Here is a 265,857-nt window from a genome sequence, read left to right as displayed (position 1 = left end):
AAAAAAAAATGCGTCTGGAATTTTTTAATTATTTTTTACGTACTCAGCGTATGCAAAACTATAACCTCCTTTGAGCTTAGTATACCAACAGTGGGACACCCTGTATATCTCTTATCTATAATAAGTTCTGAGCTAGTCCATTTTCCATTACATGTAAGAGCCCGACTTATCTTAGTTTGGCAATATACTTTATATAGTAGTTTATATAGTAAATAAAAGTAGTTTATATAGTAAATAAAACACGGTCTAGTATCGGAGGGTGACAGCGAAAGAGGTGAAGTTACAACTTTTTACTCCCTTCGTAGGGAGAAGGGCCCTCCCCGCGCGGAGGGTCTCCGGAGATGAAAGTTTTGTGGGGTTAAGCAACTAACACACACGCATGTGACTCAAACGCGCGCAGTTACCTAACTCTAAGTTTAATTGTGTCTTTTCAATCGATACTCTTGCTGAAACCACACAACCTACGGTCACGTGGTGGACTCGTGAGCCTTTTAATAGCTGTAATAAATACGGACTCTTTTGACATTTATCATCGAAGTAACTATAAACGTAAGAAGAAATGAATATAAGAGGATAGATATGTATGTATAGGCGTTAGTATGTTTATTAATAAATAATTAGATACTGAATGAAATTTATTCACAAGAAAAATTAATGCTATGAAATTTATCTAAAAAAAATATTATCATTGATAGATAGTGAGAGAAGTGTAGAGTTTTTCATGAAAAGAACTTTTCCGTGTTATACGTTCTAGGCTCTTGCTGGTTCTCTATAGATTATACGATAAAGTGGAAAGACTTTTATACAAGGCAAAAAAATAAAATACATGTTATTAACTCTATTCCGTTTGGCAACAAATAGACTATGTTGACTGTTGTTGATGTATTGTTTTAAAAATGTTACACATAGTATGCACGGAGTATCTAGCTTAGCATTAATAGCCAGTAGGTAAAATAAATTTAAAACGAAATAGTAAAAGTAAATGTTTTTCTATTTGCCATGTTACTGTAATTTCCGCAATAGAATTGCAAATAAGTGTTATTCTGAGCGACCCTGCGCGGCCACTCCCTTGGCGTTCCCTTTCAAAAAGTGGACAATTGCATACAAGCTGGTTGCTTTGCATAAATCAATGAGAATGGCCATTGTGAGAGCTTGTGGGGTGAAACAAGCCAGATACGGGTTGCGAGTATATAATTTGCGCGATGATGTTATGTGCTATCTGTAAAAATATTTGAGTGTATTAGACTCTATGGAAGTTAGACAAATTTTGATATACGAGTCTTAAGCGAGTACTTATCTAACTTGCACAATTTTTTTTTCTATCAAAGGGAAATTAAATAGTGTCTAACGAAGAAGCATTTGCTATTTCAATGCATCATGTAAAATGTGATTTCTATAGTTTTTAGTAGTAGGTAGTTGTTGTTGATTATTATCAGATTGCTATAAACAAACAGACAACATATTATAATTATTCTTACTAATTTAAAATTGTATAGGTGCATAAGGCTGAAGAAAAAAACTGGGATAAACAAAGGATACTGTTTTAATTTAATCCCTAAAGGTTTGTAATAGGAGTTGAAAGATGTTGACCGTGGAATTGTTGCATATGATGGTAAGTCTCATAAGAAGACTACTAACTAGTGTGTATCATGTGTGCATATATTCTTGCCAGGAGATCGAAAGACCATTTAAAAAATATGTTCTATTGTTCAACTTAACAATTTACATTAACTTAAATTTGAAACTATTATACATTTATATACGGATGAGTGTCAAATTAGGGACAAACTATTTATTCGTTAATTGATTGAGCTTTGTCAACTACGGTAACAATTTATAACAATCAATTTATTTCCCTTATTACAATGCGAGTGATATAAGAACAAGTTTCTCGGAACGATGATCGGATGACGTGATATCAGTTGGGTCCTTTTCACACATTAAATAAAATTGCATATTGATCAGATATGATATTCCAAGCAGTTTTTTTTTTCTTAGAATATACGAAGATTGTATCAAACTAGTCATTTGAAGACAATAAGATATTTAGGCTGTTATTTTTTAATGTGATGATATGTTGCTGAATTATGTTCATAAATTAAAGATTATGTAAGAGCATAAAATTATGTGTGAAGAGATAAAAAAACACTTAAAACCTATCAGGTACCTAACGTAACGGCACCAGTCTTGTACAGATTAAGGAAAAAATTGAAGTTTTTTGCATATTTCTCGTAGGTTTTTTTAACTTTATTGGATATTGTTAAGTTATACCTTTAGTTCAATGTTAGTTTAACGTAACCAATGTTAGAAAAAAGATTACAATGCATAAATAATGAAGTTATTTATAAATTAAAAAACCACTTTTTTGCACCAGTGATGGACAGTAAAAATCTAATGATGGACACCCAGTTTTGGACAACATCCAGTTATGAACACCCATTTATGGACTGTACCTAATGTTGTTTCTCCAGTTATTTACACTTGGAGAAGACTTATAGTTATCAATAGAATCTTGAAAATGATGATTGGAATATAATAAATCGGGGATGTATTTATAAAAAATAGTACTTATTAATTTTTTTGCATAGTTATAATATTTAAAACAGTCTTAATTTCCATTTTCTAGGCAAAAATTGGACAAATGCATCGTTAAATAGTTACGAGTTATGTCCGTTAAGAAACACCAATATGGGTTTTTTTTCTCAATAAGTCAGGGATGAAAAACATAACTAAAAAAAGTACTGCCATTACATCCATTTTGGGACTTCTTCTTCTTCGTCATATCACTCTCGTCAGAGCGAACGTGGTCAACATGAGGTTTGGGGGGGTAGATGTTACCCGCTTCACGATATTCCGCCATATCTCTCTGTTTCCTGGCATTCCGCTACACTCGTGAAGTGAATCGCCAATCTGAATCCGCCAACAGCCTTAATCTGATCGGTCCATCGATATGGATTCAAAATTGTAGCACGAGGCAAAAAGCTTTTTTTAAACTGTTGTCAAGATGGTGTGGATGAAATTTAAGCGTGTGTGCTATATGGTGGTGGAATTTAGCAGCAGACAGCGATCCAAACAGTTCATCAGAGAACTCTCTATGATAGATGCGTTACAATACGCATAAGTATGCGACTTCTCTACGCAGTAATAGAGAATGAAGCCGAGAACGAGTCGCACAGCACATAATGACTCATTTTTCTAAAATATATTCTTCATGGGTAGATAGATATTATGTTGTTGGACCCATTAGTGTAATTTTAACAAAAAATGTCAATGTCCATTATAGGAACCAAAGCAAATCCAGTCATGGACAATTGTTGTACAATATTGGAACCCTTTGTTTGAAATGGTCGTGATAGGTATATTATTAATCAGAATGAAAAGACAATACAGAAAAGGGCATGTAATTAATACCTTTAAAAAAAGTTTATTTTCGACATATTATGTCCATAAATGGATATATCCATAGAATTAAATCCAGTTATGGACACTGAAGAATTTTATTTAAACAACATAACCTATCATGATACTAAATCGTGTAATATTTCATACAATTAACTACTATAAATAAAAGTAATATCAAATTTTGCTAATATTTATACAAAAATTCTTATAACCAAAATTGTGTCCTCACTTCCTTAAGGATTTCCTTAGTAAAAACGGATTTCTTCGAAACGAGTCGCAGCAACTAAACATAACGTTCTGCCATCTTCAAACGTTTTGGCCGAATAAGATGAAATGTCGTATTTTGATAGCTTATGAACCAAACTATTATTTAAAGTATTGCCAAATTATATAACGTTAATTTTGGTCTTAATATTTAAATTTAATATTTATTTTGTCCATTACTGGATGCTTGTCCACCACTGGTGCCGTTACCTTACCCATCGGAATATATTTCCTTTATTTATTTTCTGGTATATTACCTAGTTCACAAATTAGTTAAGTTTATAAATAAAGTTATCGACGAAGTTTTTTCTAATAAAATTATAATACCTAGTGCAAATTATTACTTTAAATGAAGAAAATTAGGATGAAAAATATACCCATGTATTAATGTAGCATCCATCACATTCTAATGTAGAGCATGTTTGATTAAATTGACTTGAGGTATTAAAATTACAGGATTTGACTGAAATAGTTACCTAAGTGATAAAAACAAAATAAAAAATTTATATTAAATTTAATAGTATTTGAATTTTGAATTTAGAATCATTCGAAATTTAAAGAATATAATTATTCTATCGATTAAAAACCATTGTGAACATGCGTCTTTGTTCATTCCAAGTTTTTACCAAAAATACGGAAATCATCGGGCGGAATGTTTAGTTTTGTCATCGATTACGCAAACTGTTTCAAGGGTGCGCTGAGCTTGCCATTATGAAAAAATATGAGAGCGTATATATACAAAAACTGGATGCAGCTGTCGTGAGGCACACATGCGAATTGTAGCAAACACGGCGCAATACGAAAGGGCTTATGTCGGAGCTACAGCGGGCCGAGATATGTCAGTTTGGAAGCATACGCGGTTCATGTGAGGCGACCCTCGCATATAGGCCCATCGGGAAGGGTTCCGCGTTGAATCCGCGCTCAGGAAGGGTTTGCCAGACGCCCGCCGACGCGCAAGCGCACGCGATCCTGCAAAAAACTAACACAATGAGCTCTACATCGCTGTTTTATTGTTAATACAGTAGATTGTTCGTAAATTTTTACTTTTTTTGCTAAAAAACGTAATATCATCAACTCGTTCACGCCCGGCCTTTCAATGGGAGCTTTTTGAAGAGGGACGGTAAAAATTGTTGCAAACGGGTAAAAAGTGGGTCAGAAAGGGGTGCTTTTGAAACTAGTAATCACTACTTTGCGTCGATTGATTCCCGTTATTATACAAAAAAGAGCTTTGAAATTGAAATTTCAAAAACGGTTCGATTTCGATGAAACTTGGTATAATTATACCTTATTATCCTGGGCGTAAAATAGGATACTTTTTATCCTGGAAAAATACGTAAAAAAAAAATTAATCTTAATTTTTCAGTTTTATCCATAGACGTTGTTCTGTAGAACCGCGAACACACGTTGCGTATTATTATAGGCCTAGCCGTATTTGGGTCCAATAGATATTTATAAGATGTCATTGTCAGAGTTAATCAAAATGGAGACCATCCACGCGAAGACCGACATCCGCGCGGACGGAGTCGCGGGCGGAAGCTAGTTAGTAAATATGAATCTGATTATCATTTTAATTTCCTAATCAAATATAATAATTAACAGTTGATAAAAGTTACCCTGTTAAAATGTTTGTTTGGAATTGTCTATATTGCTTCTTTTCAATTCTATAATTATATTAATCCATAAAGTGTACATACGATTATTCTTCCCGAACTATGCCAGTGATGAAACCGAGCAATTTCCCCCAAAATAGAAAAAATGAAATCTCAATCATTTATAAATTAGTTCCGCGGACAGTAAAGGCATTCATCCCTTTATCTATTTTACAATCGGCCGCAATAAAAGGGTATGAATTGATTGTTAGCAACATTTTTTATGGTGTTTTTTATCGAGTGACAGAAAATTTATGATTTGCTCCCAAATTTCATACGTGATACAACACACCGATTTCGAAATCTAAAGCGTTTTAAAAAATTAATAAAAATTTAGTTGATCTTAGACGTACTACATATTTGGTAAGCATATTTAGAAATATTTTTTTAATTATTTGTGTTTTCATAAACTTCTAAAACGCAACGTGCTTACTTCAAGTACAACACAAATAAAATAATTTTTGAAATAAACACAAAAACCCAAACGGGAAGATTATGCAGTCTATTAGAAGTAGGTAGAGCTTTTTCGAAGATTTTTTGAAAAGTTACTAACCTTTTAAAAATAATTTGATAAAATTTTAACTAATTTGTCATTCCTATAATAAATTAACTGCTGAATAACGGTTTCTTTAATAATAATTAATCTATTCTTACTTATATAACAGCTTCGATTCAAGCTGACAGTAACCGTTTTACCTGTATGATAGTAATTACACGATGTTTACACGGATATAATTCCTTTGAAATATTTCCCCAACCCTTCTATTGTAATTTTTTCATCGATGCACTTGTGCACCGGACGCGTCATTTATTCACCTATTAACATCAATAATGATAAAGCCTCGTATACATTGCGTTAACTTTCCGCGTTATACTATGTAGGTACCTTATACTAAAGGCAATAAGTTATATTTTGGTTTACAGAATGATTCGAGCAAAAATAACATTTACACTATGAGTCAGGTAGGTATAATTCAACCCTTTCACTTTTTGTATGTTTTTTTTTCATTGAATTTTTTGTTCAAGTAGGTATGCGTGACTTGAGGTATGGTTTAGTTATATTACTTATTATTAATATTAGTTTTTTGTCAGAAAAAATATCTGATTGCCGTGACAGTTGAAACACCAACAGCCTTCTGTGGACACGGTGTTTTTTAAGCCTTCACCTGTTGTAGATGATATGAAACAAATATGTATGATAATTTTTTCAATATGACATTGATAATATTTTTTTACTTAAATCTATTTTTATTTTGACCACTTCTTTTAAAAAATATACCAGAGACCAAATGACACTTCAATTTACAGCCAATTAATACTGAACATGTTTAATACATCTGTACAACACATAGAGTTCTTATGTTTTATATTTATACTTGTTATATTACCTATACTTGTTATATGATTTTGAAACAATCCTACTACTATTATAAAGGCGAAAGTTTGTAAGTATGGATGTATGGATGTTTGTTACTCTTTCACGTAAAAACTACTGGACCGATTACAATGAAATTAAGCACACATATAGAGGGTAACTTGGATTAACACATAGGATAGATTTTATCCCTGAAATCCTACGGGAACGGGAACTATGCGAGATTTTCTTTGAAAACGCGGGCGAAGCCGCGGGCGGAAAGCTAGTCTTAAATAAAGAAGAATTAAATCTGAACATAGAGATGAACTTTGACAGTTATTGTTACCTACTTAGTACTTACATAAGTATTATAACTAAATTTACCGCGGTTTGATACTACAATCAGCTAAACCATTGTTTTAACTTAATTTAAAAATAACATTAACATATTGGACATTGTTTTATAACATCATAAGTGGCAGATGTGAAAACACATTGCAACGAAAAGGTTATCGATTACCGTATGATCCAATTAGTAGATATCGAAACAATCGGCCGTTTTGAGCCTTAAAGGCGTTCAAATAGCTCTATCAATATCTTATGGAATTAGGGTTATACGATACCCAACAGTTTTTTCTCGAGACACGCGTCTTACCCCTTTTTTAATCGGATTTCAAAGACGCGTGTGTCGGTTTTTTATGCGTCTCAATAAAAACTTCAATCCACCTTACTGCTGGGGTTATTTTTTTAACGATTTCATTAGGCGCTGATGGTGAATGTTTTAATTTAATCAGTTCGTTCAAACCCTTAGGGCATAATTTAAGACAATCATTCTAAATTTTTGTAAGAAATTTCGTTTTATAAATATTTCTCTTGCGTAACTAATGTTGTTATAATAAAATTGATCTAGTTTCGAAACTTAGACCCGAGGAAAAAAGTAAATTAATATGAAATATAAAAAGCGTCGTTATTAGCTGTACGATCTTATTAAAATGCGAGCCTATTATAATTACGTTAAAGAAATTTGTGACAGTGGCGGAAATTTCTTTTATAAAACGGATCGTATGGAGGAAAAAGCTGTGGAATGTCATTAATATTCAAAACGTTTCTAGGAGGGATTATAAAATAATAGGAGTAATTTGGGACGGCACGCCTGCCCGCTGTCTGGAATTCCTTGATCAGATATGCATGGAAATATGCCTTATTACATTCTTTCAAGTTAGCTCATTTAGGCATAATACCTACACGACCTTAATTGAATTTCATATTATTAATTACAATTTAATAAATGATTATACTTTATTAGGTTTTACTTTCAGTCATATATAAAAATAGTAAATGAACAAAAATATATAGAGTAGGTAGAGTAGTAGGTACAAAAATGAATTTATTTATTTTTACGATGATTTTGATTACGATTTTGATATAGGTACTTACCTTTATTATTGTACTAAAGTAACAAAATAATTATCTATCATGGTTTTACTAGGTACCTACTACTAATATGTTGTCTAAAGTTGTAATTGTAATTTCATAATTAATGATATTTCTTAGTCACATAAATAAATAAATAATACTGCAGTATTTACCTATGTATAAAAAGCGAATGGCTTGCTAGAAAACACTTCCAGTATTTATAGTTTATACCTATTGTATTACCTATTCCTATTTCATACCATTCAGATTGAGTACGTCTAAAGCAAACTAGGTATCTCTTTATTATATTTTTTATGTCAAAAGCCTCAAGGTAACAGTGGCACGTAACATTTTTTGTTTCCATGTTAAACTCTATCATTAAATTCTATTAAAGAAATAGTTTTTGTAGACGAAAGGATGTCAATTGGAGCAATTAGGCCACTCATAATTACAGCTTGTTACTTTTCTATTCCTTTTGGAGCATTATAATGTATTTAACTAGTGATATACATACTTAAATTTGTTATTTTATCCATTCTTTGGTGCTTATAGTTCTAATTACAGCAATTATTTTTAATGGCGTTTGAAGGTGGTATTAAAATTTTAGTGGAAATCTATTTTAATTAGTGCAATTAAATGGTGATTGCTACTTAAAATACGGAAAAAACAAAATTTTTATGCGGGTTTACAGTTTATAAGATTTAAAAAACCTACACGCGGTATTAAATTAATACTTGATGTAGGTACTAACGCAATGAATTTGTTTAGTTATTGTGCCTAAAGTCTTGAATAGGTACCGCATCGTTTGTGAATTATATTTTAGAAATGTAGAGATATTAGTAGCAAGACATGTTATTGTTTTTACTTTTTACAAAAATAATGTTTATTATTTGCGGTCTCATGGAATACCTATCTACAAAAGAATTAATATAATAAGTATGTCGAGTTTCTTGGGGTACGAGATGAAATAATTATTATATCAGCGTGTATAGTTTGAGAGAGCTCGTGTGTCGGACATATGTGAGATTCGGATGCGGTAGCTCTCATGTGGGTGCCCCCGCCTACGGGTTGCCTAGCAACCGTTTGTTTTGCCGACACGGGGCGGGTTAGAAAGGGTAGGCTCCATGATTGATCAGCCTATCTCGACACCAAATGCCTACAGCTACATTATATTTCAAAAATAGTTATATTAAAAAGACAATAACATCAAGGAAAATAATCCGTTTTCATTATATACTGTGTATATTGAGAATTGAGCTTTCAATTAAAGTATAACATTAATCATAAACAGGGTGCATAAAATAAAATTTCGAATTGTGCATATTTTGTAACGAGCTGTTTGCTCCAGGTATATAAAAAAAAATATCGGAGTCCATTATTTTAAAAATAAAATTAAATCAAAACAGTCAAGACTATCTACAATCGTAGCTTTAATTTAAATTTTAAATCACTCCTCACGTAGTGCGTAAAGTACTAACTAGGTACTTACAGTTAACTAAGTTCATTGGAAAATTCACAACGTCACAACTACCTACAAATATTTCAAAATGCTACTTTATAATTAACAATTATTTTTAACAAATGATCCCCAAAAAAATTGGGTCCATGTTTTATAGTTCGGTCATTTATTTTTTTAGAATTCCCAAAAGCGTGTCCGGGAACAAAATTCGCAATAACATTTAAATATTTATGCTGTTTTCAATTCTCATTGTGTCCTTTATCATTTTTTTAATGTCTCACAAAAGAGTTTATGCCAATATTCAAATTCGCAGAAAAATAATGTGCAAATTACGTAACCGTAACAACACTTCAAGCAAGATTCACAAAGGCGTTCAAGGAAGAAACGAACACATTTTATCCAAGGATACTTTTTATAAAATGATTTATATCAGACATCTTATTATGAAAAGTATGTATCGGTACATACATACTATGATACGAAATAAATGAGTAACATAATGAGAGCTTGTTGCTCTAATTATAAAATCACCACATAATTGTTAAAAGACATTGATAAATATAATTATAATTTCCAAAATTCCACACATTCTCAAGTTGTTAAGCAGGTAGTTATTCTTAGTAGTAATTGCGAAAAGAATGGAGGACTTGGCTCGGTGGTGATCCATCATCCCTCCACTGACCGCTGCCCCCACACCCTCTTACTTTTCACTTTCTCTACATATTTTAAGGAGAGTAAAACTTTCCCTCCCCGCTTTTATTTTTCCTCGTCGTTAAGTTGACGATATAGTTGGCGTTACGCACGTGAAGATCTTGAGAAATATTATATTATTAATCGTTCTGACGTCTATTTTGATTCGATAAATATTTGTGAATGGCATTGTTGTCTTTTCAGGATATGGACCTTGTATGGACCTCACAGTTTTGTGAACAATTTGTAAAATATATTTGATGTTTGAGGATTTATATCTAGGTGGCTACTGATTACATTTAGGTAAACCTTCCTATGTTATAACAATTTAAAGTCTAAAGCTTAAACTGTGGTTAGTGAAGCTTTCTCGCGGTTCTTATTTACCTAAATAAAGCATGCCTTAAATATGATAAGAATAAATACAAAGATTTTTTTATAAAGTTCCTAGTGTACCAACTACTTTATAACAACGAGTTGGCTAGTAAATGTGGAGGCAACTTTATAAAGACACGATTTTTCGTTTTGTTCTTGTAGTAATGAAAACCAATTTTCAGATCTCACTTGTCTTGTTATCTCCGCGACATTAGGTATACTGTACAAGTCCAAAACTCAAACAAATCCTTTTAACACATAAGTATCGAAAATACAATTGGGACTATATTAAGTACTTAAAATGTCCAAACTTTGAAGATAATGTAACTGTGCCTTATATAAATAAATAAATAAATAAATAAATATTACAAATAATAAGATTAACTGAAAATTGTTCTTGAATCTTGGAAAATTTTACTTTGCTCATAATTTTGGTAAGACTCGTTAAATGTGGGCGCATGTTTAGATAGTTGGCGGAGTGCGTGAAGCGGCAGCATCACAGTGTCTATAATAAATGAACGGGCGCGGGGGAGCTGACCAATGGCAGACCCACCCTCAATCAATATGATGGACTCGGCCGCGAGGGGACGATCGTTCACTGATTTTTTCCCTCGCTGACAGGACTCGGGAGGACGTTTTTGCGCCCTCACAGCGGACTGCCATGAGAAGGGAGCGAGCACTGAGCAATTAATAAGTATGCCCGCTGCCCGCTGCCGGTGTCGCGGTGCGAAATTGTAATAAACACTCTTTCTTTTTGGAAATAAGATTATTATTACATTTAATTGCTATCTATATGTAAGTTATTTGTGTGAAATAGGTAAGTTGCATTAAGTAATGGAATATGTATATAATTATTGTGTACGAACATAGAGTTAAATGCAATCATTTTGCTACGAGTATAAATTTTATAATAAAACAATTTTATCACCTTTCTACCTAAGAAAAATTAACAAAAGAACTTTATGAATACCCCTAGTAAACAAAAAAGTTTTCCCCATTAAACTGATGGCGTAAATAATATATATATCTACATATTATTAATGTTTTACCGATTTTGTCCCGAAGTAATTAAAAAGTAATTACTCGAGTTCTTTAAATTCATACTGAGTAGGCAGTGAGGAATCTTGGAAATCTTTCGAGAACATCAAGCGCTTTCAAACATGAAAATCTTAATCTAAGTTTAAAATTTTCTCGGAAATCGACGAATTTTGCACTAAGTCATTAAAGTATAAAACTTCGGTCATTTCGTTGGCGTTGCTTAAAAGCCTTTTTAGGCTGAAAAAGTAATCTTTCATCAGAGTGGGGAGGAGCTAAAACGGAAGTTCTCTTTGAAAGGAAAATTACACGTCGGATGCCCGCGTGCCGTTCGAGGAAGATGGATTTTAATTACGTCAAACAAAGTTGTCGATGAAAGTTTGCTGAATGCCGGCCGCGGCCGCCATTAACGGCGTCTCCCGGAGATCAATCAGGATAGATCTCGTTACAACTTTCTAATGACACTATATATTCATACATTTTTGTTAGATCCTCTTTATACTTAAGTAGGTACGATGCCTGGGGAGTAGATAAATAATACAGATAACATAAAAATGACTCATTCCGACAACGAATTTAGTTTGCAATTATCAATTCGAGATTCGAGATTTTATTAAATTCACTATTAATGGATGTATCTATTGTATCTAATATTTAACTTGTTAAAGTTTGCCTGAAGGCAGAATAAGTAAAGTCTTACTTTGAGGCTAATTAATAACCTGATATTTTTATATTCTCACTATCTACAAAGGTAAATATTAATACGACGAGTCGATAAAATATAAAATATCGAAGCTATACTACTGGAATATTATTAACAGAATTCCTAGCTATTAAGGGTGCTTAAAAAGCTTTTGCTTAATTTGTATGGAAAACACAAATCGAATAATAAACGCGATAAATCAGCCGCACCCGATGCGATGCCGCAGCTAGAGGCTACTATGGAAATTTATCGCGACTCGACGTTAATCAGAGTTTAGTCGCCATTAATTTGATTAGGGTTAGTGGGCGTTGGTCTATCAATTTCGCCATGTCCACTTCTAACTAGGGCTACCTACGAACGCTGATTTTGCCGCGTTGACTCGAAGCGCTATGAAATTTTTATACTTCAAAATGTACCTACTACATATATGAATATTGCTCTAGGTATATAGAGCAAATAATATAAGGCCTGCAAATAGTACAAAATTTAAACGTAGATTAAAATAATGTATTATTTTTGATACGATCAACCCTAAAAATAGTAATTTGGACCGATTCGTGATGAACACTTTTAGGTCAATTAAGCAAGAGTCGCGCCCGCGGGTGTCCGCTAACTAATCAGGGGGCACGCCAAACTTTATGCCGTGTTAATTTGACTAATGCGCTCCGTTGGCCGGATTACATAGTCGTAAAGTAACATAACATGTTGTAAGTACACCCAGTGGTTGTGTCATTGAAATAGTAATACGTTTCCGTTTGAAAATAGGACATAATTAATATAGGAATGACATAGGATAGGATAACTTATTACGCTGATAGTTATATGTATAACATCATTTAATTAGTATACCTACTTTTTAATTAAAATATATTTGTTTTGTTTGTATAAATATATATACGTACATCTTTCTTATGATTCTATTTATTTAATACCTTCGAGGATAGATTCCAAATAGCACTTCACCGCCGCAACCAGAACTATGAATTACAGCGAATATCAAGTAAAATTAATCGTGCGAGGTGTCGTGAGCAAAGACAATTAGGTCGTGCTACTTAACCAATTAGAAATGAAACAATCGCCCTCATGCCTCCACCAGTGTGAATACGCCCCTATCTATACACAACATTGACGCTTTTTGTACAGCACTTTACCGTTTATGATATTTTAAAAGGCTCCTCATTACTCGATTAGATATTTACAAAAAAGGAATCGTCCAAAAGTTCGTTATTGACACATAAAGATAGGGGACAATTTTATGTTTCTCATATTGTACTTTATTGTTGTTCAGAGACTGGCATGACGTGCTGCTAGTATATAGGTTATTAACGCTAATGTGTTCGCTTGTACCAGTTAAATAAATTCCACTAATTGAATACACATAGGTACATGTTATGCAATCCCTTGACGTAAATTAACGAAGCTTTGGTTAGTAATAAGCAGGATTCATTAATGTTTTCTTTTTTGTTAGTTGGTATTGTTCAATTTAATAGAATGGAATCATGAGATACATATCTTATCTTATCTTAATATGTATTACAATATATAAATTTCGCGTCACAATGTTTGTCCTCAATGGACTACTAAACCACTTAACCGATTATAATTAAATTCGCACACCATGTGCAGTTCGATCCAACTTGAGAGATAGGATAGTTTAAACATGTAGGTACCACGGGCGAAGCCGAGGCGGACCGCTAGTATCTAATATATAAAATTCTCGTGTCACAATGTTAGTTACCATACTCCTCCGAAACGACTGGAACGATTATCATGAAATTTTCTGTGCATATCGGGTAGGTCTGAGAATCGGCAAACATCTATTTTTCACACCTCTAAGTGATAAGAGTAAGGCAGAACAAGAACAACGTTTGCAGGGACAGCTAGTAGGTATATAAATTTGGACGATTTTTATTAATTTCAATTAAAATTTTTTGTTAGATAAAAAGTTTCAGCACAATAATAGTACTATCATAAATAGGTACTGTACTAGCCATATTGTTATTAAGATTTCTATGATCTTAGCATAGTACGTCTACATATAGGTACTTAATGCCTGTTATCAAAAGGCAATCCTGCAAAAGATATTTAAACTTTTAAATTTAGAAAAAAGTATCATATAAAATAAGTCAAGCATGACTTATTTTTTTGAACTTGGAACAAAAACATGATAAGGTTTTTATTTTTTTATTTTTTTTATGGAATCAACACACAAATATCCATTTATTGTTAAATATGATATATTAAAATTTGATCATAATTTATAATAAAGTGATGATGTTAATAAAACAGTGTCAATTTGTAAATATAGTGTTGTACAAATCGTTGATACAGTTCAAAGCAGAAGTGGCCTGCATCTTCATATTTTAAACATAATATAGGTATGTATATGAATTATGAATCATCAGGGGCCTTAGACAAAGTAACAATTACAAAACGATAACGAAGTTAGAAATCGCAAAAATGTATGGGATTGACATTAGATAGACCACGTGATCTAACGCGGCGTATGTCAATCCCATACATTTTTGCGATTTCTAACTTCGTTATCGTTTTGTAATTGTTACTTTGTCTACTGGGCCTGGTCTGATGTAAAACTCTAAGTTAGGTACTCAATTTAAGTATGTTTTTATTAAATCGTATATTGTGAGAAAATTAATTATTGTTACAAATAAAAATAAATTGACTTCAAAATTTGCATTTTGGTACTTATATGTGTATTTAATTTTCGTTACAATTAAAGAAAGGCAATGAGAAAAATGATGGTAACTTTCACATCTGGGTACCTAAAATATTGTAAAATAATTTCGACCCTGGCTAATAAAAATATTGCTTTGATAAACATGAACATACCTTTATATCGTGACTGTACTAATAACATTAAAGTTCGTTGTCTTCAATTATTGTTCGGAGGGTGACCGTGCTTAATTCATTTGTGGATGAGCACATGCGGGAGTATTTTTATCACAACACAGCGTTCACAATTTAAGCTGCTTCAGTTAAATATATCCTTCCTCATTCTTTAGTATTTCATTTAACCAGTTGTCGTACTTTATTAATAGTAGGTATATACAGTAAGCTCGTAAGGAACGGTAAAAAACAAGCTTTATTATAATTACATCGGAGCACCGCCTCGCGTCTGATTGGCTGTTTAACCCTTCCATAACGAAAGGGTTATTGTGAGGCCCCTTGATCCAACGGCGCGCGCGCCGCGGCCGCCTCGCTCATCTTTTTATGTTTTTTACTTCAGTTTTTATTTTTATTTTCATCCTCGCTTCCCTCGCGTTTTGATTGGGTGAAGTGAAAGGGTTATGGTATTAATAGGCGGCGCCGTTAAGTGAAAGGGTTGAGCTTTATACATGAATTCGTATGTATAAATATTATGAAAGGGGACATGAGTATAGGTATAAAATAAATATATACTTACTGTGAGGGCACAATTATGTCTTACAGTAGACATAACATTAATATTAGGTAAAGTATTACAGAGAACTTCTTTTGTTACAAAAAATAATGAGATAAAAGCTATGCAATAGCTTAAAAAAAATTATTACATAATAAGTATTCATATAAAATTACTTACTATGTTCATTTTATAGACTACATATTAGAGACGACATCTATAGCTGTTTGAAACAAATATAAAATTAATTATCAACAGTGTATATCTACTTATATCGATATTTATAGCTATTTACCGCACGTACGCTCAACAGAATGTTTCAATACCGTACGATTAGAAATTGCGTAAGCGATTACAGGGTTACGTTAATCTGATGACTTTTCGAATTTACTTTTGTTACTGATATTAAGTACTATAGTGACGGTAATAAAGCAAAGTGTGGCTCAGGAAATGACGTGACTTTCGCAACTACACGGGGATTATTTAACCAACACCTTGCCTCTTTCATTTACGGTTTTAAAGCTTGTCAACGCTGTTATAAGTCGTTTAAACCTTTATGTCTCAATATAAACGGATTAACGTAAGCTCTGGCTATTAACATTAGATATTTGTTACGTGTCAATAGATATTGATGTCTTCGACGTCTTTTCTTTTATTATCATTATTTCGGTACATATACTCCTATATCTGCTTGAATAATGTATATTTTCTTTTGTTTGATTTACGTGAGTTATTGGTATACACATTTAGAAAGTACCTAGTCTACACGTGACCACGATTGCTGTAAAGTGTTCAAAATATCGGTATAGGTAAATAATAATATGTAAAATGAAATAATCGCGCTTAAAATCCATTAAATGTCTTTAATTTTTTAAACATTTTTCGTATTTTGCACAAAGAAACTAAAAAGCAAATAAAAAATGTTTTGAGAGAGCCGCTTATGGTGCAAGCCGTTATCTGGTCGAATCGCATAACTCAGAAACAAACCCCAATATTTTAAAGATTTGCTGACGGTTGCGGCGTCTCCATAAATAATCTATTAGTCGAACATCACTTGACGTTCCTACAAAGGGCTAATAATTCTAACTTTTGTGCAACCGCGTCTATTCGGACCGTGCAAAAAGTTGCGTAGGTAGAACCCTTCCTCACCTGCATTCCCACGATATTAGAGTCACACGTAGAAAGTGCAATGTATTGGATGAAAAAAATCTTGCGCAAATGAATTTTGCTGTCAAACATTCAAATATTACAAGAAAGGGTCCGATTTGGGCAAGTCGTATGCAGCGAGGAATACAATCATTATTTGCGTGGGAACGTTTCGGTAGATCGATCGATTAACATGTGACTGCTTTCTATTCTATTATAATATCAGATCCAGCTACTTTCTGATGCTTTACTTTAGAACTTACAATTTGAATTTGTGAGTATTCTGTGATTCTTATTCTGAGTTAAAAATATAAAACGTCTCTAAATAAAAAAAGTAAGTAAGTAGTTACTATTTGAGAAGTATAATAATTGTTAGATCAGATATTTATAAACTTAAAACTTAAAAAAACTTTTTTACTTAGGTACTTAATATTTTTTAATTTTATAGATAATACACTCTCTGGCAGTTCATTAAAAGGTAATCCAAGCAGTGCTGTATAGATTCATACAGTCAATAGTTGGGCATGTGACCCTAACATGATAATATTAAATAATGAATAGGAAACTTTAGGAAATACATAAATTTCATGCTTGATGCCCAAATCTTTTCATATTAACATAATCCTCTCCAGTATTTTTTATAGCTGATGAGAATCACATCACTGACATGCGTAACACAAAACTCCGAAAAGGTTTAGAATGCAAATAATGAAATATCGGCAAATCAGTTAAAGAAAAGGCAGATTCCCACGTGTTTCTACTTTACATTACGAATGCGTGTACGCAATCAATGGCCCATCTGATCTGCGGCAAAAACTCCGAGGTCAGTAAACGACTACGGGTGAAACTGGGCTAGTTCTCGAATTGCATCGACCCTTTCACTCTCGATATATACCTGCGCTTTTTCTATTCCCAGAATCGATTTCGGAGAAGGGACTCTTATTAAACATTGCGTTTGTCAAACTTCTGATAAGTGCGATAGTTCTGTATCAATATTTATTACAGGGCTATTCTTGTTTGTTGCTGTTTGCTTACATATCAATATGTATGATATATACCAAATTAGTTATGAGGACATATATCACGAACATTGAAATTCGTCTCGTGTTTAATAATTATGAATTAAATTAATTTTAACCAAACTTTTTTAAAATCCATATAATTTCTTGTTTTCATATGCAATGTAGGAAAAGCTTATAAAAAGCTTACTATGCTATTGGCTCTATGTCATTACTAAAAGTTTAAGAATCGCAGACCTCGCCCCAAAGGGCCGCAACATTTCGCAAATTCTTATATTCCAAATTGTTCCTTAAATAAATCAAATGTATATGGGTCGGTTGCAAAAAACGGGTTAATTACTCTTGGGACGTTTTCCGTGAAAGGATCAATCCTGTTTTTTATTATGCAAGTCACATTATTATGTTACGTTTAGATGAAATGGTTTTAACATTATACTACAAGTAATAACTAGCTATTTATGAGATAGCTAGTATTAATGTTTAAAGATAAGTGCATTGTGATAGTGTTTTTACTTTTAAAAATCATTGAAGTGTTCTTTCATAGCATTTCTCCTTTCTTACTTTACGTAAACGTTAAGCAATAAGTATATTTTCTATAAACAAAATCATTCTACAATATTTAACAAAATCTTACAGTAAAATCTAGAAATAATTTGACTACAGTCAGGTAAGGAGTAAACGTTCACTTGATTGTAGAAACTCTATACTTTGTGCAATAATGGTGTTTTTGCAATGATTAGAATGATGGGTTCTTGTTATTGTGTAAGTCGATAGACGATATCGGAGCTAAGATCATTTATAACTCGCATTCGACGGCCAAACAAAGGAAACGTATAAAAAGTAGTGGAATGCGATGGAGGAGAGCGAAATGAAGTATTATTGCCACACTTGCACTTTCGGTTATTGTTTGTAGGATAGGTACGAAAAGAAATCATTATATAGATACACAATATAATCTTTGTACTTTTTAATTATACGCATACATTCATGGGCATTATAGTAAGTGTCTATAAATAATATAGGTATTTTAAGTTTAGAATCCTGAAAAACAGCTGAGGTCTTGTCTATATACATATTTATGCAAGTAGGTACATTATCTTCAATAAATTGTAGTACCTATTCCTTGTATTTATCTGATTTTATTTATTCATATAACATGTGTAGGCGAATACTTCAGGAAAAATATTAATATAATAAAAAAGTAGAGTGTTCACTCAAAAAGTAGAGCCTTTACTCTATATTATGTAATTTATGTTTAGGCTCCTGACAAATAGCCTTCAAATCGCTATATTTGGAGCATTGTTTCTCTATATTTATGTAGCTACATTATTTTCTACAAATTACTATTATTTATACATATAAAAGTTTAATAGACCCTATTAATAACTTATGTGTATTGTGTATTAGTACTGTACAGTATAAACAGATAAACTAGTACTTAATTTGATAAAACATTATACAATATTGTCAAAAATGTCTTAGAAAATTTACTGATAAAACGTGAATACTATCTATTAACATAAAGTTCATAGTATTCACTTTCTTTTCTTAATTTTTAAAAAAATATTTTCCTTCTTTCTATAAAGGGTTGAAGTTCTGAGACATGTGCGTCCGTAGGTACTTTTTGGTTCGCTGGAAACTTGTAAATGCGCGTAGAATATTTATCTTGAGCACTTGAATGTAAATTCTTTACGATCGTTTGTCGGTGTTTGACGTCAAAGAATGTTGAACGGGTGATTTCACACTCTAGTGGTTTAGAGAATCTCGTAATCTGCCGCTCGGCTGAACTGCTGGACCACAGAAAATTGCCTCGAGGCATGTAACAATATGTTTTAATATACCCCAAATACAATACGTTGATGTGGGTAATGTGTACTCTAGTTAACTTTGAATTGCATCAATGTAACATTACAAATGTTTGTTAAAATAATAAATACTTACTGAATAGATTTCGATTCTACTCAGGGCAATTTTGAATTGGAAGGCTTTCGAACTTTTGAGGTTCGAAACTGAGGTAGTATTTTTATAGGTACGATTATACAAAAGTAATTATTAGATAGAAATTGGTGTACAAATCTGAGTATCACATAACATTTGTCAAAAAGAATATTTATTACTTCGCAACAACCACCACGAAATAAAAGATGCATTAATTAAAAGTATATAAATTGTGATGTTTGTTTATAAGCCCGTGAATGAAGTCAAGTCGTAGGATATCGCACGCGAGGTCTTTCGCTCGCCTGCACTCAAGAGCCAGCACACGTGCAGATTATGCCTTTCAAAGGATTTTTTACAATAAAACATATAATGCCGCTTTTTGCTTAACCCACTTTGGACTCGATTATAACCTTCTTACCTACATTTGCTTCGCTCTTTGTACAAGTGAAGCCGCCGAAGCTTAACATGTTGCAAATATTTTAAAGTAAAGAAAAAGTAAATAGAAAAGAATACATTCGTTGCTCGTAGGCAAAAAAGCAATTCAAAATTGCGTGTAGGTACACAAAATTATTCACCAAAAGGTATCGAATAGTTATGATTATCTATTATTTAAGTATCTATACATTGTATTAACCAAAACACACCCCATCACTTTCATCCAGCGCTCTTTTTACATGATTCGCGTTATATCTATACCTACGAGGAGTTAGGTACGAGGAAGTAGAGACGTATGTACTTAAAAATGTAATTCAAAGGTACCTAAATAATGTGCTGTTTTCGGATGTCACTTTTTTAAGCATAAAGAATGAAATAAAATATATAATATTATTTAATATCCCATTTAATGAATTCAAAATTTATTATTTTCTTTTGCGAAATACATTTATTGTGAATTATATTGTTGTTTTATTTATTCTACAATCCTTGGGGTAGGTACCTATATTGCAATAAACACGAAAAAAGGTTTAAAAACGTAACATCATTTAGACAGTCCATTGCGTAGTTTCAGATCTATAGGCTTAGGTACCTAGAACATACCTACCTACAGTTACCCACTTAGTAGAGACATTGTTTACTTTGCGAAGATGCTTAATTAGGTTCCCAAGACAATTCGATGTCCGTAACAGGCAGTCTGAAATCCGTAAATGAACAAAAAATGAAGTGGGGTGTAAGGTTTTTGTTTGTGATCACACACTACATGGCGAGATGGCTCGCATATGGACAGGAAGACTCGCGGAATATACTTAGTCTTATGTTTGTGCAATAATATCAGGGCTGCTCACCCCGTACTTTGCAGAAGAAATATAAGGCGTTGAATTAAATTCCAAAGTTTTAAAAAATGTCGTAGGTAGGTACTTAATACAATCGTAATTAATACAATCGATATGAAAAAGCTCCATAAACTATATAACAATCATAATATCCTAAAACCATTCTTTTCTACATATAACCACCTAACAAAGCTACGAAAGAATAGTACCTAGTAGAAAAGAAAATTAGCTAGCACTCTATGTGCATTTTAATGAAATATCGTTAATGGATGCATATTTGTAATTATAACGGAACAGCCCTAGCATGTTTGCATCGGATCCCACGCTTGTAACCCGAGTCGCCGGTCCGCGGCTTCCGTCCGGCTTTTAGCGCCGTCCCATCGGTCACCCAGCTCACCATCACACCTCCTTATGTAGCTCACATACACTGCAAACTACATTGCATTGTTATACATATGGAAAGCAAAATGGCTCTGTATTCTCTGATGTAGCATGTCTGATAAAATGACTGGTTTGATATTTGATCATCCCATCAATTGTTTTCAAAAGTATTATTTTCATCAAGCGAATATTTGCAAATATGTATTAATATTAAGTTAATGCTTATATTATTTAAATTTCTTCTTATACCTCGAATTAATCAATTTAAATAAAATACGAAAATCACCTGTATGTCTAGCAAACCACAAAGTTTCTCCAAATATTCAAGTCATATAGTACCTAAACCATCTCTGAAAGGTTCACATATTTTTTACAAACGCATAGTCCACTTAATTCCCAAAATCAATAAAGCCAAGGTAAGCGGACGTGTGAAAACATTGGTTGCAGAATAGCCGTGACTGTATTGGTGGCAGATAAAGGAAATGGGCAAGAGGTGGTCGGCGGCCGCGGCGCCTCCCGGGGTCATTAATATTAATTAGGCGCGGTCCGGGCTCAATGCACAGCCTCTTTGCTTCTGACTCGCTGCGAAAATTAATTACTCACAATCTTTATGTTCCAATTATAAAGGCCTTCGCAACAAATTAAATCTGTCCGGCACAGGCTTCTTTTGAGAGAGGTTTCACTCTCTTTGTTAATTTGATAAATGTTCTCGGAAAAAATTCTTTGAAATCGGTAAATCGCGGATACTTCAATTAATACTCTAAATTACGAATATATATCTGCGAAAGTAAAAAGCCGTGAAGTTTCAACAAAGGCATCAATTATTAACGCGTTCTCGAAATTGATGAATGAAATTGTAATATAATTGTATGTTCGCAACTGACGGTTGCAGAATGTAAAAGCGAAATCGATTCCTATACCTCAGCTTTTGCATAAGTGTATAGGACTTCCGCGTTCAGGGAGCAAAAACGAAATCTTTACCAAAAAACTAGCAAGTTTCCCTTTCAACCAGAGGCAAAATATTTAACGGCGGTAACCGGATATCTCGGCGCGGCTCTTGGAAACAATGATCGAAACCACCAACGTGTTATTACGTAGAACCAACATTTAATAAGCATGTTTTTTTTATTTTGCATCGATTTTGGTTATCCATTAATTCGCTCGTTGTGCAAAAAACGTTTCGGTTTACCCACGGCGTGCTATATTTGAATAGTTCGATGGCGCACTCATTGTTATGGGAAGATGCGGAAATGGGATATTTTCTATCGAGAAATATAATATTCGCAGCATTATGTTGACCCAAAGCAAAAAGTTGCGATTCAGGAATAATTGAACAGTCCTAAGTATTTGTTGTGAAAGAAATATGTGGTTAAAAAGGATACAAGTTATGTAAAAGTAAGTACCTATTAAACTAGTAAATAACCTTACCTGGATTTAATGTAATTATCCATTTATTAAACTAATAGGTAGGTACTCATTTCTTTTGATAGTAAGATTAGTAAGATACAAACCATACGACGCTTTCGGAAAGATATACAAGGTCTTCTTATTCTTTTTCTGGCTTGTACAAACATAATCTTTATTTATTTCCATTACGACAAAGTAAAACGCTTTGAATTACAATTTTCAGACGTTCCTTCAAAAATAACTTTTTACACGCTCACCTTTGTCAATCATAACATCATGGAAATCATATTTTTTTAACTCAGTTGCGAAATTTTAAGGGACGTAGGTGCGCCCACACAATAGTTAATCGATATCCGATGCTCTTTTTGACATAAATATTTCTAAAGAATTAGTGTCACATTGGACAGGATATGGTAGGATTAAAAAATTAATATAAGATTTTAATTTTTTGCGAGATTTCAAATTTACTATTTGTAGGTACCTACAAATGATGTGGTAGGGAAAGTAAAAACTGATAAAAATATTATTTATTATGACCATTTATATCTTCACAAGTACATGTTGTAATATAACTACTTATATTAGATACGTGCCTAGTTTCGTCTACGCAAGGTCTACGCACACAATAAATAGAGCTACGCACGAATCTCTGAAAACTTATAGAAAGGCTAAAAGTTGTTGAATATTTTTTAACCTCTGGTTAAAGAACAAGCCCATAGTAGATCATAATAAATTTATTCAGGTAACACATACCTAGCGAAATAGGTTGTGTTATATAAAAACACAATCAATTTCCTGCCAACAACTGACCATACACAAGTGGATGAATTTGTTGCCGTTTCTTCACAGCAAAAGATTAATGAATTTTGAATTAGATACGTCCAAATGAATTGAAATTGGACTTTACAAATCGGAAGTATGGATTGTTGATGCAATTTCTGATATATTTTTGCAAATGATTGAAAAAAGTTAACGCTGGCCGCAGCTGGCCTGCATTGAAGGTAATCCGATCATTATTTTTTATTTCCTTGACGAATTTTTTTACTAACAATCGTAATGGATGACAATGGTATTAACTACTCAAAAATAATTATTGAGAAAACAACTTTTTAAATGCTCATTCTGTGAATTAAGTACCTATCTCCGAATTGTATTTAGATGATGTTCTAATGAAAGACATTTATGTAATGAAAACATGAATTTATATATAATACTAGCTTTCCGCCCGCGGCTTCGCCCGCACAGTCAAAGAAAAACCCGCATAGTTCCCGTTCCCGTGGGAAGTAGCCTATGTCCTTTCTCGGGTATCAAAATATCTCTATACCAAATTTCATGCAAATTGGTTCAGTAGTTAAGGCGTGATTGAGTAACAGACAGTCAGACAGTCGAGTTACTTTCGCATTTATAATATTAGCACAGAATACATAATATGTAGTAGCTAAACGCTACAGAACGGACACTCCGCCTCCCGCCAAAATTAAAACACTTACCTCACCCCGCACGATCAGTCTAAAAATGGTCCACATTTTCTACAGGGACGATACGCAACGAAGATTGACAACATTAATCAAATTGACTTAAAGTAATTTTATTATTTTGGATTTATGATTATCGTTTTTCGTAGAAAATGGTTAGATATTGTGCTGTTTACGGATGTATTTCATTAGAAAAACGCGAATTTTTTTTTACGCTAGTCAAAAATGGGCCAACCATAAAGCGTTAACACACACATTTGCAGTCTCTACAGTGTGACTGTCAAAACGATAATTTTGTATGGAGTGTCCGGGGTGTGATATTAGTATGGATTGTTTAGCTAATTAAAATAATAAGCTAAACTTTATTAAAGTGAAACTTTTATTACATCGTGTCAAACTTTTTGGTCTGTGTAGCGCATGTCGCGTGTATCGCGGCTGCCGAGTAGGTAACAGTTTCACTTTTACCGAGGTTTCATAAAACCACACAACATTTTTATTTATTTTTAATAAATCTTATATATAAAAATGAATCGCAAAATGTGTTGGTAAGCGCATAACTCGAGAACGGCTGAACCGATTTCGATAATTCTTTTTTTATTATATTCCTTGAAGTACGAGGATGGTTTTTATGTAGAGAAAACGTAAACATATACCACGGGCGAAGCCGGGGCGGACCGCTAGTCTTATATATAAAAATGAATCGCAAAATGTGTTGGTAAGCGCATAACTCGAGAACGGCTGAACCGATTTCGATAATTCTTTTTTTATTATATTCCTTGAAGTACGAGGATGGTTCTTATGTAGAGAAAACGTAAACATGTACCACGGGCGAAGCCGGGGCGGACCGCTAGTTTTTAATAAACTTAAATTGCCAGATAATAACTACCTATATATTCTATATTAGGTAGTTATGTGTTATAAACATTTTGCTTGCTTAAAAAACATTTTATCTTTCAGCGGGTGCCCAAATAAACCACTTTGTATCGAAACCTTTATCAAACGTTTCTTTCACTACACCGTGATTTGTTTTCGACGTTGGACGTCAAAGCAGTTTTGTAGTAGTTAAGATTGTGTGGGCTGTAACGCGGTGTTGTCAAAGGCAGAAGGTGAGGGCACAAAGGTCGCGCCACTCACGCCACGTCCAAATTTCGGAAAGGATTTGCTGTGTCCGAGCATAAAGACGCGGTTATAGTGGTACAATTGGAAAATATTAAAAATATAGAGTTTAACGCCGAATAAATTATTTTTTGTTATATTCATTAAATGTACTCGTTACTAGTTATATATAACTTTCAAAGATACTAAGAGACGTTCATGAAAAATGGAGGTTGTTTAAATCAGAACTATTTTATGAAGAAAAGTAAGTAATTTGGACTAATTATGAACCATGCTGCTCTGAAAACACATCCGCAAAAACCAACATTCCAAACTGTGTACAGTATTATCACATTACAAACACTTCTTATGCAGTTATAAAATCAAAAAAATATGAATGATTTAGAAAATTAAGTACACCCTCTGAATAAGGGAAAACTTTCGAATGTGTTTTTTTTATATGAAAGCATCTTTAGCTCAGCAGGACATAAATTGCTTCGTGTGTTGGTTTAACCCTGCAAAATTGCATACATGACAGTAAAACGGTCAAAAAGCAAAATATTAAAATACGTGGAAAAAGTAAACCCCCGGCTCGTGCTTTAATCGAAAGGTTATTCGAAAATGTATTTGAATTTTTTGTACAACGATGTTTTATTTAAAACCGTCCTTTATGTAAAGCTCCACCTGGACACTTTTTGTAAGTCGATGTCCACGGGTCAAAAAATATTCAATGGATGCCTTTTGCATTCCCGTTACCTATTATTTTGTAGGTCACTAAGTTTTTTTTACTAGTAAAAAATGGAACATGTGCTCGACAAATTATGCATTTCGTTGCATCACAATGGCAGAGCGTGCGTCGCCCGCGGCGGCACGAGAGCACGCGTATTATATTTTTTAAAAATTGCGAATTGATGTCAAGCTAAGAGGGCATTGTGCGTGTGGTGTCTTTTGCCACATAAAATGTTTTACCTTACCCTCGGAATGTTTAAAATACGAGATGACGTTTAGATAATAGATTCTAAAGATTACTTTTGCGCTATACAATGCCTTCATGACGGTTAATTTGATTATCGTTAGTCTATTCCAATGGGTATATAATTTTGAAAAATTATTTACTGGAATATTTATTTGAGCTGTGATAAACAGGAACATATTATAACACTTTCCTTTAAATAAAAAAAAGGATTAAAATATTATGTAATTATCCGTATCCGTTGTATTTGTGTGGAGAATATCTCAAAAATATCTCAAAGATACCAAGTATGTAGGTATATCGAATACCAATTCTTACAATTAAAGCTGATTTGTCACAATAATAACACTATTCCCGAAACAGTTTTCATTGAATTTTGATTCAAAATACGTTATTTCACCATACGATAACGATACTATACCTACCTCAATATTTAAATTATAGAAACTAAGTTTCAAAACTTTACCTTACTATCCCTTCACCAGATCAATAGACCAAGATAAGCAACAGGACACGTCCCTTGTTTGCATCAGACAAAGAGTCGAAGCGCTAAACTTATCGGACGTTTGTACAGAAATATTGAAAAAAAGGAACGTTGTTATTTTAGAATTTGTGCAAGACGTTTGACAGCGGACGGGGAGAGTCGCGCACATCTCAAAAGGTGACAGCAGCACAAATAGCCAGGCACGTTTGAAAGACGTTATGAATGGGCTTTGAAAGGAGTGATCGAACTGTCCATTTTATTGAGCTCCTATTGAGCGTGTTACTTCTAGCATATAAGTAAATATAGTCTATACATGTGATACAACAACCAACTAATAGTTAATTAAGAACAAATTTTGGAAATTTCATTAAAATTCACATATGAGCATAATTAGGGAGGTATCTAGGAACTATCATATTTTAAATTCTTATACAAACTTTGATAAATAACAGGATATGAGTAATATTCTTTCATTTTTATGAAATAAGTGGTAGGTGTCTTAAGGAAATTTTTATTTGTCTTCAGGAGGAGGTTGATCGAACGTGTTTTGGTAGATAAAAAGAGGTTGTTCCAAATTCCAGAAAAATATTTTTTAAGGATAAGATAAGAATATGTTAAGCCTGAAAGTTGGATAGTGTGTTATAACTCAAGCACAGAAGTGGGACATAACTCACATTTATGCGAAGTGTCCGGCGGTGCGTATCGAGTCGCCGAGCTAGTTCGCAAGGACAATCTCACAGAAAAAGGGAATTATTCATCACACCCGGAAGGGGAGAGTCCATGACGCAAGGATAGAAATAGCCACCTGCTTTCTTTTATAATGGTTTAAGTCTTCAACGTTACGAAACATGAAACAGAACCTTGTATAGATGCATATAGGGTGTAATATCCTGTTGGCGTGATGCTATTCGTGGGGCATTATTGTTGATTCCGAGGGTCCAGTTCAATGTTGCCTTGCAGAATCAAAAGTTTAAACGGCCGTCGAGAACAAAGGGCGATCGGATGGCTACATGGTCAGGGATAAATATTCAATGTGAATCCTTTGGAGGCGATATTTTATACTTTGGGTTCGTTCGATTGTCGCCTGCTCTCACCTGCGTGATGTACCGGAACGATATACGAACAAAGGATAAAAATTTCATAAATTTTTTTGCTTGCATCATTCAAGAGAAATGTTTTATTTTTCATTTGATTTTAAATTCCTACAATATAATAAGTTACTGAAATGACATTGTGCTTGTCGTATAAATTAAACAGTTGTTAATTTTTGTTCATTCATTAATTCCTGTTATATGTTCAAAAAACGTTACAATTAAAATAATTCTGTTCTATAACAATAGTAAATGAAACCGTCAATCTGCACAAACAAGTTTGTAATCAATCATAAGATTGTTATACGGTTTACGTATTGATTCTTGATCAAGCACCCTTCCCATATACTGTGTGGAAACCAGACTGTGCAGTTTACCTAAAATTTACATTAAAATCCACAGTAAATACAAAAAAAAACTGGCTAAACTCAGGTCCATTGTGTTCGATTGATTCGTAACGGCCGAATACGCAATAATGCGAATGAAATATTCACAATTTTTATAATTTCACGTCACAAACGCACATCTGTCGTTCACACGGAAGGGATCGAAATGTAATAATGTTCGCAATTATTTTAAAAACAATGTTTTACTAAGAAGTAATAATTTTATACTAACCTTGATAAGGCAATAAAAATTTAAAACAATGTAGCTTAAATTGCATTATTTGTGTAATAGTCGTCGTTTGGTAAAAGATTCCGGCGGCGGTCGTTCTATTGATATAGTTTTGCATTTTGCAAGGATTTATTTTATTTATCAAACAATACACACCGGCAGCGCCATAAAACCAAACTGCCCCAAATTGCCAAAATAGAGCAAAGCTTGTATTGTTTCAATAAACAAAGCAACTGGACAATTTACTTGCGCATTATGGAACCCTTTGTGTCGGCCGTTTTGTTTTGTATTAGCTTTGATTCAAATGGCAGTTTTGCGCATGCAAAAATAATTTCTGATTTTTTTATTTTACGACGTGAGCCTTTGGAGTATATAACAAAAAAAAGTTTCGCAAAATTTTTGATGACCTCTTGTGTAAATATATGTCTCAATATCAGTACAATTTTTATTGGGGTCTCTAAATTGTAAGGCATATGATACCTTTACCTAATGCTATGGAGATATTGTTTACAATGTGTATTTAACAACAGTTTTATTTTTATAACTTTATTAAAAAAATTACAAAAACTAAAAATAAATTAAATGTCAAAATATAATTATAGGTATGTAATTAAGTAATAATTAACAAATAAGTACCTACCGTCAATAATATATGTGCGTAAATTCGGAAGCTTCCAAAACTAGGTACACATTACAGTTGTATTGTCTGTATAATATTATATTCCAGTACCTACTTCTTCATAATTTTAATAACGATTCCATGATTTAAAATATATATTACAACTATAATAACTTAGGTACACATATTAATATAAAATTTGATGTCTATATGGCCATTTTAATGACCATTAGCGGGCCTAGGACGTTTCTCAAATGAACATATAAGAAAGGTCTAAAAATTCTGGCAACTGGTCACGAAACGTATTATTAAGGTAAGTTATACAACATGTTAAATAATTAGAAAACAAGGAAATGTAATAAATTTGCATTTTTATTTATTGCGTCGGAACGTAATTGCTATAGTAAAAGTGAAGACAGTGAAAGGGGTTCATTGTTTAATGTTCCGACAAACAGACACATTTGTGCCAATAACCCTTGCGAATAAAAGAAAAGTAAAAGTCTTCGGCGAATTTTAAGGAGCACTTTTATTTGGGTTAAAATGTAGCGTCCTTGAATTCTCTTCGGCAAGGCTTAATTGTGGTTTGACGGCTTCAAAGAGTTGCTTTCTTTGATGAAAGACGAGGGTGAGGGGCCGCCCGCCACTACAAGACAAAAGCCTCCACCCAGCTTTCACTTTTAATGAACCTGGAGCCTGTGCTGAGGTTAGGTCAAGCATTTTAAAGTAAATGCCATCTTAAGAGAAGAAATGGAAGCTAAACGAGAACAATGGTGACGGATTTCATTATAACATTATATCATTTTGTCAGCATGTTATTGTAAAGTGTATTCAATTGCGGATAATTTATAAAATACAATGATTCGTTAAATTGTAATAACATTTTAGATCATGAAAACATTTTTTATACAACTATCCAACCGATCTAATAAAAATAACTGAAGAAGCCTCAGAGATTAAATTTTTTTTTCAACATCTCAGCTGATCTGATGATTGCTGATGGCATATCTCGTGAAATATACGATGCCTACGTATTTTTCCCCTAACGATGCAAAATTCTGCTCTAATTTTAACTGCGGTCTCATTAACGACTATTATATATCTTGTATTGATATAAGATTAGATCTCTAAACATCTGCCTTTGGCGAAGTTATCTGCAAATACCAAAGGGACAAAGATCTGCTTGTCTAATTTATTGATAACACGGTAAAACATAGAGGGTCTGCTTCCGAAGCCAGAGCAAGGTGCGACAGCGTGTGCCGTGTGCCAGATAACAAGCCTAAACATCCTGCGCGACAAGGATGCAACGATTATAACGAACGGGACAAACAATATTTTTTAAGCTTAAAAAACTGCACCGTGCCAGCTATTGTCAGGATGAATAGAACTTTATTGAGCTCGCGTTAAAAACTATTTTTAAAAGTAAACACGGGCACGCGACAGCAGCAGGTGGGAACACTTCTTTAAAAAACCAACAATCTTTTCACCGTGCATTGTGAGTGAAAGAAGTGGTGTTTTCTTTTTTAATTATCTGTAGCTAAATATAAGGGGATGGCGCTCTCAAAGACGCGATAAAGACTATTTTAAAAATAATGTGATAGTATTTATGGGATGGTAGAAACGATTTAAGATGCCTTATAAAATATATATCGTATTTTATACTTGTATAATTATGTAATCATTGAATTTGTTTAGCAATAATAAAGAAAAGTTCGTAATTTTGTTGCTTATTTGAAAGTAGGTACGTTTGTTGCTTTAAAGTAGGTAGGTACCTATAGTACTGAATACTAGCTCTAGCCTCTATCGAATATATTTAACATTAAATAGGCTTAAATATAAGGTAATTGATCACAAGCTAACCTAATAGTAGGTTTAATTATCTTACAACCTCAATATTTATGTATTCTTCGTTATGTGCAGTTTTATGTGCAGTTTTGTGGGACTTAGACTTAAGTTATTGTAATAATTTGTAAGAATAATTCCAATAAATAATAATAAATAATAAAATTACCTATTACAAATTGAAAATTCGATATTAATCATAAATTGAACACGTATATAGAGTAATACAGTAGATACTTATACATAAATACATAATCTGTATTCAAGAGCTTTTATCTACCATATGTCAAGGAACATACCCTAATAATAGAGTTATTAGACAAGCAGGCGATGCAGTGCTTCCTCGTGTCTACTTTGGGATAAAAAGCGTCGTTGGTTGGGGCGCGTGCTACTAAAAACGGAATAAATAGTGAAAACGGTAAAAATAACCACAGCACGCGCGATAAAAATGCTTAATTTACGCGATACGCCGCTTGTCTCGACACTTATGCCTTTTTATGTGTTGTCTTTGAGTCAATACCACGGGGCTCCTGAAGGACTTTACCTTAAATACATCTGCATATGATATTGCTATGTTCTGTTCTGACGGGACTGATTCTAATCATTCGTTTTGCACATCATACCTGTAGGTAAATGTTAGAAACGAAAAGGACGTTTGATTCCCCATATTAATATTTAAATATTGATAACTAATTGAAATTGAATTAAGAGCATTAAACTATGTCATTTTATGATTTGTAACAATAATTACCGTTAATATAATAATGACATAACGTTAGGAGAATAAAAGGATTTATTAATGCCCGTTTAATGATAATTATTTTTAAGATTTTTCATTATCTAAATTAATAGGGCAAGTAGGTTGCACAATACGTATGTCGTTTAGTAAATGTTGTATTTAAATATGAAGAATCAGGAAGCATGTGTTAATTATATAATTTTATGAAAAGACTCTATTAGTTATAAAATACTTAATAAAGTTCGCTTCCTATAATCCTCGTGGTATCCTAGTAAAATTAAGTTAATGTTTTATTCCGGACACGTTATTTATCTATTACAAGTATTACAAATTTCTTAAACACATCAGCAGCTGATCTTGCAAACATCTATTCTGGGTACATCCTCGCGTCTGTTAATTGTATCGCTTTCATTTTTATAATCATTTTGTCAATTTATTAAGCATTTTTTTAAATCCTTGTAAGTAGGTATATATATATAAATTGCTTATTAAAAAATTCGTGTCTATCACCAAAATATTAAATTCATAGATATTAATTATTGTTCCTACACAATATCGACTCTACATTTAAAAATTCTTATTTCAAATGTTAAAAAATGATGTATGATATGATATAAAAAAATGTTGTTTAAAGTACTTCCTCATTTTATAAAATATTTTTAATTTGAAAAAATCAATATATGCGTAAACTTTCTTAAAATAAATAAGTAAAATGTATATACACTGTTACAATAAGTGAAAGTTCATCTTTGTTATATTACAAAAGAAACAGAAGTCTGCAAGTAGGAGATAGTAAATCTAAAATAGTTCTCAAATTAGTTGCAGTAAAAGAAAGCACCGCCCGACCCGCACAGGAGCCGCTCGTAAACATAAAAAAGTGCTTATGTGTTGCTCGTTACGGGGGCTAAAAAACTGTTGTATCAAAGGAACATAATGTAGTAGCGGCCATAAAAATGCATTGCGTGCATGAGTGCAGCGAGTGCGGGGTGCGGGGGGGATAAAGGAGGGGCGTGGGGGTGTGTTTACCGCGCAGAGGGGCGGCCGGCACGCTCGCCGCTCATCGCCAGTGTTGTGGTAGGTCCCACTGAGAACGGTTGTATCACAAAACGAACTGAGTCGCGACTACGTGCTTGAACATGTTAACGTTTTAATCACTTTATCTCATTAGTACATTACTTTCGTATTGGACGTTTGACGAACATTAAGTTAATCGGCTGTGGTGAAAATAAATGAAATTCGTTAAGGTGGTGTGAGATGGCCATATCGCTGCAATCATCGCAAAATTCCAGAGGTTTGTGTTTTATATTTAAATATCTTAAAATTAGTTTCTTATCATATGGAGAAAAGTTTTGAAAGTGAGCGGGTTGGCATGCGTGTGAAGGGCGCCGCGATTGGGCGGTGTGCTGACACGCACACATGGTTTATTTGCATTCGGCGAGATTCAGTCAACCGTAGCCTGTCGTAGCCGCGTAGTCGACTGCTACGACGGCGGCTACGAAAGTCGCGAAATGTAGTGAACGCTTTAAAGTTTCTTTCAGTTTGAGATCTACTGAATTAAATATAATGAAATTGTTTAATTTAATTACTGTTCACACAAATATAATTATTCATTATGTCTATCTTGTTAGTTTGTGTGGATCAAATTTAATGGTAAGTAAAACATTATAAATAGCAGTCCGAATATAAAAGCATTTTTTTTATTAATCTTTACTTCTCATGTACAAATTTTAAAGATTCTTATTAATAGTCTACTGTAAGATAGGAAATGTGTTTTACAACATAAAATAATCGTTATATATCGCTTCCTTAGAATAGAATATTAAATTAAGTACATATGATAATTTTCAATTAGTAATTTAAGTAGTTTTTAAATATTGTGTGCTATATTTTAAACCACTTTATAACGTGGACACAATATGTGTCACATACATACTTTATTGATTCAATTAAAATAGTAAAAAAATAGAACAACATCAGGGTTATTGAAGCCAAAAAAATAGGTGCTCAACCCTAAAAAGCCGAAACCGTATGAATTCAGTAATCTGTAGCGATGCGTTACTTACCTGAGTATTCAATTTAATCTCATTAAAGTTGGGGAGTCCGAGTAATTGGGACATCGCAATGTTACGTAGTTGTACGTACCTACCTACAAGTTAGAAACCGCAAATATATTTCAGTATTGAACATTACATACTTGTAGAACTTAATAAAATGTTAATTTTGATTAATACCTAATTTAGACGATAAATATTTTGGTCATAACATTTCTGTTAGAAATACGAATTACACGATTCGTATCCGAATCAAATTCATATGAAATAAGTTTCACATCACGCATGTCTTGATGAGTTTAAAAATAATATAAATCTATTAATATATTTTATAAAAAATTTCCCGCATAATGTTCAATATGTAAATATGTAGATAACATGACACACTATAGCTTATTATATGAAAAGTAGCCGAAACCAATTTAGTGACAAAAGGAAGTCATTGAAGCGGTTATCAGCCGAACCCTTGCGCAATAATGAGTTATGGAGTGGCAGTCCGCAGGCGACTCCATAAAAGTATTGAGCATGGGTTATTGACAAATATTTATGGCGTATAAAGAGCGGATAATTACAACTCTTTAGCACATAAAAAACTACGCTAGGAAGGGTGCGACCTACCTTTGTAAATTTATCACCAGCGCTGCGAACCGCCGGGGAACGTTGTACAATATTGTTATTGATCTTTATAATCCTATCAATACTTTATTATACTAACGAGTATTTAATTATTACATTTTTTTTGTAAGTGATTTATACGTCAATATTTGTAAGTGTTAACCACTTATAAGTATTCTAATATTGTCGATTAAGTACCTATGGATTGCTATGTAGCCATGTATATATTTAGTTTACTTAAGTAAGTAAGTTACGTTCTAATGTATTCAACTTTTCTCAAAACCAATATGCTAGCGTAAGTTACATGCTAAAGTAATGATTTTTTTTTAGTTACTAAAACAAGAACGTTAGTCCTAGTTAATTTAGCGTTCCTTCACCTTGTCACGCTTAAAATCGCTATGTAATGTTTAAACTGATTTTCTAAACAAATCACGAGCGCGAAAGACTATTTGTGTTGAACCGCAAGATAAAAACTTATTACAAAGTTATGGGATAAGCCCGTGGACGTGTACGCGCGACACTCACCTTGTACACGTATTAAATCACATCTAAATTTGATTTAAAACGCTTTTTACTGCAATATTTTTTTTAAGCGTAATTTAGTTTTGCCGATGATGTTGTAAAGGTCACTTTCACCCTCATAAATGTTATATGCAAATTTTAACAATTTCATATGTTCATTCAAATGAAATTTATTGATGTACCTATGTATGTTTGTATGTTTTTCATATACATAGGTACCTTTTAGCTACGTAAAAATTTGCTTTATAATTTCCCCGAGACTATTAAAATTACATTAATTGTCAAGCAGGCGTTTTCATTAATGGCACAACGAAAAATATTTTGCCTATTTCAATTATGAAACGCGTAGGATCCATTCGTAGCAGCAGAAAATTAATTCCACGGCTAAGTAGATAATGTAAGGACGCTTCCCTTCGCTCCGTCCTCTTCACGCCTCGAGGAGAACTTTCAATTATGATTTTGTCTAATTTTAATTAAGTGCTCTCAAAAGGCTTTTCTTCGTCGAAATTAATATTTGAATATAATTTGGGAGGAGCGCGGGTGGAGTCCGCTGTTGGAGGAATAATTAATTCCATTATGAAAGTGAGTGGATCGCTGACGCCTCCCCTCTCTCACTGTTTTAAGTTGTGTTAAATATACAGTCATTGCTGTATAATATAACAGTTTTTTATTTATTTATTTAGATTAGTAAAAAGTCAGATGGATCTCACTTTCATTCTCATTTTAATGATGAACTATTTTTATATCTGAAAGTTTAAAGAAAATAGTTTCAAAAGTCGCAATTTGCGCAACAGGTCGGGGCGGAAGCGACCTGCAGCGGTGATTGCGACCAAATGTTTCCTCCGAAGCGTCTGGCTTACACTTTTTGCCTTATTTTTTGCCCTCTCTCGCTGATAAGTGTGCTATCGATAGGTTCGGTTATGCGTTTGCTTAGGTCGACTTTTACCCATATCGGAAGTAAAACAAATTCCTTGACATAGTCGTAGTTTATTTTAGAATAGTACCATTTTTTAACATATTTTTTTTATTTTGTTCTCAGGTGTGTCGGTAAGGTCTCTTTCGAGCATGCGAGAAGAATCCCTGCCAATGCTAGCAGAGCGGTTGCTGGCCAGCCGAGCCGCAGCGCTGGTAGCGGGCTTGCCAGCTGAGCTATACTCCGGCGCTCTCCTAGCGGCATGGCCGCCGTCGCCCCCGGCACCCTTGCTGCCTCCGCCCGCCCCAGAGCTAGAACGAGCACGCAAACGTCGTAGAACTCCTAAGCTTGATGACACGACATCTAGCGCTCCACCCTCACCTCCGTCATCGGGATCGTCTCCCGGAGCAGCTGATCCACCGCGAGATAAACTATTCACTTGCAAGGTCTGTTCTCGCTCGTTTGGGTACAAGCACGTGTTGCAAAATCATGAACGCACCCATACCGGCGAAAAGCCCTTTGAATGCGGAGAATGTCACAAGCGTTTTACACGTGATCATCATTTGAAAACTCATCTACGTTTACATACTGGCGAAAAGCCTTATAGTTGTCCACACTGTCCACGCCACTTCGTCCAAGTTGCCAATCTTCGCAGGCATCTGCGCGTGCACACCGGTGAACGTCCATACGCATGCGCCCGTTGCCCGGCCCGTTTTTCAGATTCAAATCAACTGAAAGCGCACGCTTTAGTCCACGACGGGGACGCTCCGTTTGCCTGTCGTTGTGGTGCAAGATTCAGGCGGCGACAAGCTGCTGCTCTACACCGCTGTTCGAGTGGCGGTTGCGACACGGGAACACCCAGTCCCCCGGCCGCTCTGTCAGCGGACTGGCGTTGGGACGAGTGGCCAGAACAGACCGAACCTGAAGACCTTTCTCTCCCGAGAAGACCGGCGACGCCGGACTCTCCGACTGATTTACGCGTGCACTCCGCGTAGTGGGCGCGCAGTTTGGGCCTCGCGCCGCGCACTCATGAGCCGGTATACGAGTTCCTTTCGCGTAGAGCCGCGCCTCCGACTATGTAATACTTTGATATTGTCTCACTTACTCAATGTTTTACCTCCGTTGCTAAAATGCGGCTCCATTGTTATCACATAATTTTCAAAAGAATTGAACGCTTTAAAAATTGTAACGTTCGCCCATTTATCTTTATTATTTTTCTTTTGTTTATGTTCTCGGTAAGACTACTGACGTAGATGGTTAGGTAGTCGGCTATTCTCTTTTTATGGTAGTAAATTCGCAATGTCCATCGTTCAATGTTTTTTCAACCGTGTTACAGTTTAGAAGTTTATTGTCGTACCATTTGCATAATCGTAAAGCGAAGGATGCAAAAACGAGATCGTTTTTGTTACATTGTTCTATAGCCGAGAAGAAATATGAAAAACCTTATTGCACAAAAGATTTTTTGATTTATTAGCACCCTTTTGTTCTTGACGCGAAAAAATGAGATCGTTATGCTTGACATAATACTGGTCAAGAAATATCTCTCAATCTTTGAAATGTTAACCGGAATAGAACAGCGAGGGAAGGTCGCGACATTGCCTTATTATTTCAGCGACAAAGGCTTGTTAACAATCGGTGATTAATAAGTATTGATTCGGCCGGTAGTTCCGCTCGGCCGACAAAGACGAAGCTATTGTATGAGCCCTCATCCATCGCGCCTCGCGACAAACGAACCGGTTCCTAATCACCCTTATTATATCACATTTTACAAAATTCCTCAACTATTAGACCTACAATTTTTTGAGTTTACTTTCGTTTTTATAATTCGACAATACAAGGAAAAATAATAGCTATAGTAATGTAATTGATATTGTGTAACGTACGTAAGGGATAATTATCTGAATGCAATGGAGCTTTTAATTGTAAGTAGGTAATTATCGATAAAATCGAGGCAGTCACGAGTAAGTCTGAGACGGTAGCGAAGGAGACGAGCGCAGCGAGCTTTTCTGTAAATATTGCTATTATTATAAATTATTTATTATTTATGTGATAGGTCATAAATTCTTAACTATTCGTATTATAATCGTCTTTTCAACGATTAATTGTTAATAGAGAATAATATATGTGTAAATATCAAAGCTATGACAGCGTTCATGTAGCGCTTAAATTTTATCGTACATCTTAGTTTGATGTTGTTAGGGTATAGGAGAATATACATGGACTTAACATTATATTCTCCTGGTTTTCATTGTAAAATTTTAAACATGCCATGTTCAACTTGAATTTCGATTAAGATTAATGCCATTGATCGGCAGTAAATATTTAACGATTAATTTGAATAAATCTGTATATATAAGTATCTAATTATATGAATGTATGTAGTTCTTTTTCGCGATGCATATGGCATGTTGTAGTATGTGTTAGGAATTAATAATGAATGCATTAAATATTGCAATTTGTTCTTACGGGTATTAGTTTCCTACTAGTTATAGCATGATTATTTTCGTTTTAATTTATTTTAAGACATTGCGTTTGTTCTTGACTTTTTGCGCACTCTATCATTGATGTAAATTATAATGTATTGATTGTTGATTATTATTATTTTATTTTTTCATAAGATGTGTAGAAGCATCGAAGAAGTAAGGGTCTTTCTAGTGTTACAAGTAAGATATGATTCCCAAAGAAATTATTGGTACAAATTTTAATGTGTACAAATAAATAATTCGATTAGTATTGATTCGATGTTGCAATGTTTATATTAATAATTATCGTAGTTAGTTTAATCTTAATGCAGTACCAACATCTACCTCATTTGAAATATTACTGTGTCAGGGTAAATAGCCAAAATACTTAAAATATTTTCTATAGTTCAACTCTATTGAGATCTCGTATATTATAGCGAAGGTTAATTATAATAATGTACGTTAATTTACATATTAAGTCACATATTACACTGAGACTGATTTATATTACCATTTGTTTCCGGAGAATCGTAGAGAATAACGATAATGTATCGTTAACAACTTGCAATGATTTTAAGTTCCTATTATATTTTAAAATATGCTATTGTTTCCTTTAAATGATTTTGTATTATAGCGTTTGTTTTTATTGCTTAGTAATAAAGTTTTCAAGTTTTTGTGCCATCATAGAGCAAGCCAACGTTCGAACATTGTGTGATATCAGAGTTTTCACAAATATAATATGAAACTGCCGTATACCAAACATTGTCTACCTCATATTAAAATAAATTTCCAAAGCAGGTCTTACTCTAGGAAAAACCTATATTTGTCAGTACTAATTTACTTGTACAAATTAACGTAGAGTATGATAAATGTAACATAGTTATTGTACTATGAATTTATGTATTTCTTTATGAATGTCCAGTACATAATGAGAAATAAAGAGATGTTTGTTATTTAATACGTTTTTTATTGACGAAATACACTAACCACTTTACCCTCTTGATAATGACTTCAAAAACTTTTTATTATGGCCACATTATAAAATATATATTGGACGAATAATATTATTTATTGTACAACCTTACTAATTCTAATAATGTTAATTTATATTATTAGTGCAAGGGGTCACTTTTTTAAATTGAAACTTATTTCACTGAAGAGACGTTTTACAACCTCAAAAATCGTACAAATACCTACCTATAACATAACATTACAGCGTTAAATGCCTTTAATGTTTGTCCGTTTTGCGTTTGTTTCAATAAGTTTCGTCTTGCCTTTATGGACCGATATTGGTCAATGTAAATTTTTTTTTCGAATTCTTACCTCGATTAGCAAGTCTAGATACAGTATGTAGATCCAATTTGTTTTAAACACCTGTTTATGATTTACAAAATAGTAAGTTTGATGTTAAAAAGTAAGCATAGGCTGTTTTCCAATTACAGAGCATAATGCGACTCAGTGGCGCACAATGCCGAATTATGCTAATGCTTAATTGGAACGTGAAACGCACCAGCAGGTTGCGCTAAGTTCAGTGTTGAAAAAAAAAATTCATAGAGTTAGCAATAACCTCATTAATGTGTAAATAAAGTGGTATACATAATAATTGGTTGAAAAATATTTACGGTTATTTTAAGTAATTTGGACTTTGATTATTTCATTAACATTTTTTTCAATGTTTGTACCTTCATCCATACTTATATTTATTTTTTTAACACAATTTGAATTAACTTTGATTATTTTGAAAAAACTACAATGAAACGAAAGCTTTAAATATTTTTCCAACAATTAATAATTACTAACGATAAATCGATTGCACGCATCAATTCACGCGCATTACTTTTAAGAGTGCTCGATTGTGCGAAGCGTTGCTGTAGTTGGAACATTCAACGTTAAGCATTATGCCGCATAATGCGCTCTAGTGCTGTAATTGGAAAACACGGATAGTCACAACTTTGTTTTGCAAAGTAATAATTTATTAAAATTCTGTATGTACATGCATACTATACTAGGTTTTGCAAGCTCTCTAGCTAGAGCAACACATTATCTAAGTTAAAAATAATATTGAGATATCTACCTAATATTCTTCACATTAAAAAATATGATAACAGTTGATTATTAGTTTATCTTGATATAAATAAAATTGACTACAGCTACTGAACATTTTGGTATTCGTATCACAAATGCTAAAATTTTATAATTTCCATTTGAATATATTATCTGCCTTTGTGTATGTGTCATTATCATCAGCAACGCTGAAAATACGGATACGGAACCAACTGTTTACTGTATTTTTTTTATATAGAAAATAATCAATGCTCGCTTACAAACAATTTCAAATATAAATATTATACTATAAGCTTATATAGGACGTCTCGCTATGATATATACTAATAAAAATATTATACTGCTAGGTACCTATATTGCCAGAAAATCTTGGTGGTCATTGAAGATTTGGTTAATAATATTTGGTTTTCTTAAATCATTGATGTATGTAGGCAATATAAGCAATAAATCATATTTTAATTCAATCATAAAACATATCAATATAGAATCTACCATCCTTATATCACATAAAACACAATGTATTATGTGAAAGAACATTTATTCCTAAGTATACCTAATAAAAACCTGTAAGAAACGCACGACAAAAGTATTGTCTCGAAATATTTCGTTAATGAATATTTTTTAAACAGTAGGAGATGTAAATCGTACGAAAGCGGGCGAATTATAATTTATTTGGAGAAGTGGCAAAGAGCCCCGCGCCCCGCGCCCCCGCACCGCTCGACCTACCCTTTGCTTTCGCCCTTCGTTACCTACGCACACTCCAAGAGTTGTAACTCGGAAATGTTTAACTATCTTTTATTTTTCGTATTCTATTTAATTTGTATGCAAAATTATATTGAGATAAATTTTTAAACGCTTTTCTGGGATGATGAATAATATTTTAGTATTACTTTATTTCATTTCTAAATAATAATAAGTCTTTTACTATTGACTTATGATAGACATACAATCAATTAGCATACTAAATATGAACTGTCGATGAGCAACCAACGAAATGCTTCTCAATGTGTCGAATCCTAGAATAAAAAAGCTCTCATTTTGTGAGATGGAATCAAATTGGTGAGCTTTTTTATTTTTCATCAAACCTTATTATATAATGACCCTTAATTTGTATTAAACTGGCTTCGGGTGAGCAGTTCATTGGTCTTTATCATGTATAAAAAAAATTTCATGTGATTTACTAACAGAAAAAATATAAAGAAGTCAGTAAGAAAACATAAGAAAAATCTTTATGTACATGATAAACCGTTAATAATAATTTTCATATTTCAGTCCTATTTTATATTAAATAAATAAATAAATATTAAAGGACATTATTACACATAACAACTAAGAAAACAAATAAATGATAATACATAAAAAGTCTCTGGAAGCTAAGCAACCTACTTATTCTAACAACTTCATCAACTAATAAAAATTCATAAAATTATTTTTAATTAAGTTACAACGCTGTGCTAGGCAACTTCATACTTTTCTGTTTTTTTCTTTAGGTAGGTTGTGTTCAAAGAGCTGCCGGGGTTCGGGCGACGGAGGGAGCGTGGAATTAAGGGGGAGACGGGGGAGGCCCGCCCTGGATACTGAGAGGAGTTTTAACCAATTAATTTTGTTCCTCAACGCAAACTCCGCTATATAATAAGGTATAAGTAGGCATTAACTGAGGCGCGCCGATAGCTCGCCGGCCGGGGGCGACTTCTTCGCGATGCCTCTTATAACGATGTTTTATTTCTTGTTAAGCTCTCCGTTTCTCCACTTTTAATATTTAATAGCATTTTCATGGCTCATGTTTTATAGCGCACTTACGAATTTCTAACATTACGACTGTTGTTCCATCGGCGCTATTGTTTTTTAATCGTTAAACGCCCTATGAATGATAATCACGTGCCTCTAAAAGATACATTGGGATTTGCAATTTATTTCCTATAAATTATAATTTTTCATTCTATCGAATTAAAACTTGATGCAAATATAAATATTTTATTAAAAATTGAATTTATCATATGGGAAAAAGTCCTACGCACCTAAATACTATCTTCATTAAACCTAAAGTAATAATAATTGTTATAGGTCGTGTCACCAACTACCCATATGACACTAAAAGCCGTCTACGCCTATCCATGACGAAGCAAGGGTTCCACTTACCCGTACCGAACAGATTTGAAACGAAGAAACAACAAAAAATTGCTCGCGCCTTCTGCCTGAGGCGTCGCGCGTCAATATGGCACTTTTAAAAAATATTTCTTAACAACGGTATTGTGTTGTTAAAAAACAGAAATGCACCCGAAAAAACAAACCGCAGAAGATTGTTAAAAAACGAAGTGCAGCACGCGAGTCAGCCGAGACACCCTTTCCCTTTTGTGGGACGCGCGCTACGTTTTTTATCTTTATGGGGTTGTGTTTTTTATAAAGATGCTACGTATAAATTAATAAATGAACGTGCTCATAATCTGCGGCCTGGAACACTTTCTTTGTTACTTTTTTATTGTAAGTTAGCATTCATTTGTTTTTGTGTGTGGTGGCGGAAACGGCTTGGGCCTATTGATTATAGTGCGTCCGCCTGCTTCGTGACAGGTGGGATACGTTTCTACAAGTTATCTTATGCGAAAGTTAATTAGCTATTATGTAATTCATCAATTAAATTTTGGTTATATTAAACATACAGCAACAATAATAATTAATCTTAAAGATTTTTAACAGATTCTATTTATCGCAATTATTTATGTTAAGTTATAACATTATATATAGAGGCATATTCAGTTCAAACGATGTTTATATAAAGCAATGCAAATTAAGTAACAAATTCAGATAACTGTTGTTCCTCAATATTATATGCTTTCATATTTGTATAAGACCTTAAGTTTTCGCTTATAAAGTCTATTTATAAAAAAACAAAAGGCAATTATAACCAAAAACACAACTGTCTTCGAGAAAACCTCAATCACATTTGATGAAAAGTCGTCTCCAAGTTAGGTAACTAGTTATCTTAAAATGTATTTATCCAATAGATATTCGCCACTGGCACACCAGTCTGGAAGCTCTCTGCTATCGATAAGCGGAAGAAGCAGCGGAAAGACTTTTTTGCTTGCAACCAATAACGGATAAGAAAATATTTTTTCTTTGCATTCTGATGGCATTTCTTTCACTGATCCATCTAGTTAGAGTTACCCGCACCTTGATTACACGTTTATAAAAAACTTAATTTCTAGATAAGTACTTTTCATTTTTTCTCATGATTTCCACCAAACACTATTCATCTATCAATTGGACGACAATGCAAGGTATCAAAATCTAGTAACTTACACAATTAGACAAATGAATACTTAACTAGCATAGGTGTACATTAATTGATCATTTTTATCGACGAACCCTTTTCATCATAAATATCAATTAAAATTTACTTATTATTACTCTACAAATCACGGCATTCACACATAACACTTGCGTCTAAAAAATCTTAAGAAATTTTGACAAATGGCATCGATATGCGTCACTCGGCTTGGGGATAAGCAAATATGTGAAAGCATTGGGTTCGCTTTGTGTCGTTCATTCTTAGTGCACGTGTGCTCTGTAATCTCCGCAAGAGGTAACTTTGCATCATACAATCGATCTTTACGCTCTATTAATTCTATAAGAGTTGAAGGTGTTATGTATGTAATATGTACCTTCTTAGATGTAGGTGACATAAAAATTGTAGATACGATTCCAATATGATAAACTTAGCCTCAATAGTAGTTGTTAATAAAGTAGTTCAACAGTAGATTTAAATTATCGATGTGCGTGCCTTTTCGTTACACCACGCATTTAAATTTATAGAGATTTTGTATAACGTATTTTGCAAAGTTAAGCTCTGTATATATTTTTAACATTTTTATTTAAAAATGTATATCTAGTATTCATTAAAGTTTGTATATTGGCAATTGATCACTTATGTATCCGTTTCATGTAGATAAGACATCAGAAACAATGCAAAAATGCACTATGATAGCGTTTAAATATTTTTTTAAAACGACTAGATTAGATACCTAATTGATAAATAACTCAAATCGAGATAAATTTCAGTACAACTATTGTTTAATCTACGACTATTAATATCTATTATTTATGTAGGTACGTATAATACTTTAATGAACTTATTGTGACGTTTTTTGTAAAGTATTGCTAGAGTGATGTCGCAAATTCGTCCCACTACTTCAGTTTGAAGTAATGCAATAAAAAGTCCACCCGCGCTCCGTCACGCGGGATCCTTTATTTTGATAGTGAATTCGGTTAACCGACGGCCATTGTCACCCAGCCGTTTGATTATTGATTTTATACGCTAAATCATATTTTTATCAAAGCCTCTATTCATCGGATTTATAACTTCCTTTAACAGGCTCTATTTGATAATACACACAAAGGGATGAAGCTGCACAATATCATTAATATTGTGCATAGAACTTGTCGCGATTCCATATTTATATTTATATAAAATACCTCTTCAGGCCGTACATGAGACTCGGGTTTTAGAGCAAGTCATTGCCGTATAATACTTTTGTACTTTTAGGTTTTTCAGTAGCTTTAGTAGGCTACATCGTTTTATAATCGTATTGAATCTGTTTTTGTTGCAAAATAAAAGAAAAAAAGAAAGGAGTTTCACGCAAACTTGTTTGCCAGGATGTCTAATCCTTTAATCCGTATCACTACCCAGTAGCTCGCTCCTACAATACGTAATTGTCACCTAAACAGTATATTTGCCTGTGTCTCGTACCGATGGGCGCGGCTATAAAGGTTCCGACAAAGTGTTTGTTTTCCTACACTATGCATTACTTGTTTGATCCAACAACACACTGGTCAGTAGCAATGTTTGCGTTTAATCCGTCTTGAATATCCTTTCTCTGATGTTTTCGCAATACGAACAAAAGGAGCGGCTACTTTATAGTGTAGTTAATAGTTTATTTTCCTTTGCCAGCCTCACAATTGTTAGGTTTTATTTTGCGATGTGTGAACTTACATGAAAGTGATGAAATGGTTACGACAAAGAGAAATGCTTGGATCAAACAATGAATTTTGTCTTAAATGTAGTACACCTAGTATATAATTATTCATTACTTACAAACTTACTAAGAAAATATTATACAGTACCTACACTTCTTTTCGGCTTCCGCGGCGCGTTTTCAGTTTACCTTTATAATGAAAAAAAAAAAAATCATCGATTAAAATCTATATCATGTAACTCTACCTGCGATACCTTATTAATTAGAGCGATGAGAATTGCTGCTTTTTTTGATACAGAAATCTAGCTCTTACCTTACTTTATACTCACGAAAATTACCTACAATTGTATATTAAGTATCAAGCTTAAGAAAAACAAACTCTACATTAAAAATATATAAAAGTGGTAGTTATGGGGACCACTTATATAAGGAGTTTTTTTGTTATTTGTTTTAATGTAATTGATACATAATACAAAAAAATAAGTGTAGTTACTTACAATCTACATTCTACATAATTCAATTACAAACAAATATGGAAAATATTTGTAGGTATGTCATGGAATTAATCCGTGGAATGAAAACTTTTAAAGTTCTTACATAAATAACGTACCTGAGAGTCCATCTATTTTATTGAAATCGGATTATAATTAAAAAGAACTCTTAGAAATACTCGCTTACCATTGAAACTCTATCTTTGCGAAATCAGATCCGTGCCGGCTTCAAATTGCAAATTATTTGAAGAACTTTACCAGGTACTAAGCAGGTAATCTATATTTACTATTCAAAACTTTAATATACGTAGAATTATTATTATTTATCTGCATTATTAGATTTCATATGAATAATTTTCATTCATTTTACCTATGTAGGTATCTAAAGGTTGTATAGATGGATGAAGAGAACATTCGACTCTTACTTAAATTAGAATAAGTACATATATAAAATTCATTAAAACATAAGAAGGTAATTTGCATTATGCATATGCAGTAACTTTGTTTCAAATATTAAAGGACGATAGGAACCCAAAAGAATGTTTGTTTAAGCCAACATGTGGTGAAGTAGCAAGGTGTATAAACTTCGTTATAGCGCGTAAAACATAAAAGCAATAATAAGCATTAAACGCGTAACGGGTAACCCATAACATCTAAAGGGATGCTCTTCCAACAAAAAAGAGTTTCACAAAGGTTTGAAAAGATTGAATGTGTGGTAACGGGCTTGCAACTTGATAACCTTAACACCTTGATCAATGTGGGTTACTAGAATTTGGCAAACTGTACAGTTTTTTACTCTGATTGCCAAAAAATGAACGGGTGTTGCGTTGGTGAAAAACGACACCATCCGGTTTAGTAACGCTTAGCTGTTAACTTGGCGCTGGTTTAATCAAGTAACGGGTAAGTATACTATTAGAACACGCGTATTTCATATCATCATCACATCGAACTCAAATATTAATCTTACAATTCAAGGTAAAAAGCACAGAAATAAATAAGTCTAACCGTAAATTGCGTTTGCAAAAAAACTACTTTTTAACAAAACAACATAAAACATAACTCTTTTTTATTGCTTTACCAAACAGTAGCCATTCATTGCCACGGTCCTCGATGCTGCAATAAATCGACCTTGAACGATAGTAAAAATCAATAGTGCAATGGGACAAGTGCACTATTATGGCATCAGCTGATGTGTTGTTAAAGAGTTCAATGCACTTTCTATTGTTCTCTCTTTTAGTCACCCATAGAAAAAAACGTGGGTACGCATAAAAAGCATATTAAGTCCATACAGAAAAAACGCAACCCTTTCGTGCAGGTACCCCTCACAACCCTTTACAAAAAGGCTTATAAAAACTCTCTGGGTAGTGAAAGGGTAAAAAGGGTTGTCTATACGCATGCGCCACGTGGGATCACTGCCCTCGTTTTTCATTTTTAAAATTTGTAATGGTCGTCAGCAATATTTACATACCATTTTTTGAGGAAGAAAGGTTTGGTTTATTACGTTGAACATAAAGCAATAATTTATATAAAAGTGTATAAGGAGAACATTGATTTTGTATTTAGTAGGTGGTAATTGTGGTGTTATGAAATACTTCTTGTATTTGATCTAAATATAATAGAAGTCACGTCATTAGGCTTTTTATTCATAGTCCGAGGTCGTAGTAAAACTTATCTTTCGAAGATAAGCATCTATTGTGATCACGACTATTATTCACGGATCACTGACTGTGAGATGAATCTATAGAACTATTTTATCTCTCACATTTCTATTCACTTGTATCAAAAAGTTAACCACATTAGGTTCATCGTAATATTGAACAAAAAATTCACAAAAAAACTATATTAATATACACTATTAACATACATATATAAACTATTTAATTAAAAAAGGTGTAGGCGTGGCGTCTAGGTCCATAGTTAGAAGAAGTAAATAATGCAATAATTATGAATGTAAATGAAGAAAGCAAATAAATATTTTTTTCACACATATTTGAATATTTTATTTTCACTTATATTCTTCGTTCTTCGAGATTAGTCCTTAAAAAAAAGTCTGTCAATCTGTAGATAGGTACATTAGTGACAAACGTCTATAATTCGATAATAATATAACCCGTTCTAGCAAAACATGAACAAAGTTACCAAATAACGGAGTGAAACTATAATAAAGAAAGATAAATATCGTTTATTACAGTTAGGAAAGTCGATTAGAAAAAACTACCCCTTTCACCCCACAATTTGTAACCCGTGCAGTGGGCGCCGCGACCCACACGCACGAATCGGAGCTCACAATCAAGGAAACGGCTTTATTTCATATTTATATTTATAGCATTCAAATGCTTTATAAACGAGAAATTTTTAGAGAATAGAAAAAAACTGTCCTCGCCTCGTGATCTAAATATGTATAGGTATTTCTGTTCTTTAAAAATGTATCAAACAGGTTTGTTAATATGATTCTATAGAATCTAAGACATTTGACAATGGTAATTGGACATGTTTTATCTAACGCTATCTATTTATATATACATTCTGTTATATTTTTACAAACATCATCCATATGCTTCATTTAATTAGTACCAAATTAAATTATGTTACTTAACAAGACGTTTGAAACGTTTTATACAGAAACTGATCACAGACAAACAACCTTCGAGTAGTGTTCGATACATAATATGTACCTAAGTCCAACTCATTTTCCAAGTTATCTCACTTTATAGGGTCACTCACTTTATGTGGTTATTGAGCTATGACGGATTTTAATATGAAAATTTTCTGCCTTTTTACCAAAAACAATTAATAATGAAAAAACTACTACACTGTTAAAATTCAATTGATATTTTTTTTTAAAGCCGAAGAATGAGCGATCACTTTAAAAAAAACTTGCCCAGAACTTGCATTTACCTCAAAAAGAAAAGGGTCATAGCTCAATAACCATCCATTTTTGACCCCTGGTTAGCTGGACTTAATTTGTTGCAAATGACCTCTAGTATAACCCCTTTGAAGGATCACGTCGAATTACCAGTCACCCTGTATAACTTCTTACATGACATGAATTCAACTAAATTTAAAACAATTCAAAAGCAATGGTCAAGAATGATAAAAAAGTGAATATTACAAGTAAAAATAAAAAAGGTCTTCCTCCATAGTTTTGCTTACCGTAAAAAATGTTACAGTTACATAACGCGTTTCCATAATAATAGAATCATTATAGAAAACAGAAGAGCGAGCAGCTGATTTATTGGACGATAATGGTCGCTGTCATAAATAGTTTTTTTTAATAACAAATGCTTTTTCATTCCACTTCGAGGTAACACCCGGCTTTGTAACTTTTTTAATTAGAAAAAATTTAAATACGTTTAAAAGTTTATAACCAACTTATTTTCACCAATGTTAAATTTTTATTCATAGGTGAGTATATTTTTGTAAATATTTAAATTTAATATGAATATTCAATAAATTTAATTAGGTCATTTGCAAAGCTTTGTTTTGAATATTCAATAAATTTAATTAGGTCATTTGCAAAGCTTTGCTGAAAATGGAAGCTTTTAAAGCTTATCGCTGTATCGCTAAAATACACAATAAATGACCTATGTTGGTTTTTTACAACAGATTATTAGAAATTGAGATGTCACTCGCATATGTGCACCGACCTTGACTAATATACAAAAGCTGGATGTCGAATATGGATCCCAAAAGTTGATTTATAGAGTTTATTCCAGTGAAATAGTGAGTATCGGTCTCGGATCGGAGTGCGGACGCAACGTGTGTGTCCAATATACTTTTGCACGTGACGCGGAATATTACAAATCTCGGCTACTTAAAATGAGTTAAAATTCAACGATTCCCCGTTCAAAAAAAGAGTTAATATTGATCGTAGATTTCTCGTCGTGGGGTGCACCGGCCGGCTGAGTCACCCCACGGTTTTTTAACTCACCCTAAGTTATATTTTTTGTAAAGCCCCCCTCTCCCTCCCGGCCCGCTTTAAAGGATGAGTAGTCTCTATGGAAACGGCTCGATCTAATTTATAGGCGGACGAAAGTACGAATTGCTTAATTAAGAATTTAAAATGTGTCTACTGGGCAATTAATTATAAGCAAAGCGAATCTGCGAACTCGGAGTCGGCAAGAATATTCTTTTACGCAATAATTCAAGCTTTTAGCCGAGTCAGGAATTTAATTAAAAACGTTAAACGAATTGTTTACTTTAAAAGTTGTCTCTTGTAAGTAAATTTACATGCTTTTGATGAGATAAATTTCTTTTGTAGAATTACTAAATAATAAAAATCGTTATGCACCGAGTTTTTTGAGTAACAAATGACATGACGAAGGACGGTTTATGAATACGCAAGGGTTGTTTATCGTGGGTGAGCGGCAAGGGCACGCGCGGGTTAAAAAACTGTGGGTCACGGGCATGCCGCGGCGGGTGCCGGCGATACTCGCGGTCGTCAGTTGCCGCTTTTTTCTTGCTGTGAGCGAGCGTTCTGTCGTCCTCCGAAGGCGCCGGCGCAGGTGATAATTTGGTAAGATTAATATTCAATAAAGTTTCCATTATTTATTGAGCGTAGGATCTTTTCTATTGTAAATTTGAACGTTAATATCTTTAACTTTCTGGAGGCACCTTAAAACAATTTTTTATGCGAGTTTAATATTTAAAACGATTGTAATCATGAATTGTCATTAGAAAAAGTCATTAGAATGATTATTGTCATTACCTATACGATAATATTGTTCAAGTAGAAATATTAAAATCACAGAATATTCTACTTTAGTTATTACGAGTACCTAGTTTATTATATTTCGGAATAATAGTTTGGTACATATCAATATGTATCAGTAATAAGGATTAGGTATATGTCATACTAGCGATCCGCCCCGGCTTCGCAGTGTGTAATTTTACTTGTAACGGTGCATTTACATCAAACCAACATAGAGCTAGAGCAAAAGCATACTTTCGTGATCTTTTAGTGTAAACGAAAACTCGTATTCAGTGTTGCTCAGTATAAGAACATCGCATAGAGTCTTTTCGAACGCACTAAGAACAACGAAAGAATGCTCTACGCCTGTTTACACGAAAATAATTTAACATAATTGGGTTTGAATGAGCATTCGCTCGTTTGATGTAAATGCACCGTAACATATTATAATATTTTTTTAAAATTATACATACAAATAAATCTTCCTCTCAAACCACTATATCTAATAATAACTCAATATAATCCGTTGCGTAGTAGACAAACAGTCAGACATCGGGAAGCATCTTTGTTTAAACAGTAGTGATAGTCATAATAATAAAAAAACGTGAGAAATGTACACAATATATTCTTCTACTTTATTCTACATTGTATTATTACATTAATTAAATAATATCTATTTCATAGCTAAAATATAACAAAATATTATATGCATTCTAGGTAAATAGTATTATGTATCTGTAACACAATTTATGAACTCGTATAAATTAATGAATTAAAAAAAAACTATGTAGGTATTCGACCAATAATTGTCGGTTTTTTGGCAACGCAGTGTAATTAAACCTAGGTTTGGTAAAACAAAACAATGGTGACGATATTGCTTAATGAGCCATAAAGAAGAAAGCGATACGTAGAGGCAGGCATAGACAAAAGGGCGCGGCAAGGGTGAGGAAAGGACGCGGGCGGAGGCGCGAGGAAATGGCGGCACAGCTAAATTAATTTGCGCGCTCCCGCCAAACAAAGGCACGCTAATGGAACGCGGCGAATGGAAAAAATGCCACCGTCCGCTCTCTGGCGACTTATTTTTTTTCTACAAACACAACCTTTGACTTTCTCAAATGAATAACGTTACACCCGTCTAAGTTTGTCAACGTTCGCTTTGTCCAGATTTAATGAAGGACATTGCGAGATATGGGTATGTTGCTTACTAAAAGTAAATAAAAAACGAGAACAAAATTAGTAACGCCATATTAAAAAACATCGTCGTAACAAATGAAATTTGTTGAAATTTTAAATGATTTGATTTTTATTACAACGCCAAATATTGCAGCTAGTTTTAATTAAGGATCTGTCGTTTAAACAGACTCTTACACATTGTGTAATTAATTTAAGTACCTACGTTCCTTTAAAGGAATAACCGTGCTATCCTATAAAAGTATATAGATGTTCTGAAACGTTATCATCAAAACAATATAGCAAAGTTGGACAAACAGAAGAAAGATCTGATTTATATACTCACCATTCAGAGTAAATGAATATGTCAAATCGTTGATATGAATATGTTTTATAGCTTTCATTTCGACTGTATTTGACTCCCTATTATCTTCTACCTGCCAGATCAGAGTCAAGGGAAACAATGATCCTTATCCGCCGGTCGCTTACGACGTGCCATTTTGTCGCAAAATATTAATGCGTACGTAATACGTATACATTATGGCAGCAAGATTTATGCGCGTCCAATTAAAAGTTCTGAGAGCTGAAGACTCCAAATTAGTGGAATTCGCTCACATTTATCAAGACATCAGCGTTGCTTCGCGCTACGCGAAACTTCCCAAATTTAAATTAGAGACAATTTTTACAGCTACCTCCCGGATGGAGGGGGGGTGCTGCTACCCTTTCCTTATAACGAGGAAGGCCTCATGCATTTTTATGTGCTTCTTTTTTCGTCGGCGTTTTAAACAAGGGGGTGAGCAGAGGGTGGTAAGGGGGCAACTTTTTATTCGCGTCTTGATAAGTTAGGGTTGAAATTAGACGTTCGAGTTTCGCTCGCGGAATTCATAATGACTGAAATTAATAAGTTTTCTTGGAGGGTGCTTCGAAATGCGATGGAATACACGGTATTATTGTGATTACACCCTACCGAGTTAAGTACTCGCTTTGATTCTGAAATATAAAACGGAAAATTTACATAAGTATAGGAAATATTAAATTTTCATTGAACATCATTTAATTAAATCTGTTTGAAAGTTATAAATACTTAAATTGTTCCAGGTTTTTTTTTTAATTCTGCATAAAAACTATTTAAATACCTACTTCCACAATTTTTAATGGAATGTACAACCTAGGTACCTATGTTTAATGCCGGCACAGAATAATAACTAGTAAGTAGCTTGATGCCGGATTAAAGTTGCCTCAAAACTAATATTGGTTTTTACTTTTATTATAATTGGTTTAATTTATTGACACGTTGAAATTAATGAAATTACGTTACCTATTAAAATTAAAAAAATCACAAAGGTGATTCATGTAGATTCTTATTGCCAACTTGAAAAGAACAAAATTAAAAAAAGGCTAAAATGAAAAAGTTTTGAATGTTTGCAAATACTGAAATATGAATAATGCGTATAGACCCAAAAAGCTCGCTTGTAGCCTGTAGGCATAGGTCAAAGTATAAGTAGGTAGGTTATTAACTTGTAATAAGTATGTAGGTAGATAATATTAATACAGTAGGTAATTGTGACTTTTTAGTTTTAAACTATGCCCTATTCGTTAAAAATCTATATTTATGGACTTGTACGGAAAAGCTTAAAAACCCTTTAAGTTTTCACATACTTTTGTATGATAAACTTACAGATAATATTATTGCTTTGTATAACTGCCTACTTCGTATAAACATCAAATTCTACGTACGCTTACACGTGAATAGAAGCACATGGGCACACTTGTTGACTGCAATGTGTGAGCATGCGCGGTCATATCATCCCATACGTCAAACATGATAAACAAACAGAACATATTAAACTGCACTAGGTATACTTACCAAGGTGTGAAAATGAACTTGTTGCCTTCTGATACTGAGGTTTTTGAGGAGATACGGAACAAATTACCTAGATGGTTAATTCGTTTAGAATTCCGGTTTCAAGGGCTTCTATATTTAAAAGTTCTATAGTTTAATCATATTAAATTAAATCGTATTAAATTTGCAACTGTAGGTATATTTCATGCTTGGTACTGGTCGCTTGGAAGAAATTGCTGTTTAGCAATAAAGCGGCCAATTGCTTCTGATATCCTTATATTGTAATATTAAAAATTTGTGTGCAATAAAGAATATCATCATCATCATCATCAGCCCATATACGTTCCCACTGCTGGGACACGGGCCTCCTATGAGGGTACAGGCCATAATCCACCACGCTGGCCAAGTGCGGGTTATAACTAACTAAAATAAATCGTATAAAATTAATTATTCTAACTTACATAAAATTAAGAAAAAGATTTGGAGATAATTATTTTCAATATTTCTTTATCAAAACAGTGTAGGATAATATAAAAAGGGACGAGATATTAAGAAGAATCGCGTTTAAACATAACAAATTGTATGATAGGACAAAGTTCGAAGTCAGATTTGCGCAATTATCCGAGAAGCAGAGTCATTAGAGTAATCAATCCCGGCCGGGGACAGGGAGGGCCGCTCTTGTATTATAATTCGCGTCTAATAACATCGTTAACAACGCACATTAAAACAAAACAAACAGCTAGGTGCGGGGGGCGCCATCCTTCCTCGAATCCGTGTCATTAATTTACGTAATGCGTAGGTACGCGCTATCCCCAAATATTTAAGAAGCCTCCTCCGGGAGCGCCCGTTTCTCCACTATCCCCCCCGCGCGTCCCGCGACGCTCACCTCCCACAGTCCACCCGTCGAGAATTATGGCGGCCGCCTTGTAATTATATTTTTTAATTTATCTTCCTTAGCGAATACAATGGAGGCGCCACCCTGCCACCAAAGCGCTTCCTTCTCATGCTGAATATTGTATCAGGCCGCTGAAAAAAGGAAAGAGCTTTAATTACAAGCGAGCGCGCGGCCGGCATTACGCGTTAAATATTTAATGTTGTCTCTTTCTTGTCCTGTTGTCAGCGATCGCCCGCTCGCCTCACTCCGCAGTCCGCAGACCCGACATCAATAATAATTAAAACACCTATTAACTCATTCCTCCTCGACTGACCTGTTATTATCTATCGTATACTTTAATAATAACATCTAAACTGCTACTAGTAGGTACAATTATATTTTTTGTCACAAACGCTCATTAAAAAAAATTGTTTCTTTTAATTAATTACACGATACAGTGACAATGCTTTTTTTAAATATGTAGATGGCAATCATTTTTATTAATTTTCTTTTGAAATATAGCCAATCTTATTTATTTCTTGATAACACTTGCAAATTAAGCCAGACCCGTAGCTGCAGTACTTAACTCGAGGAGACAAAGTATAAAGTGTCGACCCCCATCCACCCGCTAAAAAACGTCTCTAATATTCTTTTAGAAACGGTGGCATTTACGGGCTATATTTTATCCTGAATTTGCATACGCTCCTTTTTTCTTCACCCGTCCTCTATTTTATGGGTGAGTTTTTTTTTCTATTCGAGGGCTAAGATACAAAAGGGTAAAACGCGGGGCACGCTCGATAATTAAATTGCACGGATCCGTGTCGCATTCATGCTCAGCGAACATAGTCAAAAAGTTACAAATGTAGCTACATATTGACATCCACGACACTGCAATTAGCTTTTTTAATACTGTCTCTTATAAAATTTGCACCGTATGATACATACGTGAAAGATAGCTAATTATTAGCGCTCATTAAATAAAAACACATCAATAAAGATATGTTTGATGTTTGATGATGTTTATTGTGTGTATGAGTAGATAGTAAGCCTGTAATTTAAAAAAATCTCTTTTTTATTTTCTTATCATTAACTAATACTCTTGATTCATATAGGAACGTGTTCACAATAGACCTAATGCCGAATAAGAGATCTTGATATTTTAAATTTTTAACTACATAATAACTGATAATTATGTTTAAGTTATAAATATTTGGATCTTAACCAATTAGTGAATGTAAAGCTTTATGTCGTAAACTGAACATACTGTGGGGGCCTACTTAGCAAGTTATGACATACATGGGAATATCAGCTATCAATTTTCACCTACATACCTATATATCTACGTACGATAAGTCTTTCTTTAATTGTATAAGTAGATAGCTATATAAATTCTCGTGTGCCAGTGGCGATACCTACTCCTTGGAAGCGGCTTGACCGATTGTCATAAAATCATTGTATATTAGGTATAATAAACGATAATGTTATCCTAGAAGAACAACGTTTACCGGGCCAGCTCGTTATTTGTTTTGATATTGACAAATAGTTAACTTAATAGATTTAAAAACAAATAGGTACAGACTATAATATAAATACCTGAAATCAATAATTGTTAGCACTTACCTCTATCTTTGAATTTAATAAATGAATCGAAATTTAAGTGATATCACGGAATTTGGGTAATTTCTTCTTAAATCTACTTTTTGTAATATTTCAACGACAGCGTCGTCCATAATTTAACTAACAAATTAGGAGAAATCTTACCCTGCTCTAAGTCAAATTACCATAATTGCTAATCAAATGTTGTAGAAGCAGTCGCGGCGTTGCTTCGCTCTAATTACGAATTCTAATTTCCTCTCTTGTTTTACAGGCCTTTTGAATTTGTAAATTATTACCCTACAGGCTATCAAATGAATATTAAGATTTTGTAAAGCAAAGTAGAAGCTTAATTAATATATATTTTGTTAATAAACCTACCAGTAATTACAAATCTTTGTACTAATTTTGCATTGTTACGAAGTTAGAACTTATACATTTCCGTTATATAGAAATAAATCGTGTGAAAAAATTTGTTAAATATATAATGGTCAAGGTCACCCCATTTTTAAATACATAGGTACCTACATATGTTGTATGCAAATGCATTATTGCATATATGTTTTAGATTCAAAAGCTGATATTACGAATTAATAAGTCTTTTTCACGTTAAGGTACTCACTGAAGAAAATGTAGAGCGTTCTCTTTGGGGATTTGCCTTTATTGTATTAAATTAACATTTAAAGACATACCAACATTCGTCTTTTATGAAGGTACAAAAGGAGAAAATATTAGCCGCTTTCACTCAGTGTACATTTTATTTTTATAATATTTTTACGAAGAATATTTCGTAAAGTTCAAAACAGCTTTCCTTTTCAAGAAAAACTTAATAACATCAAAAGTATTCGGGAGCAGTGTTGCGCGAGTTTTTAATTCCCTTACAAGTCTACTTACCTAACACGGGTTCCAATTAAAAACGAGCGACAGGTTTAAAATGCGAAGTGGAGAAAATGTGAGGAGAGATGGGGAAATATGCTCGTGTTTACGGAAACCTCCTCGGGCAAATATTATCGCGAAACGAGCGCGATCAAATATTCACAAAGACGAGGCGACGGCGGCAGGCGCGGGACGCAACCCTCTCCAACTTTCAAGCCCTTCCCTTTGCACGCCCTACACTAATTACGTTTAGAGTTCTTAAGCGAAATTACTTAGGCCCTCGCCACCCGCGCCGCCTCGCGACCCCCTCCCGGAAATGAGGCGCGCAGGAAAAACAAGAGGAAAGCGCTATACGCGTAAGACACTCGCTGTCTTTGAGCGTCCCAAATCCGAGCAATCCCCAAAAATGTTGATTTAATGATTTTTTCTTCATTTTCACGAACGTTTTGTTCATGAGCGGTTGCTAAGTGAAAAGCAATTAAAGCATGGACGAATGATCTCCGCCCTCCACCTCGCGCCCGTGAGGCTCCACACTCATTCCATTTTCAACATTCGTCTATTAACAAAAGACAACAATATATAACTAACTTAAAAACTACTTATCTCGACATCTTTTTCTTGAAAATTCCCAGACTACTAATGTTTGGGAAAATATGGGACGGAAACTTTTATTCAATGGCGATGGCCTATCCAATAAATGAACGTAGGTACTAGACTGTGTCTTTCGAGAATTTATAATTATAATATAGAGACATTATAATTATAAATTCTGAGTATTCACAATTTTCAATTCTGTGTTTTTCCTAAGAAGAAATATTATTGGTTCCTCTAAAAATACAGTAGAGCAAAAAAAGACAATTTTTAATAACTTTTGTGTAGGTCTTTGACAAAATCTATATTTAGTAATTAGTTGAAAGTTTTATTCACGGGCTCAATTTATTTGAATGCGGTTTCCGCTGATATAATATTGTGGTGGTGTAATCCTAAATTAAAATTAAGCGTTTATTTTTATATCAAGTAATTAGTTCCTAAAGAGAAGTTTCGACCAATGCAATGTGATGGCGCAGGTAATAGATAGTTAGTTACTACAGTAAACTTCATAACTATAAATAAATAAAAACATTTATTTATCTCTCTCACAAGGATTAAAAACTTTACAATGAATGAATTATTAGTATTATTATATTTATACATAATAAATTAAGCAACCTTATGAGAGCTGGTGCCCGAAGTGGGTTCTGTAGAACCTGTGGTACGGGTCACCAGGCCCCACTTAGTATGTATATCTAAAATACAAACTAAAAATAAGGCTGTCAGATCTATAATCTTCTGAGGTAAAAAAAAAACACGTAGGTAGTAGATAAATAACATTTATCTGTAATCACATAAAACATTAAAAAATTATGTCATAAATAATTATATAAAACGAAATCAACCGCTACGAGCTTCCTTGATGCTTTTACTTAATTTGGCAGTTCAATTTCCGGAAATTCAAATCCATAAAAATCTGAACATATAATGGAGATGGTAAACGTCTTCATCTAATCGGAAGCAACCGTCAGCCTGAACATTTGAGTTTCATCGCAGGCAGTAGGCACCCACAATAAAGCTGAATAATTTCCTGTTTTACTTAAATTATTTTGATGTCTTAAACGATGATTTATAGTAATAGTACAAGATCCCAGAGCCGTAAGAAACGCATGTATAGTGCTTTCGCGGTCATACTAATGGTTGAGTAATTTTTGTGTTTAAGGGATGTTTGGTCATTGCAATTTGTCTGACTGATTAAATATAACATTGTAATAGTTATCTTAATAACATATCTAAAAATCAGACATTTAAAAATAAATTAAGTTCATTTATTAGAGCTTTTTTTAGTTTTGGCTCAGGTGGCGCAGGTGTCACCGGTAGAGCTCCACAAACATTCAGATATTAAAAAGTAGGTACAGGAAACTTATATGCTTTAGAAAATAAGTAGGTATATGTGTCTTACGGCTCTGGGATCTTACTCTATAAGTTATATGTGGTTAGTAAACATTTTTAAGTTTAAATGGTGAGAAAGTTCTATAACTAAACATAAGTTTACTTTATCATTAGATAGGTACGAATCAAACAATCGATATGATTAACTAATGTTATATACCTACATCAATTATCCGCCGAATCCCCATATAGCAAAACATAAGTACATATTTTTATTGGTAATTACTAATTAATAGATTTAATCCATATTCTCGTATGCGGTACCTAATTGAAAACAAATTAAGTAGGTACCTATGTAAAATAATAATTCTAGCTCTATCATCATTCATCTGTTAAAAAAGGGTTAATTTAATCATCTTCACATCCGAAGGCGATATGCTTTTACATACCTAACAAAATCTCAGGAAATAAATATCAGGAAGCTTAATAATTTAATTATTAATTAATAAAAAATATCCATCCAGAATATTTCGCATATTAGTTTAGCTTCATAATTATTTAATTTATAGGGAACAATAAAAAAATGTTTAATGAGATTTAAATAATTAATGAGCCTGCATTTTTTCAGCAAATGACTGGTGCGTGGGGTCGCAATGAAAAACAAGGCATAATTGCAACCCCATCCGCGAGGGACCGCCGAAACTCCGTCAAATGGTGCCTACAAGGGAGCTCTTTAATATTCTCGCCATATTTATAAATTAAGCACTGACTCACATAAATCTCAACTTTATTTTAAAATAAGAAATATTGTAATAATTTATGTCTGCCTGGCCAGGCCACTTACCTAATGTATTATATGTATAATATGTATTTGCATGTACATAGTACGTAAGTATACGCTTATTAGATGAAGCATATTATTCCATAGATGTAGAGACAATATTTTCTACCTGATTACCACCAACCTATTTTATTTAATTATTTCAATTGGTACCAAACTTTTAAAAAGTACTTATAAACATTGTATCTATCGTTTCATTAAGTTTCTTTATGAGAAATTTTTATATGTCGATCGGTAAACGGTCGCTAAAGATAAGTTTCAGCAAAACTTGACAAAAAATTATCAAGATACATTGTCAAAGTTGAAACTTTTTTATTATGGAATAATTAACATTGACCGTTACGTGCAATCGTTATATCTTCCAGAATTCTTCTTTTCGCCGACCGTTACAATTAAATTCCGCTAGAATTGCTCAGAATTATTTCCTATTGAAATGTTAATAAAAAAGTTTCCTCGAAACTAAGTTTTTCGTAAAATTCAGTTCGTTGGTTAATTATAATAACGTTACTGTATAATCGCAAAATCTGCTGAATGTGGAATAATAAAGAGTATTCAAATGATTGACATCTCGCCGGGCGGTCAACCGCTATGCTACCTACTTTTAATATTTAAAATAAACTCACCCCTGCCTTAGCTGCAGTAATCGATTGTCGAAAATCTGACCGAAATCAGAATGATTACAATCAAATTTAACCTACTTGAATTACTTTCATTGTAGTCATTTTATCGATTGCAAATTCTTGAGAATTTTTAGGAATATATTGTAACTTCTTACTACGATTCGAGTATATTTTTGGGAGAGTGATTCCTTTATTGCATATAATTTAACGGATTTGTGTTGATCATTTCCAGAGAGGTCATGTTTGCTTACATAAAAATTAACTATTCCCCGATGGTAGTAGAGATGTAGGTACCTCCCTAAGTATAATGTGTAAATTGTAATGTAAATTATGCATTTCTAAAATCAATCGAAATAAATATAACTACCGATGATGTCAATAGCTTTCTAGCTATTGATCTTTACAGACTAGGTAGGTACTAGATAAAAGGAGAGATAAGAAACTAAACGAAACAACGTCGGTCCTTTTCGAAACAACCAAGATCTTTATCTTGGTTGTTTCGAAAAGGACCTTATTATTTTTAAATTATTTTTGTACATTTAATGGGTATAGGTAATAATACATCGTAAAATGTTTGAGTTATTTTTCAAAATGAAGAAAAATCCATATAACAAGTGTCGGGTATGTTCCAACATCGGATACAGGTTTTGATTACCTACACATTGCCTGGCATGTGAATTGTGATCTTAACAATTCTGTGGCTAAGTTGATACACACTTCTTTTTTGATGATTGTAATAAAAAGAAGGCTGTGTGACCTCGCTAGTTATTAAAACACTTTTACTTAAAACTTAAAAAGTAATTTTTCCATTAAACCCATATTATTTACAGCGACGTCTACTTGAATTAAGTCTAAAAATAACGGCATGCACTGAATACAGATGTCGGACTCGTGCGATACTTGTGCCACCCCACTAAAACACTATTGAACAAAAAACCCAACGCAGATTGTTTACTCCACTTTTTACCTTTTTTAAAACTTCTGTTCACCTTTTTAGGGTATTTTCGTCGCGCACGCGGCTCCCGTTTCTCATTGAAAAATACGTCTATTGTGATTTGACGACGCCTCAATTCATCCCATAATTTAGTTATCTATTAGATACAAATTTGAGGATTTGTACCCTACGTGATTTTTATTGCGTTTTGATGCACGTCGGATCATTTAATCATAATCGGACGATCACAAATCGGTAAACAAGAAATTTTGTGGACATGTTTGTTTTTTCAACTTTGGTTGTTTATTTATAAATAAAAACAGCTTAGATATGATAAAAAATCGTGTATTGTTTTCTGAACAAAGAGATACAAAAATATTTGTTATAAACAAAAAGCATATTTTATTTAAAATAAGTTTTAAAGGGGAAAGTAAAATATTTCAGACCATGGTTAATTATAACATTCACAAAGCAGTTTTTTTTACTAACTTAGTATAAAAGTAAATGCCACTTAATTGGTGTAACTTAAACCAATAAAATATTGAGCCCTGTTACAAATACAATTGATGTTGAATTTATTATGTGTAGGTACTTTCTTAAGTTAATTATATATTTATTTTCTAGGTGAATTTAGCTTATTATGATAACTTAATATTCATTATACCAATTAATAAGTTAAATTATAAATATTTTTTTTTTTAATATGTAAATTGAATCGTTACTTGCAGTTTAATTAAATAATTCGTGAGATAACGTTACTTATTAAGCAGACACTGCAATCCCATTATTTTAAGTTAACATTTGTTTTCTTAAATATTATTTCAAATAATAAGTGACCCACTAATTTTTATAATTATTTAAAACACGCTCAAAATTACGAAATGAGAAACGCTTGCGCGCAATACAGTATAACTCTAAATGTTATTTGAGACGTTGCAAACAATTGAACTTTATTTCTATAAATAGAGACATTAATAAAATATTTTATACATACATAATATTATGTAGACACAAAAATGAACTAATACTTTTAATTAATATTAAAAAATGTTGTACCAATTCGAAGCCGTTTTACGACGGTTTATGAACTATTTATTGAGGCGAGATATTCGTTATATTTCTTCTCTTGTGCCTGTTGCAATTTCTGCAGCTTCTTGACTAATCCCTTACTTAACTCCTTTCCTTCGTGATCGTGTGTTGGTAAACCCTGGAAAATATATTTTGTTATTATTAAGCACACTACATCATACTTAATACTACACTAAACATAAACAGTTGTTAGGATATGTATGGAATTTGTTACAGAGATAGATTATCTCTGGATAAGCTCATAGACTACTTTTCATGCGGGTACACTACCACGTGATTGAAGCCGCGAGATCAAGATATTACAAAATTTTCACATGTAGATTTCTGACTTGAGGCGCAAAAAAAGGGCGTTTATAAGTTTAACTTTGTCTCTTTGTGACGTTTCACAGTTCGATAGAAATTAATGATTTTATTTGGTTATGGTTAATTATCGATGTTTTGTCGATATTGATTATATCGATTGGTTTCAAAAAACTTTAGTAAAAAAAAAAGTTCACCTTATCATCAAACTTAGAATATTTGTCCGCCTCCCGTTTGAACATCTCTCCAGGAGGTATTTTCTTCTGTTCTTCTTTCGCCTTCTGCGCTTTCAGCAATTCTTCTTTCTTCTTCTGCTTTTCGGCTTCGATGCGTTTCTTCTCCTCGCGCTCCCGAGCAAGCTCTTCTTTGCTAACTAGTTTCACAATTGTGCGATCTATGGGGAATTAAAAAAAATAAAAATCACTTTCGTAATATATTTGCTACATGGAGAATTAAAAAAAAATTAAAAACACATAGATATTAGCTACATATAATAGATTCTTGCTAACAACCTTGATTTCATTAAAGAATAAGATACTTGTTATAATATAAAAATCGCTGTTCTACCTTTTCCTATGGGTAAATCACGGTGCAGTCATTGGAGCATTTACAAGTCAGAAGTAAATTCATCGTTATTAAATTTTATAACACAGTTCTCCGAACACGGATTCGGTGTTTAACGATAAACTGATTGTAAAACTAACGAGCACATAGCATATTACACGAAAATGTAATCGAACGAGGGTGGAGCGACGCTTTTTGGCAAAATATTCAAACCAAAAATTAACGCAAGGTTAAACGAAATATTACAGGTAAAGGCACACTGAGCATTTCTATCTGTATAACTGCAATCTCCAAAGTATGTTACTCTAAAGTTTTTCGTTAATTTTCGTTAATTAGTAGAGATATTTTCTTATTCATTTAGATTTAATTCTTTACAGCACATACAACTTGACAATTATTAACTCTTAAACCGTAGTAAACAAATGTTCTAATACTTATGATGCTTATCACGACGATTTCGATAAAGATGGTGATAATTATGAATATGATTATGAAGATGATAATAATAATATCCCACAACACAGTAAAGTTCTCTAAAGGGCCACTGCGTGTTGGATCCGTGTCCCCACGTAAGCCTTCCAAAGGTCTGGGTACCGTCCTTCTGGTGGTACCCGAGTATTATGGAACCGAGAAACATGACGACGCGGTTGGCGCAGTGGTAAAGTAACTGCCACTGAGCCGACGGTCCCGGGTTCGATCCCCGGTCAGGGCAAATATTTGTGTGATGAACTCAATTATTTGTTTTTGGGTCTGGGTGTTATTATGTATTATATATTACATATGTATTTATTAAATATTATATTTATCGTCGCCTAGTACCCACAACACAAGCCTTAATTGAGCTTACTGTGGGACTAGTGCGATTTGTGTAATAATGTCCTATAATAAAAAAAAACAGCACAATATCTAACCATTTTCTACGAAAAACGATAATCACAAATCCAAAATAATAAAATTACTGTTAGTCATTTTGATTGATGTTGTCAATCTTCGTTGCGTATCGTCCTTGCAGAAAAATGCGGACCATTTTTAGCCTGATCGTGCGGGGTGAGGTAAGAGTTTAATTTTGGCGGGAGGCGGAGAGTGTCCGTTCTGTAGCGTTTAGCTACTATTATGTATTCTGTGATAATAATACATAATAATAATATATCTCTCACCCGGCTTGTCCTCGAGCCGCACGCCCAGCTCGGGCAGCACGCTGTCCCTTAGCGCGTCGCACAGCGCCAGCACGGGCCCGCACGCCGCACCACGTGCCGCATCACGCACTTGCCCGCGGAACACACTCAGTGCTTCTAAGTACGGCATCACCGCTTCTTCTAGCTGTTGGATTATCCTTATATTTTATTCTACTGTGAAATACACGAACTAAACAATTTAAGACGAATTTAAATTTTTGTACATTGACCTCAAACAAACAGACTAACAAGCCACTATAGCTGAAGAAAGTGCATTAGAACTCGTGAACGAATACATTTACTCATATATCATAAACATGAAGTCAATCAGGGCATTACATAATTTAAATAAGTTTCAATGTCAGTTGCACATTATTGTTATTACATCAAATCGGTACACATGCAATCACAAACAGGCAAGTAAATCTATGTATATTATTTTTATGGTAAGTCATGGTCCTTCGAACTGGATTGTGTATACCTACTGTACAGATTGAAATCTAACACTCTGTTCTTTAAATTATTGCATAGCGATTATCAATTACTATCCTCATTTAACAAAAAAATTCTGACATAATATTAAAGATAACTTACACAAACGTTATTAGCGTCACCAACTGGGAAACCAATAAGGCCTCTAGGACCTTCAATAGCTCCAAATATATGCAGTATATCTGTAACGTATCTCGCTGCAGATGCCAAAATTGGGGAGTTCCTTGGTGTGGTTTGACGTAAGTACACATGGACTGCGCCTACTAGCTCCCGGAGTGCGTCTATGGCACTTCTAGTGTCTATGTTATCTGTTATTAAAATAAACAAATATAAATGAATAATGCTTTTTATTATAAAATATTATAAGCCTACTTAAATAATAATTAAACATAACAATGATTGATATATTAGGTTAAAGATACAAAGGGAAAACCATTTCTGCAAGTATCTAAATCTTCTTTAACTCAAAAATAAATTTATCACGTAATTATTACGTATTGTCACGTAATACAGGTAAATTAGCTTGGAGAAATTTTTGCATATGTAGTGGTGTGTATATTACTCAGATCTTAGAGCGCGTTTCCACTATATCGTTCTGGCCTATACAAAAATGTTTCGATATCCTAACATTACTATTTAATTTTATACTTATTCCTAGCAACACTTTTGTTTTCAATAAAAACAAGTTTTTATTTGAAAGAAAATGGTTTTGACTTTATAAAAAAAAATATATCATTCAATTTTACGTCCTTGAGCAAACGACAAGGCGACTACCGTGAAACAATAAAATATCGTGTCCATAATAATTTGTTTCATAATTAATATTTGACCATAATAATTACGAAACAAAACAAATAAATAAATCGTCACTTGATAGTGGAAAGTGGAAACACGCACAAAACCAGAATAAACCAGTTTACGCTGTCCGCAGGTGCCACGTGCAGTCGTTTGGTACCGTTAGAACATAAAGCACATTTCATTCAAAAATTATAATTATTATGTACGTAGTTTAATTGATAAATTTTGTATTTGTTGATTGTTGTTATTATTTGTTATTATTGTTATAATATTTGTTGAAGTGAATTACATGTCCCGCAGCCGGAGGCCCCAAATGAAAACTCAGTTGTACTTAAAAACTACATTTAATAGCTAAAATGAGACTTTTACACCCATGTCTGCACGATGCAGACCGGAGTTAAAGAATGAATTTATACAGTTTAATAATTATAAAGACGTAAGCTTGGATGCTAACTAAGGGAAATCGCATCCACATTCTATTCCCGTGCGAACGGCGTATTCAGCAGTTTTGTATGAAGGCAGGGCCATAACTAGTGTTTAATTTGTGTGTAAGTGTTGTAACTTTATATTGTTAATTCAATATGGCTCCAGTGTTAAAACATGGTCGAGGCAAGCCTTTGACTTCTCAAACTAAAGAATTAAACTTTAAATGTCGTTTCTTTTTCAGGTTAGTAAATTTTTCATTTTAGTAACATTGTTAATGTAAAAGTTATATGTATGTTAAATGTGCAAATATTAAAATAAAGTCTCATCTTTTTCAGAGGAGAAACACATATAGTTTAATTTAAAATCCCTTATATATACAGGGTTACTTGTAAAACACCGGCAACCTCGCAGGACAAGATAGCTAACATCATAAGTAACAACATTTTGACTTTTGATAATTTGTTAGATTTTATTTTCATACAAAAATAAATATTCATTTAATTTTCTACGCCTCCCAAAAATTACGTAAACAAAAAGCGAACGAGAACGGGGGAAGGGGGCGTCGCGTCGTCCATCCATCCGATAATTAATAGAACATAGACTTACAAATGTAAGGAGAGTACAATAAAAGTTTAAAAAATCATTTAAAAATAATTTATTGCGTTATGCCAAAAGTCGTAGAACAAATGTTGTTACTTATGATGTTAGCTATCTTGTCCTGCGAGGTTGCTGGTGTTTTTCAAGTAACCCTGTATAAAATAAAAACTAAAAATAAAATGTTGTTTTATTTTATTTGCTGACCATACACTACTACAAACGCAAAAATTTCTCCAAGCTAATTTACCTGTATGTGTGTTTATAGCCACAAGGCAGCCGCTTTTTTATAAATTTAATGTGAAAATCTTTTAAATTATGAATATAAAATTCAACAGTGATCATTAACGAAATCACAGACATACTTCCTAGGTTATTCTACTAAATCTATAAATTTATATCCTATTAACATACCACAAAGTGCCGCATGAACTTGCTCCTTCACTATTGCTATTTTATTAGAGAGCTGTTGTTCCTCCGGACTCCATTCCCCGCCGCATCCTTCATCATACCCACTTCGTAACGCATCTTTGACGGTCAAGAAGAATTCCTAAAAAATTATATGTCTCAAATCACCTGTCATTTTGATTAGATTTTGATTAGATATAATGGAACTGCATTTAGAAAATAAGTTTTTAATTTTATAACAAAAAGTAGCCTGTTAAGTAAGAAAGTAGTATTTTTCGGTAAAGAAGAATTCCTAAAAAATGTTAGAGATTAAAACAAGTATTACAATCAAATTTGACACATAGATAATATTCTTTTGAATCATAAAGAAACCAGATTGACTCACAAATCAATTAATCGCTGTTAATCTTAGCAATTATAGCAATTATACGATTCTTTCAAACTACTTACATTAAACAATTTTTCAGTCTGAATGGCCATTTCCATTGTATTATCTGAGTAATCTAATGTATCCTTCCAGCCGTGCAATAGAAAAGCGATACGCAACTGACGTGCTGTGTGACGTCGTAACGCGTCAGATATCGTCACGAAGTTCTTCAATGATTTCGACATTTTACAACCAGCTATGGTTAGATGACCAGTGTGAAGGAAGTAATTCACCCATCCTGGCTTGTCGAAATATGCCTGTTTAAGTGAAATAACGATAAATTAAGTACATATTGTAATTACTGATTCTATCAAAATATAATAAATTTATATTTTCACCATGTTATATATTAGGTAAATTTAATATTATTAGCACATCATAAGAAATAAAAATATGAATTTTATACCAAGTTTCTGTATACTGATATTATAAAGAGAAAAAAAATTGACCTTTTGCTTGTAATAATTAAAAACTAGTGAAGTGAACCTTATACAAAAATTGTTTCACCAGCATAATCCAAAAAAATTAAATTTATTTTTTATCCCAGTTCAACAAAGACAGAGCAAAGACACATGCGGCTAATATGATATAAAAATATTTTAAATACTGCATATAACACGAAAAGAATCCATAGCCTAATTTAATAAATGCTTTATTTACTCTCGAAAACATACTAACCTCACTTTGAGCCAACTCATTATCATGGTGCGGGAACTTCAAATCCACTCCCCCAGTGTGTATATCTAAATTGGAACCACACACATCGCCCGCCATAGCCGAGCACTCTATATGCCAGCCTGGCCTGCCCGCGCCCCAAGGTGAATCCCATGATGGTTCTCCGGCTTTACTCTTCTTCCATAGAGCAAAGTCATTGGGCGACTTTTTCTCGGCACTTTCGTCGCTCAAATCACCTGTAAATAGATTAGGTATAATGGAAGTGCATTTTAGAATAAATGGAAATATAAGTTTTTAATTTTATAACAAAAAGTAGCCTATGTTCTCCCTTAAATTATTTTTAAGCTATTGCATAGCTTCTATCGCGGGCCTTGAGCGCGGGGACCGAATCCAAAAATTTAGTAATGAAAAACCTCACGCTCCCCACTCTTACGGGCGCGGAGGTGTGGCTTGAAGGCATAGCATGCAATAGCTTTACCGCGGCAGTCCCAGAGTGCACACGTCTTTTTTTTAATTACATTTCTTTGGAAAGTTGGAAATGTTTGCTATCACTAGTACCTAACAGCAGGATAGACAAAACTTGACTGGGGGGCAATCTCATCTTAAGTGTATCGTCATCATCATATAATATAAATATTTCATATTATAGAATGCTTACCTTCTCCTTCTTGTAAGGATTTTGCATCCCCATATGCCTCAGGAACCAGCCGAGCATAGTGATGTTTGTCTTTACCATCAAATTCACTAACATTAAAATACACTGATCCTTTTGATTCATAAGCAAGACCATTATCAATAATTTTCTGTATAAATGCAATAATTTGTGGTACATATTCGCTAACCCTTGTTAATACATCAGGAGGTAAGATCTGTAAAAAGATTAAACAGTTATTATTTACATTTAATATTATATGAAAGAATATATAAGATGAATCAAAGAAGCTTCAATTATTTTATTATTCAAAAATATATTATAAGTGTTTTATTTTTTTAAGTTACAAATTATATTTAAAATAGAATCAACATACATTTAAGGCCTTCATGTCTTTATGGTATTCATTTTCCCAATACCTAGAAAGTTTTGTGAATACTGCATTGTCTGTGACACTCGCACCATATTTGCTATCTAACCATTCTGATAATGGATCTTTGGCAGATTTTAACATTTCAGCCTTAGCAGAATTTATTTTTTCTTCATCATTTGATTCTACAGCTGCTTTTAATTCTTTTACTGCTCTTGCAACACTGAAAATAATATTATTTCATTTATTCTAAAATTAATAATTATTAATAAGAAAGGGCAAACTAAGAAATAGTAGAATTTGAAGTTTGATTAAAAACACATATAGAGGGCAACTTGGATAGGAATTATCCCGGAAATCCCACAGGAACGGGAATGGAAAACGCGGGCGAAGCCACGGGCGGAAACCTAGTACTTAATAAATGTTGATGAATAATATGAATTCTAGCTATAAAAAGATAAACTATTGCCTGCCTGTGTATTTCTCATCCCCATTTGTTCTCTCATAAGATAATTGAATTAAAGTGAATGAGTCATCTAGCTGTATCCTAGCTCTCTTTAAAATGTACCCGTGATAGAGATATATCTTGGAAATATTGGTCACTCATAATTGATATAAGATATAAAGGGATGGTAATATTTTACATGGATATTAAACATTTTATGCTACTTGAACAGTTTTTAAAAGTCCTTCCGTAGTCCGAGTGTAACATGTTCAATGTATTTGTATGTTACAGCAATTCAATAATATTAACACAGGTTATTTCTGTATTACTTTGGCATAGCAGTGCAATGAACTCAAAAGAGACTGTGCCATACTATGCATGATGCAAGCTTGCAAATTTGGCTTCACTCTATAACCAAATAATACTTACTTATCTAGAATTTTTTGTAAACAATTTTTCTTGTCTACGTCAGCAGTATTTTTCACTACTTCTTCATAATAATCCACAACAGCAGTTGCATCTACAATTGTGTTTAAACTTTTCTCCTCTCCAATATATTTTTCATATAAATAATTTTGTCTTCCTCTTTTAATAATTTTATCATCTATATCTGTTATGTTCATAACAAAAAATATATCATAACCAAAATAGTCTGTCAGAACACGTCGTAAAATATCAAATGATATATAGGACCTGAAATTAATTTTGGAAGTATTATAACACATTATTTAAAAATTATTATTGTTATCAATACGTAAAAGCAACAAATCCTTGAAGTTTGTACCTTGCATGGCCCATATGGGAAGCATCATATACCGTAGGACCACAACTGTACCAATTGACTCGATTACCATTGGAACAAACAAACTCTTCTTTTTGTCGTGTAAGACTATTATAAAGCTTTAAAGTTGGTCTTGCTTCCGACCTCACTGGCGGGCTCCAACTAGGTTGACTTCTCTTCGACATTTTTTATATGTTTAAACTATTCAAACGAAAGGAAAATAAGGTAATTTTAGCTAACCTCAAAGTAAACTCAATAAAAAAAATTATATTAATTATTAAAATTATAAATACTATTTTTCGTATTAAGCGTTATTACCGGTTTATTTGTTTCAAATTATATATTCTCCTTCATTTCTTTACATCACTTTTTTAATAAAATGTAGTCGTAATGTATTTACTCCGATACAGCGGGTTAGCAACTTTTCAGTTTTGACACGTGTGCTGACACCTGACAACAGCTGAGCTGATGTCCATCTGTGCAAATGTCACTGTGACAAAAGTCGTTTAGAAATAAGAACTAAAAAAATCATGGCATCTATCACCAAGTCTATCACCAATGCAAACTTAACTTAGCACCCCATCAATGGAATTTTGGGTCGAAAATGACCTTAATCGATAGGTCTTCGTTAGGTCTTTTAAGGTCCCACAATTTTTTCATTAGGTCCTCTTTAGTTGGTGCATTTATCATCTTTACAAATTACATGCTAAGTGTTCTAATATTGATAAACCACATGATAAACTAATATTGTTTCTATAGAAAATTACAAGAAATAGAATCACGTTATTAAACAATGCATTATGCAACTAAGAAAAAAGTATCAAATCTGCCTGTGAAATCTGCCATTGATACAGACTAAACAAAACTCATCAATCAATTATTTAATATATTTGCACAGATCTACTACTAGATCTGTGTACGGTTGTCAAGATATTATTTTGTTCTTCTTGCATGTGTGAATAATATTGAACATGTGTGTATAGATTGAAAATATTACTTGCTCTGTGGATTGAAACATAAATACAAACGCGTTTCGACTCTATTGAAATTTGAACTACTTTGTACATAGTACATTTACTCCATTTGTGTGTCTTTTATATAAATTTAACCAAATCTAAGATTATTTACAAACTAAAATGGCTCTCTGTGCTTGCAAATGCTTAAACGTTGTATTACAATGCGATAAAATGGAAGAAATCACCGATATCGAAAGACTGGAGTTATCACCGACGGAACAAAGAGACATTTTTTTCAGTGAGGTATAATCGGTAAACATTATTCAACCTTGACTTTTTAAAGACATTTGACTTAAAGTTTAATATATTATACAATTTTAATACATTACTGACGGAATATTTACGAGAGCAAGCACTAAGGCGATGATTATAATTAGTAATACGAATGGATGCTGTTACAGAATAACAAAACATCCACTTGAATTCATTATAACAAAGGTTATTTTGGTAACTAGCTTGTAGTTTTGCTTCCTATGAAATACGAACGTTATATAATGTTTATATACATTTTGTCATGTAAACATCTATGTTTATTTTGTTTTAGCTTTCGATATTTAATATGACATATTTTTGATACAGTAGGTAACTTAATATATTTTTCAATATAAACAAAAACATTTATTAATCTAATTTACGGGAATGTTATTGGATATAATAACTGAATGAAAATCTAGTTTAACAGAACAAGCTAGTTATCTGCTCGTTTATCAGTAGACTTTATCAAAATATTTAAATGTGTTGCAGTAAATCAATATCAGATAAAAAAATAAAATCAGAACAGCACATTGATGCAGATGAATTTCTTCCGTTCTTCTTTCTAATTTGGAATAAATTATGCTGTATCTTTTTTTAATTATAGTTAAAATTAACTTATTTTCAGAAATTAATCTCCTGTCCATTGAGTATACTGAGGAATACTGTTGTTCAACCAGCACTTGTTGGGGATCGTGTTGTCGGACGGTGGACTGTAGAGTCATGTTTGGCTTGCGGACAGACAACTTTTGCTAAACTACAAGAAAAAGATATAGCACTTATCAATAAGTCTATACAGGTGTGCATACTTAAAAACATCATTGAATATTTAATACTTAGCAAAATAAATTAAATTATGATTTTACTTATTTATATTTGAATAATAGATTATTTTCAGTATTACTTCACTTAAGTTTTTAATTTACATCATCATTAATTTATGTATTAGAGACTAGAGTATAAATCTAAGTTTTCTTTTTTTTAATCATGTTAAAATCTGTTACAGACTACACAAGAAAACATTATCAACCTTAAGAAAGCAACTAACTTCTCTCCAGTTTTTAACCTACTCGTCCCGGATTTATCAAATGATGCTGAGATGAAAGAAAATATAGATACAAACAATCAGGTCATAAGTACAAAGAACAACTTATCGTCAATGGCAGCAATTGTGTTGAGAAAGCAGTTAAATCAGAACCTACAGTCACAACTAGAGGCAATAGAAGAAGCTGTGAGACAGTATAAGGAACAGAAATATGCAGAATATGAAGCTTATAGAGAAAGAGCACAAAGAGATCATAAAATTTTATCTAGGTACGATAAGTGATACCAAATTATTTGTTTGTAATTTACAGAACACATACATATTTAAAATGTATGACTGTGTAAGTTTTTTGAATAGTCCATACAATATCTGATTTAACTCACACAGGAGAAAGTGTTGATTCGTCAGTATTAAACAAATGCATGCTAATTTTATTTGACATGGCATAGAATTTATTTGCAAGTCTGGTGCTTGAATATTTGGCACTGATGCTAATGTTTACAACTGAGAAAAGCAATGAACTAAATAGTAAATATGTGTTTTGATTTCTTTATTTTCATCAATGATTTGTGTTTCAAGCTTATCTATAATAAATATCTTATTATTTATTGTCTAATGAGTTATGAGTACATGTAATCTTCTGTTTTGTAGTTATAATTTTTTTTAAACACTGATATTTGTTATAACTTATAAGTACATGAAAAATCTGCCTATTTCATTAATTTCTAGTTGCATTAAGTAGTTTAAAAAATTCATCTCATTAGGATGTCTTTCCACCAGAGATTTGCGAGTATTTGAGTGGAGGATTTATTTGTAAGGAACTAATAGTATCGCTTGAAACACTAAATGAATCAATATGATTGGAACTTCCCTCGCTATGCATCCTCGCACATCTCTGGTAGAAAAGCACCCTTTAGTGTTTAAAATTTTTAAATCTAACTATTTGTATGAAATTTTGCAGTATTATAAGCAAAACAAGAAACAGTGCAGATAGCGATGGTTGGATGAACAACAACAGTGTGGACAACGGCCCACCGTCCCCCCTCGCGCCGCCCCTGCAGAGACGGAGACTGTCTTCCCTTAAAGATGCTAAGAAGTTTACACACAATGTTGTTAAGGTACATTGTGCATCATTTAAAAAAAAAAATTACCAAGTGTTATTTTAAAAAGGTGCCTTATACATAAGTTTTTTTCCAAAACAATGGCCTCAATGTCTTCAATTTCGAAAGGTATATTGATTTAAACCAACTACTATTCAAAATTGGCCTTCTAACTTTTTTCAACATTTTTCGATTTTCCTCATAGACTCGGATTTTGCCTACTTACCCAGTTAAAAGAAATCACCATCACCATATAAAATAAATTTTTTAAATATAATTTAGTTTTTATTTTGTGTATGCTTTTATATTATATTTAAGTAGTGGTCAAGGTATTTATACTTAGTTATTTTAAACACCATATATGTATATATTTTTTTCAAATTTTCGAATAATATTGGATTGGATAACATTGTGTTTTTGCATTTTTCAGCGTTTAATGAGTTGTGTTATTATGTCAACAGACAAATGCACAGATTCCTCCTGAGGAGGATTCCTTGGATGCAGAAGATATATTCGACTTAGAGGGCATGGATTCACGAAACATGGCCTCTGATTTTGACGACTATGATTCCGATCGTAAGTTTCTTTAAAATAATTGTCTATTTAATTTTATGAAATAAGTTTTAAGCTATTGCATAGCTTCTAACGCGGGCCTTGAGCGCGGGGACCGAATCCAGAAATTCCGTAACGAAAAAACCTCACACTCCTCACTCCGACGGGCGCAGAGGTGCGGCTTGAAGGCATAGCATGCAATAGCTTTACCGCGGCAGTCCCCGAATGCCACACGTCTTTTTTTTTATAAAATGTAGTAAATCAAATTGAGATTATTATTAATTTGTTTATAGATCATACTAATACTATCATACTATTTAAAGTAAGTGATATAATTTTCTGGTTCCGCGAAGTAATCTATATATAAATTATTCAAATTTCATGTGGAAAATTCATATGTGGAAGTATGAGATAGTGGCAGACAGAGTTTTTGGACAGGGTAGGCAGAAATATTGCAATGATAATAAGTCATAAAAACTAATATTTCATATTGCAGTACTGATATTTGATTGGAGATACATAGTATTTCCGCAAAATAATGGAAAACATATCACGAACATAGGTCATATTATCTATAAAATAATTGTCAAAGTAGGTATGATATCCTAACTATTATTCTATATTATGTAATTAATGATTAACTTTACCTTTTTGTATTACAAATTCCGGTATAGATCCATTTATAGATCGGCCTTTTTCCTATCACTCTCTGTTTGATAAAAGTTTATTCATAAAACAAAAATAAGAATTTTTCGTTAAATTAGGTATGCCTTATTATCTTACAAAATACACTGATGATATACATAATCTATTTAGTTACTCTCAAAACACTTCACTTGCAAATTGTCGTAGTAAACATTATTAATTTTCTCAAAAAAGAAATTTAACCTCAAAGTAAACGTTTGTTATTTCCAAAACAAAACAAACGAATAATGATACTATTTGCAGATGGTCTTTACCGCTACAAAATTGTATACATTATCACACTTCTTAAATTGGTCGCATATTCAACTTCAGTTTCGACGTTCGATGTAGTTCCAAATTCGGTTCGTACCTAATTCGTACATCTTCGTAAAAAGACTGCCTACCTTGTGTGTTTGTGTGCGTGGTTTTATTACATCAGTGTGCCGTGTTTATAGGCACACACGCATATAAAATATGCGTAGACACGCAGAGCACACATGTAAAAACTTAGACACGGATAGTTTGTGTCTTTGCCGTCCCGTGACGTACTGGGTCCTGTGGCGGCGCTAGTGCAGCGCATGAATAGTGACTTGAGCCGAGCCGGTGTTATAGAAATTAGATAATAATGCTACCAAAATACCGATAGATGGATCTAAAATATATTTGAAATATATTTTTATTTCATAACTACATTGCGCAATTAATAAAATTTAATGACTCTGTGAATTTCATTTATGCATATTAAATATTGATCAGAGTTTGGTAAATGGTAGGGTAGGGTAGGCTTTAATAATAGGAATGCACGCCACTGGATAGTGGTCTGATGACTGATCTGTAGCATTAAAATTTGATAGACAGTATTTGTTGTAAGAAAAGTAAAGAAGCTACATTTTCTGAACACCCTCTAATTTTATGTCAATGCAGGGAAAATGGTCTAAATTTTGAAGTGAAAACTTCTTTAGCGGGGTTGGGTATAAAATCTTAAACTCGCGTCAAGACACGTGGCCTGATCGAAAAAGCGTAAGACGGATGTTTTTTTTTTAGCCCTTATATTCCATGCGTAAGACGGATACCATTCCAAAATATAAAACATGCTGAACGTTAATAATCAAGTTTTCACTCCCGGAGCGCAACCCGTCTTTTTTTTCTCTAAATTTGATGTAAAATATCACACTATACACAAATAAATACATATAATAACATTGTGTGTGATACAGCGGAGGGCAGCAACGACGAGGGCATCCACATAGCGCGCGGGCGCGGCGCGGCGGCGGACGTGGCGCGCTCGCTGCCCGTCAGCGTGCCCGCACACCCGCACCGCGCCGACCACGAGGATCTCGATGATTTTGTGAGTGTGCACCTTAATTATAAGTACACCCCGGACACTCCATAAAAATTATCGTTTTGACAGTCACACTGTAGAGACTGCAAATGTGTGTGTTAACGCTTTATGGTTGGCACATTTGTGACTAGCATAAAAAAAAATTCGCGTTTTTCTGATGAAATACATCCGTAAACAGCACAATACCTAAACATTTTCTACGAAAAACGATTTAATCACAAATCCAAAATAATAAAATTACTTTAAGTCAATTTGATACATGTTGTCAATCTTCGTTGCGTATCGTCCTTGCAGAAAAATGCGGACCATTTATAGCATGATCGTGCGGGGTTAGGTAAATGTTTAATTTTGCCGGGAGGCTGAGAGTGTTCGTTCTGTAGCGTTTATAGGTAAACCAGAATCTGATGGCAATTAGGGAAATCAAAATTTTGAGTGTGCAACCCTAGGGAAAATGGACTGAACGATCTTGATACTGCTTATTTTTTATTTTGTCCTCAATATCATTAGTCACATTACATAAGTGGACAATACTGTACTTAATAATGAGATATCCACTTAATATTATGTAGGTACATACTTACATGTATAATATACATATTACTTTTATATAGGCAATACATATTATTATTTACACATACCTATATTTGTATATTCATTATCATTATGCCATTTAAAAATATGGATGTAATGATAATGCAGATCAAATCTAGATTGCTTATAATTTTTTTTTAAATAAAATAAAAATAAGATAAAACTATGTTTATTTTCGTAAGTATTAACAGATATAAGTACACATTATAAAATTGACTTGGACAGCTTGGACTTCACGAATAGCCGTATTGGAAACTCCTGTAATAAGTTTTCATAAAATTATATTGGAAACAACAAACAATATTATAGTTACCTACATATAATATTTTTAATTTAAATTATCAAAACGGGTAAGTCCAATTTACCAATAAAATATTCAAAATTGAAAATTGTGATGTGTTTGACCCTTCATCATCGAATGTTTTTCTATACACATTATAAACAACACCTCTTGCTTGTGATCACAGCGGCTTTTTCGACATTTTCAAAGATTTTTTAGACAAAATCCTAAAAATTATTCATCAATTGCAAAGAAGACAAATAATTTGACAACCAATTTGATATTTGTCAAATAAAATTGCCACATGAAAATCTTTTATTTCTTAAATATAAATATGCCATCAGATTCTGGTAGACCTATAGCTACTATTATGTATTCTGTGTTATAAGTATAAATTAAACTGGAGCTATTATGCCCTTAGTTTCAACTGTGTACCTTTTTATTTATTTTTTTTTTATTTGTATCATTGAGTTACTATGTACTACGTACTAGAGAGGACATCGCTACTACACTCTTTGTAACACGAGTTAGAGGCAAACGTCACAAACTCATTTAGTCTGTGCCGGGCTGTGCCCCCCACTTGCCGCGTCAACACGTGCTATTGCTCTGTTCAAAATGCCTTCGTGTGTGCTGAGATATTGCACTAATAATTCAAATAATACAGCAAAATGCAAAGGAATAATCTTCGTATATTTTCATCGTTAAGTAACTAGATAATCATTATCATAACACAGATTAAGGAGTCTCCCCTATTCTATATAAAATTTCTTATTTATATTTCTAGAGACTAGAAACACATAATTAAAAATAATAATTAAAAAAATAATTAAAAATTTACTATAGCCATTTTACTCATTAGGTTAAGTACTTTCTATATCAGTTTAAAGTTTTTTGATATTTGCAATAGTTACGGAATAATCGATTGTGCACACTTAACGATTACACCCTGTTTTTATTATCAGTCATACAAAAAATGTGTATCCAATATTATTAAATAAACAATTAATCAACAGGAGGAGACTCAAGACATAGCGGCGAGCATCAAAGCGCTGGCCCGCTCAGTGCACGGCGACGTGTTCGAGCTGCCCCGGCCCCGCTTCTCCACACAGATCTAGCGCGACTGCGTACGTATAGCGGCCTTATGTCGCCACCGTCTCTTTGTGACGCCGACACGATCGCGGACTTATTAATTAATATTATTCTAGACAGGGTGACGCTCAAATCACGCTCAAAATTATTAGCTGGGTGTAGACCAAGAAGCTTATATCTAATACACTGGAGATTTCAGTATGAACATTAACTTGTAACAAGAAAATATGACCTTGAATGACGCCTGTATGTTTTTTTATCCCTTTCACACCTAACTTGGCAAGTGGGTGTGAAAGGGATAAAAAACATACAGGCGTCATTCAAGGCCATATTTTCTTATTACAAGTTAATGTTCATACTGAAATCTCCAGTGTATTAGATATAAGCTTGGTGTAGACAGTACAAAGTGATAAGACTTCGAAATGATCTCAAATACGAAAGTTATATACATTTCACGACCGCCGCGGTCGTCTTCGCGTCACCTCTTAGTGTAAGGACCTGCTCCTAAATCAAAGTCAATATCGTGTTGTGTATATCGTAGTGTTACAGTGTGCTTGAGTTGTGGTATACATTGGTGCTTTCGATATGTGATCTGTGACCCTAACCCATACAATATACCTACTGTTAAGCTTGCGTGAAATGAAGCATTTATGCCTAAGTCCAATAGATTGCGAAACCGGCCTTTAAAACATCTATAGCTCATTCTTATACTGTAAAATAATTATTTTATCCAACAGATAGTTGAACTATGACATCTCCTAGAAGTTAAATCAAAATTCAGCTGTTCTTGCGGTTCAAATAATTGTTTTATGTTATATGATAGCATTATAGCATGATATCAGAAAGTGGCACAAACACTTACCTTTTAATAAAAATGTTTCGCAGTCTTATGAAGAAGTATGAAGATATATGAATAAAAAGAAAATATATATGACGAGTGATGTGACAATAGTAATATCGATTTGCACATATTAACGCCATGTAGTAAGTCAAGTATCTCAAATCGGTTAGTTAAGTTTTATGATCATTTTTATGTAAATAAAAACTTTTTTTTTAATAATTTTTGACAAAATAAAGAGTTTTATACTTTATAAAAAATAAGACTTGAAAATCTAAGGGCATGCACTAATAGAAATGTAGTATATAAGCAAGAGGCTATGAAATGTTGTTATTGTCTGATTTATTTACTCATACTACCAAAAAGATTTGTTACATCATACATAAGAGTACAGTGTTATAGTGAAAGTGTAGTTATTGCAAAATTAAACTACATTTTGTTCCAAATAATAAAAATACAATATTATAATTTGTTTTATCGTCTTAATACAAAGTAGTTCATATAATCGCGTTATCATTGCATATTTTTAAAATACACGTATCATTTAATATTAAAACAATACAAATTGATAAAGAATGTACAATTAAAAACATTTAATTTTAATCATAGTTAGATAAAATAGGCAGCGTAATAATTAAGTTGAGAGTCAAACTGATGTGGTTTAATTTTGTAGCTTTGATTGTAATGTTCGTAACGTTTATTAAACATATTGTATCGTATGTTAACTAACATCTAAGTCATATCTCTGTTAACGATCACTTCAGAGTTTTCTATTAGTTATATTATCGTCGTGTTATTCTAATGATAAGTCGAAATTGTACAAAAATGTTAATTACTTTCATTTACTAGTCTTTTAGGGTCACGAAAATCATTATTAAATTTGTATTCATGTTTGCAAATGGTTTAATTCATTAAATTGTATATAGATTCCCCTCCCTACGTAAGCGTACGGGATTGTAAAATTGAATATACCCAATATTTTTATATCCACTATTTTGAATGTTATTCGAACAGCTGGACCTGGAAGGAGTGGGATAAGTAAGAGATGATGTATTTTACGTGTATGAATTCTATTTCTTTGATACAAAGGTATAATTTTAAGAGTTAATTCCTTAGAGTCAAAAAGTCCACGTTTATCAGTGTCTTCCAATAGCACTGTTTTTATATGTTTTACTTGTGTTTTTACTATTGTGATGTCGAATTCAGTCAGTTGTTTACATTACTTTACTTATTATATTATGTTTTTCTGGTGTGACGACAATGCGAAGGACGTTGATTGTATTGAATATTAGTGATTTACGTAATAAAAGAGAAAGATATAATATTGTTGTGTTTATTATTTAACTTTCCCTTAACATATTTTTTGTTTACTTTTAAATACTAAAGAGCCGACTTAAGGTTATCAGTACCTATTTGTCAACTGTTTGTTAGAAATACACGCTGCATTGCTTGTTATTTTTTTACAAGTATGATTCTTAAACAATCCTTTACAATATGTTTGAAAAATTCAATTGAATATGCAATTCAAAAGAGTATAATTATTTTCTTACTGAATTGTTAAATATAAGCATTCATAATATCCATAGAAATTACTATTGTGATACATTTATTGTATTAATATAATAAAATGTTACATATCGATATAATTTATATTTTATTAATATTTCTTCTATACAACAATAAACTTTTTACTTATACATACTTTAAAATATGACGTAAGTAACCTTCGATTTGTCAATCGTGAACATCTGGGTTTCCATGGTTACCGCGTCACAACAAAGTCACATTCGATTTCTTTGCGAGGACTTTTCCAAAATAAAATACTAAATAACCACACTTATGATTGGATTAAGGCATAACGTGTCTAGGGGAATGGATAAGCCAAGAACAGCACTGATTATAGATGATGATGATGATGAACTGTATACGGGATTCAATGATGTATCACCAGCGTTGGATACGAGAGGCATTCAGGAGGATACTGCTTTGCAACAGACTTTACGGACGGCTGGAATAGGCAGACAAGTGCCTAGTAGGATGGGGACTGGGGTAAGTAAATAAAATTTAAATTTTATATTGTAAGGAACTAATTCATACGTGATTCATGATAGAAACTAGAAAAACTTAAGACGTATAGAAAGGTGTATAATATAGCACTACACATAATTTATTTACAGTACCTAATTGTTGGTTGAATTTACTTCCTTGTTTTATCATAGATTTTCCTCAACTGCGTCGAACAACATAATATATCCGATCGTATCTTGCATCTGATAAAATATAGTTTGACGAGCCATATTATCTTAGTTAGGTATTAGTTTAAACGCAAACATTTATGTATTCAAGTAGACTTCTTTAAGGAGCGCTTTTGACTTATACAAACGTTCGTAAAGAAAAAAGTGGTAAAAATAATTTACCACCTGTTCGTAAAGCAATAACTTTATCTTAGAATGTTTCACAGTCTATCTATACTATAACTATGACATTTCCTAAAACTAGATGTTCCGTATGGGCACGGTGAGCGTACGAGGCTCACGCGCGGGCACCGCCGCGGCCGCGACCCGCCCCGTCACCGCACACCGAGCGGCGGGTTACACGTCCACTACGAGAGACAATAGCGCCAAGGAAGAGAAGAGGGAGGATACGTGAGATATATTGAATTATTATAAGACTCATATTTTTTGTCAGAAAATGCTATAAAAAAATTAAAAAAATATACGTACTAGACTTATAAATTTACTCAACCTCATCATAAATATAATCATAAGATCATCTAATTATAAGCTTCTCTTTGCTCGAATTATTCTAGTTTCACCCTAAATTATAATCCTTCAAATGCGATCTATCTGTCTTTCATAGCTAAACCGCAGCATCAATTTGGATGAAATTTGGAATAATAATAGTTTTCTTGTTTGAATTTGAATTACATTTAAATAAATTTTAATTGAATTATAGAATTGAGGATAAAATAAAACAAATGGAAGCGAAAATTATGGTCCTCGTAGAGGAATCTTGCATGCTTAGTGCTCGAATATCTGACGACGAATCTAATAGTAGTAAAAGGGAACAAGATCTCACACAGGTAGGTTATACGTATAATATATTCGTATCAAAATTAATTTTAAAAGTTTCAGTACATCTTCTAAGATATTACTGGATTTCAGGCTTTAGCTAAGGCCCAGGAAGCGTCCACTCTAGAAAGGCAATTAATAAAGATGCAAGAACAAGCCAATTTAGGAGAATCGCACAATTTAGATCTTACTTTTTGTGTAAGTAAAAAAAAAATAGAAAAGGTTATTAAAAAATAAACCTATATTTTCTGTTTATTATTATTTAATTTCAGGTTCTTTGCAATTTAGCGGACCAATATGCACTCAACGAAATGTATACAGAAGCTTTAAATACCTACCAATTGCTCACGAGGAATAAATTATTCCCACATGCAAATAGACTGAAGGTATTTTAAAAAACAATAATTCTTTGCAAGGCTCACATTGATTCATTTATTAAAGTGAAACTTTTATTACATCGTCTCAAACTTTTTGGTCTGTGTAGCGCATGTCGCGTGTATCGCGGCTGCCGAGTAGGTATACCTACTCGGCAGCCGACCGTCACGCGACATGCGCTACACAAAGCAGTGTTCGGAACCGTTCGAACAGTTTCACTTTTACCGTGGTTTCATAAAACCACACAACATTTTTTATTAATATATATTTTATCTCTTTAAGGTGAATATGGGTAACATATATTTCAAAATGGGTGAGCATCCAAAAGCACTCAAGTTATACAGAATGGCACTGGATCAAACTCCTACTGCAGAAAAAGATTTAAGGTATTTTTGTAATTTGCTTTTAAGAAAATATTCTCACTGCTAATTATGTGTCATCATTTCTTTTATTAAAATTACCAGAATGAAAGTGATGCACAACATAGGACTTCTCTTGGTGAGAATGGGAAAGTTCCGTGACGCTGTCACAAATTTTCAACATATTATGCACGAGCAGGGTGATTTTCAGACAGGTATGAATATTTTATTTTAATATAATCCAATTTTTTTCGTGTAATGTATTTTAAAACTTATTTAATGTGTTACATTCTTTTATTTATATTTTTTTTAAATTTAAATTTCAGGTCTGCATTTGGTCCTATGTTCTGTCGCATTAGATGATGCAGAAGGTGGAAAAGCAGCTTTTCACTCCATGCTGGATGTTGAACTTCCCAACTATCACCTCGATATAGCAATAGATGATGTAAGGACTTTACGAGAAAAATGTTGTTACAATTAGTTACATATGTATTATAAAATTGATCAGATTTCCAAATTCTAAAACTTTTGTTTCTACTTTTCTATACAATTTGCTTCTTATTATTAGATATCTAAACACGCGTGCGGTCTATTCATATAAACATCACACCACTATAGCTTTTAAACAACTAATTTGATTTGTACAATAAATATCAAAACGTATCAGATTCACACAAAATATATTTATATGTATTTATTTAATTACTTTCTACCATATCGCTGCTGTATTAATTGCGGAATAGATTTATATCTCTTTTATTAAATTTAGCTACTCTAAAAACATTGAGATAATATTACTACGTATGGAGGAGACACCACGAACAAAATCTGTGCGCCATTTTTTTGCTCTAACTAAGTTTTAAAAATTATTATCCAGTTATTTACCGATAAAAGTTATTCCTTTGCACTTTTCCGTATTATTTGTATTATTAATTGTGCAATATCGTAACACACACGAAGGCATATTTGATGCGTTTCACTTTAAAACAAATAAAAAATGAGCGTGCAGTTACGCCATATGGCGTATGTTGAGCGGAACATAAGTGATGTAGGCGGTGTCGTCACCATATGTATATCTCAATGCTCTAAAATGACAGGAGAACGACGCATACGAGTGCGTAGTACGCGACGTGGTGCGCGGCGACCGGCTGTCGCGTTGGTCGCGCGCGGCCGCTGCGCACGCGGACCGCTGCCTCGCGCTCGCGGCCGCTGCGGTGGCACGGCCCGCTGCTCGCCACCAGCGGGACGACGAGTTGGGGTATGGCATTGGTTAGAGCTAGGTGATACGGGTGTTCGGATTTAATACAATGTGTTATAAAGTTGTGCATGCAGAAGCAGATATGTAGTTATCGTATAAAAGATATATGTATAGTAAATAATTTAAGCAGCATGGTTATTTCCGCTACTGAAGAAGAAGCACAATGATTGATTTATACCTCTTTTCAATGCGGTACCTACCTATGTAGAATACTGACATCAAAGCAATGAATGTATTGCAATTGCAATGCATAAAAGCAAAAAGATATGTGCAATATTCACTCAATTAACATGAATGCTTATAATTCATCGTATTTTTATAGCGGTGCTTCTTGGTGTGTGGAAGCCCTTCGAGGCTATTCCGGAGGCGGGGCTGGCGCGAGATTAGAACTAGGCAGCGCTCTAGCATCACTGCGCAGCGCTACCACAGCTGGAGGAGGCGGTATGGCCACTGGGCAGAAAGCGCTGCAGCGGCTGAAAGCGGTGGCAAGGGCGCATCCGAACGATCGTATTCTACGGGCAGAAGCTAACGCTGATGCAGCCTTCGTCGCCTACGCAGTCAGTTATATGTATTACTATAAAACATAGCTCTCAGAAAATTTGTAATTATTATATGAAAATGGGTATAAAAGGATTACTTTATTTACATAGTTCAGAATGATTTACGAATTTCTTGTTCTTATTAATTTTAAAATTCAATTTTCATAGCTGGGAAAAGTGTCGGAAGCAAAATCTTTAAGTGAAGCAGCGTGCCGGGATGACCCTTACTCATGTCCAGCGCGAGTCACCTCTGCGCTTTCTGAACTTGCTTCATCCGGGAGTGGAATTAGCGATGGTATTGCTAATATCCTCAACCAATTGTCAGCCGCCACGCATCTCGATCCCACTGACCTTATAGCTATGCATGATATGGGTATGTTTCGTCGTTTAACGAATGTATTTATGCTGATGATGCTATTTTAAAAAAATATAACAGAGTAAAGTAATATTTTGTCTAAGGAAGAAAAAAATTCTGATGAGTTGTAACTCTGTAGAAGCATTTTTACACGCTGTTGATCAAATATTTGTACGTGAATTTTTTATTTGTACACAATTGAAAAAATACATGTACATATTTTGTATATTGATGAACATAGTTTGTACATTATTACCATTATGATATTAAACAACGAGATACAAAAAAAAGACGGGTTGCACTCCGGGAGTGCCGGCAGAAGTGAAAACTTGATTATTAACGTTGAGCATGTTTTATATCCATCCGTCTTACGCTTTTTCGATCAGGTCACGTGTCCTGACGCGAGTTTAAGATTTTATACCCAACGCCGGTAAAGAAGTTTTCACTTCAAAAACAAAAATTAATATTAATAATATGCAGATTGAAAAATCATTAGTCAATAAATCATTAGCACTCGCACTCGAGCTGTCAGGGGAGGAGGGCGGTGCAGAAGCGCGGTGGCAACGTGTGCGGGGCGCGGGGGGCGCGGGGCCCACGCTGCGGGCACTGGCTGCCGCCGGGCTGGCCCGCGTCGCGAGGCGGGATACTGCGGCCAGTAGTGCGGCTGAACACTGGTAAGATAGAGTGCTATTTACATTCATGACATAAACATCCGTACACACAGTATTAGCGCTAAAGCTGTCTGCGAGGAGGGCGGTGTGAAGCGCGGTGGCAGCGCGTACGCTGGCCTCGCGCTTCTTGCGAGGCGAGATACGGCGCTAGAGCTGTCTGCGAGGAGGGCGGTGTGGAAAAGCGTTGGCATACAGCATGCGGAGTGCAGTTCTCGTTGCCGTCATAATGAATAGACAAATCAATAAACAGTACTTGAGTCAGATCTCCAAAATAATGCTATTAAGTATTAATTGTGTTATACCTACTTGCAATATTAGAACATAATAGACATAATAGGCACTTTGCGCAGAAATGTCAGTTATTTTTCTTGGCCATATAGTTTGAAAAATAAAAAACTGTTTCCAGGTATAGTATGATAGGCAACTGGGACGCGGGGGTGTCGTGTGCGCTCGCGAACCTTCACAGCGAGCTCGGTGATACACAAACTGCTAAACATCATTATCAAGACGTAAGTCTGGAATCGAGATTTTAGGTTTATAAAATACTAGAGGTCCGCCCCGGTTTCGCCCGTGGTACCTACATGTTTACGTTTTTTTTTCATAAGAACCATCCTCGTACTTCAAGGAATAGATTCCGCAGCGCACGTGATGACAGAATTTTTATTAAGGAATATAATTTTATTTAATTAAGAAATTTGTTACACCTTGGGTTACATTATTGCATTTTTGGTAAGGATCTCTAATTTTTTTGAAAATGCAACATAGCCTATGTTGCTCAGTGAAGATGCAGCTTTCTAATGGTGAAAGAATTTTTGAAATCGGTCCAGTAGTTTATGCGTGAAAACCATACATACATACATACATAAATACAAAAACCTTTCCTCTGTATAATATTAGTATAGATTGGAGACAAATGGAAAAAAAACTGACATTTAAAACGTGAAATAATGGAAAAAATATGATGTGTGGACTGTAGTTTTCTCTCATTAAAAAACACTAGTCTATTAGTAATACATACTCTTTTACATTATTCGTTTGTTTTATTATTTACAAAGCACAAGAAAATATTTAATTCAATTACAGGTAGAAGCAGTGTGGCCATGCGAATTGACAGCTTTGCAATGGCTGGCTGGCGAGTCGACACCGGAGGAAGCGTTGCAATACTATCGACGAGCTGCACGTTTGCAGCCAAATAATGTGAGTCGTATTTATTAATCATAAGTTATTTTAAGTGTTGTCAGTGTCCAGAACGTAAATATGTATTCACGTGTAAAATTGGCAGTTACTGTATGTAAAATTTTCTAGCAATTAACCGATGTATTTCTTAAAGAAACAAACACGAATAATTTTAAAATCTAAACATAATCTGAAATGGTTTTTTTCGTGCTTTAAATTTGAACCATTACATTCTTCGATGCAAAACTTATTATCCATTTATTAAATTTACATATACCATTAATAAGATGAAATTATCCACCTATATTCTTTAATAAAATTAATATTATAATGTCTTCATTATAACATTTACAGCCGCAATGGGGTCTACTTATCGGAGGCTGTTTGCGCGCCAGTGGCCGGTATCAAGAAGCTCTTGGAGTCTACAAGAAACTCAACGCAAGGTTTCCAGATGATATTCAATGTAATCAGACTAAACTTTATTTTTATTTGATTTGATTTTTATTTAATTATTTTTAGCGTTTAGAAACTTTAGCTGGCGCCCGCGGCTACGTGCGGTACCCTTGTAAAAGTCTATGTGTTAATCCAGACCATAATAATATAGGTACCTATCTCTCTAGAAAATCACTACATTGTATAAAACAAAGTCGCTTTCTCTGTACCTATATCCCTTAACAACTTTAAAACTACGCAACGTATTTTGATGCGTTTTTTTAAGATAGTGATTCAACTGGAAGGTTTTAGTATATAATTTACTAGCGACCCGCCCCGACTTCGCACGGGTGCAATGCTGATACTAAATACACTACAGAAAAACTGTGAAGTGTGAACGTTGTATATAAAAACATAGCGGCCCGGCCGGCCGGTACCGCCGCAAACGCTACGTCCCGCAATTTTTAAATCTGTAATATCTTCGAAAATATTCACTTAAATCATACGGTGTAAAGTGCCATATAGATCTATATTAAATGAACAATGTATTCAAGCTATTTAATTGGTAAAGGATTAATGCTGTATTGGTGAAAATCGCTTCGAAAATAAGCTATTATTTGTCGTAAAAAGTAAATGACAAAAAAATGTTATTGTGGGTTATCCATAAGAGATAGACATATACCATCGCGGACTTTTCTGTAGACCTTTTCAATGTGTATAATACTTAGTACATTATTTTGATAAAACTCGTAGGGTTCAGCCTGCGTTTGCAATATAAGCGGAAACAATGTAATTTTTTACGACATCACATTAGAAACCTCAAAAATAACAGTACTTCTCCACTATTTAATGGATGTTATTATACATATAAACCTTCCTCTTGAATCACTCTATCTAATAAAAAAAACCGCATCAAAATCCGTTGCGTAGTTTCAAAGATTTAAGCGTACAAAGGGACATAGGGACATAGGGACAGGGAAAGCGACTTTGTTTTATACTATGTAGTGATTATTATGTTTTAGACAAAGCGGGAGAAGCCGCGGACAGAAAGCTAGTTTTTTTATGTCAGATCAAGCTAAGGGGCAAGTGGGCCACCTGATGTTAAGTGGTCACCACCGCCCATAAACATTTTTAACACTAGAAGTGTTGCAGGTGCTTTGCCGGCCTTTTATGGACAAATAAAATAAAATAAGCTCTTTTCTTGAAGGCACCAATGTCGTAGTTGTTCGGGAACACCGCAGGTGGCAGGTGGTAGTTAATATATAAGGACAAAATAATATAACAAAGATTTTAACTTCTAACTTTCACGTTTATAATATTAGTACATATATGATAATAATAGCGAAAACATACCATTAAACACAATATGTTCTCATAATACTTGTGCTATAATATCAATGATATTATATATAGAAACAAGAGGTAGATACGTCATCAACGCACCAAAACCGATTCCGTGAATTGGTCCTATTTGGGACCAATGCAATCAGTCAGATTGTCACCGGTCCCAGTGAGCGCATGTGCCTATAGGTACATTAAAGTTGTCGAAAATGCCTTCCTGTGTGTTCAGAAAGTGCACGTATTCGTGCAAAAAAATAAAGAAAGATAAAGGAATATCATATCACAGCAAAATATATTAAATTATTACAGTTTAAGAGTAAAAATAACAATTTACAATTCTTTATTAATGACACTTGCTTGACACGTGTATTGAAATAATGAAAGGGATAAAACATTGCTTCAATCACTAGTGTGACAAAGCTAGCGTACACTGTGTTCAAAGATTATCATGTAGATACGATTATTGAAAATAGAACGGTTATTTTATTAATTTCGATTTGGGTAAAATACTTGATTAATTTTATATTTAAATCCACACAGTGCATATAATTAACAAATATATCTATTTATTATATACAATGAAATCGTGATGGCAAAAATGTTTGTTTGCAAAAATGATGTTGAATATACGTATACATTGATGAAAAGATTATCGCTACTGACGAAAAAGGCTATTTGCTTTTCTGTAAATAGCTATTGAACATATATAAATTTTATTTGTGTTTTAGATAAAAAAGGCTTATACTTCATCCTTTCTTTTATTTCATCCTTTTTTTTCATCTAGGCACCACTATTATTATAATTATCCTACAAGTTGGAGTGATGACCTTGTACGGGTTTCGGGAACTGCCTTGAAACGAATAGCGTAAGATCGGTCCTTATGGAGTTCTATAAGGAGGACTAAATGCAGTATTCTCAGCAGTGGGTGATTATCGGGTGAAATGATGATGACTTAAACGAACACCACAGCTAGTAATAAATACTTAATACAGTTATATCTCCAAAAAAGTTTTTTATTTTTTTTTTCATTTTAATACGACATCATAATAATCATAAAATAGTAAATGAAATTGTCATATTTATTTACTTGTGCAGGAAACCTAACATCTATAACATTGAACCTTCTGTGTCGTTTATCTATGCCAATTACCATGGCAACTATTTGTTTATTTATATTTAATTGGTGAATTCTTATGACTTTTGCTTACACCTGCGCGGAAGTGACAAACTATCTTTGTCTTTTTTATTTATATCATTTTATTAGAGCCATCTCTCTTATACAGTCTGTCAATGTAATAAATTAAGTAAAATGAAAATTGTATTTGTGTGTGCCTGACACTGCATATGAAGCATTTTTTTTGGATATATTGTGAGTATATAACGTATCTATACATAAAATATCATTGTATAATATACGTAATAATTAATGATTTAGCTATCAATATAGGTATAAACTGATATAATATAAACTGAGCAGTGAGCAATGACGAATACACTTATTTAGGTCACATAGAAATAAGATGTTTTGTAAAATGTCATTCATATTATTTTTTTTTTTTTTTTTTTTTTTTATGTCAGAGCAAGCAAAGGGGCAGGTGGGCCACCTGATGGTAAGTGGTCACCACCGCCCATAAACACTTGCAACACTAAGTGTTGCAGGTGCTTTGCCGGCCTTTTAAGGACAAATAAGCTCTTTTCTTGAAGGCCCCAATGTCGTAGTTGTTCGGAAACACCGCAGGTGGCAAATTGTTCCACAGTTTCACCGTACGCGGAAGGAAGTTGCGGGTGAAGCGGACAGTGGTGGAGCGCCAACCATCCAGATGGTGCGGATGGAACAGATTTTTACGGCGTGTGGTCCGGTGGTGGAACTGTGCGGCTGGTAGTAGATGGAACAATTCCTCAGAGCACTCCCCATAGTAGATTCTGTACAGTATACAGAGAGACGCAACGTCTCTTCGCACTGACAGAGGATCGAGCCTATCGGAAAGCCTACGGTCATCGACAATTCGAGCTGCTCGACGTTGGATGCGGTCAAGAGGAAGGAGTTGGTACTGTGGAGCTCCGGCCCAGAGATGAGAACAGTACTCCATATGCGGTCGCACCTGAGCCTTGTACAGCTGAAGTCGGTGGGCCGGCTTGAAGTACTGTCTCGATCTACTGAGCACACCAAGCTTTTTCGAGGCTAATTTAGCCTTCGCTTCCAAATGACTGCGGAATTGAACGTCACTCGAGATTTCAACTCCGAGGATTCCGATTTTCGGCGATATACTAAGGGGAGTACTCTTAAACCGAGGTTCTACGACAAATGGGGTCTTTTTAGCGGTGAACGCGCAAACCTGTGTCTTTTGGGGATTGAACTCGACAAGATTAAGTTCGCCCCAATCCGAGACTTCTTGAAGAGAAGACTCGACTTCAGACACAAGTTTGTTTCGGCTCTCATTAAGGCTTTCCTTTGAAGTGTTTGCACGGCCGGGATAAAGAGCATCCCCCGTACTGTCGTCCGCATAGCAATGAATGTTGCTGATTTGTAACAAATCATTGATATGCAGAAGAAACAGTGTAGGAGATAGCACGCAGCCTTGTGGGACACCAGCATTCACATGAAGAGGCTTAGAGCAAGAACCGTCGATAACGACCTTAATGCTCCTCTCTTCCAGGAAGCTGGCAACCCAATCGCATAACTTCGCAGGAAGTCCGAAAGATGGTAATTTCGCTAGAAGTGCCCTGTGCCAGACCCGATCGAAGGCTTTCGCTACATCCAAACTTACAGCCAATGCCTCCCCTTTACTCTCAACCGCCTCCGCCCATCTGTGAGTGAGGTACACCAAAAGATCACCAGTCGAGCGACCACTACGGAAACCGTATTGCCGGTCGCTTAACAGCTGGTTCTCCTCCAGGTACCTCATGAGCTGGCAGTTAATAATGGATTCCATTATTTTGGAGAGTAAAGAAGTGATGGCGATCGGTCTGTAGTTAGACGGATTTGAGCGATCGCCTTTTTTAGGGATTGGGTGGACAAGAGCAGTCTTCCACGAATTCGGAACAATGCCTTTGGCGTAAGAGAGCCGAAAAAGACGCGTTACAACCGGTGCCAACTCAGGAGCACATGTCCTAAGCACAATAGGGGAGACTCCATCCGGCCCTGTCGACTTATGGATGTCAAGGGAAAAGAGAGCATTTCGAACGGCACGTTGTGTGAAACGTATATCCGCCATTGAATGGTTGCACCGCGGGATGGTCGGCGGTGTCTTTCCCCTGTCATCAAGAGTCGAGTTCCTAGCAAAGAGAGCGCCCAAGAGTTCGGCTTTCTCTTTAGCGGAATGGGCCAGAGAGTCTTCGTCCTTGTGCAAAGGTGGAAAGGATGAACGACAGAAGTTACCTTGGATGGCCTTGGCGAGGGACCAAAACGCCCGTGTTCCCGAAGGAAGTCGCGTTAGTCTATCGCCAAGTGCACCAATGTAACTAGATTTAGCCCTAGCGATTTCTCTCTTGTAGGATCTGGAGGCAGAGTTGTACTTCTTCCTGATAAGACCAACGCTTGGATCGCGACATGCCGTTGCTGCAACCCAGGCTTGAAAAAGTTCCTGTTTCTGACGAGATGCCATGTTACAGGAACGTCCAAACCAAGGCTTAGATCTACCACCAACGGGCACAACAGAGTATGGCACAAATAGTTCCATACCCTGCAGTACCACGTCAGTGATAGACTCAGCACAAGCGTTGGGATCCTCCGAGGAGAAGCAAACAGGCCCCCATGGGTAGGAAGCGAAAAAACCACGCATTCCGTCCCAGTCTGCCGACTTATAGTGCCACACACGGCGTCGAGCTGCAGGTGTCTGCTGTTTCGAGCCCATGAGTGGCACCATACTCCGTATCAGGCAATGGTCTGATGACCCCAGTGGGGCCACGACGGAGACCTGATAGTTCTCGGGATGTGTGGTCAGCAGAAGATCCAAAAGAGAGGGAGTATGGCCCTCCACATCCGGTATTCGCGTAGGCGATGAGACCAGCTGTGTTAGGCCATAGGCTAGAGCAAAATCGTGTACAGTTCGTCCCGCGTGGTCAGTTGTACGCGACCCGAGCCATTCAACGTGGTGGGCATTGAAATCGCCTAAAACCACGAGCTCTGCAGAAGGGAACTGTACAAGCAAAGTGTCGATCATCTCTTGGATGTGCTCAAATAATCGGTCGGTACCAGTATTCCCGCTGTGGGATCTGTACAGGCAAGCATAGATGCGAGGGTGGTCACCGCAGTCAATATGCAGCCAGATAATAGACAGATCCTCACCTTCAAGGGTGCCAAGACGTCGACAACAGATATCCTCCCTAACGTATGCGCATACCCCGGCACGCGGTGCAAAAGTATGCTCCAGCTTAAAACCAGGGTATGTGAGATAAGATACGTCGGCCGGAGTTGATATCTGAGTCTCAGTCAGGAAGAGCAAGGCCGGCTTAGCCGTCTCAAGATGGTAGTGGACGGCGTTTAAGTTAGTGTGCAGCCCCCGTATGTTACAAAAGTCCACCGTGAGAGTGGAGGGGGGTGATTTTTTTTGCTTGCTCTGCGAACCCCTTGGCACATGACCGAGCGGAATTATGCCCGCCCCAGAATACGACGGGCTGCCGCAGCGCAGGCGCTGCGGGAGGGATTCTCCTGCACCGCAGGTGCCGGTACCCTCCTGGGGTATTCTGCCTAATAATGCCGCGTTCATATTTGGGGGTTGTTGTTTTTGGGCCTCCGGACCCCTCACTCACCGTACGAAACGCGGTGGCATACTGTTAATATGCCACCACTTCACGCCGGTTTCCTGTGAGGGTGTGGTAACTTCCCCGGTGCGAGCTTGACCCATTTCGTGCCGAAGCAGTGCTCGACTCCCACTTAAACTTATTATGTTTGTGTCGTTATCTCTCATGGTAAATATTTTCGTTATGCTCTAATGCAGTTGTTTTCCAACTTTGATAGTACAGAGAAATTTCTAATTTGCATCAGATAAAAGTTATATTCATAGTAAGACTTGTGTAAATGAAAAAAACAAAATACTTCCTTATTAAGTTTTAAAAAATATTTACTTTGGCTTTGTATTTACTTAAAACGACGGAACCCATTTGGATGATATTTGGTATACTTATGTACTTACACCAATCATGACCTAGTTTCATAACACCAAAATATAAATTAGAAAATATGTAGAAACCACTCAATTAAGATACCTACTACCGATAACGAAAAAAATTACTGACAATTTTTTGTACAGGTTTGAAGCACATAGTAAAACTATGCGGTGACCAGGGCTTGTCTGAAACCAGTGTTTGGAATCGTGAGTTGCAGAGAGCGGTGGCTAGAGCGAAACAAAAGGAACGGGGTAAGAACAAGTTTTCTTTTTTAATATTTGCTTGTAAATACCAACGGAACCAATACGTATGCTGCCTATTGTTTCACGCTGCCCTTTAATTTATCATCTTTGGAGAAAATCTGTTATATAAATGAACAAACTCTCCCATAAATAGTGAAATATATCTCAGAATATTTCTGACTGTTCCTATGATTACCATTTAAAAATAATCAATTGACAGTTCTTACATAAAATTTTAACAAATTTATTTTTAAACAAAATATATGTCAAGAGTAACAAATGTAAATTTTCCATAAATATTCGGAATAGTCATAAAATAAACGATTGCGTTAATTGTTTGTTTCCTAACAACGTCCTTTATCACGAGCGTGTTTACGTATTTTCAATTGTTTTTGCAACAAGTACAGTGGCATTATTATAGAAATCGCCATATCACCAACTTTGAACCGCGATAACGCTGTGATTTATGCGCCGATGACGTCAACAATGTTAAAAACCTGTTTTGAAAATTAAGCAGAATATGATGACGTACTATCTATATTGATAACATTATTACTTACAATCTAATATTTTTCCTAATAATAAAAGAGCTATTTTTAAGTATAATTTGTATTCTCGAAGTTTAACTGCCTTGCCCAGTAACTGATAAAATTTCATAATAACTTTTCTTATTATTTAAGTTGAAGCATAAATAATTGAGCTTAAATTCTGCTTGTAAACATGATACATGCAGAAATGAAGAGAAAAATTATTGTTTTTATTTATCTGAATTACAAATTCGTCTTACAATATACAGACAATAAACATAATCGTTTATCTTCTAAAAACTAGGAATATCAATCGCATTCAGGATAAAGACATACAACATATTTTTCATTATTTGTCTCAATTATTGCTTTAAAGAACCGTTAATTAGTCAGTTGGGTTAATTATTATTGTTGACGTCTGCAATATGTTTACATGTAATCTAACGTCCCGCTAATTATTGAACGTTTGAACTTAAAGGTAAACTAAGCTAATGAGCGATAACGAGATAAAAGCTGTCCCTGTCACTAACGCTGGCTTGGCTACTTATATTTTTTATAACATTTTGAATAAATAGGTAACTATATAGGTTTAATTTATTGTTGCATTAAATGATGTATGTAATTAAATTGTAAAATATTTTGGAAATAATACATGTAAGAATTTGAATACTTTATGGATTCCTATTATTTCCCAAACAGCTAACATTACATCAGCGAGTAGCTTCTCATCTGGTGCAAGCCAATCACCAATAGAATCCATGCGAGGTAAGGTTACAACAAACAGATAAATATTCCTATTAGAATATTCATAGTTATCACGATACATAATAAATAAATAATCACAAATGATGCAATAAGTTCGACACGAACTGGATTCGAATATGGTACACGATATATATTGATAATAATTAACCGGTTAAAACTGCTTCTTTTAATCAAACAACAATCGTTGAGAGGAAAACGACCTCTACAGTTAGGATTTTTTCTATTTCTATGTGATATTAGCATGATACCTCATGCCATGAGGTTAATAAAATGGTACATTTATATTTCATTATTGTATTGATATTTTGTAGATCTTTTATTAGGTATATTTTAGTACAAGTTAAACGTTTTAGTTTTTAAAGTAGATTAATTTTACCTCCAAGGGGGTAAAATTAATCTACGAGAATAAGAATATTTTGTTTAACTGTTGTGAGTTTACAGTTCTAATCTAACTATTATTCCAAAATGTTTATGTACTGTAAACACTGAATATAGTATGCGATTAAAAAAAAATGAATTGCTTTCTTATAATTTATATTTAAATTATTAAGCGGCTTCACGAGGCGAAAGCGCAGCGACAGGAACGCGGCGGCCAAGCGAGAGTCGGCTAAACACTGGAAACAGGTTAGTATATTTTAATATAATGTAGTTAAACATTACATATAAGTTTTGGTTAAATTAATTGAGAAATGACCTACAGATAACTAAAAAATATATTAAATATTTAATTTATAGTAAATATAATGTTTTTACAATACCTACTAAAAAAACTGCATACAAAGTGTCACACGTACATCATCACAAAATCGATCGAAACACATACATACATAATCATAAAATCGACCAAACGACTAGAATATGCGAATGATTTCATTTTGCCCGTGATTCTCATAATATGATGTAAGTAAATGTAGATTTTTTGTACCTAATAAATTGTATTGGGTGAAAATATTCTTCTTTTTTCAACAGATGCAATTTTTAATGTTTCAGCATCTTATCTAACAGTGGGTGTGCCAGAGGCCTGTTAGGTGGGATTCTGTTTACCCATGACAAACAAAAATATTTTGCGAATACGCCTTCTACATGATATCACGGCGAGACAAAGTATGTGCTTTCAATACAAAGAAATATTTTTACTGAGATTACACGAGTGACGTAAATTAATAAATTATCTCTGTACTTGACGACAGTGTCATTTAAAACGATGAAAAAACACTTCAACATATTATATGAGTTTTTAAAGTATGTTGACTTTGTAATATTTGTTTAAAAATTATTCAGTTGGTAGAGGAAGCTCAAACTGTAGGATAATTATTGCGTATCTGATAATAATAGTATGTCCTATATGAGAGCTATAATTATTATCAGTCAGTATGTAAGTAGGTTAACAATTAACGATTCAAAAATGATTAAATTTTCATCAGAAATGAATGCGAATGACATTTCTGTTACTTATTGCAACATTTAACTATCTGTACCTATAGAGGTTATTTTTGTTTAACACCATAAACAGCGATACATTAGTTTGGTTCATCAGAATGGGAGGATAAATATTTTAAAGTTTTTTAAAATTCACAATATAAAAAGAAACGAATCGTCCCTGTATATTATTTGTGTCTTTGTTAGTTAGCATTTTATTGGACACTAGATTTCCGCCCGCGGCTTCGCCCGCGTTTTCAAAGGAAAACCCGCATAGTTCCCGTTCCCGTGGGATTTCCGGGATAAAACCTATCCTATGTGTTAATCCAAGTTACCCTCTATATGTGTGCTAAATTTCATTGTAATCGGTTCAGTAGTTTTTACGTGAAAGAGTAACAAACATCCATACATCCATACATCCATACATCCATACATCCATACAAACTTTCGCCTTTATAATAGTATTAAGATTAAGATTAAGATTATAATATCGTTTAGGTTTAAAGCAAGATTTATAACTCAACAATTTATTACAAATACTCAACCAATGAATATAATTACGTTCATTGTTTTAAGTGTTTCATTTAACAAATTTAACAATACATATATTCTAAATTATCATTTACTACTAATTAATGTGATATCTGAAATATGCCAAGCTAATTACAACATTATTGCCGGGCTGTAAGAGCATTAGTTTGGCACGTGCCAAATATCTTATATTATCTTCTTCACCTTTGTGTTAAGTGATCCTTAGTGATTATTTTAAAACCAATATGAAAAAAAATATTCATACCACATGAATAATATTATAAATTTCATTGACTTATATTGGTATTAGGTATATTAATTGTGGAAGGGTTGATGGAGGGCATTAAAGAAAAAGACTGGGTAATGAGAAGTATACAGGCCTCCCATTTTATCTAAACATTATAGACAAATATAAAAACGATTTAATTTTTTTTAAACCGAATAACTATTTGATTTCATTTTTTTATAAAAATTATAAACCTGCCCGAAAATTATGTACCTAATCTCGTGTCTCTGAGATAAGATATCCAAGGTTATAGGTTACAAAAAATTTCATAAATTAAATCGTGTTTCCTATAGACCAAAATATATAAAATTGGAGATGAGATTTTAATTAGTACAAAATTGTTTTTTTATATGTATACTTACAGACTGTTTAATAGAATATTCTCGAATGGGATCTACTTATTCATTTAACTTTGCTTTGCGCTAAACAACGCGAGTTCATATTTAAAGTATATAATTTTTTTCTAGATTGTTCGTTAATATTTTGCGCACTAGATTCGGTGGCACGGCTTATCCCAGACTTGGCACGTGACGGCATCATAGGGTCAAACTTATTAATATTAAATGAGTTTTCATTCACTTATCAATTCCGATTCATGAATTTGAATTATTCTGCGTCGTAAATAAAATGGCCGATGTTAAAGTGGCGCAGTTAAATTAAATGTAGAGAAAATCGAAATATATTTTAATGATATACAATGTTTTTAATAAGATAGCAAAAAAAAGTTTCATAAATACAAAACAAATAATGCAACAAAAACAAATATTGAAGTGATATAGTTATCTACTGATTTATTTTAAAGCCTATATATTTTTGCAGTAACACGAGCTCGAGCGTCGTGAACGAGTCAATGCAGCCACTATCTCGCTCTGTAAAACGACAAGATAGTAAGAAGAAAAGTGATATGTTTGAAGACGATCTACCTCTACCTCCAGAATAAGGAAAAGAAAACATTACTACTACTATTGTACTATCTCGAAATATTCTTCATTTTGAAAAATCGAATTGTACATTTTGTAATTTTTCACGTAAAATAAACGTTAATGTATGTTAATCACTTACTTTATTTTACCCTCACGGTCATGAAAATTTTGTTCAACTTTAATTATAATTAAATTAGCAAATCATCGAACTTTCCATTCAACGTGCGTCAGCAACATTGATTTGTAAAAACCGCGCGAGGCGCCGAAAGGTTGGTTACGCAAACATACGTAGAAATAATGTTTGTAAATGAAAGAAATTTTCACTTAAAATATTATAAATAATTTATTCACATTCGATTTACATAGATTCTTAGACTAGAAAAAAACCAGTTTGACAAAACATTATTCAGGCAATATTGCCTTTCAAAGGTAAGAAATGTATAGAAATAAGTAAAATTTCAAAGAGATTTCAACAAATGCTTCTTCAAAGCTAAATATAGCCTTTACCTTGTTACATACACATATCACATTCTGATCACATTACAGCCATTATCTACAAAACTATACACTTAGACACATTATATTGCACTGATTTAAAATATGTATGTCATGGACAAGTAATAAACAGGGGCTTCTTCATAATATCGGTGCATTATGCAGCATGAAAACATATATTTTAGAGCGAAAGATTGGGTTTAGTTCCGCATTTGAAACTACATAGACTATAGAGCATCGACTTGTACGCTAGATTAGTTTGGTCAATAATTAAAAGCCAGTAACCAGTAAAACTATGTAGATATACGGTGCCCGCAAAGACAAAAATTACCTAAATATTGACTTGTAAGTTGTAACTAATGCGCGGGCATATGCAAAATGTCCCAATGTATTATTACCTCGTCCATAACATATATAACATTTATTACATCATTTAATTTGACTACTAAACATTTAAATAGTCTCTTATCAAATACTTATTAAAATTTAGGAACGAGTCAAGGTAACTATTTACGTATAGGAAAACCCACATTTTATTTACGCTGAACATAATAGTGTATATATAACTAGGATATAAAAACATAATATTATAATAGCTGATATAGAATATGATAAATAAATAACAGTAGCTAGAAAATACAAGACGGCAATAAATTATGATTTATTTGTTTTCATAAGTTTCTGCATCATTAGTATGTACATCAGGATTGATTTATTTGATTGTTTTCAAAATAATTAATGATAAGAATAAAAAAATATATTTCACCCTCGACCCTTCCATTTATTAAGTCACTGTTACCCGCTAGTTTTTAAACTGAATCTAAATTATTTAGTTCAAGTTTCTAGCAATATAATTCCGTCAAAAATACGATATATTCGTTCAACACCTTGTTTTAAGAAAGCTGTTATTATCTTTAAGCAACACTTTGTAAAAAATTACAGAGTTGCATACTTAGAATATGGAAAGGGAACATCAGTGGAACTTCTAAATAGACCTTGTAAATTCGTAAAAATAACCTAAAATCAGCGCGCAAAAGCTAAACTCAAGGCACGTGTATACTCAAAACATAATCCTATTCATAATATTTACAATGAGATAAGTTTATTTGCGAAAATCGTTCGATGTTTTTCGTATCACACATCGTTTTACATATCTTTGTTATGTAACAAGAATGTTTAGCCGCCACTGCACTATATCACTAGTTTAAACCAAAGTCGTTAAGCACTGCGCTATGATATGATTTTAGCGTACGGGTGTTCTATATGGCCATATTGTATGGCCAATAGCGTGTCCTTTAGTCGTTGGTACACAGGTAAGGTGTGTTGCATAGTGGGGATGGAAATATTGCTGTCCATGTAACCCACGTTACTGATCGGCGTTATGATAACCGCCGTGCCAGCTCCGAACATCTCTAGTAACTGTAATAAAACATACATTTCATACATCTTATCTGAATATTATAATTTTAATAACTCGGAATTGAAAACGCATCTGTTTCATTAGCACTACAGTGTTGCTAGTTATTGAACTGTAAATATGGTATTTAGAGAGAAATCGCTTGAATAAATAAAATGTTTTACTGTGTGGAATTAAAACAACGATGAGATTGAATAGAATAGTCACTCCATAAAGATAAGTTAATTGACTGATTAGTTTAATGGCTACGACTTGAATTTTTCCTTTAAGGGGGGGTAATTATGGAATTATATCTTTACAAATGATCTAATTACGTGTATTCTCATTATTATACAACTTTGAAACAGCAAATTCATTCATACAAACATGATACGAGTTTAAGATAATCATTTTTAATTAAAGATACATACCCGGCCTTGGCTGTTAAGTTGTATCAACCGCTCCATAGTTATAACCTCCTCTTTGACCGTGACATCTTCCCATTGGCTCGCTAACTCCAAAATAGACCGTCGAGTGACTCCCGGCAGTATGAGACCATTTAATGGCGGCGTGCTCAACTGTTTATCTAAAAGAAATGCACAAACGAGTTTAGTCTAGAATAATCTGTATGATGTGAGCGACCCCGTTTATTGCTTCAGATGCGGGACGAGAATTTACAGGTCGCGGGGTCAGAACCGCGCGATAACATGACAATATGTACGCTTACACGGATAATGATAATTATGGGAATTCATATCTTGTATGTGTTTATAGAAACAGCTCGATCGCGTGATGTTTGAAAAGGGAGCATGTAAAGATTCAATTCATATGAATCCAGAATAAGAAAAATAAGTCAAATAAGTCGATTAAACTTTAACAAGAAATAGATAATTGACACTAAATATGTAAATCGAGATTGCATATTTTCAACTAACCTCCGTGCTCATTGATGTAAACGATGAAGATATTCATAGCTCCGACTTCAGTCAGCTCTTGGTTAGGCCCAAATAGCCATAATACTTGTTGATGTCCTAATTTTGCAGCTCGCGACGTTATCTCTGTAGAACATACATAGGTCTCATTTTAATAATCCACACTTATAAGTCCAGATGAAATTTCGCATTATATTATATCTGTTTATATTATTTTAATTAACGCTTGAAAGTAGTTCAATGAAACTTATGTAGGCAATGTAATCATACAAAATAAAGTAAAGAACAAGTTTATTTCCTGATTTGGAACTCTTGGTTCTATTCCATATTATATTATATTGTTGTTCATAGAAAATTTGTGATTCATGTATGAAATATGCAAAAATTGGTAATTATAAAAAAACAAATTAACGTTAATTATTACATTACGTTTTAAATAATAACAATGTTGCAAAAACTCTCACTTATTAAATAAGAAATAATATATCATGGAATTAAACTTTTGTTTACAATGGAATACACACAACATATGATACCTTTATCGAAAATTTATCTTATTATTTTTGATAATGCGTCACAAGACCAAACAATATAATTATCAGCTAACACCTAATGTTCTAATTACATTTCATAATAAAAGTATTCATAACGTAATGTTAGATTAAACATTGTGCGTTTTCCCTATAAAAAAGACCATTATTTAACACTATATAATTCAATGTACATACATTTATGTAAGATTTGAATTTTTCAGTAGAATAATTGCCACACGTGAACTACAACTACAATAATCCCTATAAGTATAGCTTATTTAACGTAGATATTACTAATATCTAATAATAATTACTAATAATAAAACTTACTATTAATTTACAACCATTGTTAATTAATAGAAAGTATCATAATTCATAAACAAACACTACCTAAAAATTAAAATCAAGGCATTCATCCTTTAAACCTTAAAAAATTTACACAGCTCTGAACAATAAACACCTAAAACTAATATGTGTGAAAATTGTCCCGAAATATTTATTTATTTATTTTATTTTTTTAATAGGTAAAAAACGCTTACCTATCGTAGGCCCATAGTTAGAGCCGACTTTCCTATTGCCCACGCCTCCAGGGAACGCTCGGACTACATTCGGGTCCGCGTATATTGACACCGCTCCATCCGAATTCGTCTTGTAATACGCACTCACTGGACTTAGAATTGCAAAGAGCATTGCCGATTCTGGCTTTATTATCCCAAACGTAGGCTAAAAACCATCAAAAATTAATTAAAAAGCCCGTGTCATTGAAGATTAAACATAACAATAATTTTTTAACAATAACAATCGAATCGTTATATTGTATTGAAAACATTTAAGTAATTAACTTATTAGATAAGGGAATTTACGTTTGAAAAAATTTTTGTTATAGGCGCAATAACTTGAGTAAATATATGGTTATCTTGAGAAATAATTACGCAAAGCTATTAATGGTTTACATCCTTGTTTGTTAATCCATAAAAGTTATGAAGTTCTGAGAATAACTGTGTAATGACTAACTAGTTTCAAAAACAAAACTATGATAAATTAATTTTATCAAAATGTAACTCAATATATTTTATATGAATTAAACAGAAATTCGTAATCATATCTAAAATATCAACGTCAAATTAAACAGCTACTATAAATCACTTTACATCGCAATAACACACATACGGGCTCATTAAGCATATTAGGATTGCTAAACTTTGTTTATAGAATGTAGATAATGTACAATTGAAAACAATAACAACAAATGTGAAGGAAATATACCTCAGTGCCAATTAATGTAGGTCGTATGTAAAGCGTCGACGTTTCCGAGTGAGGCACCCATTCCTGGTCGATTTGTACGAGCCGAATGATGCATTTGATTAACTCTTCAGCGTCGAACATCGGCAAACCCGACCTTTGGGCGGCGAGATTCATCCTTTCCATGTTCAATTCAGGCCGAAACAATCTTATCTTATCATCGACCCCCCGGTATGCTTTTAATCCTTCGAACAACTAAAAAAAATACCATTTGATTAAATACGACACATTTTTTATTTACTACGTCGTTTAAAATTATGATGTGTTTGTTTTATTTATAAGATTTTTTTTACTTCTTACAATGTCATTTCCTCTTGCGCAAGAGGAAAAAATCTAAAAGTAGGCAATTTATATGTTTTAGTGATTTAGTATTGCAATGTATAACTAACTAGCGGTCCGCCCCGGCTTCGCCCGTGGTACATGTTTACGTTTTCTCTACATAAAAACCATCCTCGTACTTCAAGGAATATAATAAAAAAAGAATTATCGAAATCGGTTCAGCCGTTCTCGAGTTATGCGCTTACCAACACATTTTGCGATTCATTTTTATATATAAGAAGATAAAGTATCCTTTTAGGAGCATTTTTCTGATATTGAGTTAGTGACCTAGTCAGTGAATCCTACTTTTCTAGATAGATCTAATGTATCTTAGAAACCAATTAGTAAAAACATGAATATAAAACTCACTTGAACAGCATAATGTAGGGCTTTCGCCGCTGGGTGTATCGTTAAGTGCTCAAAGGGTGTGATTTCAGGTTTCTGCCAACCACCAAGCTCTTGGTAATAATTAATTTTGAGCATGTGATCCGTAAAATATTTTCCAAATCCCAAATCGTTCGCGTCTGGTTTGCGCTGTAGTTGGTAAGGTGCAGCCAACGACACTTGTAGGTCGTCATACTGTAATAAAAGATATGGTATATAAGTGAATAACAAGCTATTTCTTTGTGATTATACTATTAACATAATGCACTTTACAATAGATATGAATCTATTTAATACTATTATTTTATTTATTGAAATTTTTTATAAATCGGTAATGAACGATCCTAACTAAGAGTTTACAAGTTTCGTTCAAAAACAATGTGCAGACGTTGTTGTCAACAAATTACATTATATTATACATTTCACAAATTATATAAATTAAAATTAGAACCAAAAACAGTAATTTGCATACACTACTAACTTATTTGAAAACAACAAAATTGTAATAGCGAATAATAATGAGCCCCAAAATACGACGTTTCGTTTCATGTCTGTGCATATGATTACCTTGAAGGAAGTTTCTGGTGTGACATCTGGGCGTGGCTTGTGTGCGGGCGCGGCCGCTGACGTTACGGGCGCAACTTGCTCTAGCGGTTGAACATTGCTTTCCTCCAATTCTTTGTAACGAAGCGTCGAACTGCAGCGACGCAGATTCTGCATCTTGTGCTGGTTCTCGTAGATCCATTTTACTAGAACCTGCAATAGAATGATTTTTCTACAATTTAAGGTGACATTAGATTATGTATTATGAGCGCGTAGGTTGAGAAATATTTTTTGTAAAATCTGGAATACCTACTTATATTTCTTTATAATTTTGGCACAACTTTTTAAAATTGAATTAAACCATAATGTCAAATTAACGGTTAAACTCTACGAATATTGTAGAATACTTTGAGCGTCCCATTAACATAATTGATTTAATTTATGTAGTTCGTTACCTCTATACGTGAATTAAACTTTGTTTTAATTCACGAATTAATTAATTAACGTGCCAAAATTATGAACAACATTCGAAAACCGCTTAACCGACGCTTATCATAGTTTTGTTTTTTGTTAACCTATTCATTATTCGGTTAACTTTCTTCATACTGATATTCAAAATGGCACATCAGTGGATGAAAGAAAATTTTAAAAACCTTACATTACAAGTATTTTTGAAGAAAATGTAAATACAACGATTCTCTCTATACTTCTTCAGCGTAATTCTGATTTCTGATATGCCTTTGTATTTATTGTTTTCATAGAAGATACAACATGACTAACAAAGAGACCTCATAAATAAAATAGCTATAAGATAGACTCTACCTTAAATCAAAAAAGATAGTAGAAATATGATTATTGTAGTTAGGCGACCGTGATAATGAAATTCTGAATATTGTTAAGACTAGGTGTTAATCACATGCATTTTTTCTTATAAGTTAATTCATTAATATGCATTAATAAAGATTCTATCAACGGGAAGAGGGGTGAGGTCCTGTACAATATGGACAGGCTTAAAAATCGATAACATTGAAACAAAAGATACAAGTTAATTTTTCTGTTTTAATACCTACCTAAAGATTAAAATTTTATTATGTTTAAATAGGTCACATGTTTATCAGTAAAAAACGTTGAAGATAAACAATAATTATTATAATCTGTATGAAAGCAAATTAACTGGTTAGTCTGGTAATTTTATTAAAATTGGCGTCATTCTAATAAAAGTAGGTAGGCAAATAAAACTGTGTTGTTAATGTGTGCAATGCATTTAGTGTTAGTCTCTAGTCTTTAAATTAAATGTAATTTGAATGAAGACAGCAAGGGTAAAATTTTAAATGATAATAGAATAATTAATTATTTTCATATCGCGTCGGTTCGGGCAAACACGCGTGCTGAGGCAGAACAATTTTCAACTCTAGATACTAGAAGATAATAGAACTTTATAAGTTACTTATTAAGTAACTCTAAGCTTAGAATCAAATTTATGCTTAGGTGGTTACTTCTACGATAAACAAGTCAATATTCTCACATTATGAGATTTTAATTTTTAACTAATAAAACCATTGTTCGGATAGACCAATTCAGTAGGTATTATTTATTGCTCTTCTATTGGCGCTCAAACAGAATACCATTTTTTGTTGATTTTATTATATGTAATACTAATAATGTACTATAGAGAGATAATCTTCTTTCTTATATATAAAAATGAATCGCAAAATGTGTTGGTAAGCGCATAACTCGAGAACGGCTGAACCGATTTCGATAATTCTTTTTTTATTACATTCCTTGAAGTACGAGGATGGTTTTTATGTAGAGAAAACGTAAATATGTACCACGGGCGAAGCCGGGGCGGACCGCTAGTTTTTAATACAATAAGGGTCAAGAGTGTATTGAGTTCAGACGCTCAGAATATAATATGACTGGACTTTATTTAAACTTAAAAAATAATAATTAAAAGAAAATAATATTTGTTTATGTATTTAACTACATTATTTTGATTTATTTATATTCACTGAATGAACAATTTTCTTTCCCAATCGTCATCGAATATTGCTGTTATAAACTCTACTTAAATTTAATATTAACATAATATTATTTATTCTAAAGAGTATACAAATATATAAATGAATTTCGATTCGGATACAAATTGTAAATTGGACCAAAATGACCAACAAATTATTAGATAATCGTTGCCTTGTCATTATTTATCATAGGTACTATGTTTATGCATCACAAATATTAAATGATACTAATATAATTAATAATAATTGTAGGTGATGTTATTTTTTATTTATACAGATTTCAAATCAAATAGAAAAAGATGTTAAATAATTATTATCTGGAATAATTATTTTAATTCGATAAACCTACTTACATCAATAAATAATAATGTATCTACGTGGTCTTGTTTCAAGAATTAAAATAACAGTTTTACCAGATGGAAAATGAAATATGAATGAGTCAAAATTACTTAGAAAGAAAAAACATAAGTCAATCAATTTGCAAAAAGCCGTCTTATCACTTGTTAGCTATCTCTATCAGACAACCCCTACAATAAAAAGAAATAAACCTCAAGGCAATCAAAAAGAACAGATAGGAAGAGTTTGGGAAGAAGACAAACCTATATCTTACCTTACTACGACGAAGAGGCATTTTAAAATTCACAATTAATATTAATTCACAAAAAATATCACTTTATATCGTTTCGCAACACTGTTGTTTCGTCACTTATTTTTTTTTTATACGAAAATATATACAGATCTCGAATATAATATCTCGAAAACTTTATTCAATAGTTGCTCTTAGTAAACTGACTTCAATTGATCTACAGCACAAACATTTAAAGAGCAGAAGATAAGATTGTGGCCTGACCTTTGCTGTAGTCATTCATAATCAACGCAAATTATAAAGCATCACTTGATAACGCACCAGAAGTTATCAAAATAAGGATTACGCACATTTATTTAGGTGACATGCGCTTTAACAACGGGGAGCGCCAAACGACTGCGTAGCTCCTGAAGTGGCGCTAGGGGTCGCGACGTTTGTAATGGGTCACCGACAATCCACCTCATATACATTTAAATGAATATGGTAATCATATTAAAGAAACGACGCTCACCTACTCTTTACATCACGAATTATATTACATTAATGACGCTTGATAATTCATCTGTACTATTGGTTGCAGATATAGCTTTCTGCGGCGTAGTAGCTTATAGAATATCGCAGCAACAGTAGTGGCAGATCTAGGAGGGAGTAGTCAGTAGGGAGCTGCTATCTAACAGAGAGAATGGCTGCTTTTCTATTGATTCAGTATTTTAGTTTAAGTCATCTCATATAATCAAATTATTATTTATGAATTCATATTCATTATTAATCGAAGGATCGATAGGATCTCATAATTGAAAATACGTAAAAAATTCAGTCTAAAATATCGGTGATTTTGAAATTTATTTGATCGTTATTAAGTCAAAAAAATTAAATATATCCATTGTATACCGGGTGTCCCACTGTTGGTATACTAAGCTCAAAGGAGGTTATAGTTTTGTATACGCTGAGTACGTAAAAAATACTTATAAAATTTCAGACGCATTTTTACCCTAACAAGCAACCTGCCCAACTTTGCCACCCGCACGTGAGCTTTCTTTAAAGATTATGTTTTCAAAGACAAAATGCTCACATTAGCGAAGCGGTATATGCCGGCTGCGCGAAGTTAGAGAAGAAATCATGGATTTTAAGGAAAAATTTAGCAAAAAATTTTTGTCGCAATTTTTTTGTTTAAGTATTTTTTACATGATCAGTGTATGCAAAACTACAAGTCCCTTCGCGCTTAGTATACCGATAGTGGGACACCCTGTATAGATAATCTATAAAAATTATTCATAAAATTTAAAATTTCGACTAACGATCCTTTAAACCCCTCCATATAATGGGCAAATAATGCTATCCACATACCAATAACAATACACTGTATTATGTTTTTTGTATTGTTTTGTTTAAATTAATATTGTTCTTCAATGCTGTGCATGTAAATATCTGCACAGACTAACCTGAAGATGATGTAAACCGTTCGTTAGTTTTTATAATAAAAATTTAATGTGATAGTTATTTGTCTGACTGATATATATTTATAGCTTCTAAACTGCTGAATGGAAGTAAGGAGAGTCAGAAAATTGTGTATTTAAGAGCCTTTAAGAAGAACATAAAATGGCGGAAACAAAACTTAAAGGGAGTAAAACTTTGAACAGGGAGTGAAATTTGATACACAACAGTGCAAGTGAACCCGCAAGCGCAAGGTTATTAAAATAGAACAAATGACTGAGCTTTTCTTATGAATGTTAAAAATAGATTATGCAATGGAACAGATTATGTAACAAAAAAATAAGAAAAAAATTGGATTATTATGGAAATACTGTATGTTCACACTAGAATATAAGTTTTGTTTGGTTCTTTGTCTATTTTACAACACTGAAAATGAAATGATATCTTATTATACTAGTATGACTTAGGATGCTCACCTGAATAATTCATTTTTTGCTTGCAGACATTTCAAGATGAATCATTTTCCTTCATTGTTCTGAAATTAAAATTATTCGGATTTAACACAAGTACTTTCTAAACAAAAGAATTTGATAAAAAAAATTATATTACCTTCATCAATTATCAGGATAAAAAAGCTTAATTTTATGTAATGAAAACACATACATGCTAAATAATTTTATTTGAAATTAATTTCTAATTTCTAACTTTTAAAATAAATGACAAGTCCATTGTGCACACAAAGGTCTGAATAAAACTTTTACTTTTATTATAGTTGATGCAAATTCAATTAGTTTATTTAACATTCAACCTAAAGCAAATAGTATACTTCTTTATCAAAAGCATAATATAACAATTATGTAATACAGTGTAAAATATTAAATAAATAATAATTTCTCAATACTATTTAAAAATAATTGTATATATATTTGTATCTCAAGAATTGCAAAAATATTTTCTGTTATCACTATCAAAGAATGTATATCTAAATGCCATCCTGTCTTAAAAAGTTAAATAATATTTTTGTTATCTGAAGATGTTCTGCCAAAGATAAACAATTAAAGATTAAAATTTAAGATCTATATATTTAATACTTTAAGTTCAATGTCTAATAGAATTAAGCATCTGATCATTTCAATATAAATCTGGTTGTGAAAGAACTACACGCTCCTCATTCTTGGCATGTTTTTTAAGCATATTCATTATCTCATTGTCAAACTCTAAAGGTGTTGGCTTCTTCTCCACGATCCAGTAAAATATATCCCAGTCATTGGTCGGAGAGTTGATAAGACGATCATACATCATAGTTTGTTCCTCGGAAAAACCATCCAAGTACTTCTTAGCAAAAGTGCTGAGTAGAAGATCATTCTCCAGCATGCCCCGTTTACGGGACTGGTACTGAAGTCTGAAATATAGGAAAATTTGATGTTATTCATCAGTAATATTCTTCAAACTAAAATTTTCTTATTGATTAAATACATTTCAAAAAGAACAGCTTGTACTAGAAATACATATTTTTGTTTGTGAGATTTCACATGGAGTTTGGATGATAGGTATATTATGTTTAAATAGAAGAATCTATTGGATAACAGTTGGCAGCTATGAACGAAATTTTGACTAATGTCCTGCGGTTAGTATCATTAGTCCCTCAGCCCCCGGAATCACAGACACAATAGAAAATCTATTGTGTCGTGGCCCGATCGGGCCGTCAAGGGGTTAAAATGTTTAAATAGAATTTGGAAATACCTTGCCTTCCTCTTGTCTAATGCTTGTGGTTTGTCTACGTTGTACACAGGAATTTCCATATAAGTTGTATCCACAGATTGAGTAGTGCCACTCATGAATCGACTGCCGCGAATCATTTTTACGGTGTTCATAGCCTGAAAATTGTGTAATATACGTTTTAAATTATTTCTCAATAGTCTTATATCTCACCTGTTTAAATAAGGACATCATAATAACAATTTCATTACATACACAACGTAAACGCATCATTTTGATTATTTTCGGCACGGTAACTTGGAGCAAAATTATATTACGAACGCAAATTATTACGAACGATCCCAATTCTCCAATTTTTCTTGACAAATGATAATAATATTACATAATGTTTTTATCTTGATTGATAGCAGGAAGATTTTCACTTTTTCAGTCAGGCAATTGGCAAATTTTTTCGCCGTTCGATTGTTTGACAGCACAGATGACATATTGTCAGTGTCAGAGGGGCGTAGACGTCTCAGAACAAAGAATCCGTATTGTTTTTACTTTTGAGGCAATAAAGGTGGCCGACGCAAAAATCTCCTTTGTTTCAGAGAATTTACAAAAAAGGCGAGTAGCTGATCTCCTATTTTTTAGGAAACTTCTTAATTTTCTTCAGATATTCAAGTGCCTGAGCAATGAAGTTGCATGATTGCATAATTAAAATGTATATGTGTAGTTTAAATTATTGAAATGGCATAGTCAAAATTATTGTACATAGGGAAAAATTATAACCACACCAAGCAACACACTCACGGTTCTGTCATTTGATGTCGTTTTTGAAGATGGCGGCCGTAGACAGAGAAACCCTCAGAGGAATAAACCTATTATTCCTCTGAGGAGAAACCAATAGACAAATTGATAGTTTATGTCGCATTCACACAAGAAAAAGAGCAACTTATGCCGGTGTTGTGTAAAGAAATGAGAGAGAACGATAAAATTTTTTGTTTCACCCAGCGTGCCACTTTTTTCAAGAAAAGAAACCTACTTTGCTAAACAAAGTTTGACAGCTAACTATCGTCTTCCCTAAAAATATAGTTTTTACATGTTCTAAGTTACGTAATTCATGGTATGTTTGGTTTTTAATGATTTAGACTTACTGTTAATACCTTATAAAATAATACCATGGTGCGGTGTAGCGTTAAAGGGTGTTAAAGTGATAGTGGAACGAAAATGCCTGGATTGTCTTTTCACTCGTAAGTATACAACTCTTTATCAGTTTATAGGCCTTCATGATATTTCAGCGTGTTAATATATTGTGTATCACGTGCTGTTGACTTGAATACATTGTTTAAAAACCACAAAAATAACAATTATAAATTTTAACCTAAAAAATTTTGTGTTGCCAACTTTTCTACAAATTGTTACCCACTATTATGGGAAATAATAATATATATTCTGCAGTGTGTATTTAATTAAATATCTGAAATATTCAATGGCTTGTTCCAGTTTTCCTGAACCGGATAATTTACGACAAATTTGGATTGTAGCTACAGGATGAACAGATTGGAAACCAAAACCGAAGGTTAGAAAGTATTACGGCAATCACCACCACCGCGACGCTGCCCCGCCGAAGACAATGGACACTCTTGGTTCCAACTTCCAACATTGAACCGGAGGGACGTAGTTAATTAAGTTAGAGATAATTTAAATGTAATTTTTTTATTACAATAAATTATTATTAAGTAAATTTCGTTTTTTTTGCGCGTTCGCGGGTCGGTCAATATAATTAACGTGTGTATCTGTTAATACTTACGAAAATAAACATTCTTTTATTTTTTTTATTTTATTTTATAAAAAATAATGAACAATCGAGTTTTCATCTACATTATCATTACATACACATTTTTATATGGGACTATGATAATGATATATATTATACATACTAGTGGTCCACCCCGGCTTCGCCCGTGGTACACATTTCGCAATAAAAGGTAGCCTATGTCCTTTCTCAGGTATCAAAATATCTACATACCAAATTTCATGCAAATTGTTTTAGTAGTTTAGGCGTGATTGAGTAACAGACAGACAGACAGAGTTACTTTCGCATTTATAATATTATATAGTATGGATTATATAATATATAGGTATGTGTATATACATAATATGTATTACCCATCTAAAAGTAATATGTTTATTATATACTAGCTGCGCTCCGAAAACCATACATACATAATTACAAACATTTTCTCTTTATAATATTAGTATAAACATGTAAGTATGTAATGTGGATATCTCATTATTATCCACTTATGTTATGTGAATAATGATATTGAGAGATTTGTATCTTACAAATTGCGGGGTAAATTTTCCCTCACATGGTAACCCTAAATATTGTGAACAATTCTTTTTTATCTCTTTCTGCGACACGCATTGCCGGTGTCTATTGGATTCTCTGTCTACGATGGCGGCACAGTAATAAACGGTATTATCTGGTTACTCGGGCGCTTGTGCACTATAAGGAATTTTACTGTCCGGCATTCCGATTTTTTACGGTCCAGTGTGGCATGAAAAAACCGATGATTTGCTTGTGCACCTGTCCGTCTTTACTCGGATCAGTGCGGTACAGGTGGGTACAGTTCAAGGAAGTATGGCGGTATAATGCTATCATAAATGATTGTTTTCGCATTTTACAAGAAACGAGTAAAAATATAGAAGGTGAAATATTATATTACTTCGTTATAATAAAAAGTAAAGTTCCGTAAGAGATTTAAAATGCGTGTTTCACTTATTTATTATAATCGGTGACGAGGAGCTAAATCTATGCCCACTTGAACTTTAACTTACCAACACTTACTTAGATAATAATTATAGGTCAATGCTTGGTCAATGTATATAAAATAACAATACCGACTTCTCAAATCTCATTGCCAACTAAATGAAAGTAAAACAAGAGCTTGCTTTCAATATTGGCATATGCAATAAAAAGAGTAAAATCCAAGCAAGTGGGCACTCGAAAACAATTATACCTACAGCGACTCGTAAACTCAAAAAACCATCCGGAATAGGGAAAAGTAAAATGTCGGACAGTAAAATTACGTATAGTGCACAAGCTAGTATTTAGATTAATTGCGTGCCATACCGGACCGTAAAAAATCGGAATGCCGTACCGTAAAATTCCTTGTAGTGGACAAACGCCCTTGTTTTCATAATAGATTTTTTCAGTCAGCCCAATTCACGGCGACGCCGTTTTTTCCAACTGTTTGGAAATAAGAGGTCATAATACGGCCCCTGTAAACAAATTACCTAAGTTACAACCACGTTACAACAGTTAATTTATAGTGACATTAACTATCTCTTTAGTTGGATTGAATGTATTATGTTTAATATCTGAAGGTACATAATATGAGGTACCAGTGTATTATGTACCTTCAGATATTCTCTTATGCAGAGGAAAGGAATAGAATTATTCATTATTTTTTATTTTTTTTATACCAATTAACATGTATCCGTATCCGTATTATTTAAACCGAAAAAAGATTAGATTCTGATTCGTACAGTAACCATGGTAACAAATTTGAACTTTGTATACAAATACGGATAGTTTTTTTCAGAAAATTTCGTTGTTTTGCTAAACTCAATAAATATAAAGGTGTAATGAAGATTTTGTTATTATGTCCGATATACGTGAATTTATTTTGACTACAACTGGTATGAAAACTTTAATAAAAATCATTTTTTCAAAAAAAAAAGTGCTATCAAACTAACCGCACACTTGTGATCTACTGACTACTATTCCCTAATCTGCTTAAACCATAATTCCCGACAGTTAATTGTACCTATAATTATTATTCAATTATTTTCCAGCTAATTTCTATAAAAGTCCTTTGAAGTTAAATGAGAATTGTGAAGAATTATTACTTGAATTCATACACAATTCACAAGTACTCCTCCTTCAAACTTGCTTAAATAATGAACTGCTGGTGTTCTACACTAAAGTAAGTTTGTTCGTAATAAAATATATTATATTTAGATAAGTATCCTACTCATTAGGTTTGAGTTATGTACCTACATCAACCGTCATTATCTATAAATCTTTAAACAAAAACTAGGTATGATAAGGAATTTATTAATTAACAAGTACCAATCACGAATTTGTATGTTTTAAAACAATAAACATGCTAACTAAAAAATATACAACATGTTTTATAAGTTTAAAAAAAGGATGCAGAATGTTGACCTGATTTCTTACATTTCTATTTAAAATTTTATACCTTTTTTTATTGACATCTAGTAAATAATTGGATGATGAGTGGATCATTATAAACATTATCTTTTCCAATTTCAGATTGAACCTAACAGAAACAAATCAATAATATTCTACAAAACTGTAGCAGATAATCTGACTAAAGATGATGCAATACAAAACATAAATATAGTTACTTTAACAAGAAGTGCAGAAGAATCATTATATCAAATCTTGCGTCAGATCTATGGCCCACTGCTTGCAAGTGTGAGTGTTTACATTATGCAATACATGATAATAATACACCTACCTACTGAAAATATAATTCTTAATTGTTATTTACAGGGAGATGATTTATATTCTAATAAATTACATAAGAACTTGTCTGAATTAGAAACAAATCTCAGAGTCCTGACTCATGGTAAAGGAGGTTCTAATGTAAATGGTAAGATTTTATCTCATTTTATTTTAAATATTTTTTGTAAATTACAGCCACCAATGCTTTGCACATAACTACCTAGAACCAAAAAAATATTATTTATATAACTAGGGTTTTAATTAACCTACATTGTTTTTAGTTATTCTATCAATTAATGATGAAGTGGATTATTGGAAAACTGTTAGCCATTCCCCAGATACAAATAAAAAGGAAAGGGAGGCAGCTTCTTCATTCTTTGTATTATTTGAAGATATATGTGAAGAAATAAGGTACACAATTGTCAATTATATTTTTATTGTTTTATGCGTATATGTACGTACGTATATCTAGAATATACATTCTTAGGGTTGAAAACTGCAAAATATATAATGTGCTGAATAATTTTAAATAAATTTTCAGATCATTGGAAACTGGAAACATGCAAGAAATCCAAGATACAGCTGAGAATATAGCTGGAATATTAGATGATATCTGGAGGTACAATGTAGTACCTTATACACAGGATAGAATGATTCATATTTTTGATATTATTGGTAAGACATTCTCAATAATTCACAATGGTTATAAATAATAATTATTTACTGCAATATCTGAAAATCATAATAGTTAAGATCCTTTATTTTTTGTACCTTTTCCACCTGTTTTTCATGAGATGCAGGCGATAATTTACTCATCTCAAATCAATATTAAAGAGTCTACTCATATAAATCAACAGAATTTAATTCTCAGGCCATGTTCTTTGCACCATAATACAAAATGAAGTCTCCAAAGTGGAAATATGGAAACCATTTGATGGCTTGAAAGATAGTCAGATACTTGTATTACTATCTGAGGGTTTAAATGCAGTACACATGTGGATAAGTGCATGCAAATCTCTAACTGAGACATATTGGCCCAACTACGCATTACATGCATGGAGAGGAAAACCATATGTTCCAACTTTCTGTGTGAATTTTCAAAAACGGCTGAAAGAGGTAAATTTAACATCACTAGAGAACAAACAGGTTGTGGTTCAAGGCAAAAAAATAATAATTATACAATTGCATAGCAAAAGCAAATTACAGGCTTTTGAGGGTAGATTTGTACGATGATTTAGCTCAAGCCTCAAATTAGTAACACATAACGCCAATAAAAATTTCAATCTATTACAGATACATTATATTAGATCTACTTATAACCAACTTAGTAAATTGCTGACTACAACTGAAAAAGCGGAATTAAATACGGATCAACTATTTAAACAATTTGAAAGTAAGTTTTTTTTTTTTTTTTTTTTTATGTTATGGGAAGGCAAACGAGCGGACGCACTGCCTGGTGGTAAGCAGGTTGCGTCGCCCATAGACCATAACAGAGGTTATGGTTGTTGCCTACCAGGATTAAGGGATTTGGAAGGAATTAGGGAGAAAGGGGCGAGGATGGGAGGGATTAAGGATAGGGGAGGAGAGGATGGGTAGGGGATAGGAAGGGATGTGGGCCTCCGGACCCCTCACTCACCGTACGGAACGCGACAGTAAACTGTCACTATGGCGCCGATATTCTGTGAGGGTGTGGTACCTTCCCCGGTGCGAGCGTGGCCCAGTTCGTGCCGAAGCATGCTCGACTCCCACTCCGAATCCTATGACGTTTTGAAGTGAAACTTCTTTAGGCGTGTTGAGAGTATAAAAATTCCAAGGTCGCGTTATGGCAATACCATCACGCCATGGAGTAAGGCGACAATTTTGATATCTCTGAATCTTGCCAAAGAGGTTTCACTTCTGATACGTGTGCGCGGCATAAACGCTGTTTTTTATTAGCATACAATTTTTTTAATAACTAAATGTTTTTAGATATTAATGTCTGGATTTGTAATGGACCGTCGACATCTTGGGATAACACTGTGAGCCAATTTTCCGCAAATTTAAGACCTGCAGAGACAAAAATTGCTGAAAAATTGAAACCCAGATTGCACAATACCTCAACTAAACAAGTATGCGTTATATGTATTGCAGTTAAATTGATTAAAGCAGTAGATCTCTACTATATTATTTATTTGTATTTTTATTATTATTCCTTCTTCCAGATGCTGTACGAGTTCACGCGATACAAAACGCTTATAACAAGACCACTTATAAAGAACGCATTAAATGACGAATTAGAGATATTTGTTGCTTCACTGTTATCAATGTTGAAGAATATTCAAACTCAGATTGACTCCGATGAAGTGGATGTAAGGATGTACCAACCGCCAGAAATGTCGCAACTCGTTCAACAAGTGCAATGGGCGAAGCAGATGGAATCTAAGGTATGTTACTTGCCTTTTTTTTCTACCTACCATCGTAATATCAGTAAGCTTGTTACCTTTTGCCCAGGTTGCCTGGAAGAGATCACTTCTAAGTGATAAGGCCGCCTAATAAACTATACTTTTCTTCTTTTGCTTTGTATAAATTAGCAATAAGTATCCTATGTATAGTTTTATTAAAGAGTAAATAAATAAATAAATAAATATGAAGACTAATAACGAACATAACATAACTTTTAATGATATGGATCATTGTATAAATCTTACATAGTTCAGCCATAAGAGTTCCAATAGAACCTTATTTAGTAGTTGTAGTAATAAGTCAAAAACTGAATGATGCTATTTAGTTTCATAATTATTTTATACCTACATGTTATTAAGAATCAAAATGCTATTATGTTATTTCCTTCTAGGTCAAAGAAATACAATCATGTGTTGACAACTATCTTAAGGAGTTTGATAAAAATACAGAAGTATCGCAACTTGCTTGTAAAATTTTAAACGATCTGAAATCGATGTATACCCAGTTACACGAGGATTGGTGTAGAGATTTACAGGTATAGTAGAATATTTGTACTTATTCTTTTTAACCTTTGGTTTGAATTGTATACTTTTATATCCCGAAAAATATTTTTTGAAATGCTGTAACTATTTTGTTGTTATAAAAAAAAATTGGTTGTCTGTAAAGTCGGTTTACTGACGATAGTTGAACGTGACAACGGCGGATTGTGCTTCTTTGTCGCTCGTTCATAAATAAAAAAATTGTGCTCTTAACTTGTTTGGTTTGAGCTCTTATCTTGGTAACATTTAAGAAGTAAAAACATACGATCTAAATTGTTCAAAAATTTCCATCTCTATTCAACTCCAGGCGCAAGTCAAAGACGGTTCCCTCCAACTATCCGTCGATAGGCCAGTAGTGGAGTTCTCAAGCGGAACTCAAATGATGGAAGTAAACTTCAACCCACGTCTGGTCAGTATCGAGCTAGAAGCGCGCTCGTTGAGTGCGCTAGGGCTGCCACCGCCGCCGGCTGCCAGCGTACTGGACACTGTGACGACAGCCCTGCGGTACGCTAGGGCTTTACAACAGGTAAGAAAAAAATGAGCCAGCACAAGTGTCAGAAGTGAAACTTCTTTCTCAAGATTCAAAGATAACAAAATCGTCGCCTTACTCCATGATGTGACTATACCGTCATGACGCGACCTTGAAATTTTACTACCAACGCGCCTAAAGAAGTTTCACTTAAAAAATAGCTCCTTAAAAACCATTTTTTTTAATAGGAGTAGAGTAAACGTTTGAAAGTTTTTGTTGAATGCCTCCCAACTCAGCAACAAATGGTGTTATTAGATGTAAGTGTATTTGTTTGTCTGCCGCATCGTAATACATACTTTAAAATGCAATATTGTATTTCTATAGCATTTCTATGCCACTAATTTGGTTATTTATTATCTCTATAATTATTTCTGCAAAATAAACTCGTTATATATTTAGGTGGCATCCTTCCATAACACATTAGGCGAGCGAATGATTCCTTCCACTCGTCCTATGATGTTACAAGCAGCTTTGGACTTATCAGCTTTAGTGCAAAACCAGAAACCAGTCTTTTGGAATGACGAAGAACAGTTGGCCATCTATACGGAGAATTTGAAAAAAATGGTACTGAAACTGGAATCTCAAGTAAGTTGGATGGGTTTGGCAAGAGTATTTCTTAGTTTATACTATTAATTTGGTAATATTTATTTCTATAGTGTGTGTGTAGATTGCTTTGTTTACACATGTAAATATGAGTACCATCTTTTATTTCAGAACACATACCTTACTGGTCAACATGTTGCCATACGGGGTATTGTTGAAAAATTAATGGATACAGAGCTTCTTGCCAAACAAGCTGAATGGAAGAAAAGTATAAAAGATATTAGGGATATTATAGAGAAGGTCAGTTTCTCAAAGAGTATATTGTTGAAATTTTATCACTTTATAGTCATTGGCACAAAACAAATAGGGTAAATTTGCGTAACTTTTAAGAATCAAATGAATCCAGTCTCGTCATTTACTTGTACCATGTTTTATTATTATGTTCCGATATTTAAATTCAATAAAATATAATTAAATTTGCTTTATTTTAAAACCCTTTCAAATAAATACGCTTTTCCAGAAGCATTCATACTTAAACACAAGTATTATCTCATTCCAGGTGGAAAGTAATGGATACAAAAACACAGATATGTGGCGGTCACACTGGGAGGTGCAAGTGTACAAGGCGATGGAATGTCAATATATTAGAGCTTTACTCTCTCTGCATACTAATTTCCCTCAGATGCGGGTTGATTTGGTCTTACGGTAAGTTGTGTATAGGTTTAATATGTTAGGTGTTATCTTCTGCCTGTTTATGATGTTTTTAATATAAATTAAGATTTTATAAGCAATAGAAGGGAAAGGGTAGTTCGACGTACTTTTAAAAAATATTGTTTTTTAGATTACGACTTTTTTTGATTACGTTTAACGGATTGAGTTTCAAGTTTTGGCGCAAAACTTCAAAATTCATAAGATTCATGAATATCAACCACTTTATATGTAACTATTTAAATAAGTTTGATAATGAATATTTTTTGTATTCGTTTTAGTGGTCGCAGTGTGCGAGTATCACCACCATTAGAAGAAGTTCGTTCGCAGTTGTATCACCAATTGCGCCGCTTGGTGTCGCTGCCTGCGCACTTCCCAGCACTACGAGATGTACTGGACAAACCTAGTGTCTTCGCTTCTATTGTTGAAAAGTTTGTTTTATTACAGTATTTTTACATTTTTTTCACAGGATTCGATTAGTAGAAGCGATGTTAGTTAGTGTTGTTAAATATGTTTAATAGAGTCATCATATTTTGTTATCAACATTATTACAAGTGCTGATTAAAAACAGATATTTCCGCTCAGAACAGGCATGAGTATTATTTAAGAATCATCTTAGAGATATATCATACAGTTGCATTTAATGATCAAATATACTTACGAGTAAACACATTGATAAATTATAATACGTAGTTTTCAAGCAATGTATTAATTTCTCATTATTACCATAATTATTTCTAAAAATTTTCCTAACCCAAATATCCTCATTAATAACAGACACAGCTGGATCGGCAACAAAGCAGTCCGCCAAATCGAAAACGCTCTATCCGCACTAAACAAGCTATGCGACACGTGGACTGTTCGTGCTTCACTAGCGTGTGTTAGTGATCTCGACGAAATGTGCAGAGAACACTTGCACGAGCCTAGCGATTGGGAGATCAACTTCAAGGCGTGTAAGGCGTATGGGCAAGCAGTCGCTAAGATGACATTGTGAGACTGTTTTACATCTATTTGAAATTTATTTGACGGGGAAGTACTAAAGTTAAGAGTTAGTGATTAATGAGTCAAAAATCAATAATTCGTTTGCATGCGACTATACTTTACACTTTTTTATATCATGTAAATTGAATGAATTTTATATTAAAAATACATCATAAATTATAATTTCACTTATGCTTGTAGAAGTCCTAAATACAATTTAACTCATCCAATAAATTTTACTTCAGTGACGACGAAAAAATAGATTGGATATCAGTTGGCACTATATCGTTACGTCGTGAATTCGAAGCTCAGTCGCGCAACTTGTGGGCGTGTCTCATGTCGTCTCTACAAGCTAGTTGCCGCGACGATTCGTCTAACCTAGATACATTTATAGCTAATGTAACTATTATGTTAGAGAATAAAGCTCTGCCCAAAAACGCCAAAGAATTGGCGGATATAAGTGCTAAGCAACATGCACTGCAGGAGAAAATGCCAGAGGTAATGTGTCCATCTTTTTATAATATCCATTTCGGTTAAATTATACATTTTATAACAATTATACATACACTTTTCATACAAAAAAGCATTATAAATGTTGTCTTAGATGGAGAAGTTAGTTGAAGGTTTAAAACGAAAAGGACATTTGTTACGCACATGGGGAGGAGATCCTTCTGTAGATACCACCGTAAAAGAGTGGATGAAAGTACGAGAACAGATGGACGCACACCAGCAAATGTTTGAACATCAGGTTTAATGAGATTTTCAAATGCATACACATTGTAATAAAAAGTATTTAAAATAGTGAAAAAATAAGATAGGGATCTTATTTTTTCTATACCAGTGCTTATAGATTTTGTTTAAGCAAATACAATGCAACATATATTTCACTGTAAATTCTAAAAGTAATATTTTATTCCCTTGTTATTGAAGTACTAGTTTTACACATATATGAACAAACATGCTTTCCCAGTCACAGTAAAATTTTTATTTTCATACTGTTTAATAGTTTTATTGTTTGGAATTATACAGGCGGACATCGTAAAATCCAGTCTCACAGGTGAATGGGATAACATAAACAGTGGTATCGAAGCGTGGTTTTCCCGCTGGAGTCAAGCTCGAGCGAGGCTAGAAGATATTCGATCTGTTTCCTATAGTGAGATACTTGAGAGATGTTCGTCAGTGTTGGATGCGGTTGATAATTTTGATAAACTTATTGGGGAAAAGGATGATTTGCTGTAAGTAAAAAAATATACCTTTTAGCTATAGTTGTATGTGTGAATTTACTAGGCGCAGTACGCCAGCCCAAGTAATATACGAATACGTTTGGAATATGTAATATTGTTGATTTTGCGTTGATGTTTTAAGCGGTTGCCGTTGCACCTTCAACTAAACATGTCTTACCAAAATAATAAGCAAATATTCATTACACAGATTTTGATTATTTTATTGGGTATAATTATTATTTCTTGTCCATATTAAATTTGTCTTCTATTATCTTTGACTATTTTAATATTCTATTTTGAAGAAGTATCAGTATTCATTTCTCATTAACATAAAATTTGTTCTAGATCTGAATGTAAAAAATTCAACATGAATTTAGAAATTAATGATATATGGAAGGATGCCCAATCTCTAAAAAATGAATTTATTAGCCTGTGGGGCATATTGAAGGAATATAACGAAGGTACGTGAAGTTTAAAATGTCGTAGTAAAATCTGCTTCCTTATTCTCTAAGCTTTCGTTATTTATATTTTTACACGATAGATCTCTGTTAGTAAGATAATTTATTAATAACTTTTTTTAGATTACGAAGCAATTGGAAATCAAGAATGGATTATATTCCAAAAGAAGTTACATTTGTTGGACGAATTTGTAGCTCGTTGGAAAGATCGTCTCGAGCCTTACACTACTATCACATTATTCATTCAACAAGAACTTGACAAGTATTCGGTAATTTGTTGCTATTTATTTGCTACAGTAATTTTGATCGGTTTTATAGCGAGCTTTATAACCGTTAAATGTCTTTCATCAATTTCAGATATTACCTCATGTTTAAATTAAAATACATCACATCTTTTCCTTCCTTATTTTCTTTAACGTAAACTGAAGTTTAAAAATATTCTGTGTACATAATAACTATAGGACTACTTTAAGAAGATAGATTATCTTCTTAAAGTAGTCCTATAGTCTAATCTCAATGAAGATATGAATGAACCTTAACGCTACTAACATAAAGTTGATTTTCCAGGATCTAACAATGGTCCTCAAATATTTCCGCGGATCTGACTTCACCGAGCGGCACTGGTGCGAAGTTTATAACCTCATAGAAATGCAATACAAGAAACCTGATACATTGTTACTAAAAGACTTCCTTAATGTCGCGGCTAATATAAAGAAACAAATGAAAGCTTTACAGGTAAATGCTGCGAATATTACATACTAACATTTTCAAAATAATGCCATGAAGAAACGATTCGGTACCTTTTCAGGAATTGTAAATAAATAAAAATTGAAGGGAAACTTTCTTTATACTATTTATTAGGGAATTTATTTACTTATGCCTACAGCCGTCTCTTTCTTTTGTAGTAAATAATATGAAATAGTATTATATGCTCCACTTATTAGTATGTAACTTCTTCTTGGACATTTAAAATAAAAATAGATATGATTAGTAATAATAAGTGCACGTGCGATTTTTTGTTGTATATCTTTATATAAGTCATTAAACTTTTTGTAGATTTGTAGTTTCTTATCAGCTCTGTCATTCATCCGAATTTTCAAATAATGATGTAGGTATCGCGTTCTTGTTTTTATTTTTATTAACCGTTGATAAAATAATTGTTTTCATAAGCTGTGTTTAAGTAATTAAAACATATTATAAGCACGAAATCTTCGTTATAAAACTTGTCTAATATTTATTTAAGATCTTGTGTAAGTTTTACGATTACAGAATGTTACTTGACTATCCAAAAGCAATAGTTTTATTCCTCTTCTGAATGATTAATATTACGTGAGATCTTATAAGCTGAAATTTTATTGATAAAAATAATATGTTAATCTCTTAAAATTTAAATGCCTATTTTTGTCATAAAAGCATGTATTGCATTTATTAATAATATGATATTTTATAGAAAATATCATCATCCGCATCGAGTGAAGCAGCTATAAGGACTGCGCTTAATGAACTAGAGCTGTGGTACGCGGGTGCAAGGCTCTCTGTGACGTACTACACGCACAAGGATAGTAAACTCACTCCCATTGTCAAAGATTTTAAGGATATGCTTAGTAAGGTAATTTTTTTTCTTTTGTCCTCATTTAAATTTTGTATGAGTTTTATTCTCTTAGATGATTTTAGCTATGACTCATCTATGAGGGACAATAAAAAACAAATGAACGTTATAGATATTTTATTATCTCGCGGCTCGCGGCGAATATTGGAAGATATTCTGTATTAAATTTGTACAAAATTGAACCTTACGTCATTCTTACATAAAGCCGTGTTCTGGTAATAATTAGTAATTGTAACATTTTAAAAGATTATCTTGTGGAGTAAATTAATGTGATTATTTTTCCGACCCAAATATCGACCACTAGAATTGCACCATTCGACGTCACGTGGTACAACCTACATGGTATTATACTGATAATTTTTTGAAAATTTTCTCTGGTAGTTGACGTCAAACTGACAGGTTGAATTCAATTGTGAAATTATTGGCCGACATTTGGGACGGAAAAATAATCCCCCGAATACCACACGAGCTTCAAAATTATCTGGCATTTCCCGATAAATGAAAAAGATTTCTGAAATACCCGATAATTTTGAAGCTCTTGTGGTATTATAAGTGAAAACTTGAACTTACCAAATACCACAACTCAAAAAATACTTCTGGAAATTTTTTTTATGAAAATCAGAAATGTCTCAAAAATGGTAACTTTACATTTGGTGACCTGCCCTCTATCTGTCTATCTGTTAAGTTTCCTAACCGATAAACATAGATATTGCATACAACTTGGTTAATTTAATATTTCTAAAGACAGCTCTACATAACATAAGGCTCATTAAATATTTCTAATATGTATAAAGGTGGAGGAACAGCAATGGGTGGTATGGTCTGTGGGCAGTGAAGGTGGTAACAGCTGGGAGTTGCGCCTGCGCAGCGCTGGATCGCTACTAAAAGCCGCGCATCATGTACAACGCAGGTAATATAAGTTATTATATTAATGTGTATATTTTTTTGTGTTTGTTCGATTTATTTCTAAGTTATAAATCAAATACGGATTCATAGTCATGATTAAACTAATTATTGATTTTTGCATGCATGCAAGCATGGATGAATGCTTATGTTTTATTTAGAGCGGCTCATCGATTTGGATACTTACTGTCTATTCCTGCAGAGCGATGCAGAATTATAAATTAACATTGGAGGGTTCTTAAGTACCTACATAATTTTATAAACAACAATGTAATAAAGCAAGGCATTGCGTTTCTATGCGAATAGGGCACGAACAAATAACAATTAAAATAAATTTATTTTAATCAGCTCGTCCAACGGTGACGAATAGATTTGAGTGTATTTTTAATAGAAAAAACGTATATATTTATAAATAGACGCTGCGTTTTAATTGCGTTACAAAAAGTAAAAACGCGAAAAAATAAGTAACAAACGTGATCATATTTTTGACCTTCGTTATTCTTAATAACCTTGGGTTCATAATCACATGACACCATACAAGTGAACACTTAAAATGTTAACATGTGTTCGTGTGAATTTATCCAAAATACCGAAGCGTCTAGGATTTGCGCTCGAGCGAGACATGTGTCTGCCAGATGACATCGCTTTGTACTTAGAATGCTCTTATAGCTTGTATTGTGTCTGAAAATAAGTCAATAAACATCGCTAAGTTTGTTAGAATGTTTTTAAATAGACTTTCGAAAGTAATGTTTACTTTTCTATTATGTAGGTACTATATTGAGAGGTAGTGGATCATATTTGATTGTGAAGCAATATAAGCAGGAGTAAATATTTTTTTATGAATATATATTTTAAATACATAACTACATACACTTAAATAATTCCTAAGGAATTTTTATACCTATCCAGAAAGTGTTTGTCGACTTTTTATATGTATAGCACGGAACTGTATTTTTCTATCGCTTTTCCTACTTCCCATAGGTAAATATTCACTGTGAATTTGATTGGGTTGTTATTTTACCCAGTGATGTATAGATTTAATAACTGACATATTTATGTTTGTATAATAATTTACAACATTCTTATTATTCTGGATGTCTTCAAAACAAGTAGGTACATTCCAGTGCTGCGCCATCGAAGTAATATGACGTAATATGTAGTTAACATAAATAGGTAATGTGTGTCACCGTTGTGACTGATGTAACAGCGGGCTTACAGGATGAAACTGTAAAGTTATCCCGATAAGCCGGGGGCACTGAACTATCACATGCCATCTAGAGCCGGTGAGCTAAATATACCGCTTTTAATCATTTTCCGTAAAATAGAAATACTCAGACTAAACAGGTGTTTTTGAATAAAAACATTGTAAAAGTTCACAGTATCCCAAAAGAAACAGATAATCTTTGTTAATCACGTATTCATTTCATAGGCGTTTATTATGTATAATAGAATAGGGACGGATAGATAGGATTATGTTTTCGTGATGGTACGACCATTCATAGGCAAAAAATAAGTAACAAAAAACATGTTTGCATTTTTATATTATTAGATCACTACACTATGCGTAATAAATAATTATGTACATACTTACCATAAATGGTTCCGTACATGGTCGTTGTACTAAAACTTTCACTCGAATGTGAGTAATTTATTAAATTTAATAAAAATTAAATAAGTTCATATAAATCATCTTGTAAATCTTTGTCCCTGCAGTAAAATCCGTGGACTGTAATAAGTTTATCATAAATTCATATTTAGCCGCTATGAACAGGGCTGAAACATATTTTAACGATTTCCGTCTCTGTAGTGTGTGGTATTTGTTGCGCGTTAAATTCGCATTAGGTTTCATAATTTCTCTAAGCGTGGTATTTTTATAAATAAACAAATTTCTTAAATATTAAATTCAATCTGGGATAAAAAAAGTTTGTCCTTCTACAATGTTCTTGTAATAAATTAAATCTCTCACCGCCGCGCTTCAGGCATATAATATTGGGGAATCCCCCAATCTAATAAAATAATACTATACTTATGAATGAATCGTATGTTTTTCGCTTCTACAATATATACTTTGGTATTGGACACAGGATCCTTTGTGCCATAAAAACTTGAATGGATTTATGCCCGAGCCCAATATTCTATCTGATATCTTATGATCTTATGAAATAGAGGGTGGACTGGATACATTTAGTAGAGAACTGCTGTAGCGCTATAAAATGCATGTGAGAGAACCCACGGGTCTATTGTACCTATGTACATACCACCAAGAGGTACCTAATTTAAATTATAAAACGTTTATAATTTTTCTTTATAACTAATTCAAACTTAAAATGACAAAAAATATACCTAACCCTTCTTTTCTTCGTACGCTGTTGGGTAAACAAGTTACGATCGCATAAATTAGTTTCGTAGAAATAGTGTCTATTTCTCTACAAATTATGTAGAGTTTGCAATTTTTACATTGATGAATGATGACGCATAAATAATAACAATACGAGACTGTTGCTTATATAATTATGTGTTGTCATAACAATAATTATTGAGATTTGATGACAGTTTGTACCAAAAACTGTGACCAAGATGTTGGTAGATAATAAATATGTGAAGAAGATTGGGACTTCGACTCTTATCACATGAACTTTGACACCATAACCGCCATTTAAAAGTATCCTTATCAAAACGAAAGCGTTCATTCAGTGTCGATGACATATTTTAAGAACATTGTATTTACTTAGGATGTATTTTTTTATTGTTTTTTAATAATAAGACCAATCGTAAGGCACCAGCTATCACATAAAATAAAATCATCAAAATCGGTTGACCCAGTCGAAAGATCTGAAAAACAAACCAGAAAAAAACCACACACATTTATTATTATAGTCGAATTCAGAACCTCTTCCTTTTTGAAGTCAGTGGAAAATGTTAACTAAATGATTAGCCCATATTATTATTATATTATAATAAAATGAGAATAATATGGGGAAGGAAAGTAATTTGTAAACAGAAAAATAAAGAACAGTCACATCTAAAGTTTTTCTCTAGGTACATTAATTTCATGAAACTGGGGCCGAATTTGGAAAGGGGGGGGGGGTGTTAGGGGCGCCGTATTGACTGACTATTTAATTTGACTTTGTGTAAGCATTTATGACAATCAAGTTTAATTTATAGTTAATAAGGTCTAAACCAAATAGTTTTATTTTTAATTCGATTGTAGTAGGTTCGGCGTAGATAAGAGGTTATCACCAGAACTGTGGAAACCGTAATAAGTTATCTATTTTAGTTTAAGGGGCCGCTGAAATTGTAAAGTTAAAATGAAGATGACCCTTTATTAAGTACTCAGTTATACTTCAATTATTATTATCGTTCATGTGTATGTATAGGCATTGTACAGGACTTGACTCTATAATAAATTCATTAAAAAACGGATAGATTAATCCATTTTTTGGTTTCTATGAAGGTAACCAAAAAACATTTTTTTTCGTATTTGATGTTACTTAGAGAATAATAATTAAAATGACGTAATTACTTTGCAAAACTGCCAGGTTATGGTGGCCTATTTTTCTATGCATACAGTTTTACACTTGAGATATTGCAGATAATAGGAACATGAATGTTCACTCATTAATGTTAAATGTATGAGTCGTGAGCAATCATACACTTCATTTAGCAAGTTAGCATATACCTGTGACTGATTTTGTTAGCTTTAATATGTTTTTTTAATTATTAAATGATGAAAAAGGAACGATCTACATATTTTTTACATTTTGCGCACTCTACCAAATTATGGAAATTTAAACAATCTCATATAATTAAATGCAAAAAATAAGTATGTAATTTTGGGCAATATTTTTATAAATTAATCACACATCATGCCTCAATTAGTTTTGGTCAGATCGCGAATGTATTATCAAAAACGGATGCGGGAACGGAAGAGCGGCTGGCGGCTTGAATATCACAGTCACTCAACTCTGCCCAGTATTGTTATATTTTATTTCAATTATAATAAATTTCACGAATTATTTGAAATAATATTTTACAAAATCGCGTAAAAAATATTACCGTTCATATATTTGTGAAATGATAAGAATGGATAAATATTCGAGTTTAAGCTATAACATCTTAAAAATACAACAGATTTAAATAATGCAAGGGGCCCGTTCTCGCCATTAAAATAGCGAAAGCCCTACAACGTGCGGTAATAATGACCAAAACAAAAAACGCATCCCAAAACGTGTCGTTATTTTGGTTGCCTGGTGATGCCCGATTCGGAGAACGGCACGAGCGAACACGAAAGCAGGAGCGGTCGACGCCTCGATCAGGGCCGGATTGTAGGCGAGCTCATCTAGAATGAAATACTTTTTACAAATTTAAATCACAATATAAGTATATGCATATCTGTAGGTTCGTTTACTGTTTATCTAAACTGTAAATACAAAAACTGAGTGTTAAAAAATTATAGGAATATATTATAATCTATAATGGAACCTTTTCTTAATATGTAGAAACTCCTATTATCCATTATTATGTAAGCAAACATTTTCTTCACATATTCATTTTATACAACAAAGAAGAAAAATTAATCTAGTCTATATTCTTAAACAAAATCCAGTCAATGGAATAACTTTAATGATTATCTATTTGTTGTTAAGTACGGCCCTGATCGCGTAACAAAGCAGAGCTTACGAGTGCGAGTCATGAGGCGGGGGAGGGCGGGATGCGGGCGGCGCGAGAGTAGCGAAGGCAGGCGACTAACTGGACAGGCAGTGCAGCAAGAGGCGCGCGGAGAGCCGGTGCGCGCGATGGCTCGATACGCCGCCTTTTTTATCTTTTCCGCGCTTATCAACATCGGGAGCGCGGTATACAATAGAGATCGCGATAGGCAACGTGCCGATCCTCGCTTGTTAGACCGGGCCTGTGAACTCAGTTCCTGTTACCCCGCCACTGGAAACTTACTAATCGGTCGAGAGGCAAGGCTTTCGGCCTCGTCGACTTGTGGTGCTTACGGCCGCGAGAGATATTGCATTGTATCCCATCTCGAAGAACGAAAGAAATGCTTTTGGTGTGAATCGACGAATAATACTGTAAACAATCCATATCTTAACCATCGCATACAGAATATAATTTACAAGTATTATCCCGGCACACGCACGAAGTCATGGTGGCAATCCGAAAATGGAAAAGAAAATGTTACGATACAACTCGATATGGAAGCGGAATTCCATCTTACCCATTTAATAATACAGTTCAAAACCTTTCGCCCTAAGGCTATGTTAGTGGAGAGGTCTTTCGACTTTGGCAAAACATGGCGAGTTTATAGATACTTTGCACATAATTGCGACGAAGCTTTCCCTGCTGTACCGAAACATACACAGCGAAGCTTAACTGAAGTTGTTTGTGAATCACGTTATTCAGGTGTCGCACCATCCACGGAGGGTGAAGTGATATTTAGAGTGTTACCTCCAAACATAAATGTTACGAATCCGTATTCAGAAGAAGTGCAAAATTTACTTCGAATGACTAACTTAAGAATTAATTTTACAAAGCTACATACACTCGGTGACGATTTACTCGACAATAGAGCTGAAATTCAAGAAAAGTACTATTACTCTATTTATGAAATGACAGTTCGTGGATCTTGCTCTTGTTATGGTCACGCATCAAGATGCCTGCCAATGCCAGGTGTCGAGTCAAAAAATAATATGGTCCATGGACGCTGTGAATGTACACATAATACTCGAGGATTAAATTGCGAATATTGTGAAGATTTTTATAACGATTTACCATGGCAACCTGCTGTAGGCAAAACTTCAAATGCTTGTAAAAGATGTACTTGTAATAATCATGCTACGACGTGTCATTTTGACCCAGCAGTTTATAATAAAACTGGTAAAATAAGTGGTGGAGTGTGCGACAATTGTCAACATAATACTATGGGTGTAAACTGTGAACGATGTAAACCAACCTTCTATCGTGATCCAACGCTTGATATTCAAAGCCCTGACGTATGTAAGTCGTGTGATTGTGACCCAGAAGGAACAACAGATAAAGAAATGCTTTGTGATGACGAAACTGATTTCGCTAACAATAAAACCGCTGGAAGGTGCTTATGCAAAGCTAATGTCGATGGAGCTCGCTGCGATAGATGTAAAGATGGATATTGGAACTTCGATCCGCATAATCCTGAGGGCTGTGAATTATGTACATGTGATAGATTAGGTACAATTAATGAGAGAGGATGCGATGCAGCCACTGGTAATTGCTTCTGTAAACGACATGTTACCGGTAGAAACTGTGATCAATGTTTACCTGAATTTTATGGTTTATCGGATAGTGACGATGGATGCTCGCCATGTGATTGTGATGTTGGTGGATCTATAGACCGCGATTGTGACGTAATAACTGGTCAGTGTAAATGTCGCCCCAACGTAACAGGTCGTCGGTGTGATCAACCTATACAAAACTTCTTCGTGGGTGCCTTAGATTCTATAGTATTGGAGGCAGAATCTAGTGAGTGCGATTCACAAATCGATGATAACGCTATACAAAGCCAGCTTTGCCACGTTGTTATACGCGAAAATTTCCCTGATGGTAGAAAGGAAACCTGGACTGGCCCCGGTTTTATGAAATTACCTGAAAGTAGTACTTTAGTTTTTGTTATAAATAATTTAAAAACAAGTATGAATTATAACGTACTTATAAGATATGAGCCACAATCTGCAGTTAATTGGCAAGAAGCTACTATACTTGTGAAACGACCTTCACCTATTGATCCCGATTCACCATGTGCTAATGTTCGTCCTGAAGATGATAAAATTTATACTGTATTACCAGCAAATCAACGAAGCGTTTTAGTTCGGCCACCGATATGTTTAGAAAAAAACAAAGAAACAGAAGTTCGCATATATTTTGGGAGACAGGATGGTCAGACATCGAATACTCGAGCATCAATATTAATTGATTCTATTGTTCTGATTCCTTCTTTTGATGATTTGCCATTCTTAGCCAATAATAGTGCAGCCAGAGACGAATTTGATCGATACAACTGTGGAGATCAATATTATTACGATTTAAATAGAGATAATGTGCCTGAAATTTGTAAAAATTACCATGCTAGTATAGGTTTCTACATAAGAAATGGGTCTGAATCTTGTCAATGCGATCCCTCTGGTTCAAAAAGTCACCAATGTGATAGATATACTGGATATTGTCAATGTGTAGAAAACATTGTTGGAGCAAGATGCGATCGTTGTGCTCCAGGAACTTATGGTTTTAGTAAATTTGGTTGCAAGCGTTGCGACTGTAACAGTATAGGTTCTCTTGACAACTTTTGTGATGCTACTAGTGGGCAATGTAAATGCAGAGCTAATACATACGGCAGAGCTTGTGACTTATGTCAACCAGGTTACTTTAACTTCCCAAACTGTCAACAATGTGATTGTAATGGCCATGCTGTTGAATGTGATGACAAAACCGGTGCATGTAAGGAATGTCACGATTATACCGAAGGCCACCGTTGTGAAAGATGTATAGAAGGATATTATGGTGATCCTCGTTTAGGAATTGATATTCCTTGTCGTCTCTGTCCTTGTCCTGGTGTTAAGGGAGATCCAAACAAAAGCAGTCATGCTGATAGATGCGAGTTAGATCCTGAAACAAAAGACGTAGTATGTGATTGTAAAGAAGGATATGCAGGTTTACTTTGTGACGTGTGCGCTGATAACTATTACGGAGACCCAATAAAAGGCACATGTGAGAAATGTGACTGTAATGATAATATAGATATAACAAAACCAGGTAATTGCGATCCCTATACCGGAAAATGCTTGCAGTGCTTACATCATACTTCAGGAGATCATTGTGAAGTGTGTGAGGAAGGTTACTTCGGAGATGCTTTAGAACAATCTTGTTTCAAATGTAATTGTTCAGTATTAGGAACTAATTTCACACAAGGTAATTGTGATCGTAGTACAGGACAATGTCCTTGCTTTAACAATGTAATGGGAATAAATTGCGACCAATGTACAGAAAACCATTGGAGAATTGCTCTGGGCACTGGCTGCGATCCATGTGAATGTGATCCGATAGGTTCCTTATCTCCACAGTGTAATCCATATATAGGAAAATGTGATTGTAAACCAGGTCATGGTGGGAGGCAGTGTGACCAATGTCAAGAAAATCATTGGGGTGATCCAAATATTGAATGTTATGAATGCGATTGTGATTTATATGGTTCTGTATCGCCTCAATGTATGCGTGAAAATGGCTCGTGCCTTTGCAAACCTGGTATTGGTGGTTATAAATGTGATATGTGTGCACGAGGTTATCTTGGTGAAGCTCCAGAATGCTATGCTTGTGGGGAATGCTTTGATAACTGGGATCAATTAATAAACAACTTAAGAATTCAAACGGAGTATGCAATTGGCAATGCCAGTAAAATTAAAGTAGTTGGCGCTACGGGTGCGTATACAAGGGACTTTGAAGAAATGACAAAGAAATTAACTGAAGTTGAGAATTCTCTTCAAAGTGCTAAGTTAGGACAAGCCACCGTTATAGAACTCGTTTCCAATATATCAAGTTTACAAGACCATCTTAACGAAGCTGACAAAAAAATAAAAGAAAGTAATGATAATCTCAATGCAATAACATCTAAAATCAACTTAGGGAATGTAACTTTAGATGGTTTAAGATCTTCCATAGAACATCTTAAGTCGAAAACTCTTGAATTAGGAAATAATGCAACCAAATTACAAGAAGCGAACCTTGAGGGTGCTCTAAATTTAACTCGTGAGGCAAAACAAAGAGCAGTTAAAGCTGCAGATGATGCTGAAAGTGTGCAAACGATAATTGCTAATACTGACAGACAGATTAAAAATACAGACAGGCTTATTGAGATGCAATATACTAACTTTAATAATACACAAAATGAGAATGACAAAAAATTGAATGACCTTATAGAGGTAATGTCGCAATTAGATTCTGAATTACCCAAAATTAATGAAAAAATGTGTGGACAAGACAGCGACACGTGCGATATTTGTGGTGGTGCTGGATGTGGAAAATGTGGTGGCATATCTTGTGATCAAGGAGCTATTACAAAAGCTGAACAAGCTCTAGATTTTGCTAATAAAACGGAACATAGAATAAAAGAACATGAATTGAGTGCTGAAGATTTGTTTAGGTCTGTGACACAAGTAAAACAAGATACGGTTTTAGTACGATCAAGAGCTAAAGATTTATCAAATAAATCTAATGAATTTAAGTCATCCGCAGAAAAGGTGACAAACGATAGTAAAGTATTGACTGCAGAATTGAAAGAATTTTTATCCAACACGTCTTATACCCCTGCAGATGTGAGAACTCTTGCAAATGAAATTCTTAATTTGTCGATTCGTATAGAACCCAAGGAAATTACAGAGCTGTCACAAAGGATTAATTCCACCGTGTCACAGCTAACCAACATCGAAAATATTATAACAGAAACTAAACCAGATCTTGATAAAGCAAAGGCACTCAAACAAAATGCAACTATCGTAAACAAATCTGCAAATCTTACATTGGAGATGGCAAATAAAGTTCTTGAAGCTCTGGATGAAGCTCAAGCTGCACAAGATGCAGCAGAAAATGCTATCGAGAGAGCAAATAATGACATTGCAGCTGCCAAGGGTGATCTTCAACCAATCGCTCTAGAGACCGAGCAAGCTCAGAAAAAAGCTAATGAAACTATGGATGAAGTAGAAGGCTTGAGATCACGCTTATCAGATTTACAAAAGAATATTCTTAAAATTGAAAGTGATGCAGACCAAGTAAAACAAGAGGCCAATGACGTTGTGAACATAGCAGAAGCAGCTGAACAGAAGGCTAGACAGTTACGACAAGATTTTAAAACTACAAATATGTCACTTGCTGAAAGGGCTAACCAAACCTCAAATTCGCGGGAACGTGCTCAATTACTACTAAATAGAGCTACAAAACTTGCAAGTGATACCCAAATGCAGCTTAAACTTCTTGCCAATATGGAAGAACTTTACAATGATCATAACGAACAACTGAACGTCTTAGAAAAAGAAATAGGAGAACTAAATTCTCAAATGAATTACTATTTATCGGAGATAACAAAACGATCCGACAATTACAGATCTTGTACGACTTAATTTTACGAATATCTGATTTAAAAACCATGCATTTGTAACATATTCTTGTCTCTGAATGAGTGCCATTATAAATTGTACTATTAAATGGGGATGGCATGTGTGTAGTGTGACTACGTTATAAGTTATAAGACTGTTGAATAATATGCTATGTATCTATTAACAATATGTTTAATTAATTTTAAAAATAATTTGACATGTATTTTCTTAGTATATGTATAATTCAATCAAAGTTATGTTTGTTTGTACTTTGTACTTCTGCGAATACATATTCATTATTTTAAGCATAACACTATACCTACTAGATGTAAAATATCCCTTACGTTTGTAAATATTAATGCATTTTATCGACATAATAATATGTATCGTTAAATATATATATTTTTTTTTTTCAATGTAAACTTTATATATTGAATAAACAAAATAAGTATAACATCTCACAATTATTTTTTCAATTGAATCCAAAGAGTAATCTTAGTTTCATAGTTATTATTTTCCATTGGTTTTTTCTTTTATGTCTTATCAATTGTAAGTGACAATTATTGGGTTTATAACTTATATAATAATTCTAAGTATTTTGCCTTAAAACTACTTTACTACAAGATAGACATTCGATTTCTTATCTTACATCATAATATATGTAAAATTTTAATAAATACCTATCTACTATCTACTTATAACTATTATAGATATAGAAAATTAGTAATTATTTTTGTAAAATATTGAGGCTATTGCATTTATGTAATAAAAACTGTAGGTAATGTGCTTTACATCTGCATTATGTTATTTCATTTAAATACAATAAGGCACAAATACTTAAATGTAGTTAATACTGTCTTTGTTAATAAAACATTGCGTAAAGTAACTTAGTTTTATTGTGTACAAAACCTTCCTTTTTTAACCTCATCATTGTCAATCCACTATTAAAAAACCATATATAAACAATATTATACCGTACTAATATTTTACACATGCAAGTAGCTCTGTCTGTCTGTCTCTTCGCGCCTAAAAGCACGAACTTCTGATCGGCTGAACCCATCTTAATTGTTATTAAAAATTAATACATATAACATGTATATAACTGATAGGTAGGCATACCTACTTAAAAAAGTTAACTTACAAATTTGTAGTTAAATTAGTATTTCAAAAACTATTATTAGAGATTTAGAATAGTAGTCAAAAAATTAAATAACGCAATAGAAACACACGGTTTTAAAAGTTACTCTGTATGTTATTACAAAAAGCTTACACGCACACGCAGAGACTATACTCACACAATAAACAGTTTTGTATCTTTAATAATAATAATTTACGAATAATATAAATCTGAAGTGTTCGTTTCATTAAACTCGCTAATCCCAAGAACTCCTGAACCGATTTCAAAAATTCTTTCATCGCTTGATATGTATGTGGTCTTTTAGTGCTATAGGCTACAAAATATATATACTAAATACTAAAGGCGATGCCGGTCCAGATCGCTATCATCTACTGGCTATCTTCGTTGATGATTTAAAGTTGCGTTGACAGTTTATAAGATGCTAGTATAATATGCATGATAGCCCTATGATATAAGAATTCCCAGGCTTTTGCCTGTATCATATTCCGCAACCTTGTTGATCTTCCAGCGATAGTCTCATTAAAATCGAATAAGCCGCTATAGAGATTATCCCGCAAAAAGTGTGTGTGTACATGCATTTTATTTATGTGAACTTAGATATAGATTGAAAGTTCGAGAGATCCTTGTCACTGGTGTTTTTATTTGTTCAGACTGTTTTCTACGCTTTTCATACGGTAAAAAATTGTATGAACGATTGTGAAAAATGAACTACACTTTACTGAAGTCATATAGGTACTATCTTGTTAAAATACAATTCAAATTTCAGGTGGCTATATCTGGAGCCTATACTATTCAATGATGAAGGTGAATTAGGAGTGAAATTTCGCAAGGTTGACCAAGGCTTTAAGCAAGTTGCGCAGATCATAGAGGCAGACCCACGGCTATCGGCGTTATTACAGTCTACGAGACTACAGTCGATGCTGGATACAATATCTGACCAACTGAACGCTTGTCAGTCAGCACTTAATCAGTATATCGATGTAAGTGGCCAGTACCTACTCGTTACAAGGACAGTTTTAATGACTAATGACTATAATATACTGTATACAAATACCTTAACATTTATTGAACAAAGTGTAATCACCATATATTCGATCCGAATTATGTGGTAATTGGGTAAAGATTTGTATTTGTTATAGCAACATAGATTATAAGACTATTTACCTAGTTTGCATGTAATTATGTTAAGTCAATTACTTTGAATATTGCTTAGCTAGCAAAAAAATACGTCTTTGCTAAAATTATACCAAAAACTACGTATGTGCGGCTAGCCCTTACATCAGTAACTATTTAATAATTCAGTCATAGGTTGGTTACTTTTTGCTGTTTTATTTAAATGTGCTGATTGTTAAGTTTCTTTTCTGATTTTTTTTATTCTCCTTCTATTTTCGTTTCTTAGCGCAACGCAAAACTGACTAAAAAGTCTCTTTTTTCAGGAAAAACGTTCTATATTCCCAAGATTATACTTTTTAAGTGATGATGATCTTCTGGAATTGCTCGGTCAAGCACGATCCGGGACAGCGGGTAGAGAGAGCGTTTTGCAGACCCACCTCAAAAAGCTATTTCCCGGGATTACTGGTGTACGCCTCGGGCCCGGGGGCTTATCTATTACAACCTTATGTAGCCATTACGATGAGACGTTTCAACTGAATCACCCAGTGGATATTGACTGCCCCGTTGAGGTTATTGTTTTTCTATTAATATAATTTAGTACATTTTAACATTTCAAAAAAAATCCTAATTCTAATAATTTTACCTAGTCAAATAATAATCGGTTAAGTATATTTTATAGGTTTGGCTTAAAAATTTAGAAAATGAAATACGGTCATCATTAAAAGATCTGACGATAAAATGTATCAGTACGAACAGTATCAGAGACAACGATCCATTTTCGCTGCCGACGCAAATAATGTGTTTAGCACAAAACATCAGATTCACTGAGCAAGCTGAAAAGGCGATAACCAACAAGGAACTGCGTAGCTTAAAAGATAATATTGAAAAACAAAACGTGAATTACGCTTCTGCTGAAGTCGAAGATGAAGCTGAAAAGTATAAGAAACAAGCACTTATATTACAATGTGCCTATTATAAGACTGTGGTGGATACCCTATTGGAAAATAACGTTGTTTCCACTACAGATTGGTTGTGGCAGAAGCAGTTACGGTAAGCTTACTTATCTTATGCGGTGCATTTTCGCTTATTGACCCCAATTACTAAAAACTGGTATATGAATCATCATTCCATAGAATTCATTATCTTCTCATATGTATATAGACCATTCATAAATGTTGTAATTCATGGTCAAAGTATAGTTTCGTAACAATTTTGCATGAAGTGAGAAAAAGTGGAATATATTTTAAAAGACATATTTTTTTCAGGTTTTACTTAATCAATTCCAAAGAGGTTGTAGCCAGAATGGGTTTGGCGGAAATACCTTATTCCTACGAATACCTCGGCACCCAGACTGGTCAGTTTGTACGCACTGAGCTAGCTGAAGAATGTTTCCTGATATTAACTCAGGTATTTATTGCAATAATTAGTAGTTTATAATATAATTTGTTAAGCGCAAATCACCAAATTTACTGAGCAAGCTGAAAAGGCGAATACTAACAAAGTCAACATAGCTAAAAACGTAATTTTGAAAAACAAAACGAAGAGATGTACTAAGATTACAAAATATTATTAATGGACTATCAAGAGTCATTTTAATAATTTTTTTTTCAGATAATAATTTACCGTATGTTATCTTTATATTTAATAAAATTAATATTATAATTGATTTATTTTAAATACCGATAATATAAAACACGGTATGTAAACATTTCAGTCCCTTCATTTTGGCTTCATTGGCAATCCATTCGGTCCCGCGGGAACTGGGAAAACGGAATCCGTGAAAGCTCTGGGTGGACTGTTTGGTCGACTTGTGCTGATATTCAACTGCGATGAGGTTAGCTTAATTTAGATATATCTCTAAAATGAATGTATAAACATTATTTGTGATTAAGTATTTAGTATTTGAAAATGACATTATACTAAATGGTCAAAAAATGAAAATTTATTCGAGTAATTTTTAAGCGAATCAACGATTATGACGAATTAGGAACATTAATTGCTTTTCAGCCAAAAAAAAACAATATTTTCTAAAAAAAGTTTTTATTTAAATCTGTGATTCTATAAATGATTTCTTCATTACAGGCACTGGACGACGAGTGTATGGGCCGACTGCTGACAGGATTAGCTTTGAGTGGCACTTGGGGATGCTTCGACGAATTCAACAGATTGTCCTCAGAAACTCTCGCAACTGTGTCGCACCAGTTCTCTTCATTACTAACCGCTATGCAAGCAGTTAAAACTAATGCGGAGGCTGTTGCGTTGTTAAATGGAAAACAAGTAAGATTTTTAGTTTTAAAGCATTCAATACTTAAAATGTGGTACAGTTAGTGAAGGACGCGGGTTAAAAATCCGCACTTATGATTAATTTTTCGTATTTTTAATTATTTCAATCAAATAAAATTTATCAAAATTAACGATTTTAGTATTTGATACATTTACTATACCGGATAAATCATATATTTGAGTAGATTTTTATTAATTATTATAAACTAATTCAACTCCAAACCGATCATATTTTTTTTTCTAAACAAGCTAAAAACTATTTATAGTGCATTTTCCAATGTTTTCAATGAAAATCGATCAGTGAAACGGATGTATATATAAAACATCAGCCCCTTAACCCACTTGGGGACATGGGACTTCACTTCTACTTTATTTTCCAATGACTTGTTAATATTTGTAATACCTATTCAGGTGCACGTATCCCCCTGGTGCGGTGTAGCAGTGACGCTAAACCCGGCGGGTCGCGGGTACGGCGCGCGGCGGGCGCTCGGCGCGGCGCTGCGGCGGGCGCTGCGCCCCGTCGCACTCACCGCGCCCAAGCCCGAGCCGCTCGCCACGCATCTACTGGCTGCACACGCTGCACTGGACCCGCTGAAGATGGCCGGGGATCTGACTGCAGTGTTTATGTTGGCTAGGTAGGATTGTGCTTACTGACGTGATTCATTAAACTCGCCCGCGCCCAAGCCTCTCGCCACTGGCTGCACACGCTGCGCTCAACCCGCTGAGGATGGCGAGGGATCTGACTGCGGTGTTTATGTTGGCTAGGTAATTGAATTGAACTTGATTCGTGAGTTTCGTTTCGCTCGCGCCCCAGCCGCTAGCCACGCATCTACTGGCTGCACACGCTGCGCTCAACCCGCTGAGGATGGCGAGGGATCTGACTGCGGTGTTTATGCTGGCAAGGTAGGATTGAGCTTATTGACGTGATTATTAAGCTCAGCATTGCCTACTGCCTAGGTTGCTCGCCACGCATTTACTGGCTGCACACGCTGCACTGAACCCGTTGAGGATGGCCAGGGATTTGACTGCGGTGTTTATGTTGGCTAGGTAATTGAATTGAACTTGATTCGTGAGTTTCGTTTCGCTCACGCCCGCGCCCGCACCGCTCGCGACGCATCCCGTTGAGGATGGCCAGCGATCTGACTGCGGTGTTTATGCTGGCTAGGTACATAAATTACAGTTTTTTTAATGTTTTTGATATATATTTACGTTTTTCTCCTTCCACGTCGTTAGAAAAATTCACTCTAAATAAATTATGCTACATCTATAATTTTATAACTTAGCATGCATATCGCACACTTACATATGATTTGATCTTACGACTAATCATACATAATATGTATAATAAAAAAACATCGATGCGTTATTACATGCCAATTAAAAAAAAAAGACGGGTTGCACTCCGGGAGTGCCGGCAGAAGTGAAAACGCGCGTAGTAGAGAGGGGATAGCTGTCTACTCTCCATCCGTCTTACGCTTTTTCGATCAGGTCACGTGTCCTGACGCGAGTTTAAGATTTTATACCCATTACAGAAAAAGTGCTCAACGCCGCTAAAGAAGTTTTCACTTCAAAAAAAATACATTTTTATAACTGAAAATTATTAATTTAAATTAATAATATTCCTTCTGCAGTAACCTACTAAGCAGCCAACGTCACTACGACTGGGGACTTCGCGCGCTTAAGGCGGCAGTGGGCAGCTGCGGTACGGCGCTGCACGCACGCGGCTCTGTAGACGAGCTGGCCCAGCGCGCCATCTTGCGAACCGTGCTCAAACTAAATAATATGTCGAAACTCACTAAACCGGACGCGGAGAGGTGAGATTCTAGATAAATATTGCTACTTAATTATTCTGTGAAAATTTTAACGTGATAACGTTTTTAAAATCGTTTGTCGGGTGACATGTTCAGAAACTTGTGTCACACCGATACCTCACGAGCGCGATCGCAGGTATAACGAGAGAGAGACGGACCGATCTCCCGTCTCATCTCGAGCGCTGCCACTGCATTATGTTATCACGTAAACATCTCGATCGTAAACCTACTTTACAAACAACCAATTTTTTAAAGACATTATGATATTTTGTGTGTCGACCGCATTGGCAATAACAGTGCATTGCAAGTGCAAATAGAGGTTCTCGGAATGGTCTCGCTGTTAGCTTTCTTAATATAATCATAGCGGCTAGGTGTATAAATGGTGCTAACCGACTGTTGCTTTTCATATGAAAAAGATGATGAAGATGCAAAGTTCGTTTAAATTATTTTATCATTTTATCACATTCCGACTACTTTTATCACATACAATCATGAAGATTGTAGATTCTTGTTTGGTTCCAGATTTGAAAATATACTTTCACTAGTTTTTGATGACGTTCCCGAGGAGCAATCTACAGTTGATTCTATCTATATGAGCATTGACTCCAGTTTCGAACCGTTACATCTCATACGCAATCAATTACAGGTATATTTTATAATTACAAATAACATTTTCTATAATCTTTATTCAAAATTTTGAAATTTTTTGAAATAAGCTCGATGTGAAAATTCTTAATGAAATTTACAGCCACAAAAATGTATGGAATTGTATGAACAATTGCAACAAAGAATGGGAGTAGTAATTGTTGGCCCTCCTGGCTCCGGTAAAACAACCATTAGGAAACTACTCAAGACCGTAAGCATAACTTTAAAACTTAAAAAAAAAAAATATTCCATACATTGCTATAAACTCTTTGTCTTCAATTTTTTTATCTCTACATTTTCTAGGTATTTTTGAGAGCCCGGGTTCTGCATATTAAGCACTAACAACTTAAAAATAATTAATAAACATAATATTTTCCATTGACAGGCGCTCATACAGCAAGGTAAAACAATAATGGAGCACGTGATATACCCCAAAGCAGTGAGTCGGGAATGCCTATTAGGTCGAGTTGAGCCTGACACTCGCCAGTGGATAGATGGAGTCATATCCACTATAGCTTTGCAAGTGTCGCAACAGAGCGCAGGTTTGAAATTATGGAAACTGGAAAAGTTTTTATGTATTTAAAAATGATTATTTGCAATGCCTTATTGTTATTGGTTTTACACAATGCAATTTGCATATGATTTTATTAGCATGCACATCTTTTTAATATAGAATTGGTCACTAATATTTACTAATTCTTGTTTAAAGATCTCTTTTATTAATATGTTTGGAAATGAAAATTTTTCGATAATCATATTTACATGCTAAAAAAATGTGAACACTAACTTTAATTTAATCTATCAGTAGAGAAATTTCATTAAAAAACAATTTTTTTTATTTATGAAATTTCTTTAATGAATTTTAATAGCGATTAGTTCATCGTTTTACCTTGATACCAAAATATTTACAGACGTATGGTCGTGGGTGGTATGCGACGGTGACATAGACCCACAATGGATAGAAGCTCTCAACTCAGTACTAGACGACAACCGTCTATTAACTCTGCCTTCTGGTTGGCGCGTACAGTTCGGACAGAACGTTAACTTTGTGTTCGAGACGCATTCTATGGAACACGCTTCGCCGGCTACTATATCGCGGATGGGGATTATTTTGTTGAGGTAATGTTCCGGAAGGGAGAAGTTATAAATTTCTTTCTCCATATCCATAAGCTTGGAGAAAGACTAACGAAAGTTTAGTCTTTCTCCAAACTTATTTAATACCTACTATCTGTCGTAGTGTCGATCCAGCCAGCGATCGAACCAGCATAGTGTTTCGACACTCGATATACCTACTTTTACTGAAAGCAGGGCCGTTTTTATTATGTTGAAAAATCAGCTCTTGAAATGTAAAATACAGGAAACTTTAGACTTATACGCAATTTCACCAACTGATTAATAGTAACATAGTTCCCTAACATTTTAGTGAAGAAGATAGCTGTGCTGAGGAAGTTTTCAATACCTGGGTTCAAAAAGCTGACACGGAAAATGAAACACTACGCTTAACGATACCAATTTTACAAAATGTAATACGCAAATGTTTGAATTGGTTCAACACGCATAAGTCGAACGTTACAGTCAAAACATACAATGTGTCCATTGTAAGTATAATAATGTGGTAAATATTAAAGAAATACATTTAATATTTTGTTTGATAACCATGCTTCACAGGTTTTTTGCAATTTATGTTTCGTTAAGTTGCTGCCCTATTTTCCCATATTTCTTTCTTTGCAATTTTATTTTCTCGTTACAGGTAAAGCAAATACTGACACAACTAGAATATATAATTCAAGAAACCGATACGCATATACATGTATCAAATGAAGAAATTATTTACTTAGCTCTGCAATACAGCGTGATAGGTTTACTCAAAGAAAATGCAATACATGCGTTTCATGACGAAGTAAGTGGTTTTTCTTTTTCGTGTGGATGGAAAAACTTATAGAATGAAGTAAACCAGTTTATTTTTTCGTTTTTTCGACAAAAAATATGTATAAACTTGCATTGTTATTTACTTTCTAGATGTCAGACTTTTTGCCATACATAGTAATCTCGTTTTGACTGTGACATTTAGGCAATGATTTTTTTTATGTTTTATTTTATGTATCTTTTTCTTATTTTTTACACAGATGTCAGATATACTCGGTCCACCTCCGAACCCGGGAACTAATTTATGCGAGCGCGTATCGGACACGCTAGTGATGTCCACCCGGCTGCACGTGCCCGCACACGCACTGCGGGCGATAGTGCGTGCACGATCGCATGCTATACTCATCGGGCCTGATGCGTGTGCTAAAAGGTTAGTTTTATAGCACATAGTGTTTAATAAAATGTTTGTACGTAGATTTTAGTTCATCTCATTTATACTGGAATGATAAATAAGTTTGGATTGTGTTCTCATTGTCATTAAAATTTAAAGTCCACGATGTATGTAATACCACTTTTAATTATTACTGTAACATTGTTTTTATATGTGTAAAATAAATGAATGCCTAACAACATATCCCTTAAAAATTATTCTTTAAAAATTGAATATCATTACCACGAAATTTGGTTGAAAAATTGCAAGCAATATAAGCAATAACATTTCTTTTTCAGCACTTTAGCCGAGCACATCTTAAAAGACTTTAACACCACGGTTGTTACAATCGATTGTACACCTATTTTGGAACCTACGGATATCATTGCTGAATTAAAAAGGGTGATTATTTCTATTTACAGTCGTTGTCGATTACTTTCCATGAAATTATTATAACTTGAATATTTTATATAAAATTCGTCTACATTTTTGGTATGTTTCAAAAATAACAGTCTCCAAAGCACTAAAATATGATTATCTGTTTAGAACAATGTGATCCGCACGGGTGGTGGTGGAGTGGTATTGCTAGTGCGAGCTCTGCACCGCGCGTACACAGACGAGTGGGGATCTTCGCCCGTACACTCGTTTTTGTTACAGGTAACACTGTGGAGCATATAATTTATTAAAATTGGGAATGAAGTGAAGGCAATTATATCAAAGTACATAAAATAGAGATTTTTTCTTCAGAATTTATTTTATAAATGGTTTAAGTAGTTAGTTTTTGTAATAATATATATTTTTTACAAAAACTAACCTTTTAATCCGATACACTATCAATTGTTATGTAGTTGATGCAAGGTAACGGCTTCTGGGCTTCGGAAGAAAATGGTACACAGTGGTATAGCACAGCTCGGGTCAGTGTCATAGCAACCGCTTCGCCTCGCCTCGCACTCGCTTCGCGTCTGGCCGCTGCCTTCGCCCATTTAATATTACCGTGAGTTGATAAGATATTTGTTAATTTATAATATTTCATGAAAATTTCCTCAGATTTAAAATCGAATATAAGAAAATGTTGATATTCAAAGATTAACTTTTTTATAGCGAGCCATCCGACGAGGAATTATTGGAGCTTTTAAAATACTATTTAAGCGAAAATGTAAATAAGAATATTTCGGATACTGACATATCCAACTTGTCGCAAAACATTTTGTTGATGCTAAGAGAGGTATAGTTACATTTAATTATTTCTTACCACCATACATTTTATAAGAACAAGTTATTGCATTTAATATTATTTTACAGATTACGGATACTTTTGATACAAGATCACATTACTCATGGAATTCTTCCCATTTAAAGAAGATGTGTGAAAATATAAGGTGGTATAATCCGGCCTCAATTAATGATATAACAATGGTATGTCTTGTGTATTTGCTCTAATTATAATTCCAACTACAATGTATTCCAAAAACAAATATGTATCATTATAACTTTTATGTTTTAGGCTCTAAATGCACAAGCGCATATAATATTCCGAAATCAACTAGTGACTGACAATGAGAAAGAGCAATACGATGCTATCGTTAGAAAGTACCTCAAAGTGAACAATAACATGTATTTTAAACCGATACAACGTGGTGATGGCATTTATTTGGAAACTGTTGATTATGCGATGTGGTATCAAAGTACACAAATGCTTATCAATCAGTGCTGTAAGTATTTTAAACTTGTAATACATAAGATTATTGCAATATAAACGCTATTTTGATGGTTTATCATGAAATCTTTTCAGTGACGGACGATGAAAAGATTTTTGGTGACGCGGGTATAGAAGTTTGCAAAGAGTTGTCCATACTGTGTCCTGTTATTGCTCTTGCGGTAAGAACCCTTTCTTATGTTATTGCAAAAATAATACATTTTATAGGTAGAAAATTATAAGGCATTTTAAATGTATATTCAGTGTATCTTATGGCACACTGAATAGGTAACAAATCAAATGTATAAATTCAAAAATTTCTTTTTGGTTAGATAATATGAATGTACGAACCACTTCATTAGCTTTTTTTTAGATGTTTTTTCTTTGTCTATCAACGATTTGGTTACAATTTTGCACATATATTTTTACTTACCAATAATTGTCATACATTAATAACCCCGCAGTTGAACGGCGGTATAGCAACAGCAGTATGCGGGCCGGGTGCGGGTTCGAGCGCAGCTGGCCGTGCTGTGTGCGCAGCGCTCGCTGCTAACTGCGTGCACGTGGAGATACCCACGCACTTTGTTCAGCAGTTTAAAGCTGTATGTATTGTTTGGATTTCATTTTTAAGATGTCGAGGATACGTCAAGGACAATTAGAAGAGAGAAAAAGAAGAGAAATATTCAAATCCCGCTTTTATCTTGTTTATGGTACACGGTGTCAAAAACAATTTTTCACCAGCATCGTTACCAAAATAAAAAATAAATATATTTAAAATATCTAATTTGAGATTTCATACTTTCGATTTTTTTTTTATTATCGGAACGTTGAAATTATTCACAGGCCTTAACATCAGCAAGCGAAGGAAATCGCACACTAGTAATTGTAAGCGAATGGTCAGCAAATTCAAGTAATTTGGCAATCATAGAAGCGTTCATTCGCGCGCACTCAATACACGCACTGCCGTCTAACGTTATGCCCGCTATTGGACAAAATGCTGAACAGACATTAATGAGTAAGTTTCTTTATATGTATATATGTACCTTTTTGACGAAATGTGAACTTTTACTATGTACAATCTAACTATCAAAAATCAAATGCGATTCTTATTAATCTTCCTTGATAATATTTTGTACTTGGAAATCTCTTATATTTCACAAAATCAAAAACTTTTATTTTAGACATACGACAAAATCTCGGTATTTTAATTTGCCTCGATAAAGATCAGGACAATTTATCAGAATTATTGGAAAAATATCCATTTTTATACAATACTTCCCAATTGACGTGGCTCGAACAATGGTCAGAGGAGACGCTAAAGGAGATGCCTATATTGGTCGTACAGAGGTATTCCATATTAACGCACATTCACTTAGTGTGGCTTAGCACCATTGCACATATTCATGAGGTAAAGTATTATATTTATGTAGCACATTATTTATATGTATTTAAAATAGTATTTCCCATGAGAATATATCACAAACTTTAATAAAAACTCGATTAATGGCAAGTAATATTATTCATCAGGTTAATGAAGGAAGATGCCATTGATTCTAAAGAAGATTTAAATAAAATTCCTGTTGAAGAATTTGTTGGCATATACAAAAGTCTTGAGTCAGAATGGATGAGAAGTCCTTACAGATATATAAATTTCATCAAATCTTTCTATCACATTGTGAATAGAAAGAAATCGTCGTTGATGCAACGCCAGAGTATGCTACAGGTTAGATCATTCCTTTAGACTATATTTAAATTTTAAAATCATTATTGTATTATATTCTTTTGTTTATAAAATTGGAAACGAATGTTATAATACATAACCTTTTTGTTACATAGTCGGGTGTGGAGGCTTTACGACGTGCTCGCAGCGAAGTAAGCACTCTTCAGGCAGAAGCAGCAGAGCAAGAAGCTGAACTATCAGACAAGCGCGAGAAAGCAAATAAAGCGCTTGAGCAAATCGGCGCTACCGTTAGAGCTAATACCGATAAACACGAAGAAATGCAACAGTTGAAGAAGAATATTGAACTGGAGAATGAAAAGCTACAAATTCGGTATATACATTTGTTCATTCATTCATTTTCATTATTTCATTCGTAGTATACAAGTGTATAGGGGAACTTTAAAACGAAAATAAAAACAAATATGTGTTCAGCCCCCCTAGACAAGTGGCTTTCTATTAGCGTAAAGTTCAATAGAATAGATTATGAATGTATGAGATTGACGTAATCAATCGTCGTCGTCATCGTAATCAAACGTCAATCTCATACATTCATAATCTATTCTATTGAACTTTACGCTAATAGAAAGCCACTTGTCTAGGGGGGCAGATATGTTTTGAGGTATGTTCAAAGACCAAACTATTTATATTTTAGTAAAAAAGAAATAGAAGAAGAATTAGCTACAGTGGAACCAGTGATTGCAGCTGCTAGAGCTGCTGTGGGAGACATCAAGCCAGAATCGCTTAGTGAGGTAAAATAAATTTAACATAGTTCATTCATAGACTATACGTATATTCATTATATTTTTTCTATACATTTTAACTTAGATTTTATATAAAATAAATTTGTCTAATTGAAGGTGCGTTCACTTCGAGCTCCGCCAGATGTAGTTCGTGACGTGCTAGAGGGTGTGCTGCGGCTCATGGGCATTGCTGATACTTCGTGGCATTCCATGAAGAGCTTCCTGTCTAAACGCGGCGTTAAAGAAGATATCAGGTAGGCATGAGTTCCATGGATATGTTAATTGTACCATAAAATGTGTACGATAGCCATTGAGATATTATTACTACGTATAGAGACGACACCGCCTACATCACTTATGTTCCGCTCAACATAGGTCAAATGGCTTATCTTCACTCAGTCGTTTGTTCGCTCATTGGCGCGAATGTAACGCTCATTTTTTGTTTGTTTTAAAGCGAAACTCATCAAATATGCTTTCGTGTGTGTTACGATATTGCACAAATAATACGGAAAAGTGCAAAGGAATAACTTTTCATCGGTAAGTTAAACTAGATAATAATTTTTAAAACTAGGTTCGAGCAAAATTTTTGGCGGGCGCCATTTTGCGTCATTTGTCATAAACTAAAAATTTAAGAAATGGCATTTGGTATGCAAGATATTTAGATAGTAAATTTCGATTGTGGAAAATAATAATTTTACACATTTAGAAAATATTGTACTGTGGATATTATTTGAAAAAAAAAAAGGTTCAATCATGAACATTGCGTTTTGCTATATCATGTCGAATTTATCCTGTTCTCAAAAATTTCCATCAAAGCCGTCGAATAAATATTGATATTTGTGTGTCCAGATGTCTAGACGCGAGCCAAATAAGCCCGGAGGCGGTGCAATCAGTGGAGCGGTTGCTAGAGCGGCGCGGCGCGTCGTTCGAGCAGGCCACCGCCAAGCGTGCGAGTGCCGCGTGCGCGCCGCTGGCCGCGTGGGTGCGCGCTAACCTGGCGCACGCGGCCGCGCTTGCGCGTGTCAGGCCGTTGCAGGCGCACCAGCGGGACTTGCACAAGTAGGAGTAATTAATTATTTACTATGTGGAAAAATGCTTGATTATTGAAAAAGTGGATGAAACATTTTTTTAATACGCTATTCTATATTCTATTCTCATGCTAACGCAGAACGTAGAGAACCTTATATATGCATTATGCATCCATGAATGAATGAGAATGAATTTGTATGTTTGATAAATACCGTAAGCGATGTGATACCATTATTATTGTATTTGTAATATATGAAAATTTAAAACAATATTTTAGGTCGAAGTTTAGCGAAATCCGATAATCTGATTCAATATAATTTTTTTACGAATATCTTACTTGAATATTGTTCAAAACTTTCACCACTATTACGGTATACTCACTACTCATTTCTACGATCCAAATAATAAACTAAACTAATCTTCCAGAAACCTCCAGCGCGCGGAAGCACAACTCGAAGCGCTATCAAGCGGCATGACATCAGTAGAGGAACGTGTATCAGCGCTCCAAGAGCAGCTCGGACAACACACACGTGATGCAGCCACTCTAGAGTTGCGGTTAACTAACGTCACAACCACCATACAACATGCTACGCGGTTACTATCACAACTGGCTCATGAATACGACACTTGGGAGACCGATGTAAGATATTTTATGCGATAATAATCCTACTAATATTAGTACAAACACAGCTCGGGCAAAATATAATTTGTAAAAAACATAGATGTTTACTTTATTATTAACTATATTTTTGTTGCAGTTGAAAAATATATCAGATGAAATATCAGAATTAAATCAACGGTCTCTGTTAGCCGCTGCGTACATAGTCTATTTGTCTGATTTGACAGAACCACAAGCAAGGTAATGCACATAAATACACTTAAAATTATATTCCCTGATAAATGTACATGTTTGATACTAATGTTATAATAATTTTCTTTACAGAAATTATATTTTAAAATGGAGTGCACTCATAGGATATGAGCAGGAATCCTTTTCAGTAATCAATTTTCTGTCCAATACGGAAAAACAATTGAAGTGGGAGGCAGACGGCTTGCCTCTTGATCAAACTGCTCTAAAAAATGCAGTTTTAGTGGACCAGGTAGATGGACTTTAAAATTTTATTACTATCATAACCATAGAAATCTAAATAACAAGACACTAGAAGTCGTAAGCGTGCGTGACCTTGTCGCCACTCAGGTGATTTTCACATCACCAGTGCATTCGTCACTGTTCAGTTGCTCTGGAGACGTATGAGTGTATACATGGTGTGTTTCAGCAATTCCCATTGCGGAAATTCTTCCACAAGTTGTAATTATACTTATAAAGGAATAATATTTCATCGGAAAATATTTTTTTTTAGAAATAATGCCGTTTTTCCTTAAAATTATAGAATATTTACAAGTATTACGAGTGTCACCATAGTAATCGAAATAACAATGAATGACACAGTCGACCGTTCTTATTATCACGTTTGTTCGTATTGGAGCAAAAAGTCTCATATACTTAGGGATGTTATTCTAAAATAAACCGTAAATTCGTGCGTTAGGATACATATTCAAAAGCTTAATTTAATAGTTAAGTTAGTTTTCACTAAAATCAAGCTGTCCAATAAAAGGCATAGTTTACTTGTGTGTACTGTTTAGCTTTCGGTTTGAATGTGTTGATTTTGGCGACAGCGGTTTTCATACGAATTATGACATTATAGCACTTCTATGTGTCTTGTTATTTAGATTTCTATGATCATAACGTTGATATTCTAAGTAGACAAGTAGTATACCTTCCCATTTCCATATCTGTTGTATTCGAGTTTGATTTAATTAATCAATGGTCCAAAAATATGTCTCTCTAAATATTTTTGCTCTCGTATAAGCAATGATTGAAGTATTATTTTTAAGTCATCTTTTTCGTCTATTCTTTTGAATAAATACTCCACAAATAGTGTAATTTATCATTACAGGTATTACAAATACGTAAATGTGGATTGACTCCGTTAATTATAGATCCTGATGGGGATGCTATTTGTTGGTTACGAAATACTCTATCGGGTACTGCTTGTGACTTTGTCTCGCAAACCAGTGATAAGTTACAAACTGCTGTTCAATATGCCTTGAGGTGAGTATACAAGCCGTAATTAGATTTTTTTTTATAGTTTCAAAATAGTAGTTCTGTTACATATGTAGAGCTGATATTATACAAGTTACTTATATTAAATTCAAAATTTCATATCACTTATTAATAAACACTTTTTGTGAGTAATTATCCCTCTATAAAAGGGTGATTTATTGCCAAGTGTATAGACTTTCTTATCTATAACATCACAAAACAGTGGAGGAAATAAAAAAAGACGTGTGGCACTCGGGGACTGCCGCGGTAAAGCTATTGCATGCTATGTGCCTTCAAGTCACACCTCCGCGCCCGTCGGAGTGGGGAGCGTGAGGTTTTTCGTTACTAAATTTCTGGATTCGGTCCCCGCGCTCAAGGCCCGCGATAGTAGCTATGCAATAGCTTAAAATTAAATCATTTCGGGTCAAAATATATTCTAGTTAATTCCACTTCAATTATTTGCAGGTTAAACCGTACTCTAGTAGTATACGACGTAGATAGTATACACGCCAGTTGGTGGGCGGCACGATCCGCTTCGTTACTATTGGTCACACGAGACACGCACTTGGCAAGGACATTACCTTCGTATGTAATAGCTGTTGTTAATCCGCTGTACTTTACAGCGAGGTTACATGCTTTGCTTGGTGAGATTATCTTATTATTTGGTCTGGTTTGGATGGAAGGGATTGCACGAAATGTAATTGTATTACACGAACTTTATGTGATATGGAACCTGATGCATATCATTTGTCTTGTCGATTCGTTTCTCTGATCGATCGTGTTATTTTAAAAATGAAACCTTTTTCATTTCTCAATGATTAATCAAGAAATTGTAAAAGTATCGGTTCATTTTTCATTTCGCAATCATAAAATTGTCAAATAGATTTTTTCAATATCCATTTTAGATCAACTAATACATTACACAATGCAAAAGCAAAACCCTGAAATGAATGAAAAGACAAAGGAGATTAAACTAAAGAAAGCTACGCTCCAAAAACAGCTTCACGAATTACAGGTAAATTTTGGCAATTTTACTGGCTTGAACACTTACATATTGGTTAATTGATGTTGTTCAAATATATTTTTAGGAGAACCTTCTTAAAGACCTGTCCATGAATAGCGATATCTTACACGACGCAAATCTTATTGCTTCTCTAAACAAAACTCGTGAAACTAGCGTCACTATATCAGAATCGTTAAAATCAGCACAAATGATTGAAGAAGACTTTAGAGTTTCATGTCAAGCGTATGAAGAAAGCGCTTTAAAAGCGGCGCATTTGATTCTAGCTGTTAAGGAATTGGTTAATAAGAAACCCCTCGTTACAATACCCGTAGAGACTATGTTAGATGTTTATGTGGAAGCTGTTAAAAGAGTGCCGGTAAGTTTATTTGATCAATTTTATAGTTTCTAAGTCATCTTTTTAATATTGTTCTATCATATCCATATGGAATCGTTGAAAAAATGCTAATGCGTGTCCAAATATTTTACAGGATATAAAAAATATTAACAGCACTGATGTTGTAAAATATTTAGCTCGAAGAATAATAGAAAGAGTTTTACTGAGTTTACATAAGAAGGATAAATATATAATCGTTTTACACCTGTTAAGACAAGTTTTCATTGAATTAATTCCGGACAAGGTGAGCATTTTACATTGCAACTGTTTTATATTATTTCTATTAAAAAATTAGTTTTCCTTTCTAGCTGTTAAATACCATCTGTCATTAAGTATTATTTAGGGCTGATTTTTCAATCCTTGGTTAAAACTTATTCGTCGAATAACGTATTAAACTACCACTTATGAAAGGTATTCTAATTGCCCGTATTTGACAGTATACAGGTGACATTTTAATATTATCGTGTAATACTTTATTGGACGGGTAAGTTTTATCCAAGGATTGAAAAATCGGCCCTTAAACTAATAATCCTGTATTTTTTTAGCTCTGGCAGTTGTTTATTGGTGGTTCTGAACTCTTCGAGGATGGACTCGTTCATGAAATTAAAAAGAAATTCAATTGGATACCTGATGAATGTCTAAAAAAAGTAGCTGTGATAAAGGTACGTTTTTTGGAAAATAAACCTTTCGCGCGAAGTGCGCAATAAAACCATTAAAATAAATTATATTTATTCATTGTAGATGGAGGATCCAGAGTTATTCAACAAACTTTTGCTTAATAATAAGGAAATGTGGTCTGAATTCAATCAGTCTGGAGATTTAAATATTTTAAACAAATTAAAATTGAGTCCTTTCGAAAACGTAGTTGCTATAACGGCTTTACGTCAGGACAGTCTCTATAGGACTATCACTGCTTTTGTTGACCAAATTTTGGGTAAGTGGTCTGTCATTGATATTTGATATATACGCAGTATGTCTTTCTTTCTCGGTTAATTACTGCTTTCAAAATTAATTATCTTTTATTGAACACTGTTTAATATGTTTGTAATGTTTTTCATTGTTTCTTTTCTTTAGGGGGTTACTTCTGTGGCATACCATAGAAGTTACCCCCTAATACATGTCCTGTACTCTGCCTTAGAAATTGATTTAAGTTCTAAGTACATTATTATTAAGGTTTATTAATTATTTATTATATAATATACATTGAAATTTACTAGGTAGTGGTATAATGAGTGGTGGGGATACCCTTCGTAAAGCTCAACGGTGGTCATCACCAAAACGTGCCGTCTTGCTGTTGGGTGCACACGCTACGGACCATTTGCAGGCGCATTGCCAATCGCAACGACTTATACAGGTCATTTCTCAATTGTATAATTATCCATACTAATATTATAAATGCGAAAGTAACTCTGTCTGTCTGTCTGTTACTCAATCACGCCTAAACTACTGAATCAATTTTCATGAAATTTGGTATGGAGATATTTTGATACCCGAGAAAGGACATAGGCTACTTTTTATCCCGGGAAAATGACGCAATCCCAGAAATCCCACGGGAACTATGCGGGTTTTTCTTTGACTGCGCGGGCGAAGCCGCGGGCGGAAACCTAGTAGAATATAAAAATCAAAAAGTTTACATAATAATTTTACAGTAATTTTCATCTAAAATTTAGATTTAGTTAGCTTAGTTTTAGATGAAGTTTTGTAGTTATATTGAATACAAAAAACAAAAAATTGAATACTGATAAGCATGATCAAAATCACACTTTGCCTAAAATTTATTAAGCTATTGCATAGCTTCTATCGCGGGCCTTGAGCGTGGGGACCGAATCCAGAAATTCCGTAACGAAAAACCTCACGCTCCCCACTCCGACGGGCACGGAGGTGTGGTTTGAAGGCATAGCATGCAATAGCTTTACCGCGGCAGTCCCCGAGTGCCACACTTCTTTTTTTTAATCAATCAAAAAAATACAGGTTGGCGTAGAAGAAGGTCGGGAAGTATATGAGAGAGCACTGGAAGAGAGTCGCAGCGGTGGCTCGGTTGCTATCAATGTTGGCGCATCGCCTTTCTCTAAACATCTACGTGATTTTCTGGATAGTTTGGCTAATCGCGCAGTAAGTAACTTAGTATATTATAATATTAAAGTACACCTTCGATCTAATAACATCGTCAAAATAAGTATCAGTATTTTAAATGAGTACCTTGATCTATTTTTATCATGTTGCAGATAGAAGATTTTAATGAAGAGTTTCGCGTCTGGATTTTGGCCGAAGATCGTGACATACCATCAGCGATTTCCAGTTCTTGTGTCAACGTCATTCTTGAGGTAACATTTTCCAATACTAATTGTTTCAAATTTATTTTAGACTAGCTTACCGCCCGCGGCTTCGCCCGCTTTATCTAAAACCTAATAAATTATATATACTAAAACCTTCCTCTTGAATCACTCTATTAAAAAAAACCGCATCAAAATCCGCTGCGTAGTTTTAAAGATTTAAGCATAAAAAGGGACATAGGGACAGAGAAAGCGACTTTGTTTTATACTATGTAGTGATGAGCCAATATTTATTTACCCAATAAACATATATAATTTAACTAGCTGCTCCGCGCGGTTTCACCCCTGTGGCTCCACTCCTGTTGGTCGGTGGTAGCTAATACCGAAATAATTTTTCTAATCGGACCAGTAGTTCCCGAGATAAGCGCGTTCAAACAAACAAACAATGTGTTATGTTCTGTTCAGAGTCCGGAAGGTGTGAAGCGCAACGTGTGCAGTACACTGAGCGCGTGGGTTGCGGGCCCGCACAGCACGCAAGTCGCGCGACAACTCGCTTGCCTTGCGTTGTTCCATGCGCTTGCGATTGAGCGACGCGCCTACGTGCCCTTAGGTTAGTCCGTTAGTGTATATGTTTCCGTCAAAACTTATAACCGGACAGACTAAATTCATATCCACTATTGACTGCAAAAATCAAAAATTGGTTTAAATGACGCCTGCAGTTAAAAACAGTTTAGTTTATTGTTATCGTGTCGAATATACGTAAAAAAATAACCTTTTTAAGTTATGTAAGGTAAAAGCGACCTTCTGTGTCACTAATGTCATCGCTTTGCATTTGAAGTCGTTTTACGGTTACAAAAATAGTAGTTTATTCAGACAATCTGTCTACCTATAATTTACCTCGTTCACCTTTATACGTTTTAGCAACCTAACCTGTAGATAAATAAAAAAAAAGACGGGTTGCACTCCGGGAGTGCCGGCAGAAGTGAAAACTTTATTATTAACGTTCAGCATGTTTGATATTTTGGAATGGTATCCGTCTTACGCATGGAATATAAGGGCTAAAAAAAAATCATCCGTCATATGCTTTTTCGATCAGGCCACGTGTCCTGACGCGAGTTTAAGATTTTATACCCAACGCCGCTAAAGAGGTTTTCACTTCAATATGTTATCCCCACAATAACACGACTTTATACTATTCCAGGTTGGAGTTCCCCCTACGAGTGGGGGTGGGGCGAGGCTAGCGCGGCCCACCTGTGTGCCCGCACCGCGCTCCGCTCCACGCGCCCGCTGGTACAGGCGCTGTACGCGGCACGCGTGGCACGAGCGCTCGACCGACGGTTGCTTAACGCGCTTGCGGGTAGTTATTGTACATTTGAATAACATATAAATAAAATCTTTATTTTTCTAAACATTATACCTTAAATAACTATGACTGACTCTTAAACTAGAAGAGCTCTTTATCTTAAGATCCATTGTTCCTCCTTACAAGTAAATACATTTTTAATGTGGAAGCAAAAGCAGATAAAAAATATTTCAGGACAGGACAGGACAATTTTTCACGCACGGTACGATCTGATCCCATACTAAGCTTTCGCATGTGTTATGGAAACCAGGTGGCTGATAAACATACATATTTAATTTTAAATAAATACTTATATAGACATTCAGCACCCAGACACAGAGCAAACATCTATGTTCATCACACAAATATTTGCCCCGGGTGGGAATCGAACCCACGACCTCTGGCTTGGAAGGCAGGTACTACCAACCAAGCCAACCGGTCAGTCAAATAAAATAATATGTATGTGTGAGTGCGTGTGCGTACGTGTGCGTGTATGTGTGTGAGTGCAGTGCGTGTGCTTTTTTCCCTCTGTTGTTACTATAAGTTATTTGACTTTACAAGTTATATTTAATATTTTAATCATTGTAAATTTTAACACATTTTTTTTATGTAAAAAAACACGCTTGCAGACAAATGCTTGGGGGAACAAGCGCTAGCGAGTAGTTACACGCTGCCGGGGCTTAAGGCGCCGCTGCCGTACACTGGTAGCTTGCAGGTAAGTTATTACGTAGAGGTAAGCTATTAAGTTATTACGGATGCTTTGAATGATGTTACAATGTAACAAACGCTAGTCACTCAAGATACATTTTTTTAATATAGTATGTAATGTATATAATGTAGTAACATTTATGTAAAAAAATAATGTTTTCATATCTAGAAACTAAGTAATATTACCTGAAAATTGTGAAAATAACGCCTTTAAAATTGTAGTCTTGTAACGTTGTTTGATTTAATACAAATATGCTCTTTAACGATTTGATAAAATTAGACGATTCGTAAGAATCTAGTAAACAAAATAATAATAATTTTAAAAGGTAATTAACGCCTCCACAGGATTATATTACAGCATTTGAGAACTTGCCAGACATGGATTCACCGGAACTGCTTGCTCTACCGGACAATTGTCGCCTTGCGTGGGAGAGGAAAGCTGCGGAAGATATAGTTACGGGTCTTAGAGGTACATTTTAATTTTAATACCTTATAAACATTACAGTAAATAAATTAAAATTAATTTAAATGTTCATAGTATGTCTAGAAATGCATTACCTACATTATTTAAATATAAAAAAATCATTTATTGCATAAAAACATGGTACATACAAAGATATTAAGATCAAAATTAATATGTTTTATATTTGTTTTGAAACTTACACATTATACAGATACCTACAGAAAATTTCCCATTTGTTTCAGAATTAAATTCTACTGTTGACGTAGCTAAGAGCGACACGACTGCACCAATTAAATCCCTTCTCGCTTTGTGGAAAAAATTAATGTCTGGAAATCCTCTCATTAAACCAGACTTCACCGTCGGAAATGTAAGGATCCCATTATTCAATATAACCTGCAATAAATTTGACCTCAGTATACATTTAAATTAATACGAAATAAAATATTTTGCTCGTAAATATTCTTGGAAAGTAATATTATGTAATTTTATATATCTTTAAATAAGTGAAAAATATGCAAATAAAATCAGAACTGTAAAATAACATAAATTATTTAATACATATAATATCTATATATTTGACTGACCGGTTGGCTTGGTTGGTAGTGGCCCTGCTTTCCAAGCCAGAGGTCGTGGGTTCGATTCCCACCCGGGGCAAATATTTGTGTGATGAACATGGATGTTTGCTCTGTTTCTGAGTGTTAATTATCTATATAAGTATTTATTTAAAATTATATACGTATGTTTATCAGCCATCTGGTTTCCATAACACAAGCGAAAGCTTAGTATGGGATCAGATATTGCCGTGTGTGAAATTGTCCAGGAAATTTATTAACGTGATAACGTTAATAAATTTCCTATATAATTTAATAAATAAACTTGTGTCACACCAAAACCTCACGAGCGCGATCGCAGGTATAACGAGATAGAGACGGACCGATCTCCCGTCTCATCTCGAGCGCTGCCACTGCATTATGTTATCACGTAAACATCTCTATCGTATACCTACTTTACAAACAACCAATTTTTTTTATATAGCGTCCCGGTTGGTGGGGCGCGGTGTGTGCGGGCGAGGCTCGTGACGCGGCGCTCACCGCGCGCACTATACACCACGCGCTCGCCGCACTGCACGCGCAACGGGAACGACCGCCAATCACTTGTGTATGTATACTTATAAAGTCAGGGTATGTAATGGTCAGCAGGGGTGAGTAAACAACTAACAAGATTTTTTTCTATAATCAGATGAATTTCCAAAAGCCAGAATCTTATATACTAAAAGTGCAAGTGGAGTTTTTTCCAAGCATCCCCATTCACAATACCCTACTTTCTTAAAGTACAATTTTACCCGCAATAAAGGTAGACTATGCCACTGTACAGCCTCCCAGCTATCTCCAAACACAAAAAAAATGTATGCGTGTACTAGAGTACACACGTAAGAAGTGAAACTTCTTTATGACCTTAAAAATGTCACGAGTATGGCGTAACGCAAAAATGTCACGCGTACAGCGTAACGCAAAAATGTCACGAGTACGGCGTAACGCAAAAATGTTACACTAAATTTTTGTCCAACCCCGATAAAGAAGTTTCACTTCAAAAATCACTGAAAGAAAGAAAAATAAAAACAACCAAACGAACATACAGACAAACGAATTTTTACATGATGATTTTTTTAAATCGAAACGTCGTTATATATAGGTACCAGAAGAGTGGCAATTACTATGGCCAGGGCCAGATAAACCAGACGATTACATCCGAGAGTTCTGTTTCCGAGCTCGAGCCGCTGTCGCACGCCTTGCTGATACTATACCCGAAGATTATATTCCTAAAAGTAAGGAAATTGCATTATGCTTATATAAATATTATTTTATAGGACATGGGGATCAAAGTAAATGTAATTACCAATTAATAATTTTAAATGGACTAAGCAGGTAATCATTCACTGTTAACATAAGTTCGTTGTTGGTTTTCGAAAAGTGTAACGAACAGAATAAAACTCCATTCCTGTTGTATATATTTAAACAATTTGTCTACAAATCGATTTGAAACTTTTTTCTTTGGTTATTAACATGTAGCTTATTTAATATGTATGCAATAAACAAGGTAATACTTGTATACGTAGTATATTATTATTAGTCTGTGGTAATACCTAAAATTCTGTTTGTTAAGGTGTGGATATCCGCGGTCTGTTATCCCCGTGTCGCGCGCTAGTAGCACTGCAGGCAGCTGCCGCAGCGCGTTTGTGTGTCGCACCGCACCGCCTGCGTTTGCACACGCAGTGGGATCCACACGGTATGTTATTATAGTGAATCGAACGTAAATGAGGTATAGAAATGGGATAATAAATAAATATGCTTAGGTAAGATTCTCGTACAAATGAATGTATAATAAAAATTTTATATACCTATCCTAAAAATGTTATTTATATCTAAACAACTATCAGGTATAAAAGTAATTATTTTCATCACTTTTTATTTATTTGCATTTAGCTTCACAATAGGTTTCAAAGGTTATTTCGCATGAAACGCGCTATCTTCTGTAATCAAAGTCAGCTAATCAATTATTTTATATGTAATAATTTCCACCCACACTTGTCATAAAATGTACGCAACATTTCCCTTTAAATTTTGTGGTATTCAAAATTTTCAGATTCAGCAGCAAACGAGGGCGCTCTAATAGTGACGGGTCTACGTATGAGCGCGTGTGTGTGGGAGGGCGGTGCGGTGCGGGCGGCGCGCGGGGGGGGCGCACCGCACGCGACCGCGCCACCGCTCGCACTAGCGTATGTGCCCAAGGATGAACACGTGGTTTGTATTTACTTGTACATATTGTATTTATTGTGCCTGAACTTTCCGAAGATATGAAGAACATTATCCCAATAAGGGCTGATTTTTCAATCGTTGGTTAAAACTTATTCTTCGGATAACGTATTAAACTAACATTTCAAAAATGCATTTTAATTGTCCGGATTTGACAGTTTAATGGTCACATTTTAATATTATCGTGTAATACTTTATTGGACGGATAAGTTGTTACCAAGGATTGAAAAATCGGGCCTAATTCAATTTTCACTTAAATGTCACCTGTCAAAATCAATTTTAGTATCATGATGAAACATAATAAAAAGGGTGCGTGCGTACAAATTAGTCGTGTTAGAAGTGAAACTTCTTTGCTATGCCACGATCGCCCTAAACCCTTTCTCTATCGGTCTCAATCGCCGCTATCATCTTCAAAAAAAAACGCTGCACGTCTTCGTGACGGTAATATTATTATTATTGTGTTTCGTCCTTAAAAAAATTAGTCTCATGCGCCTAAACATTTTCATTTTAATAACAATGTGATTATAAAATGTATTTCATACTCACAGGACAACGTTGGCGGGTTCGAGCTACCACTATACACGAGTGCCACGCGTTCAGCGCTGGTGTGCTCGTGCCGCGCGCCGCTCGCCGACTCGTTCGCGCCGCGTATCGCCACACTGCACGCCGCTGCGTTATACGTCGCACCCGTTGAATAGTTTACTTACTTACTTATATGCTCGTCTATGTCACGCCCGTCGGGTAACACACTAGTTTTACTTATTTACTTACTTACCCACTTAGATTTGGGATTCTCTATATATAAAGATATGTTGTGTTAAGACTAAGCTTAGAAGTATTGCAGAAATAAAAGTTTATGTGTAAATTGAATCGTTTTATTTTTTAATATTCCTGTATACAAATACTTATATTCATTTATAAAAAAATTTACTCACCTAACTAAAGGCATAAGTCAAATAAGTACACGCTTTGATAACAATTTGAAATTGATGTGTGTTACAATTATTCATGCCTAATAACTCTGTATCATTCTCAAACAAAACGAATAAATAAATTAGGCCTTCATATTTTAACTGTGAATATATCGTGTACACTGCATTAGATTTACCACAGTATTTTCATATATTTTAAATGCTCAACTAACCTAATAAATTTATAAGCAGTTAGAATAAAAATTAAAAAGGAATTTTAAGTTATAGTCGAGCCAATTTAATGGGCAACATTTGACCTCTCTCAATTTTATCTTCGAAAAGAGGTAACCTGCTTAAAAACATCGATTAAAGTGATCGATACGGACTTGAAACATTTTTCAATCGAACTTGAAACACATGTCAATTTTAAAATTCAGTAATAGGTCTTTTGTAAATTTCTTTTGTAAATTTAGGGAGCAAAATAAGACAAATATAATACATAATTAAAAAAACACAACGCATTTATTAATTTATGATTCACAAGTAATAAAAAGAAAAAATGTTTATCGACACAAAATTGTAGCGACGTCAGTTCTTTAAATCAGAAATTGTTTATTATGTTTAGAATGGTTATCAGTAAAATCAAATCTTAAAATTACTTGTATCGGTCATTATTATTATAAATATGTACCTAATAGTAATTGAAAAAAGTTAAGCAAATGTGCAGTTCTAACAAAACGAAATATCATGTTAATCCACAGTGTTAATCTATGTCGTCGTTACTATATAGGTTACATTGATGAATTTTGTTGAACTGTCAAATGTTGCCTATTAAAATGGCTCTACTATACTTACATCCAGCTCAGAAATGAACAGCACGATATAATTTTTACTTACTTTCTTACTACTCAATTTCTCACCAAGTTGGTACCTACTAATACTACTAATTTTAAGCTTCACTTTTTGTAAAGATATGTTGCTTGCCTTTCAATGATAGATAATAGATTCACTGTTTGGTAATTAGAACCATGGCGGGCTTCATTTGATCACTTTTTCTTTTCGAAGTCCTTTTTTAAATTGCTTTCCGAATCGTCGGTAAATGTTAAAATATGTTATGTCGATTCAAAAGTACTTCTAGAAGAAGCCTGATTGAAAAATAAAATATGTATTTGAGTTTGTTAAAACTCGCTATAAAATGTTTCAATTTTAGCCATTTTTTTATCAATAAAAATAATGTTTCGTGTATGTTTATTTCCTGTGATTGTTATATTTGTGTCCCTTCGTCCAGCATACTCACCATGGAATCCTGATATTAATTCATGAATGTCAAAAAACTGTTCTGAAATAGTGCTAAATAGTGCCCAAAGGAAAAAAATAGTGCTCTTGTACTTGCGAAGTTATAGCCATAGTTCGATGAGTATGCTGGACGAAGGTTTCGCCCAGCATACTCACCTCCGTCCGGAGAATCTGTATACGCTTCAAACATAATTCATACTTCAAAAAATAGTTCCCAAATAGTGCCAAACGGTGCCCAAAAAGAAAAAACAGTGCTCGAATAACTTCGGAGTTACAGGCTTCGTTCAGTGAGTATGCTGGGCGTAGGTTCTACGCCCAGCATACTCACCTCAGTGCGCGAATATCGAACGAGCTATAGGTACAATTTACGTCTCAAAAAATTGTGCTTGAAATAGTGCCCAATATCAGTCCAATTTTTGCTTGACTTTTGACCTAGAAAACCATTAAATTTGATTGTAAACTTCTACATACATTACATTGAGTACAGTCGAATACAATATTATTAACTTTCTTTCTAACAATTTTTGTCTTGTGTAAATTATTAATTGTCTATGTAAGGGAGTATTTACTTTAGAATCGCAATATTATTAATTACACATTATTTTAATAATACTTTATAATAATATGATTAAGCCTTCGCGCGTCGCATGGGACCCCGGTAGCTAGGAACAATGATTTTATATATTTTGTCTAGATCACGGCGCTTGAAGGATTAAGATATCAAATGAAGTAAATCATGCATGAAGAATAAAGTTGCTGTTATTAATGCTTACATTACAACTGACAAAATTATTCAAAATAATCATTTTCCGGATCAAGGACGGAACCACAACGTTTACGGAATTGACCTGTATTCCTCATGTGATAAAGTTCAATATAGTGTGGCAGTAATGGATGCACGTACGGTCAATAGGTATGGGGCTTACGACGCGCGGCGCCCGCGACGCAAATGAATATGTTTATGTTTAAATACTAGATGGCGCTGCCCTAACATCTTACGATTATTAGACAAGACTGATCTGTATTTTGAAGGTGATAAGGGTCCATTTTGTGTCACAAAGCAATCGAAACGAACAAGCGCTTCTCAGTTTCTTTGTTTGTTTACTTCGTCGCACATCATTATAATAACGCCGGCTTTTGAGTTTGACTACATAGTGGGTTGCAAAACCAAACAATGTGTTGGTGATGTCATTATTTACCTATATAAAATTGTGTATCTAGTACGTAATCAATATAGGAGCTGCACCCAAATCAGTAAGTATATTTCAATTTATAATAGTGGCATTTAACTAAATTGATTTTACACTCATTCATTAATTGCACTGTAAAACTAGGTAGCAAGCGAGTTGTTTTTTACAAAAACACGTTCATTTTTTCGTTGAATATGACACTGTACACTTAAAATTAAGGACATGCTTAAGAAGTTTTAAAAATGGGTACCTACTTAGTTACTTTTTTAAAGGTTTGATGTAGGTAGGTACACAGATAATAACGTAATGTAACTTGTTTGTTTATCTAATTATTTCCAATAACATGAAGTCTACAATTAGAAAGTTTAATATTTTTGTCCAAAAACATGTGTCGACGACTGTACCCCATTTTACGTTAGTATGTAGAAGTTTACATTAAAATTTAATGGTTTTCTAAGTCAAAAGTCAAGCAAAAATTGGACTGATATTGGGCACTATTTCAAGCACAATTTTTTGAGACGTAAATTATACCTATAGCTCGTTCGATATTCGCGCACTGAGGTGAGTATGCTGGGCGTAGGTTCTACGCCCAGCATACTCACTGAACGAAGCCTATAACTCCGAAGTTATTCGAGCACTGTTTTTTCTTTTTGGGCACCGTTTGGCACTATTTGGGAACTATTTTTTGAAGTATGAATTATGTTTGAAGCGTATACAGATTCTCCGGACGGAGGTGAGTATGCTGGGCGAAACCTTCGTCCAGCATACTCATCGAACTATGGCTATAACTTCGCAAGTACAAGAGCACTATTTTTTTCCTTTGGGCACTATTTAGCACTATTTCAGAACAGTTTTTTGACATTCATGAAATATCAGGATTCCATGTGAGTATGCTGGACGAAGGGACACTTATATTTCATGTTTATAACTAAGAAGGGTTGCAGAAATAAAAAATAAAGTGTAAATTAAATCGTTTTATTTGTAAAAACATTCCTTTCTACAGGTATTCACTTATAAAAACTTTTCTGACCTGACTAGTTGCATTGGTCATGTTCATACCTTAATAACAATTTTCTGGTAAGGAAGATTTTTACATTAATTGACATTATTAAAACAGTATATAACAATAAAATTGCTTTATAAAAAGTGCTTCACAGCCAGTTCATCGCGATAAGGCACTTCATTTTGTTCCCAATTAGTTTGTTCATTAATATTTACCGAAGAAATCTTACCATTGAAATTGAAATAATATATAGAATTTACAACTTATACATAAATAATATCGTTTCGTATCGATCGTTTTTTACATGTGTTTGTTGACATGTTCGTGCCTTATACACAAATTTTCAACTAAACTTATATTAAAAACTATTTTAAATCAATGGCACAACTATTTACAATGGAACAGTAGATCAATTAGCTGCTATAACCAAAATATACTTATTTGTTTCACATTAATTACATTATAATCTTATAATATTCAAGGATGGTATCGTAATTTTTTCCGTAATTTATGTTTCAAAATAAATATTTTATAATTTTTTTTGGAAGACAATTTATTGTTTTTATAATACATATATCTATAATAACTTATACCACGACGTGTGTTATAATCTGGAAACTAAGAAAAACGAGATCAATCACAGATCCAAATTTCAATTGAAATACCTACATAAAATTAAATTTGATTTGATAATATTGAAAATCATTAAACTGGTCAAGCTGCTTAAATATTATACTTTTACCAATTAACATAACCATCAGTTTTGCTACTTATGAGCTACAGTAATATAATGTGAGCAAAAATTTCTAATACAATACATAAATATATTTATCGTTTTGTTTAAAAAGGTTAATTATTTTTTATTGCGTAATTAATAAAAGATTTAGTATGAAAGCCTATCGTAAAATATACATGAGCAATATTAATAATCAAACCATACATTACCAATAATGAAGTACACAATACCATAAAATATGTATAAAAATATACTTTAATGAGCACCATATTATGCTAAAAAACAATTATAATTTCAAAATCATATTATACTTATTTTAAAATATTTATTTTACTGAGATAAACCGCTTACATTCTTCAATTCTAAACATAAACACCTTATGGGTAAGTATAAATCGGATAAAAATTAAGCTTCTAGCATTAAAATAACCAAAGGGACGAAGTCATAAAAAGTATTTTTATTGTGTTGAATGATGTAAATATGTTTGCAATAAGCGGGTACATATGCAAATTTCCAACAGTATTAAAAATTTTCAATCAGATCGCTAGTATAATACCAATTACGTAAAGATAATATTTAATCAAAATCCTCAAGAGTAGTTAATTGGGGGATGAAAAACTATTTCAGGGTCCAGCCTTGTTTTAGTCTTTTTAAATTAAAAATATCAATATGATATTGAGACTAATTCATTTTTTTAAATACTTATATTTTAGAAAGTATTTTTTACTATTATCAGTCATCTTTTATTTTTTGATATATTTACTACTTTTTTTGTTTCTTTTCTTTACATTTAAAAAAACTCGATTCAAATGTATTACTTTAATATGTCAAACTGGTAAACTGTTAACTTTGGATAATATTATGTATAACCGTCTTATAATTTCCAACTTGCTAATGAGAAGGTATCTTATTTACAAACTTAATATTGAATAGAAAAAAACGTGATATTTCTTAAGCAAACATCTACTTTATGAAACAAAATATTTATCCGTTTTAAGATCTTATATTATTCTTATACAGTTTCCGTTAACTTATATGTAAGACAATAGATACTTACACATACAAGTAAAATACATGCAAAAATGGCAGTACATAAATTGTTTTCTACCTAAAACTATATTTATTTCATTTCAATAGCACATAAAAATATATCTAATAGTAATATCTACCGCTATGTAAGTAACGAATTAGAAACTGAATTGAAAACAAAAATAAATATAACGAACTAAATCACAGGTATAACAGAGTACGTAAAACATTACGTAGTATGTTATAATTCGGCGGAATCTCATAACCTAGGGCTAAGGCACCAAATATTACTATTAAAAACGCACTAAAATGCGGGAAGATCCTCAATCATCATATAAATGCTTATAATCTCAAAGTTGCGTTGAGCAAATCGATTATCGTATACTAAAGGCAACAGTACTAGGTCGTGACGTCACAGGTGTTAAAGTGTGACGTCATTCTGTTGTTGAACTGTGTTGATGTTTTGTACTACATTGATGATGAAAGAAGGGCCGGTGTTCGAAGGGCCGCCCATTTCTCCGTTGCCCATTGTCGTCTCGCCGGAACTTCTGTTGTTGTTTGAATCCTGTTTATGGAAAAAAGAGGTTAATTTAAAGTACTGTATTAGAATTTTTTACATTTAAAGAAAGCTAGTTTATAATTAATATCGATCGAGTAGAAATGTGCGAGTGTACTGTTTGATTTGATGAAAGAAAAATTGTATCAAAAGTGCATAAGTGTATGTGATCTGTGTATTACAACATATCGCAGCCTTTTAGTTAAATCAACGTCATTTACAACCATCACCCGTTACAAAACAGCATCATTCAATTAACCGCCTGACTGACACCAGGCATTTAATGAAACGGCTAGGCGAAGACCTGTGACGCGGGCGCGCAGTGCGGCGTGCGCAGCAGCGCGGTTGACCGTGCCGCGGCGAGGAGACTTGAGAGTTCTGCGCTTGTGTTGCTCACACCTGTGTTGCCTGTTTCTGCGCCTGATACTGGCCTGCAATGTCAAATAAAAGTCTTACAATTCATCTATTTTACTTCATATTTACTTATTACTAGCCGTTCCCCGAGGTTTTACCCGCATTGCTCCTCTCCTTTTATAGTTAGAATGATGATATATATGCCTTCCTCAATAAATGGGCTATCTAACACTTAAATATTTTTTAATCGGATCGGGAGATTAGCGCGTTCAAGCAAACAAAAAACTAGTAAACAAAAAATTAGTATGGACTTATAGACTTTCTTTAGAGTATGTTGACTATTATCACTATATTCGCTAGTAAGAATCCAAAAAAATAATATTTCATTATGGACGAAGAACTGCACAGTTATGTTTGTATCGCACAATTTAAAAACAACGCTTATAAATTGTTATGACAAAATTAATAAAATGATTCTAAAAGCTTACACACCAAATAATGTACCATAATAAAAAAACAGCTGTTTAATATTTTTGGAACCTCATTTATCTCCATTATCAATACATTATTTATATCGAACGTAACTCACGTGTGCGCATGCGTGTCCGGTTGGGGCGTCCACGTGCTCTCCATAGTGTCTTCATCGTGTACACCCCCTCGCTCTTCCTCACTCTCACCCGCACCGGTGTCGTAGCTGATGGAATTTAATATTCATTTTATTCATACTATTAAAATAAGACGTGTGGCACTCGGGGACTGCCACGGTAAAGCTATTGCATGCTATGCCTTCAAGCCACACCTCCGTGCCCGCTCCCCACGAGCGTGAAGTTTTTTTCGTTACGGAATTTCTCGATTCGGTCCCCGCACTCAAGGCCCGCGATAGAAGCTATGCAATAGCTTATTAATAACTAGCTGCGCTCCGAGGTTTTACCCGCAGTGCTTCGCTTCTGTTGCTCTCAGCGAGATGATATATCAGGTATAGCCTTCCTCGATATCTAACACCAAAAGAATTTTTCAAATCGGACCAATAGTTGCCGAGATAAGCGCGTTCAAATAAACAAACTTTTCAGCTTTATATTATTAGTAAGTATAGATAATTGTATTGCAACATTTTGTAAGATTAGAAATGTTTATTTTAATCGTATCAAATGAGTACATTTTTATGATTTTATCATCTCCACATCTTAAATATCGCAAGAACAATATCGATCTGAATAAATCTGTATACAACTATCCACATACACTACTCAATTAACGAGAGGAGTAATTGAAAATAACCAAAATTTTCAATTCCTCTAACTTTATTGAAGTCTTAAAAACAATTTTCAAGTACCAAGAGCATACATTTTACCTATCAAAAATTTGCAAGAAAACATTGAACGTGACAACGTCCGATTGTGCTTCTTTGTCGCTCGTTCCGCGCTCTCGCTTGCACTTCAAGCCTTACATGGAACGCCTCAGATGAGTCAGAGCGACGTAACGCCGCATGAGTCATGTTTTTTCGTGCGTGCAGCCGGCTTTATCGAATTATAAGACGTTGTCACGTCAATAAATGAAACAAACATACCTAGGCGGCAAGTTAGCGAGATGTGGCCCTCGCACATAGCTCGGATTGTTGAACACACGCGCCGCCTGAGAGCCCGCCGACTCGCGTTCCCCGCGACGACCGTTCGCTGGCGCCCGCTTCACGAAGCTCCACGACTCTAAATAACAACATAATAAATAAGTATTTTCTATCTGAGTAACAACCTTCAATATTTTCTTCTGTTTATATATCTATCGTTCTAGGTTAATGCCCGCTTCTGAACCCCACGGCTCTGAGCATGTAGATACACTTAAGAGGAGGCTCCCTAAATTTTATGTGAATTTGCATTTATTCCGAGAATTAGTTTCGAGTTCGAACGCGATCAAAGAGCGCACGCGATATTCAACTTTATTACGGCTGCGGGCTGTGTTAGCGTCTAGCACCTGTAACCGGTCTCTCAGTGCCAGAAATTATTTAAGAGTGCCTGGTCTTAATAAGTATGTTTTCTGTGTTTGTTAAAGAATATTTTTGTCCATCTGTTTTACAGAGATAATCTTTTACCTGGGGATCTTAATTAGAAATCTCTGGATAATTTGTATAGAGCATCCAATAGCTCATATAACATGGATAATGTGGCGAGCGTTAGCTAGTCATTAATCTATCCTAGATTACCTAGGTATTCGAATAGGAATCAAATAACATGTGTGATTGTACATATATTTAAAAAAAATATCATACTGAATAACTATTTGTATTTCCCCCTTTAATTTATCATCCCGTTTAACATTTATAGATTAAATAATTGCAAACATGTATTCCGAGAAAATATCTACTTTTATAACCCAACATCCGATCCTCAAAACTTGTTTGGGTGCATTAAAATGTAAATTATGCAGCTCCAAACTGCGTCAGAGGCGACATGATTCACTTTCATTCCAACAACAATAATCAGTTTATTATCCTGTAAAGGCTATGCGTCGAGGAAAACCGCAAGGTCGTTCATTTTGAGATAAGATTCAGTCAATCAATGATCCTTACTTCCTACTAACACATTAGATATTGTTAAAAAATAAAAAGTTCTTTGTTTGAAAATAATATTGTTTAGTAATATGGAAATTTATTTTAATTTTTAACGCTACAATAATAATAATAAGAGTTAGGAGTAACAATACTATGTTCAATGTTCAAACTAATTTCACAATAATTTTGAACGGCGCTACGGCAAAGAAAATTCTAAGAACCGTTTGTCATACCAAACTTTATTATAAACTAATCGTTGTCACGTCACAATACTAGGTTAAAGTGATGATACCATCGTTAGCGGCATCAGCGGGCGGTGAAGACGGTCGCACGGGCGTGTACTGCGCGTTGTACGGCGGCGGCGGCTCCGGCGCGCTCGCGGGCGGGCCGCTCCCGTTGTACGGGGACTGCACGGACGTGCGGGTCGCTGAGGGAATGGAATGTTTACAAATAATAAAGTAATATAATGTAAAAAAATACAATAACCCCGTATGAGAAACAATTGTGTTCTGCATTGGTTAAATTGGGTTTGACGCACTTGGTGCACTTCTCAACTTGTACACTTCTCAAATGGTACACTTCGCGACTGGTACACGTCTCAAATGGTGCACTTCGCAAATGGTGCACTTTTTAAGATTAGTTGAGATTTGGAAAAATTGTGTAAAAATGAAAGAATTTTTAGTTTTGGATGTTTAATTTTTATAATTATGTCAACACAATAATAATAATTAAACTATACAGAATCACCTTCACTATAACATTTTGGGTCATTTTTATTTTTTCAAAAATAAAAATGTGACTCGGATATAATAAAAATAATATAATTATGTCAAAAAAAAAGTAGATTTACAGTAAAAAAATATCATAATAAAGATATGATATAATATCATATTACATCAATAACCTTTGTAATATTATTATTTAACTTTTAACTATTACTAATTAAATAAAAGCTTTAAATTAAATCATAACCTGTTTCTTAAAAACAAATTAGTAAAAGTAATAATAAGTAAAACTTAGTAATTCATCATAAATAATAATTATAGAATAAAAAACAAAACTGTCAAGACTACGGTTCTTAGAAATTTAGTTAAACGTTACTACCCGTTTAGTATTTATATTATTTTAATTTAGTAAACAGCAGGATGTGATGTTTGATCGAAAATATAAAAAACTATTACGTAAATTAGAAGACAGAAGTATTGCGGTGGAACATTTCATGAAGAAGATCACGTTTCTCCAATTATTCAAGTAATTTAATTAATAGCTATTTACTTAATTATTAAATAGTAACAATTACAAAGTTTTACTTATTATTACTTTTACTAATTTGTTTTTAAGAAACAGGTTATGATTTAATTTAAAGCTTTTATTTAATTAGTAATAGTTAAAAGTTAAATAATAATATTACAAAGGTTATTGATATAATATGATATTATATCATATCTTTATTATGATATTCTTTTACTGTAAATCTACTTTTTTTTGACATAATTATATTATTTTTATTATATCCGAGTCACATTTTTATTTTTGAAAAAATAAAAATGACCCAAAATGTTATAGTGTTTAAGGTGATTCTGTATAGTTTAATTATTATTATTGTGTTGACATAATTATAAAAATTAAACATCCAAAACTAAAAATTCTTTCATTTTTACACAATTTTTCCAAATCTCAACTAATCTTAAAAAGTGCACCATTTGCGAAGTGCACCATTTGAGACGTGTACCAGTCGCGAAGTGTACCATTTGAGAAGTGTACAAGTTGCTAAGTTCACCATTTGAGCATGGTGTACAAGTTGAGAAGTGCACCAAGTGCGTCAAACCCGTTTTATGATAGGGTTGTAGTTTATATGTTATGCTATGAGCATACACTATTACGAGATACCCGTCTTCTTTTAGCATTACATAGTCGGGTATAATAAATAAAAATGCCTGAAAATGCAGCTAGCAAAACTCTTTTTTTTTACGGGAAAATAATATTTAAATGAGATAACTGCTACATTTTGTACCCGTTTAACATTATATATAATTACCAATTAATTAAAAACATAGGTAGGTACCTTCGTATTTAATTAATTAACCACATTTTTACTTATACACATTTAACCACATACCATCACATTGCTCATCATTAACAATAAAACATCTTTTTTAGACTTTAACCGCAACTAAGTAGGTCACTGGTTTTCACAAAAGGGTCATTGCCAATTGAGCGTAAGTGCGTACTTACAGGCCAATATTCTGAAGGTGTACATATTCCGGAAGACGTAGACCACGAGGAGTACAGCAAGGACGACAAAGACAAGTAAGCCGAAGCTGACCGCCACCCACACATAGGCCGGCAACGCATCGTGCCCACGGGAGTCCGGCAACACGCAGGCCGAGTTCACATCCCCCCGCAAATCCGCTACCAACCTGCAAACATACAATATTGTGCTCATTTGCGATACAGAGATAATGCATTGACTCATCGTTTGTTTACGCTGTAATTAAAATGAGAATGCATGCATTGTTGCACTGATTATTTTACGAGTTGATAATGAGGATAGGGAATATGTGTTGTAGCTTATCCGTAGTTTATATTTGTATTTAAATGTTATCAATATAATGCATACTTTACATTCTAATTATAATAATTAATAATTATAATTTAATAATTATCTACAAGCCTAATTGACGTTTATAGTATAATAAAAAACATATTGATTATTGATAGCATAACAAACGCAGTAAAATCAGCACGAGATTGGCAAGCAGGTGCATAATCCATACATGGCTAATAAAATGTTGAAAGATGTAATATAGAAAGATGTATTAAAAAATGTAAATTACCCTTTAAAGCAAGATCCACACTGTGCTACAGACTTGATGCAAGGCGGTGAGCCGAGCGGCGGATCCCGTTTCAGTTGATCACAGCTGAGACATTTCCTGCAAGCGAAGGCCTCGGTTTCGCAGTAGAAACCTTTTTCACATTGATCGTCGCTATCGCACACGCTCGACTGGGCAAGCGCCGTCCTGCACAAGGACGACGTTACCAAACAGGCTACCAAGGCCCTGAAAGAATTTTTTTCATTAGTTAAGATTATATCTCCATATCTAATGTCTATGGTAAATAGTAAATACTAGCTGTGCCCCGCGGTTTTACCCGCATTGCTCCGCTCCTGCAGATGGTCTTAGGGTGATGACTACTAGATGACTGATGATATAGGTATCTAATAATATAGCCTATTAACCTTTCTCGATAAACGGGCTATCTAACACCGAAAGAATTTTTCAAATCGGACCAGTAGTTCCTGAGATTAGTGCTTTCAAACAAACAAACAAACTCTTCAGTTTTATAATATAAGATTATAAAATTAAAAAAAAATATGTAGGTAGTCAGCTTGCACACTGTCACACTAGGAAAGCATGAATGATTTTATTTTATAAATTTAACGTAAAGATAGAGATAAAAGTCTTCGGCGACAAACTCCATAGGCAAGTAGGTACTTCATTTATCAAAAAATAAAACTTCGTGCGATCACAAAAAACAACAAAGCTCTTGAGTCAGTCTTACCTACATTATGTGCAAAATTATTATCATTTCGTATTTCAAAGTATATTTTAAGTTGTTTTATCAACCATTTGGTTGCATATAATACTGAAAAATAAAATAAACATCACCTACTTTTAGAATTATGTTTTGTTTTTAAATTCAATTAAGTATATAAATTATAAATAAATAGTTTATCTCAAAATATTAAAATGAATAAAAAATCAACACCTGTTACAAATTATAACAAGTTTATTACTATTGTAATAAAAATAATATTTTTATTATGTCGATTGTTTTATCATAAAATATTCAGCGTCAGCATAATAACCTTCTGCCACGTCGTCATTGAAATAAGTATTGTGCGTCGTTGTTAAACGAAACATAATATGAAAAATATATACATAATATCCTTTATGTGCACATGATATAGATCTCGGTTCTCGGTGTTTGCGCACCGGTCGTGGCGCTGACGCATCGCAGGACGATATTGATAAAGTGGCATGATCTGTAATACCATTCTCCTTATCTGTCGATTATTATATACCTATCAACGGGCAAAGTAGGATTTTACAATTAATTATAACAATGCTATTAATATTTAAGTTATCTATTCTCATCTTAAAAATGTGCATACGCAGCTTTAGCTTTGTAACACCCGACGTAATATTTTAATGCCTTTGTTTGTTTCCATAATAAAACTAATAATTAGAATATTCTACTCGTTTATAACGAGGCGGACACAAACAATAGGTATAAACCGTATAATTAATACTTAATAGAATGTAAAGATTATTTTAACATTTCTATTTACGATAAGTACACATTTTAATTGACAGTGATTGCATTAGGCCATTTGCATTATTACGATAAACGAGGATGGTTGAACGATTTGCTACAAAGAAAACAGGACTTGTAACTAAAAGGAGGTGTGCAAAACAACGATTATTGAAACAGGAGAGAGAGGCATATGCAGCGGTCATGCGTCAGAGTAGGCCTCACGACAAGTCGACGATCTGCTTATTCACTGCACTATTTTAATTTATACTAAATCCACACGTGTCCTTTATGCGAGATCTACTAAAACCGTCGGTGATGCAATCGGTTCAGATAAAAGCTACTGGTACTTTCAATTTCCATACTCTAAGTTTAGCCGCACAATTTCATATCGGTAATATTTTTCAATCATTTATTGTAAATTATAGGTATTAACACTTTATTAAAAGGTTATCAAAATACATACCCCAAGTCCATTATTGCCGCTAAATGATTTCGTTTCTGAATCTTCTGTGTTTTTTGTGACACCATCTAATCAAAACAAAAGACATTTCAATACTAATCCCTGGAATAATAACCTGCAGGCTTCACATTTAGGGCAAGTTAAAACTTGTCCTAATCAATCGGTAACTTGTGTTTACCCGGCCGCGGCATTCTTCGACCAAGATACTAATCACCTGGATTGATTTTAATTTTAATTTTTATAATATTAACTTACTACACTTTCTTTTTTGTTTTAGAAAAAAAAAATATTTTCCATATAATAAACATCTAGGCTAGGCAGTAGAGCTAGGCGTATTTATGGACTTTAAATTACTATGTTACCACTGTTACTACTTACTATGACTGCTATGAGTTATGACGTTACTTCTCGTTACTTACACATGAATGATAAACATAAATATATATTTAATTATGTTATAACAGTAACAACTTAGGTAGGTATAATAATTTATATAAATAGTGACGATGTAAGTACAATATCATATAAATTATAAGTATTTAAGTTGTACTTATGTACCTAGTAAAAAAAAATATTATATACAGGTTGTCCCAAGAAGTAGTGATATACTGAAGCTTGGAGGTAGAGGACCCAGAGCTGGCTATCCGAATCACTCCCATATGTATGTTATGCGATTTTTCGTATTTTCAGAGTTATGACTTATGACGTTTTTTTTTCAAATTTTCACCTATCGCCGAGTTACGAGTACGATGAGATTAATACTTATGGTGACGAAAATTTTTGCTGTAGATGCTTGGTTTTATTATTCCCCTTTTTTTATGTGCTAAGCTAAGGCCAATTCAGTATGGTAACATTTAAGTACTATCGTTAGATCTTTGAATGAAATAAAAAAAAGCAATTATCAATTATGTAAATGCCAAGATAGATAAAATTACCCAGGACGTTCACAACTTCAAGGGTGAAGGGACCTTAAAAAAATAAAATCAAATAAAAAAATTACCGTTTGGCTTTTAAAAACTTGCTCTATCTATCAGTTAGGTACCCTGAATATTTAATTTTATTATTCATAAAGCATCAATCGAAAAATTGAAATCTAAATGTGGTAAGTGCAAAATTTTAATTTACATGATGATTAATGCAAAGTAAAACCAATTAAAAGGGTTTTAATTACAAGAAATATCCAAATTAGCCCCCCTGTTGCTCAATTCAAGTAAAAGGGTTAATTTGTCCAAATTGTGGCATTCTCTCGAGTAGGCGAGGTCTTTGTAGTATCTCCAAAATCAATGGGGTTTAGGTCGGGGGACCGTGGAGGCCATGCTAATGCTATAGAGCAAAGATACCCTGAAAGATGGATAGGTGGTTGCGGCCTGCGCATGCAGGGCGGGCGGTGACGCCTGCCTTATACATGTATAGCCTCTACGATTTGTACAGCCCTCTAGCACAGCTGTAGGTCCTCTACCTCCCAGTTTCTGTATATCACTACTTCTTGGGAGTTGGGACACCCTGAATAGTGGATCAAGGAAGGTATCTGTACCTAAGGTTAAATTGACAAGATTTAGGCCGTGTCCGCACTGCGGATATTTTCCGCGCGTTATTATTCCGCGATCAAAATTACACCTATACGCACTGCGGATAAAATTCCGCGCGGAATTTGTCAGTTCGATGCAGTTCGCCGTACAAAACGAACAACTTAAATGGTTAACCGATCAATTTTGATTTACCTACTTGCTACTACGGCGGCCACGTAACAGACGTATCAAAAGAAGCCGTGATCACTGGATTCACCCGTTTACAGATTTGAGCTTTGTTTTTTTGCGTTGTCAGTGCACGACTGACAAGCAAAACCCGCGGATTTTAATTCCGCAGTGCGAACATAGTCATACTGCCATACTGCACAAAATATCCGCGCGGAAAAAATCTGCACCAAATCACAGATTTGTGACTAATTAGCGTTTTTTTTTCCGCGCGGATTTTATTCCGCCAATGCTGACTCTCATTGTATTCAACGTGTTTCAGAATTGCGGATAAAAATACGCGCGGAAAATACCCGCAGTGCGGACACGGCCTTATAGTCAGTAGGTACAATATGGTACAGTTTTGACTGTTTTTTGTGAAGAAGAATCAATATTTTTTTTTTAAATTTATCCAAATATATAAGGTATATCTTGCATCTGTATATCATTATCATCACTACATAGTATAAAACAAAGTCGCTTTCTCTGTCCCTATGTCCCCTTTGCATGCTTAAATCTTTAAAACTACGCAACGGATTTTGACGCGGTCTTTTTTAATAGATAGAGTGATTCAAGAGGAAGGTTTTAGTATATAGTTTATTAGGTTTTAGACAAAGCGGGCGAAGCCGCGGGCGAAAAGCTAGTTAAACAATAAAACATTACTGGTTCAAGTGTATAGGTCGTAAATATATGTATATATAAAACTTAGATGCTGTAGGTATACAATTAGGTAATTATTTAAGATAATAATTAATATTTAGTTATAGGTACCTATACGCTATGTGAAGTATAAGTAATAATTAATACCTCTGTATTATCTTATAATTAACATATTTATAATTAGATAAGTAACTCAAAATATTCAAAACAAATCATAGAAATCTCACTTCACATAATTAAAAATTGACTCAAGATATAAAAAGATTTGGAGAAGTCAGAAGGTAAGCTTGAAAAATATACCTTACGAGTAGGTATTGTTCGAGAATTGAGAGCTATTTATAGAGCTATATACCTACTACACCGACGTTATAATGAAAATGTACACTCATAAAATCTCGCGTAGTGAATAACCTTGACGTTAGTAGTAGGTATATTATTATTGGAATCGTCAACATTGTGGGAGGCAGCTTCCTATGTAGGTTCGTAACTTGGCTGTAGATTACACAAATCTTGGTAGGTACGTATGCATAATATTATCCCGAGATAAGTTACTGTTTTAGTATATCATACAAAATAAATATAACTAGGTACCTAACAACTATATTATTTAATTCTCTATAGTTCTATAATCTATACCAAGATCTTTACCTATATTGGCAGATGATAGCTTGATAAAAGGCCATGAAAATAGTATAGGTACCGCCCCTAATCGCAACTGGTTCACCGCCCGCGCCCGTCTTCGAATAGATAGGTACCTAAATATTTTTATTATTCAAGAAAAATGTTATTATTCAAATAATAATTAAGTAAATACGAATACGTAATGCCAGAATTATGTAAGTAATAAGTACATATAAACTTGGACTGAAACTAAGATAAGAATTGATATTTGACCTATTATTATTATGTAAACGCGAAAGTTTATGAGGATGAATGTTTTTTAATCTTTCACGTAAAAACTACTGAACTGATTATAATGAAATTTAGTAGGTATGTAGGTAGCTGAAAACGCAGAATTAGACATACAGGTTACTTTTAATCCCGGAAATCCGACAGGAACGGGAATTAATAGGGGTCTTTCATTAGAAACGCGGGCGGATTTCTAGTCCGTCACAAAACATATTATCTATTAATGAAATTCACTAGGGTGGTAAAGTGGTTTTCTTAATAAATATCTATTACACACATACACATAACATAATATACCTAACTTGTAAGCAAAGAAAGGTACAGAGTCCGGTTTGGATACCATTATTTATCGGCTAGCCGCTAGCCTGCGGTGGCCGGTAAACATTTAGAATGAGTCATCCTGCGCGTACCTAGCACGGGATCTCACGAATGCGAATGGGAGCAAAATAAAAAAGTTAAAATGTCGTTAGCCGCGTGTGCAGGTTGAAGGGAACAAGAACGGGCGCGATTAAGTGTGAGTGTGACGCAATCTTGTTCAGTATTGCAATACTTATACCTACTTTTTGTGTGGGAAATGATTAAATATACTTTTAAACAAAACGTTATACATATTGATGTTCGCAAACTCAAAGATTTTCGCAGAATCTAGACGGTATTCTGTTCTCATCTGTGAGTTCTGAGTAAATAATGCAAAACCGCGAGCGAAAAGATAGTGATGATTTTGGCAATTTTTGGTTCTTATATTGAACAAAATAAAAAAACTGGTCAAGTGCGAGTCGGACTCGCGCACGATGGGTTCCGTATTATCATCTATAATCTAGAAAACACGTTTGTTGTAGACCGAATGTTGAGCAAAATACAAAAAAAAAACACGTTTATTGTATAGGGACCCCCCTAAATATTTAATTTTTAGTATTTGTTGTTATAGCGGCAACGGAATTACATCCTTGTGAAATCCACAGGACAGTTCTTTGGTATCATTATTATGATAGACCTAGTTACATCTATACTAATATTATAAAGAGGAAAAGTTTGTAAGTATGTATGTAAGTATGTATGTATGTATGGTTTTCACGCAAAAACTACTGCACCGATTTCAAAAATTCTTTCACCATTAGAAAGCTGCATCTTTACTGAGCAACATAGGCTATATTGCATTTTCAAAAAAATTAGAGATCCTTACCAAAAATGCAATAATGTAACCCAAGGTGTAAAAAAATCCTCAATAAAACTTCTGTCATCGCGTGCGCTGCGGAATCTATTGAAGATAGAACAAAAAAATGTTCTACGGTATTATAGAATGGATCAATATCTACAAGAAAGTCCGCGATACCATATGTCCATCTTCAGTAGTTATGTTACTACAACAACTTTTTTACGTTTTCAAAGTAAATAGAAGTGCCGACAGTAATCAAACCATGTTATCCATACACATATATTAATCCTTATCCCATTAACCCTAGAACCGTACCCATATTAAAATTTCATTAACGGTACCCAGGGGTACAAGTGTACCCCAATGAAAAAAACAAGATTACAAAAAGATTATTAACTTTTATAAAATGTTGACTTATTAAGGTCATCTTAACATTCATTTAGGTCCTAATAATTTAATTTATCATGGCATTTTTATATTTTTTCTACAATTTACACACACTTTACGTTGGTGATCAAAATGTAATAAAAGTTTTCACTTCCTGCACTGTGTGCGGGACTGACGGAATTTTAACGTGGATAATTCACAGTTACATCTCAGATTTTGAAACAGCAGTGGTCCCTGCAGTTATTGGTAATTGTTGTCCTAAAATATCTCCATTACTTATTTGTAGAGACATTGGCAAAGTTATGTACTGAAATCGTTCTTCTAGGTGAAGTTTTTTATAATAAAAAATTAAAATTTTTTCGTCAGGTTCATATTTTGATTCCTCACCAAGTACCAGCTCTTCTTGTTATTCCACCTCCCACAAAAAATCAAAATTCATCCATCCAATTGCCATCAAAAAAAGAAAATGAATAACTCAGGTATTCAAATCATGCAGCAAATCATAAATTTGTTGAAAATACAAATTCCTACACTATTTAACAATAACAGTATGTATATAACATGAATGTAAAGTAAACTTATAATTGTACATTAAATTTATCAATAAAAAATATAAAATAAAACGACCAAAAGGCGAAAAAATAAAATAAATGAACCTTAAAATACTTACGTTCGTAGTACCCAGGGGTACTGGAGTACCCCGACAGGTTCGTACGACGTGTTCTCAATAGATTGACCACTGATCGAATACGGTATCTACGTGTCTCCTCATCCCCGACAAATACACGAACGCGCAAAAGAAACCGTTGTTTAGAAAAAAAGATATAGAAGATTTTCTGAATTTTTTTTCATTTGTACCCCAGGGTACGGTTCTAGGGTTAAATGATGTTTTATTATAGACTGTTTCAATACCAGCAAAATACTTTTTAAATGAAAAGAATTGGATATTCCATTCAAAAGATATAACGAATTTAAAAGTGTCAATCTACAGAAAATAGTAGGTATACTGTTCGAGCAGGCCGTAGTGCGGGGGGTCGCGGAAGAATTCCAACAAATACCCGCGGCCCCATCATTAAAGCGGCTCAACGGAACACAGTGGGGTTTTAGTCGGTAAGAATCCGACATAACCCACGGCTCCTTCCCCGGGGGCCGTGGGTATCTTTGGAAGATTTCCCCACTATAAAAAAAAAAAAAAAAAGGCCGTAGTGCGGGGGTCACGGAGGAATTCTACCAATATGCGTCTTGACGGAACACAGTGGGGTTTTGGTCGGTAGGAATCCGACATCCGGCCTCCCGGGGAGGGGCCGTGGGTATCTATGAAAGATTTCCCCACTAAAACAAAAAAAAAGGCCGTAGTGCGGAACGGGGTAAAGGTGATTTTCATGTGATTAAAAATTAAACCTATAGTCCGACCTATAGTAGACTTTTCACTGTAAAGATATCGCTATCTATGCGGGTGAAACCGCAGGGCATTGCTAGTATTTTGTAAAATTGATATGATTTTAAAAGAGCAACTACGGTTGTATGTAGTTTCTTGCTGTTTCTTCTCTGTAGAAACGGCTTTCCGAATCGTTGGTAATTGGAAAATGATTCAAAAGCGCTTCTGAATGACGTCTTATTGAATGAAAAAAATGTTTGAGTTTGTTTGAGTACAAGTTTGAAAAGTGCACATGGCAGAAGTACCAACAAAGCAGTCACAACAATTAATCCCTCAGTCCCCGGATCACAGACACAATACAAAATCTTTTGTGTCGCGGCCCGTTCGGGCCGCTCGGTGGTCAATGGGTTAAAAGACAAAAAAAATTCAAATGTAGTGTTTTTTTTGGGTTCTGACCTTAAAAGGATTAAAAATTCAATCACTTTGTGGTCCGTTGTCTGTCTGTCAAGACCCATTTTCTCAGGAACGCATGGAGGTATCAAGCTGAAATTTATAGGTATTGTATACTCAAGTCTATGGTCCCATAAAGCTGTAAAAAATCAAAATTCATCAGCCATCAATCAGCCAACACAACAAAAGATGCAGCTATTTAGGCTGCAAATTTTTGCTTATATCGACATTTGCAAGGGAATCAAAACTTACAGGGTACTTCCCTGTAAGTTTTGATGTACGCAGTCTTGACGGGAAGTGAGACTGCGTTTGAAAATCTGGTAAAAACATGCAAACTGTAAACAGCCACTTATACATGAAAGGGAGTGAACAGAAAATGGTCTACTGTTGATGCTCCCCCCTGATAAAAGTAGAAAATAAAAGAAGTGTTTCCTCTTGAGAAATTAGAAAAACTTGTACTAGCAACCTTTTCCATTTATTTACAACTTTGGTTTAGTACTATAAGCACTAAAATATGAATTATAGGATGATTCAATTTATTGTATGTATCATATTATTATTGTTAATTACATATTTGCATGTGATTGACATGCGATAATATTTTACAATGCATTTATCCATACTTAAAATTATAAATGCGAAAGTAACTCTGTCTGTCTGTCTGTTACTCAATCACACCTTAACTACTGAAACAATTTGCATGAAATTTGGTATAGAGATATTTTGATACCCGAGAAAGGACATAGGCTACTTTTTACCCCGGGACATAGGATAGGTTTTATCCCGGAAATCCCATGGGAACAGGAACTGCGGGTTTTTCTTTGACTGCGCGGGCGAAGCCGCGGTTGGAGAGCTAGTTCACCATAAATACAAAATTAAATACATACATAGAATCATTATCTTAATTAATTAAACATAAAAAAATACAAGGATATTTTAATAGAACCTGATGATTAAAAATAATATGAACTGCAGGCCTACACTAAGACAGCTTGTATCGATTCAAATTAGGTAAGTACCTACCAGTACCTACATGCAGAAAGAAGTATTGTATATACCAATAATTACAATTGTGTTTAATTTTATTTATTTAATAAACATATACTTACCGCATTGTTTAGTCTTCCAATTCCTATTCACAATAATATTTTATTTTCACAGCTAGTTCTAGAGTTGAAATAATACATCAGGTCAATATTTCAAAACACTAAACCCAACACTGAACACTCAACTATCACTATAAATGAAAACACAACACATACTATATCTGTGATACTATATTACTTGCTCTGTGCAACACAATAATTCACGACGGAGGATGCGCAAATACAGAAACGAAAACTTTGGATCTCGGAGTCGGGATGATAATAAAAAAAAACAACTTGTTTGTGCGGACAAGTCACAACTTGCTCAAAATATTCTCTATCCCTTGTCATTCCAATGCATACAAAAGAGATAGAATAATAATATTATAATATGAGTAGGGTGATCATTAGCAAGGAGACCTACCAAATTAGTAGATTTCATATTTATTATAGAAAAATATTATACTTTTATGCTAAAGACCAATGGTCCCAAAGCTTTCTTTTTTATGCATTATTTTTCAAAAGAAATTAAAATGCGTTTTATCACTACACCCGATTAAAATCTATACGTATCTATATTAAGATGCTTTTTATGACCTCAATCTACACTAATAATATACTATACCTGTGACTATAGTCTATACCAATACTAATACTTAAACTAATCTATAGTTAATATTTTAAAGCATTTTTTGAAGAGTTTGTTCGGAACTACTGGTCCGATTTGAAAGTTCTTTCGGTATTAGATAGCTCATTCATCGAGGAAGGCTATATATTATCATCACGCTAAGACCAACAGGGGCGGAGCCACGTGGGTGAAACCGCGGAGCGCAGCTAATAATATTATAAAGCTGAAGAGTTTGTTTGTTTGAACACCGTACCTCGGTCCGATTTGAAAAATTCTTTCGGCGTTAGATAGCCCATTGATCGAGGAAGGCTATAGGCTATATATATCATCGCGCTAAGACCAACAGGAGCGGAGCACTGTGGGTAAAACTGCGGAGCACAGCTAGTAATAAATATTTATATAAATAAGTCGTAACTCGTAGTACAATTAATTAAAATATAATATTTTTAACGTGATAACGTTTTTAAAATCGTTTTAGTCGGGTGACATGTTCAGAAAATTGTGTTACACCAAAACCTCACGAGCGCGATCGCAGGTATAACGAGAGAGAGACGGATCGATCTCCCCGCTCCCGTCTGATCTCGAGCGCTGCCACCAATAAGACGTTATCACGTAAACATCTCGATCGTAAACTTACTTTACAAACAACCAATTTTTAAGTTTATTTTTCTTTTGAGTCCACGGAAACATATTTATAATATCAACTATACAACGAGATGTAATATCAATAAATTGTATTTATATGAGCACATTTTTTTTAATGTGGGCAGACATAAAAATGTAATGAAAATCTACCATCAACAGCTGTCAAATATCAAATCATTTGTCGCGCATGAGGTTGCGGCTTGCGCACCTTCAATGTCAAACTCACAAGTCAATCAGTATTACTATTCAGTTTTCACATTTGTCAATTGTCCATGAAGCGCACAGCTGGCTGTGCATAATTATAAGTGCGGAACGTACATCCATATTGATATATTTCTCATTGAGTCTTTTCGATCATTCGTACATTTGTAATATATTATATTTAAGTATATAAAAAAAAGTATACGTAAATATTGCACAGGCGACGTTTCTTTTTTATCAAACTATTGATTGGTGTACGTCGTACGAGTATTGTCGCAAGTTTTTATAAAAATACGTAGTGTATATCATTTTTTTCCTGATAGCCATTTCAATTTAATAATATCTAATATGCCATCTACGGACGGCACTACAGAAACATCACAACTTGTACCTCCGAGCGGCAACACAAAACCAAGCTATATGAATTTAACTAATAATGTATGCGCATTATTATTCAATGCCATTATTATTTATTGCTGTTTTAGAGATGGAGTAAATTTATTCTCCTTTCACCCTATTTTTATGTCCATTGGGGTAAGTGTTAACCTGATTTAAATATTTTTATTTCTAATATAAGATACTTTACTAGAAATAATAATGATGCCTCATTATTTTCTTTATTTTCAGTGGCTAATATTCATGTGTACTGCTGTCAATGCAGTAACTCCTGGTGACTTTGCTACCGAGTGGATGCCTATCCGTTTACGCAGTGCCAGACATTGGGTATTGCAATTGATGGCAGTAACATTTATTTTAACAGGTTTCATTATAATTCTAACAAATAAAATTATACATGAAAAACCTCATTTCGTATCTTTACATGCTAAATTTGGGCTTGCTGCTATAATATTTGCATTTTGTACAAGCATTGGAGGTCTTGGTGCTCTGTATAGTCTTAAATTGAAAGATTTTCTAGCTCCTATTTATACCAAAATATTGCATGCTTCTGTAGGTCTCATAACATTATGTTTAGGTGTAATAACTATCATTTTAGGCAATTTTTCAAATTGGTGGACTTTTGGTGAATTATTGAGATATATATGTTTAGTATTGGTCTTGTTGGTGATGATTCTTACGATTTTGCGACCCACCCTTAAAGTATATTTTCGTCTTAAAGAAAGGCTTGGTTATGCTAATTAAATGCAGCACTTGAAATAAATTGAGATTTACAATGGATTGGATTGAAAATAAGTATATGTGTGTATGTAATCTTTCAATGTTAATCATATATGCATTAGAGGATATTTCAGAACTAAAACCTTAAACCTCATTTTTTGTTTTGTTATTAAGTTTAGTTAATTGTAATTTGTTGATTTTATATTTGTTGTATCATGCCTTTTTAAGATTTAATTTACACTTACAATTATTATCATAGTCTTTATTGGTCACAAATTTTACTACAATATAAAAAATATTACAATAATATAACTAAATATTTTAAGAATAATATAATAATTGTATGGGGCTTTTAGTCATGTAGTAAATGTCTGTAAGTAGTGTGTCTACTACATATTAAACTGATTTTATTATCATATATTCAAAATCATATTTAACTTTGTTATAAAAATTTATACAAAATAGACCGTACATAATATTTTTGATGAATTTTTAAAGAATTTAAAATGTTTTATTTAAATTTGCGATTTTACTAACTCTTAAAATTTTACTTGAAATAAAATATCTTGTTTGTATTGACTTTATATAATATATTATGCTTGCCAATAGGTTATATTGTATGGATCTGTTGACTGTTATACTGTATTCAATACAAGTAATGTTATCTCTATTCTCTCATGTAACTTATCAGTAGTTATTTTTTAAATATACAGTGTAAACTCTATATAACGACACTCCATTTAACGTCAAACTCCGTATAACGTCAAGATTTCTCGACTTTGGTTGGTTTATATTGTTGTCTATACAATAATACACTCCATATAGCATCACGCTCACTCTAATTAACGACCACAATAAGACATTACAACTAGGAACTAGGACTAGCAAGTACTGACTAAGTTGCCGAAATCAATGAAAATGTAGTTGTTTACATTCTTTTTTACTGACATACCGAAGATTCTCAGAAATGCAGTTGTAGAAAAATAAAGAAAAAATTCTGCATGCCGAAGAAGATGGACGATCTGCCAAAAAATTGAAGAAACCTCAATATGAAGACCTTGATCAAGCGATGATAACATGGTTTCATAGGCAATGTCAAAATAATATTCCTGTCTCTGGACCAATCATGTAATTTTCCCTTTCTCTCCATTTAACGACCACTCTCTATAACGTCGAAAAATGCACGGTCCCTTAAGTGACGTTATATAGAGTTTACACTGTATTTTACTATTCTCACAGAAATCTCTCTATAATCTGTATTTTATAAATTAATTTATTGGTGTTAAGACTTTTGATAACTTTTTACTTATATAAATTTTTGATAAAACTTTATTTTGAGAAACTATAATCTTCCAGTTTAAAAGGATGCCAAATTTAGGTTCCTGATAAGTAGTGATTTTTTATTTTTTTGTTAGTTATTTTTAAAGATAAGGTAGAAATCAATGTATGTACTTACTTACTTTAAATAATGTAAGTAGAACATTCCAATTAGTGTAGGTATTAGCACAGACTAATATATACTACGGTATTAGTATAAAATGCATGTTATAAAAATATATGTACATATATATAATATTTATATGTACTTATAAATTATCAATGCATATTACAATAATTGGATATGATCTAATGTTTTCTGTAATTCACAAGAGACAATAATTACCTAAAGTCTCACTGCATGTTTTTTCTAATATTTATGTACCTATGCCTAACTACAATTTATTTCTTAAGATTTTAAATAAAATGATTGTACCTAATATGCATATTATGTATAAATGTTACTTAAAACATACCTAATAGATGTGCATTTACCTATTTGAACATTGGATGTACCAATTGAAATCATATAAATTATAAACTATTTAATAAAATATGTAACATTTATCAATCTTTTATTTTATAATCATAAAACGTACCCTTTTTATCAAGCTGAAAATACTGAATATTCAAGTGACAAGTCTACGGTCCTTTGGAGCTGTAAAAAAATATAAGCAATTTTGGAAATTCCCAGGGAATCTAAACCTACACGTTTCTACCCGTGAGGCCGTGAACATTCGAATTTTGAGAATCTTAAAATTTGGTATGAAGCAACTTCTTATAGCACACTGCACAGGTTTAGAGCGTTTTCACATTATCCGATCCGATATCGGATATCGGAAGCCGATAGCCGATATCCGATATCGGAGGGAAGTAAAATGTATGAAATATGTATAGTACGACATAAAAGAGATGAAATTAATTATTTTGGAACTAATTCGTTTTTCATTACCTGGCAACCCTGAATTGGCAATGTAGCTGTCAAGTTGAATAAAAATTTGTTGTTTTTTTCGTGAAGTGGAGAATTATTGAGATAAAATTGTTATTTAGAACAAGAAATTTAAATAAAAAAGGAGACATCATGAAAAAGGTTAAACGTAGCGGTGTCCGTGATGTGGTGTATAAAGTTTTTATTCGGTGTTTGTCCGAATTTCAAGCTGGAAATTTATTGACTGATTTGGAAAACGTTTACAAACGTACAGCAGAATATACCGGTGAGATTCCATTTATTTTTGCTCAGTACTACGTAAAATAGAATATTCCATTAGTAACGAGTGTTTAATGTATGTATGTATGGCGATTATTACGTTTTCGCAAATTAATTTGAGGTTATTTGTATGTAAACAAAAACTAGTTTTTATAGTGCGACCAGCACAATTTGAGTCAAGAAGTTATATCCAATCCAACCAGCCTCAAATAAAGTACCTAGTTTAGATTTTACTACATAGTATAGTGATAACTGTTTTCACTTTTCATACAGCTATCTATCTATTATCTATCAATCATAAGAAAAAAAATCATATTTACAGATACTGAAGATGCCCCGTACCCTCTTGCCAGTACTTCGAAACAGAGTGATGATCAGTCCTTTGAAGGAGTAGAATATTTAGATTTTGATGAATTATATTAATGTACAAAATTTATCTACAAAAAAAATAAAAATATGTGGTTTTCAAATCGCCTTGTTTTTTTCTACCCGACGGACCCAGAAAGAGGGTAATGTGTTTGAGCTGCATGTATGCTTGTTTGTTTGTATGTTTGATTCTATGTGCGCCTCTGCAGTCTAAACACTTGACCGATTTTTATAAAATAACTAATTCCAAATATACATTTAAGTAAAATTTGACCTAGGTAGGTAAATTAAAATACTAATGTATTTTTGTCTTAAATTACACTATTGCTACACTGAAACAATTATAACGGTTTAAATCGCGGTATTTATTTTAGATTATATTATATACATTTTTGGATTTTTATTCTATAGTATCAAGATCGCTTGCGTCGCAGTATCAGTGTTGCTATATGAGCGACGGTGGCGCCCTCATTTATTTTCATCTCTTTTGTGTCGCACTGTACCTGTCTTTCACATTGTCCGATCCGATATCGGATATCGGAGCCGACACCGATATTCCCAGTGGCTATCGGACGATAATGTTCAGTGTTGCCAACTCAATTTTCGAAAAGGCTGTATACCAACAGCAAAAAAGCACTAGTTTGTGTATTTTCAGTCTTATAGAGCGCTCAATCTATAAAAAAATTCTTTGCTTTTAACCTAAAACCCTTTCTATTAAAAGAAACCTTTTTTTATTAAGAAAACACACATTTAAGTATTTATAGGCATTTAAAATACGATTTATACGGCAGGTATTTTTATTTGCCGTATAAATATACGGCAATTGGCTGAACTGAAGTAAACAAAAATATATTGCGTTCTTAAATTCAAATATCTATCTTCGAAAACATTAGTGTCTATCATCTTTATTTTATCTCATTCTGCCTCGCTCCTCCTCCTACTCGGATGTTGGTTGTGCTGTTTATTGTATTGTTGTCATTGAGTGCTTTGTTTTTAACCGACTTCAAAAAAAGGAGGAGATTTCACACCGATTTTATTTTTATTTTGAATTTAAGTACAACAAAGAATACAAAGTTTGAAAACTCTTAATTCTAAAATAATTGCTTATGACAATAAAATAATTTATGTATCTTTACTTACAGGAAATTACAACAATCATATTACAAATATATTTGAACGAGTGACAATTATATTATTTTAGGATATTACAGTGTAATAAGAAAAAGAAAAGAAAATGTGAACAAAGATTGTATCACTTAATAAATTTATCATAGGTACTACATGAACTTTTATAAATGTATGTAGTGAAAAAATGGCTAAATGACTAGGTACGTCTTGCTAAAAATACATTTAATAGATTTTGAAAGGTATTTACTAATATGTATTACTAAAACTATTAACTAATACTAGGTTGTAGTAGGTATTGGTATAAATTTATTTAATTTATAATGTGTTAACATAAGTATATTATGTTATACAAATGACCGATATCAAAACTATTTAGTAAATAGCACATCTAAATAATATGCAGCAATTTGTGATATCAAATCTTTTTTTACATTTTACTTTTCTTTTTTGAAGTTGTTTTTCTTTATCGTAGATATTTTTAATGTACATTTACATTTAATGTACATTGTTTTTCTTTATCATAGTTATTTTTAATGTCTATGATATAACATTTGATTTTTTTTTAATTATACCTTTTTTTATCAACTGGCAATTTAGTTTAGTTTTCTCTAAAAAATTCTGGCAACACTCATGATGATATCGGAACGATTTTATCGGACAATGTGAAAGGGCAAATTGTATCCGATATCGGATATCGGCTATCGGCGTCCGATATCCGATATCGGATCGGATAATGTGAAAACGCTCTAAAGAAAAATATGAAAAGTATAAATTTACAGTTACAACATGGTTACAACATATAAAAAACTGGTTTATGTTTATACGGAACTCGGTGCGCGATTGCGACTCGCACTAGGCCGGTTTAATTTATTTCAAAGCTAGTTCCGGTTGGTAAAATTAGAATTATGTCCATCGGATCATTTGAAGGCGATGTCGTTTAAATAATATTTTGTGCGATACTAGGCCCCGTAATTCGTATCGTTGATACGGCTGTAGTGGTGATCTGTAGCAAGAAGCAACGCCCCTGACTACCTAGTTACATTAATACTATTAACGTGACCACAGTCTAGCATTTAAAAGATAATACCCTTTGGAATGGCTCGCTAGTGATCACCACTGCCCATTATAATAAACGAAGTTTAAAATAAACGAAGCTAGAACTAGAAAAACAGCATTCTTTCGGTTCCCTCATGTCTAGAATTCTGAAATCTATAGATATCCGGAATGTTAAGGACCATGGTTATGGGCAAAGTTATATTTTGAAATTTCGGATTTGGATACCTACGGAGAAATAAATTGTACCTAAATTGTTTTAATTAAAGTAAGTACCTAATCTATATTTATGTATATATGTAAAAGAAAGTCGTGTTAGTTACTCCACTTATAACTCGAGAACGGCTGAACCGATTTAGCTGAAAATTGGCAGGGAGGTAGTTTAGAGCCAGGAGAAGGACATAGGATACTTAATAATTAATATGTATCACGGGCGAAGCCGGGGTGGACGGGCCGGACCACTAGTTATTTAATATTTCTGATTACGCGTTTGTTTCGTATACGGATATTCGATAAAAGTAAAATAAAAAAAGTTGAGTGGATCGTAATTTTTTTGATTTTGTGACAGTGGATCACTGCCTCTCCGAGGTTTGCAATTATAGGTGGCAATATTATGTATTAATCTGCTATATAATTTGGTTCTAGGTAACTCCCGACGCAAAAGAGTTTGACGTTGTCGTCAGGGTAGCTCACAAACGGACGGATTATTTCGATGCTCGCTCGCATTCCCTTACTACACCTGTCAATGGCCGGCCCATGGACTATACAGGGCAGGGTACAGGGTTGTACTGGGTTGTGTTCCATCTGCCGATATCCATACTACTACTAAACTGTATTTTTGTAGAATTGTGCAGGGTGGACAAAACCTTTTTTTCAATGTTTCGTTTTTTATCATAATCCTGGGAAGCTCCCATAATCCAGATAACTGTTTTATTATGCATAATGTTAAACAATAACCTAAAATTTAACCCAATAACAACCCGCTGCAACGGCCAGCGCGGGTCATTTGTGATACCAATCACATGCCACAAAATTGAATTCTTTAGTTATTAGGTGTTTTTTTAACGTTATGAATAACAAAACAGCAATTTGGGAAATGAGAACTTCCTAGGATTACCTATGTTACAAAACGGAACATAAAAAATAAACAGTTTCTTTAATTCTAAAACTATGAAAAATCGGTTATCTTATACATATATTATATTGGTTATATTGGTATTATAAGTCTATCTTATATTCGTTAAACGCCTGCCACACACTAGACGAGTGTCATGGGAAGTAACGAGGAAAGGAGGCAGAGACATAGTGTTCCTGCTCCTCGCCCTGCTCACTGCTCCCTATTTTGTCGGTTTTTGCCTAAGGTTTTTGCACGCGAGTCAGTACGAGTGGCTGGCCACCTTAGAGTATAATATATTATACTATCTATAGAGTGATAACAACCAAGTGGGAACAGTAGGCACAGGTGGGAACAACACGACGTTCCCGCCGCGAGCGCTCGTAGTCGTGGTTGAGTGCTGTCGAAGTGCGTTGTTCCAGAGGGCCTAGTCAAGTGGTTTTTTTCATATTTACGAATAAACATGGTGAAATGTGCAGTTCTATCTTGCAAAAACGATACTAGAAAATGCACAAAATTGAAATCCAGTATCATATTTCATCAGTAAGTCGATTGTTATACTTATTTTTATGAAAATAAATCTAGCATCGCGGGGGTGAAGCGGAGGTGGGAGGCGGACACGCGCAGGCTCACTCGCGCGCCTCTCTGCCGCCACGTGATCGTAGTGATGTGACCTGACCAACGCTGTACTCGATATAAAGTTTACTAGAAGAACTATATTTTAACAAATTATTTAACTTTAAAATTAAAACTCTTTTAAAAATATTGTATTATAAATAAATTTATGGTGTGTTTTGTATGATACACTTTCTCATATTATGAATGCGACTGTATTATAGTGTAAATGTAAAGTATGTAATGTTACGATATATTTTCTGAACCGCTAAATTGATTTTGAAGATTTTGATAGTAGAATGGATAAAATTAAATGAAAAAATTATTAATATTTATTATATTATCATTTTTAATTATTAATTATTTCTTATTGTTATTTAACATTTTTAAAACATTATTTTTATTGTTTGATTTATTATTAAAGAAATAGCATTAAACCCGATCTTTTATTTAATTAACTTTATTATTTAAAAAGTACTCACGTTTTTCTGATATTCCAATTAAACATATTTTTTTAAAGTACGTATAATTAATACAAGAAATATTCAAATGGAATGAACAAAATTTATTCAGTTGGTAAACAAATTTAAAATTACATATTTATACTTTATTCATATATTTTTCCTTTAATAACTTATAGAACATAAAATTTACTTATTATACATATTTAATATTTATTTACATAACTTATCGATAGTTCAACACGCAATTGATACCTACCCATCCCTATTTGTCACACACACATCTATATAGTATCTATAGCTTATCTGCCTACGATGCGCACTAAGCAATTTGTGCAATACACGAGCTCTATACTATTGTAATATATACTCTAAGCTGGCCACTGTGCTGGCCACATACTCGCGCGATCGCAGCCCGCATCTCCCCTGAGTATATAGTATATTATTATTTATTATGTTCTGTGGTCCGTGTGGTGGTCCGCATCGAGCACTCGCGCAAGACGCACGTGTATGCAAAATTGGAAATTATGTCGTCGCCAAGCGTGGAATGGTCAAATTAAAAAGTGATAATGTTTTTTTATGTTTGAGGACGACGACGACGATGTCTATTTCTTTTTACTACATTAATGTAATTAGCTATACTAAAATGTATTGCGCGCACGCTGCCACCGTTTCAAACTTTCAACGTCCATTTGTCTCACCAAGGCAAATGACAAGTGAGGAGCGTCGCGAGTGAGCAGTGTGTGGGCAGAGAGGGTCGCGACAAATAACGGCAGCGCGATGAGTACCTAGCGCAAGGAGCATACGTTACAATATCTGTGGACCTGGCTTCGATGACGTCACGTCGCGAACGCAACGAAATTGCTAATCGTAATGACGCGCCGCGGACGAGCGCGGGGAGGTAAAGGGGAACGAGAAGGGGCTCCGCATTCCAGCGAGGTCCACAGATATTGTAACCGAGTTGCAGTGTGGCAGGCGCATTATATTATGATTACTTAATGTTCTAAGCCCTATGGATATATTCTGATAGCCCACGATGTGAGAAATCTACAAAAAAATATTGAAGACAAGGTTTTGGCCACCCTTTACATATAACAACCTAAGACAACAATATAGAATAAATATCTAATACACTGGAGATTTCAGTATGAACATTAACTTGTAACAAGAAAATATGACCTTGAATGACGCCTGTATGTTTTTTTATCCCTTTCACACCTAACTAACTAGGTGTGAAAGGCTGTCAGTTTACTTTGTCTTATTAAAAATCCGAGTATACTTAGAAATTACTTGCAAATATAGTCTGGCTAACGAAAGCTGAGACTGGAAATAGGCGGCAAATTCAAAAATCAACATATGGCAACTTAGGCTATATGTAGTTGGAAATATAGTTTTGATACTTTTATTTATTATTTTCTCTTACGAGCAAAAAAATACAAACTTTTCATCTTAATAATATTACTAGATTTCCGCCCGCGGCTTCGCCCGCATTTTCAAAGGAAAACCCGCATAGTTCCCGTTCCCGTGGGATTTCCGGGATAAAACCTATACTATGTGTTAATCCAAGTTACCCTCTATATGTGTGCTAAATTTCATTGTAATCGGTTCAGTAGTTTTTACGTGAAAGAGTAACAAACATCCATACATCCATACATCCTTACATCCTTACAAACTTTCGCCTTTATAATTAGTATTAAGATTAAGATGTTTTAAGCAAGAAGCTTATATCTAATACACTGGAGATTGCACTATAACCATTAACTAGTAACAAGAAAATATGACCTTGAATGACGTCAGTGTTGTTTTTTGTCTCTTTCTGTGGAGTGACCACACTGGTTTGTATATTTAGGATTTTTCGAAATAGAAAAAACTAAAAATCATGGTCTATAAATAATAACGACATATATTTTTAACAGTATTTATATTATAATATTACTGGTCATACTTTATAGGTACATACAATTTAAATTGGTATAGAATGATGGCTGTTTTAAATAACTTTTGGCTACAAAGCTTGGATATGAACCAATATAGGTATAGCATTAACATCCTTTGTAAATAGAGGAAAGTTGTGTTTTGCATTAGATGCTGTTTACCAAATTGTAAGCTACTCAGATCTTCTTTTTAAACGCGTTGCTTCGACGGGTCAACTTCAAGCCAAAGTCATCAAAGAAAAATTGTTTATAGCAGCCTTGCACAAATTTCAGCTAACTTTACAAAGTTTATTTTTCAAAAGGTATTTTTTTCTGGGTCGTAATCCTCAGTAATTTTACCCTTGATGGGCACATATATTTCTTTTTATTTTACTTTTTGGAAAGCTGAAATACGTAAAAGAAAAAAATATGAGGTAAGTTAAAAAAGTATAAATTTCAATGTAAAAACGAACAATCTTACAACTACACATGAGTGCAATACCGATGTCGTGTGTTGTTTCATTACTAGTAACAATCTTGAAAATGGTGTTCTAAATTTCATCATAATATTGTTATAACAATAAATTCTCTTCGATGTCCATAAAAACTCGTCATCATGGTTACCTTACTTGTTAAATTTGTTTATTGAAAACTTGATGAAAAATGATAAAGTACTAAGAAAATAACAAATTTAACATGACTGCTTACTAAAATGATGCAAAATTTTACAATTTTTGCCATTGTAATGATTCTAAACAGGTAAATGCAGGAGTATTGAGGAATATTGTAAATAACGTAAATATACACTTGCCTGTGAAATTCTATGCCAGAATTTGGTGTCCAAACATTTCTGCAATTTTGCACAATACAATGCATTCTTTATATTCAGAAAATATTTATTAAATAAGCAACAATATTAACTTAAATATTCGAAGCGACGCAATTTTTTTTGACACACATGCCATATTGACAAAGTGAGAGTTGCTACAATTTAATTATGGTGACTACCCATAATCAGGGAGTATCGCTTTTTAATAATTGGTTCAGATACTTATTTTATTTAGCATAAATAATAATTGTCTCATCCAACAATGCTTCTGAATGACGTTGTTGGCAATTTATCAACAAACTCATGTACAAAAACTAACCTTTTGCACAGAATATTACAGCATACATAGCCTTGGGAAAACTTCGTATTAACAGTGTCAATACCAAGTTAGGTGTGAAAGTGATAAAAAACAACAACTGGGCAATATTTTCTTGTTACACGTCAATGTTCATACCGAAATCTCCAGTGTATTAGATATATAAAAATACAATTAAATTTTGTTTAATCGTTTTTTGTACTGCTCTTCAACATGAATAACATGTCTGGTCATAGAATAAATCTCGTCAAGATACTGATATTGTTTCTTTAAACATTTTGAACTATCATACATTTTTTTGTTGTAGTTTATAACTGGATTACTGGTAAATCCATTTTACCTGCAATTTAATAAATAATAAACAATGCAATCAAGATGAAAAGTATCAATATATCAAAGTCACACTTAACCTTCAATAATTAACAATGCACTATTTAAGAAGGCGTTTTGATAAAGCAGGTGGCATTTTCACACACGTCCTCTCGTTAACCCTTATTCAACCGCGAGCCTGTGGAGGAGCTAACAAAAAAGGAATATACGTTCCTGGGTAATTTATGGTCGTAGATTTCAAAAATACACACAAAAAAGGGGTTAGTGGGAGGGAAGTACCCTTTTTTCGGTGGGAAGTATATATCCCGTCATCTGTTCTCTCTTGTAAAAAGTTTGGAAAGGTGGGAACTATAGATCCCAGTGTCTACTCCAGACATCAATATTTTAAAACACTAGTTAGTTGCCCCGACTCCACTTGTGAATTTAATGTTATCGTAAAAAATTATAAAGATCAAGTTTTTTAATAAAGGAGGTGAAAGTACTCATCAATGCAAGTTTCTTTAACTGAGGGAAGAATTCGGGAATTGAAAAATGAATGACTTCAACATAAAAATGGTATTTTTCTAAAACAAAATAAAAACAATAGGTAAATACTAATGTATTGAGTTAAGATTTCTAATTATCTGATCAGGAAATAACGAATAACAATAAATAAGTTGCTTATACCAACTAAAAAAGATTTTTTAGACACACAGATTTTATATATAGAATTTCCGAATGTCGTGTGCAGTGACAAACACTGGGATGATATCTTCCCACTTAAAGACTTAATTTCAATCGACTCTACCAAGGTATATACGAAAGATTCTGGGCATATTTTTACGTTTCACGCAACCGTAATAATATAGTCTAGTTTACATAGCTAGAACTCAAATCTACTTATCTAATTTTTTTTGAGCACTACACCAAAAACTAAAAAATAACGGTCGTTTTCGGCTGCAAAATCACGTCACCTGACTTTGACGTGTGTTTACCATGACATGTAATAATTCTCTGAAAACTGTTTCCATGAAAAAAAGTTCTCTAAAATGTTAAGATTGCGTAGATAAATATTACACTGCATTAGGTTTAAGCATATAAAAATAAAACACGATTTACTTTAATCTGAGACGTGGGAAGTATAGCTCCCAGCGTTTTAATAAGGGTTAACTTCATTCGATTTAAATGCCATGCTTGATGCGCGCACGATCGTCAGTAGGATACCTACATCCAGCACCGCAGCCTTGAGCTGACGTACAGCGGGAATGGACCGTGAATAAGGCGCGATATTTCACGTAAACACTCATTAAAAAAAAATAGGGGGCCAAGGATTTTTTTCGGCCAACTTGACACTTGTATTCGCCAAATGGGTCTCCGAACACGCCTATTTGGTTTGTCGGACCCAAAGCCATTAGCCAGGGTGTTTGTTAAAGCCCTGTATATTTCCATGATTAGCATGTTTTTCACTATGATTTTCTGGTAACACAGATACCACAGATAATTACTAAACTGTCAAACTCATAGCAAAATGACTCGTTGACTCGCTGTATCGACTTAAAATTTAAAAATAAATGCTAATCAATCTTGATTTTGTGCTTGTCGCTTGAACGCTCGCTGATCGCTCAAGTAATACACGATAACACAGATTAGTATCCATTGTTTTAGAAAATTATAAATAAACGTTCTCATTCGCTCCTATACGCTTTCTACAAGCATCTCGGTTTGAAAAATACAAAGGTATGTATTATTGCAAACTATTTATAAAGTAAGATAAGATGGCGACGCATATTTATTATAAGTACTAAATGAAATTTCAAACTATTTCAGATGCCAAACATAAAATTACAGTCTTCAGATAATGAGATATTTGACGTGGATGTCGAAATTGCAAAATGCTCCGTCACTATAAAGACTATGTTGGAAGATTTGGGTATGGACGATGACGAAGAAGAAGTGGTTCCTCTGCCGAATGTTAATTCTGCTATTCTGAAGAAAGTCATTCAATGGGCAACTTACCATAAGGATGATCCACCTCTACCAGAAGATGACGAAAACAAAGAAAAGCGTACTGATGACATTTCCTCGTGGGATGCCGATTTCTTGAAAGTTGATCAAGGCACGTTGTTCGAGTTAATTTTAGCAGCTAATTACCTAGATATAAAGGGATTGTTGGACGTTACGTGCAAAACTGTAGCTAATATGATAAAAGGTAAAACACCAGAGGAGATTCGGAAAACTTTCAACATCAAGAATGACTTCACTGCTGCTGAAGAGGAACAAGTGCGCAAGGAAAACGAGTGGTGTGAGGAGAAGTAATTAAATTAGATTTAGTCTAAGGTTTCATTTGGTATTTGTAAAACAATGAACTTTGAAATTTATCAATAGGGATAGTCTTTTGCTTTTGACATAAACTGTGTCTGAAGAAAATAAAAAAATCCTTCAGTTTATTGGAAAACTAATTTAAATATAACAATGTGATTTTTGTGGATAGAAAAGATGTCAACGTATCCCAATTTATTTATTTTGTTAATTTGTATTAGTACCAGCTGTAATAAATTGATTTTATCACGTTACTTACATAGGTATATAAATTTAAGACAATTGTAATGTAAACCATTCTCTTATATAAATATAAGTATTTAAAACTATGTAACAATTCTTGTGGTTTTACTTAATTTAATTAATTAGTTATGTAAAATAATGTAAAACAGGATATAACATAAAGCATTTAATTATTCATACTTAACAACTAACCCAAAAAATAATAATTATCAAAACATTTGAAACCAACAAATCTTATATATAAAAATGAATCGCAAAATGTGTTGGTAAGCGCATAACTCGAGAACGGCTGAACCGATTTCGATAATTCTTTTTTTATTATATTCCTTGAAGTACGAGGATGGTTTTTATGTAGAGAAAACGTAAATATGTACCACGGGCGAAGCCGGGGCGGACCGCTAGTTTATCATATTTTACATTGACTCCACACGTGTGACAGTATAATCAAAGTCAGTGTTGTAAGAATACACAATAGCTTTGCAGTTTTAAAAGTATGATTTGCTTCTTACACATAATATAGATGAAGAGCCCACAATGGCCAGACCTTCATTATTTTATAAAAGTTGAAAGTTTCTCTATATATGTGTCCTATACAGATAGGAACGACCAGCGACTATCAAGTTTGGGTTGTGGTTATTTGGGCAGGTAACAGGTAGTAAAGGTGTATAAAATAGTACCTTAGTTTTGTTATAATATAAAAGCTAAGTTTTACAGAGAAACTTTTATAAAATAACGAAGGTCTGGCTGTTGTGGGCTCTTGGGTTAATAAATAAAAACAAATAACTTTAAAAAATAAATTTAATATTATAATAAATTACTTAAAAAATTAACCCTAAATGAATTAAAAATGTAATTTTACATGGCATTCTTAAACAATAGCCCGTAATGTGTTGTCTTGAGTGTACTTATCAGATATGAAGAAATTGTCAATGCATGAGAGTATAGGGCTGTTAAATTTTCTTAAGTATGTTCCGCAAGAAGCAGCACCAAACAAAAGCCCTATGAAAAACGATAGAATAGCTAGAATAATTAAAGCACATTGACATCTATTCTCTTTCAATATTGCTTCTTTACACAAGTACAAAAAGTCATACACTGATCTGAAACAGAAACGACTAGTGAAATAGTTTGTCAATTGCTATTTAAAGTTATGTAAGTCATCAATCAGATAGTATGATCACAATAAAAGGAAATTTTCAAAATTTAATAGAAAATTTCAATCCAATAGAAGTGACATAATATAATTTATTATATTAGGTCAAGCTGTAAAATATATAAAAGACTAGCTTCCCGCCCGCGTTATTAAAGAAAAACCCGCATAGTTCCCGTTCCTGTGGGATTTCCGGGATAAACCCTAACTTTTGTGTTAATCCAAGTAACCCTCTATAAGTGTGCTTAATTTCATTGTAATAGGTTCAGTAGTATTTTCGTGAAAGAGTAGGTAGCTGAAGACCCAGAAGAAGAGATGGCTATTTTTTTTTATCCCGGAAGTCCCACAAAAACTGGATTTTCTTTGAGAACGCCGAATTCTAGTACCTAAGTAATAATATTTAATAATTAATGTTACATCAAGTTGGTCTAGTAATGGAGACCGAGAATTCTGCCTTCGGGTTCACCAGTTGGGCTCGCTAGATTTCTCCTGACAAATTCTATCATGAAAAGTATTTTAATTGTTTTTTTTTGTAAATAGACAACTACCTGCAACAATTATTATTATCGCACAAGAGTCGATCAGTTTCGTTTAAAAGTCTTTGCAGTTGTTGTTGGGCTAACACAATTACAGGACATTTCTTGTGCAAAATGTTCGCAATTTCGCCTTCAGAGTCATCGCAGCTGCATCGGGGTGCTTCGACGTCTGGTGAAATTAAATCGTTTCTTGGTGAATCTGTCAAATCAACCTGGTTATCTCGCCCATATTCTGAATAGTCTTGTATAATATTTGTACGATTGTTCTTAAATGATTTTCGCGAATATCTATAAATATCTTGTACTTGAAAATCCTCAGTGGACATTGGCCTGCAGTTTATTCACAGGCGGATAAATTTACAAATAAAATATACTCGTTTTAAAACAATGTTTATATTTCTGAAATATTTTAACACATTGACTTTCATTAATCAATTTTCTATGGTCTGTGATAGAACTCGAAACAAAAAGTTTCATAAATTCATAAATTTTTTGATAAAACAAGCAGATTAAGAGCTCATTGATACCCTGTGTTGATACCTATAAGTTTTCTTTGTTATACTAGTTTTAATTCATTTGTTTGTTGTTATGGGGTACTAAAATTGCCCCATTCGTTGTCTTAATTTTGCAGAACATGACCAACCCATATAGCTCCGAATATCCAATTTCCAACCCGTATAATATAAGCGTATATACCACAGGTATATACGATACAATGTTTTATAAGGAAACCATATCTTAGCTTGAAATGAGAGCAAGGGTGTGTGAGCGAATTATAGACACAACCGTATAACTATAAATTTAATAACAACCATAGTTCTTTACAATAAAAATATTTTGGTGAAACTCAAACATTCATTCTCTACATTCAGTCACCAAATGACTGGTGCATAAATTTCTTTGAATATTCATACACAACAAACAGCACAGCCGTCGCTGGAATGGTCCTCACTAAAGTCGGCTTGAGACCATTATACAATGCCAAAGTACCTGTAATTAAAATAAATTATATTTTTGTAAATTTTTAAAGAATAGATAAAATTCAAATACATAGATAAAAGATTAAAGAGGTGGAATTCAAACCCGCGTCTTTGTAGTTCTGTAGAGAAAACAGATCTGATTGATCTGGTATTTCATAGGTACTAATTTAATAAAAACGTAGGTGTCTGTTTGTGTGTGTCTATAAAGTTTTCATGCCTATACTGTTAAACAACTTTTCTATTTTTTTTTTTAATTTGGTACGTACACAGATATACTTTGATCTTAGTAAGGGACATAGGATAGTTATCACAAAATGTATCCTTTTTTTATTGCCTATTTGCCTATTAAATAAGGTATTGAAAAAAAGGAATAAGAATTTGCAGGAAGTCTATTCATCATCGAAGACAAAAACATGAAACTTCGTATTTAGTCATTGAATAAAGAGTACTACAATAATTAAATTCTAAGAGCGTATACGCACTATGCGGGTAGCCGTCCGGCTGACCGCAAGCACAATTATGTATGGAATATTCATTTCTATGCGCACTGTGCGGTCTGCGGTAGCCGCATCGCAGTGCGCATAGAAATGCATATTACGTACATAATTGTGCTTGCGGTCAGCCGGACGGCTACCCGCATAGTGCGTATACGCTCTAACGTCTGGGTTCATACACACTATGCGGGTAGCCGCATTACGGCTACTGCCGCGCGGCTGACCGCAGGATGCGGTTGCGAATGCGGCCAGCCTAATCTCGGGCAGCCGCATTCGCAACCAAATGAAGCAAAGCAAATCAAATAAAGCAAATCTTTGAAATGGATCGACATGACCGCAAATCGCAACGGTTCTTAAACCGCACGTTGCGGTTGCGAATGCGGCTGCCCGCGATCCGGCTGGCCGCATTCGCAACCGCATCCTGCGGTCAGCCGGACGGCTAGCCGCATTGCGGCTACCCGCATAGTGCGTATCAACCCTAACCCTCTCCCACTGAGACTTAAAATTATAATTATTTATATTAAATATTTAAAGTAAATGTAAAATAGATACTGACCTTCTTTACGAATTATATCCATTCCAACTGTTAAGAACTTCTGCTTCTCATTTGAAATCTGTATACGAGATTTTATGACATCTGATGGGAAGATCACCGTCCACAGAACCATACCACCGACAGCACCAGCCACCATTGTCTTCAGGAAACCAATATCATCTTTGGACTGCCCTGGCTTGGCTAACAGAGCCCTTGTACCTGAAATCAAATATTTAATCGTTTCACTTATTTCTATGACATTTTAATTATTTTGAAATAAAAAATTGCGTATGGCACCTATTTTACAACGAAAAAAACGTCTTGCAATAAAAAAATTATGTCTGATGAATCTATCTAAAGGCAAAAGATTAAAAAATACGCGTTATTAAAGACTTTAAATTAAGGATATTTTCCTGTGCAGATAAGATGCGCACTAATAAACGCAACTACTGCGGCCAGCCAGACAGCCCGGACTCTAACCGAAATAGGAAGAGAAACAGTATATCAAAGAACCAAGTATTCTAAAATTCTCTCTTGTCAACGTTGCTACCTCCTATACGAATATTAGAAGATGATACTAGAATAGAATGAGAGTGAATAGAAAGTCAGTGTCATGAATCATGATCATACTTGTATATCTATGTCACAGATCTATGTGAAGGTACAATACCCTAGTTTTAAAATGATTTATTTAAATAAATAAATCAAGTGGGTATTGGAACACGCGTAGTGAAGGGTTCAGATTGATCTGTGAGATTGATTGACCTAATTCCTATAGCCTATGCCCTATACCAACGCCTATTACGCATTAACTTCCTATAATTAATATATTATGTAAGAAGATGTTGCATTGCATGTTTTGTTCACCAAAATAATAATGTCTAATCTAGTATAGTTGGGTCGGCTAAGATCGGACCATAGAAATCTAAATAACAAGACACTAGAAGTCGTAAGCGTGCGTGACCTTGTCGCCACTCAGGTGATTTTCACATCACCAGTGCATTCGTCACTGTTCAGTTGCTCTGGAGACGTATGAGTGTATACATGGTGTGTTTCAACAATTCCCATTGCGGAAATTCTTCCACAAGTTGTAATTATACTTATAAAGGAATAATATTTCATCGGAAAATATTTTTTTTTAGAAATAATGCCGTTTTTCCTTAAAATTATAGAATATTTACAAGTATTACGAGTGTCACCATAGTAATCGAAATAACAATGAATGACACAGTCGACCATTCTTATTATCACGTTTGTTCGTATTGGAGCAAAAAGTCTCATATACTTAGGGATGTTATTCTAAAATAAACCGTAAATTCGTGCGTTAGAGCCTATACGCACTATGCGGGTAGCCGCATTGCGGGTAGCCGTCCGGCTGACCGCAATCACAATTATGTACGTAATATTCATTTCTATGCGCACTGTGCGGTCTGCGGTTACGTACATAATTGTGCTTGCGGTCAGCCGGACGGCTACCCGCAATGCGGCTACCCGCATGGTGCGTATACGCTCTTAGGATACATATTCAAAAGCTTAATTTAATAGTTAAGTTAGTTTTCACTAAAATCAAGCTGTCCAATAAAAGGCATAGTTTACTTGTGTGTACTGTTTAGCTTTCGGTTTGAATGTGTTGATTTTGGCGACAGCGGTTTTCATACGAATTATGACATTAAAGCACTTCTATGTGTCTTGTTATTTAGATTTCTATGGATCGGACGCATTTGCCGAAAATTTTATACTTACTGTATTTTTTATTTTATTTCTCATGATTCGATGTCGTTTTTCTGTTGCGGTCAACTGTAAATTGATGACAAAAAAATATTGTTTAACCCCTAATTTTTTGGTTTGCGTAGATGCTATCTATCTAAGCAAATTAAGAGCCTAAAAAGTAGACTTTTTTTCGACTTACCATAGTCACAGAATACATAATAGTAGCTAAACGCTACAGAACGGACACTCTCCGCCTCCCGCCAAAATTAAACTTACCTCACCCCCGCGCGATCAGACATAAAATGGGCCATATTTTTCTGCAAGGATGATACGCAACGAAGATTGACAACATTAATCAAATTGACTAAAAGTAATTTTATTATTTTTGATTTGTGATTATCGTTTTTCGTAGAAAATGGTTAGATATTGTGCTGTTTACGGATGTATTTCATCAGAAAAACGCGAATTTTTTTTTACGCTAGTCACAAATGTGCCAACCATAAAGCGTTAACACACACATTTGCAGTCTCTACAGTGTGACTGTCAAAACGATCATTTTGTATGGAGTGTCCGGGGTGTGCCATAGTGAAGAAAATAACAGTTCGGCCGAAGATCGGACTATGTAGTATCTTCACTTCTATGCGTTTAATAATAAAGTTCACATTAGGAAAACATCTGGACTTACGTCCATACATTGAGCATCAATGATTGGGTCAGGAAATTCCTCAAAAAATTTGACAAAGAAGTTTGCCTGGCCGGCCGCAAAGTGAAGAGAGGGGCAGAACAAAATGGCGGATCTAGTAGTGTTGGCAGCAGTAGAGAATATTGCCTAGTTTGCAAGTTATTCCATGCATCCGATCTTATGTCACATCCGATCTTAGGCGACCCAACCTTACCTAATAATAATAATTCAGTTTAAAGAATTACAGTTTCATAGTAATATATTTTTCCATATGAGCAAGAGAAAAGGTAAAAAAAAGTTTAGCTCATACAAAAACAAACATAAAAATTAAAAATACAATATATTTCAGCAAAGTTAATCGTTTGTATTTTACGATAGCAACAGCAGGTTTTCTATAAAGATAATATAACGTAAAGGATTTTTTACTCTTTTATTCGATAATCTATCAACTGATAACACTTGTTTTACGCGCCACAATTAACAATATCTATTTTTTCACACAGCTGCGTAGCCAATATTATTTAATATCTTTATTGATAATTCTTTATTATTAAAGTTTGACCTATCAGAACAATAATATATAATATAAACGTATCCTTTTATCACATCTATTCTTATCATAATGCATAATGCTATTGAAGGTCCAAACAAGTAATGATTGCGCTAAAAGCCAACAAACAATTTCCATTGTCATTAAATATACTTGCAACTATTTCTCAAAAGAGCGTGTGTGCCGACCACACGTGTCAGAAGTGAAACTTCTTTGGCAAGATTCAAAGATACCAAAAACATAAACCAGATTAATCTGGTATAATCCTGACTGTATGTACTGTATTATCCGTAATTAAATTAGTTGTGTACATAATAAAACTTCGTCATAATAATATAAATAATACATATCTCTTATCTTTTATTTAATAATTGTTATCTGACACAAGATTTGAAAGTACAGATTGCTTAATCTTTGTAATGAGTGGATATATTATTTGCTTACTAATAAAGTAGCGAGTGTATATATTTTATGATTGTCATATTTTATTACAATCACGTGTAATGCCGTTATAGGCCAGTGGAAATTAACATTAAATTCGCAAAGCACGATGTAGATTTGAATTTTTGGTATGTTGTTTGGATCAGTTAGGGTGATGTAAATCCCAATTTGCAACTTCGAAAAAGTTGTGCTCGCTGCGCACCACGTGATAAACTGCGAAAATTTTGGACTTTTTTCACTTTTTGCTCTAAAAGTCATAAACTATGCGTTTCCGACAAGAATGATTCAGTACAAAAATTAAGGTTATTAAATTTGCAACAATTTAAGCCTAACCGCAGCTCTCTAAACCTTATAACGACTAAACTGTGGCCATTCGAAGATGGTTCATTTTTCCCGAAATATTGAAATTTTTAGTTTTGCTCCCGTTTGAAGCAAAATATTGGCAAAAACCGCTCGTTCTAAGAGAAGTTCGTATAATAAAGTTGTAGTGCATTTAATTTTCTTTCATAAGAGCATAGAACAAAGTCTGTGAGACAAATATTTCACACACAATATCTGAAAAACAAAAAGAAGGTAGAAATAGATTTTTAAAGAATTGAAACTGAGAGCATATAAAATCATAAAAAGAATAATACTTTTTCATTTGCAGGATAGGTAATTAACAAAATTACAAAATTTGGGAAAGTAGGAAAAAAGATTATACGCAAATAATAAACTGCGAAAATTTTGGACTTTTTTCACTTTTTGCTCTAAAAGTCATAAACTATGCGTTTCTGACAAGTATGATTCAGTACATAAATTAAGGTTATTAAATTTGCAACAATTTAAGCCTAGCCGCAGCTCTCTAAACCTTATAACGACTAAACTGTGGCCATTCGAAGATGGTTCATTTTTCCGGAAATATTGAAATTTTTAGTTTTGCTCCCGTTTGAAGCAAAATATTGGCAAAAACCGCTCGTTCTATGAGAAGTTCGTATAATAAAGTTGTAGTGCATTTAATTTTCTTTCATAAGAGCATAGAACAAAGTCTGTGAGACAAATATTTCACACACAATATCTGAAAAACAAAAAGAAGGTAGAAATAGATTTTTAAAGAATTGAAACTGAGAGCATATAAAATCATAAAAAGAATAATACTTTTTCATTTGCAGGATAGGTAATTAACAAAATTACAAAATTTGGGAAAGTAGGAAAAAAGATTATACGCAAATAATAAACTGCGAAAATTTTGGACTTTTTTCACTTTTTGCTCTAAAAGTCATAAACTATGCGTTTCTGACAAGTATGATTCAGTACATAAATTAAGGTTATTAAATTTGCAACAATTTAAGCCTAACCGCAGCTCTCTAAACCTTATAACGACTAAACTGTGGCCATTCGAAGATGGTTCATTTTTCCGGAAATATTGAAATTTTTAGTTTTGCTCCCGTTTGAAGCAAAATATTGGCAAAAACCGCTCGTTCTATGAGAAGTTCGTATAATAAAGTTGTAGTGCATTTAATTTTCTTTCATGAGAGCATAGAACAAAGTCTGTGAGACAAATATTTCACACACAATATCTGAAAAACAAAAAGAAGGTAGAAATAGATTTTTAAAGAATTGAAACTGAGGGCATATAAAATCATAAAAAGGATAATAATTTTTCATTTGCAGTATAGGTAATTAACAAAATTACAAAGATAATTAAATTTGCAACAATTTAAGCCAAACCGCAGCTCTCTAAACCTTATAACAACTAAGCTGTGGCCTTTCAAAGATAGTCAGTTTTTCCCGAAAATTTCAAATTTTTAGTTTTGCTCCCGTTTGAACCAAAATATTGGCAAAAACCGCTCGTTCTATGAGAAAGTCGTATAATAAAGTTGTAGTGCATTTAATTTTCTTTCATTAGAGCATAGAACAAAGTCTGTGAGACAAATAGTTCACTCACAATATCTGAAAAACAAAAAGAAGGTAGAAATAGATTTTTAAAGAATTGAAACTGAGGGCATATAAAATCATAAAAAGGATAATACTTTTTCATTTGCAGGATAGGTAATTAACAAAATTAAATTTTCTACAACTTTATTTTATGACCTTCTCATAGAACGAGCGGGAGCAAAACTAAAAATTTGAAAATTTCGGGAAAAACTGACTATCTTTGAAAGGCCACAGCTTAGTTGTTATAAGGTTTAGAGAGCTGCGGTTAGGCTTAAATTGTTGCAAATTTAATTATCTTTGTAATTTTGTTAATTACCTATCCTGCAAATGAAAAAGTATTATCCTTTTTATGATTTTATATGCCCTCAGTTTCAATTCTTTAAAAATCTATTTCTACCTTCTTTTTGTTTTTCAGATATTGTGAGTGAACTATTTATCTCACAGACTTTGTTCTATGCTCTAATGAAAGAAAATTAAATGCACTACAACTTTATTATACGACTTTCTCATAGAACGAGCGGTTTTTGCCAATATTTTGGTTCAAACGGGAGCAAAACTAAAAATTTCAATATTTCCGGAAAAATGAACCATCTTCGAATGGCCACAGTTTAGTCGTTATAAGGTTTAGAGAGCTGCGGTTAGGCTTAAATTGTTGCAAATTTAATAACCTTAATTTATGTACTGAATCATACTTGTCGGAAACGCATAGTTTATGACTTTTCAAATAAATTCAAATTCAAATTCAAATTCAAATATTTTTATTCATGAATATGGGTACAATTCAGATCTTATACAAACATAAGTCCCGCCATATCCTGCCTGTTAGGCATATGAAATTACAAATACATATTACAGCTAAACAAATAATAATTTTATCTTTAAAGTCCAAAATTATTTTAAATTTAAGTCAAATACATTAATAAAATAAATATACACTAATAAGTCAATAGTTATGTAACAATTATAAGAAAATCATTATTACACATCAGCAAGTGATTTATCATTAATATAGTCCTTAATACAGTAATAACATTTTTTTATTAAAAGGTCTTTTAATTTGCATTTGAATTTAATTACACTTTCTATATCTATTATTGCCTTAGGCAGTGTTGGACCCATACCAAAAATGCTTTTAGAGAAATGCCTAGATTTACTGGGTAACATACATATTTTATGATCATTACGCTTACTTTTTAAATGTTCATACATACTGAGATTACATTTTACAAACATTATAACTTCATATATATATAAACACGGTAGAGTTAATAGAAAAAACTTTTTGAAATATGGAACACAGCTGTCTGTTTGCTTTATACCAGATATAGCTCTTATACACCGTTTTTGTGACTTAAATGCGGTTTCTATATCTGTACTATTACCCCAGAATATTATACCATAGCGTAATATGGAATTCACATAGGCATGATACGCAGATAATAGAGTTGCCTCGTTTGCTACTTTTCTCAGCATATAAAGGGCATAAGACAGTTTGCTTAGTTTCGAGCAAATATGGTCAATATGAGCCTTCCAATTCAAATTTTCATCAATGTATATACCTAAGAATTTCGTCTCATCTATTTGCGTTAATAATTTGTTTTTGTACATTATGTTCAGGGGGTTACTTAATTTATGTCTAGTAAATGTCATTAGTTTTGTTTTTTCTAAATTTAATGTCAGATTATTCATTTTAAGCCATGTAATCATTTTGTCTAGGGAGTCTGTCACATCTTCTTTGAGGTTTATTATATCTTCCGAAGTGAAAATTGCAGTACTATCATCAGCAAACATAACTATGCTATTTCTAATGGATTTAGGGAAGTCATTTATGTAAATATTAAATAATAGCGGTCCCAGTACACTGCCTTGGGGTATACCATATCTAACTGTGTCAAGTTTTGATTTATATATTGTCATGACCCTAGTATCAGGACAAATTCGCTTTATTTGTGTATATTGCTTACGACCAGTTAAATATGATTTAATCAGATTCAAAATGTTACCTCTTATTCCATATCTTTCTAGTTTATCTAGTAATATTTTATGAATCACACAGTCAAATGCTTTCGTCAAGTCCATGAATATAGCACAAATATTATTTTTGTTTTCTAGGCTTATCATAATTCGCTTTAGAAATTGATGAATGGCCATGTTAATAGATTTACCTTTACGAAATCCCCATTGTTCCTCAGCAAATAGATTTTTCTTTTCAAAATAATTATTGAGATGGTTATAAATTACCTTTTCAAAGACTTTCGATATAACTGGTATGAGTGCTATAGGTCGATAAAAATTAATGTCTTCCTGACTTCCTTTATTCTTAAATATGGGTTTAATAACAGTTATTTTTAGCTTATCGGGAAATTTACCACTAGTCATGCATACATTTATAATATGACATAGTATTGGCGATATAATATTTGAAACTTTTTTAATGATACCAGTTGTTATTTCATCATATCCCGTACTATTGGTGTCGTTAAGAGAAAGTATAATCCTATTTATGTCTGTAGGTGTTGTTGGATTGAGGAACATGGAATGAGATGTGCTTGGAAAATTTAAGCAGTCTTTAGATGGGATGTCCGTAATATTCTGAATTTTTAATGGATTTGTAAAATAATCATTGAATATTTGTACAATTTTTAATGGATTTTCAATTTTCTCGTCATCAACAGTAATTGTAAATATTTCATTGAATTTGTCTGTATTTTGTCTGCTTTTGTTTATAACGTTCCACATGGCCTTTACTTTATTATGTGCGGTTTTAATAAAGTAGTCGTTTTGTGATTTTTGGGTCAATTTAATTATCCTTTTTAGTCGTCCAGAGTATTGTTTATAATTTAATTTATTTATTGTAGTCTGATTTCTCCTGTATGTCCATAGTAGCTGCCGTTTTCGTATAGAGCATTTTTGTATACCTTTAGAAATCCATCTTTGTCGTTTATGCGCAAGAACCCTTATTTTTATTACTGGAAAGCATAGTACATACAATAATTTAAACATGTCAAAAAATTCATTAAATGCGTCATTTGCATCCTGCAATCTATATACTTCATTAAATGTTAGAGATTTCATATATTCTGTAAATTTTATTACATTTTCATTACTATAGTCACGTTTTTTTATGTACCAGCTTCGGAAAACGCTTAAAGGTTTTATAGGACAGCATAATATTTGAGATGTATGATCTGATAGCGCTAACTCAATAATATTTGATTTACATCCTCGAACGTTGTGCATGAAATTGTCAATGCACGTACCACTATTGATTCGAGTTGGTTTGTTTAGTTCTAGCTTCATATTATAGCACTCTAGAAGATGTAATAGCTCTGAACGTTCCCTGGTGGCTTTAAGAGTGTCTATATTAAAGTCACCGCAGATTACTATTTTTTTCTTAGTAAGACAGTAATTTTCTAAAATATCTGTAAAGTTTCGAAAGAACAGATTTATATCTTCCAATTTATTTCTCGGCGGGCGATATACACAAATAATTAGTAGGTGTTCTATTTCTATGGCACAACATTCAATTATATTAGATATACTGTATCGTGACGTAATTTCCGGTAAAGATCTATAGGTAAAAGTACTGCGCACCAGTATGCAGGTACCACCATGTCTATTTTTCCTCGTAGAAATTGCTGCCAATTTAAAATCGTCTATATTAATTAAATCTGTGTCTGCTTCAATCATGTTATGCTCTGTTATACAAAGAATGTCAATATACACGTTGTCGTCTTTCAGATTATCTAAGCTAACTGTCAATAAATCTGATTTATTAATAAGTCCATTAATATTTTGATGTAGAATGTTGAGATTATTTTTCACGAAAAAGGCTATTATTATTTTGTTTGTTTGCTAGTGAAGTAGTTTTGTGTAAGATTTCATTAACAATATTATCTGGATCTGTCTGTGTCGTCTTATGCGCCATCTGCGGTTCAATTTTTACTTTATTATTTTTTTGTTTTTTACGCAATGTAAATAATTTTCTTTGATAGTCTAGACGTAACACTTCCCGGAGTAACGAACGACATAAATTAATTGTAAATAATTTCTTCAAAGGTAAAAAAGATGAATAATTCATGTCTAAGTAGGTAGTATTATTAAATTTGTTACATATAAACTTTATATTATAATTTAAATTAATTAAGCGTAGAGTGAACAGGTACCTTCTAGGGAAGCGCGTTCCATCTTAGACCACATCTCAGCTTAACATCAGGCGAGATTGTGGTCAAGCGCTTCCCTATTACCAATAAAAAAAAAAAAAAAAAAAATATTATAATTTAACGTTTTTTCATTTAAATAGCTATTGTATGGTACTTCTGGTATAATAATATTTTTCGTATTTTTCATTTTTCTTAACCAATTCTCTAAGCAATATTGCAGTTCATAGGGATTTTTATTATTTGTGCCTCCTAAGATAATGATGATATCGTTTATACTCAACTCATCGAAACAATTTGATGATTTAACAACTTCGTGAAGCTCGGCGCCAGGTTTCCAAAAACAAGTTACGATGTATTCGTCACCCAAGAGCTTTTGAAGAGCCTTTTGTACTCCTCTACCTTGTTGGTCGGCAAAAAAAAAAATTTTCTGTTTTATTTTTAGTGCTCCATTATTATTCTTCGACAACTCCTTATTGACATTAGAATTAATAGAAATTATTTGGGTTTTATGGGGTGATATTGGGGAATGTTGAGGTAATTCGTTTACTACTTTTAGAGCAAAAAGTGAAAAAAGTCCAAAATTTTCGCAGTTTATCACGTGGTGCGCAGCGAGCACAACTTTTTCGAAGTTGCAAATTGGGATTTACATCACCCTAACTGATCCAAACAACATACCAAAAATTCAAATCTACATCGTGCTTTGCGAATTTAGGGTTTTTTAGTGTCGATTTCTACTGGCCTATTATATTTACATTGCTATTTAATTTTAAATCCTTACTTTTATTTTATAAAATATACGAAATTGCACCAAACATATTCTTAGAATCTGCTTTTTCACGCCTAGCTTACACAATTTAGAGAAAGTATTTAATATTTAAACTATTTTTTCGGACATTTTTTTATAAGTTTGATAAAATTTTAGTAGTCAAGTAGTTACCTTCATATCCACCAAAGAAAAAGAAGTAGCCAGGCATTTCTCTCATAATAGTTGGTACCAATCCTCTAAACAGACCCTGTATACCATATTGTCTAAATATCTGCTGTGTTAATTGCAAAGGTGTTATTTTCATCTGAAATAAAAAAGAATGTTTATGAATAAACTATATCAAAAGGTATATGTTTTATCAATTATCATAATATATGGTGTAGATTAAATTGAATAGAGGAAAAATATGGAAAAATTCAAGGATAAATAAATAATGACATCATCACTCGAGAGATACATAATTATACATATACAATTGAATCTAATGATATTATACTTAGATTCTGTTTTCACCAATGTTTTTGTAATACTTGTATACATAAATACATGTGATGATTATTGAGAATATTGTATGTATTTGGAATACCCAAAGAGGCATCATACAGCTGTTTGTGAGCCTTGCACATTAACTTCTCTCATTGCTTGGAGCTGGCACTTGATCAACTCTGTCGGACAAAGGGTAAATGATGAGAAAAACGCTGCTAGAAATCCTGCTGACGCATTACCCATCGTTGATAATTGGTCTACCTTCTAAAACAAAAATAAAGAAATAAACAAAAATTTCATTTATAAGACCTGTCACGTCATGAGATAAAAATGTAAATATTCTAATTACATAGTTTAGTAAACCATGGTTTTAATTATAAAGGATTCTAAAGACTTCTTTAACCTGCACTCAATTGTTTGGATTAACAAAATTAATTCAAATTGTATAAGCAACTAGCAAACCCAGCGAACTCCGTTTCGCCACCAGAGACACCTTTTCTTTGCTATAAACCTCACGGAGCCCGAGACCTTTCCAAAGAATGCAAAACCGTGGAAATTGGTTCGTGCGTTCTTTAGTTAGAGTGTCAGGAAGGAAAACCCGACTTATTTTTATATAGTAGATAATTACCTCTGTGCCTGTCATCTTGCAGACTAACTTCTGGCAATAGCCATATGCTGCGAATAGAACAGAGTTCTCCGCAACATTAGCCATGATAGCTGGAGTAGTGCCTGCGTACAAGCCTCTTACAAAGCCATCATTTTTCAACGTTTGTCTGAGACAGTCAACCATGCCTTTGTACAAGTGGGGGAATGTCTGCATTTTAACTTTAACTGTATCTAACGGTTGACCCACATATACCACAGCAACTCCACCTAAAATATAACAAAATACATGATAGTCTCTTTATAAATTATTTTATTAATGTTGCAGAAAACAAAACTTTAAAATATATTTATGAAATAGAATAACTTATTGATGTCCAACATATAGGATTAATAAACATAATGTTAATTTTCACTTTTACTTGATAAATATACCAACTTTATAGATTTGCCAACTTCTTAGAATAGGTCATATCATTGTTCATAATTAGGGTTCTGTGCTCTATCAGTTTTTAATTATTAACAAGTATTCACTTACACACCATTGATACAAATACCAAAAAAAGGGGTGTAATAAATATTTTTATAGTTAAAATTATTTACGAACCTAGTGATCCAGCTGTGAAGTCAATCAATCCACTTTTAAGATTGTTTCCGGAAGAAGTTGAGTGTGCCATTTTAATTTCTTATTATTATATAGCTGCAAGAAAAAATAATTAATATTAAAACTCTACAAACACACAATTTGAGGTAACCTTTACTAAAAGCTAGTTAAAAATATAATAAAATATTGAAAAACAGTTAGTTATTTATATGTAATAATCTAGTTTAACTAATTAAGTGATTATAATTAAAAATTAACATTAATCTCATAAACACAACAAGCAAGAGAAAATATAATTGTATTGTTTATAGCTAAAATAATAAAACCAAAATATAAAAATAAGTAATAAACTTTATTTCCATAGTTTTGATATAATATATTGTCCTGTTCTTAGATATTTAATTTCTGATAAAATATAAATACACAATTATAATTATATTTTTTATTGCAGTTGAGTACTTGCTACCCCAAGATCAAGATATGTTATATTAAGAAAAATTCAATTACAATATTAAGTTTAACAATGTCAATTATTTTATTTATTATTATTTTCTTATATTTTAGACATGATGAATTATTAATATTCTAGATTCAAATTATAATGTTTGGTTAGCATTACTTAATTAAGTTTTTGTATGAGTAATACACTCATTCAGTGGTCAAGAATTTTAGAGTATGTAATTTTATGTGAAGTTGTGCAATTAATTGCATTTGTAAATTACTTTAAAATGATAACAAACTTTGTTATACATAGCTTCAAAACTTACCTGATAGTTATACTTATTTGTATCTCACCATAAAATAACCACGTTTTTTGTTAACTTCGAACTCTATCACACAATAGTGTTTCTGCTAAGGCCTAAGAAGTGGAGGAATGAAGAGGGACGGGAGGGCAATGGAAGATAAGTCTTATCTATGAAATTATTTATAAAACAGTATCTAAACGCGTTGAACATACAGCACGATACTAAAATAGTTTATATCTAAATCACTCTCTATATAGTCTTTACGAATTACAATCTCAAGCATGAAAGCATCTCAAGTTTATTAACTTCAAACTTGGTAATTGGTATAAATTTGAAATTTGTAATATGTACCGCGATGTCAATAAATGACAATGACATTAATTGAAATATGTAGCCATTTAAAAAATATAATCAAATAACTCGTCAAATAAGCACACAAATGACATCCGATCGGAATCTTAAACTATATAATATAGAATATAGAATATAAAAGCTGAAGAGTTTGTTTGTTTGTTTGAACGCGCTAATCTCATGAACTACTGAGAAAAATTCTTTCGTTGTTAGATAGCCCATTTATCTAGGAAGGCTTTAGGCTATATATCATCACGCTAAGACGAAAAGGAGCGGAGCACTGCGGGTAAAACCGCGAGGCACAGCTAGTATAGAATAAAGGAATAAAAAGTTCAGAGGTACATATTTTAAGCTCAAGGCCATAGACCCCACAGAGCCAGTAATATAGTAATTACTAATTAGTAACATACCCCTAGATCTATATAGGTATTGTTACCACATTCACGATTATTTATTCACGGTCATCGAGTGATATTTCTAAAAGTTTTGTTTTGTTACAGTTCTGTGGCTGTTAGTTGTTAGCGTCTTTGTTATAAATAAGTAAAAAGAAAGTAAAATTGAATTTATACAGTTTTATTGCCATTAACATGAATTTCGTTTTTGAAACTGGAAGTGTGCATTTACGAAGAAGACATAAAAAAATATTTTGTGCTATAGTACATATTTCAACATGAAGTTTTGGTTTTAAATTTTTATTTTTCTTTCATTATTTTTAATAATTAAAATTGTGATAAATGTATTTAAAAAATATCATATGTATGCATCCTTGCATCTATGGAGTTACCACTTACGTATCGTAAATGCTATTATTATATGAATGAAGTGAACGAAAACATGGTTGTTTTTCAGCGTTCTTTTAAGTTTTTCAGTTAAAAACAGATTTGTTCTGATTTATATAATGAAGCTTAGGAAACAGTCAGAAATTTTAATTTTTTGATTTTGTAAGAAAACCAAAATAACCTTATATTCCAATAGTTGCATCGCGAAGTGTTATGTTAATGGATTTCTTGATGGATATAATAATGATGTTTAAGTAATTTTAATAAGATAAGTGAGTGTCTTTCAATAAAGAATTTGTGCTACTTTATTGTGTTTTATATATATGTAGTCTTATGTATTTAATACAACAAAAATCATGAAAAATATTTGACGTGTCTCATTTTAAGTTTGATGCTCGGCCGCCATGTTTGTGCTTTTATAATTTTGTTTTTCTCAAAAAGGCCTAATTTCCATAAATGTGTTGTATTAGTCCTCTTTAAAGTGTATGCAAATTTGTGATTTATAGATTATCAACTGTTACAATTAAGTATGTAGTAGAAGTTTCCTCTTCGATTTCTTTTAAACTTAGCGTCTTTGTTTAGGTGTTCAGAATGGTTGTTGGATCAACTTCATATCCAGGGAGGCAAGCGCTCCACAAGATGCAGCCAATGGGTATGACACCTCGTGAGCTGTCCGAGTACGACGATTTGGCAACGGCGCTCATAGTGGACCCATATCTTGGATTTACTACACATAAAATGAATATTCGTTATAGGCCTTTGAAGACGAATAAAGAAGAATTAAAAAACATCATCAAGGAGTTTATTCAAACACAAGATTATAATAAGGCATATTCAAAATTAGCTAATGGGGAGTGGATGCCAAGGCACTTTAGTAAAAATAAACATCAACAGAATAAACTAAGAGAACATGTTAGTATACAAAACATTAAATAAAAATTGTATTGTGTTACTCATATCTAATAAAACTTAATTTTAAATATAATATTTTATATGTTTTCAGATATATCGCTATTTAAGGGTATTTGATAAGAAAGCTGGCTTTGTTATTGAACCTTGTTATAGATATTCAATGGAAGGCCGCATAGGAGCTAAAATTTCTACCACCAAAAAATTTTACAAGCATGAGAGAATAGATTTTTTAGTTGGCTGTATAGCTGAAATGACAGAAGAAGAAGAAAAACAACTGTTACATCCCGGAAAGAATGATTTTTCAGTAATGTATAGCTGCAGAAAAAATTGTGCACAGTTGTGGCTGGGTCCTGCTGCTTACATTAACCATGACTGTAGGCCCACTTGTACATTTGAAGCAACAGACAGAGGCAAAGCATTTGTTAGAGTTTTGAGAGACATTGAAGTTGGTGAAGAGATAACTTGTTATTATGGTGAAGACTTTTTTGGAAATGGAAATTGTTACTGTGAATGTGAAACTTGTGAAAGAAGGTGTAAAGGCGCATTTTCGGTTCAGAATGCACATAATGATGAACAAGCTACAAGGTATAGATTTAGAGAAACTGACAATAGAATTAATAGAACTAAAGCAAAACTTATACAAAAATCTGTTAATAATAAAAATAATGAAAAACCTCGAATAAACAGTCGACAGGTATCTAACATTGTATCCCCATTAAGTATGAAAGAAATGAAGCAAAAGGGTTTGACAAAGTATGATGCTGAACTTTTAATTGCACAAGGCTGCATTGCTGATGTTGTAGATGGTTCAGAGCAAAAGGACACTCAAGGCAGTAGGGAATCTTCTGTATCTAGCAGAAGTGAAAGATTGAGACGACGTAGAGATAGTGGTCGAGCAATAAATGGGACAACAGCTCACACTGCTACATCACAAAGTCAAACATCATTCTCACGATGTTGTAGTATAACGAGTTCACGCAGCAGTAACGATTCTCACTCTGGTATAGTTTTAAGAAGTCATAAACGTCTGATAGATACAGGATCTCAATCAACTTGTTCCAAAACCAGAAGCAATTCCAAAAGCAGTACAGAGGCTAAGATTTCAACAAATCATATGGCTCCTAAAACTGAACCTGATTTGCCCACATTAGAAGAAAATAAGCACATAAAAATTGAACCTATAGATAATCAAAAGATAGAATGTGAGACGGAAACAAATCCTGTGAATGTTTGCAAAGCTGAGCCTGTAGGTCTAGAGAGTGAATGTGATACTAAGGAATCTCTACTAGATAAAAGTGAAGCATGCGCTCCAGTGAAAATAGATAATTCTGATGTCAGAGAAAAAGTTGAAACAAATGAGTGTAGCAAAAATGAAGAGTGTGTTAAAAGTGAAATTTGTGACTTTAGAGAAAATGTTAAACCTGTTGATTCTAATGATAATAACAGTAACAAACATCGAAAACCAGATGTATTAAATATAAATAGGACTGACGAAATAAAAAAGGAGTCAGAGTCTGGCCCTCCGTGGGTAGCAAGTAGTGCAGATAAGAGCAGTGACTGTCCATGTACTCCTCCACGGAGAGGTTTAAAATTGACCTTGCGAGTGAAGAGAAGCCCTGTGGTAGAGGAAGTAATGGATTGTGGAAGTACAACAGAACAGCCTGAGTATGAAGTATTGCGACTTGAAGGTGTTGACCCTGAAACGGCGCGGCGAATTAAGAAACGACGTCGATCAAAAGAACGACATCGTAAACATAGTCCTATCCGTCCTCTGCCTCCTATGAAACGCTTAAGGTTAATATTTGGTAATGAAAGTCGTACTATTGACTTACCCACTGCCATCACGGCAGACTGACAGCCGCAACTACCTTATTGTTATATTTCCACCGCTTTATATTCAATTATTAGTTTAATTATCTCAACTGACTAGGATTATTTTACATAGTATTTATTTGACGTGAGGTTTGGACTCAAATGTGTGATAGGCATTATTTATTATTGTTTTAATTCCATAAATATTAATGATGAAATCATCACTCATTGACACAAAAATTTAAGGTAAAAGCTATGCATTAGAAAATATGTTGAAATTGTTATAACAAATATAATACTTAATTTTGACTTAGAGCTAGCGCGCACGAGCAACTTTGTCTCCGCAACTATTTTGTCTCTCCCATCAATTTGTATGGGGAGTTGCGTCGCTACGTGCGCGCACTTTCATACTAGCCCATGGGTGGAGAGACAAAATAGTTGCGGATACAAAGTTGCTCGTGCGCGCTAGCTCTTAGGTATGATTGTCACTTCAGACCTTTTTGTGTAATGGCTGGCCATAGACAACAGAGCAGTTAAGTTGATATATTTCATCAAGTTGAAGTTGCAAATAACCAGTTTTCCATTGTATTATTCATTCACTTCATTCCATAAACACATACAAATAGTAACACTTTTCTGAATGTTATGATCAAATTAAATATTTGTAGTGGATTAGATCATGTAAATTAAAGTATTTTGTATAAAATAATGTTAATTAATGCAACTTAGCATTGTAAAAGCGTCGGAATTACTTCTTTGAAACGAGGTCCTGGTTTTTTCTCCATACTGATCAAATAAATAATTAGTGTTTCTTTTATAAATAAGACACCAGTGCAGGGTATATAAATGTGTACATATATGTATAGTTTTTGTTTTATTTAAAAATTAACATATTTGGACATTAGCTGAATATTTTATTATAATGACATGTATTTTTAAACTCATAAAATTGGATGTTGTGATGGTTAATTGTTAAGAGTTATTTTAGTATCTGGATTTTGAAGTGACCAGGACCGAATTTTTTTTCTGTATCGAAATTTTAAAATTCATGTAATTCCGGCCGTAACTGTAAATAATTAATAGCAAACTGCGTTATAAATAAATGTATAAGTAAATGGTGCGCAAGGCAAAAATAATCAGTTTCCCTATGCATGGTACCAAGGCTAATTAGTATGCTTTCAGATACACGGTTACGTTTTTTAGATCAATCCTAATTACTAGTCATATTGGAAAATTGTAGAAGTTCATGTTTAACTTTTTTAATTGAATTTTCGACATCTAAACCATTTGGAATATTATGTTTTCTAACAAGTTAAGTGATTTTAACTTGCAAGCAATCGAAATTAAGCAAATATGAGAGAGATGGTCAATAGTTATTTTTCTATATATACCATTTTATCAAAAAGATCGATTGTTAAGAAATATTTTGAATTCTGGACAATATTAATTATTTGTAAACATTTCAATTAATATTGGCTCTGTATAATTCTAAAATAATATACATATTTTAAATGCTCCCTTTCGACTAAATAAATGGTTTGTGAACCATGAGATTAATTAAATTACTTTGTACACATTTGTTTGTCTGCATTGGCTGAGACACATTCAGATTGCTAATTGACTTAAAATTTAAATATTTTCATCCTTATACAAAACTTAAAATGCTGACTGGTCTCATTCACTAGGGATCTTTTTGTTACACAATCTTTTCTTATTAGAACTCTGACTTGTCGTTATGTTATGATGTGATGCTGGACGTGTTAACAATTTTTATCTGAGTTGCTACTTGCTAGGAGTTTCCAGAGCTAGAGCTGCCCAACATTTAATTGAAAGTTGCTCAGTATTTAGCAACTGTACACATTTTACTTGCAATATTTTTAAGGAACGAAAGTATTCTAAAATGGATTTATGTGATGTTTATTGACTGTTAATGTTGTTTCAATCTCTTTATTAAAAATATTTGCTCATCTTTTACTTAATAAATTATCTTTGTTCATTAAAATAGTTAGCCAATTTTGAGACTCCTGTGATGCGCATCATTTACATGTAAAATTTCATCGTTGGCAATGTATAAATGTAAATTCTATTAGCTAGTGGTAAACTTAAATGGAATTAGCTTTTGTGATATTCCCAAAAGGAATAGAATAATTATATAAGAAATCAATTGTAATCAATTGCTACTTGGCAACAAGACAGCAATTATTTTATAGGACATTTCTTTCAATAATATGTAATTAAATGCCTCAAATCCTAATGTATCGTGATTTTTTTTCGGATGGAATGGCAATAGTATTAAGTGTTTACATTCAACTGCCTTAACTGTGATTTTCATCAATAAAAAGTGTTGTTTTAGACATTGTCACATGTCTGTGTATTATTAAGGGTAGAAATGAACCTGAAACATATTATGTTTGGTGCACACAGCTGCAAGAACTTAATATAATTATAGATATGTAATTATTTATCAGTCTGAATGTGTAAGTGTACAGAGTTATGTACTTTAAAAATAAATATTACGTATCAGGCTGAATATTTGCTATTTTTTTATTTACCAAAAACATTTTGTTACAATTTAGTTTTACAAGTAATAATGAGATTATCGTACTTGAAGTAAATTTATTGGGATCTTAGGCGATCCTCACACTGCCCCGCATCATGCTGCATGTTGCGTGACTGCGTGTTTAACGTTACTTGTAAGTATCTCCGTTTGTATAGAAAACACGCACAGTCCAACACACTGAAAATGCAACCACGCGCGTTCATGCGGGTCACGCGCATACACGCGGAGAAACATGCATCCCCGCGCGTAGGTGCGGGGCGAGACGCAAGGTATGGCACACCGAATCCCGCAGTGCCGCGCGTGATTTTGAATGGGGTTTTGAATTATCGATCGATTTATTAACAAATGACCCATTTAAAGATCTTGTTTGTAAATAAGGATGTACCCATGTATCTTCTATAGGCACGATTTCTTTTAATTTGACCGTACAAAAACCAAACAGTTAGTATAATGGCAGCGTCCTGAATGAGTTCCACACTATTAACAATTTTTATCAAAACTATCGTGATGCTCACACCACAGAGAACGGCGATTAAATGATTAATGAGAGCCGCCGCGCCGTGCGTGAATCTACAAATGCACCTACGCGCGTGAGTGCGCAAAAAACCCGCACGATGATGCAGATCTGCACTCCCGCAGGAACGCGCGTAGGTGCTTCGACATGCAACATGCAGCGTGATGCGGGGCAGTGTGAGGATCGCCTTAATGCATTATGACATGTTCAATAGTATTAAAAAGAGGTGGCTTCTGACACTCTGAGGATACATTATTAATGTCCATACCTGAAAAAGAGAATAGTTAATAATATTTAACCAAATATAAAATTGAACATGAGAACAAGCTAGAGCTAGTTAAATAAAGTTATGATGAAATAGTATACTCACTTTTGGAACTCCCATTCTCTGTTGTCTAATGGGCAAACTTGTCTCGTTTTGAGCCAACGAGAGATGCAGTGAAAATGGAATGCATGCTGAAATTTATAATCATATTAGAATCTATTAACTATACTGAATATACTAATTTACATTGTTGTTTTATGAGATATACGGATTTTATAAAAAAAAATCATAAATATCTAAAAAGAAATGATGCATACATTACACACTCCCCAAGCAACTGTACATTCTTCACTGGTTGCAGATGCCTGGTTTGCTTGACACTCTATGCAAAGATCCATTATATGGTTGCGGCAAATAGCGCAGTTGTCCACCACAATATCTAAAACAAAACATTCTTCATAAAATAGGATCCACCAGCAATAGTATATATAGCCAGGATCAATCATCATTTACACAATAAAATTGAAAATACGACATTTTTTAAATGCAAAATTAATGTCGTAAAAGTTTAGCAAAGAAAGCGAAGTAAATTCTTTGTTTATCTGTCATATTCTAGGTTATGATTGTTTATATACATTCAAATACATACCCCAGGCCCACAGAGCGACAGCATTCCACTGAAAAAAGAAATAAAACCGGTGAAATTGAATTCATTACAGCTATAATAATAGAAATTCACAACAAATAACTGTAGTATTATGTACAAACAGAAAGGATGAGTTAGCGAAATGGATAAAGTAAAAACCTTTTTCACTTCGAATCTTTTTTTATCTCCTTTACCACTGCTAGAAGACGCCATTTCGACTTCCTCTTCGTCGACATCCATTGCCGATGCCATAATTATTTGCTGATTACCTTACTTTTTTGTCAAAAATTATACAAATTGTTATGAACTGCAATTTTCTGTAATTTTTTGTGCAGTTGACGCCTGACGGATAATGTATGACAATGACAGGTGACGTTAGAAAAAGACCAACGACTGTAGAATCTTTGTTATGGTTCGCCACAGAATACATAATACATAGTAGCTAATCGGTGTATCGATTTGCAAAATTTGCAATTTATCAATTTATAGATCGTATTAATATCGCATGTCGCATTATTATAGCATAGACATTATTATAAATTTTTTTAATAAATTTTATCACTTTTATTATGAAACTACCAAAATGGAACCAAACAAATTAATTACTGCCCCCCTAGTCAAGTGGCTTTCTGTTAGCGTAGCGTTCAATAGAATAGACTACGAATGTATGAGATTGACGTAACCTGTAGATACGTTTATCTACAGCCTACCTCAATCTCATACATTCGTAGTCTATTCTATTGAACGCTACGCTAACAGAAAGCCACTTGACTAGGGGGGCTGGTTTCTATACCTTATTTCCGATTGTGACACAGATTCCTAGAAATTCAAAGTTTGCTGTTTGGAGAGGTTTGGAGGGTAGCGGTTATGGTATGTAGATAAATCTTGAGATAAATATTCCTTGGGGCCTAGTCTTTGTAATATACCTCTGCCCTGGTTGCCTGGAAGAAATCACTTCTAAGTGATAAGGCCGTCAAATACACTAAACTGCTCATTGCTTTTATTTTCGTATGTTTTAGTATGTAAGTCTGTTTGGTTGTATTAAAGAGTAAATTAAAAAATAATAATAATAATACCTTATTCAAATGTCTCCCAAACTGTATTATAGGTGGCGTTGCTGTACCAGAGGACCGATTTCTAACGAAAACACCTTATCTAGGTAGTTATAAGTTACTTAGTGGTTAGTCTTTATACAGGTGTATAAAGACTAACCACTAAGCTATTCAAATCAAAACTTAATAATGAAAGCCGTCTTATATAATATTATGTCGTGGCCATATCGTAGATTTGCTCACAGGCGCGGTCCCGGGGGGGGGGGGGTCACGGGGAACATGACCCCCCCCAAAATCGTACCTACTCGATAAAATAGAAAAAAATTCTTATACTGTACAAAATAAATAAAAAATGGCCAAGTGTGAATCGGAGTCACGCGCACACCTAAATTTCCGTTTAAACTTGCTTTTAATCTCTTGCGAATGTCGAAATTTGCGAAAATTTTCAGCATAAAGAAGAAGTTTGATTTTTAAAAATATTTATTACTAGCTTTCCGCCCGCGGCTTCGCTCGCGTTTTCAAAGAAAAACCCGTTCCCGTAGGATGAAACCTATCCTATGTCCTTTCTCGGGTATCAAAATATCTCTATACCGAATTTCATGCAAATTGGTTCAGTAGTTAAGGCGTGATTGAGTAACAGACAGACAGACAGAGTTACTTTCGCATTTATAATATTAGCAATAATTCGCAATAATACACGTCACCATAAATAAAAATCTCATCGTACTCATCGCTCGCATCAAGCTCAAAAATTTATATCGAATACAGTCTACAGTCCCTAAATGCTGTGAAAAAATCAACCTTATTAAGCCAACACAATCAAGAGATACCTACAGCCGTAAATGCTGAAAATTTGGGGGTTGCTACATTTCCAGCCGCGGGACCCCCCCAAAATATCAGGCTAGGACCGCGCCTGTTTGCTCATTTCATGAAATGGCCAATTTAGTTTGGTCAGATCGTTAAATCGTCAACGTTTCACGATTTGGTCATCCACGTTTGGCCAGATCGTATAAAATATCTTAGAGAGTCCATAAAACATTAAAAAATTCAGAATATTTTAAGAACTTGTTTATTGTCATTTAAGTTAGTGCCGCGGTGGCGCCGGCGAATACGCGAATGGTTTTTTCAATAGAAAACAGTTAGGTTAGGTTAGGTTAGACTTTAAGAGCTAGCGCGCACCACGACTTTATGCAGCGTGATTATTTTATCGCAGAAATACAACGTATGAGTTACTATGACAATGCACGCACATGCGATTAGATAATCGCAGCGATTTTAAAATTGTGATTTGTCACATTTTGCTGCGATTGCTCGCGACGCGATTGTCGCGAAAATGAAATGCAGAATATGAAATTGTATGGTACCGCGCGCACTGCGATAGTAAAATCGCACACTCGGGCCCGGCCGGCACTTCACTTGTGTTTCGTCTGTCCAACAGTAAACATCGTAGTGGTATAGGGCGTATTCAGAAAGAAAGCTTGAAACTTATAAGCGCTTATCGGCGCTTGTCATGTTCATATATTTTCCTGTCAGTGCTGTCAACCCGCGCAGGAAAATATATGAACATGACAAGCGCCGATAAGCGCTTATAAGTTTCAAGCTTTCTCTCTGAATACTCCCATAGGTACTGTTTGGTAAACATAAACTCAGTAATCTGTCAAAAGTTTCAATTTATTTATTTATTTATTTAACACTTTATTGTGCAAGAAACAAAATATACATAAATCTTACAATAATAAAAAATAATAAAAAAGCTCAAAGGGCAGCCTTTTGGCGGAATTTTCATTCTATAATAGCCAAAGAATTTTTTGGGATACATCCATATCAGAAATACAATGAATATGGATATCCATACATGGAAGTTCATTGTATTTTTGATAAAAGAAACCTTGGACAATTCTATCTGCTGTAAAAGGATGAGTCCAATATTGACGAATTTTCTTTTTTTAAAGTGAAACTTTTATTACATCGTCTCAAACTTTTTGGTCTGTGTAGCGCATGTCGCGTGCATCGCGGCTGCCGAGTAGGTATACCTACACGGCAGCCGACCGTCACGCGACATGCGCTACACAAAGCAGTGTTCGGAACCGTTCGAACAGTTTCACTTTTACCGTGGTTTCATAAAACCACACAACATTTTTTTTTTATTTTTTCTTATCCTCCGAAGTAGTAAATAAAGACAAGCAACTTGTACGAAATCCATGATGAAAGTGAGTAATGATCACTATTAAATTATCGCTGTGCGCGCACCGTACTCTCTGCGATTTTCTACAGCGCGATTTTGAAATCGTGTCGCAAAAATTAAAATCGTGGTGCGCGCTTGGCCTAATAAACAACGCGAGTGCCAGAAGCGAATCGCTTTTTAAAAAAGAAACAAAATTGTCGCATTTCGTGAAATGGCCATCCACGTTTGGCCATATCGACGATCTGGCCAAACGTGGATGACCAAATCGTGAAACGTTGACGATTTAACGATCTGGCCAAACTAAATTGGCCATTTCATGAAATGAGCAAATCTACGATATGGCCACGACATATATATTTTGAGGAAAATTATTTTATAACGAACGTGCGTTTTACTTCATCAGCACCATCGGCTATTCTGGCTCCATTTTTTTATGTTATTAAGTATTTTGGGAACACTTATAGAGTCAAAAAACAGTGTGACCTGCGGCACCTGCCTCTACCCTCCATACATAAGGACTCAAGCCCAAATATTATAGTTCACAATGATAAGTTAAAGTTAAAAGTAAAACTTGACATTATATGCAAATTTTGTCTATATAAATAACTAGAGGTCCGCCTCGGCTTCGCCCGTGGTACATATTTCGCAATAAAAGGTAGCCTATGTCCTTTCTCGGGTATCAAAATATCTCCATACCAAATTTCATGCAAATTGGTTCAGTAGTTTAGGCGTGATTGAGTAACAGACAGACAGACAGAGTTACTTTCGCATTTATAATATTAGTATGGATATAGTATTAAATTATTATTAGTCTAGTTCCATGATTAGAAATTCAAAATTGTTAATACTTTACTGAACTCTCACATTGGATCTACACTACCTACCTTGCACTAACTACATAATGTTATAATTTTAGGAAATTAAATTACACTCAGAATAAAAAAGGAATAATTGCACAAATTATCAAACTGGTACTATAATGATAAAAATAATGATAAGTCTCGTATGATTATTAATTTAACATAAATTGTAATTGTTATTTATTTAATGTCTTTTTGGTCATAAAATTATGACAAATACTGACTAAAAATATGTAACAAACTATACAAATGTAGTGCTATATCATTTACTCGGCTCTATATGAACGACTACCGTGCTTTTGAAATTCTTATTTAATTTACTGTAAAAAATATGTAGTTACCTAACGGTTTCATTTATTGAACAATTCAATTCTTTTTTTCGAGGGTAGGTGCTAAAGAGATAACACGTGTTTTTTTGCGATCCTCATAATTTAATTTAAAAAATCTATTTTTCAATTAATATAAATCTATAATTCATATGTGTTAAATTAAAAGTTTGCCTACCAGTGTTCCTACAGTTTGTCCTGCCTTATTTATCACTTTATCACTTCACTACACAGTCAACATAATGGAATCAATAAAGCAATCCATGGAAGACATGACTGCTATTTTCAATAAAAGAATGGCTGATTTCCAACTGGAGCTCCAAAATAATCACAATCCACCTGCCAGTAGTAGCCCTACATCCAAACTTGCAGCTGAGTTTGAGTCTTTCAGAACCTTTGTAATCTCATCGTTACAATGTCTTCAATCACAAATTGACATGCTGGCTAGACTTCTAGATCAACAAGAGATGCGGTCAAGAAGGAAGATACTTCTTTTTCATGGTGTGACGGAATCCGATAAAGAGGACTTATATGCCACTGTCTGTAATATAATATCGCAGAAGCTTAACATATCCAGTATTGACAAAAATTCCATGGTTCGCTGCAACAGATTGGGTCGAGTTAGTGGTGACAAACCTAGACCAATAGTAGTCAAGTTTTGTGACATCCGTGTGCGAGATAGTGTTTGGTCTGCGAAGACTCATCTAAAGAAATCCGGCATAACTCTTTCTGAGTTTCTAACTAAAGGACGTCACGAGGCCTTTATGGCAGCTAGGGATCGCTTCGGTGTTGCTCATTGCTGGACCCGGGAAGGCTTTATTTATATAAGACCAAAAGATGGCTCCAAGCATCGTATAACTTGTCTTTCTGAACTGGAGGCTATCCCGCCTTGTCCTGTTGTGCCAGTCAGCGCTACTGGACAAGCTTCCAGGGGTCATGAATCACAGAGAGACCCAAAGACAGTCCCTGGCGCTAGGACGAAGAGGCTTCTTAAAGGGAAGTAAAGTTAGTACATAATATTTTGTTCTCAACACTTTTTGTCAACGCTGCTGTATGGTTAATACTTAAATTGTTTACTTTTTTGTTACTGTATCTATTAGTAGCTTATGTCAAATATGTTTCCTGAATTCGCTATAAGTTTAATTTAATTAGTTAAGTTATTTGAGGTGTTTTTTAAACATTTCACCCGCTTTTATTTTGTTGTTTACATGTTACCCACTTTTAACATCATAAAAATATAGCTTCCTAATATTTATATGTCAATTGTCACTTTGATCAAAATTGACATTTGACAGACAAAATATAATGTCGCGTACTAATTCTCACCAACTAAGTACGAGTCCTTTTGACTTACAATATTGCCATCTGTATATTTTACTTTATAATTATTCTACTTTAATTTATGTTAAAGTTTAATTATAACGACTGTTTTAATTTATACTTGTTTTCTTTTTGATCTTTTATTGTTATACGCTGGATGGTGCAACTTTTGTATAATTGTTGTTGTATTTTATAGGTAAAATTTTGTAGCTATTTTATTGTATTATTATTTATTTATTATTATTATTGAAGCTATATATATATTATATTTACTTATATATTATAATAATATATATTAATAACTATATTTATTTATTTACTTATTTAATTATTTATCATCATTACACATAAATATTAAAATGTCTCTTAATAATAGTATGAGCAGTCTTGACAGTTTTGAATCTCTCAGCTCTTCTGAGTCCAGCACTGATTGCAGTTACCACAGTACTTCTCCTTTTTCGCTAAATACAGCATTATCCTCTACTTTTTCCAATTCCAAAAAACACTTTAATGTCGTACATATAAATGCTCAGAGCATTCCGGCACATTATCCTGATTTCCTTGCTTCCTTTGATTGTCCTGAGCTCCATGCCATTCTCATTTCCGAATCCTGGTTGAAACCTTGTCTCCCCTCTATCTCTTACTCCCTTCCCGGTTTTCAACTCATCAGAAATGATCGCCTTGGCAGGGGTGGTGGTGGGGTTGCTATTTATCTACGTTCACACATTCCATTCACCTTAATAAGCGCCTCACCCCAACCCCCATCGCATGATGAGGCTGAGCATCTTCTTCTTGAGATTTCCCTTTCCCATTCCAAAATCCTGCTCGGTGTTTTTTACAGTCATGACCTTACTGTGAACTTCTTCCCTTCCTTTGACTTTCTCCTTGAAAAATTTACTCCTACCTATGATCATGTCATTTTTATGGGCGATTTTAACACCTGCCTTTTAAAGAATGATCATCGTTCGAAAAAACTACTTTCCATCATTAACTCTTATAATTTCCATCTTCCTCCATTAAATCCAACTCACCACTCTCCAAATTCAGCTCCTTCCCTTCTTGACCTCATCATAGTTTCCTCCCCTGATCATGTCTTGAAGTCTGGGCAATTTCCTGCTGACGGATTCTCTTGCCACGACTTGTTATTCCTATCCTATAACATCCGCCCTCCTAAACCCAAACGTAAAGTCATTATGCAGCGAAACTTTGGGGGTTTGAACAGAGAATTGCTTTGCTTCGATGCGGAACAAACAGATTGGTCAGTCGTAGTTAACGCTTCGTCGGTAGATGAAAAAGTTGATCTGTTCAACTCGCTTATTGTTCAACTTTATGACAAGCATGCACCGCTACGCCCAGTTAAACTAAAGCACCTTCCTGCACCTTGGCTAACTGACGACATTAAATCTGCATTAAATAAGAAAAATCGTGCTAAAGCAAAACTGCGGACTGACAACTCCGATATCAATAGAGAACGGTACAAGGTAATTCGCAATCGCTGTAATACTATGTGTAGGGATGCACAACAACGTTACATCCATAAAACGATTGAGAACGGTGAGCCCGCAAAGGTTTGGAAATTTCTGAGATCATTAGGGATTGGCAAATCGTCTCAAGCCTGCTGCAGCAGTACTAATACAAATATTGATTTATTAAATAACTTTTTCACCAATGCTGCAGTTAGTGTAGATGCAAATGCCAAATCTCAGACACTAAGCCATCTTTCATCAAAACCGGTCCCGAACCTACCACCGTTTAATTTTAGTCAATTCGCTGTCGATAATGTTAAGAGAAGCATCTTGTCCATTTCTTCGAAAGCCGTCGGTAGTGACAGTATTGGTCGTGATATGATTGTCCCTATCCTTGAAGTTGTAGCCCCTATCTTAACTCACATCCTTAACATATCCATATCCTCTCGCACATTTCCCAAAGCTTGGAAGGAAGCCTTCATTATCCCGCTTCCCAAAAAAACCAACCCTTCAGCTTTCCATGAGTACCGTCCTATATCAATACTGCCTTTCCTTTCTAAAATCCTAGAACGCCTTGTTGAACAACAGTTACGTTCATTTCTGAATAAACAGAACTTATTCAATCCCTTCCAATCCGGATTCCGTCCAGGCCATAGCACGACCACTGCTCTCATTAAAGTCACTGACGATATCCGCCAAGCAATGGACAACAAGCAGCTCACAATTCTTACGTTATTAGATTTCAGTAACGCATTTAACTCGGTTGATCATGACATTTTGCTGGGTTTGCTTGCTTCTCTTAACATTTCATCGGCGGCTATTGAATGGTTCCGTAGCTTTTTTCAGGGGCGCCGGCAACGTATTAAAGTTGATGACGTTCTGTCGTCTTGGTGTGACTTAAGGGCCGGTGTCCCTCAAGGTAGCGTGTTGTCGCCAATCCTTTTCTCAATTTTTATTGACTCAATTTCCACAAATTTAACTTCTCCCTACCATATGTATGCAGATGATTTGCAAATTTACTCACATACAACCATCTCGGGAATTTCAGAAGCTATACAAAGAACAAATGTTGATCTAGACAATATCACTACCTGGTCCCACAATTTCGGTCTAACTGTTAACCCATCTAAGACTCAAGCTATCATAATTGGTAGCCGCAAAATGACTGCCAAGCTAGACTGGAACAGCTTACCAAAGCTAATTCTTTGTGGATCGCACATTCCGTTCAGCGAGTCGGTCAAAAATCTCGGGCTTCTGCTTGATAAGAACTTGTCTTGGAATGTGCAAATAGAGACGTTGCGGAAAAAAATGTATGGCGCTGTAGGTTCCATTCGTCGATTGCGCAATTTTCTGCCCATTCCTACAAGGGTATCGCTTGCTGAGACTTTACTCCTTCCTATCCTGGATTATGCTGACATTTCCTACCCTGACCTCTCCGAACAACAACTTGATTCCCTTGAGCGACTCCAAAACGTATGTATACGTTACGTATTTGGACTGCGAAAATATGACCATGTGTCCGAATTCCGAGCCAAGCTCAAGTGGCCTCCCATCCGCATCCGCCGGAATGCTCATATCCTGCATTTATTGTACAAAATTCTATTTGATCCCAAAACCCCATTTTACCTGAAACAAAATTTTAAATTCCTGGGTGAAAATAGCCTTACTCTCCGTTCCTCTAATCTACTCACCTTAAGTGTCCCTTCCCACAGATCCAATTTCTTCCATTCTTCCTTCACTGTGTCTGCAATCAATCTTTGGAATTCTATTCCAGAATCGATAAGGCGCGCTCAATCAATTAATGTTTTCAAAAATGCATTAAAACAATATTTCTCGCAACCAGCTTCGTAACACATTATAATTTATACCTACTTTATTATATAATTCAAGTTATTCCTTGCCTATAATTTATATAATATATATATCATCACATGGATATTGAGTATTTCTTATGGATATTGTATATTTCTTCTTATCCTTCTTTAATTTCGTATAATATGTATATGTGTAGGTATATATATGAATGTATATATATGTATTTATGTAATAAGTTATTATATTATGTATATAAGTTATTATGTATTTATTTATATATTTATTATTTACGTAATAATTATTGTTGAATTTATATTTTTTGGTTTTATGGCATTCAAATGCTTTATAAATATAAATTTATAAAGAATAGAAAAAATTCGATCACGAGGCGGGACTCGAACCCGCATCCTTCGCGCCATTCCGGGGCGGATGCCTAACCAACTCAGCCACTCGTGACCCGCCTGAGTAATCGAATTTATTCTATTCCTTCAGTTTTATGTGTCTTAAGGGACACACCGCGCGCCATCTATTGAGATGATTTAACAACCATCTCAAGTAATAAAGTAATAATTATTTATAGATTTTGTTCAATTTTAAGCAAAATGTACCCAATTGTAATTGCACCTTCACCATAAAATTATGTTATCCTTATGGTTTTGCGGGTTGTCTGGCAGAAATCGCTTACAGCGATAAGACCGCCCTCTGTACATGTTTTAACTTTTATCGCTCTTCTGTTGTAATCCTGTATGTGTGTGCAATAAAGAATTTTTCATTCATTCATTCATTCATTCATTCATTCATTCATTCATTCATTCAATAACAGTACATCTATTAATAAAGGATAGTATCCTATGCATTATATCCAGGAAGTAAGGGTCTATCCATGGTCTATCTAATAAAGTAACACGTATTTAAAATAAAAGACTTCGATTTATGCTGCATGATTTTTTAATTCCATCTCTTCCTCAAATCCATCACCACTATATTTTTTTCTTTTATAAGAATTCTTCCATATTTCATAAAAACATACGGTTGCTTGAAATCTGTAGCAAACTAGTAATGGCACTGACACATGAGTGATAAGTGTCCATGCCCATACTCCGTAGAACTGCATCTAAAAAAATATCAAAATATTAATAAAAAATACAGTATTTTTATGAGCGATCAGACAACATCGAATAGGCAATTAAAGATAAGAAATATTAACCTGCAGTGGATGAAATTCAGCTCTTGCATTTTTAACCCGATTTAGAAGCCAGAGCGCAAAGTTTCCGACGAGTAAGAAGGTGACTAGCTGACGACCAGGTCGGTCTTTTCCACTGGCGCAGCGCCGAGACCAGGCGTCTAACACTAGCAGCGTTTGACATGAACTTTGTATTACCGCACAAAGAGGAGATATTATCCTGCCAATTTTGTTTTAGGGTGTTAATATTGTATACAAAACTATAAACTATGCGTTCAGTCTCAACTTTATCTACCTGGTAGCTCTCCTTGATTCTGGGAATCGATGTAAATGAAATCCAGCGCCAATTATTTGAAATAAGTAGTACAGATATACTCCACACTGAGTGATCAGCAACAGAGCATGTTCCAGAGGCATTGCAGATGTCATTCGTCGAAGAGTGAGGGCGCGCATCCGGTGAAGACATGCCCCGGAGGAAAGGGTCATGAGAACAAAAAGTATTGTTTCCCATATGTTTATCTACATAGAAAAAGCAGTGTTTAATGAAATTTAAATAGTAATAAAAATTACATTTTATTCCTAACATTTATTGTTATTACGGTTTTCGATCTCTATTTTTATATACGTTTTTGTAAGTTCCATGTAATAGTATTTAGGAGATTGTTATGACATGAAAAAAGAGTTTTTAATAAAAGCTTACTTGTAGCAACGCAAGTTCAACGTGGTTTTCTTTTTGAAACAACCCATTGAAGAGCATAAGGCTGACTATAGTGCCGGCCAGCACAGCGACTCCCATGAATAGGCCCTTATGCGCACTTCCACAGTCCACGGAGAAGTGAGAGTTAGACTTAACCCTACCACAGCATCTATTCTCATCTTTTACTTGATTATTAAATGGCAGTTTCGATGATTTCTGAAATAAATTTTATTTGTTTTAAAAATCTTTTTGGGTGATCAAAAATAAGTTTATCGTTTTTAACTTATTTTATTAGGGAGCTTTTACAATGGGGTGCGGGTTAGTAAGAAACTTAAATGTTCCCAGATATTTTCATCTTACTAATAATGTTTTTTATCATATCAGAGATGATTCTATAAACATATCTATTTGGTTCTTTGAAAATATGAGGTTTCCCGACTTACATAAAATTTACAATCAACTGTATTTGCTTAAATTTAAGAAATATATTTATACAGTATTTGTGTAATAGATATTATGCTCAGATATTGAATTGGGTATATACTTGAAAATCCAATCTAACTCACCGATCCAGGTACAGTGCATATATCATTCCAAATAACCGCTATTATTATAGAGCACAATAAGCTGTACTCCACTCCACAAGGCCTTAAGTATGGATTCATAGATCGTATTAAGGGTGTTATCATATCAGACACGCTGCATGTCCAGGCTTCTATCGTAGCAGTTATATTGGAATGTATGAATTCAGTCATATTCAGTTCTCTAACATCTGTCAAATTTTCCAAAGAAGTATCGTTAAATAGGTCTTCTGTGATGATGACTTTGGATGGTCCGGATATATTTGTGTAGCGTAGTAGCGCGGGACGGTCGTAGGCTACAGCTACGATATCGTCTCTTGTTTCTTGAATAACTACATTGAGCCACTCACACACATTAGTGGCTATAAGGTGCATCAAGCCAAATCTGTCTAGTACTACACCACGCATTGGATCTAAGATCTAGAAAAAAAAAAAAAATAGAAAGCTTTAACCACCGCTATATCGGTATAATAATACTTTTTTTTTCTATTTATGTGGACAAGGAAATAAATGATAAGTATCTTAGCATTGTACAAACATTTAATAAACATTTTTATAAGTGGTTATAAGCAGGAACTTAAAAGCATCGCGGCAATTGTTAGTAGGAAGAGCTACATTATTAATATTATAAATATTTAATAATGTGTGGATATGTATTTCAATTCTCGTGTTAAACCATTTAGCACGTATAAATTGAGATCGTACACTTGATTTCACGAAGATGGTTAATGTAACTAGAGGCTATTTTTCTATGTTTAATATTGTAATAATCATCGATTATTATCATCATTATTGTGTAAGGTAATTAGTAATTTAATCTGTACGTATTTAATATTTATGTTTACACCATATTCTTTGACTTTGATAAATAAAATAAAATACTTACACGTAATAAGTAGAACACGTAATATCTTCTTTAAATTATTGTATTTCCAAAATAAAATTATTCGTAGCAAAGAATATAATTCGTAGTACAATGGCAATTGTTTACTTACGTCAGTATAAGAGAAAATAAATATTGTTTGGGCAACCATGAATAGTATGCGAAGCGCTGGTTTTAAAGCGACGATGATCAGCTGACAGTCGCCTGAGAGATCAAAGTATTCGCCAAATTGTAGGCACGAGTAAATTATGGACCCCACGCTAAAACCCGCCACTCCCATGTGCAGGTAGAAACTCCCGTATCTTATCCGCTTAACGTTATCTGTGAAAAATTTTAACATGAAATTTACAATAGGTATATTACTAGAGGTGCGTTTCAGTTTGAAGTTTTTATGAAGTGGTCGTGATGGTTCATAGTGTATTTAATGCCTTAAAATAATACCTATGTATTTACATATTTTCTGGATACTGACATACAATTGATAGCAACAAGTGTTATACAGGTAGATATGAAATTATTATTTTATTATTAAATATATTTTAAATTTCATTATGTTAAAAGTATAGGAATATTATCTTACCATCTCGTCCATTTTTAGTTATACGAAGATGATAAAAAGTGTATGCTAAAAAAAGCATACTAGTGATGTACAAATACATAGTAAATATCTGAAACAAACAAAAACAGTAACCTCTTGTTAATTGGTCTTTTATAAAATCTTTTATAAAAAAATCAATTTAAAAAAGATTGCATTGAATAAATAACTCGATCGAAGCTTTTCAAATCACATAATTTTTCGTATACAATTTTATATTCCCCTCAAAATCAGATCAAATGTCTACATTGGTTTACCACTGTTAGGGACTTATTTTACAGTTAAGTATAATGCCTAATTCAAGATACCGAATAAGTAATACTTACGTCTGATGTAATGTTGGTGTAGAGTTCATTTTGAATAGTACTCGTGATCGGTAGAGCTAATCCTAGAACTATTAATAATTTCGCATAAAATGCAGACAGCACAACCGTCATTGATTCACTGGAATTAAATGAGATATTGAACTAATTAGCCAATTGTTCCATAACATAACGACTGGTGAATTTTAGTAAATTAGAATCAGTATTGTGTGTAGATTGTAGCATATTAACCGATGTCTGGATAATTTAATTGCATACCGATAGATTTTGAAATATGAGCAGTAATTATGTACGTAACGTTCTATATTCTGTTTTGGAATACCTTTGTTCCATTATTATGCATTTTACATCGATCTTTATGTACTTAAGTGTTTTCTTCTACTTTTCAAATTCAAAGTTATTTCATTTGTGTAATTTGATGAATTTCTATATACACTCTTAAGAATTCAATAAAATAATATCTCGCAATTTGTAATGGGCCCATATTATGTACGTTGTATGTAAAAATACCCATACGTCGACTATAAATTATATTTCATCGATGACCTTTTAAAATATTATGACTATAAATATATTAGAACCACCTCCTTGACTGACTTACTCTCCATGTGACAATTGTGGTCGGCGTGAGAGCACGGGTATCTGATCGGAACTAGAGCTTGTGCTGCCCGGCAATACCACGCTTAGCCGGGGCAGGTAATGTGGGGGATGCTCTCTGAAAAATATTAAGAAGCTTTATGGTACATACTTTCGTGTTGTTAGGTATGTAAGCAAACTATAATACATATATTAAATTTTTTACCGTTGATTGAACGTTTATCTGTCATAGAAATAAAATATGTTTAAACTGTACTTTAGTTTTTGGGTGAAGGATTTCAGTTTTTGTAAAATCAAACAGAATATAATAAAACAAAACAGAATCGACTTTCGTCATGAATTTTGAATTGCGTTCATCCATTTTTCTTCCTAATCTTAAAGTTTTAATATAAATTACATGTCTTGTATCAGCTAAGAAAATAATATACATATATTGAATTCCTGTAGATAAAATAATATAGCAAATTTTTTCATATATCATGATCATTAATACTAAAAAGTTTAAAACATATTAATTATACACGACTGAGCGGAAACGTTAAAGTAAGACGTTGTTTTATTCCGAAGACCGTTTATCGACTAATAGTGGTTTTAATGAAGCGCTCGCAGACTCACCTTTCATCTTCAGGTACAGCCACTAACGGTTCAGATCTCTCCCGCCAGTCCTTGCCTATATTTTGATTGGATTTCTCTTTATTTTTCGCCATCATTTATCACTTATATCGATAAACCGGTTATTAAATTACACGGAGTGTTTTTCTTTCTATCGAATTTAATATATTATGCACGTAACATATTATTATAATCTTGTTGTACATTTACAATCGTTTTATGAAAAGTACATTAGAAGAGATGTGAATACATGAGATGCCAGTGTTAGACTATGCCAGTGTTATACAGTAAAACACGTCATTAGTGTGCTGGCCGCAAATGCGTATGTGTTAAGAATTACTTCTTGATAATTTATAATAAGGCTACAGGGTGTGAAGTGATTTAAACAGGACAATACTTATATTTGCAATAAGTGCTAGGTTTGTTTTTATAATAAATTTAGATTTATTTTATAGTAATTTTAGATTTGCCAAACATTTCATGCAAGTCACGGACATGACAGTCAATTGTTTTATGGTCTAAATAAGGTCTAAATATTCCATGATTATCTAGAAGTGAGTTGTGCGCGATGGACAAATAATAAAGTACAGTTTCATGGTTGTAGTATGAATACTTATTATTATCAACATTCATCAAAATAATCTTGGTTTTAATTACAGGTATTAATCCTTAACAATAAAATTTCCATTAATTTATCCGAATTTGTTCGATAGAAATCTATACATATAATAAATCTGTAGAAGGGTCAATTCTGTACATTGAAAATATTGAAAAAATAAATAGTAGGGGGTGTTACTGGATCGATACCAAACCCAAATATGTGATAAAAAAAATTTTGTCTGTCTGTCTGTCTGTCTGTCTGTCTGTATGTGAAGGCATCACGTGAAAACTAACGGTTCGATTTCGATGAAACTTGGTATAATTATACCTTATTATCCTGGGCATAAAATAGGATACTTTTTATCCCGGAAAAATACGTAGAAAAAAAATAAATCTTAATTTTTCCGCGCGGACGGAGTCGCGGGCGGAAGCTAGTAAAACATAAAATATGAATCAAAAGAAGCTGTTTCTTACTTAGTACTGTACTAAAATTTTTATGACCCATATTTAATTATAGTTAAAAACAGAAATATAAGCCTAGTAAACAGTTAAGAAATAGCTTAGCTAGTTAACATTGCAGAAGTTTAAAAGACAGCACTTGAGAAGTAAGAGCCTTCCAACTTTCATTCGTGCAATCTGCGTTTTCTGCTTGCGTATGTCTGGATTTATTTAGATGTAAAGCTAAATAATAATTAGCGCGGCCGGTGTCACATTCAGACGGTCCTCCTAACGAGCTATACCCCCCACTCTCCTTATCTCCAACACTACGCGCTTAATTAGATGTCTACCTCTAAGCTATCCTTGGTCTTGCTCGATCAACCTTTGCTTCTATTTAATTGACGAGAAAATTTAAACTCTACGTTTATTTTTCAGTCGATGCATCTTAATTTAAACGTTGGATAATTTAAATCGATTTTGTTACGCGACATATCAATTTGTCTGTGAATGCTGTGTAGTGAAATATCGTAATTTAGACGAACGTAAAGTTAAATCTATTTACTTATATCTATAAGTAGATAGATTTTTTACGAAATTTCGTAAGTTTTGAATTTCGTTAATTCGATTCGACTGAACATGATGATTGTTCCTTTAACTCCTCGAGGAGCATAGGGCCTCAGTAAACTTTTTCCAGTCACGTCGATTTTGGGCTTCGACTGAATATACTTATTTTAAAAAGTAAGTTTTTATAATAAATCGGAAATCAATGAAAACCTGATAATTTTGTAAATATTTGTAATAGTCTTTTGCGTCTAATGCACAATCAGATAATAATAAATTTATATCGTACTTTACTCGGCTATAGAAAGTAACGTTTAGTATTCATACATTTGTCAAAGCGATAAGACTAACTTTTACTAACTACTATTTTTGCTAACTTTTCTAATAACTTTATAGAAAATAAGTCGCGTAAAAGTGTCATAAAATGGAATGTTACATGTACAAAACGATATTTAATTTCATTCTTAGAAGTCAGTAAAGCTTTTTTCATGGTATAGACTTAAAAGCTGGAAGCAGCTTAGTTAAAGGAACTTCGTATGAATGTAATAAGGATACAAAATATTATATACAAATATGTTACAAATTAGAATAGGTAGTGATAGTAAATTCTTTGGCAATTTACCTATTAGACCGATTTTTTCGATCTAAGCTTGTTGATGTTTGTCGTATAGGATGGGTAACGTGTTGAGGTCGAAGTTCGTAGCACACTCTATAATGTCTCCTCCTGAAAGGGTTACTTTTCTATAAGTGATACGATTGTATGTTTGTATATGCTCTTCTATATTTTAAATATTCTAAATATAGAGCTGCAAAAAAAATATTTTTTCCCGTTTTTCAGAATTAAAAAATCTGTAAAATAGTCCTTATTTTTTACTTTAGCTTTTGGTGAAGTTCCAATTGTGAGATAATTATATTAAATTGCTTATCAATACGTTTTAAATCTGCACTCTACTTGCCACTCTGCATCCTCTAAAATGATGTCGTCCTGCATCCTTTAAATGTGTTTTTCAATTTAGAATATATCTTACGATTGAGAAAGAACAGATAATTCCAAACAGTATTGTTTGTGACGTATCGTGTATTTTCCAAAACATTATCACCACACTTAAAACGTCTGTAGACAATAGGACGAAATACTATCTGCGCTGTTAAACTGAATAAAAGTACAAAAAGTGACTCCGTGACGTTTCAATCCAGTAATCCTTAAATCACCTGATAGTGTCATCGTCTCAAAGCTTAAGTCAACGTTTAGTTTATAACATTCCATCACGTAAGTATATGATTTTATTTCCATACTCCATGTTTTGTTAGGAAAGTTTCTCGCATGGAAAAATATAGTGTGAAAATTTAGGTGTCATAAATGTTTAGGTTCTCATAGTTACATGGCTTGTACATAGGTATAATCATAGTTATAATGCACAATTGACATACATTTTAATATAATATTAATTCGTAGATACTTTTACAGATCCAAAAATTCCAAATATAATAATATAACGTAGTGATAATTCTTCATTAAACAATCATGTTACTATACTATGTATACTTTGTTATTCATAATTTTCAGGATATTTCACAACTATTTTGCATGCCAAAGATATGAGCTACTTGGTGACTTATACCAACAACAAATAAAACGAGTCATCAATTACCACTTTGTTCATTTTAATTATGGTCTTTAAAATTATATTAACAACCGAAATATGAGAGATTGCGATTGGACTTTTCAAATGAAATGAACACATGAAGTAATTATGTAGCCGTAGAGTAAATGCAAACAATTAGCAGTGTATTGTTATTTGTTTGTCGTGACAAAGGACAGTATGTGTGAAGCGCTACGTCACGCTCTACAGAAAACACAAATAGTGTGAAGCCTGTGGCCTCTATACTTTTGTGAGGAAATATTTCACGCTATACATGATGTGATCTGTATAATCGTATTATGAAGTAAAATAACATATTTTATGGAATAGAATAAATAAAATTCGTAAATCATTTGTTATACGTAAATCTTATATGTCGCAAATGTTTTTAAATATACGATATTTTGATTGAAAAGCTCGCAATATAATGAATGCTTCTTTTTATTTCTTAATCTAAAAGACAGATCATCTCTATCTATCTGCTTAGGTTAAATCTGTCATAAATAAAAGACACGAATAATCATAAAAATGTATTTATTAAACGTTACACATTTAAGTAAATCGGCTTGTTTTTGAAAGAATTCTTCCAGATCTCGAACAAGCATATGGTTGAATGAAAGCGGTAGAATATAGCTAATGGCATGGAGACATGTGTGATGATAGTCCATCCCCAAGGTCCGTAGAAATCTAAGTGAGCTGGTCTGAACTCTGCGCGATTCTGAAAAACGTACATAGTTAATAAACAATGATTATTTTTTCGTCTTTATCATACATGGACATTTCATGCAATGTTCTCTAGAATAAAATATACAAAGCTATATAAAATACATCAATAAAAATATTATAAGCGATGAAAAGCTTGATTATGACATAAATAAAATGGGCTGGCATTGAAAAATTGTCGTCTTATGTTATTGCCACTAGAGAAAATCGGCAGGTGAAACATTGATGTTCTAGAGTTGGTATTTTACTTTTTAAGAGCATGTATTTGTGTTAAAATTCATAAGATTAAAATAGATACATTAAGTCTTACTTTCTCTAATGTATTTATAGCCCACATGGCCATATTGGCGACTAGCAGAAACGTGACCAACTGTCGGCCAGGTTTGTTACTTCGTTGTTCAGAATTTGCGCACCTTCGCCACCATGCGTCGATTATAAATAAAGTTTGTAACGTAGTCTGTAAAAGTAAAATTGATTAATAAAAGTATTTAGTGATTAGATAATAAAAAGTATTTAGTCTAAGTTGTTCCATAATTTGAATTTCATACAAGTCTATTTTTAACAGGATTCAACTGTTTGTTGTACAGATTAGGTTAGGTACCATAAGGCTAGTTTAACATTTTTCCCCAAATTATGCATTTTATATTCTCTTAAATGATTTATGAAAGTACCTGATTCAAAGATAGGAATTCTGAGAAGAATCCTGTGAGACCGGAACTGTTAGAACTATAGAGCGTGTGATGGCATCCTATGAGACTGAACATACAGTAAACGTACATTCCCGACTGGGCCAGGATTAGGAGCGATGTATCCAAACCCAGAACAGCTGTAACACAAAATACAAACAAAAGCTCAATAATACATTCTGGTAATCGCGATATAAATTATTTGACGCAAAAGTTTTAATTAAGAACTTAGTTATACCAGACAATAAATGGTTTAGAGAAGTAATGGCTGAAGATTATAGTAGTGAATTAATTTCAGAACTACGCACCTTGTGATTTTCGTTTATAAGCCAATGCTCTCATTTGTTTCATTGCAATTACCGTAGCGAGAATTGATAACGTATATAAGATCAATTCACAAATATTTACTTCGAATATGGCATCCTGAAAAATGATTCACCGTATTTTTGTATGAGATGTTCCATTGAACGGTGAACCTTATGTTACACAAATAAAAATATAAAACAAAGCAATAGATCTATGAATCTAATTGTTTTTGAGATTTGTTTGTAGCAACAAATAACATTTACTTTGTCAAATCAATCTTTTTGATACATAAAGGTGAAATACTCACAGTGACTGTATTATTATGGTGTGCCAATACGAAGAACATTATAAGGGATATAATGGTTAAGACTATGACAAGAATTCCCGCGAATAGCCCCCTGTGGGCGTGTGAGCAATCTACAGAGAAATGATGTAAGGCATTGCGACTTCCGTTGGGCGAACTGACTCCAAGCATGCCCGCTGAAAGCAAAGAAAACATTTATATAATTTTGATTACTTTTTTTTATCCCTTATTGACTCATGGCGCGTGTGCGTATTGAAAATTTAATTTCTTACCGAATTGTTGCAGAATTTTTTCAGGTGTAACTGAATTGCTCCGAGATTTGTTCTTAACATACATCAATTTCTTTTCAAAGTCTTCTGGTGTGCATTTGACCTACAGACGTAAAAATATATATTTGTTTAGCAATTTATTTATTTACTTATCGATTATGAAATAAAGTAATGAATTTTTACCTCTTTCCACATTTCATACAAAATAACTGCGCATATGAGGGAATACTCAATTGTGCAGGGAAATAGAAATGGTGAAGCGTTTTGAACCAATGTACCCATGATATTAGATCTCCGGCATGGCGTGTCTGGGGTTAAATTTTGAGTATTGTTTGATTTAGAGATCATAGAATGTTCCAGATGATGTATTTCGTGTTTAGTTTCCTCTACGAGGACATAGAGCCATTCGCAGAGGTTCGCTGCTATCATGTGCATAAATCCGAATCTCTGAATTAATTTGTTACTGCCGGATTCGATGTCTTTATTTGTAAGGAAGATAAACTGCATCTGAGCTAGAGTTAACGCCATACGAAGTGCAGGAGTTAATGCCGAAAGAACGGATCGACATCTGTCTTTCATTTCAAAATATTCACCGAATTCTAGTCCACTGTATACCATTGATCCGATTCCAAAAGCTGAGAAATAATAACAAATTAATAGGTAATTATGGTATGGTGTTTATCATTATGGTTCTTTAATGTAAAATGGTTTACCAATAGCACCCAATCTTAAATAGAAACTTCCGTATCTAGTAATTGTCTCTTTTCGTTTTAGTTTTTCGTTGGGAGTCGCTTTTCCCGTACTTTTGTCATCTTTATCAATTACTCCTGTAAACATGAAGGTTCAGGTTGAAATAAATCTGAACAATGCCACATTTAGTTAACGATGATACAAATAGCAAAACGTTAGTTGTATACATAAGAAGGTATTCTTGGATAAAGCAATTATGCAAACGAGATGTGTTTTTAATGTCGCATTTTGTTACGCAAATGCGGCTAATTACTACAGTTGAGATTTTTATATTAACGAACATGAATTCATACCGTGGTCTTGAATTATCATCGTCACCGCTTTCTGACGCATAATATTCGCATATTGAAATATCACGAACAGCAACGACACTAAATACAAATATAAATAAAATCCCTGAAAAGAAATTGTTGTGTAAATAAGCGACGGTTAATAAGTCTAATCATCTTAATATACAGTACAATAGAAATATATAATATAAATCATATATAAGTAGGTATGAACTGTCATACGTAAGCTCAATAATGAGTTCCTTTAGAAAGCTATTACCGATCTCGTTTGAATACAGCAAAATGAAAAGGAAAATAAAATAGTAAGTATTTTACCTGGTAATAGGCATCTGGGACACCATTTGCGATAACTTCCGTCACAGGAAATGCTAGACCGAGAACTACGAGCAGCTTGGCGTACAGCGCCGACAATGCCTTACTGAGAGCTTCACTAGAAAACAATACATTTTTATTCTAATTAGTTCTAAGAATATGTATGACCTATATGAAATGAATTTTTATTTATAGTATTTATTCATCTTTATTACCAATTAATAAAAACAACAGAAAAGCGACTAATTAAAGTATGTAATTTGGGATATTTTTAAAACTACGCAACGGATTTTAATGCGATTTTTAAGAAAGAATGGTGATGGCAGCTGGAGGAAGGTTTTTTGATGTAATTTGCTAAGTTTTAGACAAAGCGGGCCGCGGGTGGAAAGAAAGAAAATGAAGATATTTTCTATATCGTTGTAAGCGGAACCTATTTGTTTGAAATTTTGATATACACACTGAAGATTGTTATTCAATACATTGATATTATATGTTGATATTATATTAACCTTCCCTAGTATATTGACGAATAAAGGACCCTTTTGAATCGATTTGACGCGTAGATGCGCTTCGCTTTGTGGATAGTGTAACGCAATGTCTTACTTCAACAGCTGATGTCTGCATTGTTACAACAAGACAATGATCTTTCGTACTCGAACATACTATGTATATACATTGCTTAAGTATATTATTGAATTCTGATAGATCTTTACTATAACGAGCAATGTATTTTGATTATACGTCCAGTTCCATATAATATCAGTGTATCCTAGTGAGCTTATCGTTGCACTAGATCTGAGGTCTATAGGTATATGTTTAGGCGTTGGATAAGCTCACTGTGAAGTTAAATATGAATAATGCTATTCAAAACCGTAATGATATCTTTTTCAAAGTATATTATTTGTTGTTGTTTGTAACTTAAAAGTATGCTTTCAACTGTTTTAAATATCGTATTAATTGTATAAAGAACCTTAGTAAAGAACATTATAAATTGAGTGAAAATTGTCACTCACAGCTTGTACTGGGAGTTCAGAGTTTTTTTATATGAAAACCTGATAATTAAGATTATTTTGAAATGGTTTCAGTGAAATCTAACATAACATACGTGATACATTAAAAGAAGAGTACGACGTTGCAATTCCACTCAACAATTTTAAACAGCTATTTAAGCAGAAGTTGAGACGAGCCTATGAGTTATATTTTCATTGTTCATTTAATTATACTTTATATACTTACTGTCCCAAAATCTCCGCAGATGATGGCGGTGCATCATGAGTAGAGGCCATGGAGGTCCGAGAGTGCGGTGACAGCTCTGAAAGGAAACGCCGTTGGGTTGCAGCACATAGCGCTAGAGCCTGGGACGGTCTGCGGAATGCTGCTATTATTGCTGACGGACGCCTGTATAAAATAAAAGAGTAGAGTATGTTAAAGTTAGTTTTACGGGTTTAATAAACTTAGTTGTCGACTTCGTTCTGCGTATAGTCTTGTATTGACGGTCAAAAAAGTTAGTTTTACAGGTTTTAATCTTATTTGTCGACTTCATTGCGCATATGAAATAAAGGAAATAAAAATGGATAGTCTTGAACGTAGCTTATATATATATATACTTATCTATGTTGCTTTAAGTTATCCAAGTTTGTCAAGTTATAACAAAGAGGATTTAAAGCCTTCATATATTTTCAAAGAAGAGTCGGCCGTGTCGGAGCCGGTTATTAACTAAACAGACGTAATTCTCCTATCTCAATTCTCCTTTATAATCGCAATATTATACCCTTTATTGAAGTATATATTATTGCAAATTTATAGAAGTGCTTATTTCTGTTGAAAAAATCGTGTATCTCCTAGGTAAACTTTACCTTGTATTGAGATTCGCTGCTACTTTAGCATCAATGTCGCATGACATACGTCGGCTGTTTGGTTGCGAGTGGGAGTTTTGTATGAGAGGCTCTGCAGCATGGCCCAGCATGGCCCGCGTTCGTTCCCGGAGTCTTGTAACATCAGAATATGAAGACTCATCACTGTAGAGTAAAAGTGAACATGTGTACTATGTTATGTAGTCACAGTTTGAATATAATTAATAACAATAAGTCGTAAAGTTGAATGAAAAAGATGATGAATATAAAGTAATAAGTACTGTTGAATATAAGCACTTATTTCTATTTCAGATGGTAAAAAGCTCCTCAAGGAAGTGACTATAAAACTTTCTATTAGACAAGTAGAAAAATTTGTTTCCAAACCAGCGGAACAATTGAATGTATGTATTGTATTTTTTCCTTGCAAAAAATCAATGATTGCTGTAAAATAAATGTTGCAGATAACTAGAGCTGTCGATTGCCTAGTTAATCAGGTGGTATAATCATATAACAAATCGTAACCCGAGCTATAAATACCTGTAAGTAATAGTAATAACTGCAGTTAATGTTATTTTTAAACTGTTCCCTTAACACATAACAACTCAGAGCGTGAAACGAACCAGGGAGATTGTATTAACCGGCACAAAGCAGTCTATCAAATGTCATAAATATTTCCGAAGCTTTGCTGCTGCCGTTATGCATCGAAATCTCTCTGTACACATTCACACTTTTCATTCTGCATAACGTGTTTCGATGCGATTTTGTTTGGTTTGATTTTCACAAAATATACGAAGAGAATCTGTTACTATGTTAAAATATCTAAATAACTTCAGAAATCCATCTCATGAAAACCATCTCTTGAATAGTTGGCATTTAATGTATATTTATTACTAACTTACGATATTATTTAATACATTTTATGCTTTTTGTACTATTTCCAACAAAATGTAAGTAAGGTATAGCCATAGGTATAGCTTCAGTTTTGTGTTACGCTATACATAAAAGTATTGAGCACAAAATCTCTGAAATCGTTCCTGGAAAAATCCCTCAAAGCTACGTTGGCTACTCACTATATCCATTGAATATATATGGTTAAATAATACACGAACAAAGTTGAGTAGCTTTTACGAAAAATTTATTTCCTTTCAAAATAATAAATGTTCGAACTTTTTTACTGATTCAATTAGGTTTGTATGTGTTTTAATATGAGTCTCGGTTAAAACTATATTATTTATTGTTGTTTATATATGTTATTAAAGGGGTAAGTTGCAGTAAATTTGCACAAATGCTTTAATCTACCGGCAGATATGCGTGCAACTGATCTCATAAGATACGCGATAAGCCGCAGCCGCGAGGTTCAAAAGAAAATACATTATAACAGAAACTTTAATTAAGTTTTAACATTGAATCTTTTTATGGTTTACATTTTCTGAAATTCTGCATATTTTTACACATTTATATATTTTATGCCGTAAGATTTTTTATTTGATGATGATTAATTGTTGTCCGAATACAGCCATTCCCATTTATTTAGTTATTTAAGAGTACCTTATTATGGTAAGGATATTTTTTTACCTTTTGATATTATTATTAATTTATCATGATACTGTATAAGTAATTTGTTACTACCAATTTTGTTAAGTGATGTTATATAATTTGATCATAGTTAATAATAATTATAGGCTTCATATTTCACTCGGGTTGACACTTCAAAAGAGTGTTTAAATTGAACAAGTCTCATTATTAAGTTTTAAACTTGTTCAAATCACAGCATATTCTAAAAAAAAAGTTGCATTATGTATTACCTGTCGTTGTCATTGTCATTTTCCTCGTGAACTGTATCCATGTCAGTAATGGTAATGGTAGGACGAGGTTCGCTCGGATCGCCTAGTGAATTCCGTTTGCCGGGACTCATCTGTGGAACAAACTAATATAAGTATTCTTCACACGAAACAACAAACGCGAATAATCAATAAGCGCAAAATCATACTCATACATCTCAATTTTTAACAATAGAACGCTCATTAACTTGTAATGTTTTGACGTTATTTGAAAGGAAACTAAAGGTATTGTAAAACAAAATACAAACGTAAAACCGTACAATAACACCGCCTATGGAAATAGCCACCTACCTGTCTATTAAATGTTTGTTAGATTTTTTCCTGCAATATTTTTTCATTGCCCTAATCTCCAACGAGATACTGTAGCGCTCACCGTTGGTAATTGAATTGACACGGCACATCCAAATTGCTTCTAGCGAATGTTTTTGCTTTATTTTTACATTTTTCAACGCTTCAACTTATACGTTCAGCTCTTGGCTGAAGTCACGCGTCTCCGATAAAGGCAAAAGTATACTAATCGCAACACAAAGATTTTGTTTACAGCAGTGTGGAGCGGTTATGTCAGCCGTCTACTTAACGGTATTATGGAGATAATCATTGATCCTTGAAACTATATATCTTCAAGATATCTCCATTCACCTAAAGATTCTCTCACTCAGTATTCACTCAGTATATAAAATTATAAAACATTTTGGCTATCTGTTTCAAGGGCGAATGCGTATGTAGGTACTATGTATGGTTGTTACTTGTTGTAATAATTATGAGCATCATATCAATACGCACGCCTTTAGATCAAAAATATTTATAACAAGATTGAGATATAGAAGAAGATATCCTTGTGATGAATTCTAGATATAAACTCATTTGCTTTTGCACATGCAAATACCTTCGTTTAAAACCGTTGAGTTGGTTATATGACACTAAAAATAACTTTTTTAATACGATTGATATTCAGCCCCTTTTTATTTCAAGATATTTACGGATTAAGTAGACACAAGCGTGTGTTAGTTACAAGGAGAAAAAGTCTTACGTGTTGTAAAAAGTAACAGAAATTGTCTGTAGCATTATTTTTGTTTTATTTTAAGTTGTGGTCCTGGAAAATTATATCTACGCTTTAAAGACGATTGCAATGTTATAATTATTAAATGTTTATTCTAATAGAGACAAAGATTAAAGAGTAAGTTTGTTTGTCTTGTGTCCGCCGGGCGGTCCGCTCTAAGGTTGTTAGGTTGTTGAATAAGTTTCTGAATTAAGAGAACTGAAAGTTTTCTCATCTCGAGATTACAGCAAAGTGTTTACCGTTTGGCTGTAGGATGCGGCCGCGACGCGACACCCCTCCTTAGTCATGTCTACTAACATTGTTCTCGATATTTAATCTACATTTTTAATTATTTTTCATTTGAAAACTCATTTAAAATAAATAAAGATATAATTACTTTTAAAATGTTATAGGTTAGAGCTAAAGTTAGTTTCTATGTCACGTTGTTTACTTTATTCAAAATAAAATTTTGGGTTTAATACCACATTAAGACGCTAAAGCTTCTAATTTTAATTTTAAAAAGTTGTAAAATTGAATTATAAAAGTGGTATAAAATGAAAGTTTTCATTTAATTGAGCTATAATAATAAAATTCAACATTTAATTGGTATAACCAAAACAGATTTCCATTAGAAATATTCGCAATATATCGATATAGCAGCGCAACCCTATCCGTAACATTCTTGGTATTTTCATAAAATATTTGCCTGAATATCGCACCTGATGCTTGTCGCTGCACTCTAAACTCACAGTGATTCACGTAAACAAAAAGCCGCTGACAAATATTAGGAAAAGGGCCGACTTAGATGTGTTGCCATTCACGAACTTGATAAGGGAGTTTGGAAAATTGGAAGACACCCATTGATGTTTTATTATAACTTTTAATTTTTGTCTTTAAATTTTATATGGAATAAATAGAACGGATATCAAAAGTAAGTAAGTAAGTAAGTAAGTAAAAGTATAGGTTTTGCAATTGTGAATTTCATCGAACTAATTATAAATAGGTAGTAGGTAATATGAGTAAATAGTAGTCGATAAATATTTCGTTATTTAAATTTAAAATGAGATTGTTTGTGAGTATATATGGTGTCTATTGTGTTACTAATCTTCTAAGGGCCGATTTTTCAATGCTTGGATAAAACTTATCCGTCCAATAAAGTATTACACGATACTATTAAAATGTCACGTAAACTGTCAAATACGGGCAATTAGAATACGTTTTTAAAATGGTAGTTTTATATACATTATTCGACGAATAAGTTTTAACCAAGGATTGAAAAATCAGCCCTAAGTATATTATAGTAATCTTTGGACGATGCAATCGCTCTGTATTGTCCGCGTTTATAGATAATTCTAAAATACATACACAGAATATATTATACATAGATTGTATATCCTCTGTCCTCCTTCTAGTGGATTTCGTAACAGGATGGAAATATTGTATGTATTTTTCTAAACTTCGTCAATGTAATCTTTTATTATTAGTTTAAACTCGCGTATATTTCTTACAAACGCACCTCACAACTTTTTACGCTTAATGCCAGCTAGTAAGAATACCTCTTCATACCTATTCCCTCAGGTGAAAAAACAACATTAAGAAACCGCAAAATATTACGAAGCTTTGAATTTCTGCACTGAGTAATATATCCTTTCTAATCTCAGAAGCAAGAAATTATATGAATGTTTGTATGCACGCGTACTCTTAACATCTTTTTATTTCAGCTCAGGTGAGCGATGCAATTTATACATTCTTCTCTTAAATTTGCTTATTAAAAGCAGTTAGGACTTATAAGGTCTATTTAGCTTTTACAAATTATACATATAGGTACATAATACATACATCCACTTTTGACGGCAAAATAATCAATTAATGTTAAAATAAAACTACATTTGATCAACTGGGTTTTGGAAAAGGTTCAATCGAGAGCAATTCCTTTTTAAATTTATGTACAGTGTTTGAGAAAATGTCAATAGTCTTGTTATTGCCAGAAACTATATTATTATATTCTTTGGTAAGGCGAGAAATGCCTGAATAATGGCCTAGATTACTATTGTGGAATTTTGTATGGAACGGCATATTATTAGAATGTCTAGGCAATCTGGAACTTTAAAATTAAGCTGAGATACCAATGACACACAATCGATTGAACCATTCACCAATTTATGAAAAAGACCTGATCCAAAACCTTCCTCCTCTGATAAAGTGTTCGTATTTTAAAATAATCAAGACGTACTGAGTAACTACGAATTTTTTTGGCTACGTTGCAACTATACGCAAGATGCCACAAAAATCTTTTTTGAATGCGTTCAATATTGTTAATATGAATATTGTATTTTGGATTCCATATTACGCTGCAATATTCTAATTTGCTTCTAACTAGGGCATTAAAGAGGGTAATTTTTGTGAGAGGGTTCCTAAAATTTTTACAAGTTCTCAGTAAAAAACCTAACAATTTGAAACCGTTATTAATTATATGGTTGAAGTGAGCGTGAAAACTAAGTTTTGCATCGAAATTGTTTTGACCAATAAAGTAGGTATGTTATTAAAATGTTTATTTCGTGTGAATTGATATGAAAATAATATTACGCGGCATTTTAGCACGTCGTGATGTGCCTCAATTTGCACCAGGTATCAATTTATTTATTTATTTATTTATTTATTTATTTATTTAGACATACCAACAGAGTACACATAAAAATTATAACAATTAGATCTTAACAACTAACGAATATTAATGTGATGTATACACCAATTACAGGTATGCACAAGAAAACTTAAACATATAATTACGTTACTGTTATTTTAAGTGCTTAAATAAATTTAACTACAAAAATAAAATAAATAAATCGTTAAACATTTTTTTTTACTGAATTTTTGTACCAAACAAGAATTTAGTAATTTTTTTGCGAAAAACTACAAGTGAATCAAAATTTATGTCTATTATACCACCCAACGACTTACATAGGTCATTAAAAGTACTACATATACGAGTTACTGGAGAGTTTCTACCAACATTATTACGACAATTTGGAAGGTCAAAAACTTTAAAAACAGGATAACGTGGTAATTTATTTGGAACAGCAAACCTAACTAGACTTAAGATTTGCGGGCTATGATTTATATTTCTGAGGATTTTAAACAGGAACATAGTATCGCGCAACAATCTACGATTACGAAGTGAAATCATTTTGAAGAATGATAATCGATATTCATAAGGCGATCTGTGTGAAATTCCCGGTGAAAGGAAAGCTATATGTCTGGTAAATATACGCTGAATGTTTTCAATTCTTTGAGAGTGAACAGCATAGAACGGATTCCAAACTACACTTGCATATTCTAAATGGCTTCTAACTAATGAATTAAAGAGTAAAATTTTGGTCTTTGATTTAAAGCATTTTGTGTTTCTTTTAAGAAAACCTAACAATCTACTGGCCTTTTTAACGATAGCATCAATGTGTGAACAAAAATTTAGTTTACTATCAACTAAGATTCCTAAATCGCGGATCTCGTTACCAGTTTCTATATTCTGACCATTAATGACGTAAGATGCTATAATTGGTTTCTTTTTTCGGGAGAGTTGTAAGAAGAAACATTTTTTAGCATTAATTATCATACCGTTTTTATTACACCAATCTTCCAACCTATTGAGATCCATTTGTAAATCTGAGATATCATGTTGTGTTTTAATAGTTTTAAATAATTTTAAATCATCGGCAAAAACAGAATAATTACTTTTTTTGAAAACAGAACATAGATCATTAATAAAAATCGTAAATAATATTGGCCCCAGATGTGACCCTTGAGGTACACCTGAGTCAGATATGTAATAGTTGGACACATATCCTTTTACCGCCACACTCTGTATTCTATTTTTTAAGTAACTGGTTAGCCAAGCAAGCAATGATCCATGTATGCCGAGAGATTCAAGTTTCAATAGAAGGACATCATGCTGCACCACATCAAACGCACTAGAGAAGTCAGTATAAATTGTATGAACTTCATTGCCTTTGTCAACTTCGTTCGAAACAGTGGATATATAAGAAACCAGGTTTGTTTCAGTAGATCTACCTTTTTGAAAACCATGCTGGTTACTATCAATGAAACTGGAAGTATGACTTGCGATAACGGGACACAAAAGAGATTCAAATAATTTAGAAACACATGATAAAATTGAAATTGGACGGTAATTTTTAATGTTGGCTGAATCGCCTTTCTTATAGACGGGCACTATTCGAGCCTTCTTCCATTCAGAAGGGAAAGTACCACAATCCAAAGAGCGGTTGAAAATTAAATATAAGGGCAGCGCAATGACTGTACAACAGCGTTTAACAAATAACGGAGGAATTCCGTCTGGACCGCAACCCTTCGATATATCCAATTGTTTTATTTTTTTCATTACTTCACGTTCAGTAAAATACACCTTGCCTAAGGAGGGATGGTTACGATAGGTTATACTTGGTATAGAAAACGTTTTGTTTGAACAATTATTATTTTTAAAGACAGATGAAAAGTTATTAGCGAATAGATTGGCAATATCAACACCATTTTCTGCATATTTATCACCGAGGTACATGCGAGAAGGTAATGAACATTCATTCCGACGCTTTGCGTTTATATATTTCCAAAAATGTTGAGGATTCTTATTGATACCGTCTTCCATATTTTGCTTATAACTGTTTAAGCATTTTTGGTGTAATTTATGACAACGATAATTTACATAAATCCCTTTGAAAAGGTAGTGATGACTGATGACGAAGTTGAATATTTATTGATATTCAGGTATATGTATAACTTGCAACTTCGCTTAACCAAATATGTAATTAGAAGTTGACCTAATTTATAAATTAACTAAAAGAGCTTTTAATAATTAGCTACTAAAAGTATAGTGTACTCAAACTTTGTAAAATCGTAGCGCTTAAACTAGAATTTCATTTAGCTTAATTCTATCCTGTAACAATACAATTATATTTCTTGTTAAAGTTTTCAAGATTCTAAATTCCTTAAGGCATGTAGAGCACAATGATTTCAAAGGAATAAAAATCAAAACTATAAATTAAAAGTGAAAAACAAACATTTTATAATTAATCTTACATTTGCACATGTAACAACAAAGAGAGATTTAATAATAAAGAGAGATTTCAGAGATTTTTCATATTTGTTTTTTGTTGTAAAGACTCTAGCAGTTATTTAAAATCAAAATTGAGCATATTTGAACACAAACTTTTGATGTGAATACACAAATGCACTGGATACCTACTATACTTAAAAAAATTACAAGCAACATGTAATTATAAATTTAGAATGAATAAGTTATGTAAGTATTTTTTTAATTATTGTAAGTTTTATTGGCAAAAGAATTTTCTATCAATCTGTATAGAAAGTCAATATATTTCCTAGCAATTGAATTAGTACACGTATTTTATCTATTCCATCATCGTCATAAGACTTATATTATCACATTAAATTGCACTCACAATAAACCTAATATAAAAATTATACAACATTATGTCTAAGACGAAAGATTAGTTAAAGGTATGTACATGTAAAACACGAGGGCAAAATAATAAACATTATTTTCATATAATTATGGCTTATAATATTATAAGAAAGATCAATGTTTTTGTGAGTAATTTGTTTATTTAACTCTGTTTATTAAATAGTTATAAATTTTAATACAATTATTTTTTGAAATCATTAATAAAGTATACCTAATTGATAAATATTATTGTTCTATTTTAATTAATACTTTAGTTTAATAATGAATTTAAATTTAAGAAATATTGCACTTACTTTGAATTTACACCAAGTTTTTCTTCAAATATTCTTAATAATATTTACACAATATTTGGCAGAATACACGACTAGTTGCTTAGATATAATTTCCTGGGTGTACTCGATCCATTACTACATTTTCTACTGGTTTTTGTGCGTTCATATCGCAGCGACCACAGACTTGCTAATTATATGAACAATTTATATTGCACGACTTAAAATTGAGACGTTTTGGCACTCATACGATTGTACTGTAGGTTTACGGGACCAGCATCCCTGTTTTAAATGTCATGAATGCTATTCGGATGGTAATAAAATAATTTAAACAAAAATAAATTATTAGCGTTTATATGACTTGGTATAGAGGATAATGATTTAATTACAACAATAAAGCATTTATTCACAAATCATGAGGCTGTGTACCAAAGTAATTGTAGCAAATTTTAATTTTTGATTCTCATAGGAGATTAAGAATTTATCAATGCTATTAAAAATTGACAAATTAAAAGTTACCTCCAGATAGTATGTGATCAATAAATATGGTGTTGACCGGATATAAAAAAAGGTTAGTAACAGGTCTTCCATTGTATCCAATCTGTATGATAATAGCATAGTGTTTCTGTTTTCTGACAGTATCACATCGGGAGGGCGTGACTTTGCTTTATACAGGGTTTGTTTACGCTCAAAAGGGATTGATTTAAAAAAAAATTAAGGTTCATTCGCAGTTGACAACGCCGAGCTCCGAAACACAACGGTTAGTTTTTGTAACAACATTTTCCTGTAGACGCTAAAGGAACATTGTTTTTCTAACCAGTTTGACTTTCTTTAAACGAGAACGTTTATCTAGAAATTTGTACCCACATAAATCTTAACATTTTAAAATAAAATTGAATGAAGAAAATGTTTGTTTATTTAATGTTTCAGAGATAAATTACTTTTGAGATTCAAAGATTGAGAATAATGTACCCCAAAATGCCACAGATATAATTATGGTGACATTAATGAATTAATTACGTTTCCCCTTTTTATAGTATGCAAAGCACAGCTTTGCGTAAATATTTTCTAAGCAACACAAAGGACGCTACGCTGAATTCGCGCGAAATTTTGTTCTATAAAATGATATTGAATTATTTTTATACTACGTTGACGTTCAAAGTTACCGAGATTAATTCAATTTATTGTCTCTCTTAAAACGAAACTCTGGCATAATAATATTTGCAAGGTTCACCTACGCTTGTTGACGTGTCCCAAAAAGCGAGTGCAGGAGCGCACGGCGCCTAAGTGATTCGATACACGTTCAATATGTTTCATTAGGGAGCTCGAGCTCACTTATTCAATCACATCGGCAGCGAGGCGCGCTCGCCGCTCCGCCGCGCCGACGCAGCCTATGCGATCACTTCATTCTTACATAATCAGTTTTTCTCGATCAAAATTTTGTTGAGAAAATTCTAGTAAACATTTTCAGTGTCGTGCACTCTACCGTAGCCCGACTATATTGCATGTACATTGTACATTAGTGTACAAAGTAAATTATTATAGAGAAGGAAATGCAATTATGACGAAGTAACGAAGATGAATAAGGAAGTAAAGGTTGCATTATTTTTGTTGCTGCGTGGTACGCAGAATGCTTCCGTGCCCGCGCTGAGAAGGAACATCTCTTCGAACGCTGTCTGCGTCCTGTGTCACGGGAAATGGTAATTACCGCCTAATCTCGCCTGAAGCGTAGAGCGGCCCGACGTCCGGATATGAACTTCCGTTATGAACAATTTAGCTCGCGAAATTGGACGACGGTACGTTCTGCATTCACGTAAATCGCCCGTTGAGAGTCACACGTATCCACGGAGCCTCTCATTGCACTCATTGCAAAGTATTCATTGCTCTCTGATTTAACGAATAACTCGAGCTGTAGCAACTGAATACAAATGGCATGAAATTTGTAAATGCAGTGTAACGGATATTGCTTTTTTATCCATTTTATTCGTTCTGATTATTATTCGAAATCGAATGTGTTCCGTTGATTTGAATTTAACATTCTATGAAAACGTTTTAAGTTTTGTGTATAATATTTCTTTAGCCTTGAAAAAGTTTGCTACTTAGTCTTTTATAACAAAACATATAAATTATATATTTAGGTCTATTTCGTTGTGCATATTTGTTTATAATAATTTACTTATCAAACGGTTGATTCATTTTTATGAATATATCTACTCTACGATATATCGGCTCTATGGAATCAAAGTTACTAAAAAATAGAGTAGTTACTATTAGTAGAGTTTGGTAATGTTCTTAAAACAAAACAGATAATCCAGAAAATGAATTCCAATTGAATATAAACATTTAACTTAAGTTTCCTTTTGATTTTTTAAGAAATTAATTAATTCTAAACTTTCTTGTACCTATCTCGAACTATTTATCTTTTTCTACGATACAAATAACTTATTTAAGTCACATTAATTTAATTTGCCAATAATGTTTATATCACAGCAAGTAAAATGTTTATGTGTTGTACATAAATTTAATTATTGAGCGATTGTGTTACAATCCTGCGGATGTAATGATGTTCAGTCGGAGAGTGGCTAATGATCGCCATTCATCGTGATCTGCATTGATATGGAGCTATTATTGCTTGACTACCAACCTCAACCAACGTTCAGCCATTTGTCAATGCAACTCAACCGATAGCCTCTAACTCAGACTCATCATCTAATCATAAACCGACCTCCAATCAATCTAATCTCTACTAAGACAGCATAATGCGATCTAATTCCATATACTACATTGGGTAATCACAATTTTATATACAGTGATTTACGTTGTTTTGTAATACGTTACTTGTATTAAAATGCAAACATTCCGCATTTTAACCAACGAGCGTTCGCAAAACGACAGATAACTCGCGTAATTGACTTATCACCGTTCCTATCGACCGGCGATTCGATAAAAATCAACGCACCGAATGGCAGCGGTCGAAATGTAATGAAATTGAGGTAAAATGATTTTGATATTCAGAGAGCGAGAAACACATGGACGGCGCGGGTATTGTCGACTCTCGTATAGCCACCAAATGGACTGCGCTCGTTCAATTTCGATACTTTTACAACACAATAGGCGACTGTAAGGCGTGCTCACTCACCTGTCAAATTAAAAAAGCACTTGCATATTCAAAATAACCTCGTAAAGGGTACATTCAGATACCCCGTGCGAGTTTTAATTCTCTAAAGATAATTGGATTCCCTCTTAGTATGTTATTGGACGCATAACTGCTCTTTTCGTTTGGGAATAAGTTTATTGCAAACTCATGTTTATTAAGCGTAGTAATTAATTAAATGTGGTTCTACAGAATGCTAGCTTGAAATCCACAATATATACGTTAATTTTCGGTCTTAATAAATAAAAATATAATATGTATTTATTATTTAGGTACATATTCAGAAGGAATTCTGAAAGATTACTATTGATATTATATGCTCACATAACAAAAACCCCCTACCTTACAAACATGTAGATGAGAGACTCAATCAATTGACCATCCATTTAGCGACATTGTTTTGCCTTGGAAATTACAGACTCTCAGACTTTATAATATAACTACTTACTGTAGGAATTTCATAAAATTTATGAAATAAATGAGTATTACCACGTAATACATAAGTCCCTTTTTTTGGTAACGGGGAGGAAATCTTCAAAAGATCTCTCTCTCTTTTGGGGGAAAAAGAGAGCATGTGCGATTCTTACCCATTAAAACCTCCTCGACAGCCAAACCTAAAGCATGGTATTGGGGACTCCGCGATCTCAATACATAAGTAACTATATAAACAGTTAATGTTTGTCTGATTATATTTTTATAGTTTTCGATTATGACGAAATCATAAGGAATTTAAGTAAAAAGTGACTTATATTATTATAAATAGCCTAAGTTACTCCTCATAAAATATAAGTACCTAGCTGACAATAATTGTACCGTAAAAGTATCACATCCACTCTGGATTGATCCAGATTCCAGATTTCTTAGACTAGACAAATGTTTAAAAATAAAATAGATTGGGTATGTACTACAATTAAAACAACAGATTTTTTAAATCTTTTTCTCAAATTTCTCTATCTCTCATTATCTCTCATATTGCATTTGTAATATACACATATCAAGAAAAAATACAATTTTTAACACACAATATGATAATTTTTATGCAATTTTCATTATTTAAACTAGTTAAAATTGTGTAAATAAGTTCTGTCTTGGACGTCCGTGTGTCTGTATATGTGCGGATGGTGTAATAAAAATATTTAATATCTTATATATAAAATTCTCGTGTCACAATGTTAGTCTGCATACTCCTCCGAAACGGGTCGACCGATTCTCATGAAATTTTCTGTGCATATCGGGTAAGTCTGAGAATCGGCCAACATCTATTTTTCATATGTACCTACCACGGGCGAAGCCGGGGCGGACCGCTAGTTTAATATAATATTTAATAAAAATCTAGTATTTAAGTCTTAAACACTTTTTAGGATCAATATAATAATTAGTAGTCAATAACTAGCTGTCTTCTGCGGCTTGACCCACATTTTTTTATTGCTGCTTTGCTTCTATTTGTCATAGCGTGATGGTATCACTCCTATTTGTTTAGCCTATAATCTTCCTCCTACACAGAAATAATTTTTCAATTCGTACCAGTACCTTGTATATTATTATTAGTCTGTGCCAGTACTTCCTAAATTTCGCGTGTAGTTAAGTAAGGGCACAAATATTTTACAGAAAATGTTGCTATAAATTGAATAATTAATTAATCATAGTAAATTAATATACCTACTATTTGGCACACAAACAAACTATCGACATACTACTACTATAACCACAGAATATAATATAATAGCACTACGTACTATAACTATCAAACGAGCGAATGCTCATTCTAACCCCACCATGTCAAATTCTTTTCGTGTAAACAGGCGTAGAGCATTCTTTCGTTGTTCTTAGTGTGTTCAAAAAGATTCTATGCAATGTTCTAATACTGAACAACACTAAATAGGAGTTTTTGTTTAAAAGATCACGAAATAATGCTCTTGCTCTAGCTCAAGGTCGATGTTTGTTTGATGTAGGTAAGTGCACCGTTATTGTTTATGTTGTGTCTTACATTGTTATGTAATTGTTATATCAACTTTTTGGATCGCATTGCTTTTTAATTCGTATCTATAAATCATTTTACTCCATGTTTACTTAAAGTTAAGTATTACTACTATTTTTTCTATCAGGCAAATGTACAAAACAATTAAACTCATGTGTAGATGTTTAATGTTGACATTAACATCTTAAGGTCTTATTAATAAAAAAAAAATAATAATTTCAAGTACAACTTATAATTGCGTAGCAGACGGATGTGGAAGTAAATAAAACAAGGATTTTCTAATACATTTTAATAAAAATATCATAACTTTAAATATCATATATCTTACAATACAGTACTTATAAAGTTAATATTGTATATTTTTTAATTCAATTCCTCACAAAGGTTATAAAATTATGTAATATATGTTGGAAAATTGGTGGCATTAGGTACAAATACTCAGACGAATTTCATTAATAACAAATTATACATTCTTTTATTGACAATATATAAAACAAAACTATACGTTATACAAACTAAATACCGTTATTTAATGCATTATAAACATACTCAAATATGAAAATTTTCCTTGTTAAAACTTCTGATATATTTATTAAAACAAAATAAGTATATTTTAAGGATAAACATTATGATTATATTTATATATCAGGTTAATAAGTTAAGAAAAAAATCAAAACACATTTTTTTCATAACAGTAGCCGTTCTTTACAGTCAGTTCTTATCTAGAAGCTTTTGCTTTCCTCCTAAGACGTAAAGGAGTCTTATTAAGTAAGGATAAAGATGATTATCTTTTTTAATGAGTAAGAATAAGATTAGTATAGAGAATTTTCAAAATTAAAAGGTACATTTTAATTACATGATGAAAATTTGCCTTATTTGACTGTAGCATGTTAGTTACTATATGTCGTTAATATGTGATAGATAGCCCAACGAATCTATTACATTTTCACACAAGAAAAGAGATGATTAAAGAATAAATATTACCTATCTATGTTTTTTGTGTTGTTTTCGATGATCCGGTTTTCCTTTTTGTTGAAAACAACCGCACATTTTGCAGGTTTCGTCGACAACGAACCGAATCATCACGGTTTCACTGTCTCGAAACCCGAATTGTGTGCGGTCATTGTTTTTCAGCTTTCTCGTAGTATACGTAAACTTCATTAGATTTTCATATAGTCTTGAAAAATTGCATGAATTATTTTCAATATTCTTCAGTGATGTAGACATCCGTGTTTCCTGAAGCCAATGATATACCTTGAAAGAAATATTAAGTATATTAATTTATTTGTATTCATTAGAAACCGACGAAACTAAACTTTACTCTAAAACACAAACATTGTTAGAAATAACAAACCATTTCACTGATAGCATAATAAAATAAACTAGAATAAAAAAGGACATATTTTTTTGAAAAGCAAAGGTAGCCATTTTTTTACTGGTTTTCATGAAATTTATAATTTAACATTTTTCATACATTTAATACTTACAGTAATGTTCCACTGCGCTACATCAGTTACCTTTAAACCTATGTATTCTGCACTCTCGCGAACTGTAAAATTAAATATTAAACATTAATTTAAATTATAAGATAACAACCCCAGTCGAAAATTATTTCTAATTATTTTTAAAAGGCTATTTTTAATTCATCTATCGATTATTAGATACGGCGATATTTGATAGAATATTTTATTTTAAAATTTATGTTATATAAATTTCTACTTTTATAATAATTGAAACAACTTTAGAAAACATTTATAGTCATTTTTATTATTTAAAGCAAATCTATCTGTCTTTGCTATTATTGCTTTGCTATTATTCATGTAAAAGTAAAAAATAGTATAGTGCTCTGTATCTTCAACATTGTCAAGAGGGGAAAAGATTTATCCTACTTAAGCATTCTCGTTCAACAGATGGCCAATTGTTCGTCCGCGGAGTCGGCAGCTCATCGCAAAGTTTTCCCATTTGTTCAGTGCTCACACGTCAGTGCGGCGCGGGTAGCGGTGGGTAGCGCGGGTAGTGGTGGGTAGCGGTGCGAGGCGGGGAAGCGGCGCGTTCCGGCGCGATAAGGCGGGCGGGCTTTTGTCGCGGCGTCGGCGCACGTTTCCTCCGCAACCGTCGAGCCTGCCGCTTTGTTCAGCCGCACTCAGTAATGAACTAACTTATTCTCGAGGCTAATGTAAACGCCCAGAGCTGCCAAATTCTCCGTTATCTCATTTTATTGTCACGAAACGTGGTAAAACTTGTGACACGTGAATATAATAGCCCAAACCCTAAACCCACTTATGTTTGAATTGTGTTAACAGACTATTAAATGTTGACACGCAATTGTGTTTGTTGAGGATTGTTTGGGCTTCAAATCTATTAGCTATTCTCTCATAGGTCATAGCTACATGTTAAAGTGTCACGCAGATTGATATCCTACCAATTATAGCTTGCTATCTTTATTTGAAGCTATCTGTAAATAAGACAATATTCAAGATTATGATTAGAAAGTGGTCAAAATATCAAATATAATGCTGGCTATTAATTAAATCGAGTATATTTCAGTCCTGCTTAAGTTTATAATACTAATGAACTGGTAGCACTTGGTATGTAAGCAATGACAAAATATATGAATATTAATTTTTATTAAAGTACAATGACTACAACGCTTTTCCTCATATAAGGTAATCATTTTGTTCAATTGTGTCGCATAAATGGTCCGTATATTGTATTTGCCTCCCTCATTCCGACCGAATCCCATCGTCTGAACAGTTCACTAGGGTATTATGCATTCACTGTGGCGCCAAAATTTCTTATTCATTCGGCTATATTCAAAAATATCTTATAGTACTAGAGCTTCGTTTTCAATAGCGAAAAAATTCAAGACGAACCGGCAATAACTGTGAAGGAAGAAAATCACATTTCGGTCGAAAAGAGGGCAAATCTTTTATGTAATATAAGATTGTCATCGCGATTATTACAGGCAAATAGAATACGCCGGATCAGTAAGTGGGTTATCTTCTTGCTTCCTTTGCTTGAAATCACTTTATTGAATGTTGCGTACAATCTACTTACTTTATTTTATAGGTTCAGTCGGGTTTAAAAATGATTAACGGGGCTATTATTCGTTTAGTCTGACGCCTGTAATAATGATTATTGTGAAAATCTTAATGTTTTTATTAATGTTATTGAAGGTGCTCTAACAGTTCTAAAACTGTATATTGTCATTATTTATAGATACAAAAATATACATGAAGTAAAGGCACAAATATTTTACAGAAAATGTTGCTATCAATTGAATAATTAATTAATCATAGTAAATTAATATACTATTTGGCACAAGTTTCATAACACAAAATATATCAATTTGTGAGAGAAGCTTAATCCGGTAAAATAACTCCTACACAAATGTCTACTCTGCAAGATTGTTATCTCAAGTTTATAAGTGAATTGTACGCTTTAGCGGAAAACTTAAAAATCTTCCGCCTTTTTTGTACACGTTTGTTGGAACTTAAACTGTAATTTACGAAACATTTTCATTTAAATAAACAGAGTTATGTAAGATTGTTATATAAACATAAACAATTACTGTTAAATTACTACTTAATATTCACGAATAATGTAATAAGGCAAGTAGGTAATTAATTATTAAAGTCAATAAATACAAGGCAGGTTTAACAGGTAACTTTGCTGTTTATTATGATTGTATTGTCTCGATTGGTCTTAAATTTCCTTTCATCGTTTCTGACGGGGAATATTCTCTCTATTTGGATTCATTGTAGTCGGATAAAAAGTTTCTTTAACAATGCTCAGAAATGAAGCAGTTGAAATCGATAAGTAAGCGATACTATCGTGTTAAAGTTACCAGGCAACCGTTTAATGAGATGTAACGTTATAACAAGTCTGCTTTGATTGCATCGCGAGGCGCTGGTGCAAGAAGAACTCAGATGTGCGGAAAAATCACTGATTATTAACTGCTAGCTAACTGTAGACTGCGACATATTCATATTTAAATGTCACGATGCGATTGCACCGGGTGCTAACTCGTGTGTAATATGTTCATTCCACGGCCTGTAATGAGCTTACTGTTCAGCATTTTCAAAATCATTTCTGAAAGTAAACGGTGGGATTTTTACTTTTTATTACACAGTTCGCTTCGGCTTAAGATCTTTTGATCAAGACGCGGAAGCCTTGTTAGGATAGGGATTAAATTTTTCATCAGAACCAATCTCTAACTTAAAATGAATGACCGTATTAGAACTGCAATTTTCAAACAAAGATGGTTTCTATGAATAAAAATACGATAATATAAACGTTATTAATATAATAATGATGTATAAGTTAAATTAGTATTTTAAATTTACAAACGCTTTGGTGTTATATAACAATTACATTAGAATACAAGAAATACCAAATGGAATTGAAAAAATATCAATTTCACTGAAACACCCGCAATCGAAACGTAACAAATACGTTTCATCGGAGGACAATCAAAACAAGTAACAAAATAACAAAGACTAAAGAGTCTCTTAAATATCTCAAATACAGTACAAAGGGATAAAAATGTTCGCTGCAATTTAGCAGAGAGGCGCACCGCCTCTATCTATTCCCGCTCTGGGGAGCTAAACCGAATTTGTGGTTCGAAATTAAACTTAAATTGGGTGCTGAAGATGAATTTAATATTTGCATTTAGTTAATAAGCCGAATGTTATTAGGTTTATGTTATGAAAGATAAATCCGAATTACCTTTAGATTATGTTAATTTATTTTTAATATCAATTTAAATTATGTGTATTATACAATTAGATATTTCATACAGTTTCATACCTACATATTATAAAAAATAAAAATTACAAAACTCTACGATTAAAATCAGCGTGTTCCATCCTCCGAAGTATAATTGGTTACATTTAATTTACGTTTAAACGCATTCATTATTCAGTAAAAAAACAATTTTGAATTTTATTGGAGTTACAAAACCCTTTACGTTGCGAAAACAAAATACGCGCAATATCGGAAACGATGAAACTTTTAAAACGGTTTATTTATAACTTGTTGTTTGTGTTGTTTTCTTTACTTAAGATAATTTCTTATATATCTTTGTTTATATTACATATTCGGGGTTGCATACAATTTTGCTAGAGAAGTGTGTAGTAAAATTTCAAAGTTCAGTCTCGATGCTCGTAATCGATACGAAAAACATTTCTCCATCAAGTATGAGTATTATGCTTTTATAATGGAGTGCAATTGTTTATGAGTGCACAAGTAGGACACAGAGCCAGCTCATGCGGTTCCATTGTGGTCGGCCTCCGATACCTGCCTGTGTTTTGTTACTGATGACAGCCTCTGGAAACTAATGTATTGATTTATATGAACGATTTTAATATCATTTAACACAAGTATGGTTATGATACCAATAAATTCTTGTTGAAAGCTTGTTATTTGCTAAATAGTTACGGAGAGGCAAATATAAGTACCTATCAATAAAAATTAAAGAAACTGCCTTGCATATATTTTTCATTGAAAAATCGCTCAGTTGAACAAAAACCGTTCGTACCTTCTTATTAGATTTAATTTGCTACGTTCTGTAAAATTTTGAAAAATGTATTAACTTAGCCGTGAATTAAGTTATTACCAAAAACATCGAAAAGCAATGAGAAACCGTAGCTTAATTTAACCAAAACTAGCATATCAACAACTAACAAGTGGTTATTCTTATCAAAATTTATGTGAACATTAGCAAGAGTTGAGAATTAAGCAAATAAAAAAAAAGTGAAAAGTGTTAGAAATCTGTAAAATGAAATACATATATTTTGTAATGTGATTATGTTAGATTTTGCTATTATTGCGTAAGAAAATCTAGCATACTGGGGTATTTCTTAAAACGATGTTAAAGAAAAAAAGCGAGATTACTTTTGTACATCGTGTTGACATTGCAGGCTTTTATCACCCTTTTACAGGGGGAGAAATCTCTTACACATATTTAAATAGGCAAACAATACAGCCCGGAGAACAAACAAAAGTGAAATAGGGATCTTTTATTTTTTCCAATTGGTTTGCAATGAAATTTTGTGAATTGTAATTTGATATTGTCAATAATACCGATGTTTTTCAAATTTTCTTGTGATTTCATTTCATACAGCTTGTGAACAGATTGTTTAATAATACAAATGGGAAGCTATTAAAATTCCATTTATATAATATGCATAAAAAATAAAGTTTTGATTTAATTTTTATAGTAATTACAAGTAAGAACTAAGAACACCACT

At 33.5% G+C, this 265,857-nt stretch overlaps 19 protein-coding genes and 1 long non-coding RNA gene across 25 annotated transcripts; 11 read left to right on the top strand and 9 right to left on the bottom strand.

The window, feature by feature from the left end:
• The first annotated feature begins 32,936 nt into the window (after positions 1-32,936).
• On the top strand, positions 32,937-39,357 carry LOC149902434 (uncharacterized). The gene is made up of 2 exons (XM_090110231.1): positions 32,937-33,127; positions 36,064-39,357. Exons 1-2 carry the CDS (start codon positions 33,091-33,093, stop codon positions 36,930-36,932), a joined length of 906 nt encoding a protein of 301 aa, XP_089966357.1. The 5' UTR covers positions 32,937-33,090; the 3' UTR covers positions 36,933-39,357.
• A 22,260-nt stretch (positions 39,358-61,617) lies between these two features.
• On the bottom strand, positions 61,618-70,941 carry CysRS (cysteine--tRNA ligase, cytoplasmic). Its single transcript, XM_090110037.1, has 12 exons — positions 70,803-70,941; positions 70,488-70,685; positions 70,133-70,396; positions 69,265-69,481; positions 68,895-69,105; positions 68,240-68,472; positions 67,585-67,818; positions 67,141-67,276; positions 65,011-65,216; positions 64,399-64,561; positions 62,875-63,071; positions 61,618-62,495 (listed from the first exon to the last, which is right to left on the bottom strand). The coding sequence occupies exons 2-12, from the start codon at positions 70,667-70,669 to the stop codon at positions 62,370-62,372; spliced, it is 2,169 nt and encodes a 722-aa protein (XP_089966163.1). The 5' UTR covers positions 70,670-70,685; positions 70,803-70,941; the 3' UTR covers positions 61,618-62,369.
• A 504-nt stretch (positions 70,942-71,445) lies between these two features.
• Positions 71,446-80,595, top strand: LOC149902432 (uncharacterized). The gene is made up of 7 exons (XM_090110114.1): positions 71,446-71,743; positions 72,381-72,551; positions 72,759-73,066; positions 73,759-73,915; positions 74,359-74,473; positions 76,351-76,481; positions 78,360-80,595. The coding sequence occupies exons 1-7, from the start codon at positions 71,621-71,623 to the stop codon at positions 78,459-78,461; spliced, it is 1,107 nt and encodes a 368-aa protein (XP_089966240.1). The 5' UTR covers positions 71,446-71,620; the 3' UTR covers positions 78,462-80,595.
• A 506-nt stretch (positions 80,596-81,101) lies between these two features.
• On the top strand, positions 81,102-98,783 carry nompB (intraflagellar transport protein 88-like protein nompB). The gene is made up of 19 exons (XM_090109997.1): positions 81,102-81,322; positions 81,773-81,918; positions 82,229-82,355; positions 82,438-82,542; positions 82,617-82,730; positions 83,002-83,105; positions 83,184-83,293; positions 83,405-83,523; positions 84,176-84,336; positions 84,659-84,893; positions 85,044-85,248; positions 85,742-85,904; positions 86,308-86,410; positions 86,985-87,098; positions 87,432-87,540; positions 94,103-94,210; positions 95,428-95,493; positions 96,045-96,117; positions 98,549-98,783. Exons 1-19 carry the CDS (start codon positions 81,113-81,115, stop codon positions 98,667-98,669), a joined length of 2,493 nt encoding a protein of 830 aa, XP_089966123.1. The 5' UTR covers positions 81,102-81,112; the 3' UTR covers positions 98,670-98,783.
• A 716-nt stretch (positions 98,784-99,499) lies between these two features.
• Bcat (Branched chain amino acid transaminase) lies at positions 99,500-109,342 on the bottom strand. 2 transcript variants are annotated; one of them, XM_090109928.1, is made up of 9 exons: positions 109,203-109,342; positions 109,070-109,128; positions 104,580-104,768; positions 103,998-104,207; positions 103,275-103,505; positions 102,548-102,731; positions 101,479-101,601; positions 100,975-101,129; positions 99,500-100,566 (listed from the first exon to the last, which is right to left on the bottom strand). In XM_090109928.1, the coding sequence occupies exons 3-9, from the start codon at positions 104,730-104,732 to the stop codon at positions 100,378-100,380; spliced, it is 1,245 nt and encodes a 414-aa protein (XP_089966054.1). In that variant the 5' UTR covers positions 104,733-104,768; positions 109,070-109,128; positions 109,203-109,342; the 3' UTR covers positions 99,500-100,377. The 2 variants fall into 2 exon arrangements, with proteins under 2 accessions (XP_089966054.1, XP_089966053.1); XM_090109927.1 differs by lacking the exons at positions 109,070-109,128; positions 109,203-109,342 and adding an exon at positions 107,184-107,539.
• On the bottom strand, positions 109,256-110,727 carry LOC149902429 (succinate dehydrogenase assembly factor 2-B, mitochondrial-like). Its single transcript, XM_090109929.1, has 3 exons — positions 110,568-110,727; positions 110,337-110,470; positions 109,256-109,995 (listed from the first exon to the last, which is right to left on the bottom strand). The coding sequence occupies exons 1-3, from the start codon at positions 110,583-110,585 to the stop codon at positions 109,725-109,727; spliced, it is 423 nt and encodes a 140-aa protein (XP_089966055.1). The 5' UTR covers positions 110,586-110,727; the 3' UTR covers positions 109,256-109,724.
• A 467-nt stretch (positions 110,728-111,194) lies between these two features.
• Positions 111,195-112,038, top strand: LOC149902428 (uncharacterized). Its single transcript, XR_016457528.1, has 2 exons — positions 111,195-111,544; positions 111,798-112,038. It is a non-coding gene; the product is annotated as an uncharacterized LOC149902428 (long non-coding RNA).
• Positions 112,039-116,496: 4,458 nt separating this feature from the next.
• LOC149902426 (cytoplasmic dynein 2 heavy chain 1-like) lies at positions 116,497-140,063 on the top strand. The gene is made up of 25 exons (XM_090110238.1): positions 116,497-116,551; positions 116,800-116,939; positions 117,033-117,254; positions 117,665-117,808; positions 118,120-118,338; positions 118,741-118,926; positions 119,056-119,184; positions 119,444-119,589; positions 119,874-120,023; positions 120,370-120,582; positions 120,819-121,071; positions 121,178-121,321; positions 121,603-121,808; positions 122,142-122,257; positions 122,378-122,523; positions 122,822-122,989; positions 123,705-123,863; positions 124,658-124,773; positions 136,795-137,008; positions 137,465-137,710; positions 137,821-138,191; positions 138,407-138,548; positions 138,856-138,975; positions 139,224-139,418; positions 139,836-140,063. The coding sequence occupies exons 1-25, from the start codon at positions 116,497-116,499 to the stop codon at positions 140,061-140,063; spliced, it is 4,428 nt and encodes a 1,475-aa protein (XP_089966364.1).
• Positions 129,528-135,776, top strand: LanB1 (laminin subunit beta-1). The gene has a single exon (XM_090109798.1). It carries the CDS (start codon positions 129,563-129,565, stop codon positions 134,912-134,914), a length of 5,352 nt encoding a protein of 1,783 aa, XP_089965924.1. The 5' UTR covers positions 129,528-129,562; the 3' UTR covers positions 134,915-135,776.
• A 488-nt stretch (positions 140,064-140,551) lies between the features above and the next one.
• LOC149902425 (cytoplasmic dynein 2 heavy chain 1-like) lies at positions 140,552-147,557 on the top strand. The gene is made up of 20 exons (XM_090110237.1): positions 140,552-140,589; positions 141,056-141,238; positions 141,758-141,881; positions 141,984-142,091; positions 142,266-142,422; positions 142,792-142,999; positions 143,304-143,478; positions 143,631-143,780; positions 144,007-144,176; positions 144,476-144,578; positions 144,723-144,833; positions 145,025-145,170; positions 145,278-145,401; positions 145,479-145,592; positions 145,681-145,888; positions 145,969-146,054; positions 146,337-146,474; positions 146,716-146,887; positions 147,054-147,280; positions 147,400-147,557. Exons 1-20 carry the CDS (start codon positions 140,552-140,554, stop codon positions 147,421-147,423), a joined length of 2,766 nt encoding a protein of 921 aa, XP_089966363.1. The 3' UTR covers positions 147,424-147,557.
• A 3,677-nt stretch (positions 147,558-151,234) lies between these two features.
• LOC149902424 (cytoplasmic dynein 2 heavy chain 1-like) lies at positions 151,235-159,577 on the top strand. The gene is made up of 18 exons (XM_090110236.1): positions 151,235-151,243; positions 151,320-151,474; positions 151,931-152,109; positions 152,371-152,480; positions 152,554-152,844; positions 152,957-153,106; positions 153,408-153,524; positions 153,604-153,796; positions 154,080-154,216; positions 154,834-154,974; positions 155,088-155,186; positions 155,601-155,745; positions 156,337-156,492; positions 157,107-157,192; positions 157,531-157,654; positions 157,891-158,015; positions 158,684-158,806; positions 159,341-159,577. The coding sequence occupies exons 1-18, from the start codon at positions 151,235-151,237 to the stop codon at positions 159,575-159,577; spliced, it is 2,577 nt and encodes an 858-aa protein (XP_089966362.1).
• A 5,240-nt stretch (positions 159,578-164,817) lies between these two features.
• LOC149902423 (uncharacterized) lies at positions 164,818-182,941 on the bottom strand. 3 transcript variants are annotated; one of them, XM_090110018.1, is made up of 9 exons: positions 182,641-182,939; positions 174,862-174,926; positions 172,919-173,140; positions 172,317-172,501; positions 170,374-170,508; positions 169,104-169,239; positions 168,126-168,230; positions 167,487-167,613; positions 164,818-167,191 (listed from the first exon to the last, which is right to left on the bottom strand). In XM_090110018.1, exons 2-9 carry the CDS (start codon positions 174,924-174,926, stop codon positions 167,048-167,050), a joined length of 1,119 nt encoding a protein of 372 aa, XP_089966144.1. In that variant the 5' UTR covers positions 182,641-182,939; the 3' UTR covers positions 164,818-167,047. The 3 variants fall into 3 exon arrangements, 2 of the variants coding, with proteins under 2 accessions (XP_089966144.1, XP_089966145.1); XR_016457518.1 differs by having other exon boundaries at positions 167,101-167,191; positions 167,407-167,613; positions 182,641-182,941; XM_090110019.1 differs by lacking the exon at positions 174,862-174,926 and having other exon boundaries at positions 182,641-182,938.
• Positions 182,942-184,137: 1,196 nt separating this feature from the next.
• Positions 184,138-185,912, top strand: LOC149902422 (transmembrane reductase CYB561D2-like). Its single transcript, XM_090110316.1, has 2 exons — positions 184,138-184,624; positions 184,718-185,912. The coding sequence occupies exons 1-2, from the start codon at positions 184,439-184,441 to the stop codon at positions 185,228-185,230; spliced, it is 699 nt and encodes a 232-aa protein (XP_089966442.1). The 5' UTR covers positions 184,138-184,438; the 3' UTR covers positions 185,231-185,912.
• Positions 185,913-197,395: 11,483 nt separating this feature from the next.
• SkpA (S-phase kinase associated protein 1 SKP1-related A) lies at positions 197,396-198,491 on the top strand. The gene is made up of 2 exons (XM_090110192.1): positions 197,396-197,571; positions 197,662-198,491. The coding sequence occupies exon 2, from the start codon at positions 197,662-197,664 to the stop codon at positions 198,148-198,150; it is 489 nt and encodes a 162-aa protein (XP_089966318.1). The 5' UTR covers positions 197,396-197,571; the 3' UTR covers positions 198,151-198,491.
• A 746-nt stretch (positions 198,492-199,237) lies between these two features.
• On the bottom strand, positions 199,238-200,595 carry LOC149902420 (uncharacterized). The gene is made up of 2 exons (XM_090110195.1): positions 200,095-200,595; positions 199,238-199,496 (listed from the first exon to the last, which is right to left on the bottom strand). Exons 1-2 carry the CDS (start codon positions 200,406-200,408, stop codon positions 199,265-199,267), a joined length of 546 nt encoding a protein of 181 aa, XP_089966321.1. The 5' UTR covers positions 200,409-200,595; the 3' UTR covers positions 199,238-199,264.
• Positions 200,596-200,868: 273 nt separating this feature from the next.
• Positions 200,869-215,050, bottom strand: LOC149902419 (mitochondrial ornithine transporter 1). The gene is made up of 7 exons (XM_090110086.1): positions 214,781-215,050; positions 214,017-214,109; positions 213,435-213,679; positions 212,924-213,070; positions 212,492-212,624; positions 202,113-202,310; positions 200,869-201,072 (listed from the first exon to the last, which is right to left on the bottom strand). The coding sequence occupies exons 2-7, from the start codon at positions 214,084-214,086 to the stop codon at positions 200,951-200,953; spliced, it is 915 nt and encodes a 304-aa protein (XP_089966212.1). The 5' UTR covers positions 214,087-214,109; positions 214,781-215,050; the 3' UTR covers positions 200,869-200,950.
• An 871-nt stretch (positions 215,051-215,921) lies between these two features.
• Positions 215,922-221,145, top strand: Hmt4-20 (Histone methyltransferase 4-20). Its single transcript, XM_090109855.1, has 3 exons — positions 215,922-216,161; positions 216,472-216,801; positions 216,893-221,145. The coding sequence occupies exons 2-3, from the start codon at positions 216,481-216,483 to the stop codon at positions 218,654-218,656; spliced, it is 2,085 nt and encodes a 694-aa protein (XP_089965981.1). The 5' UTR covers positions 215,922-216,161; positions 216,472-216,480; the 3' UTR covers positions 218,657-221,145.
• A 726-nt stretch (positions 221,146-221,871) lies between these two features.
• Roc1a (Regulator of cullins 1a) lies at positions 221,872-222,970 on the bottom strand. The gene is made up of 5 exons (XM_090109856.1): positions 222,758-222,970; positions 222,602-222,629; positions 222,270-222,391; positions 222,058-222,143; positions 221,872-221,955 (listed from the first exon to the last, which is right to left on the bottom strand). The coding sequence occupies exons 1-5, from the start codon at positions 222,848-222,850 to the stop codon at positions 221,943-221,945; spliced, it is 342 nt and encodes a 113-aa protein (XP_089965982.1). The 5' UTR covers positions 222,851-222,970; the 3' UTR covers positions 221,872-221,942.
• Positions 222,971-232,553: 9,583 nt separating this feature from the next.
• On the bottom strand, positions 232,554-237,283 carry LOC149902416 (proton channel OtopLc-like). Its single transcript, XM_090110387.1, has 10 exons — positions 237,097-237,283; positions 236,486-236,599; positions 235,888-236,005; positions 235,547-235,634; positions 235,079-235,287; positions 234,069-234,503; positions 233,506-233,718; positions 233,101-233,324; positions 232,830-233,025; positions 232,554-232,736 (listed from the first exon to the last, which is right to left on the bottom strand). The coding sequence occupies exons 1-10, from the start codon at positions 237,189-237,191 to the stop codon at positions 232,554-232,556; spliced, it is 1,875 nt and encodes a 624-aa protein (XP_089966513.1). The 5' UTR covers positions 237,192-237,283.
• A 3,569-nt stretch (positions 237,284-240,852) lies between these two features.
• LOC149902415 (proton channel OtopLc-like) lies at positions 240,853-254,596 on the bottom strand. 3 transcript variants are annotated; one of them, XM_090109972.1, is made up of 14 exons: positions 254,499-254,596; positions 247,634-247,743; positions 245,832-245,993; positions 245,212-245,373; positions 243,979-244,093; positions 243,667-243,769; positions 243,337-243,450; positions 242,807-243,258; positions 242,627-242,726; positions 242,358-242,530; positions 242,053-242,167; positions 241,730-241,884; positions 241,369-241,515; positions 240,853-241,053 (listed from the first exon to the last, which is right to left on the bottom strand). In XM_090109972.1, the coding sequence occupies exons 2-14, from the start codon at positions 247,741-247,743 to the stop codon at positions 240,880-240,882; spliced, it is 2,082 nt and encodes a 693-aa protein (XP_089966098.1). In that variant the 5' UTR covers positions 254,499-254,596; the 3' UTR covers positions 240,853-240,879. The 3 variants fall into 3 exon arrangements, with proteins under 3 accessions (XP_089966098.1, XP_089966096.1, XP_089966097.1); XM_090109970.1 differs by lacking the exon at positions 254,499-254,596 and adding an exon at positions 247,961-248,215; XM_090109971.1 differs by lacking the exon at positions 254,499-254,596 and adding an exon at positions 248,043-248,215.
• Between the last annotated feature and the right edge of the window lie 11,261 nt (positions 254,597-265,857).

This window comes from Colias eurytheme, chromosome 15 (genome assembly GCF_061535395.1).
Source record: "Colias eurytheme isolate Ceu_HAF_F1 chromosome 15, ilColEury1 Martin Lab GWU primary, whole genome shotgun sequence".
In the NCBI taxonomy this organism is placed as follows: domain Eukaryota; kingdom Metazoa; phylum Arthropoda; class Insecta; order Lepidoptera; family Pieridae; genus Colias; species Colias eurytheme.
The sequence above is the reverse complement of the archived record's forward strand: the minus strand, read 5'-3'. Positions and strand labels throughout refer to the sequence as shown.

Bases quoted from the DNA above. Each gene is read 5' to 3' on its own strand.
- LOC149902426 (XM_090110238.1), top strand. From the start codon at position 116,497: ATGGCGCCGATATTCTGTGAGGGTGTGGTACCTTCCCCGGTGCGAGCG. The intron at 121,072-121,177 runs GTAATGTGTCCA...ATGTTGTCTTAG, and splicing joins TGCAGGAGAAAATGCCAGAG to ATGGAGAAGTTAGTTGAAGG. The intron at 138,976-139,223 runs GTTAGCTTAATT...TCTTCATTACAG, and splicing joins TGATATTCAACTGCGATGAG to GCACTGGACGACGAGTGTAT.
- LOC149902434 (XM_090110231.1), top strand. From the start codon at position 33,091: ATGGCCATATCGCTGCAATCATCGCAAAATTCCAGAG. The intron at 33,128-36,063 runs GTTTGTGTTTTA...TTTTGTTCTCAG, and splicing joins ATCATCGCAAAATTCCAGAG to GTGTGTCGGTAAGGTCTCTT.
- LOC149902416 (XM_090110387.1), bottom strand. From the start codon at position 237,191: ATGATGGCGAAAAATAAAGAGAAATCCAATCAAAATATAGGCAAGGAC. The intron at 233,719-234,068 runs GTGAGTTAGATT...AATTTATTTCAG, and splicing joins TATGCACTGTACCTGGATCG to AAATCATCGAAACTGCCATT. The intron at 233,026-233,100 runs GTAGATAAAGTT...CAAAATTGGCAG, and splicing joins GAATCAAGGAGAGCTACCAG to GATAATATCTCCTCTTTGTG.
- Hmt4-20 (XM_090109855.1), top strand. From the start codon at position 216,481: ATGGTTGTTGGATCAACTTCATATCCAGGGAGGCAAGCGCTCCACAAG. The intron at 216,802-216,892 runs GTTAGTATACAA...ATATGTTTTCAG, and splicing joins AGAATAAACTAAGAGAACAT to ATATATCGCTATTTAAGGGT.
- LOC149902419 (XM_090110086.1), bottom strand. From the start codon at position 214,086: ATGGCACACTCAACTTCTTCCGGAAACAATCTTAAAAGTGGATTGATT. The intron at 212,625-212,923 runs GTATGATGCCTC...TTTTTATTTCAG, and splicing joins TGCAAGGCTCACAAACAGCT to ATGAAAATAACACCTTTGCA. The intron at 201,073-202,112 runs GTCAGTATCTAT...TTTTAATTACAG, and splicing joins GGATATAATTCGTAAAGAAG to GTACTTTGGCATTGTATAAT.
- LOC149902420 (XM_090110195.1), bottom strand. From the start codon at position 200,408: ATGTCCACTGAGGATTTTCAAGTACAAGATATTTATAGATATTCGCGA. The intron at 199,497-200,094 runs GTAGTTGTCTAT...TTTCTGTTTCAG, and splicing joins GATAATAATAATTGTTGCAG to ATCAGTGTATGACTTTTTGT.
- LOC149902429 (XM_090109929.1), bottom strand. The intron at 109,996-110,336 runs GTATTTCCAAAT...CCTATATTTCAG, and splicing joins TTAGACAAGAGGAAGGCAAG to ACTTCAGTACCAGTCCCGTA.
- LanB1 (XM_090109798.1), top strand. From the start codon at position 129,563: ATGGCTCGATACGCCGCCTTTTTTATCTTTTCCGCGCTTATCAACATC.
- Roc1a (XM_090109856.1), bottom strand. From the start codon at position 222,850: ATGGCATCGGCAATGGATGTCGACGAAGAGGAAGTCGAAATGGCGTCT. The intron at 222,630-222,757 runs GTTTTTACTTTA...TTCTTTTTTCAG, and splicing joins AAAGATTCGAAGTGAAAAAG to TGGAATGCTGTCGCTCTGTG. The intron at 222,392-222,601 runs GTATGTATTTGA...GTTTTGTTTTAG, and splicing joins TGTCGCTCTGTGGGCCTGGG to ATATTGTGGTGGACAACTGC.
- nompB (XM_090109997.1), top strand. From the start codon at position 81,113: ATGATTGGATTAAGGCATAACGTGTCTAGGGGAATGGATAAGCCAAGA. The intron at 81,323-81,772 runs GTAAGTAAATAA...TCCTAAAACTAG, and splicing joins CTAGTAGGATGGGGACTGGG to ATGTTCCGTATGGGCACGGT. The intron at 83,524-84,175 runs GTAAGGACTTTA...CTAAAATGACAG, and splicing joins TCGATATAGCAATAGATGAT to GAGAACGACGCATACGAGTG.
- SkpA (XM_090110192.1), top strand. From the start codon at position 197,662: ATGCCAAACATAAAATTACAGTCTTCAGATAATGAGATATTTGACGTG.
- LOC149902423 (XM_090110018.1), bottom strand. From the start codon at position 174,926: ATGGTGTCACAAAAAACACAGAAGATTCAGAAACGAAATCATTTAGCG. The intron at 170,509-172,316 runs GTAAGTACGCAC...CCATTCCCTCAG, and splicing joins CACCTTCAGAATATTGGCCT to CGACCCGCACGTCCGTGCAG. The intron at 169,240-170,373 runs GTATCATCACTT...GTTGTTATTTAG, and splicing joins CGCTGATGCCGCTAACGATG to AGTCGTGGAGCTTCGTGAAG.
- LOC149902422 (XM_090110316.1), top strand. From the start codon at position 184,439: ATGCCATCTACGGACGGCACTACAGAAACATCACAACTTGTACCTCCG. The intron at 184,625-184,717 runs GTAAGTGTTAAC...CTTTATTTTCAG, and splicing joins CTATTTTTATGTCCATTGGG to TGGCTAATATTCATGTGTAC.
- CysRS (XM_090110037.1), bottom strand. From the start codon at position 70,669: ATGTCGAAGAGAAGTCAACCTAGTTGGAGCCCGCCAGTGAGGTCGGAA. The intron at 69,106-69,264 runs GTATGTTGATTC...ATCTTTTTACAG, and splicing joins AAGACATGAAGGCCTTAAAT to ATCTTACCTCCTGATGTATT. The intron at 67,277-67,584 runs GTAAGTAGTTTG...ATAATTTTTTAG, and splicing joins AGACTGAAAAATTGTTTAAT to GAATTCTTCTTGACCGTCAA.
- Bcat (XM_090109927.1), bottom strand. From the start codon at position 107,204: ATGCCTCTTCGTCGTAGTAAG. The intron at 104,769-107,183 runs GTAAGATATAGG...ATTCTATTGCAG, and splicing joins TGCCTCTTCGTCGTAGTAAG to GTTCTAGTAAAATGGATCTA. The intron at 101,130-101,478 runs GTTAGTTGAAAA...CATTTCTTTTAG, and splicing joins TTACATCAATGAGCACGGAG to ATAAACAGTTGAGCACGCCG.
- LOC149902415 (XM_090109972.1), bottom strand. From the start codon at position 247,743: ATGAGTCCCGGCAAACGGAATTCACTAGGCGATCCGAGCGAACCTCGT. The intron at 245,994-247,633 runs GTAATACATAAT...TTTACTCTACAG, and splicing joins AATGACAATGACAACGACAG to TGATGAGTCTTCATATTCTG. The intron at 243,770-243,978 runs GTAAAATACTTA...ATTTCTTTTCAG, and splicing joins TCCCAGATGCCTATTACCAG to GGATTTTATTTATATTTGTA.
- LOC149902432 (XM_090110114.1), top strand. From the start codon at position 71,621: ATGGCTCTCTGTGCTTGCAAATGCTTAAACGTTGTATTACAATGCGAT. The intron at 71,744-72,380 runs GTATAATCGGTA...ACTTATTTTCAG, and splicing joins GAGACATTTTTTTCAGTGAG to AAATTAATCTCCTGTCCATT. The intron at 73,067-73,758 runs GTACGATAAGTG...GAAATTTTGCAG, and splicing joins GATCATAAAATTTTATCTAG to TATTATAAGCAAAACAAGAA.
- LOC149902425 (XM_090110237.1), top strand. From the start codon at position 140,552: ATGGCCAGCGATCTGACTGCGGTGTTTATGCTGGCTAG. The intron at 144,579-144,722 runs GTGATTATTTCT...TTATCTGTTTAG, and splicing joins TCATTGCTGAATTAAAAAGG to AACAATGTGATCCGCACGGG. The intron at 144,834-145,024 runs GTAACACTGTGG...ATTGTTATGTAG, and splicing joins TACACTCGTTTTTGTTACAG to TTGATGCAAGGTAACGGCTT.
- LOC149902424 (XM_090110236.1), top strand. The intron at 152,481-152,553 runs GTAAATTTTGGC...ATATATTTTTAG, and splicing joins AACAGCTTCACGAATTACAG to GAGAACCTTCTTAAAGACCT. The intron at 157,193-157,530 runs GTAAGTTATTAC...ACGCCTCCACAG, and splicing joins CGTACACTGGTAGCTTGCAG to GATTATATTACAGCATTTGA.